This window comes from Scyliorhinus torazame, chromosome 11 (assembly GCF_047496885.1).
Source record: "Scyliorhinus torazame isolate Kashiwa2021f chromosome 11, sScyTor2.1, whole genome shotgun sequence".
Classification (NCBI taxonomy): Eukaryota; Metazoa; Chordata; class Chondrichthyes; order Carcharhiniformes; family Scyliorhinidae; genus Scyliorhinus; species Scyliorhinus torazame.
Window position 1 is genome coordinate 40,425,178 of NC_092717.1, and position 260,369 is coordinate 40,685,546.

General features: G+C 47.9%; 2 protein-coding genes and 1 long non-coding RNA gene across 7 annotated transcripts; 2 read left to right on the plus strand and 1 right to left on the minus strand.

The window, feature by feature from the left end:
* The first annotated feature begins 30,185 nt into the window (after positions 1–30,185).
* On the plus strand, positions 30,186–89,582 carry LOC140385233 (uncharacterized). 4 transcript variants are annotated; one of them, XM_072467156.1, is made up of 10 exons: positions 30,186–30,323; positions 30,871–30,959; positions 38,943–39,116; positions 46,872–46,986; positions 55,132–55,276; positions 60,427–60,531; positions 74,510–74,654; positions 80,976–81,124; positions 83,343–83,482; positions 89,356–89,582. In XM_072467156.1, exons 3-10 carry the CDS (start codon positions 39,078–39,080, stop codon positions 89,454–89,456), a joined length of 939 nt encoding a protein of 312 aa, XP_072323257.1. In that variant the 5' UTR covers positions 30,186–30,323; positions 30,871–30,959; positions 38,943–39,077; the 3' UTR covers positions 89,457–89,582. The 4 variants fall into 4 exon arrangements, with proteins under 4 accessions (XP_072323257.1, XP_072323258.1, XP_072323259.1 ...); XM_072467157.1 differs by having other exon boundaries at positions 38,970–39,116; XM_072467158.1 differs by lacking the exon at positions 38,943–39,116 and having other exon boundaries at positions 30,187–30,323.
* A 29,359-nt stretch (positions 89,583–118,941) lies between these two features.
* LOC140385235 (uncharacterized) lies at positions 118,942–183,439 on the plus strand. Its single transcript, XM_072467160.1, has 8 exons — positions 118,942–119,078; positions 126,463–126,577; positions 136,952–137,096; positions 139,330–139,434; positions 163,324–163,468; positions 175,547–175,695; positions 177,896–178,035; positions 183,216–183,439. Exons 1-8 carry the CDS (start codon positions 119,040–119,042, stop codon positions 183,314–183,316), a joined length of 939 nt encoding a protein of 312 aa, XP_072323261.1. The 5' UTR covers positions 118,942–119,039; the 3' UTR covers positions 183,317–183,439.
* LOC140385236 (uncharacterized) lies at positions 159,460–242,400 on the minus strand. Of its 2 annotated transcripts, XR_011933320.1 has the most exons (4): positions 242,251–242,400; positions 181,994–182,041; positions 170,493–170,572; positions 159,460–159,787 (listed from the first exon to the last, which is right to left on the minus strand). It is a non-coding gene; the product is annotated as an uncharacterized lncRNA (long non-coding RNA). The 2 variants fall into 2 exon arrangements; XR_011933319.1 differs by lacking the exon at positions 181,994–182,041.
* Positions 242,401–260,369: the final 17,969 nt, after the last annotated feature.

The following is a 260,369-nucleotide window of genomic DNA, read 5'->3' on the forward strand; positions in this document are numbered from 1 at the left end:
ACGTAAGCGTACTGCGGGTTCGTGTGGAGGAGGTGAACCCTTTCGACCAACGGGTCCGCCTTGTGTGCCCGCACATGCTTTCGGAGCAAGATGGGTCCTGGGGCCGCCAGCCAGGTCGGCAGCGACGTTCCAGAGGAGGACCTCCTAGGGAAGACAAGGAGACGCTCATGAGGCGTTTGATTAGTGCTCGTACATAATAGCGACCGGATGGAGTGGAGAGCGTCCGGGAGGACCTCTTGCCACCGTGAAACTGGGAGGTCCCTGGACCGTAGGGCCAGTAGGACGGTCTTCCAGACCGTGCCGTTCTCCCTCCCTACTTGCCCGTTCCCCCGGGGGTTGTAGCTGGTCGTCCTGCTTGAGGCTATGCCCTTGCTGAGCAGGAACTGGCGCAGCTCGTCACTCATGAAAGAGGACCCCCTGTCGCTGTGGACGTATGCGGGGCAACCGAACAGTGTGAAGATGGTGTTCAGGGTTTTAATGACTGTGGCCGCGGTCATGTCAGAGCAGGGAATGGCGAATGGGAAGCGGGAGTATTCGTCCACCACATTAAGGAAGTATGTGTTGCGGTCGGTGGAGGGGAGGGGCCCTTTGAAATCCAGACTAAGGCGTTCAAAGGGGCGGGAAGCCTTAATCAGGTGCGCACCATCCGGCCTGAAAAAATGTGGTTTGCATTCCGCGCAGATGTGGCAGTCCCTTGTGACTGTACGGACCTCCTCTAAAGTGTATGGGAGATTGCAGGACATGATAAAGTGGAAAAACCGAGTGACCCCCGGGTGGCAGAGGTCCTCGTGGAGGGTTTGGAGGCGGTTAATTTGTGCGTTGGCACATGTGCCGCGGGATAGGGCATCGGACGGCTCGTTCAGCTTTCCGGGACGATACAAGATCTCGTAGTTGAAGGTGGAGAGCTCGATCCTCCACCTTAAGATCTTGTCGTTTTTGATTTTGCCCCGCAGTGCATTATCGAACATGAAGGCTACCGACCGTTGGTCGGTGAGGAGAGTGAATCTCCTGCCGGCCAGGTAATGCCTCCAATGTCGCACAGCTTCCACTTTGGCTTGGGCTTCCTTTTCCACTGAGGAGTGGCGGATTTCTGAAGCGTGGAAGGTTCGAGAGAAAAAGGCCACTGGTCTGCCCGCTTGGTTAAGGGTGGCCGCTAGAGCTACGTCGTAGGCGTCGCTCTCGACTTGGAAGGGGAGGGACTCGTCGATGGCGCGCATCGTGGCCTTTGCGATATCCGCTTTGATGCGGCTGAAGGCCTGGCAAGCCTCTGTCGACAGAGGGAAGGTCGTGGTCTGTATTAGGGGGCGGGCCTTGTCTGCGTACTGGGGGACCCACTGGGCGTAGTATGAAAAAAAACCCCAGGCAGCGTTTCATGGCTTTTGAGCAGTGCGGGAGGGGAAATTCCATGAGGGCACGCATACGTTCGGGGTCGGGGCCTATTATCCCATTGCGCACTACGTAGCCCAGAATGGCTAGCCGGTTGGTGCTAAAAACGCACTTGTCCTCGTTGTACGTGAGATTCAAGGCTTTGGCGGTCTGGAGGAATTTTTGGAGGTTGGCGTCGTGGTCCTGCTGGTCGTGGCCGCAGATGGTTACATTGTCGAGATACGGGAACGTGGCCCGCAACCCATGTTGATCAACCATTCGGTCCATCTCCCGTTGGAAGACCGAGACCCTGTTTGTGACGCCAAATGGGACCCTTAGGAAATGGTATAATCGCCCGTCTGCCTCGAAGGCTGTGTACTTGCGGTCACTTGGGCGGATGGGGAGCTGATGGTAGGCAGACTTGAGGTCCACGGTGGAGAAGACTTTATATTGGGCAATCCGATTGACCATGTCGGATATGCGGGGGAGAGGGTACGCGTCTAGTTGTGTGTACCTGTTGATGGTCTGGCTATAGTCTATGACCATCCTTTGTTTCTCCCCTGTCTTCACTACTACCACCTGTGCTCTCCAGGGACTATTGCTGGCCTGGATTATGCCTTCCTTTAGTAGCCGCTGGACTTCGGACCGAATGAAGGTCCGGTCCTGGGCGCTGTACCGTCTGCTCCTAGTGGCGATGGGTTTGCAATCCGGGGTGAGGTTCGCAAACAAGGACGGGGGTTGCACCTTGAGGGTTGCGAGGCCGCAGATAGTGAGTGGGGGTATTGGGCCGCCGAATTTGAACGTAAGGCTCTGTAGATTGCACTGGAAATCTAATCCCAGTAATGTGGGGGCGCAGAGTTGGGGAAGGACATGTAGTTTGTAGTTTTTGAACTCCCTCCCCTGCACCATTAGGGTAACTATGCAGAAACCTTGGATCTGTACGGAGTGGGATCCTGCAGCTAGGGAAATCTTTTGTGCGCTGGGATAGGTGGTCAAGGAACAGCGTCTTACCGTGTCGGGGTGGATAAAGCTCTCCGTGCTCCCGGAGTCGACTAGGCATGGTGTCTCGTGGCCGTTTATTAGCACCGTTGTCGTCGTCGTCTGGAGTGTCCGGGGCCGAGCTTGATCGAGCGTAATTGAAACGAGACGTGGTTGTAGTAGTGGAGCGTCTTCCTCGAACCCCGTGGAGCCGTCGACACTGGGGTCCGTTGTTGCCGTCCAAGATGGCGTCGGGGATGAACAAAATGGCTGCCCCCATACATCGCACATGGCTGGGGGGTCGCAAGATGGCGGCGGGGGTGGACAAAATGGCCGCCCCCACGTGTCGTACAGGTCTGGGGTGGTCCAAGATGGCGGCGCCCTTCCTCCCCTCGTGGTGGCCGGGACCCAAAATGGCGGCGTCTGCGGGTCGCACATGGGGCGCTGGGGGGGTTGGGGAGCGTTAGGACCGCGCGGGGCTCCCTCATCTCTGTGGACAGCGGTGGTCGGGACCCAAATTGGAAGCGCCGGCGGGTCATACGTGGGGACGGGGGGGGGGGGGGGGTTGGGGAGCGTAAGCGGCGTGCAGGGCTCCCTGTTCTCCCGGGACCGCGGTGGTCGGGACCCAGAGCGGCTGCGCCTGCGGGTCGTACATGGGGCGCTGGGGGGGTTGGGGAGCGTAAACGGCTTGCAGGGCTCCCTGTTCTCCCGGGACAGCGGCGGCCTCGCGGGACCGGCACACAACCGCGAAATGGCCCTTTTTCCCGCAGCTCTTGCAGATTGCTGCGCGGGCCGGGCAGCGCTGCCGGGGTGTTTCGCCTGACCGCAGAAATAGCAGCGGGCGCCCCCGGTGCGACTTGGCGTTTGGACCGCGCAAGCCTGTGGGGTGTCCGGGGGGGGGGGGGGGGGGGGTTGTCACGACGGGTACGTACGGAGCCCAATGGGCTGCCGCGCGGTCGGGGCCGTAGGCGCGGGTATTACGCGCGGCCACGTCTAGGGAGGCTGCTAGGGCCCGTGCCTCTGAGAGTCCTAGCGACTCTCTTTCTAGAAGTCTTTGGCGGATTTGGGAGGAATTCATACCTGCCACAAAAGCATCGCGCATTAACATGTCCGTGTGTTCATTTGCGTTCACCGAAGGGCAGCTGCAGGCTCGTCCCAAAATCAGCAGCGCGGCGTAGAATTCGTCAATCGATTCTCCGGGACTTTGCCGTCTCGTCGCGAGCTGGTAGCGAGCGTAGATTTGGTTAACTGGGCGGACATAGAGACTTTTCAGTGCTGCGAACGCCGTCTGGAAATCCTCCGCGTCTTCGATGAGGGAGAAAATCTCCGTGCTTAACCTCGAGTGCAGGACCTGTAGTTTTTGGTCTTCTGTGACCCGGCCGGTGGCCGTTCTGAGGTAGGCCTCGAAACAAGTCTGCCAGTGCTTGAAGGCTGCTGCCGCGTTCACTGCGTGGGGGCTGATCCTCAGGCATTCCGGGATGATCCTGAGCTCCATAGTCCTTTTTAGGCACGCTTAATAAATTGTAGCGCACAAAGACTCCGTGAGACGAATAGAGTGAAGTCGATGAGGCTTTATTAAGCGTGTCTGTTCCCCCGCAGCTCGATAGTAGAATGGCCTGCGGGGGAGGACTCCGGCTTCTTATACTGCGCCTTCAGGGTGGAGCTAGAGGTCAACGAACAACCAGGACCCGGGATCTGTCAGCCAATGACATTAGGGTTTCCAGTCCCACATGACCCCTAATACATACTACCACAGAGCTCCACTGTCAAGGGCTTCAACTGCATGGTGCAGGCGCTGGTGGGCATCCGCGAGGATGGCGGGGCATCTGGACCACACTCCCCTGGAGCAGTACAGGGGGCCTTGGGCACCCGAAGGGAAGAGGATCGACAGGAGTGCAGCCCGGGACCCTCAGGAGACCTCGGGGCGTCCACCCCATCTGATACCCCTCCTCCTGTGAGCGACACACCTCCAGGAGGGTAGCACTGCAACAGCTGTGTTGCCCGAAAGTAGATCTAGATCTTCAAGGACCAGGCCTCCAGACGACACCTGCCAAAGCCATCTTAGCCAACAGAGCGTGGAAGGCAGCAGAGCGCCTCAACCTTAGCTGTGAATCCTGGGGACACAGCTAGACATAGTGGGGAGGGCGAGGGAGGGTAAGAAACAGTAGGCACCGAGTGGGCAAGGGTGATCAGAGCTGCTAGTTCAAATTGGTCACCAGTATCAAAAAGCACATGTAAATAAACATCCCTTTGTTCACCAGCAGGTCCTTCTCCCTATCATTTCATGGTGCCATGCTCTGCGAACCCTCGTGTACACTCGACGTTTCATCCATGTGCAGTGTGAGAGGGGCAGTGCAATGCCTCTCCTACCTCTCCATTGGTGACTCAGTGAAGACGCACTGATGATGGCAGACCCCCACCCCAGCATCAACACTCAGGCCTCTCATTGCAGCCACTCTACTCCAGTGATGAGGATTCCATAGGTTGACAAAGTGTAGAGAGGCTGACCTACCCAGGAGGTTAGTTGGAGGAAAACATCAGGACCCCTGACCTCGAATGGTCTGAAGCAAACGAGAGCTCGTCCCGTGTCTCTGAACCCCATAAGGGCAGCACGGTAGCACAAGTGATTAGCACTGTGGCTTCACAGCGCCAGGGTCCCAGGTTCGATTCCCCGCTGGGTCACTGTCTGTGCAGAGTTTGCACGTTCTCCCCGTGTCCGCGTGGGTTTCCTCCGGGTGCTCCGGTTTCCTCCCACAGTCCAAAGACGTGCAGGTTAGGTGGATTGGCCATGCTAAATTACCCGTAGTGTCCATAAGGGTTGGGAGGGGTTATTGGGTTGCGGGGATAAGGTGGAAGTGAGGGATTAATGTGGGTCGGTGCAGACTTGATGGGCCGAATGGCCTCCTTCTGCACTGTATGTTCTATGTAATCTATGTAAGCCAGTTCATTGGAAGGATGCATTCAGCTTTTTATCAGGCAGGAGTCAGGCATATCGTTGAGGTAGAGAGGAGCATCGCTCTGCCCTCGATGCAAGTCACCGTCATTCCCCTGTAGAGTCTGACCAATGGCTTCGGCGCCCTGCCCGTGGAACTGGGCACCATTTGGGCACCACCGTAATGATGAGGTAACAGTCTCCAGGGTGTCATGATATTCAGGTAAACATCATGGTACAAACATACTTACATACTGATGGACAGATCAACGGACCAATCAACACACACACAACACCACAGCCAATCACAGGCAAGAGCATACACACTGCAAAACAGGGAACACGCCACTTCCCGGGCATTCCAGCAGGAGACAGCTCAGGGCACAGAGCTCATTGCAGGCCACTCAGACATCCACCATGTGCTGAGTGCCACTACAAGATAGTATTAGGAATAGGTCCACAGATTCTAGAGTTATGATCGAACCTCAGTTATCAGTTTACCACTGTGAATAAATGTTAGTAATAAAACTGAGTTGTACCATTCGCAACCGTGTTGGTTCGTCTGTGTAGCAGAGTACCCAACACATCATAGTACCAGGAGTAACTGTGGGACGAATCCTCCAGAATCTGCCATCCTGCGCCATGGACACCGTCAGCACGCCGCAGCCGCTACAAGTCGCTGGAAACCTCGGCGTCAATTGGAAGCAGTTCAAACAGCACTTCCAGCAAGCCAACAAAAGGAGAGCGTTTCAGACACCAGAAAGAGCGCCATCTTCCTCTCCACGGCAGGTCAACACGCCATCACTGGTGTTCGCGGAAGGTGAGGACAAGACCAAGTACAAGACGGTCCTTCTCAAACTCGACCAACACTTCAACGTCGACGTCAACGAGAGTTTCGAGAGGTATCTCTTCCAGCAGCGCCTGCAGGGTAAGGATGAGCCCTTTCAATCCTTCCTTACGCACCTCCGTATCCTCGCGCAGTCCTGCGGTTACGACACCATCTCCGATTCAATGATTCGGGACCAGATTGTTTTTGGGGTCACCTCGGGCACCCTACGCCAGCAGCTATTAAAAATTAAAGGCCTCACCCTAGCCTCCGCAATCGAAGCCTGTGTCCTGCATGAAAACGCGACTAGCCGCTACTCCCAATTTCAAGCGGCCGAATCGGAGCGGCAGAGGTCCTACGCGGCTGGATCGGCGCGGCCGGCGTCCTACGAGGCCGAACGGGTCCAGGTGATCGAGTTCCTCCCGGCCCGCGGCCCGGACGAGGGCGGTCATTTTGCGCGCTTTCCGGGGCCTCACGCGTTTGTGCGCGCCAAAAAAGACGTCGACACAGTGGGACGTGATGCGCAGGCATGCTCGACGCAAGACCGAACTGCACATGCGCGGTGGCGCAACGTACGCCATGACGACACGACGTGCGGCAACTGCGGAGCCGCACATTTAAAGCGGCAATGTCCGGCAAGAAACCGACAATGCCTCCGCTGTGGCAAGATGGGCCACTTCGCTGCCTGCTGTCGAGCAGCTCAACCTGCCAACGTTCCCCAATTCCGACAACCTCGCAGCGACGTGCGGACCATTCAGCCTCCTTACTACGAGTCGTGCCCAGACGATATCCAGACCAGTGACACAGACGACCGGGACGCCTTCCGAGTTGCGGTCATTGTTGGGAACCAGATGTCTCAAGCCAGGACCCACCAGCCGTTGCAAGTGAACACTGTCAATCCGGGTGATGAATGGTGTGCCACCCTAACGGTCAACCCAAATTCGTCGCCCACCTACTAGACTGGACTTATGAGCCTGTTTGTACATTGAACTCATAATACCACTGTGTTAATATATTTCTGTTCTTCCTTGTCGTTACAGGAATTTGTTTTTGTCATTCAACATTTCCCCGTTCTTTGTTTATGGTACAACCTCGTTGCTATGTCACACCCGACATCGCCCCTTGTATATAGTTTAGCCCCATGTACATGCTGTAGATATTGCACACACACACATCCAGCTGCACACAGTACACATCTCTATTTATAACCGCATAGGCACATGTTCTTGTAAAAAGGGGGGATGTCATGATATTCAGGTAAACATCATGGTACAAACATACATACTGATGGACAGATCAACGGACCAATCAACACACACACAACACCACAGCCAATCACAGGCAAGAGCATACACACTACAAAACAGGGAACACGACACTTCACGGCCATCCCAGCAGGAGACAGCTCAGGGCACAGAGCTCACAGCAAGCCACTCAGGCATCCACCATGTGCTAAGTGCCACTCCAATATAGTATTAGGAATAGGTCCACAGATTCTAGGGTTATGATCGAACCTCAGTAACCAGTTTACCACTGTAAATAAATGTTAGTAATAAAACTGAGTTGTACCATTCGCAACCGTGTTGGTTCGTCTGTGTAGCAGAGCACCCAACACATCACAGGGCAGGAGACCTTCTCACCCCTGGTCCTGCTCATCTCCAAACCTAGAGGCTATGAGGGTGTCCCTAGCCCGTCAGCCCATGCGGGTCCTGACCATGGCCCGCAGTTCTTCCTCCTCCTTCTCTGTGGGTGCTCCTCGATCTCCTCATGGTCCAGCTGGTCTACCTCTGCAGCACCACAATGTGGAGAACCAGCAGACTACAATGATATGCGGCTCTCTCTGGGGGTTTTTTGAAGGGCGGCGCGCCACCCCCCCACCCCCCAACCGGTCCAGGTACTGGAACCAGATCTTGAGCAGTCCAATCGCCTGCTCGATTAGCACAAACGGTGAACCATGAACCTCATTGTAGCGAGTCGCCACAGGTGTTTGTTGCCTCGACACTGGAATCATCAGCCACCTCCTTGATGGGTACCCCCCTGTCCCCAAGCAGCCATGCCTCCAGAGGCTCCTTTCCTTCAAAAACATCTGGAATCGGCGAGCATCCCAAAATATAACTGTCATAGAGGTATCGGGAAACGGGCACACACCTGCATGAATTGCATTGTGTGGTCACAGGTGATCTGGGCAATGAGGGAGTGGAATCCCTTGCGGTTCACAAGTGGTATTGCATAGCGGCGGCATGCGGCACAGCGGTTAGCACTGGGACTGCGACGCTGAGGACCCGGGTTTGAATCCCGGCCCTGGGTCACTGTCCGTGTGGAGTTTGCACATTCTCCCCATGTCTGCGTGGATTTCACCCCCACAACCCAAAGATGTGCAGGTTCGGTAGATTGGCCATGCTAAATTGCCCCTTAATTGGAAAAAAAATAAATAATTGGCTACTCTAAATTTATTTTAATATAATTTTTTTTTTAAAATGGTATTGCATGATGCCTCAGTGACTGCAGGGCAACATGGGTGCTGTCAATCACACCCTGAACCTGGGACGTGCCTGCTAAACAGGCAAAGGCCATGGCTCCAGCACCTTGGCTGTGCTGGTCTCGGTCCAAGTTGATATACATGTGGACCCTTGTATAAAGGGCATCTGTAACCTCCCTGATGCATTTGTGTGCGGTTTACTGGAAGATGCCACACAGGTTACTGGTACTGCCCCGAAAAGAGCCGCTTACATAGACGTTCAGAGTGCCAGTCCAGGGGTTGTGGGTGTCCTTCCGTTCCATGTGGGGCCAGCTCTTGCAGGACAAGGCAAAGGTGGTCCACCATCCCAAAGGACAGGTGAAGCCTTCTCTGGCACTGTGTCTCCGATATCTGCAGACAGTGGATTCGCCGATTGTGAGGCTATGTCCTCACGCTGGCATGGGAACAGTAGCATTTTACGCATAATTCGGCGCAAAATGGCCACCAATCCTCCGTTTGGCTGAGGGCTAGCATCCAAGCAGCGTGGAGCACCCGACTCTAACTGCTGATACGGCCCGGAGAATTGCCGGGTCAATGGCCGCGCCTGCGCACGGCGGTGGCCTGCAGCTGCCGCACTGTGCAACATGGCGCCGGCTGCGCTTGGACCCGGCCTCCAAATTAGTGCCCCCCCTTTGGCCGGCTTGCGTTACCCAGACCATCTCCCAACAGTGCCCCCAGCCCCTGGCAAAGTCCATAGCCACAAGTGTCTTATTTTTGTCACCCCCTATCTTGTTTATAAGGAAGATGAGGAAAGCCGGAACGGGGTGTATGTGATTGGGGTTGGTTGGGTTAGTTCAGTCCTCACTGAGATTGAGCATAGCCCCCCCAGTTAGAGCTAATCCATACTGGGTTTCTCTTTGGGGTTTTTTTTTTTCTTTTGATTTTAAGGTACTTGAATTTAAGCACGCATGTGTTTATCCCTCGATGACCTGGGCAGATTTTATATGCTGGGGAGGACTGGGTTCCTTCCGATTCCTGAGGTTGAGACTTCTTTCACTTGGGTCTCTCTCTGTGGTCCTCGTTTGAGCCGTTGGAACAAGAAGATTTAATGATGGACGCTGAGGTGAGATTGGTTAATTTGTGGTGGGTTTGCTGTTGAGAGGGATTGCTCTTGGTATTCTTTCTGTGACAGCAGTCATTCTGAATTAGTTTGGGCGTCTCTCCTGTGGGGGTTTTCTTTCTCTCTTCTTCCGGGCGAGCGGGGTGCTATTTCTAATCCTGGTCTGGTCCATTGGTTTGGGGGAAGTTCCCCTGGTTGTAGCAGGGAGGAGGGAATCGGTGCTCCCTCCCAGGATGCCCAATTGTTTGGGGGTCTTGACGGTTCTTCGTGGTTTGGGGAACCCCCGGTTAGGACTGGAGTTACTAGACTCTTCTTTGTAGTATTTGTAGGGATGATGCATTGCCTCGGATGGGGTGGGAGAGATATAGGTTTGGCTGGGGTGCAGGTTTTGGGGTGTGTTGGAGGTCCCGGATGTATAGTTTCCTGTGCCAGATGTGCTGGGCTAGGCCCAATCTGGCACTGTGGACAGTATCCAGCTGCCTCTGGAGGCTTGGGGTGTCTCTGTTTGAGGGTGCTTGTTGGAGGCATCCTGGGAGGTTGGATTTTGCTTCTTCGGTGCATGGGGGCTTGGGGATGAGCCAAAATCTATCTTGGTGGATATCCTGTTGTTCTCCTGCGGGCTGGAACATCTTTTTGGTTGATTGTTTTCTTCGCTTCTTCATTGGTGGTTGCTCAGCGTGTGTTAGGGAAAAGGTTCTGGGTTGAGTCTTGATCCCTTGTGATCAAGTTATGGTAGTTTTAGCTTTTCCTTCCTATTTCTTTTTCTTCTTTTCTTGGAAGGCTCTGAAGGTTTGATCATAATCCAAGCATGTTGCTGTTGGTCCTATTTCCATAATAGTGTAGAATGATGGTGACTCTGCACGGGGCCTGGGTTTGGGGTTAAATTGCAATGTGTGGTATATATGTAACTCTCCTTAGAACTGAGGTTTTCACATATTTTCTTTGCTTTTGTAAGGGTGGGCATGAAGAATCTGAGCCTGCTTACTACATGGGGTGGCTCGGTGGCACAGTGGTTAGCACTGCCGCCTCACAGCACCAGGGACCCGGGTTCGATTTCGACCTCGGATAACTGTCTGTGTGGGGATTGCACATTCCCCCCTTGTCTGCGTGGGTTTCCTCTGGGGTGCTCCGATTTCCTCCCACTGTCCAAAGATGTGCAGGTTAGGTGGATTGGCCACCGTGACAGTTTGCTCCTTAGTGTGGGGCTACATGCCGGGGGATTGGGCCTAGGCAGAGTGGTCTTTTGAAGTGTAGGTGCAGACTCAATGGGCCGAGTGCCCTCTTTCTGTACTGTAGGTATTCTCCAGTTGATGAGTCTGGTTTTTGAGGAGAAGAGGTTGTGGTGGGTCGTCAGTGCTTTTGGTACTGCTAGAGTTGAGGGAGGTGTACGTTGGTGCACACACAATGCGCGGAAAATTTGTCCTGAGTTCTTGTAATAGTTGTGGGATGTGCATCAGTTTACCATGTTTTTCATGGCCCCATCCTGTTTCTCCCTTGTTCTCTAATGGATCTGTATGAGTATCTGGTTATGTCTAATGATTGTATCAAGCTAGTTGTGATGTTGTTCTCCTCTCCCTTTCTCTCTCTCTGCTCATATATGCTGAGCCGTCTTTTTTTATCCTTGTTCTGGCGATGTATTAATTCAGTGTTTTTCAAACTTTTTTGCCCAGGACCTATTTACTAACTGGCCGACCTTCGGGACCCCTACCGGCTGACCTTTACGACCTACGCCGACCGATCTTCGCAACCCACCATTTTTGCTTAGCGTTAATGTACAAGTGAGTCTGCTTGGTCCTCAAGATGTCACTTGCTTTGTCATTCATTGTTGCATTTCTGCTGAGGACTTCAGCTGATGATTAAAGGTCTCGCTGCATCCTTTGAAAAAATCTTTGCCCTCAAACTCGCCACGTTTATTCTTCAATTACCTTTGAGGTTTTGAGGGTTTTAATCTTTCATTTGTCAGTACATCCCTCACATAACACACATGCCTTTGCATACTGATGTGCATTGGTACAATTAATAAATCCACGTGTCAAGAAATCATCTTTATACTGCTTTTTTCCTGATTTCAGCTTCTTCTCAATGGATTGTTCATCAGAGGCCCTGGAGCTCACACCAGCACTGCTGGCAGCTACAAAATGGAGGGATCTCTCTCGCGCCCAGAGCACATGACCTGCTCTCAGCCACCACTTCTGGAGAGAAAGCTCCTTCGATTTTTAAGAACCATCTGCTCCTGGGTCAGCGTGCTAACATCATAGAATCATAGAATTTACAGTTCAAAAGGAGGCCATTCGGCCCATCGAGTCTGCACCAGCTCTTGGAAAGAGCACCCCACTTCAGCCCATGCCTCCACTCTATCCCCATTACCCAGTAACCCCAGCTAACCTTTTTGGACACTAAGGGCAATTTAACATAGCCAATCCACCTAACCTGCACATCTTTGGACTGTGGGAAGAAACCAGAGCACCCGGAGGAAACCCACGCAGACATGGGGAGAACGTGCAGACTCCGCACAGACAGTGACCCAAGCCGGAATCGAACCTGAGACCCTGGAGCTGTGAAGCAACTGTGCTAACCACTGTGCTACCGTGCTGCCCCAGGCTAAGGCATTCTGTCTTGCTGACCTCAGGGCCTGTGCAGTGCTGAGGGGGCACACATTCGCGGGCGGCCGGCATTCTGAAAACCAGTCGCGGACGGCATTTTAAAAACCGGCATGACTGTTGGACACTTATTCCCGTGATCAGGAACGCCGCGACCTATGGTCCAACCCTCCCAGTTTGAAAATGGCTGTATTAATCTGTAACTTCGTTGCGTTATTCTCCGAAATGTAAAACCTTAATAAATATACCTAAAAAAAATACCATTTACACATATATTTAGTACAAATGTAACACAAAATTATATGGGATCTATGGATATGTTGTAAATTCACAGTGTACAATACAATTTGTATAACAATTTCAGGGAAAGAGAAAAGAATGCAGTTCTGCATCATTCTTCTTTGAAAAAATTCAGATCAACAATTCAATCTACATGTTTCCCGAGCTGTGGTTGGCAGACGTCTGACTGACAAATCCTGTGGATAGTGTCATTAGTGTAAAAACGGCAGATATTATTTATGGTATATTGTGGGTTGGCGCCAGAGAAGTCAGAATGGCAAGTTGCATTAGATACAGCATTGAACTGTTTTATAAATGTAGTGATTACTTCGTAGCCACTTTCCTAACATCAGTTGATTGCTCTGTGATTAATTATCCTTAGGGGATCAGCATTGGGCCTCCATATTCACCATTACTACAGTCAATCTGCCTACTGCATGCAAGGATGTTACCGGGACTTGATGATTTGAGTTATAAGGAGAGGCTGGATAGACTGGGACTTTTTTCCCTGGAACGTAGGAGGCTTAGGGGTGATCTTATAGAGGTCTATAAAATAATGAGGGGCAAAAATAAGGTAGATAGTCAACATCTTTTCCCAAAGGTAGGGGAGTCTAAAACTAGAGGGCATAGGTTTAAGGTGAGAGGGGAGAGATTCAGAAGGGCCCAGAGGGGCAATTTCTTCACTCAGAGGGTAGTGAGTGTGCTGCCAGAGGTAGTAGTAGAGGCGGGTACAATTGTGTCTTTTAAAAAGCATTTAGATAGTTACATGGGTAAGATGGGTATAGAGGGTTATGGGCCAAGTGCGGGCAACTGGGACTAGCTTAATGGTAAAAACTGGGCGGCATGGACTGGTTGGGCCGAAGGGCCTGTTTCCATGCTGTAAACTTCTATGATTCTATGATTCTAAGTGTAATGAAAGAGAGATAAAACCTATATTTATATAGCACATTTCACAATGCCGCAATCACTTTGCAGCCAATTCAGTACTTTTGAATTATAGTAGGCATTGGTATTATGTGGGTAATGTTATCAAATGTGGTGCAAGCTCAAGGAGGTGAATTGCTTACTCCTGTTCCTATTTTGTATGTTGGTATGTCATTCTGGAAGAATGAGGTGAGCTGGCTAGATTGCCTTAGTCATCCATAATTATCTTATGAGTAGAGGATGGAATTATGGCTGGAGTTCTGTTTATTTTATTGCTCATGGATGTGAGCAGGCTTTGTGGGGTGAAATTGCCATGATAGAGTGCATAATGGGGTTGTTATGAACCTGTTTTACACTGAACATGATTCTCAAAAGTCTTTTTCCATGGACTTCTATCTTGACCTTTATCTTCTTACTTATTATCCCACTCTATCTTGGTGCTTTTATGTTTTTTTTGAGGGATCAAAATACCGTGTTGCATAGCAGATATTGAAAATCAGCAGAGTCCTCAGACTTGCTGATCAGGAAAACACAGGTACAATTTTGAACCATTCAGTCTTTGTGCTCTGGCCTCCTAAAAGTTTTGTCTCACAGAGACACCAGAGGATTCCAACACTTCTCACCGACAGTGAAGTCCTATGTTTTTCAATGATTCCACTTTGTTACTCGGGGGTCATTTGAACTTTCTACCCTGCGGTATTACTGATAAATTAGAATCCAATTGCATCCATTATATGAAATAATTATATTGAATAATATCATGCACTCAGGTAAGAGAAAGTCTTCTGTTTCTTCTACAGAATGGAAAAGATTTTATGCAGTTCATCTGGATTGCAAGTATTGAATCTTTCTCCGAAATATGAATTAACTGTCATCATGTCCATATGGTACAATGTGTGACATGTTAATGAGGGCTAAGGCAGTCTCCAAAATCAGTGTTACCATCTGCACAGTGTGATAAATAACTAAAAGGATATTTTCCTGTCAAATTAATAATATTGCACAATATAGTTAAAGTAAAATTTGTACTCTCTGGTTTGTTTACCAGCCATGATGGGATCACCTCTAGGGTGCACGCAAACTAACACTGCATTATGTCATTGCAGTTCATAATATTAATGACCTAGGGCCGCGCAGTGGTTAGCACTACTGCCTCACGGCACCGAGGACCCGGGTTCGATCCCAGCCCCGGGTCACTGTCCATGTGGGGTTTGCTCATTCTCCCCACGTCTGCGTTGGCCTCACCCCCAAAACCAAAAGATGTGCAGGATAGGTGGATTGGGCAAGCTAATTTGCCCCTTAATTGGAAAAAAAATGAATTGGCCGCTTTAAATTTATTTTAAAAAAACATTAATGACCCATTCATGCATATATATTGGACTATATTTGTAGCCAAGTGTCAACAATGGGCTTTATCGTTTTACCAGGGCCACACTGTAGTGAATCTCAAAAGAGGAAAATGTAATGTGCATGATTGAGTGGGAGGGTTGAGATAACTTTTATCAAAACACCTAGCGGGGGAAAGGAAATAAGTGATTCTACTTAGAAAGTTGTCAGGATGTGGAATGCTCTATTTCAGGGAGGATTATATGAGGGAGTTGGATAAGTCCTCAAGGATGAGGAGCTTACAGTATGCAAAAACTCAGTGGTGTGGAATGAAGATCCAATACAGACATGATGGACAGCTTGGCCTCTTTTTGTGCTGTAGGTTAGTTTGATTGTGGCAGACAGAGCTCTCCAATTCTGAAAATCCACAAAGTTCAAACAGAAAAGCTACTCAATGGTACAAATGCGAATGGGGCCGAGCCGTCCAAGCTCTGAAGGTTGGATTACCAGAATTCTTATGGTTGTAGGTGGGAGAAGTCTCTCCTAGAGGACACATGAAGAGACAAAATTACCCAAAGTCAGATTTCTGTACTTCTTTGATACTTGTTGGATTACTAATAAGTTGGCCCTGATTTTAACTGGAGTAAGCCAGGTCAGGGTGGTGGGGCTGTGAGCAGTGAAAATAACAGGGTGATGTGCTGTCATCATCAGGCACAATCTACTTATTCCAGCAGGGGTCTGCTTCCTTTCCATCGGTTCCCCATGTTAACCTGCTGTTTTGAGTAGCCAGCAGTACACCCTGCAGGAAAAAAGCTGAGTCCTGTTTTAAATAAATAGATCAAGTCAGCTTCGAGGGATAGACATGGGCCGGAATTCTCCGGCCGTTTACGCTTGCAGGATTCTCTGCTCCCGCCTTCAGCCCAACCCTTCCGGCGGGTTTCCCAGTGGCGTGGGCCAGCTTCATTGGGAATTCCCATTGACAGCGGCGGGATCATAGAATCCCACAAGCAGTGAATGGCCCACCAATGGTCAGCTCCGCCATCAGGCAACAACTGATGGACTCCTGATCCAGGTGAGGCTCAGAAAGTAAATGACACATTTCATTCAGGCTGACTTGTGGGCCAGAAGGTAGGGTTGCTAACTGTGATTAAATTTATTTCTGTCACCTCACCCCCACACACATTCCAGCCACTGGTCAACCAACACATCCATCCTTGTGACTCATTGCCTTCCTACACCAATTGGAAAGCAAAAAGACTGTTTACCCAATAGCATGATGCTCGAATGTCAGCCAAACAGACTTCATGCTCGAAGGGCCTACTCCGACTTCTATTCTTTTCTTCCTCCATTTTCAATATTTTAATATTTGCTCAAATAATAATAATAAATGTTCAAAGGAAATGACAAAACAAAATATATTTTTATGGCACATTAATTTTTCTCCAAGTTTGTACAGAGCAGTGTCCTGGAGATTGATCAATTACTGGAGATTCTAAGCTAATTGTGAAGGGTTGGAAACCCCACCCAGTGGGGCTTCTGCAGACCTCATGAGTAAGTATTGGACAGTCTTCGAGCTACCGTCCCTTTGTATCACTTTACATATATACCAATATGGAAATAGCCAACTCTGGTATTGTTTTCTTTTGGATTGATTTGGCAAGTTAGGATGAAAACGTTTGCAACTGTTTTAGTTTTTGGACAGGGTCTCCACATAGACTTGATACCGATTGAAATATATTGGGCGGGATTCTCTGCCGGCCGACGCTGGAATCGCGGAACGCAATTGTACAGAGAATTGATTCCGACGTCAAAATCATGGTGGGCGTCGATTTCACGCCAAATTGCAATTCCCCGTTGTCTCGACAACGGCGTCAGTGCGTTCCACAATGCACAGACAGTTTGCATATCAGTAGCGAGCCCGACCCGGTTTTCTCCAGGGCCTCAGCAATTCTCCGCCTCCGATGGGCCAAATTCTCGATGGCGAGGTTCACTTTTACTTTGAAAAATCGTGAAGCCAGTATCGTGGCTAATGGGGGAGGGAGAGGAGGTACAGAAAGTGCTTAACATCGCCATATTTTTTTAAAATGCTAGGCCTCTGTAATAAGAAAAATCGACATGCCCATACTATGCAGAGGTAGAATATCAATGCAGGTATCAGTGACAGCACACTGCTGGATATGTCGTCCACTGTCAATGACTGCCTACTACCTTTATAAATACCGCAAGCAAGATGCACTTTTGATCACTATAACTGAGACATACTTACCTTTTAAAAATAAACTCCTTTTCCCGTATGTGCATACAGGCGCACTGCACAATCATTGAGGGCTCTTCCTGGTCCTGTGGAACAATCATCAGGGGCACTCCCTCACTCCGTACAGCCAACAACCACCCAAGGCAGTACCTCCGGCGCCGGAGGTAAGTATGTCTCAGTTATAGTGATCAAAAGTGCATCTTGCTTGCAGTATTCATAAAGGTAGTAGGCAGTCATTGACAGTGGACGACATATCCAGCAGTGTGCTGTCACTGGTGTCGATTTTTCTTATTACAGAGGCCTAGCATTTTTTTAAAATTGTGTGTGCTGAAAAAGGAGCAGAGTGTTCTCACTGACAGACCACAGCAAGACAACCTGACAAAGTACACATTCAGTCTGTGAATGTAAGAAAATCTACCTCGTCAGTCATTTCGGTTAGTCTGTTCTAGGGGAAACAGGAGAAATCCTTGAATAACTGGGCAGAAAGGCAAGTGGAAATGGAGAGAAGCAAATCATTTTTTATAAAATTAATTAAAGCTGAGTACACTCCTGTCAAGATGGGGAGATGAGAACGAGTCGGAAGTTTGCATTAGACTGTTCTGCCTGAGCAGAAATTCTGTTGAAGAAACAATTCTAATACATTCCTCTCCAAACCTATGGATAATCAATCCCCAGCAAAAAATCTGAATGAAAGTTGGGGGGAGGAAAAAATTAAGCAAATTTCAGTCTTTCTTTTAACATGGAGTTATTGCCATTGGAGCCGGCATGGTTGACGCAGCTCTGGTCGGGGGCCACTTTAAGCGGCGCCGTTCACACCTGCTCTCAGCTGGTGGGACCTCGGCGATGAAGGGTCCGGGGTCGGCCTGTGGGGGGTGTGGGGGGGTGGGGCGGGGTCCAACCCCAGGGAGGGCCTCCAATGTGGCCTGACCCGCGGTTGGGGTCCACCGATCAGCAGGCCGGCCTCTCTGGCTGGGGGACTCCTTTCTTCCGCGCCGGCCACTGTAGGCCTGCGCCATGTTGCGTCGGGGCCGGCACATTGAAGACGGCCACTGCGCATGCGCGGACCCCATGGCACCAAATTCACGCCAGGATCAGCAGCTGGAGCGGCGTGTAGGGGCCAGCTGGAGCGGCGTGTAGGGGCCAGAATTGCTGATCCTGAGGCCGTGTTGACGACATTGAGAAACGCGACGGCGTTTCCGACGGTGTCAACACTTAGCCTCAGGATCATAGTATCCCGCCCAGCGTTTCTCGAATGATGCGTGGTTTCGCGCCCGCGTTGATGTTCTCGCCGACAGCTAATGTGGGCTCAAAATTCTGCCCATACATTCCAAGATCTTTGGAGCTGGAAATTTGACCTCTTGCTGCAGTTCCTACATTATGTGTGTTCTTTTCACGAGAGGTATGAAGTCAATCTCTACAACTTGCGGTTCTGGTCCACCTGGATGATACATGGTCCTGGAGCCTCTGTTGATATGGCAGGTTGAGGGCCCGGGTGGTCTGGAGGAACTTTTCAAGGTTTGCGTCATGGTCCTGCTGATCATGGCCGCAGATGGTGACATTGTCCAAGTAAGGGTAAGTAGCCCTCAGGCTGTACTGGTCCACCATTTGGTCCATCGCCCTCTGGAAGACGGAGACCCCATTTGTGACGCCGAAGTGGACCCTGAGGAAGTGGAAGAGCCGGCCGGCTGCTTCGAAAGCAGTATAGAGGCAATCTTTCGGTCAGATAGGGAGCTGGTGGTAGGCGGATTTAAGGTCGACAGTGCAGAATACACGGTATTGAGCGATCCGATTGACCATCTCTGCTATGCGGGGAAGGGGGAATGCATCGAGCCGCGTGAAGCAGTTTATGGTCTGGCTGTAGTCCACGATCATACGTTTCTTTTCCCAGGACCGTACTACCACCACTTGTGCTCTCCAAGGACTGTTGCTAGTATCGATGACCCCCTCTGCCAGTAAACGCTGGACCTCTGACTTGATAAAAGTAATATCTTGGGCACTGTACCGCCGGCTCCTGGTGGCGACAGGCTTACAGTCGGGGGTGAGGTTCGCGAATAGTGAGGGGGGTGCATGCCGTGAGGGGGGGGGTGGGGGGCAAGGGTCCGCCGAACTTCAGTGTCAGGCTTCAGTGGCTGCATTGGAAATCCAGACTGAGCAGCAGTGGGACGCAGAGGTGAGGGAGGATGTAGACTTTGAAACAAGTGTATTCGGCGACCTGGATCGCGGGATCCACAATACAATACCCCTTGATTTGGACGGAGTGGGACCCAGAGGCGAGGGCTATGGTTTGGGAAGCGGGATAGGTGCGCAAGGAGCAGCGCCTTACCATTTCTGGGTGGATAAAGCTCTCCGTGCTCCCGAAGTCGAAGAGGCAGTGTCGGCCCGTTGATCTGGACCTGCATCATGGAATTCTGCAGGTGCTTTGGCCACGATTGGTCAAGGGTGATCGCTCCCAGTTGCGGGTAGTCCGAGTCCTCAGCCGAGTCGGATTCACAAAATGGCCGCCGCTGTAGGTCGCATGTATGGGGTCCAGAAGATGGCCGCCGCCAAGATGACCGCCCCCATGACTCCCACGAGGCCGATGACGCGTCAGAAAGGGGCGTGTCCGGCCGGTGCGCAGCCACGTTGCGGGGCCTGTAGGCCTGTGAGCTCGATTTTCGGGCCTGATGAGCTTTTTGTTTCTGGGCCTTGAGCCTGGCAGGCAGACTCTCGTGAAATGCCCCTTCTTTCCGCAGTCGCTGCAGATAGCGGAGCGGGCTGGGCAGCGTTGACGTGGATGCTGGCTCTGCCCACAGAAATAGCACGGTGTGCCCCGGTCTGGGTGGGTCGCCGCCCGGCACAGGCCCGTAGTGTAGCTGAGTCTGGGGAAGTCCGAGGGGGGCTTGCAGGGTCCACAGGGTACGTGCCATCGAGTCTGCACCGGCCCTTGGAAAGAGCACCCTACTTAAGCCCATGCCTCTACGCTATCCCCGTAACCCAGTAACTGCACCTAACCCTTTGGACACTAAGGAGCAATTTAGCATGGCCAATCCACTTAACCTGCACATCTTTGGACTGTGGGAGGGAACCGGAGCACCCGGAGGGAACCCACGCAAACACGTGAGAAAGTGCAAACACCACACAGTCACCGAGGCCGGAATTGAATCCGAGTCCCTGGATCTATGAGGCAGCAGTGCTAACCACTGTGCCACTACATCACCCATGGTCCCCCCTCAGTCTCCTCTGCTTCAAGGAAAACAACCTCAGTCCATCCAATCTCTCTTCATAGCTAAAACTCTACAGCCCAGGCAACATCCTGGAAAATCTCCTCTGCTATCACATGCCTCCTATAACGTGGATTCCAGAACTGCACACAATACTCTAGCTGTGGCCTAACCAACGTTTTATACAGTTCCAGCATAACCTCCCTGCTCTTAAACACCTTGCCTCGGCTAATAAAGGTAAGTATGCCATATGCCTTTTTAACCACTGTATCTACATACCCTGCTAACTTAAGGAACCAATGTACATTGTTGCTAACTTTTGGTTGGCTCTTAATTTGTAATTTGCTCTGTTTGTTTAACCTTTGCTCTAGAGTCGCCAGGTATCTTTATTTTATTTTTATTTTTTAAATTTCTTTTTTAAATTTAGTGTACCCAATTAATTTTTTCCAATTAAGGGGCAATTTAGCGTGGCCAATCCACCTAGCCTGCACATCTTTGGGTTGTGGGGGTGAAACCCACGCAAATACGGGGAGAATGTACAAGCCAGGTATCTTTATGATACCGCCACGAGGTTCAAGTTCAAGTACTGTTCAATGACTCAACACGCCAATTAGTAAGATTCAAATCAAAACACATTTATTATATACAGTAAGTCATTACTTATGCATATAACTCTACTTTCTAGGCTATTTCTATCACTAACAGGCCTATACTTAGCTTTGGAATTGACCCACCAGGTCAGGGGAACAAATGGTCTTTCGTTCAGGTCCCGAGTCTGCAGGATTCAAAAGCTGGTATGGACTTGTGGCTAGGAGCGCCTATCTCGTAGCGAGCGTTGACTGGAGACTTACTTGGTTGGTGCGGCGGCTGGGCAGTTCACTCTCAGGGGTTGATTCACGCTGTTGAGTGACCCTGCTTAGAAGACCGATTTGAACTTGGGGGCTCTACTTTATAGTCCCCAGGGGCTTCCCGCCCTTTGGGGCGGACCACGTACCTGGTTCCAAGTGATTGGATTGCGTTCCGATCACTTGGATCGATTTCTCCAATACTGGAGTTGTTCCCTGATCGCTGGGCGGTCCCTGAGTGTCCGTTGGCCTTCCTTTGTCTTGGCTCCTGCCTGCGCCGAGGTGTCTGGCTTGGCCTTGTTCACCTGAAGTGTATCAATTGTGCCTGGGAATCGCTCAATACTATGCAGATAGCTGCTGGTTTCAGTGCTGTCTGGTTTTTGCAAGTTCCAATACACAGGATTTCTGCACTTGCTCGTTTTTGCCTGTGTCGGCTGAATTTCTCTTTAGTCTTTGCGGTTCACCATTTTAAGTTGGGAAGTGGCCAACCCAGGTGGCTACAACATGCACACCAAGGTCCCTCTGATCCTTCATGCTTCCCAATGTCCAGCCGTTTATCATGTATTCTCTTACCTTATTTGTCTTGCCTAAGTGCATCATCTCACACTTATCCGGATCAAATTCCATTTTCCACTGATCAGCCCATCTGCCAGCCTGTCTATATCGTCCTCTAATTTAAGGCTATCGTCCTCACTGTTTACCACCCACCAATTTTCGTATCATCCGTGAACTTACTGATCAACCCTCCTACATTGATGTTGAAATCATTTATATAAAAGACAAACAGCAAGGATCCCAACACCGATCCCTGTGGGACCCCACTGGACACAGGTTCCCAGTCAGAAAAACGCCCCTCGACCATCACTCTCTGCTTCCCACCATTCAGTTAATGTGTCTCCTGTTTCCAGGCAGAACTGAGCAGTGGTTTTGAGATCAGGTTATAGGCTTCCCCTTAAACACAGGGATATTACAGACAGACAGTAGTTGCAATTTTGTCTTGTGTGGCCTGTAACCAAATGAGAATTGGAGAGCAAGAGATAGAACCAGTCAGGCCTGCACCTTAAGCATAAAAAGTGCTGAATCTATCGTTGACCATGCAGAACACGGGTGGGAACTCGTGCTCAGATTGAAGACCGAGTTCAAGAGGATTCATAGGAGTCTAGAAGGCTTGCGTAGCTTAAGGCTGGAGGAAGACACCTACAGTGTAAATCTCACAGTGGTAGCGGGATGAGAGATTATCCCATTGGGAAAGTAAAAAGAAAGTAGCCCATTAATAGCTGGGAACACTTGTGAACTGCTTGCAATGTGAACTGTAATTCTGTGGAGAGTGCAATGTGTGAAGTAAAAAGCAAACATTTATTTCCATAGTTGAAACTTTAAATTGCCTCATGAAAAAAATGGTTAGTCACGAGCGTTTTAGAGTCATTTGATACAGTAAGAGTTTTGAAATGTGAAATCTTCTTTCAGTTGTTAACTGGAAGTTCAAATTTCTCATTCATGTTTATCGGTCTCTGCAGAGATTGTTACATAAGGAATGTTTCAACCCCCCACCCTCCCACAGATGATCAGTAAAAAGAGAAGAGGGACAAAACGGAAAATTCTGCAAATACCCAGAAAGCCTGGCAGCAGCTGTGGAGACTGAAACAGAGTTAACTGTGCCAGGTTTTCGACCATCAACCACTACCGTCCTTCTCCTGGCTGAACAATCTTCTCATACTGAATAATCTAATTTCACTCCACTCATTCCTCCCAATGAAGAGTGTTGCTGTAGGTACCTGTATATGCCGTAGCTATGCCTTCCTTTTTGTGGAATATGTGAAACATTCTTTGTTCCAGTCTGACTCAGGTCCTCTTCACCTCTTTTTCCAGTACATTGATGACTGTTTCGGTGCTATTTCCTGCTCTGAACTGGAAAATTTTATCAATCTACTTCCAATTTCCCTTGCCTTCACATTGATCGTCTCCAAACCTTCTTTGTCCCTCTTTTAACTTTCCTGTCTCCGTTTCTCATGATAGGCTATTAACTAATAGGCTAATGTTCATTGCAAACCTACAAACTCCCACAATGACTTCCACCATACTTCCTCACACTCCGATTTCTGTATTAACCTCATTTCATTCTCAAAGTTTCTTCATCGCCGTCTGATGTTGCAACCTTTCATACTTGGGGCTGGATTTTATGTGGGGGGGGGGGCATGAAATCTACATCTATCAATAAAACATTAGCATAATAAGACATGCATCACAAAGTTATAACGCTGAACCACCAGAATGCCAAATAAGAAACCAACATTGAATTTGAAATTGGACTGAAAGCTGCACACAGGATTTATTGAAAGAGTTGGTTTCATCAACTGTAATTGGACCATCTGTAAACAAGGGAGAAAATCATCCACTCTACTCCTAAAGCACATACAGTGCATCAACAAATGCATTTGCAATCTGAATAGAGATCTTCCTACCTGAATCATGCCCTCAAAGCAGATTTATGGAAACAACATTGACGTGGAAGCGTCATTTGGTTCAGAAAGAATAGAAAATATAGATTTTACTTGCCCATTTTCTTTTCCTAACATATGTCTGTCATTTTTAAGCATCCTACCCATCTGCACTGGGAGATTGAAAGATGACCTTATAGTTCAACCCCACTCCCATCCATGAACGGGTATACATATAACTTATCTCCATAAATGATCCTGTCACACGCATTAAACAATTTGCCCACTAATAGCAAAGTAAAATGATACTTTTGCAAATTGGAAATTAGTGATTGGGCCACTTTTTGGTCCGGCAGGTGAAGGGATAAATGTACTTTGAGGCATCCCTACCAAGGACTGCAGAATCTGGAAATCCGAAACACGTATCTCCGAAGGATTTTAATGATGGCTAAACCACATTTAACTGGAAACTGAGAATCGGGAATGTAAAGGAATAGATATATCAGATAAACACAGTTAGTAACCAAGGACGAATCTTCGGTGTTTTGAGATCAGCAGAATCAAGTGCTGCAGTGCTGAGATAAAATAATAATAATAATAATGAACAATAACTAACTGTAATCATGACATGCATGATGATGTAACCCATTTCAACAGGGATCCAACCATGTATAAGGGCCTAATAAAACCAATCATTCAGATACATGTTGTTAATTTTATATCAGTTTGGGGTTAATTGTATCCAGGTGGTGGGTATTCATAGGGAAATGTGCTCATATACTTCAGAAGAGATTGGAAGAATAGTTGTTGATGTATGATCCATCATGGGTGTCTCTGTAAGCCATAAAAACCCAACCTGTATAATATTCTATCCTTCACTACCTGGCTATAAAACCATAAGACCATAAGACATAGGAGCGGAAGTAAGGCCATTCGGCCCATCGAGTCCACTCCACCATTAAATCATGGCTGATTTCAACTCCATTTACCCGCTCTCGCTCCATAGCCCTTAATTCCTCGAGAAATCAAGAATTTATCAACTTCTGTCTTAAAGACACTCAACGTCCCGGCCTCCACCGCCCTCTGTGGCAATGAATTCCACAGACCCACCACTCTCTGGCTGAAGAAATTTCTCCTCATCTCTGTTCCAAAGTGACTCCCTTTTATTCTAAGGCTGTGCCCCCGGGTCCTAGTCTCCCCACTAATGGTGAGGGTGCATGATAGTGTGAGAACCCTGATACTGGGAGTGAGCCTGACCATGGACATATTCTGCCCTCCGCATTATCTACCTACCCTATACGCTCTCAACAACTGGTCCAGACACCAGTGGGCCCTAGTCTCTGGCACCTCCACTCCCAGAGCCCTGCCCCTTGGCTTCCTAGCCATTACCTCCCTGACCCCACTACTTAGCTTGCTGGCCCTCAGCTCCCCAGACCCTGAACTCACTACAGTTGGTGTTCATAAGAACATAAGAACTAGGAGCAGGAGTAGGCCATCTGGCCCCTCGAGCCTGCTCCATCATTCAATGAGATCATGGCTGATCTTTTGTGGACTCAGCTCCACTTTCCGGCCCGAACTGTTCACTGCTCCTCCAATCCTAGATTATTTCGCTCTCACATTTGCTGCTCACTAATGGGCCTATCAGCAATGAACATGGGAACAAAATGGTCTGTCAATGGAGGAGCTGGCATTTTGAAAATTGGCTTTGGGGCCACACAGTGAGTCTCTGTGGGCCACGTTCAACCTTGGGCTGCATGTTGGACAAGTCTGTTCTAATTTTTCTCCCTCTTTTATAAGATACACAGATGCCTCAAAAAGCAAATGAACTGTTCCCATCAGCTCATTCTATGACAGGAACAAGGGACTGCAGCTCCATACTTTTGTTCTTGCAGATAAACTTATTTCAGCAACAGAAATTAATCTCTAATTGATCTCAGTTTGTGTTTTTACCACCGGTCATAATGAAGTGGATCAAATAGAGTTCTACCTTGGCTGAATTGGACCGTGTAGCCTAACGAGGTAGGCTATATTTGACACACTGGGTGACTTTCTGCCAAAGAGTCTCTTTCTACCTATTAAAAAGTGCTATCAAGATATAAATGTCTCTAATTATCTATAATAAAATAATTTGCAGTTTTTACTTGTGTGGACAGATTTGATTGGTCAGTTTAAAAAAAAAATTTAGAGTAGCCAATTATTTTTCTTTTCCAATTAAGGGGCAATTTAGCATGGCCAATCCACCTAACCAGCACATCTTTGGATTGTGGGGGTGAAACCCACGCAGACTGGGGAGAATGTGCAAACTCCACACGGACAGTGTTGATTGGTCAGTTTGACGGGTCTGTCTGTTGGTGGGTTTATTTGGCAGGCATTGTGGAGAGCAGCATGGGAAGGAGAGGTAAATAGCCTGGGAAGGTCTGGGATGGCACACAGATGCAGGGAGAATGTACAAATCCACACAGATAGTTACCGAAGGCCGGAAAATCCCGTGCACTAATTTCACTCCAAATATTTGCATGGCCTTTGCTAGTTATACAAGGCCAGAAAATCCTGTGCATTAATTTCACTATGAATATTTGCATGGCCTTTGCTAGTTATACAATGATAGATATCACTTTATATGGTCTATCTTTTCTGCTATGATAATAAATGACCTACCATGAAGTTGACATATTATTTAAACGTAAAAGCAGATCTATGGTATTTTTGGCGGTGCATTGGAAATTTTACTGCAGCAAATAACTACAGACATGTGTCAAAAAAATGAGAGTTTTACTATAGTTTCTTTTGTAATATCACTGCCATAATCTCCAATACTGGATAACAAGTTTGGGGAGGTGTGACCGGTTTAGTTGGATTAAAGACAGAAAGACCGGGGTTCTACGAACTGAATTCACCCCACTGCCAGTGGAGATTTTGGTGCTCAGCTGAAATTTCATTCACTGCAGAGGGACCAGAAAATCCCGCCAGCATGAATGGGTGGAAAATTCTGGCCAAAGACAGCAAAGGTGAAACATGAAAGGTGAAGCGTGGGAAGGCAGTTGGTATGATATGGTAGTGGACGGAAGAAAGGCCGAGAATTTGAACAAAATCTACATAAGGCAACAAAATAAGTGGTTTGAAGTTGGCTGTTGTATTTCGATTGTATACAAATAGGAAGATCATAAGTAGATGAGACAAAAATCATGTAAGTTTACTTTTAAAACATAATAACCATAATGTTAAAAAAAGTCCATCAATTCTGGGAAAAGGGAACTTCTGAAGGATTGTAAGAAACAATAAAAGGTAAGATCAAAGGACAAACACAGATTTAAAAAAACATTATCGGCTGTATGTGGGTGGTAGATGGTGAGATCCCAAAGAAGACAGAGGCCAGAATTTTCCAGCCATTCCCGCCAACGGGGATCTACCAATGGCAAATCTCCACCTCGGTTTCATGGTAGCGGGGGGTGCATACAACAGGAAACCCTGTTGACCAGCAAGCCCAGGAGATCCCACTGCCATTTAATGGCAGTCCACCTCTGCTGCCGCAAAACACACTGCACAGGTCATGGAAAATTACACCCAGAGTGTGGACAAGGCCAAACCTAGAGAACCAATTTGCTGTCACCCTCAGAGAGCACCCTAAGAGCGGTAGAGAATGACTGGAATTTCATAAATTAGAAAATCTATAAGGACTGTTGCCATTTAATGGGGGCGAGGTTTAGCTCAAGAGTTATTTTCAGCAAAGATCTTTTTGAAAATATTCAAAAAGTACTGTTAACTGTGTGACAGTATTCTGTGTTATAAATGTAATTTTAAAATGTCTTTATTTAAATAAATGTTTAATTTTAATGTAAAATCATCACAATTGATCTGAGAAGTTACTTCTCGATTTCAGGAGACCTTCTCAAAATACACAAATTAACAAACTGTTGTGGCAGCTGTTTCAAGTTTCCCTTTGGGATTTGGGCAGCTCGGCACTCGCCATCTGCAGTGCCAAATCAAATTTTCGGGCTCTTTGCAGGATTTAAAATTCCTTGATTGGATTGGAATTGGTGAATTTAAAGCAATGAGAGTGAGGAGAATACTGAACCAGGAGTGGTATTTAAGATTATAAAGTAGCTACCGCAAAATGGCTTTGACAATTGCTGAAGCTTTTCTGGGAGTACAAGTAACCGTGGGTGCTCTGCCAAGAGTGAATAAAATCAAATTAACAGAACTGTTGGATAAATTAGAGCTAGGTTTACCTGTAGACATAACTGAAGGAATAGCGCAGCATTTGAAATTCGAAACGATATCCAAGAGACTGAGTTCTCCAAAGGGTAAGGCACTTAAATCGGTCAGATTCACTTCCAAATGAAAACAAATCTGAATTGGATGAGAAAGCGAGGAAAGAGACAAAGAAAGAGAAATGAGAGTGCAAGAAAGGGAGGTGCGCGTAAAATAAAAGGAAAGACAATGAGCATTTCAAAGGGAACAGGTAGCGAGACAGGAAAGAAAATTGATAGGAAATTGAATTGGAAAGAGCAAAGGAGAGAGAGAGAATTCCAGTTTAAAAGGAGAAACACCACAAGGTGAGGAAAGGCCTATTTGCAGATCCAACCCCAGGGGAGAGATGTTTAAATTTGTACAAGCTCTTCCAAGGTTTGAGGAAAGAGATTTAAAAGCATTCTTTATCTTGTTTGATAGCTCAAGAGAAGAAATAGCCAAAAGAGATTTAGACATTGCAACTGCAAAGTAAGTTGATAGGTCAAGCAAATGCATCGCTGTCAGGAGAAATATCTGGGGATTATGATGCAGTAAAAAAAGCTATTCTGAATGCACACGAGTTGGTTCCACAGGCATACAGACAGATATTTTGAAATGTAAGAAAACAGCCTGGACAGACTTATATTGAATTTGAGAGAGTCAAACAACATAATTTAGGTCAGTGGATGAAGGCATTAAAAATAGACGTAACCTATGAAACTCTTGGAGAAGTAATTCGTTTGGAGGAATTTAAAGATACACTTCCTTCAGTAGCGAGAACCCATGTGGAAGAAAAGAGGGTTAAAATATCTAGGCAGATAGCAGAGGTAGCTGATGATTATGAGCTGGTCCTTAGACCAAAACCATTTTTTCAGCACCCTTTGTCATAACACTCTGGGCTAGTGCGTGGTCAATTCCAGCCCCACTTGACCCAGAGTCGCAACACAGGTGAAATTAGATTTTATTTAAAATGCCCGAGGACCTTGGTTGAGCCCAATCAACTACAGTCACCAGGTTTGTAACTTTAAAACACTTTATGTTCAGAATTAAATAAACAGAAAATGTAACTATCTTCGAGCCCTTTCCCACCCCTTCCTTTCGTATTTGCCCCACTCTCTACACACACACACATAGACAAACAACACAGAGAGGAAAGGGTGATGGAAAGGGAATTAAAATATAAACAAAAATAAAAGGATAAGGATCCTGATGCACTGAGATGCCTTCACGTCAATGTCTTTCTGATATTCAGGCTTTCGTTGGAGTGTTATTAGCGTACGTACAAGGGGTTGGCAAGTGTGCCACTCAATCTTCAGGTCTGTGGGTACACTCCACATCGAGTTTCTATGACACACCCAGTGAAACCAGGTGGGTATAAGGTCACTATGGCTCACAGCACTCTGACGTTTGTAGCCCATTTCAGAGGCCTGAACATGTAATGAGGGGAGCATTGAGAAACTTTTGACATTGAGACATTGAAACATTGAGATTTTTTACCTTTGCTGTTTACCGGTCTTGACATGGACCAGACCACATGGGTGGGTGTTTGCCATCATTATGTAATCCTCAAGGTAATGTTGAAGTCATGATGTAGACATCATAGAATCACAGAATTTACAGTGCAGGAGGCCATTCGGCCCATCAAGTCTGCACCGGCCCTTGGAGAGAGCACCCTACCCAAGCCCAACCTTCACCCTATCCCCGTAACGCAGTAACCCCACCCAACCCTTTTGGACACTAAGGACAATTTAGCATGGCCAATCCACCTAACCTCCACATCTTTGGACTGTGGGAGGAAACCAGAGCACCCGGAGGAAACCCACGCAGACACGGGGAGAACAAGCCGACTCCACACAGACAGCGACCCAAGCCGGGAATCGAACCTGGGACCCTGGAGCTGTGAAGCAACAATGCTAATCACTATGCTACCGTGCTGCCCATGTTAGATGCCGGCGTTAGACTTGGGTGGGCACAGTCAGGAGTCTCCCAACACCAGGTTAAAGTCCAACAGGTTTGTTTGGAATCACTAGCTTTCGGAGCACTGCTCCTTCTTCAGGTGAGTCATAATGTTGAAGTAGCAGTGATGGTTTGAATTGGGGGGGGGGGGGGGGGCAATTCTTCACCTTGCCCTTCACGGAGGTGTACCCTGCAGACATGCTGTGTTCAGAGTGGGGGAGCGTGTCTGGTCAGGAGTGGTGCACGGACAGTCCCTGCTCACTGGGTGATGGTTTGAATATTGAAGCTTTGCCCTGAGTGGGACATAGAGGAATTCCGCTTTGCTGACGGCTGAATAAGTTACGTTTATGTCAGTTCGGCGTCATGTTACAAACCGCGGAACGCACCCCGCTTTGACTTGTGTAACTTGCTGGAGGCGGTCTCCTGCCTGTTACATAACTTCGTAATTTATTTCCTCCCAAATCTCACGCGACGTCAGCAGTGTTTCTTTTTTAAACCCGTAGATTCATTGCGATAAGTGGTAACAGTTCGCAGTTTCTGTGAAGGCTCTTGCCAAAGGATATTTCACTGAGAAGTTTCACTGTTCACTGGAGTGAGTATTACCTTCCGCTGTAAACCTCGAAACGTGCCTCTTGCCAAATGCAAATGTCCAGTGTCGCTACACGATCGTGGAGGGGTCGTTCTTAGTCTGTTAAGCATTGTCTTTCATGAAAATTGCTTAATATGTTCATAGCAGACACAAACCCGGGCAATAAGTGTGTTTCGGTGAGGGGCAATTCTTCACCTTGCCCTTCACGGAGGTGTACCCTGCAGACATGCTGTGTTCAGAGTGGGGGAGCGTGTCTGGTCAGGAGTGGTGCACTGACAGTCCCTGCTCACTAGGAGATGGTTTCAATGTTGATGAAGCTTTGCCCTGAGTGGTTTTACGCTCAGTGGGACATGGAGGAATTCCGCTTTGCTGACTGCTGAATAAGTTACGTTTATGTCAGTTCGGCGTCATGTTACAAACCGCGGAACGCACCCCGCTTTGACTTGTGTAACTTGCTGGAGGCGGTCTCCTGCCTGTTATATAACCTCGTAATTTATTTCCCCCAAAATCTCACGCGACGTCAGCAGTGATTTTTTTTTTAATCCCGTAGATTCATTGCGATAAGTGGTAACAGTTCGCAGTTTCTGTGAAGGCTCTTGCCAAAGGATATTTCACTGAAAAGTGTCACTGTTCACTGGAGTGAGTATTACCTTCCGCTGTAAACCTCTAAACGTGCCTCTTGCCAAATGCAAATGTCCAGTGTCGCCACACGATCGTAATCAGTTCTTCCACTGCAGGACTGAGGCAGTGTTCTAGGTGTCGCCTGTTGGATTAAACATTAAAGCGAGGGCACTGTTTCTTTGTATGTAAAGAACCCATGACATTATTTTGAGGCAGAGCAGGGAGGAGTTATCGCTGTGTCCTGGGCCAATTCTCCCTCTCCATCAGTATCACAACACTGACTCTTTGGTCACCATCAAATTGCACCAATTGATCTGTTTGCAGGGCGGCACAGTGCACCTGCTGCCTCACATTCCAAAGATAGGCAGGTTAGGCGGATTGACCATGCTAAATTGCCCCTTAGTGTCCAACGGTTAGGTGGGGTTACAGGGTCTAGCTGGGGTGCTCTTTTGGAGGGTCGATACAGTCCCGATGGGCTGAATGGCCTCAATCTGCACTGTCGGGATTCTATTCTATTCTAACTGAGGGAGGGCTGCACTATTGGAGACGCTGCCTTTCAGATTAGACCAAAAAACCAATACCCCTCTTGGGTGGATGTAATGCATCATTTAAGAACAGATCAGGTCAGGTTGCTCCAGTGATTTGTCCTTTTCCCCGTCGATATTTTACAAATGTAAATCGGTGATCCTTTTGTATCTTTTTAAGAGACTTTTTCTCCTTCTGTATGTTGAAGCCAAACTATTAACGAGCTTCCATTTAAAACTACCCAGCTGTTTAATTTAACAGCACAAATCTCTGGACTCTGGCTCAAACCACACTTGTGAATTTACCAATCTAACGAAAGCCATTGTGATCTTAATCAGTGACACAATGAAAGCATTGCTCAGACCAAAAAAAGGGGAAAAGTCTGGTGATTGTAAATAGATATCATGTAAATAGATGTTATAAAAGTTGTGTGAACCCCTCCCCCCATTCTATCTTGGAATTAGAATGATCTTCCTTTATATTTTTACCTTCTTCCAAAGTAAAGCTGATTTTAATTCTTTGTCGTATTCAATTTCAGATGTTTTACCAATGCTTGCTCCTGCTATCTTACACCCCCACCGGCTCGCACACCTTTCCCTCCACGGGTCTCTGCCTTGTATTCACACTTGGCAGGCATTTCCAAATTGCCCCGCCCGTTATGATGCCGACCTCTGGTGGAACCGGAAAACCCTTCCTCATGTCTGTCCCTCTCCACATTGACACAAAATCACATTCCCCACTCACTGCCTGTCTGACTTCATGGATGGACCACTGTTCCTGCTTCACTGAGTGACAACCATTTCAGGTGCAGGATAATACAACTCTTTGCTGATTTGTGGTTGAAACAAATTAACTTTCAGCTCACTGCACTAGTGTACTGGTCTATAATCACGGTTCAGGACTTGCTCCTCTCTCGCATTTCATTTCCCCCATCACATGATCACCCTGTGTGATGTGCCATCAATTAACACAAGACAAGTAGTGAACAAAACTGAGGTTTTAATAAGCTAAACAGAAAGCCTCCTGGCCACTAATCCCGAACTGGGGCAGGGCCGGGGGTCAGCCATCTTTATACCGAGCCCGAGGGGAGGCGGAGCCATCAGGCAGTGGTTTACCACAATACATGTAATACAGTAACAGTTTACCACAATACATATAATACACTAAAATTCACCACATTCACCCCCTGTTTAAAAAAAAAGAGTCCAGCGGGGGTGAAGTGGACTTAAAGGTCGAGTCTGTCGGGGGCCTTGACCTTCCACCGTGATCGCCTCAGTCCCGGCTGTGGTGTGGGCACTGGTGTCGAGACCTGCGCATCCGGGAGCGTGTTCTCTTCTTCTGCACCCAGTAGTTGAGTCGGTGGAGGGGGGTGCGGTGTAGGGGCGGGTGTGGTGGTGGTGGGCGCCGGTGGGCCTGCGGGTGCCAAATCTTGAAGTAGCCGGGTAGTGGTGGAGGGAGACGGTGTAGGGTCGGGGGTGGTGGTGATGGTCGCTGGGGAACCTGCAGGTGCCAAATCCTGGAGGGAGACTGTGTCCTGCCGCCCGTCATGATGTGCCACGTAGGCATATTGTGGGTTGGCATGGAGGAGCAGGACCTTCTCAACGAGGGGATCCGATTTATGACTCCTCGCATGCTTCCGGAGGAGGACGGGCCTTGGGAATGTCAGCCAGGATGGGAGCGAGACCCCTGAGGTGGACTTCCTAGGGAAGGCAGACATCCGTTTGTGAGGGGTCTCATTGGTGGCAGTGCACAGGAGCGACTGGATGGAGTGGAGCGCATCGGGAAGGACCTCCTGCCAGTGGGAGACTTCTAGACTGTAGGGCCAGAAGGACGGCCTTCCAGACCGTCACGTTCTCCCTCTCCACCTGTCCGTTTCCCCGGGGGTTGTAGCTGGTCGTCCTGCTTGAGGCAATACCCTTGCTAAGCAGGAACTGACACAACCCGTCGCTCATGAAGGAGGAACCCCGATCGCTATGGATGTAGGTGGGAAAACCGAACAAGGTGAAGAGACTATGCAGGGCCTTGATGACGGTGGCAGAGGTCATGTCAGAGCTTGAGATGGCAAAGGGGAATCGTGAGTACTCATCAACAACGTTGAGGAAGTGCACGTTACGGTCAGTGGAGGGAGGGGCCCTTTGAAGTCTCTGCTGAGGCGCTCAAAGGGGCGGGAGACCTTTATCAGATGTGCTCAGTCGGGCCGATAGAAATGCGGTTTGCACTCCGCGCAGACCTGGCAGTCCCTGGTCATGCTCCTGACTTCCTCGATGGAGTACGGCAGGTTGCGAGCCTTGATAAAATGAAAAAAGCGGGTGACCCCCTAGGTGACTGAGGTCATTGTAGAGGGCCTGGAGATGGTCTACTTGTGCGCTGGCATATGTACCACGGGATAGGGCACCTGGGGGCTCATTGAGCTTCCCAGGTCGGTACAAGATATCGTAGTTGTAGATGGAGAGTTCGATCCTTCACCTCAGAACCTTGCCGTTCTTAATTTTGCCCCGCTGTGTATTATTAAACATGAAGGCAACCGACCGTTGGTCAGGGAGGAGAGTGGATCACCTGCCGGCCAGGTAATGCCTCCAATGTCGCACAGCTTCTACCATGGCTTGGGCTTCCTTTTCGACGGAGGAGTGTCAAATTTCAGAGGCATGGAGGGTACGGGAGAAGAACGCCATGGGCCCTGCCCGCCTGGTTGAGGGGAGTGACCAGGGCAAAGTCTGACACATCGCTCTCCACCTGGAACGGAATGGACCCGTCCACAGCGTGCATCGCGGCTTTGGCAATATCTGCCTTGATGCAGTTGAAAGCCAGGCGGGCTTCAGCCTTCAAGGGAAAAATGGTGGATTTAATGAGTGGACGGGCCTTGTCCGCATAATTGGGGACCCACTGGGCATAATAGGAGAAGAACCCCAGGCATCTCTTCAGGGCCTTGGGGGAGGGGAAGTTCCAGGAGGGGACGCATGCGGTCGGCGTCGGGCCCTAGGACTCCGTTTTCCACAACGTAGCCAAGGATGGCTAGGCGGGTTGTGCGGAAAACACATTTCTCCTTATTGTATGTGAGGTTAAGGAGCTTAGCGGTGTGGAGGAAATGCCGTCATGGTCCTGCTGGTCATGGCCGCAGATGGTGACATTATCTAGGTACGGGAACGTGGCCCGCTGCCCGTACTGGTCAACCATTCGGTCCATTTCTCACTGGAAGACCGAGACCCCCTTGGTGACGCCGAAGGGAACCCTGAGGAAGTGGTAGAGGCGGCCATCTGCCTCGAAGGCAGTGTATTGGTGGTCCTCTGGGCGGATAGGGAGCTGGTGGTACGCGGACTTCAAGTCAACTGTGGAGAAGACTCAATACTGCGCAATCTGATTGACCATGTCAGATATGCGGGGGAGGGGGTACGCATCGAGCTGCGTGTACCGGTTGATCGTCTGACTATAGTTGATGACCATCCGGTGCTTCTCCCCAGTCTTGACGACCACCGGTTGGGCTCTCCTGGGGCTGGTACTAGCCTCAATGTTCCCCTCTCGTGGGAGCCACTGGACCTCTGACCTGATAAAGGCCCTGTGCCGGGCACTATATCGTCTGTTCCTAGTGGCGACGGGCTTACAGTCTGGGGTGAGGGAGGGTGGGGAGACCTTCAGGGTCGCGAGGCTACAGATGGTGAGGGGGAGCAGGGGTCCACCAAACTTTAAGGTCAGGCTTTGGAGGAGGCACTGAAAGTCGAGCCCCAGTAATAGGGCAGCGCAGAGATGGGGAAGGACTAGTGAGCTTAAAATTAGTGAACTCTACGCCTTGTACCGAAAGGGTCGTGACACAGTACCCCCGGATTTCTACGGAATGTGATCCGGAAGCCAGGGAGATTATCTGGGTCGCGGGTAAAATTGGGAGGGAGCATTGCCTGACCATATCTGGGTGGATAAAGCTGTCTGTGCTCCCGGAGTCGAAGAGGCAGGTCGTCTTGTGCCTGTTAATTCGGACGGTCATCGTGGATTTCGTGAGATGGCGAGGTCGAGACTGGTCGAGTGTGATGGAGGCGGGCTTCGGAAGGTGGTGGGTGTGCCAGTCGGAGGTAGCGGTGGCCAGCATACGACCGGGTGAGCAGGGGTCCCGGAAGGCGGCGGAGTGGTTCCAAGATGGCGGCCCCCATGGGTCGCGTGTGGCGGGTAGCATCAAAGATGGCAGCCCCCATGGGTCGCGTGTGGCGGGTGGAATCCAAGATGGCAGCGAAGATGGCGGCCCCCACGGGTCGCACATGACGGGTGGCAGTGAAGATGGTGGCGCCCACGGGTCGCACATGGCGGGTGGCATGGCAGATGGGGCGGTCCCGACAGACAACAGGCAGCGCTGCTGGGCCTAGGAACTTTAGGGACAGGTTGGGCTTGGCAGATTCTTGGCGAAGTGGCACTTCCTCCCACACCCGTTGCAAATCGCGTTCCATGCATGGCAGCGTTGTCTGGGGTGCTTACCCTGGCCGCAAAAGTAGCATTTCGGGCTTCTGGCGTTGGCAGGCTTGCGCCGCAGTCGAGTCGGGTGATGGCGGCGTCCACGAGGGTGCCGCGTGGTTGGAGGTGAAGGCTTCCATGTTCTGGAAAGCCATTTCCAGCGAGTTTGAGAGCTGCACTGTCTCTGGGAGGCCAGGTGTACCCCCTTCTAGCAAGCGCTGGCGGATGTAGTTGGATTTAATACCAGCGACATAGGCGTCCCAGATCAGCAGCTCCGTGTGTTGGACTTGCCTGGCAAGCACAGTTCTGGCCGATTACCTGCACGCAAGAGGTCAGCTTGTGATTCTCCAGGGCGTTGGCGCCTCATGGCAAGGAGGTGCCTGGCCTACACCTTGTTTACTCCTTTACTGTCCCTTCAGCAGCATTATCGCCTCTGTATACGAGGGGGCGTCGCTGATAAGGAAAACCTGCGGGCTCACCCGTGCGTTGAGTATTTGAAGCTTATGGAGGTCGATGACGTCATTGGTGGAGGATCCGAGGTAAGCTTTGAATGTCGCTGTGGCATCGGCTGCTTGTGGGTCCAGCTCCAGGCGATCTGGCTTGAGTGATGAATTCATCTTAAAAGTTCAGCTTATTAAATTGATGTGCCATCAATTAACACACGACGAGTAGTGAACGAAACTGAGGCTTTAATAAGCTAAACAGAAAGCCTCCTGGTCACTGATCCCGAACTGGGGCAGTGCCAGAGGTCAGCCACCTTTATACCGAGCCCGAGGGGAGACGGAGCCACCAGGCAGTGGTTTACCACACTACATGTAATACAGTAAGTTTACCACAATACATATCATAGAATCATAGAATATACAGTGCAGAAGGAGGCCATTCAGCCCATCGAGTCAGCACCGGCCCTTACAAAGAGTACCCGACTGAAGCCCACGTATCCACCCTATCCCCGCAACCCCACCGAACATTCTTTGGACACTTAAGGGCAATTTAGCATGGCCAAACCACCTAACCCGCACATCTTTTGGATTGTGGGAGGAAACCGGAGCACTCGGAGGAAACCCACGCAGACACTGGGAGAACGTGCAGACTCCACACAGACAGTGACCCAGCTGGGAAGCGTACCTGGGACCCTGGAGCTGTGAAGCAACTGTGCCAACCACTATGCTACCGTGCTGCCCAACGGTATAATACACTGTAGTATAATACACTAACAGTGGTTTACCACACTGTGAAAATTGCCCTCGAGAACAAAAGTCAGAAACAGGATGCAAATTGCTCAAATCTCCCTCCCAGTCAGGGTGCACAGCACATGACGTGACATAGTACACATCAAGTATGAGGAAACACATGGGCCACAGAGAGCCACTATCTACTGAAAGCTAGCATATTAGGGCAGCACGGTAGCATTGTGGATAGCACAAATGCTTCACAGCTCCAGGGTCTCCGGTTCGATTCCGGCTTGGGTCACTGTCTGTGCGGAGTCTGCACATCCTCCCCGTGTGTGCGTGGGTTTCCTCCGGGTGCTCCGGTTTCCTCCCACAGTCCAAAGATGTGCGGGTTAGGTGGATTGGCCATGCTAAATTGCCCATAGTGTCCAAAATTGCCCTTAGTGTTGGTTGGGGTTACTGGGTTATGGGGATAGGGTGGAGGTGTAGACCTTGGGTAGGGTGCTCTTTCCAAGAGCCGGTGCAGACTCGATGGGCCGAATGGCCTCCTTCTGCGCTGCAAATTCTATTGTATCAAATCGTGTTACATATTTTACATCATCTTGTGCTCTAAATTTACACAGCTGATTTTCACTTTATTTTCTTGAAGTGAAACCACTTAATCTCTTCCTTAATTCATTGCTAAACAGCGCAAGTCCGCAGTTGGCATTCTTGATATTAATTCATTGCTAAACAGTACAAATCCGCAGTTGGCAATGATACTGTATCAGCTGTAGCTCAGTGGTACTAATCTGGCCTGAACATGAAGGTCGCGATTTCAGTCCAGCTCAAAGACCTCTCCACAAACTCCAGGGTGACATTTCTGTGCAGTACTTAGAGGTGTGACATAATTGGAGGTACAGTCTTTCAGAGGAGATGTTAAACGGAGAGCCCCATCGCTGCCATCTTACGCAGTTGTAAAAGACCCCTGGCACTATTTTGAAGAAAAGTAGAGGTCATTATCACATTGCTGTGCATAAATTGGCTGCCAGGTTTCTTCTGATAGAACTGACGACACTTCTTTTGTTTAATTGACTGCTGAGCTGTTTGGGAAGTTGTAAAAAGTGCCTTATAAAAGCAAATCTTTCTTTTCCCTACATTAGCTTCACAACCTTCTTAGCATTAAATTAGCAATGATAGATAACCTCAATGCATCTTGTGCATCATACCATCACAAATCAGCAAGTAACATTAGAGTAGTGCAGAGAAATCAAACCGGCATAGAGCATGTGAAATAATCTTAAAAGGCTGGTTATTGTAGTTTGAAACTGACAGGTGCATTCTGAGCTGCAAAGGTTCCCTGATCAGGCAGCAATTAAGTACCCTTCCCAGAGCTGGCATTGGTTGGGGCATTGCTGGATTGCAACACAGGGGGGAATATGGCTGATTTTGGGTCGGGGGTGGGGGGGTGCCAATCCGACTGATAACTTGGAATGAGACGGGGTTAAATGGCCCAGTGAAAAGGTCCCGGGTGTTTGCACACTTGAGAAGTTTGAAGACGGATGTGGTTTTTGTTTTTAACAGGAGACCCATTTCAGAATTAAGGATCAAACAAGGTTGCAGAAGGGATGGGTGGGGCAGGTATATCACTCGGGTTTCCAGTGTAGGGTGCGGAGGGTCACTGGGTCGATTAATAACGGGCTGGCTTTCTATGTGAGTAATATATTGGCAGGCTTGGATGGGAGGTATGTAATCATCAGTGGGTCATGGTGGGCACGCCGGTGGTGTTGGTCAATGTGTATTCACCGAACTGGGATGACATGGCATTCGTTAACAAGGTGCTGGTAACTGTCTCAGATCGTGATTCACATCATCTAATTATGGGGGGGAGGAACTCCAATTGTGTTTTGGATCCTAGATTGTATCGGTCGAGTCCCAAGTCTCGGAGTCCATCAGTGTTGGCGAAGGAGTTACTGGTGTTCGTGGACCAGGTGGGATGGCAGACCCGTGAAGGTTTAAGATTCTTATGTCCATTGGGTCAACTTCCGGATTGACTTTCTTTGTGGTGAGTAGGTCTCTTCTCCCTGGAGTGAGAACATAGAACATACAGCGCAGAAGGAGGTCATTCGCCCATCGAGTCTGCACCGACCCACTTAAGCCTTTACTTCCACCCTATCCCCGTAACCCAATAAACCATCCTAACCTTTTTGGACACTGAGGGCAATTTAGCCAATCCACCTAACCTGCACATCTTTGGACCGTGGTAGGAAACTGGAGCACCCGAAGGAAACCCACGCAGACACGGGGAGAACTAGCAGACTCCTCACAGACAGTGACTCAGCGGGGAATCGAACCTGGGACACTGGCACTGTGAAGCCACAGTGCTAGCCACTTGTGCTACTGTGCTGCCCCAATAGGTGGGGGTGGGTGGTGGGGAGGCACTTGGCGGTCACTATATCGGATCATGACCCGCATTCTGTGGACCTGATGTTGGAGCCGGGCCGCTCTCAGTGGCCCCTGTGGAGACTGGGCATGGTATTGTTCATGGATAAGAGATTTTGTGAGCAGGTATCCTCTCCCATTGGGGAGTACATTGAGTTCAACAGGAATGAGGCGGTCTCTCCTACCACCCTCCGGGAAGTCCTGAATACGGTGCTTAGGGCAGAGATAATCTCTTTTTTTAAGGTGCATGGGGACAAATCTGGGAATGTGGAGAGACAGAGGCTGGTGGACTCCATTCTCGAGGTGGACCGCCAGTACCCGATTGCTCCAGTGCTGGAGTTATTGACGGACAAAAAGAAGTTGCAACTGGATTTTCAGTTTTCAATGGGTAAGGTGGTGACCCAGCTACGTCACTCAAGAAGAACTTTTAATGAGTATGCGGGGCAGGCCACACCAGGCGTCGATTGGCTTACCAGCTGAGGCAGCAGGCAGCCTCCCGGGTGATAGTGCAGGCCAGGGACTCGGGTGGCAAGGTAGTTTCTGCCCCAGCGAAGGTTAATGAAGCATTTGGCGCCTTCTACCGTGGGCTGTATGACTCAGAGCCCCCGGTGGAGGGTTCATCAAAGACGCAATCTTTGGATGGGTTGACCATAATTGAGCAGGAGCGAAGGCAGAATTTGGAGACGCCAATAGGAGATCATGAGCTGTATTTGATTAATGCAGATGGACAATGCACTGGGTCCACATGGGTTCCCCATTGAATTTTACAAACAGTCTGCTGGTCAGTTGGTTCCACTTCTGCAGGATATGTTGTCCCGGAGGGTGTTGCCCGCCAATCTGACACAGATGTCAATTTCCTTGATCCTGAAGAAGGAAAAGGATCCCATGGGATTTGGGTCATATCAGCCTATTTTGTTGTTAAACACTGATGCTAAGGTGTTAGCAATGTTTGGAGCCTTGTCTAACGGGGGTGATTTTGGAGGAGCAGACTGGATTTGTTAAGTGCTGGCAGTTTTCGGCCAATATTAGGAGATGGTTAAATATTGTGTTGTTGCCCTCCTTGGGGACCGAGCCAGAGGTGATTTATTTTGATGGACGTGGAGAACACATTCGATAAGGTTTGAGGGGGATACCTCTTGAGATCCTGGAGTGGTTTGGCTTCAGGCCAAAATTTATTTAATGGATTAGAAGGCTGCTCGACAAAGCCCCCACTGCAAGTGTATGGACTGATGCACTGAACCCGGGCTATATTCAACTGAGCAGATGTACAAGACAGGGGTGCCCATTGTCTCTGCTTTAGTTTGCCTTTCGCAATCGAACCGCTGACCATTGTGTTAATGTCATCGACCAGATTGAGGGAGATAGAACGGGTGGAGGTAGCACAGGGTGTCCTTTTATGCGGACAGTCTGTTGCTATATATTACTGACCCTCTCTAATTTGTGGGGAGATAATGGAGCTGCTCAGGAAGTTTGGCTCCTTTTTGGATTACAAGCCAAATCTGGGGAGAGTGATTTTTTTTTCTGGTGAACCCCCCTCTGGGATTTGGGTATCCGGATAGCCCATGATTTGGGCCACGCTCTGCACATGTAACTTTTCTAGTCTGGTGCATGGCTGAAGGTCAATTTGAAAGGTGGGATGTCCTCCTTCTGACTATAGCGGGAAGGGTACAGATGATGAATAATCTTCCAAAGTTTTTGTTTTTGTTCCAGTGTCTCGCAGTTTTTCTTCACAAGGCTTTCTTTTGTAGGGTTATCAAATTGATATCTATATTTGTTTGGGCTGGTAAGACGCCTCGGGTTAGCTTTGCAAAGGGATATGCAGTCGGGGGGGCGCGGTTGGCATTACCTAATCTGTTGTGCTGTTACTGAGTGGCAAATATTGATAAGGTGCGGGGATGGTTCGAGGATCCAGACTCTGTATGGGGCTGATGGAGGAGGTTTCGTGCATAGGGTCGAGTCTTAGGGCCCTGGTCACAGCACCACTCCCGTTTTCCCCTGCTAGATACTCTTTGAGCCCGCTGGTGATAGCCACTTTGAGGATTTGGAATCCGTTTAGGCAACATTTTAAACTTGGCCCCATGTCACTGTTGGCTCTGATTTGCAGGAACCATAGCTTTGTGCCGTCTGCTGAAGAATCATTGTTTAGGGCATGGGAGACGGAGGGGTTGGAAATGTTTGGAGACGGTTTCTGGAGGTTCGCCGGTCTAGATGTTTTTAGAGAAGTTCCAGCTCCCAAGAGGAAATGTTTTCAGTTACGCAAGTTTTTTATGCAAGGAGCTTTCTTCACTTCCTCTGGTACCGTCACCTTTGCTTGTGGACAGGGTCCTGCCCTTGGCCGAGTTAGGGGAGGGGAAGATTTAAGATGTCTATGGGCAGATATTGGTGATGGAGCAGGCATCATTGGAGGAAGTGAAGAGGAAGTACGAGGGTAAGCTGGATTTGCTCTTTGAGGGAGGGTAGTGTGGAGTGAGGCTCTTCACAGGGTGAACTTCACCTCCTCCTGCGCGAGTTTAAGCCTGATCCAGTTTCAGGTGGTGCACTGGGCGCACCTGACCAGGGTACAAATTAGTGGGTTCTTCTCGAGAGTGGAGGGTAGGCATGAATCGTGTTTTAGGCGAATCACACGCATATGATTTGGTCTTGTCCCAAGCTTGTTAGTTCTGGGTCTCCCTTCTTGATACAGTGTCGGGGATTTGGGGCGTTCATTTGGAGCCGTGCCAGTTGGTGGCCAGTTTTGGAGTATCGGACTCGCCGATGCCTCAGATGGGGACGGGAACAGATGTTCTAGCCCAGAGGTGCTTTCTGCTTAGGTGGAATGTCCCCGGTGCCGCCTAAGGCCCTGGCTTGGTTAGGGGACCTGTTGGAATTCTTGCACCTGCAGAAATTCAAGTATACCATGAGGGGGTTGGTGGAAGGGTTTGAGTCGAGATGGCAGCCCTTCATCTCCCGGGGGGTGGGGGGGGGGGGGGGGGAGGCGGTTGGTCTGTCTTTTAAGCTTTGTTTTCTTTATGGGGAGAGGGGTATTGAGGGCCACTGGGATGGTTCTCTTCGGGTATGATATGGAGTTGGGGCTTGCTGTATTGTTGTTGTGCTTGGTTTAATGACAATCTTGTTTGAATAAAAATATTAAAAATAACAATTAAGTACCCTTAACCTGAGTGTATTGAATGAATGATTACACATTATGACCTTAAAGTGCTATGCTTGTCCATTGCTCTAAAACAGCATATTATCTAGATTACCATGAGAAATGTCAAAGAAGATCCTTCAACACTAATCAAATATCAGCATACTAGATTGTTAATGTTATTGGTACTGAATATGTCTCGGAGAAGTGGGAATAGACTCAAACCACTGAAAGATAAATCAGCTATTGGGATCAGGGAGCATGTCATCACACAAAGACTAGTCACTTGGGATACACTCCCAAGTCGCATGTAAGCTTTGGAATGGTTCAAGGGTCAGTTAGATGCTATGCCGGGGCATTATATGGAAACATTTACTGTTGCCAATATCAACAAATTAATGCTTTATCTGTTCAGATGGTGTTCCTTAATTGAACAACATCTGTATTTTATTGAAGCAGATTAATATCTTCATAAAATAGTAGTAAATGGAGGAATGCCATGTAAGTTTTCATCTGACATGCCAACTTTTATTTATAGACTTTTGGCTTTCTTCTTTTGGCTGGCTGGCTAAGACAGTCCAAAAGGCTTTCATTATCTGTACTCTTTTCATCTGACCACAAGCAGTACCTCCAAACAATTAACTGCACTGCCAAACCTGCCAAAAGATGGACTAAACAGAAAACCCTTGTGGACTGGCCAAAGTGTTAACACAGTCAGTTGATGCAATGGCTTTACAGTTCTTATTGATAGTGGACCCTTAAACACCGTTTAAGTAGTATTGAATGGAGTTCAATGAATTCAATGGAATTAATGAAATGAAGATGTTTGCGAGGTGAGGATTTGCTCTGGTTACTCGATATTAGTGACGTCCTGAGCATAAATTTAAAATATGTACATTCCGAAAAGATTTATAATTTCCCTGGAAGTATCAATCTGAAATGATCCACCTATTAGTTGCTCTCCAATTTTCCCTTTTCCTCTACAAGCTTCCCTACAGCAGTACTTCACTGATAGATTTAGCATTAAGACACATGGCAGGTGTGAAGTTACCATACTTGCCCACTAAATATGCCAGAAAATGTTATAGTTGGTGCATTCAAGTGTATGCACATTTTTAATAGCTTAAATTCTTAATTTCTGACAACCTCTCTAGCCCAGAAAATTAATTTTCATAGGTATGAATTTTCATTCTTCCAGACTCTAATTATAGTTGGAAATGTCTGTAATTTTCAATCCCTTAACTTACCTCAGTCCTATTTTTCTCTCACTCCCTTTCACTTTCTATACATGATTTTAGATGGAATTACCTATTATAATCAATACTTCCCCGTCTAGAATATTGTTATCTCCGTGAGGAGTCTTGACTCTGATTGATTGAAGAGCTCACACATCCACTTCCTCTCAAAGGTGTCACACTGACAATGATTTCTAAACCGCACAAAATCTCACCAAGCCTGCAGGCATCTGTGAGCACTGACTGCAAATACTGGGGACCTTGTTTTACAATTTGAATAATAGATAGACTATTTTTTTTGCTCAGAATTATGAATTATGCTGAGATAATTAAATGTGTGAGAATGGTAGCACTGGAATAAATATTTATTTCAATAATATTACTACAGATTTTGCTGAGCAGACCATGTCTCAGCACACCCCATTAGACTTGCCCATGCAAGTCTTTTGATCAGAATGTTGCTCCTCAGCCTGAGCGACAGGGCATCTGGAACCTAGATTAACAATGAGACAGACAGTGTTTTTTCCTACACAGTGAGAGTTAAGGATTGGGACCTAAATACAGGAAGGACAAGTCGGATAAAAGAAGGGGAAAGGGAGAATTAGAGTGGGTTAATTCTTTTTAAATATTTTTTTCCAATTTAGCGTGACCAATCCACTTACCCTGCACATCTTTGGGTTGTGGGGGTGAGACCCAAGCAGACACAAGGAGAGTGTGCAAACTCCAGGCAGAGAGTGATCCAAGGCCGGGATCAAACCCGGGTCCTCGGCTCCGTGAGACAGCAGTGCTAACCTCTGCACCACCATGCTGCCCAAAATAGGTTAATTCAATGTTAAATCCGGTACTGAAGGAAAGATTGGTGTCATGGAAAGAGAGCGGGATAAAACAGAAAGAAAAAACTCAAAAAATGCCAAGTTTTAATCTGTAATTTAAAAATCCCCTGAAGTAGTATACTTATAATTGTTCATTTCTTAGACAAGCAAAGTTAATTAATAATCATTAGTTATTATCAGGTCATTAAAAGCTTATTTGCCGAACAAGCCAACTTTGGGTTGTGAGTGTAATGGACAATTAATTCACTAATTTAGGAATTTGGTGAGAATAACTGAGATGAAGCCTGAAATGCCATTTTTGCAAAGTTAATAACACAATTCAACCGGCAAACTGTGGTTATCCACAATTCGTGCAACATCTCTTTAATCAAGTTGCTGTTCAATTTACACATTAATAACGATGTGCATCGTTCATGCGCTGGTATTGTTTGAACAAAATCTATCCCAGCATTCTCAGCAAGGAATCCTGATGCCTAAAGATCATGGTTTGGAAATAGATCTTCCAACATTGCTGCTAGGGACTCTGACCCAAAATCCAGAAATCACCTTTCATTACCACACAAGATATATGGGTGTAAATCCCCTATTCATTTCAATTAATCAAATTTTCTTCACATCTCTTCATTCACTGAAAGCAACGGTGGCAAAGATGGTAGGATGTCCATCAGGTCCTCCAACAGGAAGAAGCATTAATAATGTTGATCAGCTTGGGAATCCTTCCATCACTCCCCCACTATTCCCCAAAGGAAAGAAACGTGTGTGTGAAGGTACACTTTAAAAAAAAAAAAGTTAATTTCACATGATACGATGAGATTATTGCCTCATCTGTTAGTCCAAACATCACGTGCTGGCAGTCTATTTAACAAGTGAGTGTCACAATCAAAAATGATTCCATTCTTACCTGACATATTTACTTTCCACTGCATAGTTATCAAGAGTGGGATTAAACTGATTTTTAAAAAATAATAATATTCTCCCTTTCTCTAGTCTAAGGCACAGATCAATTTGAGTACCTTGCGATTGACGCAGCTAAGATCAACAGCACCATCCAGGTCTTAATAGCTCAGTACCACAATACATTCTATACTAAACCAGTAAGCCATTGTTAGTCACTAACTACGTTTTAAAATATCTTTCTCACCTTCCCCTTTTTTTGCATCCTTTCTGCTTAAGTGAATGGAATACAGTAAGTTTATGAAGTGAGTGGCAGAGTCATAGAGGTCAGGGATATTTTTTTATTTGTTCATGGGAGGTGGGCGTCGCCAGCTGTGGCAGCATTTATTGCCCATCCCTAATTACCCTTGAGGGGCAGTTAAGAGTCAATCACATTGCTGTGGATCTGGAGTCACATGTAGGTCAAATCAGGTAAGGACGGCAGATTTCCTTCCCTAAAGAACTTTAGTGAACCAAATGGGTTTTTACCACATCAACAATGTTTTCCTGGTCATCATTAGACTTTTAATCCCATATTTTTATTGAATTTAAATTTCTGCTGTGGTAGGATTTGAACCTGGGTCCCCAGAGCATTACTCTGGGTCTCTGGTTCACTCGTCTAGTGACAATACCACTAGAAGACGAGGCTCTGCGCAGTACCACCCCTCGTAATAGTGTGACAAAAGTGTGAAAAATATGAGAATTGCAAAAATTGAGAATGAGCAATCACTATTTAATAAATTGGGTTGGCGCCTGAGCATATTTTAATCGATGCCTTAAAATAAATTTGTATTGGTGCTTTATCGGGCAGCACGGTAGCCTTGTGGATAGCACCATTGCTTCACAGCTCCAGGGTCCCAGGTTCGATTCCAGCTTGGGTCACTGTCTGTGCGGAGTCTGCACATCCTCCCCGTGTGTGCGTGGGTTTCCTCCGGGTGCTCCGGTTTCCTCCCACAGTCCAAAGATGTGCAGGTTAGGTGGATTGACCATGATAAATTGCCCTTAGTGTCCAAAGTTGCCCTTAGTGTTGGGTTGGGTTATGGGGATAGGGTGGAGGTGTTGAGTTTGGGTGGGGTGCTCTTTCCAAGAGCCGGTGCAGACTCGATGGGCCGAATGGCCTCCTTCTGCACTGTAAATTCTATGATAAGATCACAGAAAAAGTCGGAAGAACATGTTAATAGATTAACCAGAAATGTTTTTTCTTGTGAATTTCTGTCTTTGCTTCTCATTTACTGAAAATGTTTAATTAGGACTCCGCAATGGCGAAGAGGAGCCTGTGTCAGAATTATCTTGTGGTCCTTGGCTTAGTTGTCTACATCATCACTGTGGTTATGAATGTTCTTGCCGCGAGAGGATCAGAACCAGGTAAGGAATACCCCACGCTGGTTCAACTCATTTGAAGCCAGAGAACACCTGAGCACAAGATTCCAGATGCATCCGAGGTCACTGAAACCATTTCATTAGTAGAACTAAAGCTTAATGGTCTGGAGCTGCCAATCAATTTTGCTGGTTTTCTCTGATACAACCCATGCAAGAGATGGTAGAAATTTAAGTGCAAGTTAGTTCAGCCCAACTCCAGTTTCTGTGACCTTTCCCTCTGGTTTTCAAAAAAAACTTCCTAGAAGCGGGCCTTGCTCACAAAACTGGCCATGTCCCCCAGGTTACATTAATTGTCATTGTCCTCAATTGCAGATCTTTGAAGAGGGTGTTGTGTTCTCTACTCTACCTGGATGGCTCGGATGCACAGTGTTGAATAAAGAACACAAAGCTTTGTTAACAAAACTATGAATTTATTTACACTACTAACCTAAGATTCGTTCACATTCCTAGAGTAGAACATCGAATTTACAGTGCAGAAGGAGGCCATTCGGCCCATCGAGCCTGCACTGGTCCTTGGAAAGAGCACCCCATTTAAGCCCACAACTCCACCCCATACCCGTAACCCAGCAACCCCACCCAACCCCTTTGGACACTAAAGGCAATTTAGCACGGTCAATCCAACCTGCATGTCTTTGGACTGTGGGAGGAAACCGGAGCTCACGGAGGAAACCCACGCAGACACGAGGAGAACCTGCAGACTCCGCACAGACAGTGGCCCAAGCCGGGAATCGAACCTGGGATCCTGGCGCTGTGAAGTGACTATGCTAACCACTGTGCTACCGTGCTGCCCACGTATAAAACTATGCTGTCTCTAACTTACAGAACTCTCAAGTATACAACTGCTCTTTCTCACTCTTCACTATCTAATCCTCCCACCATCTAATCTTCTTGATCTAATAATCCCAGAATCCCCAAGTCACATGATATATATATGACTGTTCTGTGGTTCCCTCTAGTGGTATCAATCATTATCATTAACTTGTTCAACGTTTTACATCCCAGTCAATAAACATATCATGACAAGAGGGTACAAGAATTAAGCTGGAATGGTTGGGTGCAAAGGCATTATTCGATCTCTGGGTCACTGTCCATGTGGAGTTTGCACAGTCTCCCCGTGTCTGCATGGGTCTCACCCACACAACCCAAAAAGATGTGCAAGGTAGGTGGATTTACCACGCTAAATAGTCCCTTAATTAGAAAAACAATAATTGGGTACTGTAAATTTATTTTTAAAAAGAAAGAAAATGGCATTAATCGACATACTTCTAAAGGTTTTGGATTATTTTCTTTTAAACTTAGAATTTACTCCAATATATAATAGATTTGTGCATTTTTGAAGTCATTTTCCGTGACTTAGGGCACGATTCTCTGGAAAGATATCTAAGTGTAGTAGCGAGCGGGAACTGCCGCGAGTTTCCCGGTGCTCGGCCTGGCGAGGCCGGCAGCACAATTCAATGTTAATTGGTCCACTTAACGAGGCCCCAAGGGCTTCTTGCCGCCAATGCGCTGGGGCATCTTTGTTCTAGGTATGACTCCAACCAGGTGAGAGTTTCCCCCAATTCTTACTGACTTCAGTTTTGCTGGGGCTCCTTGATGCGGCAGCCATTCAAATGCAGCCTTGCTGTCGAGGGCAGTGACTCGCCCCTCACCTCTTGATGCCAGCTCTTTGGCCAATGTTTAGACCAAGGCTGTAATGTGGTCTGGAGCCAGGTTCTCCTGGCAGACCTCAAACTGAGCATTCGCGAGCAGCTTATTGCTGAGTAAGTGCACTGACATCTTCCATCACATCGCTGATGAGTTAAATTAGACTGATGAGGTGGTAACTAGCCAATTGGATTTGCCCTGCTTTTTGAGCAGAGGCCATACCAGAACAATTTTCCACATCCTCTGGTTGATTCCAGTGTTGCAGCTATACTCGGACAGTTAGGCTATGAGTACCACTAGGTCTGGGGCACAAATCTTCAGTGCTACAGCTGGAATGTTGTCGGCACCCATAGCCTTTGTTGGCTCCATGTTTCTTAATATCCCATATATTGAAACAAACTGGCTCTGGTTTCTGTGGTAGTGAGGACCCATGAGGAGGTCTGGTTCTGTCTGAAGATGGCTGCAAACACTTCAGTCTTGACATCCCTGTCATTAAGGATACAATTTTTAATGGAGCTTTCACTTCCCATTAGTTATGTAACTGTTCACCACTATTTAGGACCAGATGTGGCAGAACTGCAAAGCTTTGGACTGATCCGTTGGCTGTGAGATTGCTTAGTTCTGTATATCGCATGCTGTTTTTTCTGTTTGCCATGCATGTAGTCCTGTGTTGTAGCTTTATCATGCTCTCCTGCATTCCTCAATGAACCAGGTTTGGACTCTGTCTTGATGGTTATAGCAGAGTGGGAGATAATTGAAAGATGAGGTTACAGGTTGTGGTGAAATACAATTCTGCTGCTTCTGATGGTCCACCTGGATGCCCTGCTTTTAGATGCCAGGTCCTGAATCCCATTTAACATGGTGGTAGCTCCACATTACATGATGGCAGGTATTCTTTTGTGTGCAGTGGTCATTTCTGCCTATTCTTTCATGGACAGAGGCATCTGCTACACCTAGGTTGGTGAAGATGAAGTCATGTCGGTTTTTCCACTGTGTTAATTCCCTCACAACCTACAGAAGGACATGTCTGACATAATACCATGGGACTTACCATGGTCTGAAATCAAATGTTGAGTACTCTCTGGGACACCCTCTCCTGTGTGTGTACGACTGTGCAGCCACCTCTAGTCGGCTTGTTCTGCCAGGGGAATAGAACAGTCCCAGGGATGGAGGAATCTGAGATTTCAGTTGAAAGGTGCACGTCTACGAGTATGGCTGCATTAGGTTGTTGCTTGACTATTCCGTGGGACAGTTCTCCCAGCGTTGGCACTGATGGAAGTGTGGAAAACTTTGCAAGGTTGATTTGTCCGGTTGTGATTCTAGCGCATCAAGTTCAGTTCACTTATCTCCACCATCCTTGCTCCGTTCTAGTTTTCCACTCCTTTAACATCTCAACACTTTAAAAAAAACATAATTATCTACAAAATCCTGAACCACCAGGCCTGGGACCTGGCAGGCTTAAAACCCTACTCCCCTGACTCACCCACCATGGGGAAAATTGTGCCAGGGTAGGGAGAGGGCCACTAGAGGGCTTCGATTGGTCCAACGAGTGGTGGGTCACCCTGGCGTGTGTAATATTGCAATGAGGTTGAGGATGGATGTGTAGGTGTTGGGGAATGGCACCCACGGCATTATGTCGAATGTTACATCCCCTGCCCAGCTGCCAATCCGTTTCCCTGGGAAGCCTAAAGTTCTGCCCGATCGCATTTCTAGGTGTCTCTCGCTCTCCAGTCAGGTCTCTATCTCAGATTCTTCCAATTCGATGAGAAGGTTTGCTGAAGCCAGCCAATGGCATTTTGTCTGTGCAAAGACCCAAGTATGAATGAATGTTCTGAATTCCCTGAACCAAAGTTAGGTTATGCTGCTTTTATCTGTCAAAAGACTCTGAGCGCTAACCTGCACCACACGGCTCATGTATGAGTAACCATTGCAGAGAACAGAAAGCTGAGGGGAGGTTTGATAGATGTATTCAGAATAATGAATAGAGGGTAACTGTTCCCACTTGTGAAAGGATCAAGAACGAGTGAGCACTGATTTTTTACGTTGTAGGTGTAACATAAGCGGCTTCCTTGTGGTGCACTTGACAAATGAAGGTTCAGACGTGGAGAAATCTTCAACATGTTTATTAAACTATTTATACTTCTATTACTCGGGTTCAACACTACTGCTAATCCTACTATAGCTACCCAGACTGACTAACCAGTTGCTGCAATCCACGTGGTGGGTGTAATATTGAATCAACCCTGTGTCTGTACTCACTGACTGTTTCCACTCGAAAGAGGCAGATCATGTGTGTGGTGTCCTTTATATATGGGTTGGTGTAATGCCCTCTTGTGGTCGTATCACCTCTGTGTGTATCGTGAATGTCCATTGGTCATGTCCTATCTAACTGATCTATTGGTTGAATGTGTGTGATGTCTCTTGTGCTCCCTCTAGTGTCTAGCTGGCCTACATGCATACATTGATGCACATCACTACATCCCCCTTTTTTATATGTTTATATTTTCTGTACATATTAAGAAAATTGATCAAAGAACAGGTTGATAAGGTAAGGTATATACAAGTCATGGGAACAGTGATTAAACAATAAGTCCAAATCATTTGTGTGAGTCAAAACCATCAATCATCATGGTCAAATGTCTCTCTTGGCTATGAACGCCATCAACGTCCCTGTGCCACAGGAACCAAGAAGTGGGCAAATCTCTTCACTGTCTGATTTGGAGTCCCTTTCTTTTTTCAATGTTTGTGATGGTGCTGTCGGATGGCATCTTGTAGCTGATAAGGTGTTGACATTGTAGAGGTACCATCAACAGTATAATTCGAGGTCATGGATGTGCCATATGTTGAAGTTGGATAAGATTGTACATACTGGTTCTGGCCACGTGCTGTGCTGGAAGGGTGATCCTGCTGAGAACCGTTGAAACTTGTCGAATTGGAAACAGAGTTGCTGCTCGCATAAATACCTGGTGATGGTGTGAACCTAGAACCTTGCATCTGATAGGAATATGCCGTCTGGCCAGGCTGTGGTGCAGCAAATCCTGGGCTGTAATTAAGGCATCCAGTCTGTAGTGCAGATTGCGCTTGCGGTAGTCCTCCTTCGGTCTTGATTCCATTAGTGGGCAATCCGTAGTGCTGGCCTGTTTGAGAATATGCTACATAGACTGCTGGCTGCTGCAGGCTTGAATACTGGGTTTGTCCAGCATGAGCTGTCATTGGCTGCACTGCTGGTGTGGAAAAAATGTGTGGATATAGCTGTGGTGAATATTGGTGTAATCCTCTTGGACTGTAGCCGCTGCTTGTTATTACTGACCCAGTGTAATTGTTAAGTGATCCATCTCCTGTCGTTGTGGCATCTGCTGTTACCCTGAGCGTGCCATCACTGAGGTTGCGGCAGTCCCTGTCTGGAGTAAAGTCTGGCTTACGTGAATCAGAGTCGGCGTTTGGTTGCTCCCCATCTGGAGTCTGGTCTGTTTTAACTGAGTCAGTGTTGGTTTGTTGATGCTCCCCGTCCGGAGTCTTAGCAGGTTCACTGGAGTCAGCTGAGATTTCTTGAAGCTGCACGTCTGGAGTCGGAACATGCAGGAATGCATTGACTTGCGGAGAGGTTCGAGCGAATGAGGGTGGAAGTATCCTGGTGTCACCGGAGTCACCAGTGGTCTCCCAGTGATCGTCAAGTGTCTCTGTACACACTAGCTGAAGTCTGTCACTTTGCACATCTTGCATGGGAAGTGGGTTGCTGTCGTCACTCGTCTCACGTACCGTGGGTAGATCCTCAGTAGCTGCTTGTTCACTTGGGTTGGGTAAATTGTCAGTCTTCATCTGGTGGCGCAAGCAATGTGGGTGGACTGTCATTGTCTTGCTGTTGTCCTTCATTTGGGCTTGGACTGTCATCGTCGCTTTGTTCTGCATTGTAACATGATAGACCGCCATGGACGTCCTGCTGTGCACTGGAGCGTGGTAGACTGTCATAGTCTCCTTGCTGTTTACTTGAGCATGGCAGACTTGCATCGTCTGCTGCTAGTTGGTCAGAGGAGGTTGCTAGACCCTCATGGTCTTGTTCCTGCAAGGACTGCGCTTTGGAGTCTTGCGTTTCTGCAATTGTGGAGTCTGTCCACAAGCTCACTGTGGAGGCTTGTGACACTGGAGTCACTTCTTGTTCATGCAAGGACTGCGGTGTGGAGTCTTGCGTGTCTTCTTTCGTAGAGTCGGGAACCCTGAGCGGTGCGTGGACCACGCTCTGTGTGGCAGCAGGCCGCTCTCTGTGGGCTTGTACTGCTCTCTGTCTCTTTGTTCAGGCTGCAGCATCATCCTGCACTCACGAGTTGGGATGTCATATCTGCTGGGCTGAAGATCCTCAAATGCAAAGAACGAATCCGCGTCTGCGTCGGATTCAATACGGTGGTCGCCAATGTGCAACACGTCTAGTTGCGGTTCGGATTTGGTACTCCCAAGGTGAAAGGTTCGTCTGTGTCATCGTCTTCTAGGACCATATCATCACTGTTTGCGTCGGAGCTGGCATTGGTCTCGCGAGGTCCAGAGAAAATGTAAAGGTCGGTATCGAAGTATTCAAGGTCGGAATCATCGGTTTGGGCGTAGGTAACTGCTTGTTGCAGGGTTCTTCCGAGGTTAATTTCATTTCCTGGTTCAATTTGAGGCATTGTGCTGTCATTCCGGGTGAAGGAAGGTTGTTTTACGGCTTTAAAATATTTTTTCTTTGATTTGGGACATTTCCCCTTTAAATGGGCGTGGTCCAGGGCCTCTGAAGTCATGACGCATGTGACGTAGCGCGTAGGAAGCGATTGCGCATGTGCAGATCGCTGTTCGCGGTTCCTTTACTGATGGCCATTTTCGTGATTGCGCACGTGCAATGTCTTGCGCATGCGCAAACGGACCTTCCCGTTCTGCGCATCTCGCGCAACTGTGCAAGTGCAAACCCTTTAAAAAGATGGCTGCCGATCAAAACTGTTCTCTGCTCTGAGATCTTGGCATTGTGGTGAGTACTGGCGCTTCTCTTACCTTTTCTTGCTGGTTGGAGTGTGTTTTCCTCACCGTATTTGCCAAATTTGTCCAGGACTGCCTGGAAGTCGCTCCTGTTTTGCCCGTTGAAGAAGTTGAATTTTTAAAAGATTTCTTCTGCTCCGGCACCGGCGATGGTGAGCAGAAGCTCTGTCTTTTCAGCATCAGCCAGGTCTTCTAGTTCGGCTGCCAGTTTCCGCGGAGATCGCCGTGGCACTGGAGCTGCTGAAGAACCCGGATCTCGAACATCTTGCCTGGGTATCGTTGCTGGTTGTCACTGTATGCTGAGGTATGGCTATGTGGATTGAAACAGTTCAGTCCTGGTACCATGATTTGTTATGTTGTAGGTGTACCATAAGCGGCCCCCTTGTGGTGCACTTGACAAAGGAAGGTTCAAACGTGGAGATAACTTCAACACGTTTATTAAACTATTTACACTTCTATTACTCGGGTTCGCCACTACTGCTAATCCTACTATAGCTACCCAGACTGACTAACCAGTTGCTGCAATCCATGTGGTGGGTGTAATATTGAATCAACCCTGTGTCTGTACTCACTGACTGTCTCCACTGGAAAGAGGCAGATCATGTGTGTGGTGTCCTTTATATATGGTTTGGTGTAATGCCCCCCGGTGATCGTGTCACCTCCTTGTGTATCGTGAATGTCTATTGGTTGTGTCCTATCTGCCTGATCTATTGGTTCTGTGTGTGTGATGTGTCTTGTGCTCCCTCTAGTGTCTAGCTAGCCTACATGCATTTACATTGGTGCACATCACCACAGGCACAGGTTTAAAGTCATTGGTTAAAGGAGCAGATGTGACGGGAGGAAAAACTTTCTCACGCAGCAAGTGGCTGAGGTCTGAAATGCACTGTCTGTGAGAATGGTGGAGGCAGGTTCAATCGAGGCATTCGTAAGGGAATTAGTGTGTTATCCTAAAAGGAAGAATCATAGAATTTACAGTGCAGAAAGAGGCCATTCGGCCCATCGAGTCTGCACCGGCCCTTGGAAAGAGAACCCTACATAAACCCACACCTCCACCCTATCCCCGTAACCCAGTAACCTTTTTAGGACACTATGGGCAATTTACCATGGCCAATCCACCTAACCTGAACATCTTTGAACTGTGGGAGGAAACCGGAGCACCCGGAGGGAATCCACACGGACACTGGGAGAAAGTGCAAACTCCGCACAGACAGTGACCCAAGCTGGGAATCGAACCTGGGACCCTGGAGCTGTGAAGCAACTGTGCTAACGTTGCCCCCCCCCCATATGGAGGGTTACAGGAACATACATTGGCGCTAGATACATTGTTTATTCGGCGAGTCGGTCGAGACATGCCAAATGGGCCCCCTCTGCACTGTAAGAGTTCTATGGTTTTCTTTCTGTTTAGACTTAAAATGTCAATGTTTTGTTCAATTATAAGTCTGTGCTAAAACAGCCATACAATAACAATATTTGTCAATTTACTAGGTATCTTCCATCAATCCATTGGAAACGTATCAAAGAAATACAGCACTGAACTCACCCCTGCAGTATGGACCTTCTCTATCTGGGGAGTCATTTACATATGGCAAGCTGTATGGCTTGTCTATGCATGCAGTGGATTCTGTCGAAGGTAATACTGTGCTCCAAATGATGTACATATTGTCTCTATTCTGCTATATTGCTCTATTCTGCAGTCTTTGAATATCATCTCATTTTGTTCAGTACATCTCCAAAGGAACAGTGATGTAATAGATGGATGTTGAACAATTTGAGGTCTGGGTGCGATTCAGCAATCCCGTTGTGGCCAGTGCAGATCTGGGCGCAAATGGCGAATCACACGCAAACCCCAAATCGGCCTCTGCGCTGGGTGCTGGTCCGATCGCAAGTCACCCGACTGGCTCCGCCCGGCGAGATCTGGATCTCGCCCTCGCTGAGTGTGACCCAGATCGGAATATTTAAATCAGCCTAGCGGTTAATTTAAAAACCCGGACTTCGGATGCACCCGATGCCTGGGACTCAATGACCGCTCCTGGGAGACCCTTCCAGGGTACTGGCCAATTGGAGATCCCTGGGTGGTTGTGAACCGGGCAGGGTGTCACCCTGGTACTCCCGCTGGCACCAGGCACCTGGCGTTGCCAGGCTGACAATGACCGGTTGCCTAGGTGCCAGATTTGCACTGCCAGGGGTCATGCCCAGGGCATTGCCATTTAGAGGGGGTGAGGGGGGTTCCCGGGTGCCTCCCCAAGGTTTGGAGGGTGAGGGACGCGGTCAAAGAGGTGGGGGGGAAGCGGCTGAAGGGGGGTTGGGAAAAACAGGGCCGAAAGAAATGGCACCCTGATGGCTCACCAGCCTCTTAAGTACGGCCCCGGTGGGGAAAATCTCCCCGAGGCCAAATAAAGCGGCAAAATGCCCGTTAGATAGTGGGATGTTTCTCGGCGCTGCAGAAGCGTCCTACTAAACGTGCCTAACTTTAGCTTCAGTCCATTGAATTGCAGCCATAAAGTTAAGGAAACTACAACTGCTATTTGAATTCAGCATATTGTAGATTGTCAACTTTACTCACTGCAGCCTGGCCTGCAACCTCTACCTTTCTAAGGAATGAATGCAAATGGGAGAAATGACGGACCCGTTACCGAGATTTACCATAAACGTACATTTTCTGTTCTTGGTGCTGTCAAGCCTTTGTTCTGGAAGCATAATTGAAATCCCAATGACCAGGGAGGGACTTAACCTCTTTTAAAACATGGTAAATTCCTAGCTGGTAACATTCCACAATTTAGTATGGTTTGATCGAATATTTTTGGAGTAATTTGTGCTGGAATTAGCAATTGAATCCAAACATAAACTTTACCCCATTGTTTCTTTGAAAATCAAATGCCTGGCTGAAAGAACAAGTATCAATGATGATGAGCAGAAAGCTGCTGGATTGTCATTAAAACCCATTTTGTTAATTAATGTTCTCTGGGGTAATGGATCTGCCATTCCTATCAGGTTTGGCCTTTGTGTGACCTCACTTCAGATCTACTGTAATGTGGATGACTATTAACTGCCCGCTAAATGGGCCAGCAAGCCATGGACAATTAGAAATGGGTAATACATGCTAGTCCTACCTATACCACATGCTGCCCAAGGATGAATAAGTTTTTTTTAAAAAGCTGCTCATCCATTTATTTATCTTCCCTGCTTTCCATTCCTTCCATATTAATCAACTTCTACGAACTGGAAGGTGAGTAACTAGGCTTCCCACTAGATAAACTCATTAGCACATAGGATCTGTCCCTCCCTTCATATGAATGTGAAAGTCGTTTGTTCGATATAAATATTCCACAATTTGACCCTGATAAAAGTCAAGTCCCTTTCTGCAATTATATTTAATTCAGTCTACATACATAAGGGCTGAAAAATTTGCCACTTAAGTGCCTGTTTTCTCTATGCTACGAGTGTTGTTTTGGCTCCAAAATGGCGTGTACCGTACACGCTCACACTTGCGCTGTGAGTTGCGCCAGATGCAATGCTCGATGAAGCTTTTAGTGTAACACCCAGGGAGTATACAGAATCGGCAGATTGCGCCATTTTGGAGTTAATGCTGTCTCGAACACACCCAGCTGAACGTATCTCCAGCAGCTGGAATAATCACCCGCTGATTATAATCACAGCTGATGGTAAATGCCATGTTATTCCAAATCCCAGAAGGGAAATTTGAAAATTTCCGCTTCTAGCAGAAAGATTACATCGCCCCTTCACTGCCAGGCTTACAGTGCAGCATCAGCGAACCTTTTGAGCATTATCTTCTGTTGCACCATCATTTTCTTTTTTTTCTTGCTCGGACTCTCTTCCATGAGCAGTTCCACCACTTGCCCCCCCTCCTTCCCTCCCCCCTCTTTAAGAGGCACAGGCTGACTTTAAGTGGTGCTAAGCCTCCTGTGAACCTGGACCCCCTGCTAACACATCCTCAGCAGTTCACTTCGTCCTGGCTGGACAACACAATTATGCAAAGCAGCACCAAGTTGTGCTGCCTGACCCGGAAGTAATGGGTTAGTCACACATCACGATCACCATACCTATTTTGGGGGCTGGCCAAGGAGTTTAATATCCAGTAATTACAATCCCCAGGCTAAACCATTGCAACTATTTTGAGAATTTGTTTGGTTGTCACAAGCAATCAACAAGCCCTTGTGATCAGTCCAGTTATTTGTATGACTGGCCGTGAGGTCTGAATTTAGCATGCAGTCATTGAAATCCATAACTGTTAGGCAGGAAATAGTTAGGAGCATGTGTAGGTCAGGTCAAGGAATCAGCTTGCAGCTTCAGAGTGAGGAGATTGGCTGTTAGTAGTTCTTAAGAATATCAGAGGAAAAGAAACTTCCGATACCTGGGGATTCAGATCGCTAGGAGTTGGGGAACCTTGCACAGACTTAATCTGACACGGTTGGTAGAACAAATGGAGGAGGACTTCAAGAGGTGGGACATGCAGCCTCTATCGCTGGCGGGCAGGGTGCAAGCGATTATGATGATGGTCCTCCCGAGGTTCTTATTTGTATTTCAATGTCTCCCTATACTAATCACTAAGACCTTTTTTAATAAAATAGACAGGAGCATCACGAGCTTCGTGTGGGCAGGGAAAGTTCCGAGAGTAAGGAGGGGGTTCCTTCAGCGTAGTAGGGACAGAGGAGGATTGGCTCTACCGAACTTGGGCGATTACTATTGGGCCGCCAATGTGGCAATGATACGTAAATGGATGATGGAGGGTGAGGGAGCGGCGTGGGAAAGACTGGAGAGAAAGTCCTGTAAAGGGACGAGTTTAGAGGCACTGGTGACGGCGCCGCTACCGATCTCACCTCAAAAGTTTACCACAAACCCGGTGGTGGCGGCAACATTGAATATCTGGGGACAGTGGAGGCGACAGAGAGGGGTGCGGGGAGCCCTGGTGGGGTCCCCAATCAGGAACAACCATAGGTTCGCCCCAGGAAGAATGGATGGAGGATTTCAGAGCTGGTTCCAGTTGGGAATTAGGAGGGTGGGAGATTTATTTATAGATGGGACTTTTGCGAGCTTGGGAGCATTGGAGGAAAAGTATAAGTTACCCCGGGGGAATTTCTTGAGATATATGCAGGTGAGGGCGTTTACTAGACAACAGGTGAGGGAATTTCCGCGGCTCCCGACACAGGGGATACAGGACAGGGTGCTTTCAGGGGTGTGGGTCGGAGAGGGCAAGGTGTCAGAGATTTATAGAGAGATGAGGGAAGAGGGGGAGGAGTCGGTGGGCGAACTAAAAAGAAAGTGGGAAGAAGAATTAGGGGAGGAGATAGAGGAGGGTATGTGGGCTGATGCCCTAAGCAGGGTAAATTCCTCTTCCTCATGCGCCAGGCTTAGCCTGATTCAATTTAAGGTGCTACATAGAGCACACATAACGGGAGCAAGATTGAGCAGGTTCTTTGGAGTGGAGGACAAATGTGGGAGGTGTGGTGGGAGCCCGGCAAACCACGCACATATGTTTTGGGCATGCCCGGCACTGGAAGGGTATTGGAAGGGAGTGACGGGAGTGATTTCGCGGGTGGTGAAGGCCCGGGTCAAACCAGGCTGGGGGTTAGCTCTATTTGGAGTTGCGGAAGAGCCGGGAGTGCAGGAGGCGAAAGAGGCCGACGTTGTGGCCTTTGCGTCCCTAGTAGCCCGGCGCAGGATCCTACTCATGTGGAAGGAGGCGAAACCCCCCGGACTGGAGGCCTGGGTAAATGATATGGCGGGGTTCATTAAACTGGAGCAGATAAAGTTTGCCCTGAGAGGATCGGCTCAAGGGTTCACCAGGCGGTGGCAGCCATTTCTCGACTACCTAGGGGAACGTTAGAGGGAAGACAGATGACCAGCAGCAGCAACCCAGGGGGGGGGGGGGAGGGGGGGGGTTAGTTTAGGTCAAAGATAAAGGGGTTTTGTTACTTGTGTATTGTTTAAAATTTCTGTATTGTTATTGTTGCGTTTGCTTTGTAAGAGGGGAAAAATTGTTGTTTGGGAAAAAATTTTCAATAAAACATTTATAAAAAAAAAAAGAATATCAGAGGAAAGCGTAGTTGTTAAGAATATCAGAGGAAAGCGTAATGATAAAATAATCGGTTAGCACATTGATTGTGACCATTTAGCTACCATGCCACCCATCTGCATCCCAAGTGCAAACATTTGTTTTTGTTTTTACCACTTAAAGTTGGTGACAGTTCTATTAATATATGAGTGATTAAACATTTTCTAGAACTCATTATCAAATATTTGGCGTGTACTAAATGTATTCAATCTTATTCATGGAGTCATGGTTAGCCAACAAGTCTTGCGGCCCTCTGAAAGGGAGGGGCACTCGTGCGACCCACTCACTAGCTTAGGTTGCCAATCACTGCAGCAGAGGCCAAAATGGAGTATCCAGGGAACATATATAATGCTGCACCACATAAGATTGATTAAGGGGCTGTAGATCATCTCAGAAAATGACTGCTGGATTTTGGTTGCAGGAATGCTGAAGAATGAGGAATAGCAGCATAATTCTGGATAGATTTTCTGTACCATTAACTCAGTGAGCCACTTAATTGCACTTCATTCACAGGTTATTGGGTAAGGGAGTTCCCATAATTAGTTATTCTTTCTAGAATGAATATTTGATTGCATTGCAACAGTGATTGATGTGATAAGCTGCTATATGAATGCAACTTATTAATTAATATATAGATTTTCCTGTGCGACAGACTAAAGCACTATTGTTAATACTATCCTGTTTTTTTCTGATGTTTATTCACACAGAGATGCCCATACATGGATACCTTCTGTGCTGCCCTGGCCATTTTACTTAGTTTGGATTATAAACAATCTTTTGAACATCGGTTGGATTTTCCTTTGGGACAGAGAGTAAGTAACAAAATGCTACTTCCACCGCATCCATTAAGATTATCTTGATCGTTCTCGTTGAAAATGCTGTTTGGAACATCCATGGTGTCTTGTTGGGTGTTCCGATACACAAACGAACCAACACGGTTGTAGATGGTACAACTCTGTTTTATTATTCTTTACAATAACAACTGTTAACTTCTGGCTGTGGTTCGTACTTCACTAGTTAACCTGTGGACCCAGCCCTTTCACTGTCTTGGTGAGGTACTCAGCACATGGTGTATGTCTGAGTGGCACGCTGTGAGCTCTGTGCTCTGAGCTATCTCCTGGTAGAATGAGCAGGAACTGTGGTGTTCCCTGTTTTATAGTGCGTGTGCTCTCACTGGTGATTGGCTGTGGTGTTGTGTGTGTGTTGATTGGTCCGTCTACCTGTCCATCAGTGTGTGTGTGTGATTTCACCATGATATGTTAATATGGATATCATGACACATGGGTGTGTTTATACTTTACCGAAATGCTGGAGCTTTTACATGTTTACTTTTGTCCTTCGTTTTAGCAGGGCTCTCGGGAAGTATCGCTTGCATTTCTAATGAAGCAGTTTGTCCTGCAAAACTTTGCTGTCACTCCAAAGCCCAAAAGGAAAGTAGAAGAGACTTGTTTGTTCAAATGATGATGGAGTCATTATATGGTCCCAGCAATGGAAGCCAAGCACAATATCATTTCTCTCAAGTTATGCATGCAGAGAACAGAATAGCAAAATTAAGTAATTTACTGTCTGTCCTGTAAAGCAATAGTCAAAGCACAAAGGAACATCTCGAGGTATAGGCATTCCCCGGAAGGTTGACCTTGCCTTCTTTTTCCCTACAACTGCTACTTGGGAAAGGTTCAAATCCCAGCCTCGTCACCAGTTTAATAAGGAAACAGGGAGTCCATACTGAGTAAAATAAAGAATTTTGATTTGTTTATCATACGGCATATACACCTCCCGGTGGATCCCTGTCGGTTCTCTTTCTGGTCGATGCCTTACGGGTCGACCTTTTGTACATTGCTAAATTGAGTTTCCTGTCCCCCCCAGTGGGGGAGCTCGTACTCCCACGAGAGCCATGGGGAAGATCATCATTCCCACCCTGTAAGTCCCGTGCGGGATATTACAGTACATCCATAGAAAATTAAATTTAATCATATGTGACCTATAAGTTCTGTTACTGATATCAATGGATCAGGCCCGAGATTGGGCCAAAGGTTTTTAATTACACCATCCCCCATTTTAAAAAACGGTCTCCAATTTGTTTTGTAGCAGGTGGATCCATGTGCAATCTCCTCTTCATATCCTGATCACTGATTTTGGTCTGGTCAGTTAGCTGATGTACCGGAGTACGGCCAACACATCCTGGTGGTTACCATTGATCAGAAACTGAACTGTGTTAGCCATGTGAATACAGTGGCTACCAGAGCAGATCAAAGGCTAGGAATCCTACAGCCAGTTAATCACCTCCTGACCGCCCCCCCCCCCCCCCCCCCCCCCACCTTCCCCTTCATGTCACTCACCACACTCCGAATTGGAAATATATCGCCGTTCCTTCGCTGTCGCTGGGGAAAAATCCTGGAACTCCTGTTGCTAACTTTGGCTGTTTCTTAATTTAGCTCTGTTTAATTATGTTTGCTCAAGATTCGCCACGTATCTTTCGACACCGCCACAAGGTTCAGAACCGCATACTGATCAATGACTCGATACACCAGTTAGTAAGTTCAAAAGCAATGCTCATTTATTTACACACAGTCAAATCTACTCATGCATAAACTCTACAAACTAAACTATCACTATTACTAAAGCCTATACTTAGCTTTGGGCGCCCACTCAGTCAGAGGAACAATGGCCGTTGAACAATGGTTCTGAGGCTGCTGGGTTGAGCTATTTGCAGGGTAGCAACTAGGAGCGTCTATCTCGTAGCGTGCATTGACTTGGAACTTACTTGTTCTGATGTAGCTGCTAGGCTGGTCTCTCTTTTTGCTGAGAGCCAAAGCCAAAGGAGAGAGATTCTCCCTTGGGGAATACCTTTTATACTAAAAAGGGCTTTGCGTGCTTTTGGGCGGGCCTTGAACTTGGCCTCAATTAATTGGGTCTTTTCCCCAATCATTCTTATCGATCTTCCTCCAATAGAGGGGTGGTTGCCTGATCGCTGAGAGTGTTCTCGGTGACTGTTGGCCTGCTTTGTTTTAGTCTCTTCTGGCGCCGGGGTGTCTGCCTTAACATTGTGTATCTAAATATTTCCCTTTTGTCCCGGGAGATGGCTCATTAGTATGTAGATTGCTTGACAGTTTCTGTCCTGTCTGAGAGCTTAAGGTTCTAATCAACAGACAGAGCTTGCACCTGCTTGTTTCTTAGTATTGTCTAATTTTCCCTGCATTCTTTACAAGTGTCCATTTTGTAATCGGGACGTGGCCATCCCAGTTGGCTACACTCCCAAACAGCACTGTGTGTGTACCTGCAGCAGTTCAAGAAAGCAGCTCACCACCACCTTCTAAAGGGCAACTAGGGATGAGCAATAAATGCTGGGCGATTTAACCAGCGACGCCCACTCCCCGTAAATTAATTTTTAAAAATAAGCATTCCCTTATGTAGCAGGCTGGAACCTCGGTGGTTTAACTGTGAAACTGCCAGATCAACATAACTGAAATCTGGAATTTGCTGTCCTAAAATGCTCTAGATGCTCTGACAATTCAGTATTTTAAGTTGGAGAGCCATAAATTGAATGTTAGGTAAGGGTTGCCAGGGGCATTGGATTAAGGTGGGTACATGGAGTTGAGATAGAGATTCGCCATGACCTAATGAAATGGTGAATATATCCTTCCTGAGCCGTGGCGTCCAGAACTGAATTTTATATTTTCGACAGCATCAAAACTGGGACCGGTTTGGAGATTTTCCTTTTCGCAGTTCTTTCCCCCTGAAGTCCAACCACACCAATATAACGGCGCCTTTCACACCATTGATCCTTAAGCCATATTGATTCTCTGTGAATCTTCTTTTAAAATTTACGTCAGTCCTCCCAGTGGCAAGTGTTACTACCCTCATTATTATAGCCACTTCCGAGCAAATTCTGTTCCTGCTATAATTATTGGCATGCTAATAACACAACCTGATTAATAAAATTGACCGGCAACTTCAGAAGACTGAGAGCTGCACCACAATTCGAGAATCTCCTTGATGTCCTGGGCACTTTAATTTGCCTCACAAAAGTCGGTATCTCGCCCTTAGCCTCCCTGTTATTTTTAAGAACTGGCTGGATTTGCACATAAGCCTTCCATTAAACCTCTCCACCTCTTAGTCCACGCTTCTCTTCATTGCTCTCGCTGTAGCAGATTCTAATTCAGCCTTCTTCCTGGTTTCTTTTCCCCAATCCTAAAATCTCAGCATGGTAGCACAGTGGTTAGCACAGTTGCTTCACAGCGCCAGAGTCCCAGTTTCGATTCCCGGCTTGGGTCACAGTCTTTGCGGAATCTGCACGTTCTCCCCGTGTCTGCGTGGGTTTCCTCCGAAGGCTCCGGTTTCCTCCCACAGTCCAAAGATGTGCAGGTTAGGTAGATTGGCAATGATAAAAAAAATTGCCCTTAGTGTCCAAAAAAAAGTTAGGTGGGGTTATTGGGTTACGGGGATAGGGGGGAGAAGTGGGCTTAAGTCGGGTTCTTTTTCCAAGGGCAGGTACAGACTTGATGGGCCGAATGGCCTTCTTCTGCACTGTAGATTCTATGGAGGACACACACTGTTAGTTCCACCAGTCACCAAGATCCCGGTTGCCCATTGCTCTCACTGCACTGTAACCTGCTCGCACTTGTGGAAAGTTACACTGCAAAGAACATTACAAGCTGAAGGGGACTGGAATAACTAGAAGTTCCACTCCAGTGAGGTCTAGCTCAATGTTTCAGTTAACATTTAAACAAAACAGTTAATGTTTTGAGTCATATGGTGACTTCAGAACTATTAAATCTATGGCTTCCTGTAAATTGATCAATTTGGAATTGTCCCACTCTATTCCCACATACTGAGCATTGCTGTGCATGCACCTCTGTTACAGTCCTGCCTTTGCCTTGATTTATTTTGTCCTGGTTGTTTGTCAACTTTGGCTCTCTTGCCTCTGAGTCACAAGGGTGTGGGTTCAAGGCCATCACCACAGTGCACTAGAAAATTATCTCTTTCTGATGAGATGGTAAACAATGGCCCCACCTGCCCTCTTGTAACAATTCACCTGAGGGGGGGAAAAAAATCTCTTTATCTTCTCTCCTGGTTCTTTTCTTTTTCGATTTCTTTCAATTTGTGTCCTCTGATTACCAACCCGCCTGCCAGTGGGAATCATTTCTCCCTCTGAACTCTATCAAAACCCCACAAAACATCAAACACTTTATTAAAGCTCTCTTTGTGAGGCCGCCGTGTTTTGGGAATTTCAATCTGGAGGCTGGGCAACTCAAATTCAATGAAGCCGATTTAATCCTGTCTTCCAGCCCCGGGATTGGGTTGGCCTTCTGACCACTGACCCCGTGTTGTCCTGTTCCTGATGTCGGTCGGTTCTTTTTATTCTAATGTATCCCCTGGGGGGGAAGATGACCGGATCCAGGGCAGGGTGAGAGATGGCCGAGCCAGCCGCACCATCCCACTCAGCTGGAGCCTCGGGTGTCGAACGCCTGGCTTCCGATGAGATGGCATATTGGAAGCGATGATGGTTTGTGCTTTGACCGTGGGAGATCCTGAAGAGTGCTCACCGATTTTGATCATGCCTTATCCTTGATTTCTAATTACTTTGTGTGCCAATGGAGAAGTGTTTACCCTGATGTCTTCTTTGCATCTCAGTTGTTACCCTAGACTTTGTTCCCTAATAATCATGTTGTTGTCTGTAGATGTTGTTGATTTATTTGTTCGCAGGAAAGTGAAGAATATGGGTATGATGTCCTACACCGTTGGTTAGACTGATTTAATGATTTTTTTAATATCATGCTAAGCCAAATTTGAGATTTGTGCACAGTTCTTTTTATTCTAATGTATCCCCTGGGGGGGAAGATGACCGGATCCAGGGCAGGGTGAGAGATGGTGGGTATGAGTTGGTCAGGTTAGTTCTGTCCTCACTAAATTGGTTCGCACTGTTGTTTCACAACCCCCGACCCTTGATTCCCAGCTTGGGTCACTGTCTGTGCAGAGTCTGCACGTTCTCCCCGTGTCTGCGTGGGTTTCCTCCGGGTGCTCCGTTTCTTCCCACAAGTCCCAAAAGACGCGTTGTTAGGTGAATTGGGCATTCTGAATTCTCCCTCTGTTCGAATGTGGGAGGCGTAGCAATCAAGTGGGCTGGATGGTGTCGAGCTTTTTATATCTAAATTTAGAGACCAAATTCATTTTTTCCAATTATCGTGACCAATCCACCTACCCTGCAATCTTTGGGTTGTGGGGGCAGAACACACGCAAACACGGGGAGAATGTGCAAACTCTACACAGACAGGGACACAGAGCTGGAAATCGAATCTGGGACCTCGGCGCCGCGAGGCAGCAGTGCTAACCACTGCGCCACCATGCTGCCCCGGTGTCGAGCTTCTTAAGTGTTGCTGGAGCTGCACGCATCCAGGCAAATGGAGAGTAGCCCATTACACTCCTGACTTGTGCCTTGTAGATGGTGAACAGGCTTTGGGGGGTCCGGAGGTGAGTTACTCGCCGTATGATTCCTAGCCTTTGACCTGTTTTGGTAGCCACAGTATTAATATGGCCAGTCCAGTTCAGTTTCTCATCATTGGTAATCCCCCAAGATGTTGATTGTGAGAGGTTCAGTGATGGTAATGCCATTGAATATCAAGGGGTGGTGGTTAGATCCTCTCTTGTAGGAGATGGTCATTGCCTGCAGTTGTGTGGCACAAATGTAACTTACCACTTGTCATCCAAGCCTGAATATTGTCCAGGTCTTGCTGCGTTTGGACATGGACTGCTTCATTGTCTGAGGAATCGGGAATGATACTGAATATTGTGCAGTCATCTGCGAACATCCCCACTTCTGACCTTATGATAGAAGGGAGATCATTGATGTAGCAGCTGAAGATGGTTGGGCCCAGGATACTAACTTGTGGAACTCCTGCAGTGATATCCTGGAACTGAGATAATTGACCTCCAACCACCAATGATCTTCCTTTGTGTCAGGCATGACTCCAACTAGTGGAAAGCTTTCCCCCTGATTCCCAATCGTCTCCAGTTTTGCTAGAGCTCCTTGATGCCATACTCAATGAAATGCTGCCTTGATGTCAAGGGCAGTCACACTCACCTCACCTTTGGCATTCAGCTCTTTTGTCCATGTTTGAACCAAGGTTGCAATGAGGCCAGGAGCTGAGTGAACCTGGTGGAATCCAAACTGAGCGTCCGTGAGCAGGTTCTTGCTGAGCAAGTGCCACTTGACAGTACTGTTAATGACTCTTTCCATCACTTTGTTGATGATGGAGAGTAGACTGATAGGGCAGTAATGGCTAGGTTGGCTTTGTCTTGTGTACAGGACAAATTGGGGCAATTTTCCACATTGCAAGGTAGAAGCCAGTTTTGTAGCTGTGCTGGAACAGCTTGGCTAGGGGTGTGGCAAGTTCTGGTGCACAAGTCTTCAGTACTGTTGCCGGAATATTGCCAAGGCCCATAGCCTCTGCAGTATCCAATGCCTTCAACCGTGTCTTGACATCACGTGGAATGAATCATATTAGTTGAAGATTGGCATCTATGGTGCTGGGGTCCTCTGGAGGAGACCGAGATGGATCATCCACTCGGCACTTCTGGCTGAAAAGTGTTGCGAATATCTCAGCCTTGACTTCTGCACATATGTGCTGGCCTCCATCATTGAGGATGGGCATATTTGTGGAACCTCCTCCTCCAGTGAGTTGTTTAATTGTCCACCCCCATTCACAGTTGGATGTGGCAGGACTGCAAAGCTTAGATCTGGTTCGCTCATTGTGGAATTGTTTAGCTTTGTCTATTACTTGCTGCTTATGCTCTTTGGCACAGAAGTAGTCCTGTGCTGTAACTTCACCAGGTTGATAGCTCATTTCGGTATACCTGGTGTTGCTCCTGGCTTGCTCTCCTGCACTCGTCATTATCCTGTTTGACGGCAAGTTATGTGTCAGGTTGGTTGTCTCCTCCTTGGAGAGTTTTCTTCCTTCCGTTTTGGTGTCACAATGTTGATCCTGATCCTGGTGCGGCTTTGTGGATGGTTAGGGGCCCTTCATACCAGGGTGGAGAAGATGGGCTGGAAGACAGAGGAGCAAGGTGTGGTGATACAAAAGGTGGAGGTGGTGCTCTCAGACCACAGTGACTGGATTGTCTCCCTGGAGACAGAGGTGGTGTTGCTGACTGAAGTGCGGAAAGCGTTGAAGGCCAAGGTGGACAATCTGGAGAACTGCTCCAGACGGCCAAATGTAAGAATTGTTGGGCTGCCGAGGGTCTGGAGGGTTCAAACATAATAGACTCTATGTCCAAGAAGTTTGGAAAGTTCGTGGGGGAGGGGGCTTTCCATCCACTCCTGAATTAGACCGAGACTATCAATTGCTGAGGCAGAAGCCCAGATCTGGGGAGACACCATGGTTATCATCATCAAGACAAGGAAGGGGTCCTGAGGTGGATTAAAGACTATCGAGAATGAAGATGGGAGGGCCAAACCATCAGTATGTTGCGGCAGAGCTGACAAGAAGGTGTGCAGCATTCAATAAGGCCAAGTCCGTGCGGACAAGATTTGGTGTGGTGTACCCGACTCGGCTTCGGGGCAACTTTCAAGGAGAGCGATTGCTACTTTTATATGCTGGAGGATGCGAATGAGCTCATCAAGAGGCTCAACGCCTCCAACTCCTGTTCTGTTTTGTTTTGTTTGGTATTGGAGATAGGGAAGGGTGGGGAGAGAGGTTTGGTCCTTCTGTGGGTTGTTTGTTTGGTAATAGGGGTAGGATTACGCGGGAAGGAGTAGATTGGTGACGGTTTCTTGGTCTTTGTGCTGGCTCAATGGAGGATATGATGGCCATCTTGGGTGGGCCTGGAGCTGGCGCAGGCTGAGGCACTGCCGAATTGCCTCACAGGGCGGATATGGCTGATCCAGGATTGGGGGGGGGGGCGGATATGACTGATCCAGGATTGGGGGGGGGGGGGCGGATATGACTGATCCAGGATTTGGGGGGGCAGAGTGGGTAAGAAGCCCCCTGGTGGCTGATAACTTGGAAGGTAAGGAGGTTAAATGATCCAGTAAAAAGGTCCCGGGTGTTTGCACACCTGAGAGGTTTGAAGGCTGGTGTGGTTTTCACAGGGCACCCATTTGAGAATCAAACAAGGTTGTGGAGGGCCTGGGTGGAGCCAGTTGATCCATTTGGGTTTTGATTGTAGGGCTTGGGGGGCTGCTGTATTGATTAATAAAAGGGTGTCACTCTCTGCGGTTAATATATTAGCTGACCTGGGTGGAGATACATAATCGTTAGTGGGTCGTTGGCGGGCACGTTGGAGGTATTAGTCAATGTTTATGCACCAAACTATGATAATGCAGCATTCATTAATAAGGGGCTGGCCCGGGCGGGGGGGAGACCCGTGGAGATTTATGCATCTGAGGGATAAGGACTTTTTTTTTTCTTTTCCCACGTCCATTGGGTCTACTCCCGGATTGATTGATTTTGGGTGGGTAGGTCTCCTCCCTGGGGTGAGGGGGGTGGGGAACTCTGTAATCGTTATCTCGGATTATGTTCCTCATTTTGTGGACCTGATGTTGGAGCCAGGCTACTTTCAGCGACTCCCTTGCAGATTGGACAGGACGTTGCTCACGGATTAGAGACTTTGTGAGTGCAAATCCTCCATCATTGGCGAGTATGTTGAGTTTAACAGGAATGAGGTGGTCTCATCTTCCACTCTGTGAGAAGCTCTGAAGGTGGTTATTAGCGGGGAGATAATCCCTTACAAAGCGCATTGGGATAAATCTGGAAGGTTGGAGAGGCAGAGGCTGGTGGATTCCATTCTTGAGGTAGGCCACCAGTACTCAATTGCCCCGACATCAGAGTTGTTGGTGAGCAGAAAGAAATTGCAGACAGAATTAGAGTTATTGTCAACAGGCAAAGCGGTGAACCAGCTGTAACATTCGAGGCGGACCTTTTATAAATATGGGGAGAAGGCCAGTTGCCGAATGGCAGGCTGCCTCCTGGGAGGTAGTGCAGATCAGGGACTTGGGCGGTGGGTTGGTTTCCATCTCAGAGAAGGTTACTGAGCCATTTGAGGCCTTCAACCGAGAACTGTATAAGTCAGACCCCCAAAGGAGAGATCGTCAATGATGCAGTTTTTGGATGGGTTGACCGTCCCGGTGTTGGAGCAGGAGAAAAGGCAGGAGTTGGAGGCGTTGATCAGGCTGGAGGAGGTTATGAACTGTATTAGGTCAATGCAGACGGACAAAGCACCGGGTCCGGATGGAATCCTTCTCAAATTTTACAAATAATTTTTGGTCCGTTGTTTCCCCTTCTAATGGATATATTAAATGATTCCTTGTCCCGAGGGTGTTGCTGGCCACATTGGCTTAGGCACAAAAGATGTGCAAGCTAGATGGATTGGCCATGCTAAATTGCCCTTGGTGTCCAAAAAAGGGGTGGGGTTACCGGGATAGGGTGGAGGCGTCGGCTTAGGTAGGGTTCTCTTTCAAGGGGCCAGTGCAGACTCGATGGGCCGAATGTCCTCCTGTACTGTATATTCTACGATTCTATGTTTAAGGCATAGATTTCCTTGATTCCGAAGAAGGACAACGATCCTATGGAATTTGGGTCGCATCGACTTATTTCTTTGTTAAATGCTGATGCTAAGTTATTGGCTAAGGCGTTGGCAATGCATTTGGACCCTGTCTTCCTGGGGTAATTTCGGAGGAGCTGATTGATTTTGTTCAGGGCAGGCAGTTGTCGACCAACATTCGGATATTATTAAACGTATTGTTACCATCCCGAGGCCCTGAACTAGAGGTGCTTATTTCGATGAGCGCTAAGAAAGCATTGGATAAGGTTGAGTGGAGGTACCTCTTTGAAATCCTTTGAAGGTTTGGCTTTGGGCAAAAGTTTATATCATGAATTAGGTTTTTGTACAGGGCCCCCACCACGAGTCTGCCTTCTAATGCCCTGAACTCGGGTTATTTTCAACTGAATAGGGGTACACGGCAGGAGTGTCCATTGTCCCCACTTTTGTTTGTCCTAGCAATTGAGCCACTGGCCATTGGGTTGAGGTCATTCACCACATGGGATAGAGCGTGTGGGGAGGTTGCATAGAGTTTCTTTACATGTGGATGATTGACTACTAAATATCACGGGCCCACTCTCCAATGTGGAGGAGATAATAAAGCTGCTCAGGGGTTTTGTCTCCTTCTTGGGGCACAAGCTGAATCTGGGCAAAAGTGAATATTTTCTGGTGAATCCCCCGGGAAAGGGAGCTGATCGAGGAAATTGCCATTTCATCCCAGCCAGGGCTAGCTCCTGTTATCTGGGAATCCGGGTGGCCCATGATTGGACCACACTCCAGAAACCTAACTTTGCTAGCCTGGTGGATGGGGTGAAAGCCGACTTGAAACGGTGTGACGCCATCCCTCTGACCTTGGCGGGAATGGTACAGACGGTGAAGATGAACGTTCTCCCAAGGTTTTTGTTTTTGTTTCATATTCAAGGTACTTGCAGGTTTGTGACTTTCTACATAAGGAGCTTCCTTCATTTCCCCTGGCACCGTCGCCCTCGCTCTTGGTCAGGGTCCTGCCCTTGGCCAAGTTAAGATTTTGGATATTTATGGGCAGATGTTGTCGACAGAGCAGGCTTTGTTGGCAGATGTAATATGGAAATGGGAGGGTGAACTGGGTTTGGTTTTTGAGGGGGGGCTGTGGAGTGAGGCTCTTCACAGGGTCAGCACCAACTCCTCATGTGTCAGGTTAAGTCTGATCCAGTTCAAGGTGATGCATAGCGCGCATCTGACCAGTGCGCGTATGAGTGGGTTCTCGGGCATGGAGGGTAGGAGTGTGCGATGCTCTAGGGGGTCGGCAAATCATGTTTTGGTCTTGCTCCAAGCTTTTAAGTGTCTGGGTCTCCTTTTTGGACACACTATGTCGGAGATTTTGGGCGTTCATTTGGAGCCGTGCCCGTTGGTGGGCAGTTTTGGAGTATCAGACTCGCCGGTGCTGCAGACGTCTCCTCGTTAACAGCCCGGATACGAGTTCTGCTTGGGTGGAGGTCCCCGATGCTGCCAAGGGGTTCAGCCTGGCTGTGGGATCTGCTGGATCTAGAGAAGGGGAGTATATCATGAGGGGGTCGATGGAAGGGTTCTACTCGACATGGCAGCCTTTAATCTCCCTTTTCAGGGAATTGGTTACTGTCGGTGGTTAGGGGAGGGGCGCATGTATTTTTGTTGATGTTTTGCTTTCTTTATGGACGGCTAAGGGGGAAAGGGGGTGGACTGGGGTTCGGGGACGGCTAATGGGGAAATGGGGTGGACTGGGGTTTCGGGGAGAGCTAAGGGGGAAAGGGGTGGACTGGGCTTCGTGGGGTGGTGTAGTTTGTATTGCATTGAGGTTTGCTGCATTGTTGTTAATTTGTTATAATGGAAATCATTTATGAATAAAAATATTTTTTTTAAAGATCTGGGTTGGACTGAGGGCTGTTTCCAATAATTATCCTATTTATTTTCCTCTGTGATTAGTTGGCTGGTTCTCGCCTAGTTGTTTAATTGCCTTGTTATCTGAACGATTAGTTCTGATGGTTCTTGTTCTTTCTCTTCATTTCTTTTCTTCTTTATTCAGAGACTTTGGGTGTGGGGGGTGCCTCCCGCCTCCCCTCGCACTGGTTTCTCTTCTGAACTCACTGTGGTAATGTTGGATGCCAGATTCTCAGTGTCGTGGGCATTCAGCGACAGATCTATACTGCCTTTTGCTGGCCTGATCCTTTTGCTTTTTAGGTGGTCATGGTGTTGGGGAGGATTCCCTGGTTCGGGGGGATGGGGGAGGGGGGGGGGTGGGCGGGGAGTTGGTGCTGACCCGCCTTCCTGGGGCACTTTTTCCTTTTTCTACTGGGTCTACGGTCCCTTCTCCGTGGAGTGGGATTCACCCTTTTTTTCCCGAATGGGACCCAACTATATTTCTTTTGGCTCCAAGATATCCCGTCGTCCTCTTTGGGGCTGTGTTCGTGCTGGTGGTCTGGTGATCTGGTTGATCTTCTGATCTGAGACTTGGAAATGGGGTTATGGTGGTTCGGATTCTTACACTTTGTTTCTTGCTCGCTTTCTGCAGGAGACCCTGGATTGAGGTGCTCGGTCCTCTTACCAGCCTGCAATTATGTCATGACTATCTGTTCTGACCTGGGCCTGGCGAAGAGTTTAATTGTCCTGAGAGTGTTAGTCGACTTCCCCTTTAACTCTGAGGTTCTCGAGATGTTTTGTTTCCTTCTATCATTCTGTTTTGAAACTCTGGGTATGATGTTGGCTGTATCCTGCCTTGGTGTGAAATGGTCCTGTGTCGGTGAAGGGAACATGAGGGGATCACATCCCTGGTTTATCAGTTCTTATTTGTTATATTTGCAATGACTTAATGTTTTGTGCTTTGCCTGTTGTACATTGATATCTCTTGCTATCTGTCCTTTTCTGTTTGCTTTGATCTGACTTTTGCAAAAATTGAAAACAACAACAAAAAGTCTTTTAAAAAACTTTGTCTTCCTTAGAACGGAAACGGTTAATCCCAGTTTTAGTCTTTTCACATAACTAAAGCTTCTCACCCCTAGAAATATTCTAGTAAATATCTTCTACAGGCTTTCAAAGATCTAGGTATCCTTCATATCATGTGGTGCCTAGAAATGGACTCATTACCCAAGCTGGGGTCGAGAATCATTGAATCCCTACAGTGCAGAAGGAGGACATTCGAAACATCTGCACCGACCTTTGAAAGAGCACCCTATCTAGTCCCACTTCCCCACCTACACATCCCTGGACACTAAAGGGTAATTTAGCAAAGCCAATCCACCTAACCTGCACATCTTTGGACACTAAGTAGCAATTTCTTTTTTAATATAAATTTAGTGCACCCAATTCATTTTTTCCAATTAAGGGGCAATTTAGCGTGGCCCATCCATCTAGCCTGCACATCTTTGGGTTCTGGGGGCGAAACCCACACAAACACGGGGAGAATGTGCAAACTCCACACGGACAGTGACCCAGAGCCGGGATTGAACCTGGGACCTCGGCGCCGTGAGGCTGCAGAGCTAACCCACTGCGCCACCATGCTGCGCCTCTAAGTGCCAATTTCGCATAGCCAATCCATCTAACCTGCACATCTTTGGACTGTGAGAGGAAACCAGAACACCCGGAGGAAACCCACACAGACACAGGGTGAATGTGCAAACTAAATACAGACAGTAGCCCAAGGTCAGAATTAAACCCGGGTCCCTGGTGCTGTGAGGCAGCAGCGCTAACCAATGTGTCACCGTGCCGCCCTTGCCTGAGGTAGCAGGTCCACAGATTTTGTGGAATTATGCATGAAGACGGGGCAAAGTTTTCAGAAAGTAATTGGAGAATAACTGAGAGTGAGCTACTAATATATTTAGCATGTCCAAAACAAAGTGGGTTACTCCCTTGTAAATTTCATTTTTCATGGAACGCCCCTCTCACACATCCTTCTAACTCTTTCCTCGGTTAAATATTATAATGGCATTGGTAGAAACCAAATTCCAAACTTGTGCTATTTATAGCCAGGTGGTTTCAGAAAGTGAATGTTCAAACATATTAATGAGACAGAGAGAATCTTCGCTCCTTTCATAAAATATGAAACAGGAGAGCAGAAAGCCAATTGAACATATGAGAGACCTTCTAATAAATGTAGGAGCATTTCCAGGTAAGTGAACAGAATAAATATGTTCCTACTCCAGAAAATTTTGTCAATTATTACTCCCAATCACCATTGAGTTTCACTATCATCAGCCCTGCTCTCTATATCGACTGTTTGATTTGAATTTTCTTTTATTTCAGATGCATTATCGCTGCGCTCATTTTCCTGGCTTTAATTACATTCACCAGTTACGTGATTTTATTTCTTTCCTATCGTGCCCTACATATTCAGCGCCCCTGGATGCAGAAGTACAGACAGGTTGATTTGTGGCTTGTCAGAATGCTGGTAAGTGTTTGCAGAATATCATAAAACTGCCCCACTTAATATTTCATAAGATGGAATGGAAGAATATTTATTACTGGTTTCGCGTGGCGCTGGGGGAATAACAGAGTCAGTTTTCAGTTGTTTCCACCCAGGAAACACTCATCCCTGGATGCGAAACTGTGGAAAGTTGGGCGGGGGCCCTTTATTATGCCTTTTTGCTTTGGTTAGGGGCTTCCTGTGGTTGATGGAGAGGAGAAGAAGGGGAGAGAGGAGTCCATCACCTGAAGGAGGGGTGAGGGTGATAATTAGGTGTGAGTGGCATTATCATGTCCTTTGTCATATTTTCCTGGGTCTTTGCTTTGTAGGGGCCCAAATGCTGTTGCTCCACTGATATTGGATCATGCAACACATTCCCCACACCACAACCTCTTGAGGTTTAGCCAGGTAAGTGTCTTTTTGAGATCCCCAGGGCCAGGAGGATGGTCATATTGGGCACGATTAAATGGCTGCATTGCGCCCAGCATGGATCAGTGTGCACCGATTAAGATACAGGAGAGGCCGAAATCGAGATCCGTGCCGAGCTCTGATCGGTGTGTGATGTAACCGGCCGCTCCTGTTGGAGGGTTCCAGATCCCACCTGGACGTGACGAGAAACAAATTATCACCGATTAAGGAAAATCTCCATCTCATTAACAAGATAGACGCCCTATCTAACTACCTCCCGGGATCTAACCGGCTCCTCAGTGGGAGGTCACGTGGGTGCCCTTTAGCACACTTATTTAAAAATGAGAATCTAGTGCAATGGCTGCTATGGGGATTGACGGAGATTAGTAGCCATTTTTGATTTTGGGACTGCAGCCCAGGGGCACTGGAGCCGCTGCTCCAGTGCTGTGGGGGTTGGAGGTTGGGGGGGATGGGGTGGCAGGGAGCCATCGGTCGGAGGTCGCACCTGGGCCAGGGTGGGGAGGGACCGGTGTGAGAGGCTCAGTGCCTCCTAGAGGACATCCCCTAAATTGTGTGTACCCATAACAGGGGCAAATACAACTGCAGACTGTCTGCCCCACCAAACACCTCCAGGAGAGAGCCCTGTGCGTGGTAAGATGATGAGTTCACTTTAACTGCCTCTGACTGTGAGCAGCCTCTGGCCGCACAGCTGAAGACCATTGCTAATAGGAATTTGGCATTGTTAGCTGTGAGAGCACTTCACAGCTACAGGTTGTGTTTGCTGCTTGCTGCTGCTGGTGGCTGCAGATGCCTGGAGGCTGTTGTTACTGTTTCCATCCTTTTTCTGTAGAAAGAAGGACAATTTTTTTAAAAGAAACCTGGGTCCTGGAACACAGGGCTCAGCGGGACGTATGAGTCCAGAAGACAATCTGGTTTGAAGCGAGAAAGCGCTGCAAGTCCTGGTGCGCGACATTGATCCAAATGGGCCACCTGATGATGCTGTTTAAGAAATGCTTTCGCAGATGCTTTTGTTGCTGGTGTGGTGAGTGCTGCATGTAACTGGCACGTCATCACGGGTTAAACATGCTGGAAGTCAAGGATGTTCAACTGCACCTTGAGCACCAGTGGAATATGTGGATGCCAGGATTTTGGTTCTGGTGAGATTTGGTCATGTGGGAGGGTCTGCACAGCTGCGACCCTGGATGGAGAATAGCACTGATACATGAACAAGTAACATTTTGATGGACAGACCATGCCCATTAGGTACTTCACAGAACTGTTACAAAGCAACATTTGAAACTGCCACATGAAGACGATATTAGGGCAGATAGTTAAAAACTTGGTCAAAGAGTTAAGTTTCGTGGAGGCTGCTAAAGGTGGAAAGCGAGAGAGTGTGGTGGAGAGATGTAAGGATTGAATTCCATAGTTTTGGGGCCTAAGCACCTAAAAGCACCAATAGTGGAACGATTAAAATTGGAGATGTTCAAGGGGCCAGAATTAAAGGAGCCTTTTGTCGGCCTGGGAGCATAGATGTGCTTGGTGAAAGGGACTTGGTGTGAGTAAGGACCCAGGCAGCAGAGTGTTGGATGCACCTTGAGCTTGCAGATAACCCCCCCCCCCCCCCCCCCCGTACTGATTCCTGGAGCATGCGAGGGCCCAGAGAGCTCATCTGCTTTATATAATGTTGGCAGAAGTTCAGTCAGCCAGGGTTGGATCACAGGTGCCCACATCCCCTGGGATACCGCTGAATGTGGAATTCCACATTGTTGGTGAAGTAGATCTATTGCCACCTTGGCAAGCTGTGAACTCTGCAGCTGTCACTCCCTTTTTAACAGTGCTGCGGGTATTTAAAAAAAAAAGTAAAGCAACAATTTTCAGAGGTCCACCAAAAGAAAAAGGCCCAAAACTTTTTGTCACGAGCTGTAGTGGCCTCTAGAGGTATCTGACCTTCACTCCTGTCAGAGTGGTGAAGGCAGTTTCATAGTGGTAGTCTTGCTGGGCTAGTAACCTCAGTGGCATAGCAGGCAGTGGCATAGTGATATTGTCGCTGGACTAGTAATCCAGAGACCCAGGATAATGATTTGGGACCCGGGTTCAAATCCCACCACGGCAGGTGATGGAATTTAAACTCAATAAAGATATCTGGTATTAAAAGTCTGACGACCATGAAAACATTGTTGATTTGTCATAAAAAACCCATCTGGTATCCCAATGTCCTTCAGATCCAGATATCTCCACGTGATATCAAGAAACGCTGAAGGCTCTGTATACTGCAAAGGCTATGGGCACTGACAATATTCCGGCAATAGTACTGAAGACTTGTGCTCCAGAATTTGCCACACCCCTAGCTAAGCTGTTCCGGTACAGCTAGAGCACTGGCATCTACCTGGCAATGTGGAAAATTGCCCAGGTGTGTCATGTACATAAGAAATAGGATGGTAATTGGCTGGGTTGCATTTGTCCGATCAGTCTACTCTCCATCAGCAAAGTGATGGAAGGAGTCATCAACAGTGCTATCACTGAGCATGCGGCACTTTCTCAGCAATAACCTGCTCGCGGACGCTCAGTTTGGGTTCCGCCAGGGTCACTCAGATCCTGACCTCATTACAACCTTGGTTCAAACAGGGATAAAAGAGCTGAATGCCAGAGGTGAGATGAGAGTGACTGTCCTTGACATCAAGGCAGCATTTGGAGTATGGCATCGAGGAGCCTTAGCTAAACTGGTGTCAATAGGAATCAGGGGAAAACTCTCTGCTGGTTGGAGTCATATCTGGCACAAAGGAAAATGGTTGTGGTGATTGGAGGTGCTTGGATGTCAATCATCTCAGCTCCAGGACATCACTGCAGGAGTTTGTCAGGGTAATAACCTAGGCTCTACCATCTTCAGCTGCTTCATCAGTGACCTTCCTTCCATCATAAGGTCAGAGGTGGGGATGTTCGCAGATGTTTGCACAATGTTCAGCACCATTCGCAACTCCTCAGATAATGAAGCAGTCCATGTCCAAATATAGCAAGACCTCACCAATATCCAGGCTTGGGCTGACATGTTGCAAGTTAAATTCGCACCACACAAGTGCCAGGCAATGACCATCTCCTACAAGAGAGGATCTAAGCATCGCCCCGTGACATTCAATTGCATTGCCATTGCGGAATCTCCCACAATCAACATTCTGGGGATTACCATTGATCGGAAACTGAACTGGACTAGCCATATTGCTACTGTGGCTACCAGGACAGGTCAAAGACTACGAGTAGTACAGAAAGTAACTCACCTCCTGACCCCCCCGCAAAGCCAGTCCACCATCTACAAGGCACAAGTCAGGAGTGTAATAGAATGCTCTCTACTTGCCTGGATGAGTGTAGCACCAACAACACTCAAGAGGCTCGACACCATCCAAGACAAAGCAGCCCGATTCGTTGCTCCCCCTTCCCCAAACATTCGAACCCTCCACCACCAATGAATAGTGGCAGCCGTGTGTACCATCTGCCAGATGCACTGCAGTAACTCACCAAGGTTCTTTAGACAGCACCTTCCAAACCCACGACTACTACCAGCTAGAAGGACAAGAACAGCAGATACCTGGGAACCTCACAGCCCGGAGGTTCCCCTCCGACCCACTCACCACCCTGACTTGGAAATATATCGCCGTTCCTTCACTGTCACTGGGGCAAAATCCTGGAACTCTCTAACAGCACAGTTGGTATACCCACTGAGGTGGTGGCACAGTGGTATACAGTCGGGATGGAGTTGCCCTGGGTGTCCTCAACATTAACTCTGGACCCCATGAATTCTCATGGCTTCAGGTTAAACATGGACAAGGAAACCTGTTGATTACCACGTACCGGCTCCCATCAGCTAATGAATCAGTACTCCTCCATGTTGAATACTACTTGGAAGAAGCACTGAGGGTGCAGGACTCGAGGACTGGTGAGGGTCACGAAGGCAACTCACCACCACCATCTGAAGGGCAATTAGGGATGAGCAATGAATCCTGGCCTAACCAGCAACACCCACATCCCATAAATGAATTTCTAAAAAGAACCAAATTTTAATCCCACCATTACAGATAGTGAAATTCTGGAATTTAAAAAGTCTAATGTTGACCATGAAATCATTATTAATTGTCTTAAAACCCCGTCTGGTCACTAATACCCTTTAGGGAAGGAAATCTACCATCTTCACCTCGTCTACCTACATGGGACCCCAGATCCACAGCAATATGTTTGACTTTTAAATGCCCTCCAGGATGGGCAAGCGATGCCCACATGCCATGAATGTATTAAAACAAAAGTTACAGTGGGAGTGCAGTAATAATAATTTAATAATTATTCATTAGTGTCGCAAGTAGGCTTACATTAACACTGCAACGAAGTTACTGTTAAAATCCCCTAGTCGCCACATTCCGGGTCCACTGAGGGAGAATTCAGAATGTCCAATTCACCTAACAAGCATATCTTTCGGGACTTGTGGGAGGAAACCAGAGCACCTGGAGGAAACCCACGCTCTGACATGGGGGGGAACGTGCAGACTCCACACAGACAGTGACCCAAGCGGGAATCGAACCTGGGACCTTGGTGCTGTGAAGCAACACTGCTAACCACTGTGCTACCGTGCTGCCCATAGAAGGATCCAAAAAGTTTTTGGGGTAATGTTCAAGCAATTGAGTGAGGGATGGGTTAAATTTCTGGATATATCACCACTTTCTGATTCTGGGGAAGGAGTCTGAAGAGTGAAAGGGGCAAAACTGTCGAAGATATTAAACAAATATTAAAATATCCAGCTGGGGTTTTGCACAACCTGCCTTTGCGCAGTTTGGGGATAGTATAGGTCATACCTTAAAAATAAATGTCATTGAGAAGTATCAAAGTATATCATTTTAGTATGTGATATGTTCAAAGCATAGAAGCAGGAATCTGGAAGCAATAGTTAAAATAGGGCATGGTGGCCTTGGCAGAAACCTGGGCCTGGAGCTGAGCGAGGACGTGGGAGGTGCTCTTGTGAGGTCAGGAAATCTGGAAAACCCATTTCCTGAATGTGTTGCAGAATTTAATTACAGAGCTGCTTCAGAGTTCTTTCCGAGGGATTTCCAGCAGCATTGGTCCTTTTTGAAGGGAGAAAGTGTTTCAATGAAAATCTCACAGCCTATAAATTACTGCTGCGAATATTCACGGTCAAATGCTGAACACATTTGTATGAAATCCTGCTGTCCACATGGTCATTAATCTGTTTATTTTCAATGTTGCCCTCATTATAGTATTCTGGTGAGGCAGTGGTGTCGTGTCACTGGGCTAGTAACCCAGAGACCCAGGGTAAATGTTCTGGGACTCGGGTTCGAAGGCCACCGTGGTGGATGGTGAAATTTGAATTCAGTAAAAGTCTGGAATTAAATGTTTAATGATGACCATGAAACCATTGTTAAATGTCATAAATGCCCATCTGGTTCACTAATGTCCTTTTAGGGATGGAAATCTGCCCTCCTTACCTGGTCTGGCCTATATGCGACTCCAAATCCACAGCAATGTGATTGACTCTTAAATAGCCTAACAAACCAACTCTGTTCAAGGGCAATCCGGGATGGGCACTAAGTGCTGGTCTAGCCCCCATTCCCTGAACAACTTTTAAAAAAAACATCTTAGAGCCTATCTGCTAATATGGCAAACAGTTAATTTCTAGGCCGTTATGGTGCTCATGTATGATTGGAAAACGTAAGATATATCTGCACACGGACAAAACTCTCAGTTGTGCATTGAATCATGTTAACTTCTCAGGATATTAAATTTGCTTTTCTGCTTCTATTTTGCAAAAGAGGCAGGATAAAGTAATCGTTATCGTACAAATGTACACACTTTATTGAGAAAGACTATCTCCTCACTGTTGCTGCATTGCATATTTTATAGGTACAGAACGGAGTGGCAGTTTATGCAACGTGGGCAACCATAGCAACACTAATTAACTTCGCTATTGTACTAACTTATAGTGGAGGTATTACAACTGTAACATCTGGCACAGTTTCTCTTTCCATCCTGGCCTTCAAAGTAGTTCTATGGTATGTGTAGTTACAGTTTTAATAATTATTTCTGACTATTTATCAATTATCTGGTAGTAAAACCTTTGTTTTTAGAGTTCTCCGTTTTGTAGGTGAATGCACCATGACACGTGACTCTAGTTCTGAAAAGCTTAAGGCCCTAGGATTGCTTGTCTATTATGTTCACTGATCGCTGTCGGGACATCACCATTAACTTCAGTGCCTTGGACTGGGGAGAGGAAAAGTGGGTAGGGTTTCTGACTATTAATTTAAAGTTGAGGTTGAACAAGTTTTCGAAGATTGGGCTTTAACTACTTTATACCAGTGAGGAGCTTTCCTGATGGCGTAGCTAGTTATGGAACTGCTGATTTCTGTCAGGCACTTAGATCAAAGCTGAGATGGTTTACACTATTATTCTGCCTAAAAGTTTCACAATCTTTGCTAAATTTGGAAAACCACCAGGTACTTACTGATGATGAAAGCCATTCAGCCCATCTTGGTACGTCTATCCAGAACAACTCTCCAATCTCTTCCCCTCCCCCATCGCTACAGTTAACTGTTTCCGAAATGATTCCTGGGTTTTTGCCTCCACCATTCTGTTCAGAGGGCCACATGCTGCTCGCTTTCTGCATGAACCATCTGATGGCTGTCCTAAGATTGTCTGTGCTAGTTTTGAACCTTGAGCTGGAGGCTACTCCCATAATTTAACAAGTAATATTCTGCAGTAACATTTTCCTGCCATTTACTATTTTATATACATCTGTAGGATCACTTCTTCCAAATTGAAAGCCAAACTCTCTAGACTTTCCTTATAATTTAAAATCATAACACCAAGGAGCAGCTTTGTGACACCTTTTCATCCTTCCTCCTTTGTTTGAAAGTCTCCCCTGTTTTTGGATGATGAGATGTGGTCTGACCAGGGCACTGTACAGTCTGGACATGACTTCCTCTACCTTATACTCCACTGTCTGGTTCTGTAATTCATCATCCTATTAGCTTTGTTGATTGCTGCTCTACCTTGATTGGACATGTTGAGCAGTGAGCCTATTAAGATTCCTTAGTCTCATTCAGCTTCACCCTTGGCTACTTCAACACCATTCACGACGTATGTATGTTGTCCAGTTTTTGTGATGTGTGCAATATGTCTGCATTAAATGTAATCTACCACTGTTCAGATCTTCACATATTTTGCTCAGTTCACACTCTGTAATTTGTGAAATGTCTCTTAATTTCACTGCCCCTCCCAGTTTGGGTATAATCCTGAAATGTAATCAATTCGTACTGAATTATCACTCGTGTATATTTGAGTAATACAACTCAGTGTTTGCCTTCTCTCACCCTGACAGATCTCTTTTAACAATGCCGATGGACATTTTAGCCGACATCTCATTAATCGCCTAGTTTTGTCCCTGCAAAGTTTAACTGAACGATCAGTTGAAACGGCACCCAGCAAATTGGAGGGGGAAATTGACCAGGAATTTTGTTTCAATGACCCTCCATGTAATCCACGCCACATCTATCATTACTCACTGCTTGGAGTCATATATGAAGAATAGGATAGTATTAAATGGTGAGCTGAGCCCATACCATGGAAGGAATCATAGAATCCCTACAATGCAGAATGAGGCCATTCGCATATCAGGTCTACACCGACCGTCTGAAAGAGCACCCTACCTAGGGTCAGGCCCTTACCCTATCCCTGTAACCCAATGCAACCCAACATTTTGGACACTAAGGGGCAATTTAGCATGGCCGATCCACCTAACCTGCACATCTTTGGACTGTGGGAGGAAACCAGAGCACCCGGAGGAAACCCACACTGAGACGGAGAGGAAGTGAAAACTCGACACAAACAGTCGCACGAGGCCGGAATTGAACCCGGGTCCCTGTGCTGTGAGGCAACAATGCTAACCACTGAGTCACCATTCCGCCAGTGCTTTCAGCAGAGGAGGGAGGGTGAGTGAGGTTGACAGAAAATTGGCAGTTTGCCGATCACTGCATTAAAAAAATTCACAGATAATTGATGAGTTAGAAGAGTATTGCACATGTTGTAAAATAAACCGTGGTGTGCTATTTCTTTATTGGAGGGTGCTGTAGAACCGCATTATCCATGCTGCTGGCCCATGCCACTATACAATAACTAATTGTGAAAGATTATCTATAGCATTAAGCAATATAATACATTTTTTCATACTACTGTACTGACAGATCAATTATTAATTATTATTTTTGCCCACAGGTTCTATTTAGAAAACCTTTTGTTTGATAAGTATGTGCGCTACACACTTACAGTCTATCCAGTCATCATTGTGGCATTGTCAGGATCTTTAGACAGAAATTACAACACTGTATCTCCAACCAGAAACAACATCTATATCGGTGAGTGTTACGGACAAAATAATATAACAATTGGTAACAAACCAGTGGCCTTCATTTCCTTCTGCATGCTATTTTCATTGGACTAGTTTCTGCATTTGGGTTAAGTGTGGGCACTTTCCTGACACTTTGTCTAATGAATGATGTAAAGTAGTGCAAAGCAGGAATTTATCCCAACCAGAATATCCAAGGGTCCTAAGAATAATGTACAGAAGAAATCACAGAGACTTACAAAATTCTAACAGGATTAAACAGCATAGATTCAGAAAGAATGTTCCCGATGGTAGGGGAGCCCAGAACTAGGGGTCATAGTTTGAGGATAAGGGGTAAACCTTTTAGGACTGAAGTGAGGAGAATTTCTTCACCCAGAGAGAGATGAATCTGTGGAATTCGCTACCACAGAAAGTAATTGAGGCCAATTTCAAGGTGAGGTGTAATTTCAAGAAGGAATTAGATTTGGTCTTGGGGCTAAAGGGATGAAGGGATATGGGAGGGAAGGGGGGATGAAGGTATTGAACCGGATGATCAGCCATGATCATAATGAATGGCGGAGCAGGCTCGAAGGGCCGAATGGCCTCCTCCTGCTTCTATTTCCTACGTATGTTTCTATGTAAGTCCGAAATCATTTTCTTGTTGACATTGTCTGTGAGTCATGTCACAGTGGCAGTGGCAGTGGCTGAAATGGAACAACTGTTTAACATTCTCCCCCAGGGTGAATTCTGCAGAGTTGCCCAAGGATATTGAGAAAATTAGATTAGTGGCCAGTGGAAATATTTCCCTCAGGCGCTTTTATTTCCAATAATAGGCCCAAAACAAGTTGGAAGCTGACTTTATCTCAACCACAGCAGATGGAAACATTTTGTGACCTGCTTTGAACCATTACTTTGTAGCCCGATCCTGGTATCAACAGGATTAAACCGTAGCATTTATATGTTTTCTTCTCTCGCACACCCCTGGGAAAAATCCACTTAGCTGGTACAAGCCAAGTAGTGTGTGATGATAGCACTACATTCAGGACACGAATGCCTCTTCTGCAGTTCTCTAGCAGTTAGTACAAACTACAGCTACCACCAGGTGCTTAAAGTGGAGGTCTGGATGCCTAGGAGATGGTGACCCAGAGGCCATGGGCATGATCTACCCGAATCTACGTGTCGCGTGCACGATTAGCCAGGTGTTTCCCAGCGCTCAGAGTGTGGACCTCTAAGTTGCTGTCCTTGGTCTCCCCAAGGGTAAAGAAGAGCGAGAATGGGGAGAATGGATGCTCTCTCCAGCAGGAATTAATTGAAGGATAGTATGCCTTGTTTGCAGCTGGACATGACACTAATGAAACCATTTCCTTTGCACCGAGCTCGAGATAAGGAGAAAGCTTCCCAGTTGGTATGCACACTCAAATCAACCTCTAAGAAGTCAGATGGGATGTGGGCTGCTTCTTTTAGAATTTGTCGAGTGCAAAATGAACATAAGGAATAAGCAACGAAAGAGAAAATGCTGGAAAATCTCAGCAAGTCTGGCAGCATCTGTAGGGAGAGAAAAGAGCTAACGTTTCAAGTCTGATGACTCTTTGTCAAAGCTAACAGACAGAGAAAGTGGGAAATATTTATACTGTGGAGTGAGAATGAAAGACGAGTCATAGCCACAGAATCCCAGGGAAACCGGGTGCTAAGGAGCACAGAAGCCAAGGGGAAAGAGTGCTCATGGCTGTCCGCAGTGAGAACAAAAGATGTGAAAGGTCAAACTGCAGGGAAACTAACATCAGAGGATGAACTGTAGATGTGGGGGGAGGGGAACGGGGAAGCAAAGAGGAGAAAGATGAAGGAAAGGTGGATAAGATTGGTGGGGAGAAATTAAATATATATTAAGAAAGAAAGAAATGGTAAAAGACAGTTAAAATGAAATGAAAACAAATGGGTCGAGGTGGGGTAGTGCTGATCACCTGAAGTTGTTGAATTCGATGTTCAGGCCGGAAGGCTGTAGTGTGCCTAACCGGAAGATGAGCTGTTGTTCCTCCAGTTTGTGTTGCGCTTCACTGGAACATTGCAGCAGGCCAAGAACATACATGTGGACATGGGAGCAGTGTCTTTTGTTAAAATGGCAAGCAACAGGAAGGTCAGGGTCCTGAATGCGCACAGACCGAAGATGCTCAGCAAAGCAATCACCCAGTTTGCGTTTGGTCTCTCCGATATAGAGGAGACCACATTGGGAGCAGCGACTGCAGTAGATCAAATTGGAAGAGATGCAAGTGAAACGCTGCTTAACCTGGAATGAGTGTTTTGGGCCTGGGATGTTAAGCATGGAAGAGGTAAAGGGGCAGGTGTTACACCTTCTGTGATTGCATGGGAAGGTGCCATGGGTGATGGGAGAGGTACTGGGTATGGTGGAGGAGTGGACTAGATTGTCTCGGAGGGAACGGTCTCTGCGGAATGCTGACAGAGGGAGTGACGTGAAGATGTGTTTGGTGGTGGCATCACGCTGGAGTTGGCGAAATTGGCGGAGAACTATGCTTTGCAGACGGAGGCTGGTGGGATGAAATGTGAGAACGAGGGGGACTCTATCCTTGTTCTGGGAGAGAGTGGAGGGGGAGAGGGTAGTGGCGCGGGAGATGGACCGCACACAGTTGAGGGCCCTGTCCACAACTGAAGGTGGGAAATCACGGTTGAGGAAGAAGGAACACATTTTCGAAGCACCATTTTGGAAAGCGGCATCATCGGAACAAATGCGACGGAGGCGAAGGAGTTGAGAGAAAGGGATGGAGTCCTTACAGGGTGTAGGGTGCGAAGAGCTGTAGTCCAGATAGCTGTGGGAGTCAGTGGGCTTGTAGTGGATATTAGTGGATAGTCTATTGCCGGAAATGGAGACAGAAAGATGAAGGAAGGGAAGTGTCTGAGATGGACCAGGTGAAAGTGATGGAGGGGTGGAAACTGGAAGTGAAGTTGATGAATTTTTCCAGGTCCGGGCGAGAGCATGAAGCGGCACCAAAATAGTCATCAATGTATCGGTAAAGGAGTTGTGGGAGGGGCCCCGGATAGGCCTGGAACAAGGAATGTATACCCCATAAAAAGGCAAGCGTGGCTAGGACCCATGCGGGTACCCATTGCTACACCTTTGATTTGGGGAAAGTGAGATGAGTTAAAGGAGAAGTATTTGAGAGATAGAACGAGTTCAGCCAGGCGGAGGAGAGTGGTGGTGGATGGGTATTGTCCGGGCCTCTTTTCGAGAAAGAAGCGAAGAGCTCTCAGGCCATCCTGGTGTGGGATGGAGGTGTAGAGGGATTGCACATCCATGGTGAATAGGAGGCGGTTAGGGCCCGGGAACTGGAAGCTGTCAATATGACGCAGGGTATCAGAGGAATCCCAGGTGTAGGTGGGGAGGGAATGGACCAGAGGAGTGAGGATGGAGTCAAGATAAGAGGAACTCGGTTCGGTGGGGCCAAGAGCATGCTGACTCAATGGGCCTGCCGGGACAGTCCTTTTTGTGGATTTTGGGAAGTAGGTAAAAGCAGGCTGTCCGGGGTTGGGAGACTATGAGGTTGGAAGCCGTAGGAGGAAGGCACCCGGAGGAAATGAGGTCGCTAACGGTGTTGGAGATGATGGCTTGATGTTCAGCGGTCTGGTCATGCTCCAGGGGGAGGTAAGAGGAAGGATCTGAGAGTTGGCGCTCAGCCTCTGTGAGGTCGAGGTAAGTGCGCCAGACGACAACAGCACCCCCTTTGTCGGCAGCTTTGATGACAAAAGTCGGGGTTAGACCTGACGGAGTGAAGAGCAGAAAGTTCGGAAGGAGAGAGGCTGGAATGGGTGAAGGGGACAGAAAAGTTAAGACGGCCAATGTCCCATCGACAGTTCTCAATGAAAAGATCAAAGGCAGGTAATTGTCCCGGCAGGGGGGTCCACTTGGAGGCAGAATGTTGGAGGCACATGAAAGGATCAGTGGAACGGTGGGAGGATTCTTGTCCAAAGAAGTGGGCACGAAGACGAAGGCGGCGAAAGAAGAGTTCAACACATGTCGAGCCCGGAATTCATTGAGGTGCGGACATAAGGGTACAAAGCTGAGTCCTTTGCTGAGAACAGCACGCTCAGCCTCAGAGGGGAAGGTCGGAGGGTATGGTGAACACGTGGCAAGGGCTGGGGCTGGGAGAAATGGGGTACGAGGGATTGGGACTGGGGGAGGGTCTGGGTTGGGCAGTGGTGTTGATACTGGGAGAAATGGGGTACGAGGGATTGGGACTGGTGGAGCGCCTGGGATGGGTTGTGGTGTTGATGAGTTGTTGAAGCTTGCGTTCCTTAACATCTGTAAGAAACAGGAAAAGATTCTTGTTAAGGCGTCGAATGATGCGAAGGATGAAATGAAACTGGGGACAGGGACAGCTTTGAGAGAGAGTAAGACGGTGCTGTTGGAGAGAGATGTCGAGTGTCTTCATGTGGCGGCGCATGGCACTGAGTGTGGTTTTCAGGATGCGGTGAGAGCAGCAGTTGGAAGAATGTTGTATATCCTGGAGGTACCTGTAATCCTGGAAGTTACATGTAGGGTGGAATTTCAGTTGAAATCCCCGTGGGGTAAGTCGGAGACGTAGACAGGAAATATGGCTGTGGAAGCGAGTCTTGGTAAATACCTTGTCCAACACTAAGAGAGAAATGGAAAGCAGTGAAGTTGGATAGTGTGGGAGGGACTTACGGAAATCCTGTCGAAGAGAAGAGCAGTACTTCTTCAGGGTAGGCATTCCTGGAAGAGAGGTGGCAGTGAGTTAAACACTGGATAAAAGCAAATTACTTTTGGCCCAGGCCCAAAACACTCATTCCAGGTTAAGCAGCGTTTCACTTGCACCTCTTCCAATTTGGTCTACTGCATTCACTGCTCCCAATGTGGTCTCCTCTATATCGGAGAGACCAAACGCAGACTGGGTGATTGCTTTGCTGAGCATCTTCGGTCTGTGCGCATTCAGGATCCTGACCTTCCTATTGCTTGCCATTTTAACAAAAGACACTGCTCCCATGCCCACATGTCTGTGCTTGGCCTGCTGCAATGTTCCAGTGAAGCGCAACACAAACTGGAGGAACAACATCTCATCTTCCGGTTAGGCACGCTACAGCCTTCCGGCCTGAACATCGAATTTAACAACTTCAGATGATCAGCTCTACCCCACCTCGATCCATTTGTTTTCATTTCACTTTAACTGTCTTTACCATTTCTTTCTTTCTTAATATATATTTAATTTCCTCCCCCCCCCACCCCCACACACACCCCAATCTTATCCTTTCCTTTATCTTCTCTTTGCTTCCCCGTTCCCCTCCCCCCACATCTACAGTTCATCCTCTGATGTTAGTTTCCCTGTTTGACCTTTCACATCTTTTGTTCTCTCTGGGGACTGCCATTAGCACTCTTTCCCCTTGGCTTCTGTGGCCATTAGCTCCCAGTCTCCCTGGGTTTCTGTGGCTATGACTCATCTTTCATTCTCACTCCACAGTATAAATATTTCCCACTTTCTCTGTTAGCTTTGACAAAGGGTCATCAGGCTCGAAACGTTAGCTCTTTTCTCTCCCTACAGATGCTGCCAGACTTGCTGAGATTTTCCAACATTTTCTCTTTCGTTTCCAATTCCAGCGTCCGCAGTAATTCGCTTTTATTAAGGAAGAAGCACACAGCCCCTCAAGCCTTTCTCACCATTCAGTAAAATTGTGCCTGATCTCTGACCTCAACTCCGCACTTTCCCATGATCCTGTTCTCAAATGAATAGAAACGAAGAGTTAACATATTTCCCAAGACTATCTGAATAGTGATAGAATTAAAACAATGTTCTCTTTGTAGTTTAATCCTGTTCTCCTCACTCCAATTGTATTCATTGTGCACAATATTAACACTGATTATTTCTTCTCTTTCCCCAGCTGTGCTGCTGGCCACTGCCTGCACTGCCTTTGCAGCACGCGTTGCCATAGTTACTTGGAGACATTTCAAACGCCCTCTCCATCATGACAAGGAAAATTGAGGTTTTTCTGGAAAAGGGATACCAGCAAATCAAAACACAAAAAAAGTGGGGGGGGTTCACTTAAAAAGAGTAAAGTTGTACTGGGAAATCCAAGTTCTAACTGATTAAAGGCAAACATGGACACGTGCTCAAGACAGTCATGGAGTTGTTGCTTATTAAAATTCCAGTGTTCATTGGTTTGTGCTGCTCACCCTGCTGTCCAGTGCGGTGTTGCACTGATGAGTACATTCACCCTCAGCCAAGCTCCTCACTCACTTTATCCATTGTAGCTTGTCCCCCACATCATCCTGTGAAATGTCTTCATCAATAAGGAGGGAGTAACTCAAGTCTGGCAATCAGATTAATTGAAGTTTGAGGGCACTTGTACATTTGGGCCCAAAATTGTGCTCCAGGTGGTTGATAATGAATTGTTCTCAGCAGCGAATCAGTGCATTTTATTGCGGCTGAGCATTTGGCCGCAGCCAGACGGATATCTTGCAAAACAAAAGCAAAATGCGGCAGATGCTGGCAATCCGAAATAAAAACAGGCATGCTGCAAGTGCTTCAGTGAGTCTGGCAGGAGAGAGAAACAAAGTTTTGCGTTTCAGGTCGAGGATGTTAACTCTGTTTCCCTCCCGGCAAATGCAACCGGACCTTCTCGATAGTTCCAGTATTTTCTGTGTTTTTGAAAACTATCTGAGTGTCGTTGCTTCATGCAGTCGATGTTGGTGTGCATTTTTGTGGCAGTGGAAACATATGAGGAAAATAGTTCATTGGGGCTATAAATGGTCTTGGGATGATCAAAAGTTACATTGCAACAACTGCCTTCCCAACTACTAGCTTAATTTTGATTAAAAACGATTTAACAATAAATAAAATCCTGATTCCTGGAAATCTGAAAATTAACAGAAAATGCTGGAAGGGGCCGAAAGGAGTAAGATTTTCAATCAACATTGCCTGAATCGACTTCAGACATGGGGAATACTCTTCACCCTCCTCTTCCGATGATATTGCTCGTTTTGTGGCCTCTGACTGTGTCTTGCAGTGGTCGCATACAGCCTACACGTTGAGGGAATGGGATGATTTTCTGTTCGCAAATGTCTCTGCCTACTGCATTGGTGTCCTCATCGTGACATGGGTACAGTCAGCCACTCTGAATTTGTGGGGAGCCGGCTCTGGAGGCAAAGCCCTTGGCGGGGGCTGCAACAGCAAATCTGTGGGCAAGTTGATGTGGTCCCTCAGTCGATCTGAGAGTGTATTAGTGATGGTGGTGTTACACCAATGGGAAGCTGATTGAGGGATACTGCAGGGGTGTAGGAGGAGCCAGCTGCCTTCAAATCGAGGGTCACAGTAGCCTTGAACGCAACAGGCAAGGCGTGGGGATCGGTTGACTATGCAACATGAGGAATCCTGCTTTGGATACCTTGAAGTAGGCTATGCAGTCTGGTGGATTTTAACAGAAAGTCTTATTTAACAACTCATAACTATGTGAAAAAATGAAATGAAAATCGCTTATTGTCACAAGTAGGCGTCAATTAAGTTACTGTGAAAAGCCCCTAGTCGCCACATTCCGGCACCTGTTCGGGGAGGCTGGTACGGGAATTGAACCGTACTCCTGGCCTGCCTTGGTCTGCTTTAAAAGGCAGCGATTTAGACCAGTGAGCTAAACCAGCCCCTATGTATATATTTACAGAAGAGGGTACAGGCATGGAGCTGCCGCATTCTAGGTCTTAATTAGATCTTAACTAAGGAGCTGGTCATTGACTTCAGGAAGCGAAGTGTCGTCCACATGCTCCGGTTTCCTCCCACAAGTCCCGAAAGACGTGCTGTTTGGTGAATTGGACATTCTAAATTCTCCCTCTGTGTACCTGAACAGGCGCTGGAATGTGGCGACGAGGGGCTTTTCACAGTGACTTCATTGCAAAGCGTACTTGCGACAATAAAGATTAGTCGATAAAGATTATTTTGTTCTGCCTGCATCAGTGGTACCAAGGTGGAGTTGGTTGACAGCTTCAAATTCCCAGCTGTGCACATCACCAACAATCTTTCCTGGTCCACCCACATCGGTGCTACAATCAAGAAAGCCCAACAGCGCCGATACTTCCTAAGGAAACTTAAGGAAATTCGGCATGTCCACATTGACACTTACCAATTTTTACAGGTGCACCATAGAAAGCAACCTATCTGGCTGCATCACCGCCTGGCAACTGCTCAGCCGAAGACCGTAAGAATCTACAGAAAGTCGTGAACACAGCCCAGTCCATCACGCGAACCCACCTCCCATCCATTGACTCTGTCTACACCTCCCACTGCGTGTGAAAGCGGATAGCATAATCAAAGACCCTTTCACCCGGGTTATTCTCTCCTGGAACCTCTTCCATTGGGCAGAAGATACAAAAGTCTGAGAATACACACTAACAGATTCAAAAACAGCTTCTTCCCACTGCTACCAGACTCCTGAATGACCCTCTTATGGACTGAACTGATCCCTCAATTGTGTAACACTACACTCCGTATTCTTCACCCAATGTCTATGTCTATTTATTTAGAATCATATGAATCCCTACAGTGCAGAAGGAGGCTATTTGGCCCATCGAGTCTGCACCGACCCTGTGAAAGAGCATCCCTCGGCCCAATCCCCCACCCTCTCCCTGTAACCCCAATTTAAGGGCAATTTAGCATAGCCAACCCACCTAACCTGCACATTCTTGGATTGTGGGAGGAAACCGGAGAACTCGGAGTAAACTCAGGAAGAATGTGAAAACTCCAGACAGACACTTACCCGAGGTTGGAATCAAACCCGGGTCTCTGGCGCTGCGAGACAGCAGTGCTAACCACTGTGCCACCATGCCACCCACTATTTGTCCTATGTTTTCATGTATGAAACAATCTGCATGGACTGTATGCAGAACAATACTTTTCACTGTACCTCGGTACACGTGGCAATAAATCTAAGTCTAAAATCTAATCTAACTCAACTGGGTCCATCTGCGGACTGAACCTGGCTCTGGGACAGGTGACCTTTTACATCACTGTGTGGCGGTACTGTACTCAGTCCTACATTAAACCTGTAAGTACCAGACTTGTCTACCGCACCTTCCCCCAAGAATTTATCCCACAGTAATAGTAAGCTTTACTTCCAGGTTTTACATTGCTATTAGTCTCGTGCATTAACCTCATTGTTACAAACCTAATGCTATTCCAAAATGGTTTCTGTTACAGTATTAATATTAACAGCATTCTCAGTGCCCGCTCAAGCCCTTAAAGTTAGAAGTTCAGGCAGTTTAGATGCTTCATAACCCTTCCACATCTCGTTGGCTATTCTGCCGGGAGAGTGATAGCCTCTGGCGCTGTCTGTTCTTGTTGTTGGCTTGGAGGTTGGACTGGTTTGGGGTAAGGTTTCATCCATTTCTTCAATTTTTTGATGTTAACCCATGCCGAGCTGGTTTGGCGGTGGATGCTTGTTTTACTCTTGAATGTTTCTTGAAAGGTGGATGGAAATGATATCCGTCAACTTGACGGTGTTTATTTTCTTCCTGAGGAAGATCATTCCTGTGGCAAAAATAAAATTTAGTAGCATAGTTGTTGATGGTGCACAACTACTAAAAGGTTCCAGGATCCCTTGAGGTTTTGGCATGCTGGCAGGAAGTTGCAGTATATCCAGTATATCTGGATTTCCAGAAAGCTTTTGACAAGGTGCCACACAAAAGGTTGCTGCATAAACTAAAGATGCATGGCATTAAGGGTAAAGTGGTAGTATGGGTAGAGGATTGGTTAACTAACAGAAAGCAGAGAGTGGGGATAAACAGGTGTTTCTCTGGTTGGCAACCTGTAACTAATGGGGTCCCTCAAGGATCGGTGTTGGGCCCGCAGTTGTTCACAATTTACATAGACGATTTGGAGTTGGGGACCAAGTGCAATGTGTCAAAGTTTGCAGACGACACTAAGATGAGCGGTAAAGCAAAAAGTGCAGAGGATACTGGAAGTCTGCAGAAGGATTTGGATAGATTAGGTGAATGGGCTAGGGTCTGGCAGATGGAATTCAATGTTGCCAAGTGTGAGGCTATCCATTTTGGGAGGAATAACTGCAGAATGGATTATTATTTAAACGGTAAGATGTTTAAACATGCTGCTGTGCAGAGGGACCTGGGTGTGCTGGTGCACGAGTCTCAAAAAGTTGGTGTGCAGGTGCAACAGGTGATTAAGAAGGCTAATCGAGTTTTGTCTTTCATTGCTAGAGGGATGGAGTTCAAGACTAGTGAGATGCTGCAATTGTATAAGGTGTTGGTGAGGCCGCATCTGGAGTATTGTGTTCAGTTTTGGTCTCCTTACCTGAGAAAGGACGTATTGGCACTGGAGGGAGTGCAGAGGAGATTCACTAGGTTGATCCCAGAGTTGAGGGGAGTAGATTATGACGAGAGGTTGAGTAGACTGGGACTGTACTCATTGGAGTTTAGAAGGATGCGGGGGGGATCTTATTGAGACATATAAAATTATGAAGGGAATAGATAGGATAGATGCTGGCAGGTTGTTTCCACTGGTCGGGGAAAGCAGAACTGGGGGGCATAGCCTCAAAATAAGGGGAGGTAGATTTAGGACGGAGTGTAGGAGGAACTTCTTCACCCAAAGGGTTGTGAATCTCTGGAATTCCTTGCCCAGTGAAGCAGTTGAGGCTCCTTCTTTAAACGTTTTTAAGAAAAAGATAGATGCCTTTCTAAAGTATAAAGGGATTCAGGGATATGGTGTACGGGCCGGAGAGTGGAGCTGAGTCCACAAAGATCAGCCATGATCTCATTGAATGGCGGAGCAGGCTCGAGGGGCCAGATGGCCTTCTCCTGTTCCTAATTCTTATGTTCTTATGCAGTGTGTGCCCAGTGGGTGGTGTGTTCACCTACTGTACCATCATGTTAGATGAAGGTAGACATTCCTCAGACTGTTGATCCCTATCTGGAACCATCTCCACCGGAGGTTAGCTCATGTGCGGTAGGTTGGTCTGACTATTGGGGACTTGTCAAGGCCCGGAATGACGATGGACAAAGCTTTTTCTTTATAAAATTACAGTATGCAATTCTTTTTTTTCCAATTAAGTGGCAATTTAGCGTGGCCAATTCACCTACTCTGCACATCTTTTTGGCTTGTGGGGCTGAGACCAACGCAGGCACGGGAAGAATGTGCAAACTCCACATGAGCAGTGACCTGGGGCCATGATCAAACCCTGGTCATCGGCACCGTGAAGCTGCAGTGTTAACCACTGTGCCACCGTGCCGCCCTTATGACGATGGAGAAACCTGCCCGGAAAAAAGAGAAGAGTAAAAAGGGAGAAAGAGAAATAATATACCAACAAAAAGGAAGGACGGTAGAAAGAGGGAAAATCGACCGTGGATATCTAAGGAAATAAGGGAGAGTATCAAATTGAAGGAAAAAGCATACAAAGTGGCAAAGATTAGTGGGAGACTAGAGGACTGGGAAATCTTTAGGGGGCAACAGAAAGCTACTAAAAAAGCTATAAAGAAGAGTAAAATAGATTATGAGTGTAAACTAGCTCAGAATATTAAAACAGACAGTAAAAGTTTCGACAAATATATAAAACAAAAAAGAGTGGCTAAGGTAAATATTGGTCCTTTAGAGGATGAGAAGGGAGATTTAATAATGGGAGATGAAATGGCTGATGAACTGAACAGGTTTTTTGGGTCGGTCTTCACAGTGGAAGACACAAATAACATGCCAGTGACTTATAGAAATGAGGCTATGACAGGTGAAGACCTTGAGAGGATTGTTATCACTAAGGAGGTAGTGATGGGCAAGCTAATGGGGCTAAAGGTAGACATGTCTCCTAGCCCTGATGGAATGCATCCCAGAGTGCTAAAAGAAATGGCTAGGGAAATTGCAAATGCACAAGTGATAATTTCCCAAAATTCACTAGACTCTGGGGTGGTCCCAGCGGATTGGAAATTAGCAAACGTGACACCACTGTTTAAAAAAGGAGGTAGGCAAAAAGGGGGTAATTATAGGCCAGTGAGCTTAACTTCGGTAGTAGGGAAGATGCTGGAATCTATCATCAAGGAAGAAATAGCGAGGCACCTGGATGGAAATTGTCCCATTGGGCAGACGCAGCATGGGTTCATAAAGGGCAGGTCATGCCGAACTAATTTAGTGGAATTTTTTGAGGACATTAACAGTGCGGTAGATAACGGGGAGCCAATGGATGTGGTATATCTGGATTTCCAGAAAGCCTTTGACAAGGTGCCACACAAAAGGTTGCTGCATAAGATAAAGATGCATGGCATTAAGGGGAAAGTAGTAGCATGGATAGAGGATTGGTTAATTAATAAAAAGCAAAGAGTGGTTGGCAATCAGTAGCTAGTGGTGTCCCTCAGGGAGCAGTGTTGGGCCCATAATTGTTCACAATTTACATAGATGATTTGGAGTTGGGGACCAATGGCAATGTGTCCACGTTTGCAGACGATACTAAGATGAGTGGTAAAGCAAAAAGTGCAGAGGATACTGGAAGTCTGCAGAGGGATTTGGATATTCTAAGTGAATGGGCTAGGGTCTGGCAGATGGAATACAATGTTGACAAATGTGAGATTATCCATTTTGGTAGGAATAACAGCAAAAGGGATTATTATTTAAATGATAAAATATTAAAACATGCTGCTGTGCAGAGAGACCTGGGTGTGTTAGTGCATGAGTCGCAAAAAGTTGGTTTACAGGTGCAACAGGTGATTAAGAAGGCAAATGGAATTTTGTCCTTCATTGCTAGAGGGATGGAGTTTAAGACTAGGGAGGTTCTGCTGCAATTGTATAAGGTGTTAGTGAGGCCGCACCTGGAATATTGTGTTCAGTTTTGGTCTCCTTACCTGAGAAAGGACGTACTCGCACTGGAGGGTGTGCAGAGGAGATTCACTAGGTTAATCCCAGAGCTGAAGGAGTTGGATTACAAGGAGAGGTTGAGCAGACTGGAACTGTACTCTTTGGAATTTAGAAGGATGAGGGGGGATCTTATGAAAACATATAAAATTATGAAGAGAATAGATAGGATAGATGCGGGCAGGTTGTTTTCACTGGCGGGTGAAAGCAGAACTAGGGGGTATAGCCTCAAAATAAGGGCAAGTAGATTTAGGACTGAGTTTAGGAGGAATTTCTTCACCCAAAGGGTTGTGAATCTATGGAATTCCTTGCCCACTGAAGCAGTTGAGGCTCTTTCATTGAATGTTTTTAAGATCATGATCATTTTTTTGAAGAATAAAGGGATGAAGGGTTATCGTGTTCAGGTCTGAAAGTGGAGCTGAGTCCACAAAAGATCAGCCATAATCTCATTGAATGGCGGAGCAGGCTCGAGGGGCCAGATGGCCTACTCCTGCTCCTAGTTCTTATGTTCTAAATCTTTAGTGTCTGAGGACTCAGGACCGTACTGTGTTGACCGACTAACGACTGTGGCAGTCTTGACATCTTCCGCCAGCTGGATAAGGGTCGAGGGCTATGCAGGCACGTCTTCAGATGAGAGGAAACCCTTGGGCACGGGTGCACGGCCGGCAGGAATAGGGAATCCCAACGGCTGGAGAATTCCAAAATGAAAAGCTGCTTTCTTTAATCTCACCCAAGAAGAATTACTGCGTGCCTTCAGTCTCAACCTCATGATGGCCTTTAGGCCAACTGTGTGGTGTTGCGGTTCTGACTAAAAACAGTTTACCAGTGTTCTTGTCTGTTGGAAGTATTGGGCAAGAACACTGATCTTTCCAGTGAGGATGCTTTGCACCGGAGTGATGGAAAGTTACACTGATTGGCGGTTCAGGGGCTTGGGTGGTCACTACATTTTCGTCGCCAGGCAGACTCTCGCGAAATGCCCCTTCTTTCCGCAGTCACTGCAGATAGCGGAGCGGGCTGGGCAGCGTTGATGTGAATGCTGGCCCTGCCCACAGAAATAGCACGGTGTGCCCCCGGTCTGGGTGGGTCGCCGCGCGGCGCAGGCCCGTAGTGTAGCCGAGTCTGGGGAAATCCGAGGGGCGCCGCAGGGTCCACGGGGTACGTGCCTAGGTTGTGCCGGGCCGCTTCCAGTGAGGTGGCGAGCGTTACCGTGTCCTGAAGGTCTTCAGCTCCATTTTCGAGGATATGCTGCCTGATATAGGTCGAACGGATGCCGGACACGAATGCGTCTCGGATGTGCAGGTTCATGTGGACTTCCCCCGTCACATCCTGATGGTTGCAGTTCCTGGTGAGCGCAGTGAGCTTTTCCACGTACTCGTCTAGCGTTTTCTCTGAGTGTTGCCGTCAGGTAGAGAGCAGATGCCGGGCATGTACCTCATTTATGGGTTTGACGAAACTCGCAGGATCTCAATCGCCTCGTCGTAAGTGGTCGCCTTCTCGATCATGGCAGAGATTCTATGGCTCATCCGGTCGTGGAGTAGGCACAGCTTGCGAGGCCCCAGGATGGGAGTTTCTGAGGATTCCAAGCAGGCCTTGAAACAGCGGGGCCAGTACTTAAAAATGTCTTTGGCCTCTGGTGTCCGTGCTTCCAGGTTGAGCTTTTCTGGCCTGAGACCGGCGTCCATCCTAACGTACTCTGCTTATTAAATTGTAGTACCCTCAATAACGATACGAGAGTGTGGAATGGTAAATGTAGGCTTTAATAAGCAGAGAACAAGCCAGTTACCGAGACGTGTGCTTACTGAGTGCCATCTACAGGGTGCCACCTTATATACGGCTCCCTGGAAGCGGAGTCCCCCAGGGTTCCAAACACGGTCTTAAAGGGGCATCACCTACATGGTGTTAAGGGTACAGTAAACATTCCACACTCTCGTGTCGTTATTGAGGGTACTGCATTCGGATCATGAGATTATGTTTTAGGATTGTATCTTTAGGGTTATATGTTGGGACTATAGCTTTAAATCTAGGGCCATGTGACCTGTGCTAAAGTCTGCCTCAGAGTAAGTCTGTGTAGTTTATTGTTAGCCATCTGAGGAAGACTCAGATTGTTTTATTGAGAGGAGGTAATGACACTTGGCTGTAATGACAGCAGATCCTATGCATACATAGATACATAGATACATAGACGATAGGAGCAGGAGGAGACCTTTTGGCCCTTCGAGCCTGCTCCGCCATTCATCACGATCATGGCTGATCATCCAACTCAATACCCTAATCCTGCTTTCTCCCCATAGCCTTTGATCCCATTCTCCCCAAGTGCTACATCCAGCTGCCTCTTGAATATATTCAAAGTTATTCAAAGTTTTATACAATAGGAGTAGACCCTAACAATGGGATCGTCTAGTCTCAGCCGCCAGCAGGATTTAGGGGTGCCACCAAAATCAATGAACATTTGTCTGGCTCGCTGCATCCACTGCAGCAGGGCCCACCACAGTGGGGTTGGAAACTCCCAACCCAAGTCTCCAAAAGTCCCAGAAAGGTATCATAGATTTTTAAGTTTCAAAAGGTTGGGCTGTAAACTATTCCCTTACTTTGAAAAGGTAAACCAGGGGCTGGTTTAGCACAGGGCTAAATAGCTGGCTTTTAAAGCAGACCAAGGCAGGCCAGCAGCGCGGGTTCAATTCCCGTACCAGCCTCCCCGAACAGGTGCCGGAATGTGGCGACTAGGGGCTTTTCACAGTAAATTCATTTGAAGCCTACTTGTGACAAGCGATTTTCATTTCATTTTATCACTTCAAAATGAAAGAAAGTTGGGATGTTAACTAATTAACATTTCTAGATTGATACAATGCTAATAGAGTCATATAGGTGTACAGCACAGAAAAGGCTCTTCGGACCATCTCATCTGCACGATTAAAAAGAATCACCTAAATATTCTTATCCCATTTTCCAGTATTAGTGTGCCTTGGCATGCCTCTGCTTCACTGGTGGGATAGCAGAATTGATGAAACTGCTTCATTCCTTCACTACAGCCTTCACTCTGTAAGGCTGCATTCCTGCCTTCCACTATGTAGCTTTTCAAACTTTAATGAGAGGGTCTCTGCCTCTACCACCCTTTCAGGCAGTGAGTTCCAGCCTCCCACCACCCTCTGGGTAAAAAACTATTTCCTCATATCCCCTCTAAACCTTCTGCACCTTACATTAAATCTATGTCCCTAGTCATTGATCACTCTACAGAGGGGAATGTTTTCTTCCTGTCTACCCTATCTATGCCCCTCATAATTTTATTTATCTCAATCATGTCATATAGAATTTACAGTGCAGAAGGAAGCCATTCGGTCCATCGAGTCTGCACCGGCCCTTGGAAAGAGCACCGTACTTAAGCCCATGCCTCTACCCTATCCCCGTAACCCAGTAACCGCACCTAACCCTTTGGATAATAAGGAGCAATTTAGCATGGCCAATCCACTTAACCTGCACATCTTTGGACTGTGGGAGGAAACCGCAGCACCCGGAGGAAACCCACGCAAACACGGGAGAAAGTGCAAACACCACACGAGGCCGGAATTGAACCCGAGTCCCTGGATCTATGAGGCAGCAGTGCTAACCACTGTGCCACTGCGTTGCCCATGGTCCCCCCTCAGTCTCCTCTGCTTCAAGGAAAACAACCTCAGTCCATCCAATCTCTTCGTAGCTAAAACTCTACAGCCCAGGCAACATCCTGGTAAATCTCCTTTGCTATCACATGCCTCCTATAACTGCACACAATACTCTAGCTGTGACCTAACCAATGTTTTATACAGTTCCAGCATAACCTCCCTGCTCCTAAACACCTTGCCTCGGCTAATAAAGGTAAGGATGCCTTTTTAACCACTGTATCTACATGTCCTGCTAACTTAAGGAACCAATGTACATTGTTGCTAACTTTTGGTTGGCTCTTAATTCATAATTTGCTCTAGAGTCGGCAGGTATCTTTATACCGCCATGAGGTTCAAGTTCAAGTACTGATCACTAACTCAACACACCAATTAGTAAGATTCAAATCAAAACACATTTATTATATACAGTAAGTCACTACTTATACATATAACTCTACTTTCTAGACTATTGCTATCACTAAAAGGCCTATACTTAGCTTTGGAATTGGCCCACCAGGTCAGGGGAACAAATGGCCTTTTGTTCAGGTCCTCAGTCTGCAGGATTCAAAAGCTGGTATGGACTTGTAGCTAGGAGCGCCTATCTCGTAGCGAGCGTTGACTGGAGACTTACTTGGTTGGTGCGGCAGCTGGGCAGTTCACTCTCAGGGGTTGATTCACACTGTTGAGTGACCCTGCCAAGAAGACCGATTTGAACTTGGGGGCTCTGCTTTATAGTCCCCAGGGGCTTCCCGCCCTTCGGGGCGGACCCCATACCTGGTTCCAAGTGATTGGACTGCGTTCCGATCACTTGGATCGATTTCTCCAATACTGGAGTTGTTCCCTGATCGCTGGGCGGTCTCTGAGTGTCCGTTGGCCTTCCTTTGTCTTGGATCCTGCTGGCGCCGAGGAGTCTGGATTGGCCTTGTTCACCTGAAGTGTATCAATTGTACCTGGGAATCGCTCATTACTATGCAGATGGCTGCTGGTTTCAGTGCTGTCTGGATTTTGCAAGTTCCAATACACAGGATTTCTGCACTTGCTCGTTTTTGCCTGTGTCGGCTGAATTTCTCTTTAGTCTTTGCGGTTCTCCATTTTAAGTTGGGAAGTGGCCAACCCAGGTGGCTACAACATGCACACCAAGGTCCATCTGATCCTTCATGCATCCCAATGTCCAGCCGTTTATCATGTATTCTCTTACCTTATTTGTCTTGCCTAAGTGCATCATCTCACACTTATCTGGATCGAATTCCATTTTCCACTGATCAGCCCATCTGCCAGCCTGTCTATATCGTCCTCTAATTTAAGGCTATCGTCCTCACTATTTATCACCCACCAATTTTCGTATCATCCGTGAACTTACTGATCAACCCTCCTACATTGATGTCGAAATCATTTATATAAAACACAAACAGCAAGGAATATGTGAAACATTCTTTGTTCCAGTCCGACTCAGGTCCTCTTCACCTCTTTTTCCAGTACATTGATGACTGTTTCGGTGCTATTTCCTGCTCTGAACTGGAAACTTTTATCAATCTACTTCCAATTTCCCTTGCCTTCACATTGATCGTCTCCAAACCTTCTTTGTCCCTCTTTTAACTTTCCTGTCTCCGTTTCTCATGATAGGCTATTAACTAATAGGCTAATGTTCATTGCAAACCTACAAACTCCCACAATGACTTCCACCATACTTCCTCACACTCCGATTTCTGTATTAACCTCATTTCATTCTCAAAGTTTCTTCATCGCCGTCTGATGTTGCAACCTTTCATACTTGGGGCTGGATTTTATGTGGCGGGGGGGGGGGGGGGCATGAAATCTACATCTATCAATAAAATATTAGCATAATAAGACATGCATCGCAAAGTTATAACGCTGAACCACCAGAATGCCAAATAAGAAACCAACATTGAATTTGAAATTGGACTGAAAGCTGCACACAGGATTTATTGAAAGAGTTGGTTTCATCAACTGTAATTGGACCATCTGTAAACAAGGGAGAAAATCATCCACTCTACTCCTAAAGCACATACAGTGCATCAACAAATGCATTTGCAATCTGAATAGAGATCCTCCTACCTGAATCATGCCCTCAAAGCAGATTTATGGAAACAGCATTGACGTGGAAGCGTCATTTGGTTCAGAAAGAATAGAAAATATAGATTTTACTTGCCCATTTTCTTTTCCTAACATATGTCTGTCATTTTTAAGCATCCTACCCATCTGCACTGGGAGATTGAAAGATGACCTTATAGTTCAACCCCACTCCCATCCATGAACGGGTATACATATAACTTATCTCCATAAATTATCCTGTCACACGCATTAAACAATCTGCCCACTAACATCAAAGTAAAATGATACTTTTGCAAATTGGAAATTAGTGATTGGCCACTTTTTGGTCCGGTAGGTGAAAGGATAAATGTACTTTGAGGCATCCCTACCAAGGGCTGCAGAATCTGGAAATCCGAAACACGTATCTCCGAAGGATTTTAATGATGGCTAAACCACATTTAACTGGAAATTGAGAATCAGGAATGTAAAGGAATAGATATATCAGATAAACACAGTTAGTAACCAAGGACGAATCTTCGGTGTTTTGAGATCAGCAGAATCAAGTGCTGCAGTGCTGAGATAAAATAATAATAATAATAAACAATAACTAACTGTAATCATGACATGCATGATGATGTAACCCAATTCAACAGGGAACCAACCATGTATAAGGGCCTAATAAAACCAATCATTCAGATACATGTTAATTTTATATCAGTTTGGGGTTAATTGTATCCAGGTGGTGGGTATTCATAGGGAAATGTGCTCATATACTTCAGAAGAGATTGGAAGAATAGTTGTTGATGTATGATCCATCATGGGTGTCTCTGTAAGCCATAAAAACCCAACCTGTATAATATTCTATCCTTCACTACCTGGCTATAAGACCATAAGACATAGGAGCAGAAGTAAGGCCATTCGGCCCATCGAGTCCACTCCACCATTCAATCATGGCTGATTTCAACTCCATTTACCCGCTCTCTCTCCATAGCCCTTAATTCCTCGAGAAATCAAGAATTTATCAACTTCTGTCTTCTGGCTATATTAGATCTAACATGAATAGGAGAGTCAGAAATGAATTGAGATACCAAGAAAAACAAATAAACAAATAAAATGCCTAGCTTTTTTCACTGCGAGAACAGATGGGTTTTAACATGCTTCCAAAGTCTGAATGGATCATTGGGTTATTCAGCCAATCAGCCTGTTCCGCGTTTATTATTTACTCCATGTTTTAGTGGTTAATTAGTGATAATTTCTGTGTGATACTGTAGCTATGTGTTTTTATGAGGTGTACTCAAATGCACAATCGTCCTTGTAACACCAAATGTGGGAGATATGAAAGTCGGAAAATAATTTCTACACAGGCAAAATGGATCTCCTCTTCCCTCTTCTGTTTGTCCAGGAGAGCGTGACCTTCCTTTTACAACTCTGACAAAGAACATGAAGCTAAAAGGTTAACCTGACTTTTGCATTTCAAATACTGACAGACTCATGGTGCATTACCAATTACTAATCTATTGGTGTCCAACAACCTTATTCCAAAATTGCCACATTTCACTTTGCTCTACCATTAGATTAGCACAGTGGATAGCATTGTGGCTTCACAGCGTCAGGGTCCCAGGTTCGATTCCCCGCTGGGTCACTGTCTGTGTGGAGTCTGCACGTTCTCCCCGTGTCTGCGTGGGTTTCTTCCGGGTGCTCCGGTTTCCTCCCATAGTCCAAAGACGTGCAGGTTAGGTGGTTTGGCCATGCTAAATTGCCCTTAGTATCCAAAACATTTAGGAGGGGTTATTGGGTTATGGGTATAGGGTGGAAGTGAGAGCTTAAGTGGGTCGGTGCAGACTCGATGGGCCGAATGGCCTCCTCCTGCACTGTATGTTCTAGGTAATGAAGTAAACTGCTTTATTACCTTAATTTGTTTAATCAACCCAGCATATAATTACATTTAAACAATTAGCCCAGTTTTCACATTCTTGCCTAATTTGCAAACAATCAAGAAATCACAACTGGATGGTTAGGGAACCTGTCGATTGACAACTAATTGAAAGCGAGTCGTTTTTGTGCTGCATTTTTCCAATTCTTCCAAATCTGGCGTGTCCAACCTTTTTTGTGCTGGGAGCCACATTTCAGATTTTTCCTCACTCAAGGGTCCGAAGAGAAAATTTTGGAAAGATGAAGTTTGACAAAACAAGAGAATTTTTTTTAAAAACTGAGATATGAAACAAAACAACTTGCTGAGCAAAATAACACAATTAGTAATGAATAAGGGTGAGTATTAGAGTGTAATAGGGTGAGGGTGGGTGGTCCCAGCTCACTCAAAGTCTTGGGGTGCTCACTCAGTCGCCCTCATGCATGGTGAGGGTGCATGATAGTGTGAGAACCCTGATACTGGGAGTGAGCCTGACCATGGACATATTCAGCCCTCCGCATTATCTACCTACCCTATACGCTCTCAACAACTGGTCCAGACACCAGTGGGCCCTAGTCTCTGGCACCTCCACTCCCAGAGCCCTGCCCCTTGGCTTCCTAGCCATTACCTCCCTGACCCCACTACTTAGCTTCCCGGCCATCAGCTCCCCAGACCCTGAACTCACTACAGTTGGTGTTCGCTGCTCCTCCAATCCTAGATTATTTCGCTCTCACATTTGCTGCTCACTAATGGGCCTATCAGCAATGAACATGGGAACAAAATGGTTTGTCAATGGAAGAGCAGGCATTTTGAAAATTGGCTTTGGGGCCACACAGTGAGTCTCTGTGGGCCACGTTCAACCTTGGGCTGCATGTTGGACAAGTCTGTTCTAATTTGTTCTCCCTCTTTTATAAGATACACAGATGCCTCAAAAAGCAAATGAACTGTTCCCATCAGCTCATTCTATGACAGGAACAAGGGACTGCAGCTCCATACTTTTGTTCTTGCAGATAAACTTATTTCAGCAACAGAAATTAATCTCTAATTGATCTCCGTTTGTGTTTATTTTACCACCGGTCATAATGAAGTGGATCAATTCGAGTTCTACCTTGGCTGAATTAGACCGTGTAGCCTAAAGAGGTGGGCCATATTTGACATACTGGGTAACTTTCTGCCAAAGAGTCTCTTTCTACCTGTTAAAAAGTGCTATCAAGATATAAATGTCTCTAATTATCTATAATAAAATAATTTGCAGTTTTTACTTGTGTGGACAGATTTGATTGGTCTGTTTTTAAAAAAAATTTAGATAGCCAATTATTTTTCTTTTCCAATTAAGGGGCAATTTAGCATGGCCAATCCACCTAACCAGCACATCTTTGGGTTGTGGGGGTGAAACCCACGCAGACTGGGGAGAATGTGCAAACTCCACACAGACAGTGTTGATTGGTCAGTTTGACTGGTCTGTCTGTTGGTGGGTTTATTTGGCAGGCATTGTGGAGAGCAGCATGGGAAGGAGAGGTAAATAGCCTGGGAAGGTCTGGGATGGCACACAGATGCAGGGAGAATGTACAAATCCACACAGATAGTTACCGAAGGCTGGAAAATCCCGTGCACTAATTTCACTACAAATATTTGCATGGCCTTTGCTAGTTATACAAGGCCAGAAAATCCTGTGCATTAATTTCACTACTAATATTTGCATGGCCTTTGCTAGTTATACAATGATACATAGCACTTTATATGGTCTATCTTTTCTGCTATGATAATAAATGACCTACCATGAATTTGACATATTATTTAACCATAAAAGCAGATCTTTGGTATTTTTGGCGGGGCGTTGGAAATTTTACTGCAGCAAATAACTACAGTCATGTGTCAAAAAATGAGAGGTTTACTATATTTTCTTTTGTAATATCATTGCCATAATCTCCTATACTGGATATCAAGTTTGGGGAGGTGTGACCGGTTTAGTTGGATTAAAGACAGAAAGACCGGGATTCTACGAACTGTGTTCACCCCACTGCCAGCGGAGATTTTGGTGCTCAGCTGAAATTTCATTCACTGCAGAGGGACCAGAGAATCCCGCCAGCATGAATGGGTGGAAAATTCTGGCCAAAGACAGCAAAGGTGAAACATGAGTGCACTGAGTACTGAATTTGGTGCTTTTTGAGTGCGATAGAGAGAGTTTGGTGACCGAGGGAGTATAAGGCTTCATTTTTATCTAAAGTTTAGTCTTTCTTTTATTTAGTTAATTAACTTAAAAGTTGCTGTTTGGTTTAGAAGAAGGTGAATTTTCAATCAGCTTTAAACAGGCTTCTACTTCTAGGCACTTGCAGCTGGAGCTTGTTAATTAGTTAATTGGATTAGGCCAGTTTTTCAGAGGCTAGATTCACAGTATAAAAGTGATCCCCTACAGTGCAGACTTTGTTTGCACTGAGTGCTGAATTTGGTGCTTTTTGAGTGCGATAGTGAGAGTTTGGTGACCGAGGGAGTGCTGGATTTGGTGCTTTTTGAGTGCGATAGTGAGAGTTTGGTGACCGAGGGAGTTAGGTGAGGAGGGAGTAAGGTGCTCCTTTCATTTTGTTTCCGACATTTCCGCAAAGAGTGAGAAGAGAGCCAGGAGTTTACAGGAAGTGTAGCTGACTGGGAGCAGAGTCGGAGGGCGGAGATCTAGTTAGTCCACACAGCAGCTATATTCTGTAAGGTAAGAGGGGATGGAGGCTAGGCCAGTTACATGCTCCTCCTGTAGGATGTGGGTGGTGAGGGATACCACCGGTGTCCCCACTGACTATACCTGCGGGAAGTGCACCCAACTTCAGCTCCTCAAAGACCGTGTTAGGGAACTGGAGCTGAAGCTGGATGAACTTCGGATCATCCGGGAGGCAGAGGGGGTGATTGAGAAGAGTTACAGGGAGGTAACCACACCCAAGGTACAGGACAAGAATAGCTGGGTTACAGTCAGGGGGAAAAAAACAAACAGGCAGACAGTGCAGGGATCCCTCGTGGCCATTCCCCTTCAAAACAAGTATACCGTTTTGGATGCTGTTGGGGGGGATGACCTACCGGGGGAAGGCCCTAGCGGCCAGGTCTCTGGCACTGAGTCTGGCTCTGGGGCTCAGAAGGGAAGGGGGGAGAATAGAAAAGCAATAGTTGTAGGAGATTCAATGGTTAGGGGAATAGATAGGAGATTCTGTGGTCGCGAGCGAGACTCCCGGAAGCTATGTTGCCTCCCGGGTGCCAGGGCCAGGGATGTCTCGGATCGTGTCTTCAGGATCCTTAAGGGGGAGGGGGAGCAGCCAGAAGTCGTGGTGCACATTGGTACCAACGACATAGGTAGGAAAAGGGGTGTGGAGGTAATAAACAAGTTTAGGGAGTTAGGCTGGAAGTTGAAAGCCAGGACAGACAGCGTTGTCATCTCTGGTTTGTTGCCGGTGCCACGTGATAGCGAGGCTAGGAATAGGGAGAGAGTACAGTTGAACACGTGGCTGCAGGAATGGTGTAGGAGGGAGGGCTTCAGGTATTTGGATAATTGGAGCGCATTCTGGGGAAGGTGGGACCTGTACAAGCAGGACGGGTTGCATCTGAACCAGAGGGGCACCAATATCCTGGGAGGGAGGTTTGCTAGTACTCTTCGGGAGGGTTTAAACTAATTTGGCAGGGGAATGGGAACCGGATTTGTAGTCCAGCAACTAAGGTAGTCGATATTCAGGACGCCAAAGCATGTAATGAGGCAGTGGGGAAGGGAACACTGACAAAGGAGAGTATTTGCAGGCACGGAGATGGGTTGAAGTGTGTATACTTCAACGCAAGAAGCATCAGGAATAAGGTGGCTGAACTTAAGGCATGGATCGGTACTTGGGACTACGATGTGGTGGCCATCATGGAAACTTGGATAGAAAAGGGGCAGAAATGGTTGTTGGAGGTCCCTGGTTATAGATGTTTCAATAAGATTAGGGAGGGTGGTAAAAGAGGTGGGGGGGTGGCATTATTAATTAGAGATAGTATAACAGCTGCAGAAAGGCAGTTCGAGGAGTATCACCCTATTGAGGTAGTATGGGTTGAAGTCAGAAATAGGAAAGGAGCAGTCACCTTGTTAGGAGTTTTCTATAGGCCCCCCAATAGTAGCAGAGATGTGGAGGAACAGATTGGGAAACAGATTTTGGAAAGGTGCAAAAGTCATAGGGTAGTAGTCATGGGCGACTTTAACTTCCCAAATATTGAGTGGAAACTCTTTAGATCAAATAGTTTGGATGGGGTGGTGTTTGTGCAGTGTGTCCAGGAAGCTTTTCTAACACAGTATGTAGATTGTCCGACCAGAGGAGGGGCAATATTGGATTTAGTACTGGGTAATGAACCAGGGCAAGTGATAGATTTGTTAGTGGGGGAGCATTTTGGAGATAGTGACCACAATTCTGTGACTTTCACTTTATTAATGGAGAGGGATAGATACGTGCAACAGGGCAAGGTTTACAATTGAGGGAAGGGTAAATACGATGTTGTCAGACAAGAATTGAAGTGCATAAGTTGGGAACATAGGCTGGCAGGGAAGGACACAAGTGAAATGTGGAACTTGTTCAAGGAACAGGTGCTATGTGTCCTTGATATGTATGTCCCTGTCAGGCAGGGAAGAGATGGTCGAGTGAGGGAACCATGGTTGACAAGAGAGGTTGAATGTCTTGTTAAGAGGAAAAAGGAGACTTATGTAAGGCTGAGGAAACAAGGTTCAGACAGGGCATTGGAGGGATACAAGATAGCCAGGAGGGAACTGAAGAAAGGGATTAGGAGAGCTAAGAGAGGGCATGAACAATCTTTGGCGGGTAGGATCAAGGAAAACCCCAAGGCCTTTTACACATATGTGAGAAATATGAGAATGACTAGAGCGAGGGTAGGTCCGATCAAGGACAGTAGCGGGAGATTGTGTATTGAGTCTGAAGAGATATGAGAGGTCTTGAATGAGTACTTTTCTTCTGTATTTACAAATGAGAGGGGCGATATTGTTGGAGAGGACAGTGTGAAACAGATTGGTAAGCTCGAGGAAATACTTGTTAGGAAGGAAGATGTGTTGGGCATTTTGAAAAACTTGAGGATAGACAAGTCCCCCGGGCCTGACGGGTTATATCCAAGGATTCTATGGGAAGCAAGAGATTAAATTGCAGAGCCGTTGGCAATTATCTTTTCGTCCTCACTGTCAACAGGGGTGGTACCAGGGGATTGGAGAGTGGCGAATGTCGTGCCTCTGTTCAAAAAAGGAACTAGGGATAACCCTGGGAATTACAGGCCAGTTAGTCTTACTTCGGTGGTAGGCAAAGTAATGGAAAGGGTACTGAAGGATAGGATTTCTGAGCATCTGGAAAGACACTGCTTGATTAGGGATAGTCAGCACGGATTTGTGAGGGGTAGGTCTTGCCTTACAAATCTTATTGAATTCTTTGAGGAGGTGACCAAGCATGTGGATGAAGGTAAAGCAGTGGATGTAGTGTACATGGATTTTAGTAAGGCATTTGATAAAGTTCCCCATGGTAGGCTTCTGCACAAAGTAAGGAGGCATGGGATAGTGGGAAATTTGGCCAGTTGGATAACGAACTGGCTAACCGATAGAAGTCAGAGAGTGGTGGTGGATGGCAAATATTCAGCCTGGATCCCAGTTACCAGTGGTGTACCGCAGGGATCAGTTCTGGGTCCTCTGCTGTTTGTGATTTTCATTAATGACTTGGATGAGGGAGTTGAAGGGTGGGTCAGTAAATTTGCAGACGATACGAAGATTGGTGGAGTTGTGGATAGTAAGGAGGGCTGTTGTCGGCTGCAAAGAGGCATAGATAGGATGCAGAGCTGGGCTGAGAAGTGGCAGATGGAGTTTAACGCTGAAAAGTGTGAGATTGTCCATTTTGGAAGGACAAATATGAATGCGGAATACAGGGTTAACGGTTGAGTTCTTGGCATTGTGGAGGAGCAAAGAGACCTTGGGGTCTATGTTCGTACATCTTTGAAAGTTGCCACTCAAGTGGATAGAGCTGTGAAGAAGGCCTATGGTGTGCTCGCGTTCATTAACAGAGGGATTGAATTTAAGAGCCGTGAGGTGATGATGCAGCTGTACAAAACTTTGGTAAGGCCACATTTGGAGTACTGTGTACAGTTCTGGTCGCCTCATTTTAGGAAGGATGTGGAAGCTCTGGAAAAGGTGCAAAGAAGATTTGCCAGGATGTTGCCTGGAATGGAGAGTAGGTCTTACGAGGAAAGGTTGAGGGTGCTAGGCCTTTTCTCATTAGAGCGGAGAAGGATGAGGAGCGACTTGATAGAGGTTTATAAGATGATCAGGGGAATAGATAGAGTAGACAGTCAGAGACTTTTTCCCCAGGTGGAACACACCATTACAAGGGGACATAAATTTAAGGTGAAAGGTGGAAGATATAGGAGGGATATCAGAGGTAGGTTCTTTACCCAGAGAGTAGTGGGGGCATGGCATGCACTGCCTGTGGAAGTAGTTGAGTCGGAAACATTAGGGACCTTCAAGCAGCTGTTGGATAGGTACATGGATTACGGGAAAATGATATAGTGTAGATTTATTTGTTCTTAAGGGCAGCACGGTAGCATTGTGGATAGCACAATTGCTTCACAGATCCATGGTCCCAGATTCGATTCCGGTTTGGGTCATTGTCTGTGCGGAGTCTGCACGTCCTTCCCGTGTCTGCGTGGGTTTCCTCCAGGTGCTCCGGTTTCCTCCCACAGTCCAAAGATGTGCGGGTTAGGTGAATTGGCCAATGATAAATTGCCCTTAATGTCCAAATTGCCCTTGGTGTTGGGTGGAGGTGTTGAGTTTGGGTAGGGTGCTCTTTCCAAGAGCTGGTGCAGACTCAAAGGGCCGAATGGCCTCCTTCTGCACTGTAAATTCAATGATAATCTATGATTAATCTAGGACAAAGGTTCGGCACAACATCGTGGGCCGAAGGGCCTGTTCTGTGCTGTATTTTCTATGTTCTCTGTTATGTTCTATGAAAGGTGAAGCGTGGGAAGGCAGTTGGTATGATATGGTAGTGGACGGTAGAAAGGCCGAGAATTTGAACAAAATCTACATAAGGCAACAAAAGAAGTGGTTTGAAGTTGGCTGTTGTATTTCAATTGTATACAAATAGGAAGATCGGAAGTAGATGAGGCAAAAATCATGTAAGTTTACTTTTAAAACATAATAACCATAATGTTAAAAAAAGTCCATCAATTCTGGGAAAAGGGAACTTCTGAAGGATTGTAAGAACCAATAAAAGGTAAGATCAAAGGACAAACACAGATTTAAGAAAACATTGTAGGCTGTATGTGGGTGGTAGATAGTGAGATCCCAAAGAAGACAGAGGCCAGAATTTTCCAGCCATTCCCGCCAACGGGGATCTTCCGGTTCTACCAATGGCAAATCTCCACCTCGGTTTCATGGTACCGGGGGGGTGCATACAACAGGAAACCCTGTTGACCAGCAGGGCCAGGAGATCCCACTGCCATTTAATGGCAGTCCACCTCTCCTGCCGCAAAACACACTGCACAGGACATGGAAAATCACATCCAGAGTGTGGACAAGGCCAAACCTAGAGAACCAATTTGCTGTCATCCTCAGAGAGCACCCTAAGAGCAGTAGAGAATGACTGGAATTTCATAAATTAGAAAATCTATAAGGACTGTTGCCATTTAATGGGGGTAAGGTTTAGCTCAAGAGTTATTTTAAGCAAAGATCTTTTTGAAAATATTCAAAAAGTACTGTTAACTGTGTGACAGTATTCTGTGTTATAAGTGTAATTTTAAAATGTCTTTATTTAAATAAATGTTTAACTTTAATGTAAAATCATCACAATTGGTCTGAGAAGTTACTTCTCGATTTCAGGAGACCTTCTCAAAATACACAAATTAACAAACTGTTGTGGCAGCTGTTTCAAGTTTCCCTTTGGGATTTGGGCAGCTCGGCACTCGCCATCTGCAGTGCCATATCAAATTTTCGGGCTCTTTGCAGGATTTAAAATTCCTTGATTGGATTGGAATTGGTGAATTTAAAGCAATGAGAGTGAGGAGAATACCGAACCAGGAGTGGTATTGTAAGATTATAAAGTAGCTACTGCAAATGGCTTTGACAATTGATGAAGCTTTTCTGGGCGTAGAAGTAACCATGGTTGCTCTGCCAAGAGTGAATAAAATCAAATTAACAGAACTGTTGGATAAATTACAGCTAGGTTTACCTGTAGACATAATTGAAGGAGTAGCGCAGCATTTGAAATTCGATACGATATCCGAGAGACTGAGTTCTCCAAAGGGTAAGGCACTTGAATCGGTCAGATTCACTTCCAAATGAAAAAAAATCTGAATTGGATGAGAAAGAGAGGAAAGAGACAAAGAAAGAGAAATGAGAGTGCAAGAAAGGGACGTGCGGGTAAAAGAAAAGGAAAGACAACGAGCATTTCAAAGGGAACAGGCAGCGAGACAAGAAAGAAAAATGATAGGAAATTGAATTGGAAAGAGCAAAGGAGAGAGAGAATTGCAGTTTAAAAGGCTGACAATTAAAGGAGAAACACCACAAGGTGAGGAAAGGCCTATTTGCAGATCCAACCCCAGGGGAGAGATGTTTAAATTTGTACAAGCTCTTCCAAGGTTTGAGGAAAGAGATTTAAAAGCATTCTTTATCTTGTTTGATAGCTCAAGAGAAGAAATAGCCAAAAGAGATTTAGACATTGCAACTGCAAAGTAAGTTGATAGGTCAAGCAAATGCATCGCTGTCAGAAGAAATATCTGGGGATTATGATGCAGTAAAAAAAGCTATTCTGAATGCACACGAGTTGGTTCCACAGGCATACAGACAGATATTTTGAAATGTAAGAAAACAGCCTGGACAGACTTATATTGAATTTGAGAGAGGTCAGTGGATGAAGGCATTAAAAATAGACGTAACCTATGAAACTCTTGGAGAAGTAATTCGTTTGGAGGAATTTAAAGATACACTTCCTTCAGTAGCGAGAACCCATGTGGAAGAAAAGAGGGTTAAAATATCTAGGCAGATAGCAGAGGTAGCTGATGATTATGAGCTGGTCCTTAGACCAAAACCATTTTTTCAGCACCCTTTGTCATAACACTCTGGGCTAGTGCGTGGTCAATTCCAGCCCCACTTGACCCAGAGTCGCAACACAGGTGAAATTAGATTTTATTTAAAATGCCCGAGGACCTTGGTTGAGCCCAATCAACTACAGTCACCAGGTTTGTAACTTTAAAACACTTTATTATGTTCAGTATTAAATTAAATAAACAGAAAATGTAACTATCTTCGAGCCCTTTCCCACCCCTTCCGTTCGTATTTGCCCCACTCTCTACACACACACACACATAGACAAACAACACAGAGAGGAAAGGGTGATGGAAAGGGAATTAAAATATAAACAAAAGTAAAAGGATAAGGATCCTGATGCACTGAGATGCCTTCACGTCAATGTCTTTCTGATATTCAGGCTTTCGTTGGAGTGTTATTAGCGTACGTACAAGGGGTTGGCAAGTGTGCCACTCAATCTTCAGGTCTGTGGGTACACTCCACATCGAGTTTCTATGACACACCCAGTGAAACCAGGTGGGTATAACGTCACTATGGCTCACAGCACTCTGACGTTTGTAGCCCATTTCAGAGGCCTGATCATGTAATGAGGGGAGCATTGAGAAACTGTAATTCTGTCAGAGATGCTGACCTTTAGATGACATATTACACCAAGGCCCTATCTCACTTAGGTGGCAGTATAAGATCTCTCAGAACTTATGTGGGAGAGCAGCTGTAGCATCCCACCCAGTGTTTTACCCATTGTTTGTCTCTCAGCCACTTAAAACAGATTATCTGGTCATTTTCACATTGTTGCTTTGGGATCATGCTATGTATGAATTGGCTGCCCTAAGGGGGGATTTTAAATGTATGCAAGAGACAGAGAGTGAAGTAGAAGAAGTTACTTGGGGTTTCACTTCAAGTTAAATTAGGACCGTGTGAAAGAACAGGAATCCTGGTTTATCCTCTAGCCTGAGACCATCTATAACCCCTCCATTTCCGATGGTAGCCATGATGTGGAGGTGCCGGCAATGGACTGGGGTGAGCACAGTAAGAAGTCTTCCAACACCAGGTTAAAGTCCAACAGGTTTGTTTCAAATCACTAGCTTTCAGAGCACTGCTCCTTCCTCAGATGAATCACCTGAAGAAGTAGCAGTGCTCCGAAAGCTAGTGATTTGAAACAAACCTGTTGGACTTTAACCTGGTGTTTTGAGACTTCTTACTTGCCCATCCATTTCCAACCAACTCCCCACTGAACATACAAGGCACATGGGGGTTCCTGACCTGCTTTACACCACACCACGTGCAGTGGTCAATGCACCAACTTATTGATTGCAAGGGCTTGTGATTTATTTAAATTATGAAAAAAAAGTTACCAGTGCCATTTTAAAGATGATTTTTTACCTTTGCTGTTTACCGGTCTTGACATGGACCAGACCACATGGGTGGGTGTTTGCCATCATTATGTAATCCTCAAGGTAATGTTGAAGTCATGATGTAGACATGATAGAATCCTAGAATTTACAGTGCAGGAGGCCATTCGGCCCATGAAGTCTGCACCGGCCCTTGGAGAGAGCACCCTACCCAAGCCCAACCTTCACCCTATCCCCGTAACGCAGTAAACCCACCCAACCCTTTTGGACACTAAGGACAATTTAGCATGGCCAATCCACCTAACCTCCACATCTTTGGACTGTGGGAGGAAACCAGAGCACCCGGAGGAAACCCACGCAGACACGGGGAGAACGTGCCGACTCCACACACACAGCGACCCAAGCGGGGAATCGAACCTGGGACCCTGGAGCTGTGAAGCAACAATGCTAATCACTATGCTACCGTGCTGCCCATGTTAGATGCCGGCGTTAGACTTGGGTGGGCACAGTCAGGAGTCTCCCAACACCAGGTTAAAGTCCAACAGGTTTGTTTGGAATCACTAGCTTTCGGAGCACTGCTCCTTCTTCAGGTGAGTCATAATGTTGAAGTAGCAGTGATGTCTTGAATTGGGGGGGGGGGGGGGGGCAATTCTTCACGGAGGTGTACCCTGCAGACATGCTGTGTTCAGAGTGGGGGAGTGTGGCTGGTCAGGAGTGGTGCACTGACAGTCCCTGCTCACTGGGTGATGGTTTGAATGTTGATGAAGCTTTGCCCTGAGTGGTTTTACGCTCAGTGGGACATGGAGGAATTCCGCTTTGCTGACTGCTGAATAAGTTACGTTTATGTCAGTTCGGCGTCATGTTACAAACCGCGGAACGCACCCCGCTTTGACTTGTGTAACTTGCTGGAGGCGGTCTCCTGCCTGTTATATAACCTCGTAATTTATTTCCCCCAAAATTTCACGCGACGTCAGCAGTGATTTTTTAAAATCCCGTAGATTCATTGCGATAAGTGGTAACAGTTCGCAGTTTCTGTGAAGGCTCTTGCCAAAGGATATTTCACTGAAAAGTTTCACTGTTCACTGGAGTGAGTATTACCTTCCGCTGTAAACCTCTAAACGTGCCTCTTGCCAAATGCAAATGTCCAGTGTCGCTACACGATTGTAGAGGGGTCGTTCTTAGTCTGTTAAGCATTGACTTTCATGAAAATTGCTTAATATGTTCATAGCAGACACAAACCCGGGCAATAAGTGTGTTTCGCTGACCCCAAACTAAAACTACCCATTTGAAAATAGATGTGTTTTTCGCTTTAATATTTGAGTCACATGTTTTATGAGCCCTTTACTCCACCCCGTCCCCAATAACAGAGCAAACCCTTTACCGTGAAAAGGATCTGTGTTTTAACATCTACAACTTCATTTATCAGCTATGGTTGAGTTGGTAGCACAGTCGCCACTGAGGGCGCTGCTGGATTCCAGAGCCACTCACAGAGACTTGCACACAAAAGTGAAGTTGACGCACCACAGCAGGACTGAGGCAGTGTTGTTCGAGGTGTCGCCTGTTGGATTAAACATTAAAGCGAGGGCACTGTTTCTTTGTATGTAAAGAACCCATGACATTATTTTGAGGCAGAGCAGGGAGGAGTTATCGCTGTGTCCTGGGCCAATTCTCCCCCTCCATCAGTATCACAACACTGACTATTTGGTCACCATCAAATTGCACCAATTGATCTGTTTGCAGGGCGGCACAGTGCACCTGCTGCCTAACATTCCAAAGATAGACAGGTTAGGCGGATTGACCATGCTAAATTGCCCCTTAGTGTCCAACGGTTAGGTGGGGTTACAGGGTCTAGCTGGGGTGCTCTTTTGGAGGGTCGATACAGTCCCGATGGGCTGAATGGTCTCAATCTGCACTGGCGGGATTCTATTCTATTCTAACTGAGGGAGGGCTGCACTATTGGAGACGCTGCCTTTCAGATGAGACCAAAAAAACAATACCCCTCTTGGGTGGATGTAATGCATCATTTAAGAACAGATCAGGTCAGGTTGCTCCAGTGATTTATCCTTTTCCCCGTCGATATTTTACAAATGTAAATCGGTGATCCTTTTGTATCTTTTTAAGAGACTTTTTCTCCTTCTGTATGTTGAAGCCAAACTATTAACGAGCTTCCATTTAAAACTACCCAGCTGTTTAATTTAACAGCACAAATCTCTGGACTCTGGCTCAAACCACACTTGTGAATTTACCAATCTAGCGAAAGCCATTGTGATTTTAATCAGTGACACAATGAAAGCATTGCTAAGACCAAAAAAAGGGGAAAAGTCTGGTGATTGTAAATAGATATCATGTAAATAGATGTTATAAAAGTTGTGTGAACCCCTCCCCCATTCTATCTTGGAATTAGAATGATCTTCCTTTATATTTTTACCTTCTTCCAAAGTAAAGCTGATTTTAATTCTTTGTCGTATTCAATTTCAGATGTTTTACCAATGCTTGCTCGTGCTATCTTACACCCCACCGGCTCGCACACCTTTCCCTCCACGGGTCTCTGCCTTGTATTCACACTTGGCAGGCATTTCCAAATTGCCCCGCCCGTTATGATGCCGACCTCTGGTGGAACTGGAAAACCCTTCCTCATGTCTGTCCCTCTCCACATTGACACAAAATCACATTCCCCACTCACTGCCTGTCTGACTTCATGGATGGACCACTGTTCCTGCTTCACTGAGTGACAACCATTTCTGGTGCAGGATAATACAACTCTTTGCTGATTTGTGGTTGAAACAAATTAACTTTCAGCTCACTGCACTAGTGTACTGGTCTATAATCACGGTTCAGGACTTGCTCCTCTCTCGCATTTCATTTCCCCCATCACATGATCACCCTGTGTGATGTGCCATCAATTAACACAAGACAAGTAGTGAACGAAACTGAGGTTTTAATAAGCTAAACAGAAAGCCTCCTGGCCACTGATCCCGAACTGGGGCAGTGCCAGAGGTCAGCCACCTTTATACCGAGCCCGAGGGGAGACGGAGCCACCAGGCAGTGGTTTACCACACTACATGTAATACAGTAAGTTTACCACAATACATATAATACACTAACAGTGGTTTACCACAGTGAAAACTGCCCTCGAGAACAAAAGTCAGAAACAGAATGCAAATTGCTCAAATCTCCCTCCCAGTCAGGGTGCACAGCACATGACGTGACATAGTACACATCAGGTATGAGGAAACACATGGGCCACAGAGAGCCACTATTTACTGAAAGCTAGCATATCAAATCGTGTTCTATATTTTACATCATCTCGTGCTCTAAATTTACACAGCTAATTTTCACTTTCTTTTCTTGAAGTGAAACCACTTAATCTCTTCCTTAATTCATTGCTAAATAGCGCAAGTCCGCAGTTGGCATTAGTGATATTAATTCATTGTTAAACAGTACAAATCCGCAGTTGGCAATGATACTGTATCAGCTGTAGTTCAGTGGTACTAATCTGGCCTGAACATGAAGGTCGCGATTTCAGTCCAGCTCAAAGACCTCTCCACAAACTCCAGGCTGACATTTCTGTGCAGTACTTAGAGGTGTGACATAATTGGAGGTACAGTCTTTCAGAGGAGATGTTAAACGGAGAGCCCCATCGCTGCCATCTTACACGGTTGTAAAAGACCCCTGGCACTATTTTGAAGAAAAGTAGAGGTCATTATCACATTGCTGTGCACAAATTGGCTGCCAGGTTTCTTCTGATAGAACTGACGACACTTCTTTTGCTTAATTGACTGCTGAGCTGTTTGGGAAGTTGTAAAAAGTGCCTTATAAAAGCAAATCTTTCTTCTCCCTACATTAGCTTCACAACCTTCTTAGCATTAAATTAGCAATGATAGATAACCTCAATGCATCTTGTGCATCATACCATCACAAATCAGCAAGTAACATTAGAGTAGTGCAGAGAAATCAAACCGGCATAGAGCATGTGAAATAATCTTAAAAGGCTGGTTATTGTAGTTTGAAACTGACAGGTGCATTCTGAGCTGCAAAGGTTCCCTGATCAGGCAGCAATTAAGTACCCTTCCCAGAGCTGGCATTGGTTGGGGCATTGCTGGATTGCAACACAGGGGGGAATATGGCTGATTTTGGGTCGGGGGTGGGGGGGTGCCAATCCGACTGATAACTTGGAATGAGACGGGGTTAAATGGCCCAGTGAAAAGGTCCCGGGTGTTTGCACACTTGAGAAGTTTGAAGACGGATGTGATTTTTTTTTTTTAACAGGAGACCCATTTAAGAATTAAGGATCAAACAAGGTTGCAGAAGGGATGGGTGGGGCAGGTATATCACTCGGGTTTCCAGTGTAGGGTGCGGAGGGTCACTGGGTTGATTAATAACGGGCTGGCTTTCTATGTGAGTAATATATTGGCAGGTTTGGATGGGAGGTATGTAATCATCAGTGGGTCATGGTGGGCACGCCGGTGGTGTTGGTCAATGTGTATGCATCGAACTGGGATGACATGGCATTCATTAACAAGGTGCTGGTAACTGTCTCAGATCTTGATTCACATCATCTAATTATGGGGGGGGGGGGAGGGACTCCAATTGTGTTTTGGATCCTAGACTGTATCGGTCGAGTCCCAAGTCTCGGAGTCCATCAGGGTTGGCGAAGGAGTTACTGGTGTTCGTGGAACAGGTGGGATGGCAGACCCGTGAAGGTTTAAGATTCTTATGTCCATTGGGTCAACTTCCGGATTGACTTTCTTTGTGGTGAGTAGGTCTCTTCTCCCTGGAGTGAGAACATAGAACATACAGTGCAGAAGGAGGTCATTTGCCCATCGAGTCTGCACCGACCCACTTAAGCCCTCACTTCGACCCTATCCCCGTAACCCAATAACCCCTCCTAACCTTTTTGGACACTGAAGGCAATTTAGCCAATCCACCTAACCTGCACATCTTTGGACTGTGGGAGGAAACTGGAGCACCCGGAAGAAACCCACGCAGACACGGGGAGAACATGCAGACTCCTCACAGACAGTGACTCAGCAGGGAATCGAATCTGGGACATTGGCACTGTGAAGCCACAGTGCTAGCGACTTGTGCTACTGTGCTGCCCCAAAAGGTGTGTGGGGGGGGGGGCACTTGGCGATCACTATATCGGATCATGACCCGCATTCTGTGGACCTGATGTTGGAGCCGGGCCGCTCTCAGTGACCCCTGTGGAGACTGGGCATGGTATTGTTCATGGATAAGAGATTTTGTGAGCAGGTATCCTCTCCCATTGGGGAGTACATTGAGTTCAACAGGAATGAGGCGGTCTCTCCTACCACGCTCCGGGAAATTCTGAATACGGTGCTTAGGGCAGAGATAATCTCTTTTTTTAAGGTGCATGGGGACAAATCTGGGAATGTGGAGAGACAGAGGCAGGTGGACTCCATTCTCGAGGTGGACCGCCAGTACTCGATTGCTCCAGTGCTCGAGTTATTGACGGACAAAAAGAAGTTGCAAATGGATTTTCAGTTTTCAATGGGTAAGGTGGTGACCCAGCTGCGTCACTCAAGAAGAACTTTTTATGAGTATGCGGGGCAGGCCAGACCAGGCCAGGCCCGTTGTCGATTGGCTTACCAGCTGAGGCAGCAGGCAGCCTCCCAGATGATAGTGCAGGCCAGGGACTCGGGTGGCAAGGTAGTTTCTGCCCCAGCGAAGGTTAATGAAGCATTTGGCGCCTTCTACCGTGGGCTGTATGACTCCGAGCCCCCGGCGGAGGGTTCATCAATGACGCAATCTTTGGATGGGTTGACCATAATTGAGCAGGAGAGAAGGCAGAATTTGGAGACGCCAATAGGAGATCATGAGCTGTATTTGATTAATGCAGATGGACAATGCACTGGGTCCACATGGGTTCCCCATTGAATTTTACAAACAGTCTGCTGGTCAGCTGGTTCCACTTCTGCAGGATATGTTGTCCCGGAGGGTGTTGCCGGCCAAGCTGACACTGATGTCAATTTCCTTGATTCTGAAGAAGGACAAGGATCCCATGGGATTTGGGTCATATCAGCCTATTTTGTTGTTAAACACTGATGCTAAGGTGTTAGCAATGTTTGGAGCTTTGTCTAACGGGGGTGATTTTGGAGGAGCAGACTGGATTTGTTAAGTGCTGGCAGTTTTCGGCCAATATTAGGAGATGGTTAAATGTTGTGTTGTTGCCCTCCTTGGGGACCGAGCCAGAGGTGATTTATTTTGATGGACATGGAGAACACATTCGATAAGGTTTGAGTGGGGATACCTCTTGAGATCCTGGGGTGGTTTGGCTTCAGGCCAAAATTTATTTAATGGATTAGAAGGCTGCTCGACAGAGCCCCCACTGCAAGTGTATGGACTGATGCACTGAGCCCGGGCTATATTCAACTGAGCAGATGTACAAGACAGGGGTGCCCATTGTCTCTGCTGTAGTTTGCCTTTAGCAATCGAACCGCTGACCATTGTGTTAATGTCATCGACCAGATTGAGGGAGATAGAACGGGTGGAGGGAGCACAGGGTGTCCTTTTATGCGGACAGTCTGTTGCTATATATTACTGACCCTCTCTAATTTGTGGGGAGATAATGGAGCTGCTCAGGAAGTTTGGCTCCTTTTTGGATTACAAGCCAATCTGGGGAGAGTGATTTTTTTTCTGGTGAACCCCCCTCTGGGATTTGGGTATCCGGGTAGCCCATGATTTGGGCCACGCTCTGTACATGTAACTTTTCTAGTCTGGTGGATGGCTGAAGGTCAATTTGAAAGGTGGGATGCCCTCCTTCTGACTATAGCGGGATGGGTACAGATGATGAATATTCTTCCAAAGTTTTTGTTTTTGTTCCAGTGTCTCCCAGTTTTACTTCACAAGGCTTTCTTTTGTAGGGTTATCAAATTGATATCTATATTTGTTTGGGCTGGTAAGACTCCTCGGGTTAGTAGGACGTTTTTGCAAAGGGATATGCAGTCGGGGGGGGGTTGGCACTACCTAATCTGTTGTGCTGTTACTGGGCGGCAAATATTGATAAGGTGCGGGGATGGTTCGAGGATCCGGACTCTGTATGGGGCTGATGGAGGATGTTTCGTGCATAGGGTCGAGTCTTAGGGCCCTGGTCACAGCACCACTCCCGTTTTCCCCTGCTAGATACTCTTTGAGCCCAGTGGTGACAGCCACTTTGAGGATTTGGAATCCGTTTAGGCAACATTTTAAACTTGGCCCCATGTCACTGTTGGCTCTGATTTGCAGGAACCATAGCTTTGTGCCGTCTGCTGAAGATTCATTGTTTAGGGCATGGGAGACGGAGGGGTTGGAAAGGTTTGGAGACGGTTTCTGGAGGTTCGCCGGTCTAGATGAGTTTTTAGAGAAGTTCCAGCTCCCAAGAGGAAATGTTTTCAGTTACGCAAATTTTTTATGCAAGGAGCTTTCTTCACTTCCTCTGGTACCGTCACCTTTGCTTGTGGACAGGGTCCTGCTCTTGGCCGAGTTAGGGGAGGGGAAGATTTAAGATGTCTATGGGCAGATATTGGTGATGGAGCAGGCATCATTGGAGGAAGTGAAGAGGAAGTGCGAGGGTAAGCTGGATTTGCTCTTTGAGGGAGGGTAGTGTGGAGTGAGGCTCTTCACAGGATGAACTTCACCTCCTCCTGTGCGAGTTTAAGGCTGATCCAGTTCCAGGTGGTGCACTGGGCGCACCTGACCAGGGTACGAATTAGTGGGTTCTTCTCGGGAGTGGAGGGTAGGCATGAATCGTGTTTTAGGTGAATCACACGCATATGTTTTGGTCTTGTCCCAAGCTTGTTCTGGGTCTCCCTTCTTGATACAGTTTCGGGGATTTGGGGCGTTCAGTTGGAGCCGTGCCAGTTGGTGGCCAGTTTTGGAGTATCGGACTCGCCGATGCCTCAGATGGGGACGGGAACAGATGTTCTAGCCCGGAGGTGCTTTCTGCTTAGGTGGATGTCCCCGGTGCCGCCTAAGGCCCTGGCTTGGTTAGGGGACCTGTTGGAATTCTTGCACCTGCAGAGGTTCAAGTGTACCATGAGGGGGTTGGTGGAAGGGTTTGAGTCGAGATGGCAGCCCTTCATCTCCCGGGGGGGGGGAGGCGGTTGGTTTGTCTTTTAAGCTTTGTTTTCTTTATGGGGAGAGGGGTATTGAGGGCCACTGGGAGGGTTCTCTTCGGGTATGATATGGAGTTGGGGCTTGCTGTATTGTTGTTGTGCTTGGTTTAATGACAATCTCGTTTGAATAAAAATATTAAAAATAACAATTAAGTACCCTTAACCTGAGTGTATTGAATGAATGATTACACATTATGACCTTAAAGTGCTATGCTTGTCCATTGCTCTAAAACAGCATATTATCTAGATTACCATGAGAAATGTCAAAGAAGATCCTTCAACACTAATCAAATATCAGCATACTAGATTGTTAATGTTATGGTACTGAATATGTCTCGGAGAAGTGGGAATAGACTCAAACCACTGAAAGATAAATCAGCTATTGGGATCAGGGAGCATGTCATCACACAAAGACTAATCACTTGGGATACACTCCCAAGTCGCATGTAAGCTTTGGAATGGTTCAAGGGTCAGTCAGATGCTATGCCGGGGCATTATATGGAAACATTTACTGTTGCCAATATCAACAAATTAATGCTTTATCTATTCAGATGGTGTTCCTTAATTGAACAACATCTGTATTTTATTGAAGCAGATTAATATCTTCATAAAACAGTAGTAAATGGAGGAATGCCATGTAAGTTTTCATCTGACATGCCAACTTTTATTTAAAGACTTTTGGCTTCTTTTGGTTGGCTGGCTAAGACGGTCCAAATGGCTTTCATTATCTGCACTCTTTTCATCTGACCACAAGCAGTGACTCCAAACAATTAACTGCACTGCCAAACCTGCCAAAAGATGGACTAAACAGAAAACCCTTGTGGACTGGCCAAAGTGTTAACACAGTCAGTTGATGCAATGGCTTTACAGTTCTTATTGATAGTGGACCCTTAAACACTGTTTAAGTAGTATTGAATGAAATTCAAATAATTCAATGGAGTTAATGAAATGAAGATGTTTGAGAGGTGAGGATTTGCTCTGGTTACTCGATATTAGTGACGTCCTGAGCATAAATTTAAAATATGTACATTCCGAAAAGATTTATAATTTCCCTGGAAGTATCAATCTGAAATGATCCACCTATTAGTTGCTCTCCAATTTTCCCTTTTCCTCTACAAGCTTCCCTACAGCAGTACTTCACTGATAGATTTCGCATTAAGACACATGGCAGGTGTGAAGTTACCATACTTGCTCATTAAATATGCCAGAAAATGTTATAGTTGGCGCATTCAAGTGTATGCACATTTTTAATAGCTTAATTTCTGACAACCTCTCTAGCCCTGAAAATTAATTTTCATAGGTATGAATTTTCATTCTTCCAGACTCTAATTATAGTTGGAAATGTCTGTAATTTTCAATCCCTTAACTTACCTCAGTCCTATTTTTCTCTCACTCCCTTTCACTTTCTATACATGATTTTAGATGGAATTACCTATTATAATCAATACTTCCCTGTCTAGAATATTGTTATCTCCGTGAGGAGTCTTGACTCTGATTGATTGAAGAGCTCACACATACACTTCCTCTCAAAGGTGTCACACTGACAATGATTTCTAAACCACACAAAATCTCACCAAGCCTGCAGGCATCTGTGAGCACTGACTGCAAATACTGGGGACCTTGTTTTACAATTTGAATAATAGATAGACTATTTTTTTTGCTCAGAATTATGAATTATGCTGAGATAATTAAATGTGTGAGAATGGTAGCACTGGAATAAATATTTATTTCAATAATATTACTACAGATTTTGCTGAGCAGACCATGTCTCAGCACACCCCATTAGACTTGCCCATGCAAGTTTTTTAATCAGAACGTTGCTCCTCAGCCTGAGTGACAGGGCATCTGGAACCTAGATTAACAATGAGACAGACAGTGTATCTTCCTACACAGTGAGAGTTAAGGATTGAGACCTAAATACAGGAAGGACAAGTCGGATAAAAGAAGGGGGAAGGGAGAATTAGAGTGGGTTAATTCTTTTTTAAATATTTTTTTCCAATTTAGCGTGACCAATCCACTTCCCTGTACATCTTTGGGTTGTGGGGGTGAGACCCAAGCAGACACAAGGAGAATGTGCAAACTCCAGGCAGAGAGTGATCCAAGGCCGGGATCGAACCCGGGTCCTCGGCTCCGTGGAGCAGTGGTAACCTCTGCACCACCATGCTGCCCAAAATAGGTTAATTCAATGTTAAATCCGGTACTGAAGGAAAGATTGGTGTCATGGAAAGAGAGCGGGATAAAACAGAAAGGAAAAACACAAAAAATGGCAAGTTTTAATCTGTAATTTAAAAATCTCCGAAAGTTATAATTGTTCATTTCTTAGACAAGCAAAGTTAATTAATAATCATTAGTTATTATCAGGTCTTTAAAAGCTTATTTGCCAAACAAGCCAACTTTGGGTTGTGAGTTTAATGGACAATTAATTCACTAATTTAGGAATTTGGTGAGAATAGCTGAAATGAAGCCTGAAATGCCACTTTTGCAAAGTTAATAACGCAATTCAACCGGCAAACTGTGGTTATCCACAATTCCTGCAACATCTCTTTCTTCCAGTTGCTATTCAATTTACACATTAATAACAATGTGCATCGTTCATGTGCTGGTATTGTTTGAACAAAATCTAGCCCAGCATTCTCAGCAAGGAATCCTGATGCCTAAAGATCATGGTTTGGAAATAGATCTTCCAACATTGCTGCTAGGGACTCTGACCCAAAATCCAGAAATCACCTTTCATTACCACACAAGATATATGGGTGTAAATCCCCTATTCATTTCAATTAATCAAATTTTCTTCACATCTCTTCATTCACTGAAAGCAACGGTGGCAAAGATGGTAGGATGTCCATCAGGTCCTCCAACAGGAAGAAGCATTAATAATGTTGATCAGCTTGGGAATCCTTCCATCACTCCCCCACTATTCCCCAAAGGAAAGAAACATGTGTGTGAAGGTACACTTTAAAAAAAAGTTAATTTCACATGATACGATGAGATTATTGCCTCATCTGTTAGTCCAAACATCACGTGCTGGCAGTCTATTTAACAAGTGAGTGTCACAATCAAAAATGATTCCATTCTTACCTGACATATTTACTTTCCACTGCATAGTTATCAAGAGTGGGACTAAACTGATTTTAAAAAAATAATAATAATAGTCTCCCTTTCTCTCGTCTAAAGCACAGATCAATTTGAGTACCTTGCGATTGACGCAGCTAAGATCAACAGCGCCATCCAGGTCTTAATAGCTCAGTACCACAATACATTCTATACTAAACCAGTAAGCCATTGTTAGTCACTAACTACGTTTTGAAATATCTTTCTCACCTTCCCCTTTTTTTGCATCCTTTCTGCTTAAGTGAATGGAATACAGTAAGTTTATCAAGTGAGTGGCAGAGTCATAGAGGTCAGGGATATTTTTTTATTTGTTCATGGGAGGTGGGCGTCGCCGGCTGTGGCAGCATTTATTGCCCATCCCTAATTACCCTTGAGGGGGGCAGTTAAGAGTCAATCACATTGCTGTGGGTCTGGAGTCACATGTAGACCAAACCAGGTAAGGACGGCAGATTTCCTTCCCTAAAGAACTTTATTGAACCAAATGGGTTTTTACCACATCAACAATGTTTTCATGGTCATCATTAGACTTTTAATCCCATATTTTTATTGAATTTAAATTTCTGCTGTGGTAGAATTTGAACCTGGGTCCCCAGAGCATTACTCTGGGTCTCTGGTTCACTCGTCTAGTGACAATACCACTAGAAGACGAGGCTCTGCACAGTACCACCCCTCGTAATAGTGTGACAAAAGTGTGAAAAATATGAGAATGGCAAAAATTGAGAATGAGCAATCACTATTTAATAAATTGGGTTGGCGCCTGAGCATATTTTAATCGATGCCTTAAAATAAATTTGTATTGGTGCTTTATATGATCACAGAAAAAGTCGGAAGAACATGTTAATAGATTAACCAGAAATGTTTTTTCTTGTGAATTTCTGTCTTTGCTTCTCATTTTACTGAAAATGTTTAATTAGGACTCCGCAATGGCGAAGAGGAGCCTGTGTCAGAATTATCTTGTGGTCCTTGGCTTAGTTGTCTACATCATCACTGTGGTTATGAATGTTCTTGCCGCGAGAGGATCAGAACCAGGTAAGGAATACCCCACGCTGGTTCAACTCATTTGAAGCCAGAGAACACCTGAGCACAAGATTCCAGATGCATCCGAGGTCACTGAAACCATTTTCATTAGTAGAACTAAAGCTTAATGGTCTGGAGCTGCCAATCAATTTTGCTGGTTTTCTCTGATACAACCCATGCAAGAGATGGTAGAAATTTAAGTGCAAGTTAGTTCAGCCCAACTGCAGTTTCTGTGACCTTTCCCTCTGGTTTTCAAAAAAAGCTTCCTGGAAGCGGGCCTTGCTCACAAAACTGGCCATGTCCCCCAGGTTACATTAATTGCCATTGTCCTCAATTGCAGATCTTTGAAGAGGGTGTCGTGTTCTCTACTCTACCTGGATGGCTCGGATGCACAGTGTTGAATATAGAACACAAAGCTTTGTTAACAAAACTATGAATTTATTTACACTACTAACTAAGATTCGTTCACATTCCTAGAGTAGAACATAGAATTTACAGTGCAGAAGGAGGCCATTCGGCCCATCGAGCCTGCACTGGTCCTTGGAAGGAGCACCCCATTTAAGCCCACAACTCCGCCCCATACCCGTAACACAGCAACCCCACCCAACCCCTTTGGACACTAAGGGCAATTTAGCACGGTCAATCCAACCTGCACGTCTTTTGACTATGGGAGGAAACCGGAGCTCCCGGAGGAAACCCACGCAGACACGAGGAGAACGTGCAGACTCCGCACAGACAGTGGCCCAAGCCGGGAATCGAACCTGGGGCCCTGGTACTGTGAAGCGACTATGCTAACCACTGTGCTACCGTGCTGCCCACGTATAAAACTATGCTGTCTCTAACTTACAAAACTCACTATCTAATCCTCCCACCATCTAATCTTCTTGATCTAATACAATGATGGAATACAATGTTGACAAATGTGAGGTTATCCATTTTGGTAGGAATAACAGCAAAAGGGATTATTATTTAAATGATAAAATATTAAAACATGCTGCTGTGCAGAGAGACCTGGGTGTGCTAGTGCATAAGTCGCAGAAAGTTGGTTTTCAGGTGAAACAGGTGATTAAGAAGGCAAATGGAATTTTGTCCTTCATTGCTAGAGGGATGGAGTTTAAGACTAGGGAGGTTATGCTGCAATTGTATAAGGTGTTAGTGAGGCCACACCTGGAGTATTGTGTTCAGTTTTGGTCTCCTTACTTGAGAAAGGACGTACTGGTACTGGAGGGTGTGCAGAGGAGATTCACTAGGTTAATCCCAGAGCTGAAGGGGTTGGATTACGAGGAGAGGTTGAGTAGACTGGGACTGTACTCGTTGGAATTTAGAAGGATGAGGGGGGATCTTATAGAAACATATAAGATTATGAAGGGAATAGATAGGATAGATGCGGGCAGGTTGTTTCCACTGGCGGGTGAAAGCAGAACTAAGGGGCATATCCTCAAAATAAGGGGAAGTAGATTTAGGACTGAGTTTAGGAGGAACTTCTTCACCCAAAGGGTTGTGAATCTATGGAATTCCTTGTCCAGTGAAGCAGTAGAGGCTCCTTCATTAAATGTTTTTAAGATAAAGATAGATAGTTTTTTGAAGAATAAAGGGATTAAGGGTTATGGTGTTCAGGCCGGAAAGTGGAGCTGAGTCCACAAAAGATCAGCCATGATCTCATTGAATGGTGGAGCAGGCTCGAGGGGCCAGGTGGCCTACTCCTGCTCCTAGTTCTTATGTTCTTATGTTAATAATCCCAGAATCCCCAAGTCACATGATATATATATATGACTGTTCTGTGGTTCCCTCTAGTGGTATCAATCATTATCATTAACTTGTTAAACCTGTACATCCCAGTCAATAAACATATCATGACAAGAGTGTACAAGAATTAAGCTGGAATGGTTGGGTGCAAAGGCATAATTCGATCTCTGGGTCACTGTCATAGATTATCATAGAATTTACAGTGCAGAAGGAGGCCATTCGGCCCATCGAGTCTGCACCGGCTCTTGGAAAGAGCACCCTACCCAAGGTCAACACCGCCACCCTATCCCCATAACCCAGTAACCCCACCCAACACTAAGGGCAATTTTGGACACGAAGGGCAATTTATCATGGCCAATCCACCTAACCAGCACATCTTTGGAGTGTGGGAGGAAACCGGAGCACCCGGAGGAAACCCACGCACACACGGGGAGGATGTGCAGACTCCGCACAGACAGTGACCCAAGCTGGAATCGAACCTGGGACCCTGGAGCTGTGAAGCAATTGTGCTATCCACAAGGCTACCGTGCTGCCCTCGAAGTGGGCATGCTGTCCATGTGGAGTTTGCACAGTCTCCCCGTGTCTGCATGGGTCTCACCCACACAACCGAAACCGATGTGCAAGGTAGATGGATTTACCACGCTAAATAGTCCTTTAATTAGAAAAACAATAATTGGGTACTGTAAATTTATTTTTAAAAAGAAAGAAAATGGCATTAATCGACATACTTCTAAAGGTTTTGGATTATTTTCTTTTAAACTTAGAATTTACTCCAATATATAATAGATTTGTGCATTTTTGAAGTCATTTTCCGTGACTTAGGGCACGATTCTCTGGAAAGATATCTAAGTGTAGTGGCGAGCGGGAACTGCCGCGAGTTTCCCGGTGCTCGGCCTGGCGAGGCCGGCAGCACAATTCAAAGTTAATTGGTCCACTTAACGAGGCCCCAAGGGCTTCTTGCCGCCAATGCGCTGGGGCCACGCTTGCCAGCAGCCCCCCCCTCACCACCGCCACCCGCTAACAGGTTCAAGCAGCATTTAAACAGCACTTGCACAGTCAATCCCAGTCAGCTCGCAGTCACGGTGCCGAGAAGACCAGCCCCAAGATTCAGCGATGCGGATCTGGCGAGGCTCCCAGATGCGGTCGAGGCCAGGAGGGATGTCCTGTTCCCCCAAGGGTCCCAGAGGGTGAGCCACAGGGCAACCAGTGCCTCCTGGGCCGAGGTGGCGGCGGCGGTAAGCTCGGAGGGTATGGTAAGGTTTAACATATATAGTGTAGGTACACCCATAGTGTTGTTCGGGAAGGAGCTCCTCGAGGGGTAGAAATCACAAATTTGGGAGGTGCTGGTGAAGGAACCTCGTACGTTGCTGCAGTGCATCTTGCAGATCATATATGCTACTGCTATTGTGTGTAGTGGTGGAGAGAGTGCAAGTTACGATGTTGGATGAGGTGCTAATCAAGTGGGTTATTTCGTCCTGGGTGCTGTCGAGCTCCTTGAGCTTCGTTGGCACTGCACTCATCCAGTCAAATGGAGAACATTCTATCACAGGCTTTGGGAAGTCAGGAGGTGGGTATTCCAAAAGATGTCCCAAGCTCTGGCTTGTTCTTGTCACCACAACGTCTATGTTATTTATGTTATGGATCCAATTCCGTTTCTGGTCAATGGTGATCCCTTCCCACACTGCCCCACTCTCCCCTGACTCTCCATCCCACCCAAAGGAAATTGATAGGGGCTTCAGTGATGATATGGTCATTAAATGTCAAGGAATGATGGTCACATTCTCAAATAAATGAAAATACTGCGAATGCTGGAAATTTGAAATTAAAACAGAAAATGCTGGAAAATCTTAGCAAGTCGATGGACTCGAAATGTTACCTCTGAATCTCTCTCCACAGATGCTGCCAGTCCTGTTGAGTTTATCCAGCATTTTCTGTTTTTATTTTATGGCTAGATTCACTTGTGTTGCCAATGGTCCTTGCCTGACACTTGTATGGCATCAATGTTATTTGCAATTTTCAGCCAAAGCCTGAATATTGTCCAGGCCTTGCTGCATGAGACACAGACTGCTTCATTGTGTAAGGGGCTGCAAATGGCACTGAACATTGTGCAGTTATCACTGAACATCCCCACGTCTGACCGTCAGATATAGGGAAAGTCATCTTTCTTTGTTCTAGGTATGACTCCAACCAGGTGAGAGTTTCCCCCAATTCTTACTGACTTCAGTTTTGCTGGGGCTCCTTGATGCGGCAGCCATTCAAATGCAGCCTTGCTGTCGAGGGCAGTGACTCTCCCCTCACCTCTTGATGCCAGCTCTTTGGCCAATGTTTAGACCAAGGCTGTAATGTGGTCTGGAGCCAGGTTCTCCTGGCAGACCTCAAACTGAGCATTCGCGAGCAGCTTATTGCTGAGTAAGTGCACTGACATCTTCCATCACATCGCTGATGAGTTAAATTAGACTGATGAGGTGGTAACTAGCCAATTGGATTTGCCCTGCTTTTTGAGCAGAGGCCATACCAGAACAATTTTCCACATTTCCTGGTTGATGTCAGTGTTGCAGCTCTGGTTTCTGTGGTAGTGAGGACCATGAGGAGGTCTGGTTCTGTCTGAAGATGGCTGCAAACGCTTCAGTCTTGACATCCCTGTCATTAAGGATACAATTTTTAATGGAGCTTTCACTTCCCATTAGTTATGTAACTGTTCACCACTATTTAGGACCAGATGTGGCAGAACTGCAAAGCTTTGAACTGATCCGTTGGCTGTGAGATTGCTTAGTTCTGTATATCGCATGCTGTTTTTTCTGTTTGCCATGCATGTAGTCCTGTGTTGTAGCTTCATCATGCTCTCCTGCATTCCTCAATGAACCAGGTTTGGACTCTGTCTTGATGGTTATAGCAGAGTGGGAGATAATTGAAAGATGAGGTTACAGGTTGTGGTGAAATACAATTCTGCTGCTTCTGATGGTCCACCTGGATGCCCTGCTTTTAGATACCAGGTCCTGAATCCCATTTAACATGGTGATAGCTCCACATTACATGATGGCAGGTATTCTTTGGTGTACAGTGGTCATTTCTGCCTATTCTTTCATGGACAGAGGCATCTGCTACACCTAGGTTGGTGAGGATGAAGTCATGTCGGTTTTTCCACTGTGTTAATTCCCTCACAACCTACAGAAGGACATGTCTGACATAATACCATGGGACTTACCATGGTCGGGAATCAAATGTTGAGTACTCTCTGGGACACCCTCTCCTGTGTGTGTACGACTGTGCAGCCACCTCTAGTCGGCTTGTTCTGCCAGGGGAATAGAACAGTTCCAGGGATGGAGGAATCTGAGATTTCAGTTGAAAGATGCACGTCTACGAGTATGGCTGCATTAGGTTGTTGCTTGACTATTCCGTGGGACAGTACTCCCAGCTTTGGCACTGATGGAAGTGTGGAAAACTTTGCAAGGTTGATTCGTCCGGTTGTGATTCTAGCGCACCAAGTTCAGGTCACTTATCTCCACCATCCTTGCTCCGTTCTAGTTTTCCACTCCTTTAACATCTCAACACTTTAAAAAAAACATAATTATCTACAAAATCCTGAACCACCAGGCCTGGGACCTGGCAGGCTTAAAACCCTACTCCCCTGACTCACCCACCATGGGGAAAATTGTGCCAGGGTAGGGAGAGGGCCACTAGAGGGCTTCGATTGGTCCAACGAGTGGTGGGTCACCCTGGCGTGTGTAATATTGCAATGAGGTTGAGGATGGATGTGTAGGTGTTGGGGAATGGCACCCACGGCATTATGTCGAATGTTACATCCCCTGCCCAGCTGCCAATCCGTTTCCCTGGGAAGCCTAAAGTTCTGCCCGATCGCATTTCTAGGTGTCTCTCGCTCTCCAGTCAGGTCTCTATCTCAGATTCTTCCAATTCTATGAGAAGGTTTGCTGAAGCCAGCCAATGGCATTTTGTCTGTGCAAAGACCCAAGTATGAATGAATGTTCTGAATTCCCTGAACCAAAGTTAGGTTATGCTGCTTTTATCTGTTAAAAGACTCTGAGCGCTAACCTGCACCACACGGCTCATGTATTAGTAACCATTGCAGAGAACAGAAAGCTGAGGGGAGGTTTGATAGATGTATTCAGAATAATGAATAGAGGGTAACTGTTCCCACTTGTGAAAGGATCGAGAACGAGTGAGCACTGATTTGTTACGTTGTAGGTGTAACATAAGCGGCTTCCTTGTGGTGCACTTGACAAATGTAGGTTCAGACGTGGAGATAACTTCAACATGTTTATTAAACTATTTATACTTCTATTACTCGTGTTCAACACTACTGCTAATCCTACTCTAGCTACCCAGACTGACTAACCAGTTGCTGCAATCCACGTGGTGGGTGTAATATTGAATCAACCCTGTGTCTGTACTCACTGACTGTTTCCACTGGAAAGAGGTAGATCATGTGTGTGGTGTCCTTTATATATGGGTTGGTGTAATGCCCCCTTGCGGTTGTGTTACCTCTGTGTGTATCGTGAATGTCCATTGGTCATGTCCTATCTAACTGATCTATTGGTTGAGTGTGTGTGATGTCTCTTGTGCTCCCTCTAGTGTCTAGCTGGCCTACATGCATACATTGATGCACATCACCACATCCCCCCTTTTTTATATGTTCATATTTTCTGTACACATTAAGAAAATTGATCAAACAACAGGTTGATAAGGTAAGGTATATACAAGTCATGGGAACAGTGATTAAACAATAAGTCCAAATCATTTGTGTGAGTCCAAAAGCCATCAATCATCATGGTCAAATGTCTCTCTTGGTTATGAACATCATCAACGTCCCTGTGCTACAGGAACCAAAAAGTGGGCAAATCTCTTCACTGTCTGATTTGGAGTCCCTTTCATTTTTCAATGATTGTGATGGTGCTGTCGGATGGCATCTTGTAGCTGATAAGGTGTTGACGTTGAAGAGGTACCATCGACAGTATCATTCGAGGTCATAGATGTGCCATATGTTGAAGTTGGATAAGATTGTACATACTGGTTCTGGCCACGTGCTGTGCTGGAAGGGTGATCCTGCTGAGAACCGTTGAAGCTTGTCGAATTGGAAACAGAATTGCTGCTCGCATAAATACCTGGTGATGGTGTGAACCTAGAACCTTGCATCTGATAGGAATATGCCGTCTGGCCAGGCTGGGGTGCAGCAAATCCTGGACTGTAACTAAGGCATCCAGTCTGTAGTGCAGATTGCGCTTGCGGTAATCCTCCTTCGGTCTGGATTCCATTAGTGGGCAATCCGTAGTGCTGGCCTGTTTGAGAATATGCTGCATAGACTGCTGGCTGCTGCATGTCTGAATACTGGGTTTGTCCAGCATGAGCTGTCATTGGCTGCACTGCTGGTGTGGAAAAAATGTGTGGATATAGCTGTGGTGAATATTGGTGTAATCCTCTTGGACTGTAGCCACTGCTTGTTATTACTGACCCAGTGTGATTGTTAAGTGATCCATCTCCTGTCGTTGTGGCACCTGCTGTTACCCTGAGCGTGCCATCACTTAAGGATGCGGCACTCCCTGTCTGGGGTAAAGGCCGGCTTACGTGAATCAGAGTCGGCGTTTGGTTGCTCCCCATCTGGAGTCTGGTCTGTTTTAACTGAGTCAGTGTTGGTTTGTTGATGCTCCCCGTCCGGAGTCTTAGCAGGCTCACTGGAGTCAGCTGTACGTCTGGAGTCGGAACATGCAGGAATGCATTGACTTGTGGAGAGGTTTGAGCGAATGAGGGTGGAAGTATCATGGTGGTACCGGAGTCACCAGTGGTCTCACAGTGATCGTTTAAGTGTCTCTGTACACACTAGCTGGAGTCTGTCACTTTGCACATCTTGCATGGGAAGTAGGTTGCTGTCGTCACCCGTCTCACATACCGTGGGTAGATCCTCAGTAGCTGCTTGTTGTTCACTTGGGTTGGGTAAATTGTCAGTCTTCATCTGGTGGCGCAAACAATGTGGGTGGACTGTCATTGCCTTGCTGTTGTCCTTCATTTGGGCTTGGACTGTCATCGTCGCTTTGTTCTGCATTGTAACATGATAGACCGCCATGGACGTCCTGCTGTGCACTGGAGCGTGGTAGACTGTCATAGTCTCCTTGCTGTTTACTTGAGCATGGCAGACTTGCATCGTCTGCTGCTAGTTGGTCAGAGGAGGTTGCTAGACCCTCATGGTCTTGTTCCTGCAAGGACTGCGCTTTGGAGTCTTGCGTTTCTGCAAGTGTGGAGTCTGTCCACTAGCTCGCTGTGGAGGCTTGTGACACTGGAGTCACTTCTTGTTCATGCAAGGACTGCGGTGTGGAGTCTTGCGTGTCTTCTTTCGTAGAGTCTGGAACCCTGAGCGGTGTGTGGACCATGCTCTGTACCACTCTCTGTCTCTTTGTTTCAGGCTGCAGAATCATCCTGCACTCACGAGTTGGGATGTCATATCTGCTGGGCTGAAGATCCTCAAATCCAAAGAACGAATCCGCGTCTGCGTCGGATTCAATACGGGGGTCGCCAATGTGCAACACGTCTAGTTGCGGTTCGGATTTGGTACTGGGGTAGCCTCCCAAGGTGAAAGGTTTGTCTGAGTCATTGTCTTCTAGGATCATATCATCACTGTTTGCGTCGGAGCTGGCATTGGTCTCGCGAGGTCCAGAGAAAATGTAAAGGTCGGTATTGAAGTATTCAAGGTCGGAATCATCGGTTTGGGCATAGGTAACTGCTTGTTGCAGGGTTCTTCCGAGGTTAATTTCATTTCCTGGTTCAATTTGAGGCATTGTGCTGTCATTCCGGGTGAAGGAAGGTTGTTTTACGGCTTTAAAAGATTTTATCTTTGATTTGGGATGTTTCCCCTTTAAATGGGCGTGGTCCAGGGCCTCTGAAGTCATGACGCATGTGACGTAGGGCGTAGGAAGCGATTGCACATGTGCAGATCGCTGTTCCTTTACTGATGGCCGTTTTCGTGATTGCGCACGTGCAATGTCTTGCGCATGCGCAAACGGACCTTTCCGTTCTGCGCATCTCGCGCAACTGTGCAAGTGCAAACCCTTTAAAAAGATGGCTGCCGATCAAAACGGTTCTCTGCTCCGAGATCTTGGCATCGTGGTGAGTACTGGCGCTTCTCTTACCTTTTCTTGCTGGTTGGAGTGTGTTTTCCTCACAGTATTTGCCGAATTTGTCCAGGACTGCCTGGAAGTCGCTCCTGTTTTGCCCGTTGGAGAAGTTGAATTTTTAAAAGATTTCTTCTGCTCTGGCACCGGCGATGGTGAGGAGAAGCTCTGTCTTTTCAGCATCAGCCGGGTCTTCTAGTTCGGCTGCCAGTTTTCACGGCGATCGCCGTGGCACTGGAGCTGCTGCGGAACCCGGATCTCGAACATCTTGCCTGGGTAGCGTTGCTGGTTGTCACTGTACGCTGAGGTATGGCTATGTGGATTGAAACAGTTCAGTCCTGGTACCATGATTTGTTATGTTGTAGGTGTACCATAAGCGGCCTCCTTGTGGTGCACTTGACAAAGGAAGGTTCAACCGTGGAGATAACTTCAACACGTTTATTAAACTATTTATACTTCTATTACTCGGGTTCGACACTACTGCTAATCCTACTATAGCTACCCAGACTGACTAACCAGTTGCTGCAATCCATGTGGTGGGTGTAATATTGAATCAACCCTGTGTCTGTACTCACTGACTGTCTCCACTGGAAAGAGGCAGATCATGTGTGTGGTGTCCTTTATATATGGGTTGGTGTAATGCCCCACTGTGGTCGTGTCACCTTGTGTATCGTGAATGTCTATTGGTTGTGTCCTATCTACCTGATCTATTGGTTCTGTGTGTGTGATGTCTCTTGTGCTCCCTCTAATGTCTAGCTAGCCTACATGCATTTACATTGGTGCACATCACCACAGGCACAGGTTTAAAGTCATTGGTAAAAGGAGCAGATGTGACGGGAGGAAAAACTTTCTCACGCAGCAAGTGGCTGAGGTCTGAAATGCACTGTCTGTGAGAATGGTGGAGGCAGGTTCAATCGAGGCATTCGTAAGGGAATTAGTGTGTTATCCTAAAAGGAAGAACCATAGAATTTACAGTGCAGAAAGAGGCCATTCGGCCCATCGAGTCTGCACCGGCCCTTGGAAAGAGAACCCTACATAAACCCACACCTCCACCCTATCCCCGTAACCCAGTAACCTTTTTAGGACACTATGGGCAATTTACCATGGCTAATCCACCTAACCTGCACATCTTTGGACTGTGGGAGGAAACTGGAGCACCCGGAGGGAACCCACACGGACACGGGGAGAAAGTGCAAACTCCGCACAGACAGTGACCCAAGCTGGGGATCGAACCTGGGACCCTGGAGCTGCGAAGCAACTGTGCTAACCATTGTGCTAACGTTGCCCACCGCCCCCCCCCCCCCCCCTCCCCATATGGAGGGTTGCAGGAAGAAAGAGGGGGGGTTGGCGCTAGGTACATTGTTTATTCGGCGAGTCGGTCGAGACATGCCAAATAGGCCCCCTCTGCACTGTAAGAGTTCTATGGTTTTCTTTCTGTTTAGACTTAAAATGTCAATGTTTTGTTCAATTATAAGTCTGTGCTAAAACAGCCATACAATAACAATATTTGTCAATTTACTAGGTCCCTTCCATCAATCCATTGGAAACGTATCAAAGAAATACAGCACTGAACTCACCCCTGCAGTATGGACCTTCTCTATCTGGGGAGTCATTTACATATGGCAAGCTGTATGGCTTGTCTATGCATGCAGTGGATTCTGTCGAAGGTAATACTGTGCTCCAAATGATGTACATATTGTCTCTATTCTGCTATATTGCTCTATTCTGCAGTCTTTGAATATCATCTCATTTTGTTCAGTACATCTCCAAAGGAACAGTGATGTAATAGATGGATGTTGAACAATTTGAGGTCTGGGTGCGATTCAGCAATCCCGTTGTGGCCAGTGCAGATCTGGACGCAAATGGCGAATCACACGCAAACCCCAAATCGGCCTCTGCGCTGGGTGCTGGTCCGATCGCAAGTCACCCGACTGGCTCCGCCCGGCGAGATCTGGATCGCCCTCGCTGGGTGTGACCCAGATCGGAATATTTAAATCAGCCTAGCAGTTAATTTAAATACCCGGACTTCAGATGCACCCGATGCCTGGGACTCAATGACCGCTCCTGATGACCCTGCCAGGGTACTGGCCAATTGGAGACCCCTGGGTGGTTGTGAACCGGGCAGGGTGTCACCCTGGTACTCCCGCTGGCACCAGGCACCTGGCAGTGCCAGGTAGTCAGGCTGACAATGACCGGTTGCCTAGGTGCCAGATTTGCACTGCCAGGGGTCATGCCCAGAGTGGCGTTGCCATTTAGAGGGGGTGAGGGGGGTTCCCGGGTGCCTCCCCAAGGTTTGTTGGATTTCACTTGGCTGGTTTGAAGAAAGTGGCTCTGTTTCTGACTGGCTCATCCGTCAGGTAGTGATCGTTGGTCTTGAACTTGGCTAGCTGTTCCTGCTATGATTGGGTTGGCACAGGCTCGATCCAAAAGAATACGTGGCTGTGTCCTCTTTTATCCCTCTGGGATTTCGCACTCTTTGTGGCGGTCCTTATCCTTGGACCCAATAGTTCGACAGGGCTCTGATCACGGTCTTCGATTTTGGCCAATAAAGGGGCGGGTTCCTTGATGGCTGGGTGGGTCCTTAGTGATCATTGACCTTGGCAGTTGTGCTTTCTGAGTAAAGGGAGTGGCGCCGATCAGTCTGTGGCTGTACCGGTTGCTTGATTGGAGTTCTATTGTCCTCGGAAAATGGGCCATTAAAATTCAAACAAGCGGGGGTTTCGATCAGGTCTGGTTACCTGTGTTTCAGATACACATAGGCTCTGTATCTGTCTGAGTCCTGGGTTGGCCATAATTCCCATGGTCCTTTGCAGGTGGCCATCTTAGATGGCTACACCACATTCCGCTGATTTCCGTCCGCGCAGTTTTTTCCTACCGGTGTGACTGAAGTGATAAGCAGGTAAAGCACGGGCAATGTGGTGAGGTGCATGCTGATTGCTCACAACATTGACTGAGAGAGCCATGCTCTCCATAATAATAATCTTTATTGTCACAAGTCGGCTTACATTAACATGACAATGAAGTTACTGTAAAAAGCCCCTAGTCACCACATTCCGGTGCCTGTTCAGGTACACCGAGAGAAATTTCAGAATGCCCAAATTACCTAACACCACGTCTTTCGGGACTTGTGGGAGGAACCCGGAAGAAACCCATGAAGACACAAGGAGAAGGTGCAGACTCCACACAGACAGTGACCCAAGCTGGGAATCGAACCTGGGACCCTTGAGCTGTGAAGCAACAGTGCTACCCATGTGCTACCATGCCACCCATCTACATCCCAAGTGCAAACATTTGTTTTTGTTTTTACCATTTAAAGTTGGTGACAGTTCTATTAATATATGAGTGATTAAACATTTTCTAGAACTCATTATCAAATATTTGACATGTACTAAATGTATTCAATCTTATTCATGGAGTCATGGTTAGCCAACAAGCCTTGCGGCCCTCTGAAAGGGAGGGGCACTCGTGCGACCCACTCACTAGCTTAGGTTGCCAATCACTGCAGCAGAGGCCAAAATGGAGTATCCAGGGAACATATATAATGCTGCACCACATAAGATTGATTAAGGGGCTGTAGATCATCTCAGAAAATGACTGCTGGATTTTGGTTGCAGGAATGCTGAAGAATGAGGAATAGCAGCATAATTCTGGATAGATTTTCTGTACCATTAACTCAGTGAGCCACTTAATTACACTTCATTCACCGGTTATTGGGTAAGGGAGTTCCCATAATTAGTTATTCTTTCTAGAATGAATATTTGATTACATTGCAACAGTGATTGATATGATAAGCTGCTATATGAATGCAACTTATTAATTAATACATTGATTTTCCTGTGCTACAGACTAAAGCACTATTGTTAATACTATCCTGTTTCTTTCTGATGTTTATTCACACAGAGATGCCCATACATGGATACCTTCTGTGCTGCCCTGTCCATTTTACTTAGTTTGGATTATAAACAATCTTTTGAACATCGGTTGGATTTTCCTTTGGGACAGAGAGTAAGTAACAAAATGCTACTTCCACCGCATCCATTAAGATTATCTTGATCGTTCTCGTTGAAAATGCTGTAGTTTGGAACATCCATGGTGCCTTGTTGGGTGTTCCGATACACAAACGAACTAACACGGTTGTAGATGGTACAACTCTGTTTTATTATTCTTTACAATAACAACTGTTAACTTCTGGCTGTGGTTCGTACTTCACCAGTTAACCTGTGGACCCAGCCCTTTCACTATCTTGGTGAGGCACTCAGCACATGGTGTATGTCTGAGTGGCACGCTGTGAGCTCTGTGCTCTGTGCTATCTCCTGGTAGAATGAGCGGGAACTGTGGTGTTCCCTGTTTTATAGTGCGTGTGCTCTCACTGGTGATTGGCTGTGATATGTGTGTGTTGATTGGTCCGTCTACCTGTCCATCAGTGTGTGTGTGTGATTTCACCATGAAATGTTAATATGGATATCATGACACATGGGTGTGTTTATACTTTACCGAAATGCTGGAGCTTTTACATGTTTACTTTCGTCCTTCGTTTTAGCAGGGCTCTCGGGAAGTATCGCTTGCATTTCTAATGAAGCAGTTTGTCCTGCAAAACTTTGCTTTCACTCCAAAGCCCAAAAGGAAAGTAGAAGAGACTTGTTTGTTCAAATGATGATGGAGTCATTATATGGTCCCAGCAATTGAAGCCAAGCACAATATCATTTCTCTCAAGTTATGCATGCAGAGGACTTTCGGGTGCGGCGATGACCAGCTGAGTCGCACGTTTCGGCAGCTCCCGGTGGAACGGACTTTTGGGCTCTTGATAGGAGCCCCAACGGCAATTTTAACGGCTAAAAACACTGTGCGGTAAACCAGAAGGGAATTCCCCCTGGACACGGATGGAAAAAGGAGAGGAAAGTGGCCGGATTGCGGAGGATCCTCTAGAGCAGCGGCAAGGAAGGCAAGCACAAAGCAAGATGGCGTCGGAAGGTGGCCGTCTAGTATGGGGCCCTGACCAACAAGAGTTCCTGCGGCGCTGTGTGGAAGAACTTAAAAAGGAGATGAAGAAGGAGCTGCTGGCCCCGATATTACAGGCGATTGAAGGGCTAAAGGAGGAGCAAAAGACCCAGGAGCAGGAGCTTCGGGTCGTGAAGGCAAAGGCCGCTGAAAATGAAGACGAAATACAGTGCCTGGTGGTGAAGACAGAGATGCACGAGGCACAACACAAAAGGTGTGTGGAAAGGCTGGAGGTGCTGGACAATAATGCGAGGAGGAAGAATTTAAGGATTCTTGGTCTTCACGAAGGTGCAGAACGGGCGGACGTCGGGGCATATGTGAGCATGATGCTTCACTCGTTAATGGGATCGGAGGCCCCGACGGGCCCGTTGGAGGTGTAGGGAGCTTATCGAGTTATGACGTGAAGACCGAGGGCTGAAGAAATACCTCGAGCCATAGTGGTGAGATTTCTCCGATATAATGACAGAGAGATGGTCCTCAGGTGGGCGAAGAAAACTCGGAGCAGTAGGTGGGAGAACGCGGTGATCCGCGTATATCAAGATTGGAGTGCGGAGGTGGCGAGAAGGAGGGCAAGTTTTAATCGGGCCAAGGCGGTGCTTCACAAAAGGAAGGTCAAATTTGGAATGTTGCAGCCGGCAAGACTGTGGGTCACACACCAAGGGAAGCACCACTACTTTGAGACGGCAGAAGAGGCGTGGACATTTATTGTGGAGGAGCAGCTGGAATAGGCGGGCCAGAAAAAGAACATTTGGGACAAAGTGGTGGGGTGATTACGTGGGGTGAAGGAGGGGAAAAAGGGGGAAGGGATGATCTCTCAAGTTGTTAATCTTGCGACCCTGTAACTTTTCTCTCTTCCCCATGTCGTGGGGGAGAGGGGGGAGGGAGGATGAGGAATTGTGGGCGCCGGCCATTAGGGGTGGGGCCAAGTGGGGAAACGCGGGCTTTGTTCCCACGCTATGGTAATCATGGCGGGAACAGGGAAGCAGGAAGGAGGGGGCCTCGCACAGTGGGGGCCGAGGTCACGGGGGAAAGCTGAGGTCAGCCAGAGTTTGCTGACTTCTGGGAGCAACATGGGGGGTGCAATTACGCTACAAAAGGATCTAGTGGGGAGAGGGGGTTAACTGGGTTGCTGCTGCTGGGGAGAAGGGGGAGCTGGTATGGGGGGGGGGGGGTGGTTGAGGCGGGAGGGCGCCGTCCGGGGGAGATACGGCTATGTGGGAACCGGGTAAGGAGCTGGATTAAAAAAGGGGATGGCTAGTCGACAAGGGGGGGGGGGTAAAGAGCCCCCCAACCCGGCTGATCACGTGGAATGTGAGCGGGCTGAACGGGCCGATTAAAAGGGCATGGGTACTCGCACACCTAAAGAAATTAAAGGCAGATGTGGTTATGTTACAGGAGACGCATTTGAAACTGATAGACCAGGTCAGACTACGCAAAGGATGGGTGGGGCAGGTGTTTCATTCGGGGTTAGACGCAAAGAACAGGGGGGTGGCTATATTAGTGGGGAAACGGGTACTGTTTGAGGCAAAGGCCATAGTGGCGGATAGTGGGGGTAGATACGTGATGGTGAGTGGCAGATTGCAAGGGGAGGCAGTGGTTCTAGTGAACGTATATGCCCCGAACTGGGATGATGCCAATTTTATGAGGCGTATGTTGGGACGTATCCCGGACCTAGAGGCGGGAAAGTTGGTAATGGGGGGAGACTTCAATACGGTGCTGGACCCAGGGCTGGACAAATCGAGGTCCAGGACCGGGAGGAGGCCGGCTGCAGCTAGGGTGCTCAAGGACTTTATGGAGCAGATGGGAGGAGTAGACCCCTGGAGATTTAGCAGGCCTAGGAGTAAGGAGTTCTCGTTTTTCTCCTATGTCCATAAAGTATATTCACGGATAGACTTTTTTGTTTTGGGAAGGGCGCTGATCCCGAAGGTGACAGGGACGGAGTACACGGCTATAGCTATCTCGGACCACGCTCCACATTGGGTGGACCTGGGGATAGGGGAGGAAAAAGAACAGCACCCGCCCTGGAGAATGGACATGGGATTATTGGCAGATGAGGGGTATGCTTAAGGGTGAGGGGGTGTATTGAAAGGTACTTGGAGCTTAATGACAATGGGGAGGTTCAGGTGGGAGTGGTCTGGGAGGCGTTGAAGGCAGTGGTTAGAGGGGAGCTGATATCTATCAGGGCACATAAAGGAAAGCAGGAGGGTAGGGAAAGGGAGCGGTTGCTGAAAGAACTTTTGAGGGTGGACAGACAATATGCGGAGGCACCGGAGGAGGGTCTGTACAGGGAAAGGCAAAGGCTACATGTAGAATTTGACTTGTTGACTACGGGTAATGCAGAGGCACAATGGAGGAAGGCACAGGGTGTACAGTACGAATATGGGGAGAAGGCGAGCCAGTTGCTGGCCCACCAACTGAGGAAGAGGGGAGCAGCGAGGGAGATGGGGGGGGGGGTGAGAGATGAGGAGGGAGAGATGGAGCGGGGAGCGGAGAGAGTGAATGGGGTGTTCAAGGCATTCTATGAAAGATTATGCAAAGCTCAGCCCCGGAAGGGAAGGAGAGAATGATGTGCTTTCTGGATCAGCTGGAATTCCCTAAGGTGGAGGAACAGGAGAGGGCGGGACTGGGAGCACAGATTGAGATGGAGGAGGTAGTGAAAGGGATTGGGAGCATGCAGGCGGGGAAGGCCCCGGGACCAGACGGATTCCCGGTGGAATTTTATAGGAAGTATATGGACTTGCTGGCCCCGCTTCTGACGAGAACCTTTAATGAGGCTAGGGAAAGGGGGCAGCTGCCCCCGACTATGTCAGAGGCAACGATATCGCTCCTCCTAAAGAAGGAAAAAGACCCGCTGCAATGCGGGTCCTATAGGCCCATTTCTCTTTTAAATATGGATGCTAAGATTCTGGCCAAGGTAATGGCGACGAGGATAGAGGACTGTGTCACGGGGGTGGTTCATGAGGACCAAACTGGGTTTGTGAAGGGGAGACAGCTGAACACGAACATATGGAGGTTGCTAGGGGTAATGATGATGCCCCCGCCAGAGGGGGAAGCGGATATAGTGGTGGCGTTGGATGCCGAGAAAGCATTTGATAGAGTGGAGTGGGATTATCTGTGGGAGGTGCTGGGGAGATTTGGCTTTGGAGATGGGTATATCGGATGGGTACAGTTGCTGTATAGGGCACCGATGGCGAGTGTGGTTACAAATGGACGGGGGTCTGATTATTTCCGGCTTTACAGAGGGACGAGGCAGGGATGTCCCCTGTCTCCGTTATTGTTTGCACTGGCGATTGAGCCCCTGGCCATAGCACTGAGGGGTTCCAGGAAGTGGAGGGGAGTGTTTAGGGGAGGAGAGGAACACCGGGTATCTTTGTATGCGGATGATTTGTTGTTGTATGTGGCAGACCCGGTGGAGGGGATGCCAGAGATAATGCGGATACTTGGGGAGTTTGGGGTTTTTTCGGGGTATAAATTGAACATGGGGAAAAGTGAGTTGTTTGTGGTGCATCCGGGGTAGCAGAGCAGGGAAATAGAGGATTTACCGCTGAGGAAGGTAACAAGAGACTTCCGGTACTTGGGGATTCAGATAGCCAAGAATTGGGGAACCTTACACCGGCTTAATTTAACACGATTGGTGGAACATATGGAGGAGGACTTCAAGAGATGGGACATGGTGTCCCTGTCACTGGCAGGTAGGGTGCAGGCGGTTAAAATGGTGGTTCTCCCGAGATTCCTCTTTGTGTTTCAGTGCCTCCCGGTGATGGTCACGAAGGCTTTTTTTAAGAGAATCGAGAAAAGCATTATGAGTTTTGTGTGGGCCGGGAAGACCCCCGAGAGTGAGGAGGGGGTTCTTGCAGCGTAGTAGGGATAGGGGGGGGGCTGGCACTACCGAGCCTAAATGATTCTTACTGGGCCGCCAATATTTCAATGGTGTGTAAGTGGATGGGCGAAGGGGAGAGAGCGGCGTGGAAGAGATTGGAGAGGGCGTCCTGCAAGGGGACCAGCTTACAAGCAATGGTGACGGCACCATTGCCGTTCTCACCGAAGAAATACACTACAAGCCCGGTGGTGGTGGCAACATAAAAAATTTGGGGGCAGTGGAGACGGCATGGGGGAAGGACGGGAGCCTCGGTGCGGTCCCCGATAAGACATAACCATAGGTTTGTTCCGGGGAGAATGGATGGGGGGTTTGGAGCATGGCAAAGAGCTGGGGTAGTACAATTGAGAGATCTGTTTGTAGATGGGACGTTTGCGAGTCTGGGAGCGCTGACCGAAAAATATGGGTTGCCCCAAGGGAATGCATTTCGGTATATGCAACTGAGGGCTTTTGCGAGGCAACAGGTGAGGGAATTCCCGCAGCTCCCGACGCAGGAGGTGCAGGATAGAGTGATCTCAGAGACATGGGTGGGGGATGGTAGGGTGTCGGACATATACAGGGAAATGAGGGACGAGGGGGAGACCATGGTAGATGAGCTGAAAGGGAAATGGGAAGAAGACCTGGGGGAGGAGATTGAGGAGGGGCTGTGAGCTGATGCCCTACGTAGGGTAAACTCGTCGTCCTCGTGTGCCAGGCTAAGCCTGATACAATTCAAGGTTCTACACAGGGCGCATATGACTGGAGCACGGCTCAGTAAATTTTTCGGGGTAGAGGATAGGTGTGGGAGATGCTCGAGAAGCCCAGCGAATCGCACCCACATGTTCTCGTCATGTCTGGCATTACAGGGGTTCTGGGTGGGGGTGGCGAAGGTGCTTTTGAAGGTGGTGGGGGTCCGGGTCGAGCCAGGCTGGGGGTTGGCTATATTCGGGGTTGCAGAAGAGCCGGGAGTGCAGGAGGCGAGAGAGGCTGATGTTTTGGCCTTTGCGTCCCTAGTAGCCCGGCGCAGGATATTGCTTATGTGGAAGGAAGCCAAACCCCCGGGCATGGAGACCTGGATAAACAACATGGCAGGGTTTATAAAGTTAGAACGGATCAAGTTCGTATTAAGGGGTTCGGCTCGAGGGTTCACCAGGCGGTGGCAACTGTTCGTCAACTACCTCACAGAACAATAGAGGGAATGAAAAGGAAGAAAGACAACAGCAGCAACCCAGGGGGGAGGGGCAGGGGGGGGGAGGTTGAGGTTTGTATCTTTGGAGAGTAACTATTTTTGACAAGGCAGTTGCCATTTAGTTTTGTTTTTGTTCCTGTTTCTATATTATTTATTTATTTCTAGTTTAAAACTGGCCACTGTTATTTATATTGCTTTATTGTTGTTTAAAAGAAAAACTATGTACTGTTATGTTTGGCCAAAAAATCTTGAATAAAATATATTGTTTTTAAAAAGTTATGCATGCAGAGAACAGAATAGCAAAATTAAGTAATTTACTGTCTGTCCTGTAAAGCAATAGTCAAAGCACAAAGGAACATCTCGAGGTATAGGCATTCCCCGGAAAGTTGACCTTGCCTTCTTTTTCCCTACAACTGCTATTTGGGAAAGGTTCAAATCCCAGCCTCGACACCAGTTTAATAAGGATACAGGGAGTCCATACTGAGTAAAATAAAGAATTTTGATTTGTTTACCATACGGCATATACACCTCCCGGTGGATCCCTGTCGGTTCTCTTTCTGGTCGATGCCTTACGGGTCGACCTTTTGTACATTGCTAAATTGAGTGCCCCTGCCCCCCAGTGGGGGAGCTCGTACTCCCACGAGAGCCATGGGGAAGATCATCATTCCCACCCTGTAAGTCCCGTGCGGGATATTACAGTATATCCATAGAAAATTTAATTTAATCATATGTGACCTATAAGTTCTGTTACTGATATCAATGGATCAGGCCCGAGATTGGGCCAAAGGTTTTTAATTACACCATCCCCCATTTTTAAAAACGGTCTCCAATTTGTTTTGTAGCAGGTGGATCCATGTGCAATCTCCTCTTCATATCCTGATCACTGATTTTGGTCTGGAGTATTTTAAGTTGGAGAGCCATAGTTTGAATGTTAGGTAAGGGTTGCCAGGGGCATTGGATTAAGGTGGGTACATGGAGTTGAGATAGAGATTCGCCATGACCTAATGAAATGGTGAATATATCCTTCCTGAGCCGTGGTGTCCAGAACTGAATTTTATATTTTCGACAGCATCAAAGCTGGGACCGGTTTGGAGATTTTCCTTTTCGCAGTTCCTTCCCCCTGAAGTCCAACCACACCAATATAACGGCGCCTTTCACACCATTGATCCTTAGCCATATTGATTCTCTGTGAATCTTCTTTTAAAATTTACGTCAGTCCTCCCAGTGGCAAGTGTTACTACCCTCATTATTATAGCCACTTCCTAGCAAATTCTGTTCCTGCTATAATTATTGGCATGTTAATAACACAACCTGATTAATAAATTTGACCGGCAACTTCAGAAGACTGAGAGCTGCACCACAATTCGAGAATCTCCTTGATGTCCTGGGCACATTAATTTGCCTCACAAAAGTCGGTATCTCGCCCTTAGCCTCCCTGTTATTTTTAAGAACTGGCTGGATTTGCACATAAGCCTTCCGTTAAACCTCTCCACCTCTTAGTCCACGCTTCTCTTCATTTCTCTCGCTGTAGCAGATTCTAATTCAGCCTTCTTCCTGGTTTCTTTTCCCCAATCCTAAAATCTCAGCATGGTAGCACAGTGGTTAGCACAGTTGCTTCACAGTGCCAGGGTCCCAGGTTCGATTCCCGGCTTGGGTCACAGTCTGTGCGGAATCTGCACGTTCTCCCCGTGTCTGCGTGGGTTTCCTCCGAGGGCTCCGGTTTCCTCCCACAGTCCAAAGATGTGCAGGTTAGGTAGATTGGCAATGATAAAAAAAATTGCCCTTAGTGTCCAAAAAAAAGTTAGGTGGGGTTATTGGGTTACGGGGATAGGGTGGAGAAGTGGGCTTAAGTTGGGTTCTTTTTCCAAGGGCGGGTACAGACTTGATGGGCCGAATGGCCTTCTTCTGCACTGTAGATTCTATGGAGGACACACACTGTTAGTCCCACCAGTCACCAAGATCCCGGTTGCCCATTGCTCTCACTGCACTGTAACCTGCTCGCACTTGTGGAAAGTTACACTGCAAAGAAAATTACAAGCTGAAGGGGACTGGAATAACTAGAAGTTCCACTCCAGTGAGGTCTAGCTCAATGTTTCAGTTAACATTTAAACAAAACAGTTAATGTTTTGAGTCATATGGTGACTTCAGAACTATTAAATCTATGGCTTCCTGTAAATTGATGAATTTGGAATTGTCCCACTCTATTCCCACATACTGAGCATTGCTGTGCATGTACCTCTGTTACAGTCCTGCCTTTGCCTTGATTTATTTTGTCCTGGTTGTTTGTCAACTTTGGCTCTCTTGCCTCTGAGTCACAAGGGCGTGGGTTCAAGTCCCACCCCGGCACTTGAGCACAAGAAGAATAAAGGCCATCACCACAGTGCACTAGAAAATTATCTCTTTCTGATGAGATGGTAAACAGTGGCCCCACCTGCCCTCTTGTAACAATTCACCTGAGGGGGGGAAAAAAAATCTCTTTATCTTCCCTCCTGGTTCTTTTCTTTTTCAATTTCTTTCAATTTGTGTCCTCTGATTACCAACCCGCCTGCCAGTGGGAATCATTTCTCCCTCTGAACTCTATCAAAACCCCACAAAACATCAAACGCTTTATTAAAGCTCTCTTTGTGAGGCCGCCGTGTTTTGGGAATTTCAATCTGGAGGCTGGGCAACTCAAATTCAATGAAGCCGATTTAATCCTGTCCTCCAGCCCCGGGATTGAGTCGGCCTTCTGACCACTGACCCCGTGTTGTCCTGTTCCTGATGTCGGTCGAGAGGGGTTGGAGATGGCCGAGCCAGCCGCACCATCCCACTCAGCTGGAGCCTCGGGTGTCGAACGCCTGGCTTCCGATGAGATGGCATATTGGAAGCGATGATGGTTTGTGCTTTGACCGTGGGAGATCCTGAAGAGTGCTCACCAATTTTGATCATGCCTTATCCTTGATTTCTAATTACATTGTGTGCCAATGGAGAAGTGTTTACCCTGATGTCTTCTTTGCATCTCAGTTGTTACCCTGGACTTTGTTCCCTAATAATCATGTTGTTGTCTGTAGATGTTGTTGATTTATTTGTTCGCAGGAAAGTGAAGAATATGGGTATGATGTCCTACACCGTTGGTTAGACTGATTTAATGATTTTTTTAAATCATGCTAAGCCAAATATTAAATTTGAGATTTGTGCACAGTTCTTTTTATTCTAATGTATCCCCTGGGGGGGAAGATGACCAGATCCAGGGCAGTGTGAGAGGTGGAGGGTATGAGTTGGTCAGGTTAGTTCTGTCCTCACTAAATTGGTTCGCACTGTTGTTTCACAACTCCCAACCCTTGATTCCCAGCTTGGGTCACTGTTTGTGCAGAGTCTGCACGTTCTCCCCGTGTCTGCGTGGGTTTCCTCCGGGTGCTCCGTTTCTTCCCACAAGTCCCAAAAGACGCGTTGTTAGGTGAATTGGGCATTCTGAATTCTCCCTCTGTTTGAATGTGGGAGGCGTAGCAATCAAGTGGGCTGGATGGTGTCGAGCTTTTTATAGAAAAATTTAGAGACCCAATTCATTTTTTCCAATTATCGTGGCCAATCCACCTACCCTGCAATCTTTGGGTTGTGGGGGCAGAACCCACGCAAACACGGGGAGAATGTGCAAACTCTACATGGACAGTGACCCAGAGCTGGAAATCGAATCTGGGATCTCGGCGCCTCAGGCATGACTCCAACTAGTGGAAAGCTTTCCCCCTGATTCCCAATCGTCTCCAGTTTTGCTAGAGCTCCTTGATGCCATACTCAATGAAATGCTGCCTTGATGTCAAGGGCAGTCACACTCACCTCACCTTTGGCATTCAGCTCTTTTGTCCATGTTTGAACCAAGGTTGCAATGAGGCCAGGAGCTGAGTGAACCTGGTGGAATCCAAACTGAGCGTCCGTGAGCAGGTTCTTGCTGAGCAAGTGCCACTTGACAGCACTGTTAATGACTCTTTCCATCACTTTGTTGATGATGGAGAGTAGACTGATAGGGCAGTAATGGCTAGGTTGGCTTTGTCCTGTGTCTTGAGTACAGGACAAATTGGGGCAATTTTCCACATTGCCAGGTAGAAGCCAGTTTTGTAGCTGTGCTGGAACAGCTTGGCTAGGGGTGTGGCAAGTTCTGGTGCACAAGTCTTCAGTACTGTTGCCGGAATATTGCCAAGGCCCATAGCCTCTGCAGTATCCAATGCCTTCAACCGTGTCTTGACATCACGTGGAATGAATCATATTGGTTGAAGACTGGCATCTATGGTGCTGGGGACCTCTGGAGGAGACCGAGATGGATCATCCACTCGGCACTTCTGGCTGAAAAGTGTTGCGAATATCTCAGCCTTGACTTCTGCACATATGTGCTTACCTCCATCATTGAGGATGGGCATATTTGTGGAACCTCCTCCTCCAGTGAGTTGTTTAATTGTCCACCCCCATTCACAATTGGATGTGGCAGGACTGCAAAGCTTAGATCTGGTTCGCTCATTGTGGAATTGTTTAGCTTTGTCTATTACTTGCTGCTTATGCTCTTTGGCACAGAAGTAGTCCTGTGCTGTAACTTCACCAGGTTGATAGCTCATTTTTCGGTATACCTGGTGTTGCTCCTGGCTTGCTCTCCTGCACTTGCCATTATCCTGTTTGACGGCAAGTTATGTGTCTGGTTGGTTGTCTCCTCCTTGGAGAGTTTTCTTTCTTTCTTCCGTTTTGGTGTCACAATGTTGATCCTGATCCTGGTGCGGCCTTGTGGATGGTTAGGGGCCCTTCATATCAGGGTGGAGAAGATGGGCTGGAAGACAGAGGAGCAAGGTGTGGTGATACAAAAGGTGGAGGGGGTGCTCTCAGACCACAGTGACCGGATTGTCTCCCTGGAGACAGAGGTGGTGTTGCTGACTGAAGTGCGGAAAGCGTTGAAGGCCAAGGTGGACAATCTGGAGAACTGCTCCAGACGGCCAAATGTAAGAATTGTTGGGCTGCCGAGGGTCTGGAGGGTTCAAACATAATAGACTCTATGTCCAAGAAGTTTAGAAAGTTTGTGGGGGAGGGGGCTTTCCATCCACTCCTGAATTGGACCGGGACTATCAGTTGCTGAGGCAGAAGCCCAGATCTGGGGCGACACCATGGTTATCATCATCAAGACAAGGAAGGGGTCCTGAGGTGGATTAAAGACTATCGAGAATGAAGATGGGAGGGCCAAACCATCAGTATGTTGCGGCAGAGCTGACAAGAAGGTGTGCAGCATTCAATAAGGCCAAGTCCGTGCGGACAAGATTTGGTGTGGTGTACCCGACTCGGCTTCGGGGCAACTTTCAAGGAGAGCGATTGCTACTTTTATATGCTGGAGGATGCGAATGAGCTCATCAAGACGCTCAACGCCTCCAACTCCTGTTCTGTTTTGTTTTGTTTGGTATTGGAGATAGGGAAGGGTGGGGAGAGAGGTTTGGGCCTTCTGTGGGTTGTTTGTTTGGTAATAGGGGTAGGATTACACGGGAAGGAGTAGATTGGTGACGGTTTCTTGGTCTTTGTGCTGGCTCAATGGAGGATATGATGGCCATCTTGGGTGGGCCTGGAGCTGGCGCGCAGGCTGAGGCACTGCCGAATTGCCTCACAGGACGGATATGGCTGATCCAGGATTGGGGGGGCAGAGTGGGTAAGAAGCCCCCTGGTGGCTGATAACTTGGAAGGTAAGGAGGTTAAATGATCCAGTAAAAAGGTCCTGGGTGTTTGCACACCTGAGAGGTTTGAAGGCTGGTGTGGTTATTCACAGGGCACCCATTTGAGAATCAAACAAGGTTGTGGAGGGCCTGGTTTATCATTTGGGTTTTGATTGTAGGGCTTGGGGGGCCCCTGTATTGATTAATGAAAGGGTGTCACTCTCTGCGGTTAATATATTAGCTGACCCGGGCGGAGATACATAATCGTTAGTGGGTCGTTGGCGGGCACGTTGGTGGTATTGGTCAATGTTTATGCACCAAACTGGGATAATACAGCATTCATTAATAAGGGGCTGGCCCGGGGGGGGGGGGGGGGGGGGGGGCGGCGGGGGGAGGGGGGGGGAGGGGGGGGGGAGGGGGGGGCGGGGGGAGACCCGGGGAGACCCGTGGAGATTTATGCATCTGAGGGATAAGGACTTTTTTTTTCTTTTCCCACGTCCATTGGGTCTACTCCCGGATTGATTGATTTTGGGTGGGTAGGTCTCCTCCCTGGGGTGAGGGGGGTGGGGAACTCTGTAATCGTTATCTCGGATTATGTTCCTCATTTTGTGGACCTGATGTTGGAGCCAGGCTACTTTCAGCGACTCCCTTGCAGATTGGACATGGCGTTGCTCACGGATTAGAGACTTTGTGAGTGCAAATCCTCCATCATTGGCGAGTATGTTGAGTTTAACAGGAATGAGGTGGTCTCATCTTCCACTCTGTGAGAAGCTCTGGAGGTGGTTATTAGCGGGGAGATAATCCCTTACAAGGCGCATTGGGATAAATCTGGAAGGTTGGAGAGGCAGAGGCTCGTGGATTCCATTCTTGAGGTGGGCCACCAGTACTCAATTGCCCCGACATCAGAGTTGTTGGTGAGCAGAAAGAAATTGCAGACAGAATTAGAGTTGTTGTCAACAGGCAAAGCGGTGAGCCAGCTGTAACATTCGAGGCGGACCTTTTATAAATATGGGGAGAAGGCCAGTTGCAGAATGGCAGGCTGCCTCCTGGGAGGTAGTGCAGATCAGGGACTTGGGCGGTGGGTTGGTTTCCATCTCAGAGAAGGTTACTGAGCCATTTGAGGCCTTCAACCGAGAACTGTATAAGTCAGACCCCCAAAGGAGAGATCGTCAATGATGCTGTTTTTGGATGGGTTGACCGTCCCGGTGTTGGAGCAGGAGAAAAGGCAGGAGTTGGAGGCGTTGATCAGGCTGGAGGAGGTTATGAACTGTATTAGGTCAATGCAGACGGACAAAGCACCAGGTCCGGATGGAATCCTTCTCAAATTTTACAAATAATTTTTGGTCCGTTGGTTCCCCTTCTAATGGATATATTAAATGATTCCTTGTCCCGAGCGTGTTGCTGGCCACATTGGCTTAGGCACAAAAGATGTGCCAGCTAGATGGATTGGCCATGCTAAATTGCCCTTAGTGTCCAAAAAAGGGGTGGGGTTGCCGGGATCGGGTGGAGGTGTCGGCTTAGGTAGGGTTCTCTTTCCAGGGGCCAGTGCAGACTCGATGGGCCGAATGTCCTCCCGTACTGTAGATTCTACGATTCTATGTTTAAGGCATAGATTTCCTTGATTCTGAAGAAGGACAACGATCCTATGGAATTTGGTCGCATCGACTTATTTCTTTGTTAAATGCTGATGCTAAGTTATTGGGCTAAGGTGTTGGCAATGCATTTGGACCCTGTCTTCCTGGGGTAATTTCGGAGGAGCTGATTGATTTTGTTCAGGGCAGGCAGTTGTCGACCAACATTCGGATATTATTAAACGTATTGTTACCATCCCTAGGCCCTGAACGAGAGGTGCTTATTTCGATGAGCGTTAAGAAAGCATTGGATGGGCAGTGGAGACGGCATAGGGGAAAGACGGGAGCCTCGGTGCGGTCCCCGATAAGAAATAACCATAGGTTTGTTCCGGGGAGAATGGATGGGGGATTTGGAGCATGGCAAAGAGCAGGTGTAGCACAATTGAGAGATCTGTTCGTAGATGGGACGTTTGCGAGTCTGGGAGCGCTGACGGAAAAATATGGGTTGCCCCAAGGGAATGCATTTCGGTATATGCAACTGAGGGCAACAGGTGAGGGAATTCCCGCAGCTCCCGACGCAGGAGGTGCAGGATAGAGTGATCTCAGAGACATGGGTGGGGGATGGTAGGGTGTCGGACATATACAGGGAAATGAGGGACGAGGGGGAGATCATGGTAGATGAGCTGAAAGGGAAATGGGAAGAAGAGCTGGGGGAGGAGATTGAGGAGGGGCTGTGGGCTGATACCCTACGTAGGGTAAACTCATCGTCCTCGTGTGCCAGGCTAAGCCTGATACAATTTAAGGTGTTACACAGGGCGCGTATGACTGGAGCACGGCTCAGTAAATTTTTTGGGATAGAGGATAGGTGTGCGAGATGCTCGAGAAGCCCAGCGAATCACACCCACATGTTCTCGTCATGCCCGGCACTACAGGGGTTCTGGGTGGGGGTGGCAAAGGTGCTTTCGAAGGTGGTGGGGGTCCAGGTCGAACCAAGCTGGGGGTTGGTTATATTTGGGGTTGCAGAAGAGCCGGGAGTGCAGGAGGCGAGAGAGGCTGATGTTTTGGTCTTTGCGTCCCTAGTAGCCCGGCGCAGGATATTGTTAATGTGGAAGGAAGCCAAACCCCCGGGTGTGGAGACCTGGATAAACGACATGGCAGGGTTTATAAAGTTAGAACGGATTAAGTTCGTACTAAGGGGTTCGGCTCAAGGGTTCACCAGGCGGTGGCAACCGTTCGTCGACTACCTCACAGAAAGATAGAGGGAATTCAAAAGAAGAAGACAACAGCAGCAACCCAGGGGGGGGGGAGGAGGAATCGGACGGACTCTCAGGGATGTTATTGTATATGTATAGGCACTTGTTTTAGGTAATGTATATTGGACTGTTGGATTGTATCTTTGGAGAGTATTTATTTTTGACAAGGCAGTTGCCATTTAGTTTGGTTTTTGTTTTTGTTCATATATTATTTATTTATTTGTTTAAAACTGGCCACTGTTATTTATATTGCTTTATTGTTGTTTAAAAGAAACACTACCAACTGTTATGTTTGGCCAAAAAATCTTGAATAAAATATATTTTTTTAAAAAAAGAAAGCATTGGATAAGGTTGAGTGGAGGTACCTCTTTGAAATCCTTTGAAGGCTTGGCTTTGGGCAAAAGTTTATATCATGAATTAGGTTTTTGTACAGGGCCCCCACCACGAGTCTGCCTTCTAATGCCCTGAACTCGGGTTATTTTCAACTGAATAGGGGTACACGGCAGGAGTTTCCATTGTCCCCACTTTTGTTTGTCCTAGCAATTGAGCCACTGGCCATTGGGTTGAGGTCATTCACCACATGGGATAGAGCGTGTGGGGAGGTAGCATAGAGTTTCTTTACATGTGGATGATTGGCTACTAAATATCACGGGCCCACTCTCCAATGTGGAGGAGATAATAAAGCTGCTCAGGGGTTTTGTCTCCTTCTTGGGGCACAAGCTGAATCTGGGCAAAAGTGAATATTTTCTGGTGAATCCCCCGGGAAAGGGAGCTGATCGAGGAAATTGCCATTTCATCCCAGCCAGGACTAGCTTCTGTTATCTGGGAATCCGGGTGGCCCATGATTGGACCACACTCCATAAACTTAACTTTGCTAGCCTGGTGGATGGGGTGAAAGCCGACTTGAAACGGTGGGACGCCCTCCCTCTGACCTTGGCGGGAATGGTACAGACGGTGAAGATGAACGTTCTCCCAAGGTTTTTGTTTTTGTTTCAGTGTCGCCCAGTCTTCTCAAGGCTTTCATTTGCAGCATCGGTAAATTGATATCTACCTTTGTTTGGGCTGGTAAGACACCTCGTGTTTGTAGGACGTTTCTGCAAAGGGGTAGACAGTGGGGGTTGGCAATACCTAATCTGTTATTTTTTGGTTTTGCACTGAGAGCTGAATTTGGTGCATTTTGAGTGCTATAGTAAGAGTTTGGTGACCGAGGGAGTATAAGGCTTCATTTTTATCTAAAGTTTAGTCTTTCTTTTATTTAGTTAATTAACTTAAAAGTTGCTGTTTGGTTTAGAAGAAGGTGAATTTTCAATCAGCTTTAAACAAGCTTCTACTTGTAGGCACTTGCAGCTGGAGCTTGTTAATTAGTTAATTGGATTAGGCCAGTTTTCAGAGGCTAGATTCACAGTATAAAAGTGATCCCCTACAGTGCAGACGTTGTTTGCACTGAGTGCTGAATTTGGTGCATTTTGAGTGCTATAGGAAGAGTTTGGTGACCGAGGGAGTTAGGTGAGGAGGGAGTAAGGTGCTCCTTTCATTTTGTTTCCGACATTTCTGCAAAGAGTGAGAAGAGAGCCAGGAGTTTACAGGAAGTGTAGCTGACTGGGAGCAGAGTCGGAGGGCGGAGATCTAGTTAGTCCACAGGGCTGCTATATTCCGTCAGGTAAGAGGGGATGGAGGCTAGGCCAGTTGCATGCTCCTCCTGTAGGATGTGGGTGGTGAGGGATACCACCGGTGTCCCCGCTGACTATACCTGTGGGAAGTGCACCCAACTTCAGCTCCTCAAAGAACGTGTTAGGGAACTGGAGCTGAAGATGGATGAACTTCGGATCATCCGGGAGGCAGAGGGGGTGATTGAGAAGAGTTACAGGGAGGTAACCACACCCAAGGTACAGGACAAGAATAGCTGGGTTACAGTCAGGGGGAAAAAAACAAACAGGCAGACAGTGCAGGGATCCCTCGTGGCATTTCCCCTTCAAAACAAGTATACCGTTTTGGATGCTGTTGGGGGGGATGACCTACCGGGGGAAGGCCCCAGCGGCCAGGTCTCTGGCACTGAGTCTGGCTCTGGGGCTCAGAAGGGAAGGGGGGTGAATAGAAAAGCAATAGTTGTAGGAGATTCAATGGTTAGGGGAATAGATAGAAGATTCTGTGGTCGCGAGTGAGACTCCCGGAAGGTATGTTGCCTCCCGGGTGCCAGGGCCAGGGATGTCTCGGATCGTGTCTTCAGGATCCTTAAGGGGGAGGGGGAGCAGCCAGAAGTCGTGGTGCACATTGGTACCAACGACATAGGTAGGAAAAGGGGTGTGGAGGTAATAAACAAGTTTAGGGAGTTAGGCTGGAAGTTAAAAGCCAGGACAGACAGAGTTGTCATCTCTGGTTTGTTGCCGGTGCCACGTGATAGCGAGGCTAGGAATAGGAAGAGAGTGCAGCTGAACACGTGGCTGCAGGAATGGTGTAGGAGGGAGGGCTTCAGGTATTTGGATAATTGGAGCGCATTCTGGGGAAGGTGGGACCTGTACAAGCAGGACGGGTTGCATCTGAACCAGAGGGGCACCAATATCCTGGGAGGGAGGTTTTCTAGTACTCTTCGGGAGGGTTTAAACTAATTTGGCAGGGGAATGGGAACCGGATTTGTAGTCCAGCAACTAAAGTAGCCGATATTCAGGACGCCAAAGCGTGTAATGAGGCAGTGGGGAAGGGAACACTGACAAAGGAGAGTGCTTGCAGGCACGGAGATGGGTTGAAGTGTGTATACTTCAATGCAAGAAGCATCAGGAATAAGGTGGGTGAACTTAAGGCATGGATCGGTACTTGGGACTATGATGTGGTGGCCATCACGGAAACTTGGATAGAAGAGGGGCAGAAATGGTTGTTGGAGGTCCCTGGTTATAGATGTTTCAATAAGATTAGGGAGGGTGGTAAAAGAGGTGGGGGGGGGGGGCGGCATTGTTAATTAGAGATAGTATAACAGCTGCAGAAAGGCAGTTCGAGGAGTATCACCCTAATGAGGTAGTATGGGTTGAAGTCAGGAATAGGAAAGGAGCAGTCACCTTGTTAGGAGTTTTCTATAGGCCCCCCAATAGTAGCAGAGATGTGGAGGAACAGATTGGGAAACAGATTTTGGAAAGGTGCAGAAGTCACAGGGTAGTAGTCATGGGTGACTTTAACTTCCCAAATATTGAGTGGAAACTCTTTAGATCAAATAGTTTGGATGGGGTGGTGTTTGTGCAGTGTGTCCAGGAAGCTTTTCTAACACGGTATGTAGATTGTCCGACCAGAGGAGGGGCAATATTGGATTTAGTACTTGGTAATGAACCAGGGCAAGTGATAGATTTGTTAGTGGGGGAGCATTTTGGAGATAGTGACCACAATTCTGTGACTTTCACTTTAGTAATGGAGAGGGATAGGTGCGTGCAACAGGGCAAGGTTTACAATTGGGGGAAGGGTAAATACGATGTTGTCAGACAAAAACTGAAGTGCATAAGTTGGGAACATAGGCTGGCAGGGAAGGACACAATTGAAATGTGGAACTTGTTCAAGGAACAGGTACTACATGTCCTTGATATGTATGTCCCTGTCAGGCAGGGAAGAGATGGTCGAGTGAGGGAACCATGGTTGACAAGAGAGGTTGAATGTCTTGTTAAGAGGAAAAAGGAGACTTATGTAAGGCTGAGGAAACAAGGTTCAGACAGGGCATTGGAGGGATACAAGATAGCCAGGAGGGAACTGAAGAAAGGAATTAGGAGAGCTAAGAGAGGGCATGAACAATCTTTGGCGGGTAGGATCAAGGAAAACCCCAAGGCCTTTTACACATTTGTGAGAAATATGAGAATGACTAGAGCGAGGGTAGGTCCGATCAAGGACAGTAGCGGGAGATTGTGTATTGAGTCTGAAGAGATAGGAGAGGTCTTGAACGAGTACTTTTCTTCTGTATTTACAAATGAGAGGGGCGATATTGTTGGAGAGGACAGTGTGAAACAGATTGGTAAGCTCGAGGAAATACTTGTTGGGAAGGAAGATGTGTTGGGCATTTTGAAAAACTTGAGGATAGACAAGTCCCCCGGGCCTGACGGGATATATCCAAGGATTCTATGGGAAACAAGAGATGAAATTGCAGAGCCGTTGGCAATGATCTTTTTGTCCTCACTGTCAACAGGGGTGGTACCAGGGGATTGGAGAGTGGCGAATGTCGTGCCCCTGTTCAAAAAAGGAACTAGGGATAACCCTGGGAATTACAGGCCAGTTAGTCTTACTTCGGTGGTAGGCAAAGTAATGGAAAGGGTCCTGAAGGATAGGATTTCTGAGCATCTGGAAAGACACTGCTTGATTAGGGATAGTCAGCACGGATTTGTGAGGGGTAGGTCTTGCCTTACAAGTCTTATTGAATTCTTTGAGGAGGTGACCAAGCATGTGGATGAAGGTAAAGCAGTAGATGTAGTGTACATGGATTTTAGTAAGGCATTTGATAAGGTTCCCCATGGTAGGCTTCTGCAGAAAGTGAGGAGGCATGGGATAGTGGGAAATTTGGCCAGTTGGATAACGAACTGGCTAACCGATAGAAGTCAGAGGGTGGTGGTGGATGGCAAATATTCAGCCTGGATCCCAGTTACCAGTGGCGTACCGCAGGGATCAGTTCTGGGTCCTCTGCTGTTTGTGATTTTCATTAATGACTTGGATGAGGGAGTTGAACGGTGGGTCAGTAAATTTGCAGACAATACGAAGATTGGTGGAGTTGTGGATAGTAAGGAGGGCTGTTGTTGGCTGCAAAGAGACATAGATAGGATGCAGAGCTGGGCTGAGAAGTGGCAGATGGAGTTTAACCCTGAAAAGTGTGAGGTTGTCCATTTTGGAAGGACAAATATGAATGCGGAATACAGGGTTAACGGTAGAGTTCTTGGCAATGTGGAGGAGCAGAGAGATCTTGGGGTCTATGTTCATACATCTTTGAAAGTTGCCACTCAAGTGGATAGAGCTGTGAAGAAGGCCTATGGTGTGCTCGCGTTCATTAACAGAGGGATTGAATTTAAGAGCCGTGAGGTGATGATGCAGCTGTACAAAACTTTGGTAAGGCCACATTTGGAGTACTGTGTACAGTTCTGGTCGCCTCATTTTAGGAAGGATGTGGAAGCTTTGGAAAAGGTGCAAAGAAGATTTACCAGGATGTTGCCTGGAATGGAGAGTAGGTCTTACGAGGAAAGGTTGAGGGTGCGAGGCCTTTTCTCATTAGAACGGAGAAGGATGAGGGGCGACTTGATAGCGGTTTATAAGATGATCAGGGGAATAGATAGAGTAGACAGTCAGAGACTTTTTCCCCGGGTGGAACAAACCATTACAAGGGGACATAAATTTAAGGTGAAAGGTAGAAGATATAGGAGGGATATCAGAGGTAGGTTCTTTACCCAGAGAGTAGTGGGGGCATGGCATGCACTGCCTGTGGAAGTAGTTGAGTCGGAAACATCAGGGACCTTCAAGCAGCTATTGGATAGGTACATGGATTACGGTAAAATTATATAGTGTAGATTTATTTGTTCTCAAGGGCAGCACGGTAGCATTGTGGATAGCACAATTGCTTCACAGCTCCAGGGTCCCAGGTTCGATTCCGTCTTGGGTCACTGTCGGTACGGAGTCTGCACGTCCTCCCCGTGTCTGCGTGGGTTTCCTCTGGGTGCTCCGGTTTCCTCCCACAGTCCAAAGCTGTGCAGGTTAGGTGGATTGGCCATGATAAATTGCCCTTCGTGTCCAAAATTGCCCTTGGTGTTGGGTGGAGGTGTTGAGTTTGGGTAGGGTGCTCTTTCCAAGAGCCGGTGCAGACTCGATGGGCCGAATGGCCTCCTGCACTGTAAATTCAATGATAATCTATGATTAATCTAGGACAAAGATTCGGCACAACATCGTGGGCCGAAGGGCCTGTTCTGTGCTGTATTTTCTATGTTCTATGTTATGTTACTATTGGGCGGTAAATAGTGATACAGTGTGGGAGTGGCTCAGGAATCCGGATTCTATCGGGGGTGCATGGAGGAGGGTTTGAGTCCCAGGGTCCTGATTACTGCCCCAGCCCGGTTTCCCCTGCAAGATTCACTTTGATTCCGGTGGTGATAGCCACTTTGAGGATTTGGAATCAGTTTAGGCAACATTTTAAACTGGGCTCCATGTCACTGTTGGCTCCGATTTGTATGAAACATACAGATTGCCGTCTGGCTTGGATTCATTGTTTAAGGCACGGGATAGGGAGGGATTGGAGAGGTTTAGGGACATGTTTTTGGAAGGTAGGTTCATCGGTTTGGATGAGCTGTTAAAGAGAGGTTCCAGCTCCCAAGATAAACATATTCCGGTACTTGCAGGTTTGCGACTTTCTACATAAGGAGCTTCCTTCATTTCCCCTGGCACCATCGCCCTCGCTCTTGGTCAGGGTCCTGCCCTTGGCCAAGTTAAGATTTTGGATATTTATGGGCAGGATGGTAGGAGTATAAGATGCTCTAGGGGGCCGGCAAATCATGTTTTGGTCTTGCTCCAAGCTTTTAAGTGTCTGAGTCTCCTTTTTGGACACACTATGTCGGAGGTTTTGGGCGTTCATTTGGAGGCGTGCCCGTTGGTGGGCGGTTTTGGAGTATCAGACTCGCCGGTGCTGCAGACGTCTCCTCGTTAACAGCCCGGAGACGAGTTCTGCTTGGGTGGAGGTCCCCGCTGCTGCCTAGGGCTTCAGCCTGGCTGCGGGATCTGCTGAATCTAGAGAAGGGGATTATATCATGAGGGGGTCGATGGAAGGGTTCTACTCGACATGGCAGCCTTTAATCTCCCTTTTCAGGGAATTGGTTACTGTCGGTGGTTAGGGGAGGGGCGGTTGTATTTTTGTTGATGTTTTGCTTTCTTTATGGACGGCTAAGGGGGAAAGGGGGTGGACTGGGGTTTCAGGGAGGGCTAAGGGGGAAAGGGGGTGACTGGGGTCCGTGGGGTGGTGTTGTTTGTATTGCATTGGGGTTTGCTGCATTGTTGTTAATTTGTTATAATGGAAATCATTTATGAATAAAAATATTTTTTTTTAAAATCTGGGTTGGACTGAGGGCTGTATCCAATAATTATCCTATTTATTTTCCTCTGTGATTAGTTGGCTGGTTCTCGCCTAGTTGTTTAATTGCCTTGTTATCTGAACGATTAGTTCTGATGGTTCTTGTTCTTTCTCTTCATCTCTTTTCTTCTTTATTCAGAGACTTTGGGTGTGGGGGGTGCCTCCCGCCTCCCCTCGCACTGGTTTCTCTTCTGAACTCACTGTGGTAATGTTGGATGCCAGATCTCAGTGTCGTGGGCATTCAGCGACAGATCTGTACTGCCTTTTGCTGGCCTGATCCTTTTGCTTTTTAGGTGGTCATGGTGTTGGGGAGGATTCCCTGGTTCGGGGGGATGGGGGGGGGGGGGGGGGTTGGTGTTGACCCGCCTTCCTGGGGCACTTTTTCCTTTTTCTACTGGGTCTACGGTCCCTTCTCCGTGGAGTGGGATTCACCCTTTTTTTCCCGAATGGGACCCAACTATATTTCTTTTGGCTCCAAGATATCCCGTCGTCCTCTTTGGGCCTGTGTTCGTGCTGGTGGTCTGGTGATCTGGTTGATCTTCTGATCTGAGACTTGGAAATGGGGTTATGGTGGTTCGGATTCTTACACTTTGTTTCTTGCTCGCTTTCTGCAGGAGACCCTGGATTGAGGTGCTCGGTCCTCTTACCAGCCTGTAATTATATCATGACTATCTGTTCTGACCTGGGCCTGGCGAAGAGTTTAATTGTCCTGAGAGTGTTAGTCGACTTCCCCTTTAACTCTGAGGTTCTCGAGATGTTTTGTTTCCTTCTGTCATTCTGTTTTGAAACTCTGGGTATGATGTTGGCTGTATCCTGCCTTGGTGTGAACTGGTCCTGTGTCGGTGAAGGGAACATGAGGGGATCACATCCCTGGTTTATCAGTTCTTATTTGTTATCATATTTGCAATGACTTAATGTTTTGTGCTTTGCCTGTTGTACATTGATATCTCTTGCTATCTGTCCTTTTCTGTTTGCTTTGATCTGACTTTTGCAAAAATTGAAAATACCAACAAAAAGACTTTAAAAAAAACGTTGTCTTCCTTAGAACGGAAACGGTTAATCCCAGTTTTAGTCTTTTCACATAACTAAAGCTTCTCACCCCTAGAAATATTCTAGTAAATATCTTCTACAGGCTTTCAAAGATCGAGGTATCCTTCATATCATGTGGTGCCTAGAAATGGACTCACTCCCCAAGCTGGGGTCGAGAATCATTGAATCCCTACAGTGCAGAAGGAGGACATTCGAAACATCTGCACCGACCTTTGAAAGAGCACCCTATCTAGTCCCACTTCCCCACCTTATTCCCCGTACGCTACACATCCCTGGACACTAAAGGGCAATTTAGCAAAGCCAATCCACATAACTTGCACATCTTTGGACACTAAGTAGCAATTTCTTTTTTAATATAAATTTAGTGCACCCAATTCATTTTTTCCAATTAAGGGGCAATTTAGCGTGGCCCATCCATCTAGCCTGCACATCTTTGGGTTCTGGGGGCGAAACCCACACAAACACGGGGAGAATGTGCAAACTCCACACGGACAGTGACCCAGAGCCGGGATTGAACCTGGGACCTCGGCGCCGTGAGGCTGCAGAGCTCACCCACTGCGCCACCGTGCTGCGCCTCTAAGTGCCAATCTCGCATAGCCAATCCATCTAACCTGCACATCTTTGGACTGTGAGAGGAAACCAGAACACCCGGAGGAAACCCACACAGACACAGGGAGAATGTGCAAACTAAATACAGACAGTAGCCGTGTGTCACCGTGCCGCCCTTGCCTGAGGTAGCAGGTCCACAGATTTTGTGGAATTATGCATGAAGACGGGGCAAAGTTTTCAGAAAGTAATTGGAGAATAACTGAGAGTGAGCTACTAATATATTTAGCATGTCCAAAACAAAGTGGGATACTCCCTTGTAAATTTCATTTTTCATGGAACGCCCCTCTCACACATCCTTCTAACTCTTTCCTCGGTTAAATATTATAATGGCATTGGTAGAAACCAAATTCCAAACTTGTGCTATTTATAGCCAGGTGGTTTCAGAAAGTGAATGTTCAAACATATTAATGAGACAGAGAGAATCTTCGCTCCTTTCATAAAATATGAAACAGGAGAGCCGAAAGCCAATTGAACATATGAGAGACCTTCTAATAAATGTAGGAGCATTTCCAGGTCAGTGAACAGAATAAATATGTTCCTACTCCAGAAAATTGTTGTCAATTATTACTCCCAATCACCATTGAGTTTCACTATCATCAGCCCTGCTCTCTATATCGACTGTTTGATTTGAATTTTCTTTTATTTCAGATGCATTATCGCTGCGCTCATTTTCCTGGCTTTAATTACATTCACCAGTTACGTGATTTTATTTCTTTCCTATCGTGCCCTACATATTCAGCGCCCCTGGATGCAAAAGTACAGACAGGTTGATTTGTGGCTTGTCAGAATGCTGGTAAGTGTTTGCAGAATATCATAAAACTGCCCCACTTAATATTTCATAAGATGGAATGGAAGAATATTTATTACTGGTTTCGCGTGGCGCTGGGGGAATAACAGAGTCAGTTTTCAGTTGTTTCCACCCAGGAAACGCTCATCCCTGGATGCGAAACTGTGGAAAGTTGGGCGGAGGCCCTTTATTATGCCTTTTTGCTTTGGTTAGGGGCTTCCTGTGGTTGATGGAGAGGAGAAGAAGGGGAGAGAGGAGTCCATCACCTGAAGGAGGGGTGAGGGTGATAATTAGGTGTGAGTGGCATTATCATGTCCTTTGCCATATTTTCCTGGGTCTTTGCTTTGTAGGGGCCCAAATGCTGTTGCTCCACTGATATTGGATCATGCAACACATTCCCCACACCACAACCTCTTGAGGTTTAGCCAGGTAAGTGTCTTTTTGAGATCCCCAGGGCCAGGAGGATGGTCATATTGGGCATGATTAAATGGCTGCATTGCGCCCAGCATGGATCAGTGTGCACCGATTAAGATACAGGAGAGGCCGAAATCAAGATCCGTGCCGAGCTCTGATCGGTTTGTGATGTAACCGGCCCGCTCCTGTTGGAGGGTTCCAGATCCCACCTGGACGTGACGAGAAACAAATTATCACCGATTAAGGAAAATCTCCATCTCATTAACAAGATAGACGCCCTATCTAACTACCTCCCGGGATCTAACCGGCTCCTCAGTGGGAGGTCACGCGGGCGCCCTTTAGCACACTTATTTTAAAATGAGAATCTAGCGCAATGGCTGCTATGGGGATTGAAGGAGATTAGTAGCCATTTTTGATTTTGGGAATGCAGCCCAGGGGCACTGGAGCCGCTGCTCCAGTGCTGTGGGGGTTGGAGGTTGGGGGGGATGGGGTGGCAGGGAGCCATCGGTCGGAGGTCGCCCCTGGGCCAGGGTGGGGAGGGACCGGTGTGAGAGGCTCAGCGCCTCATGGAGGACATCCCCTAAATTGTGTGTACCCATAACAGGGGCAAATACAACTACAGACTGTCTGCCCCACCAAACACCTCCAGGAGAGAGCCCTGTGTGTGGTAAGATGATGAGGTCACTTTAACTGCCTCTGACTGTGAGCAGCCTCTGGCCGCACAGCTGAAGACCATTGCTAATAGGAATTTGGCATTGTTAGCTGTGAGAGCACTTCACAGCTACAGGCTGTGTTTGCTGCTTGCTGCTGCTGGTGGCTGCAGATGCCTGGAGGCTGTTGTTACTGTTTCGAGCCTTTTCTGGAGAAAGACGGACAATTTTTTTTAAAGAAACCTGGGTCCTGGAACACAGGGCTCAGCGGGACGTATGAGTCCAGAAGACAATCTGGTTTGAAGCAAGAATGCGCTGCAAGTCCTGGTGCGCGACATTGATCCAAATGGGCCACCTGATGATGCTGTTGAAGAAATGCTTTTGCAGATGCTTTTGTTGCTGGTGTGGTGAGTGCTGCATGTAACTGGCACGTCATCACGGGTTAAACATGCTGGAAGTCAAGGATGTTCAACTGCACCTTGAGCACCAGTGGAATATATGGATGCCAGGATTTTGGTTCTGGTGAGATTTGGTCATGTGGGAGGGTCTGCACAGCTGCGGTCCTGGATGGAGAATAGCACTGATACATGGAACAAGTAACATATTGATGGACAGACCATGCCCATTAGGTACTTCACAGAACTGTTACAAAGCAACATTTGAAACTGCCACATTAGATGATATTAGGGCAGATCGTTAAAAACTTGGTCAAAGAGTTAAGTTTCGTGGAGGCTGCTAAAGGTGGAAAGCGAGAGAGTGTGGTGGAGAGATGTAAGGATTGAATTCCATAGTTTTGGGGCCTAAGCACCTAATAGCACCAATAGTGGAACGATTAAAATTGGAGATGTTCAAGGGGCCAGAATTAAAGGAGCCTTTTGTCGGCCTGGGAGCATAGATGTGCTTGGTGAAAGGGACTTGGTGTGAGTAAGCACCCAGGCAGCAGAGTATTGGATGCACCTCAAGCTTGCAGATAACCCCTGGTACTGATTCCTGAAGCATGCGAGGGCCCAGAGAGCTCATCTGCTTTATATAATGTTGGCAGAAGTTCAGTCAGCCAGGGTTGGATCACAGGTGCCCACATCCCCTGGGATACCGCTGAATGTGGAATTCCACATTTTTGGTGAAGTAGATCTATTGCCACCTTGGCAAGCTGTGAACTCTGCAGCTGTCACTCCCTTTTTAACAGTGCTGCGGGTATTCAAATAAAAAGTAAAATTTTCAGAGGTCCACCAAAAGAAAAAGGCCCAAAACTTTTTGTCACTAGCTGTGGTGGCCTCTAGAGGTGTCTGACCTTCACTCCTGTCAGAGTGGTGAAGGCAGTTTCATAGTGGTAGTCTTGCTGGGCTAGTAACCTCAGTGGCATAGCAAGCAGTGTCGCTGGACTAGTAATCCAGAGACCCAGGATAATGATTTGGGACCCGGGTTCAAATCCCACCACGGCAGGTGATGGAATTTAAACTCAACAAAGATATCTGCTATTAAAAGTCTGACGACGAGGGGGTGTCGCACGGTGCGAGCCGAGGTCACGGGGGGAAGCCGAGGTCGGCCAGAGTTTGCTGACTTCTGGGAGCAACATGGGGGGTGTAACTACACTAGTGGGGGATCTAGCGGGGGGTGGGAGGGGGGAACTATTGGGCTGCTGCTGGGGAGAGGGGGGAGCTGGTATGGGGTGGGATGGGCGGGGGGGCACCGCCTGGGGGGGACACAGCTGCGTGGGAACCGGGTGAGGAGCTGGAAAAAGGGGATGGCTAATCGACAAGGGGGGGTGGGTAAAAAGCCCCCCAACCCGGCTGATCACGTGGAACGTGAGAGGGCTGAACGGGCCGATAAAGAGGGCACAGGTACTCGCACACCTTAAGAAACTTAAGGCAGACGTGGTTATGTTACAGGAAACGCACTTGAAACTGATAGACCAGGTGAGACTACGCAAAGGTTGAGTGGGGCAGGTGTTCCATTCGGGGCTAGATGCGAAAAACAGGGGGGTGGCTATATTAGTGGGGAAGCGGGTAATGTTTGAGGCAAAGACTATAGTGGCGGATAGCGGGGGCAGATACGTGATGGTGAGTGGCAAACTACAGGTGGAGACGGTGGTTTTGGTAAACGTATATGCCCCGAACTGGGATGATGCCAATTTTATGAGGCGTATGCTAGGACGCATCCCGGACCTAGAGGTGGGAAAGTTGGTAATGGGGGGAGATTTCAATACGGTGTTGGAACCAGGGCTGGACAGGTCGAGGTCCAGGACTGGAAGGAGGCCGGCAGCAGCCAAGGTGCTTAAAGATTTTATGGAGCAGATGGGAGGAGTAGACCCGTGGAGATTTAGCAGACCTAGGAGTAAGGAGTTTTTGTTTTTCTCCTATGTCCACAAAGTCTATTCGCGAATAGACTTTTTTGTTTTGGGAAGGGCGTTGATCCCGAAGGTGAGGGGAACGGAGTATACGGCTATAGCCATTTCGGATCACGCTCCACATTGGGTGGACTTGGAGATGGGGGAGGAAACAGAAGGGCGCCCACCCTGGAGAATGGACATGGGACTAATGGCAGATGAGGGGGGGTGTCTAAGGGTGAGGGGGTGCATTGAAAAGTACTTGGAACTCAATGATAATGGGGAGGTCCAGGTGGGAGTGGTCTGGGAGGCGCTGAAGGCAGTGGTTAGAGGGGAGCTGATATCAATAAGGGCACATAAAGGAAAGCAGGAGAGTAGGGAACGGGAGCGGTTGCTGCAAGAACTTCTGAGGGTGGACAGGCAATATGCGGAGGCACCGGAGGAGGGACTGTACGGGGAAAGGTGTAGAATTTGACCTGCTGACAGCGGGTACTGCAGAGGCACAGTGGAGGAAGGCACAGGGTGTACAGTACGAATATGGGGAGAAGGCAAGCAGGTTGCTGGCCCACCAATTGAGGAAAAGGGGAGCAGCGAGGGAAATAGGGGGAGTGAGGGATGAGGAAGGAGAGATGGAGCGGGGAGCGGGGAGCGGAGAGAGTGAATGGAGTGTTCAAGGCATTTTATAAAAAATTATACGAAGCTCAACCCCCGGATGGGAGGGAGAGAATGATGGGCTTTCTGGACCGGCTGGAATTTCCCAAGGTGGAGGAGCAGGAAAGGGTGGGACTGGGAGCACAGATTGAAATAGAGGAAGTAGTGAAAGGAATTAGGAGCATGCAGGCGGGGAAGGCTCCGGGACCGGATGGATTCCCAGTTGAATTTTACAGGAAATATGTGGACTTGCTCGCCCCGCTACTGATGAGGACCTTTAATGAGGCAAAGGAAAGGGGACAGCTGCCCCCGACTATGTCTGAGGCAACGATATAGCTTCTCCTAAAGAAGGAAAAGGACCCCCTGCAATGCGGGTCCTATAGACCTATTTCCCTCCTAAATGTAGACGCTAAGATTCTGGCCAAGGTAATGGCAATGAGGATAGAGGATTGTGTCCCGAGGGTGGTCCATGAGGACCAAACTGGGTTTGTGAAGGGGAGACAGCTGAATACGAATATACGGAGGCTGCTAGGGGTAATGATGATGCCCCCACCAGAGGGGGAAGCGGAGATAGTGGTGGCGATGGATGCCGAGAAAGCATTTGATAGAGTGGAGTGGGATTATCTATGGGAGGTGCTGAGGAGATATGGTTTTGGAGATGAATATGTTGGATGGGTGCAGCTGTTGTATAGGGCCCCAGTGGCGAGTGTGGTCACGAATGGACGGGGATCTGCATACTTTCGGCTCCATAGAGGGACAAGGCAGGGATGCCCTCTGTCCCCATTATTGTTTGCACTGGCGATTGAGCCCCTGGCAATAGCATTGAGGGGTTCCAAGAAGTGGAGGGGAGTACTTAGAGGAGGAGAAGAACACCGGGTATCTCTGTATGCGGATGATTTGTTGTTATATGTAGCGGACCCGGCGGAGGGGATGCCAGAGATAATGCGGACACTTCGGGAGTTTGGAGAATTCTCAGGATATAAACTGAACATGGGGAAAAGTGAGTTGTTTGTGGTGCATCCAGGGGAGCAGAGCAGAAAAATAGAGGACTTTCCGCTGAGGAAGGTAACAAGGGACTTTCGTTACTTGGGGATCCAGATAGCCAAGAATTGGGGTACATTGCATAGGTTAAATTTAACGCGATTAGTGGAACAAATGGAGGAGGACTTCAAGAGATGGGACATGGTATCCCTGTCACTGGCAGGGAGGGTGCAGGCGGTTAAAATGGTAGTCCTCCCGAGATTTCTCTTTGTGTTTCAGTGCCTCCCGGTGGTGATCACGAAGGCTTTTTTCAAAAGGATCGAAAAGAGTATCATGAGTTTTGTGTGGGCCGGGAAGACCCCGAGAGTGAGGAAGGGATTCTTACAGCGTAGTAGGGATAGGGGGGGGCTGGCACTACCGAGCCTAAGTGAGTACTACTGGGCCGCCAATATCTCAATGGTGAGTAAGTGGATGGGAGAAGAGGAGGGAGCGGCGTGGAAGAGATTGGAGAGGGCGTCCTGTAGGGGGACTAGCCTACAAGCTATGGTGACGGCCCCATTGCCGTTCTCACCGAAGAAATACACCACAAGCCCGGTGGTGGTGGCGACTTTGAAAATTTGGGGACAGTGGAGACGGCATAGGGGAAAGACGGGAGCCTTGGTGGGGTCCCCGATAAGAAATAACCATAGGTTTGCCCCGGTGAGAATGGATGGGGGATTTGGAATGTGGCAAAGAGCAGGAGTAACGCAACTGAAAGATCTGTTTGTGGATGGGAAGTTCGCAAGTCTGGGAGCGCTGACCGAGAAATATGGGTTGCCCCAAGGGAATGCATTCCGGTATATGCAACTGAGGGCTTTTGCGAGGCAACAGGTGAGGGAATTCCCGCAGCTCCCGACGAATGAGGTGCAGGACAGAGTGATCTCAAAGACATGGGTGGGGGACGGTAAGGTGTCAGATATATATAGGGAAATGAGGGACGAGGGGGAGATTATGGTAGATGAGCTGAAAGGGAAATGGGAAGAAGAGCTGGGGGAGGAGATTGAGGAGGGGCTGTGGGCGGATGCCCTAAGTAGGGTAAACTCATCGTCCTCGTGTGCCAGGCTAAGCCTGATTTAGCTTAAGGTGTTACACAGGGCGCATATGACTGGAGCACGGCTCAGTAAATTTGTTGGGGTAGAGGATAGGTGTGCGAGATGCTCGAGAAGCCCAGCGAATCACACCCACATGTTCTGGTCATGTCCAGCACTACAGGGGTTCTGGGTGGGGGTGACAAAGGTGCTTTCGAAAGTAGTGGGGGTCCAGGTCGAACCAAGCTGGGGGTTGGCTATATTTGGGGTTGCACAAGAGCCGGGAGTACAGGAGGCGAGAGAGGCCGATGTTTTGGCCTTTGCGTCCCTAGTAGCCCGGCGCAGGATACTGTTGATGTGGAAGGAAGCCAAGCCCCCGGGTGTGGAGACCTGGATAAATGACATGGCAGGGTTTATAAAGCTGGAACGGATTAAGTTCGTCCTAAGGGGATCGGCTCAAGGGTTCACCAGGCGGTGGCAACCGTTCGTCGAATACCTCACAGAAAGATAGAGGGAATGGAAAAGAAGAAGGTAGCAGCAGCAGCCCAGGGGGGGAGGGGGGGAGGAACCAGAAGGACTCTCAGGGTTGTTAATATATCTGTATAATATGTATAGGTCGTTGCTATAAATAATTGTATATTGGACTGTTAAATCATATTTTTGGAGAGTGTTTATCTGAGACAAGGCAGTTGCCATTTAGTTTTAGTTTTCGTTTTTGTTATATATTATTTATTCTTTGTTTATAAAACAGGTCATTGTTATTTATACGGTTATATTATTGTGTAAAGGATACACAATGTACTGTGATGGTTGACCAAAAATTTTCAATAAAATATTTTTTTAAAAAAAAGTCTGACGACCATGAAAACATTGTTGATTTGTCATAAAAAACCCATCTGGTATCCTAATGTCCTTCAGGGAAGAAAATCTGCCATCCTTACCTCGTCTGGCCTACATGTGACTCCAGACCCACAGCAATTGCCCTCTGAAATGGCCGAGCAAGCCACTCTGTTGTATTCAACTGCAACAAAAACACAAAAATGGAATGAAACCGGATGGACCACCCGGCATCGAATCAGGCACCAGAAATGACGAATGCAATCCCAGCCCTGTCGACCCTGCAAAGTCCTCCTTACTAACATCTGGGGGCTTGTGCCAAAGTTGGGAGAGCTGTCTCACAGACTGGTTAAGCAGCAGCCTGACATAGTCATACTTACAGATAATGTCCCAGACATGACCATTCCTGGATATGTCCTGTCTCACCGGCAGGACAGACCCAGCACAGGTGGTGGCACAGTGGTATACAGTCGGGAGGGAGTAGCCCTGGGAGACTCAACATCAACTCTGGACCCCATGAAGTCTCATGGCTTCAGGTTAGTCATGGGCAAGGAAACCTCCTGATTACCACGTACTGGCCACCATCAGCTGATGAATCAGTACTCCTCCATGTTGAACACCACTTGGAGGAAGCACTGAGGGTGGCAAGGGTGCAGAATATGCTCTGGGTGGGGGACTTCAATATCAATCACCAAGAGTGGCTCGGTAGTACCACCACAGACCGAGCTGGCCGGGTCCTAAAGGACATAGCTGCTAGACTGGGTCTGCAGCAGGTGGTGAGGGAACTAACGAGGCAAAAACATACTTGACCTCATTTTCACCAACCTGCCTGCTGCAGATGCATCTGTCCATGACAGTATCGGTAGAAGTGACCACCGCACAATCCTCGTGGAGACAAAGTCTTGTCTTCACATTGCGGATACCCCCCATCGTGGTATGTTGCTAAATGACATTGACTTTGAACAGATCTAGCAACTTAAGACCGGTCATCCATGAGGTGCTGTGGGCCATCAGCAGCAGCAGAATTGCCTTCAACCTGCAATCTCATGGCCGTTATATCTCCCACTCTACCAGTACCATCAAGCCAGGGAATCAACCCTGGTTCCATGAAGAGTGCAGGAGAGCATGCCAGGAGCAACATCAGGCACACCTAAAAATGACCTGGTGAAGCTGCATCACAGAGCTACTTGTGTGCCAAACAGCATAAGCTGCAAGTAATAGAGCTAAGCGATTCCACAATGAACACACCAGATGTAAACTCTGCAGTCCTTCCACATCCAGTGATGACTGGCAGTGGATAAGTAAACAATTCACTGGAGGAGGAGGCTGCACAAATGTCCCCATCCTCAATGATAGAGGAGCCCAGCACATATGTGGAAAAGACAAGTCTGAGGCATTTTCAAAAATATTCAGCCAGATGTACCGAGTGGAGGATCCATCTCGGTCTCCTCTGGAGGTCCCCAGCATCACAGATGTCAGTCTTCAGAGAATATGATTCACTCCACGTGATATCAAGAAACGCTGAAGGCTCTGTATACTGCAAAGGCTATGGGCACTGACAATATTCCGGCAATAGTACTGAAGACTTGTGCTCCAGAATTTGCCACACCCCTAGCTAAGCTGTTCCGGTACAGCTAGAGCACTGGCATCTACCTGGCAATGTGGAAAATTGCCTAGGTGTGTCATGTAAACAAGAAATAGGATGGTAATTGGCTGGGTTGCATTTGTCCGATCAGTCTACTCTCCATCAGCAAAGTGATGGAAGGAGTCATCAACAGTGCTATCACTGAGCATGCAGCACTTTCTCAGCAATAACCTGCTCGTGGACACTCAGTTTGGGTTCCGCCAGGGTCACTCAGATCCTGACCTCATTACAACCTTGGTTCAAACAGGGACAAAAGAGCTGAATGCCAGAGGTGAGATGAGAGTGACTGTCCTTGACATCAAGGCAGCATTTGGAGTATGGCATCGAGGAGCCTTAGCTAAACTGGTGTCAATAGGAATCAGGGGAAAACTCTCTGCTGGTTGGAGTCATATCTGGCACAAAGGAAAATGGTTGTGGTGATTGGAGGTGCTTGGACGTCAATCATCTCAGCTCCAGGACATCACTGCAGGAGTTTGTCAGGGTAATAACCTAGGCTCTACCATCTTTAGCTGCTTCATCAGTGACCTTCCTTCCATCATAAGGTAAGAGGTGGGGATGTTCGCAGATGTTTGCACAATGTTCAGCACCATTCGCAACTCCTCAGATAATGAAGCAGTCCATGTTCAAATATAGCAAGACCTCAACAATATCCAGGCTTGGGCTGACATGTTGCAAGTTAAATTCGTACCACACAAGTGCTAGGCAATGACCATCTCCTACAAGAGAGGATCTAAGAATCGCCCCGTGACATTCAATTGCATTGCCATTGTGGAATCTCCCACAATCAACATTCTGGGGATTACCATTGATCAGAAACTGAACTGGACTGGCCATATTACTACTGTGGCTACCAGGACAGGTCAAAGGCTAGGAGTCGTACAGAAAGTAACTCACCTCCTGACACCCCCGCAAAGCCAGTCCACCATCTACAATGCACAAGTCAGGAGTGTAATGGAATGCTCTCTACTTGCCTGGATGAGTGCAGCTCCAACAACACTCAAGAGGCTCGACACCATCCAAGACAAAGCAGCCCGCTTCGTTGCTCCCCCTTCCCCAAACATTCGAACCCTCCACCACCAATGAATAGTGGCAGCCGTGTGTACCATCTGCCAGATGCACTGCAGTAACTCACCAAAGTTCTTTAGACAGCACCTTCCAAACCCACGACTACTACCAGCTAGAAGGACAAGAACAGCAGATACCTGGGAACCTCTCAGCCCGGAGGTTCCCCTCCGACTCACTCACCACCCTGACTTGGAAATATATCGCCGTTCCTTCACTGTCACTGGGGCAAAATCCTGGAACTCTCTCTCTAACAGCACAGTTGGTATACCCACTGAGGTGGTGGCACAGTGGTATACAGTCGGGATGGAGTTGCCCTGGGTGTCCTCAACATTGACTCTGGACCCCATGAATTCTCATGGCTTCAGGTTAAACATGGACAAGGAAACCTGTTGATTACCACGTACCGGCTCCCATCAGCTAATGAATCAGTACTTCTCCATGTTGAATACTACTTGGAAGAAGCACCGAGGGTGCAGGACTCGAGGACTGCAGCAGTTCAAGAAGGCAACTCACCACCACCTTCTGAAGGGCAATTAGGGATGAGCAATGAATCCTGGCCTAACCAGCAACACCCACATCCCATAAATGAATTTCTAAAAAGACCCAAATTCTAATCCCACCATGACAGATCGTGAAATTCTGGAATTTAAAAAGTCTAATAATGACCATGAAATCATTATTAATTGTCTTAAAACCCCATCTGGTTCACTAATGCCCTTTAGGGAAGGAAATCTACCATCCTCACCTCGTCTACCTACATGTGACCCCAGATCAACAGCAATATGTTTGACTTTTAAATGCCCTCCAGGATGGGCAAGCGATGCCCACATGCCATGAATGTATTAAAACAAAAGTTACAGTGGGAGTGCATTAATAATAATTTATTAGTGTCGCAAGTAGGCTTACATTAACACTGCAATGACGTTACTGTGAAAATCCCCTAGTCGCCACATTCCGGGTCCACTGAGGGAGAATTCAGAATGTCCAATTCACCTAACAAGCATATCTTTCGGGACTTGTGGGAGGAAACCAGAGCACCTGGAGGAAACCCACGCTCTGACATGGGGGGAACGTGCAGACTCCACACAGACAGTGACCCAAGCGGGAATCGAACCTGGGACCTTGGTGCTGTGAAGCAACACTGCTAACCACTGTGCTACCGTGCTGCCCATAGAAGGATCCAAAAAGTTTTTGGGGGTAATGTTCAAGCAATTGAGTGAGGGATGGGTTAAATCTCTGGATATATAACCACTTTATGATTCTGGGGAGGGATTCTGAAGAGTGAAAGGGGCAAAACTGTCGAAGATATTAAACAAATATTAAAATATCCAGCTGGGGTTTTGCACAACCTGCCTTTGCGCAGTTTGGGGATAGTGAAGGGAATACCTTAAAAATAAATGTCATTGAGAAGTATCAAAGTACAACATTTTAATATGTGATATGTTCAAAGCATAGAAGCAGGAATCTGGAAGCAATAGTTAAAATAGGGCATGGTGGCCTTGGCAGAAACCTGGGCCTGGAGCTGAGCGAGGACGTGGGAGGTGCTCTTGTGAGGTCAGGAAATCTGGAAAACCCATTTCCTGAATGTGTTGCAGAATTTAACTACAGAGCTGCTTCAGAGTTCTTTCCGAGGAATTTCCAGCAGCATTGGTCCTTTTTGAAGGGAGAAAGTGTTTCAATGAAATTCTCACAGCCTATAAATTACTGCTGCGAATATTCACAGTCAAATGCTGAACACATTTGTATGAAATCCTGCTGTCAACATGGTCATTAATCTGTTTATTTTCAATGTTACCCTCATTATAGTATTCTGGTGAGGCAGTGGTGTCGTGTCACTGGGCTAGTAACCCAGAGACCCAGGGTAAATGTTCTGGGACTCGGGTTCGAAGGCCACAGTGGTGGATGGTGAAATTTGAATTCAGTAAAAGTCTGGAATTAAATGTTTAATGATGACCATGAAACCATTGTCAAATGTCATAAATGCCCATCTGGTTCACTAATGTCCTTTTAGGGATGGAAACCTGCCCTCCTTACCTGGTCTGGCCTATATGCGACTCCAAATCCACAGCAATGTGATTGACTCTTAAATAGCCTAACAAACCAACTCTGTTCAAGGGCAATCCGGGATGGGCACTAAGTGCTGGAATAGCCCCCATTCCCTGAACAACTTTTTTAAAAAAGCATCTTAGAGTCTATCTGCTAATATGGCAAACAGTTAATTTCTAGGCCGTTATGGTGCTCATGTATGATTGGAAAACGTAAGATATATCTGCACACGGACAAAACTCTCAGTTGTGCATTGGATCATGTTAACTTCTCAGGATATTAAATTTGCTTTTCTGCTTTTATTTTGCAAAAGTGGCAGGATAAAGTAATCGTTATCGTACAAATGTACACACTTTATTGAGAAAGACTGTCTCCTCACTTGCTGCATTGCATATTTTATAGGTACAGAACGGAGTGGCTGTTTATGCAACGTGGTCAACCATAGCAACACTAATTAACTTCGCTATTGTACTAACTTATAGTGGAGGTATTACAACTGTAACATCTGGCACAGTTTCTCTTTCCATCCTGGCCTTCGAAGTAGTTCTATGGTATGTTTAGTTACAGTTTTAATAATTATTTGTGACTATTTATCAATTATCTGGTGGTAAAACCTTTGTTTTTAGAGTTCTCCGTTTTGTAGGTGACTCTAGCTTTGAAAAGCTTAAGGCCCTAGGATTGCTTGTCTATTATGTTCACTGATCGCTGTCGGGACATCACCATTAACTTCAGTGCCTTGGACTGGGGAGAGGAAAAGTGGGTAGGGTTTCTGACAATTAATTTAAAGTTGAGGTTGAACAAGTTTTCGAAGATTGGGCTTTAACTACTTTATACCAGTGAGGAGCTTTCCTGATGGCCTAGCTAGTTATGGAACTGCTGATTTTTGTCAGGCACTTAGCTCTCAAAGCTGAGATGGTTTACACCAGTATTCTGCCGAAAAGTTTCACAACCTTTGCTAAATTTGGAAAACCACCAGGTACTTACTGATGATGAAAGCCATTCAGCCCATCTTGGTACGTCTATCCAGAACAACCCTCCAATCTCTTCCCCTCCCCCATCGCTACAGTTAACTGTTTCCGAAATGATTCCTGGGTTTTTGCCTCCACCATTCTGTTCAGAGGGCCACATGCTGCTCGCTTTCTGCATGAACCATCTGATGGCTTTCCTAAGATTGTCTGTGCTAGTTTTGAACCTTGAGCTGGAGGCTACTCCCATAATTTAACAAGTAATATTCTGCAGTAACATTTTCCTGCCATTTACTATTTTATATACATCTATAGGATCACTTCATCCAAATTGAAAGCCAAATTCTCTAGACTTTCCTTATAATTTAAACTCCTAACACCATGGAGCAGTTTTGTGACACCTTATCATCCTTCCTCCTTTGTTTGAAAGTCTCCCCTGTTTTTGGATGATGAGATGTGGTCTGACCAGAGCACTGTACAGTCTGGACATGACTTCCTCTATCTTATACTCCACTGTCTGGTTCTGTAATTCATCATCCTATTAGCTTTGTTGATTGCTGCTCTACCTTGACTGGACATGTTGAGCAGTGAGCCTATTAAGATTCCTTAGTCTCATTCAGCTTCATCCTTGGCTACTTCAACACCATTCACGACGTATGTATGTTGTCCAGTTTTTATGCTGTGTGCAATATGTCTGCATTAAATGTAATCTGCCACTGTTCAGATCTTCACATATTTTGTTCAGTTCACTCTGTAATTTGTGAAATGTCTCTTAATTTCACTGCCCCTCCCCGTTTGGGTATAATCCTGAAATGTAATCAATTCGTACTGAATTATCACTCGTTTATATTTGAGTAATACAACTCTGTGTTTGCCTTCTCTCACCCTGACAGAACTCTTTTAACAATGCCGATGGACATTTTAGCCGACATCTCATTAATCGCCTAGTTTTGTCCCTGCAAAGTTTAGCTGAACAATCAGTTGAAACAGCACCCAGCAAATTGGATGGGGAAATTGACCAGGAATTTTGTTTCAATGACCCTCCATGTAATCCACGCCACATCTATCATTACTCACTGCTTGGAGTCATATATGAAGAATAGGATAGTACTAAATGGTGAGCTGAGCCCATACCATGGAAGGAATCATAGAATCCCTACAATGCAGAATGAGGCCATTCGCATATCAGGTCTACACCGACCGTCTGAAAGAGCACCCTACCTAGGATCAGGCCCTTACCCTATCCCTGTAACCCAATGCAACCCAACATTTTGGACACTAAGGGGCAATTTTGCATGGCCGATCCACCTAACCTGCACATCTTTGGACTGTGGGAGGAAACCGGAGCACCCGGAGGAAACCCACACTGAGACGGAGAGGAAGTGAAAACTCGACACCAACAGTCGCACAAGGCCGGAATTGAACCCGGGTCCCTGTGCTGTGAGGCAACAATGCTAACCACTGAGTCACCATTCCGCCAGTGCTTTCAGCAGAGGAGGGAGGGTGAGTGAGGTTGGCAGAAAATTGGCAGTTTGCCGATTACTGCATTAAAAAAATTCACAGATAATTGATGAGTTAGAAGAGTATTGCACATGTTGTAAAATAAACCGTGGTGTGCTATTTCTTTATTGGAGGGTGCTGTAGAACCGCAGTATCCATGCTGCTGGCCCATGCCACTATACAATAACTAATTGTGAAAGATTATCTATAGCATTAAGCAATATAATACATTTTTTCATACTACTGTATTGACAGATCAATTATTAATTATTATTTTTGCCCGCAGGTTCTATTTAGAAAACATTTTGTTTGATAAGTATGTGCGCTACACACTTACAGTCTATCCAGTCATCATTGTGGCATTGTCAGGATCTTTAGACAGAAATTACAACACTGTATCTCCAACCAGAAACAACATCTATATCGGTGAGTGTTACGGACAAAATAATATAACAGTTGGTAACAAACCAGTGGCCTTCGTTTCCTTCTGCATGCTATTTTCATTGGACTAGTTTCTGCATTTGGGTTAAGTGTGGGCACTTTCCTGACACTTTGTCTAATGAATGATGTAAAGTAGTGCAAAGCAGGAATTTATCCCAACCAGAATATCCAAGGGTCCTAAGAATAATGTACAGAAGAAATCACAGAGACTTACAAAATTCTAACAGGGTTAAACAGCGTAGATTCAGAAAGAATGTTCCCGATGGTGGGGGAGCCCAGAACTAGGGGTCATAGTTTGAGGATAAGGGGTAAACCCTTTAGGACTGAAGTGAGGAGAATTTCTTCACCCAGAGAGAGGTGATTCTGTGGAATTCGCTACCACAGAAAGTAGTTGAGGCCAATTTCAAGGTGAGGTGTAATTTCAAGAAGGAATTCGATTTGGTCTTGGGGCTAAAGGGATGAAGGGATATGGGGGGGAAGGGGGGATGAAGGTTTTGAACCGGATGATCAGCCATGATCATAATCAATGGTGGAGCAGGCTCGAAGGGCCGAATGGCCTCCTCCTGCTTCTATTTCCTACGTATGTTTCTATGTAAGTCCGAAATCATTTTCCTGTTGACATTGTCTGTGAGTCAGTCCACAGTGGCAGTGGCTGAAATGGAACAATTGTTTAACATTCTTACCCCAGGGTGAATTCTGCAGAGTTGCCCAAGGATATTGAGAAAATTAGATTAGTGGCCAGTGGAAATATTTCCCTCAGGCGATTTTATTTCCAATAATAGGCCCAAAACAAGTTTGAAGCTGACTTTATCTCAACCACAGCAGATGGAAACATTTTGTGACCTGCTTTGAACCATTACTTTGTAGCCCGATCCTGGTATCAACAGGATTAAACCGTAACATTTATATGTTTTCTTCTCTCGCACACCCCTGGGAAAAATCAGCTTAGCTGGTACAAGCCAAGTAGTGTGTGATGATTGCACTACATTCAGGACACGAATGCCTCTTCTGCAGTTCTCTAGCAGTTAGTACAAACTACAGCTACCACCAGGTGCTTAAAGTGGAGGTCTGGATGCCTAGGAGATGGTGACCCAGAGGCCATGGGCATGATCTACCCGAATCTACGTGTCGCGTGCACGATTAGCCAGGTGTTTCCCAGCGCTCAGAGTGTGGACCTCTAAGTTGCTGTCCTTGGTCTCCCCAAGGGTAAAGAAGAGCGAGAATGGGGAGAATGGATGCTCTCTCCAACAGGAATTAATTGAAGGATAGTGTGCCTTGTTTGCAGCTGGACATGATACTAATGAAACCATTTCTTTCGCACCGAGCTCGAGATAAGGAGAAAGCTTCCCAGTTGGTATGCACACTCAAATCAACCTCTAAGAAGTCAGATGGGATGTGGGCTGCTTCTTTTAGAATTTGTCTAGTGCAAAATGAACATAAGGAATAAGCAACGAAAGAGAAAATGCTGGAAAATCTCAGCAAGTCTGGCAGCATCTGTAGGGAGAGAAAAGAGCTAACGTTTCAAGTCTGATGACTCTTTGCATACGGAGGCTGGTGGGGTGAAATGTGAGAACGAGGGGGACTCTATCCTTGTTCTGGGAGGGAGTGGAGTGGGCAAGGGTAGTGGTGCGGGAGATGGACCGCACACAGTTGAGGGCCCTGTCCACAACTGTGAGTGGGAAATCACGGTTGGAAAAGAAGGGACACATTTTCGAAGCACCATTTTGGAAAGCGGCATCATCGGAACAAATGCGACGGAGGTGAAGGATTTGAGAGAAAGGGATGGAGTCCTTACAGGGTGTAGGGTGCGAAGAGCTGTAGTCCAGATAGCTGTGGGAGTCAGTGGGCTTGTAGTGGATATTAGTGGATAGTCTATTGCCGGAAATGGAGACAGAAAGATGAAGGAAGGGAAGGGAAGTGTCTGAGATGGACCAGGTGAAAGTGATGGAGGGGTTTCATAGAATTTACAGTGCAGAAGGAAGCCATTCGGCCCATCGAGTCTGCACCGGTTCTTGGAAAGAGCAACCTACCCAAGGTCCACACCTCCACCCTATCCCCATAACCCAGCAACCCCACCCAACACTATGGGCAATTTTGGACATTAAGGGAAACTGGAAGCAAAGTTGATGAATTTTTCCAGGCCCGGGCGCGAGCATGACGTGGCACCAAAATAGTCATCAATGTATCGGTAAAGGAATTGTGGGAGGGGGCCCGGATAGGCCTGGAACAAGGAATGTTCCACATACCCCATAAAAAGGCAAGCGTAGCTAGGACCCATGCCGGTACCCATTGCTACACCTTTGATTTGGAGTAAGTGAGATGAGTTAAAGGAGAAGTTTTTGAGAGATAGAACGAGTTCAGCCAGGCGGAGGAGAGTGATGGTGGATGGGTATTGTCCGGGCCTCTTTTCAAGAAAAGAGCAAAGAGCTCTCAGGCCATCTTGGTGTGGGATGGAGGTGTGGAGAGATTGCACGCCCATGGTGAATAGGAGGTGGTTAGGGCCCGCGAACTGAAAGCTGTCAATATGACGCAGGGCATCAGAGGAATCCCGGGTGTAGGTGGGGAGGGAATGGACCAGAGGAGTGAGGATGGAGTCAAGATAAGAGGAAATAAGTTCGGTGGGGCCAAGAGCATGCTGACTCAATGAGCCTGCCGGGACAGTCCTTTTTGTGGATTTTGAGAGGTAGGTAAAAACGGGCTGTCTGGGGTTGGGAGACTATGAGGTTGGAAACCGTCGGGGGAAGGCAAACAGAGGAAATGAGGTCGCTAACAGTGTTGGAGATAATGGCTTGATGTTCAGCGGTCTGGTCATGCTCCAGGGGGAGGTAAGAGGAAGTATCTGAGAGTTGGCGCTCAGCCTCTGCGGTCGAGGTCAGTGCGCCAGACGACAACAGCACCCCCTTTGTCGGCAGCTTTGATGACAGAGTCGGGGTTAGACCTGACGGAGTGAAGAGCAGAAAGTTCGGAAGGAGAGAAGCTGGAATGGGTGAAGGGGACAGAAAAGTTAAGACGGCCAATGTCCCGTCGACAGTTCTCAATGAAAAGATCAAGGGCAGGTAATTGTCCCGGCAGGGGGGTCCACTTGGAGGCAGAATGTTGGAGGCACATGAAAGGATCAGTGGAACGGGGGGAGGATTCTTGTCCAAAGAAATGGGCAAGGAGACGAAGGCGGCGAAAGAAGAGTTCAACACATGTCGAGCCCGGAATTCATTGAGGTGCAGATATAAGGGTACAAAGCTGAGTCCTTTGCTGAGAACAGCATGCTCAGCCTCAGAGAGGGGAAGGTCGGAGGGTATGGTGAACACGTGGCAAGGGCTGGGGCTGGGAGAAATGGGGTACGAGGGATTGGGACTGGTGGAGGGCCTGGGTTGGGCAGTGGTGTTGATACTGGGAGAAATGGGGTACGAGGGATTGGGACTGGGGGAGGGTCTGGGTTGGGCAGTGGTGTTGATACTGGGAGAAATGGGGTACGAGGGATTGGGACTGGGGGAGTGTCTAGGATGGGTTGTGGTGTTGATGAGTTGTTGAAGCTTGCGTTCCTTAACATCTGTAAGAAACAGGAAAAGATTCTTGTTAAGGCGTCGAATGATGCGAAGGATGAAATGAAACTGGGGAAAGGGACAGCTTTGAGAGAGAGTAAGACAGTGCTGTTGGAGAGAGATGTCGAGTGTCTTCATGTGGCGGCGCATGGCACTGAGTGTGGTTTTCAGGATGCGGTGAGAGCAGCAGTTGGAAGAATGTTGTATATCCTGGAGGTACCTGTAATCCTGGAAGTTACATGTAGGGTGGAATTTCAGTTGAAATCCCCGTGGGGTAAGTCGGAGACGTAGACAGTCACTGAGGAAGGAAATATGGCTGTGGAAGCGAGTCTTGGTAAATACCTTGTCCAACACTAAGAGAGAAATGGAAAGCAGTGAAGTTGGATAGTGAGGGAGGGACTTACGGAAATCCTGTCGAAGAGAAGAGCAGTACTTCTTCAGGGTAGGCATTCCTGGAAGAGAGGTGGCAGTGAGTTAAACACTGGATAAAAGCAAATTACTTTTGGCCCAGGCCCAAAACACTCATTCCAGGTTAAGCAGCGTTTCACTTGCATCTCTTCCAATTTGGTCTACTGCATTCGCTACTCCCAATGTGGTCTCCTCTATATCGGAGAGATCAAACGCAGGTTTGATCACTCAAACACCAGGATCAAACACCAGGATCGTTTGCTGAGCACCTTCGGTCTGTGCGCATTCAGGACCCTGACCTCCCTGTTGCTTGCCATTTTAACAAAAGACCCTGCTCCCATGCCCACATGTATGTTCTTGGCTTGCTGCAATGTTCCAGTGAAGCGCAACGCAAACTGGAGAACCAACATCTCATCTTCCGGTTAGGCACGCTACAGCCTTCCGGCCTGAACATTGAATTCAACAACTTCAGATGATCAGCTCTACCCCACCTCAACCCATTTGTTTTCATTTAATTTTAACTGTCTTTTACCATTTCTTTATATATATTTAATTTCCCCCCCCCCCACAAATCTTATCCACCTTTCCTTCATCTTTCTTCTCTTTGCTTCCCCATTCCCCTCCCCCCACATCTACAGTTCATCCTCTGATGTCAGTTTCTCTGCTGTTTGATCTTTCACATCTTTTGTCCTCTCTGGGGACAGCCATGAGCACTCTTTCCCCTTGGTTTCTGTGGCTATTAGTACCCGGTTTCCCTGGGTTTCTGTGGCTATGACTCATCTTTCATTCTCACTCCACAGTATAAATATTTCCCACTTCCTCTGTTAGCTTTGACAAAGAGTCATCAGATTCGAAACGTTAGCTCATTTCTCTCCCTCCAGATGCTGCCAGACTTATTGAGATTTTCCAGCATTTTCTCTTTCGTTTCAGATTCCAGCGTCCGCAGTAATTCGCTTTTATTAAGGAAGAAGCACACAGCCCCTCAAGCCTTTCTCACCATTCAGTAAGATTGTGCCTGATCTCTGACCTCAACTCCGCACTTTCCCATGATCCTATTCTCAAATGAAAAGAAATGAAGAGTTAACATATTTCCCAAGACCATCTGAATAGTGATAGAATTAAAACAATGTTCTCTTTGTAGTTTAATCCTGTTCTCCTCACTCCAATTGTATTCATTGTGCACAATATTAACACTGATTATTTCTTCTCTTTCCCCAGCTGTGCTGCTGGCCACTGCCTGCACTGCCTTTGCAGCACGCGTTGCCATAGTTACTTGGAGACATTTCAAACGCCCTCTCCATCAGGACATGAAAAATTGAGGTTTTTCTGGAAAAGGGACACCAGCAAATCAAAACACAAAAAAAGTGGGGGTTCACTTAAAAAGAGTAAAGTTGTACTGGGAAATCCAAGTTCTAACTGATTAAAGGCAAACATGGACACGTGCTCAGACAGTCATGGAGTTGTTGCTTATTAAAATTTGAGTGTTTATAGGTTTGTGCTGCTCACCCTGCTGTCCAGTGCGGTGTTCTACTGATGAGTACATTCACCCTCAGCCAAGCTCCTCACTCACTTTATCCATTGTAGCTTGTCCCCCACATCATCCTGTGAAATGGCTTCATCAATAAGGAGGGAGTAACTCAAGTCTGGCAATCGGATTAATTGAAGTTTGAGGGCACTTGTACATTTGGGCCCAAAATTGTACTCCAGGTGGTCGATAATGAATAGTTCTCAGCAGCGAATCAGTGCATTTTATTGCGGCTGAGCATTTGGCCGCAGCCAGACGGATATCTTGCAAAACAAAAGCAAAATGCGGCAGATGCTGGCAATCCGAAATAAAAACAGAGCATGCTGCAAGTGCTCCAGTGAGTCTGGCAGGAGAGAGAAACAAAGTTTTGCGTTTCAGGTCGAGGATGTTAACTCTGTTTCCCTCCCGGCAAATGCAACCGGACCTTCTCGATAGTTCCAGTATTTTCTGTATTTTTGAAAACTATCTGAGTGTCGTTGCTTCATGCAGTCGATGTTGGTGTGCATTTTTGTGGCAGTGGAAACATATGAGGAAAATAGTTCATTGGGGCTATAAATGGTCTTGGGATGATCAAAAGTTACATTGCAACAACTGCCTTCCCAACTACTAGCTTCATTTTGATTAAAAACAATTTAACAATGAATAAAATCCTGATTCCTGGAAATCTGAAAATGTAACAGAAAATGCTGGAAAGGGCCGGAAGGAGTAAGATTTTCAATCAACATTGCCTGAATCGACTTCAGACATGGGGAATACTCTTCACCCTCCTCTTCCGATGATATTGCTCGTTTTGAGGCCTCTGACTGTGTCTTGCAGTGGTCGCATACAGCCTACACGTTGAGGGAATGGGATGATTTTCTGTTCACAAATGTCTCTGCCTACTGCATTGGTGTCCTCATCGTGACATGGGTACAGTCAGCCACTCTGAATTTGTGGGGAGCCGGCTCTGGAGGCAAAGCCCTTGGCGTGAGCTGCAACACCAAATCTGTGGGCAAGTTGATGTGGTCCCTCAGTCGATCTGAGAGTGTATTAGTGATGGTGGTGTTACACCAATGGGAAGCTGATTGAGGGATATTGCAGGGGTGTATGGGAGGAGCCAGCTGCCTTCAAATCGAGGGTCCCGGTGGACTTGAGTGCAACAGGCAAGGCATGGGGATCGGTTGACCATGCAAAATGAAGAATCCTGCTTTGGATACCTTGAAGTAGGCTATGCAGTCTGGTGGAATTTAACAGAAAGTCTTATTTAACAACTCATAACTATGTGAAAAAATGAAATGAAAATCGCTTATTGTCACAAGTAGGCTTCAAATGAAATTACCGTGAAAAGCCCCTAGTCGCCACATTCCGGCACCTGTTCGGGGAGGCTGGTACGGGAATTGAACCGTACTCCTGGCCTGCCTTGGTCTGCTTTAAAAGCCAGCGATTTAGCCCAGTGAGCTAAACCAGCCCCTATGTATATATTTACAGAAGAGGGTACAGGCATGGAGCTGACCGCATTCTAGGTCTTAATTAGATCTTAACTAAGGAGCTGGTCATTGACTTCAGGAAGCGAAGTGTCGTCCACATACTCCGGTTTCCTCCCACAAGTCCCGAAAGACGTGCTGTTAGGTGAATTGGACATTCTAAATTCTCCCTCTGTGTACCTGAACAGGCGCTGGAATGTGGCGACAAGGGGCTTTTCACAGTGACTTCATTGCAAAGCGTACTTGCGACAATAAAGATTAGTCTATAAAGATTATTTTGTTCTGCCTGCATCAGTGGTGCCAAGGTAGAGTTGGTTGACAGCTTCAAATTCCTAGCTGTGCACACCACCAACAATCTTTTCTGGTCCACCCACATCGGTGCTACAATCAAGAAAGCCCAACAGCGCCGATACTTCTTAAGGAAATTCAGCATGTCCACATTGACTCTTACCAATTTTTACAGATGCACCATAGAAAGCAACCTATCTGGCTGCATCACCGCCTGGCAACTGCTCAGCCGAAGACCGTAAGAATCTACAGAAAGTCGTGAACACAGCCCAGTCCATCACGCGAACCCACCTCCCATCCATTGACTCTGTCTACACCTCCCACTGCGTGTGAAAGTGGACAGCATAATCAAAGACCCTTTCACCCAGGTTATTCTCTCTTGGAACCTCTTCCATTGGGCAGAAGATACAAAAGTCTGAGAATACACACTAACAGATTCAAAAACAGCTTCTTCCCACAGCTACCAGACTCCTGAATGACCCTCTTATGGACTGAACTGATCCCTCAATTGTGTAACACTACACTCCGTATTCTTCACCCGATGTCTATGTCTATTTATTTAGAATCATATGAATCCCTACAGTGCAGAAGGAGGCCATTCAGCCCATCAAGTTTGCACCGACCCTGTGAAAGAGCATCCCTCGGCCCAATCCCCCACCCTCTCCCTGTAACCCCAATTTAAGGGCAATTTAGCATAGCCAGTCCACCGAACCTGCACATTCTTGGACTGTGGGAGGAAACCGGAGCACCCGGAGTAAACCCAGGAAGAATGTGAAAACTCCAGACAGACACTTACCCGAGGTTGGAATCAAACCCGGGTCTCTGGCGCTGTGAGACAGCAGTGCTAACCACTGCCACCATGCCACCCACTATTTGTCCTATGTTTTCATGTATGAAACAATCTGCATGGACTGTATGCAGAACAATACTTTTCACTGTACCTCGGTACACGTGGCAATAAATCTAAGTCTAAAATCTAATCTAACTCAACTGGGTCCATCTGCGGACTGAACCTGGCTCTGGGACAGGTGACCTTTTACATCACTGTGTGGCGGTACTGTACTCAGTCCTACATTAAACCTGTAAGTACCAGACTTGTCTACCGAACCTTCCCCCAAGTATTTATCCCACAGTAATAGTAAACTTTACTTCCAGGTTTTACATTGCTATTAGTCTCGTGCATTAACCTCATTGTTGCAAACCTAATGCTATTCCAAAATGGTTGCTATTACAGTATTAATATTAACAGCATTCTCAGTGCCCGCTCAAGCCCTTAAAGTTAGAAGTTTAGGCAGTTTAGATGCTTCATAACCCTTCCACATCTCGTTGGCTATTCTGCCGGGAGAGTGATAGACTCTGGCGCTGTCTGTTCATGTTGTTGGCTTGGAGGTTGGACTGGTTTTTGGGTAAGGTTGCATCCATTTCTTCAATTTTACTAGCAAAAACTAGCAAATGCATTAGTGATAATTTACCAAGATTCACTGGACTCTGGGGTGGTCCCGGCGGATTGGAAATTAGCAAACGTGACACCACTGTTTAAAAAAGGAGGTAGGCAGAAAGCGGGTAATTATAGGCCAGTGAGCTTAACTTCGGTAGTAGGGAAAATGCTGGAATCTATCATCAAGGAAGAAATCGCATGGCATCTGGATGGAAATTGTCCAATTGGGCAGACGCAGCATGGGTTCATAAAGGGCAGGTCGTGCCTAACTAATTTAGTGGAATTCTTTGAGGTCATTACCAGTGCGGAAGATAACGGGGAGCCAATGGATGTGGTATATCTGGATTTCCAGAAAGCCTTTGACAAGGTGCCACACAAAAGGTTGCTGCATAAGATAAAGATGCATGGCATTAAGGGGAAAGTAGTTGCATGGATACAGGATTGGTTAATTAATAAAAACCTAAAGAGTGGTTGGCAATCAGTAGCTAGTGGTGTCCCTCAGGGAGCAGTGTTGGGTCCACAATTGACATAGATGATTTGGAGTTGGGGACCAAGGGCAATGTGTCCAGGTTTGCAGACGACACTAAGATCAGTGGTAAAGCAAAAAGTGCAGAGGATGCTGGAAGTCTGCAGAGGGATTTGGATATTCTAAGTGAATGGGCTAGGGTCTGGCAGATGGATTACAATGTTGACAAATGTGAGATTATCCATTTTGGTAGGAATAACAGCAAAAGGGATTATTATTTAAATGATAAAATATTAAAACATGCTGCTGTGCAGAGAGACCTGGGTGTGCTAGTGCATGAGTCTCAAAACGTTGGTTTACAGGTGCAACAGGTGATTAAGGCAAATGGAATTTTGTCCTTCATTGCTAGAGGGATGGAGTTTAATGCCAGGGAGGTTATGCTGCAATTGTATAAGGTGTTAGTGAGGCCACACCTGGAGTAGTGTGTTCAGTTTTGGTCTCCTTACCCGAGAAAGGACATACTGGAGGATGTGCAGAGGAGATTCACTAGGTTAATCCCAGAGCTGAAAGGGTTGGATTATGAGGAGAGGTTGAGCAGACTGGGACTGTACTCTTTGGAATTTAGAAGGATGATGGGGGATCTTATAAAAACATATAAAATAGGAATAGATAGGATAGATGCGGGCAGGTTGTTTCCACTGGCGGGTGAAAGCAGAACTCGGGTGCACAGCCTCAAAATAACGGGAAGTAGATTTAGGACTGAAATTAGGAGGAACTTCTTCACCCAAAGGGTTGTGAATCTATGGAATTATTTGCCCAGTGAAGCAGTAGAGGCTCCTTCATTAAATGTTTTTAAGATAAAGATAGATAGTTTTTTGAAGAATAAAGGGATTAAGGGTTATCGTGTTTGGGCCTGAAAGTGGAGCTGAGTCCACAAAAGATCAGCCATCATCTCATTGAATGGCGGAGCAGGCTCGAGGGGCCAGATGGCCTACTCCTGCTCCTAGTTCTTATGTTCTTATGTTCTAAATCTTTAGTGTCTGAGGACTCAGGACCGTTCTGTGTTGACCGACTAACGACTGTGGCAGTCTTGACATCTTCCGCCAGCTGGATAAGGGTCGAGGGCTATGCAGGCAACTCTTCGGAAGAGAGGAAACCCTTGGGCACGGGTGCACGGCCGGCAGGAATAGGGGGTGGGATTCTCCGATATCGGTGCGATGTCCACCGACCGGCGCCAAAAACGGTGCGAATCAGTCCAGCAACGCGCCGCCCCAAAGGTGCGGCAGTCTCCACACCTTGAGCGGCCAAGCCCTCACCTTGAGGGGCTAGGCCCAAGCCAGACTGATTTCCGCCCCGCCAGCTGGCGGGAAAGGCCTTTGCTGCCCCGCCAGCTGGCGCAGAAATGACATTGCCGGGCGGCGCATGCGCAGGAGCGTCAGTGGCTGCTCACAGCATCCCCGCGCATGCGCAGTGGAAGGGGTCTCTTCCACTTCCGCCATGGTGGAGACCATGGTGAAGGCGGAAGGAAGAGCGCCCCCACGGCACAGGCCCGCCTGCGGATTGGTGGGCCCCGATCGCGGGCCAGGCCACCATGGGGGCACCCCCCGGGGCCAGATCGACCCCGCCCCCCCAGGACCCCGGAGCCCGCCCGCGCTGCCGTGTCCCGCCGTCCCAAAGGTGGTTCAATTCACACCGGCTGGCGTGAGTTGACAGCGGCGGGACTTCGGCCCATCGCGGGCCGGGGAATCGCCGGGTGGGGGCCCGCCAACCGGCGCGGCGCGATTCCTGCCCCCGCCGAATATCCGGTGCCGGAGAATTCGGCAACCGGCGGGGGCGGGATTCACGCCAGCCCCCGGCGATTCTCCGACCCGGCGGGGGGTCGGAGAATCCCGCCCAGGGAATCCCAACGGCTGGCGAATTCCAGCCCAGAATTCCAAAATGAAAAGCTGCTTTCGTTAATCTCTCCCAAGGAGATTGACTGCGTGCCTTCAGTCTCAACCTCATGATGGCCTTTAGGCCAACTGTGTGGTGTTGCGGTTCTGACTAAAAACAGTTTACCAGTGTCCTTGTCTGTTGGAAGTATTGGGCAAGAACACTGGGCGTCATTCTCCGACCCCCCGCCGGGTCGGAGAATGGCCGTTGGCCACCGTGAATCCCGCCCCGCCGAAGTCTCCGGTACCGGAGATTGGGCAGGGGCGGGAATCGGGCCACGCCGGTTGGCGGGACCCCCTGCTCAATTCTCCGGCCCGGATGGGCCGAAGTCCCGCCCAGAAATTGCCTGTCCTGCCGGGGTAAATCAAACCTGGTATTTACCGGCGGGACCAGGCGGCGTGGGCGGGCTCCGGGGTCCTGGGGGGGGGGGGCGCGGGGTGATATGACCCCATGGGGTGCCCCCACGGTGGCCTGGCCCGCGATCGGGGCCCACCGATCTGCGGGCGGGCCTGTGCCGTGGGGGCACTCTTTCCCTTCCGCCTCCGCTACGGCCTCCACCATGGCGGAGGCGGAAGAGACTCTCCCCACTGTGCATGCGTGGGAAACTTTCAGCGGCCGCTGATGCTCCTGCGCATGCGCCGGGAAACTGTCAGCGGCCGCTGACGCTCCCGCGCATGCGCCGCATTTCCGCTCCAGCTGGCGGGGCAACAAACGCCATTTCCGCCAGCTGGCGGGGCGGAAATCCCTCCGGCGTCAGCCTAGCCCCTCAATGTTGGGGCTAGGCCGCCAAAGATGCAGAGCATTCCGCACCTTTGGGCCGGCGCGATGCCCGTCTGATTGGCGCCGTTTTTGGCGCCAGTCGGCGGTCATCGCGCCGTTGGGGGAGAATTTCTCCCACTGATCTTTCCAGTGAGGAATGCTTTGCACCGCGGTGATGGTAAGTTACACTGATTGGCGGTGCAGGGGCTTGGGTGGTCCCTACATTTTCGTGATCTGACATGGTGGACCAAGAGTTAGCCTCTGCCCAGTGAGATGCCCTCACGCCTCAGCCCGGTCCTGTGTTGTTCACGTAGCTCAGACAGTCTCACTAACTGGATAACCTTGTCGGGGAGAAGATCATCTTTGGCTTGTAGGAAGCCAGAGAGTAAATCATCTGCAACAACAATCGTGATTCTGTCTCAGATGAGCTCCGACTTTAAATCTCCACATTCCCGCCCTTCTGCCATCTTATAGAGATCATTAATTAAGGAATAAGTAGATTCCCTATGCATCTGGGTTCTCTTAAATTCAGCTCTCTCCGGTATTTTATTGGATCGTAAGTTGAAATAGACGTCAAAAAGATTTCAAAACATCATCAAATTTGGCTGATCAGTTTGTCATGCAATTATGTCATCTGCCATTGGCCCAATTGAGGAAAGAAGTGTACTAACTTGTTCTACCTCTGGTTTGTTTGGCCCTGTAGCAATATTGTATCTTAATATCTTCCTCTCCAAAGACGATAATTCTGTGACGGTTTCCGGCAGAACCCAATGGAGCTGCAAGAATGGGATTGCAACCCATTTTTGAAGATTTTAAAAAGAGATTCCAGGTATCCAGGATGGTGTCGTTAGTTACTGCCGAACAAAGGGGGCGGGATTCTCTGATCCTGAGGCTAAGTGTTGATGCCGTCGTAAAGGCCGATGGTATCAACATGGCCCCAGGAGCAGCGATTCTGACCGCTACAGGGGGCCAGCACGGCACTGGAGCGAACCACGCTGGTCGAGCTGCCGATCCCCGCCGTCAGATGGGCGCCGCGGGTCTGCGCATGTGCAGTGGGACCGGCGCAATGCGCGCATGCACAGTGGGACCGGCGCAATGCGCGCATGCACAGTGGGACCGGCGCAATGCGCGCATGCACAGTGGCTTCCTTCTCCACGCCGGCCCCAACGCAACATGGCGTAGGGCTACAGGGGCCGGCATGGAACAAAAGAGGCACCGGATGCATCCACGCTGAGGTACCGCCAGGTAAGAGCAGGTGTGAGCGACGCCGGCGGGACTCAGGATCTTCCCACGCTTGCTAGATTTTGGCGGGCTTTTCAAAATGGCAGTGGCGCCCTTCTGCCTGAAGCAGCAAGGGCTGCAATGGCGGTGTAGATCGACTAGCTGCTGACTTCATTGATTCAGCGATATCACATAATAAGTCAGGATTCTTAGAAAAGATCCGTGGATTTGGTGTTTCCGAACCTGGACAACCGCGAGGCACTCTGAGCCATCAAAAAGATTTATTTTTGCTTTTATTTTGCTGGACTAGAGAGCCATGTGTCGAGACTCGCAGTCTGGGATTGATGCGTGGTTTTCAAAGATTTTACCTCACACTTGTGGGCTGCAAGCGCTGCTGAAGCTGGGCTTCCAAGGAGGATGCAGTGGGATCTTCGCTTGAGTAAAACTTTTCGCTTTCTTGCCTGTTTCCAGGCTCTTCTGTCTCTGGCGCTTTTTACTTTCTGATGAATTTTCTGTAGCTTAGGTTAGGTTAAGTGCAGACTCTGTTTAACGTCTCCTTTTTCATAGTTTCTCAGCATTCTTGTGAGGATGGGGTTTTAATCCCATTGCTGCGACCTTGAAAAATTGTACTTCGGACACCATGAAGTAGGCTTTGTGGTCTGGAGTATGGTAACAGCAAATCTTTATTAACAACTCAAAACTATGTACATATTTACAGTAGAGGGTACAGGCATGGAGCTGTCTCCACTCTGGGTCTTAACCCAACTGTGCCCATGTCCCTGCCTCTGGTTCAGGTGTCTTCTTACATCATTATGTAGCCAGTGCCACACTCAGTCCCCCATTAACCCTTTAAGTACCAGGCCCTTCTACAACAGCACAGGATCTTCCTCCACCATGGCACAGGTTTTTAAAATTAATTTCGGGGATGTGGTTGTTGCTGGCAGGACCAGCATTTATTGCCCATCCCTAATTGCCCTTTAGAAGGTGAGCTGCGGGTGTGTGTGAGAGAAGAGCTCACGCTGGAGAGGGGGAGCCCCTTGCCGTTCGGCGGCATTTCGGTGTTTTCCGGGGGTTTCGCCGATCGCGATTTCTTCGGCTGTTGGGGCCTGAGGGACGGGCGCCGGGTCGGGCATGTTTGGAGCCAGTGGGGACGACTGTGACCAGAGGAGCAGGGGAATCGAGCCCGAAGCAAATGGCGGGGGAGGAGCGTGGCCTGAGGCGAGGCCTGAATCCAGCACCAATGTAGAGGGGGAGCAGCGCACACCAGGTGGCCCCCCGCTGAAAATGCATGTTTGGGATGTTTGAAGTCCAGTCCCAGGAGAAGAGATGTTTTGAACTTTGATTTTTGAAAAAGATTTTTTTTAAAAAAAATTTTTTTAATGTTTTTTTTAATTAAATTTTTCATTTTTAAAACATTTATTTTATTATTTTATTATTTATCTCGAGATTGATGAAAGAAGGAGAAAAATATTAAGTGGTTAAGGAATGCCAAAAATAGTTGTGAAGAAGGGAGGAAACGCGGGTTCACCGCCAAAGGAGAGGACCAGTAAAAGTGCTGACAAGATGGCGGATACCGGACCGCGTGGTGGGACCGCACTACTTACAGTGGAACGAATGACCGAGCTGACGGCTGTGGAGCTGGAGAAGCAGTTTACGAGGCACATGGAGGCGTTGAGGAAGGAGATGGCGGTCGCATAGAGATCATTGGTGGAGGAGGCAATCGCCCCGGTGAGGGTGGATGTGGCAAAGACATCGGCTGAGGTGAGAGAACAGAGTGAAAGGATGAAGGAAGTGGAGGAAGCCATGTCGCAGCAGAGCGACCAGTTCACCTCGATGGGAGACAAACTACAGAGGGTGGTGGAGGTCAACAGAGGACTCCGAGCAAAGCTCGAGGACTTGGAGAACCGCTCGAGCGGCAAAATCTGAGAATTGTGGGCTTACCTGAAAGGGCAGAGGGCTCAAGGCCAACTGAATACTTTGCTAAGAGGCTGGCGGAGTTGATGGGGGAGGACTGAACTGGACTGAGCTCATCGGTCGTTAAGGCCGAAACCCAAAGTAAAAGAGCAGCCAAGAGCAGTAATTACCTGCTTCCATAAATACCACATGAAGGAGATGGTGTTAAACTGGACGAAGCAGAAGTGGGAGGTGCAATGGGATGGTGCTAGAGTTCACATTTACCAGGACTTGACGGTGGAGTTGGCAAACAGACGAGCGGCGTTCAACCGAGTGAAGATGGCACTGTACAACAAGGGCCTGCGATTTGGTACGGTATACCCGGCAAAGCTGAGGGTGACGTACAACGTCAAAGATTTTTGTTTTGAAACGGTGGAGGCGGCTGAGGCGTTCATGAAGGCAGAAGGCTTGGGACAGAAGTGAAGAGTGGAGCTGGAAGAGAAATTGTGGACTGTGATTGGGGAGCTGGAAAATGTATAAATGTTATAACTTTCTTTTCGCTGACCTGTACTGTAACTTACTTGACTTCACATTGTTATAGAGTTTAAGTTTTTGTTTGGTTTGATTGGCATTTTTGCTCCTTTTTTTTTTGTTGCAATGGCTATATGTTATTTCATTGAATTGCATGGGTTAGATTGTTTTTCTTTTTCTTCTGGGACTTGGTGGGAGGGGTGTGGTGAACCACTGTATTATGGGATGTAATGTAGGACCTGCACGACAGGTTCGCCGGTAGCCCCTGCCAGCTGGCTCCGCCCACTAAGAACTGTATAAATATGCATGACCTCCAGTGCCCTGCCATTTTGCCAGCTGCAGCAGGAGGCCACGCATCTGACTGCAATAAAGCCACAGTTGTACCCAATCTGCGTCTTTGTGCAATTGATTGCGCATCAATTTATTGCAGTCAGATTTTTCCACAGAATGGATATCCGAATCAAACCCGATCGCCTGCAGCTGGCTCCGCACTCGCCCAACACCAGAGAAGACTTTACTCACTGGCTAGCATGTTTTGAGGCCTACATCAATGCTGCGGACCCCACGCCAACGGAGGCTCAGAAGATAAATATGCTGTACTCCAAACTGAGCTCCAGCGTGTTCCCGTTGATCCAAGACACCACGACTTACGCGAAAGCAATGGAACTCCTTAAAGAACACTATGCTCAGAAGGTGAACACGCTCTTCGCCAGGCATGTACTCGCCACCCGCTCGCAACTACCTGGTGAGTCCATCGAAGACTTCAGGCGCGCCCTAATTCCACTTGTCCTGGACTGTGACTGTCAGGCCGTTACGGCCACTGAACACGCGAACCTCCTCATGCGCGAGGCATTTGTGACGGGGATTGCGTCGGACCGCATCCGAGAACAATTACTGGAAGGGGCCACGCTCGAACTGGCGAAGACGAAAACCTTGGCGCTCTCCATGACGGTCGCATCCCGTAATGTACAATCTTACCCCTCCCGCCGTGCAGCCCACCCTTCTACCCCTTACTACCCTTCCTGGACCCCGTCGATGACCTCCTCAGCTGGGGCCTTCCTTCCCAATACGCCTGCGCTGCACGCCGATCCGTGCACCCTGGGGGTCCCTGCTGCTACTTCTGCGGTCAGCAGAAGCACCCCCGCCAACACTGCCCGGCCCGCACTGCCATTTGTAAATCCTGCAGTAAGAAGGGCCACTTCGCGGCTGTGTGCCAGGCCCGCGCAGTCGCTGCGATCGCGCCCGCTATCGCCCCCTCCCCCACGCCAAACGCACAATGGGAGCCGCCATCTTCCCCTCCCGGGGCCATGTGCGACCAATGGGCGCCACCATCTTGTCCCCCTTCGGCCACGTGCGCCCCATGGGCGCCGCCATCTTGAACCGACCCCGCAATGTGCGCACCAAGTGTGCCGCTATCTTGTCCCGACCCCGCAATGTGCGCACCATGGGCGCCGCCATCTTGTCCCCCACACGGTCTCCGGACATCCCGAGATCGGAACCGCACACGCTCGCCACCCAAAGCATCCGACGACTACCCGCAGCTCACTTCGATGACGCTGGACCAATCTCGGCTGCACAACCTGGCCACCACGTCGACGACGGTGAAAATCAAGGGCCACGCGACCTCGTGCCTGCTGGACTCCGGAAGCACCGAAAGCTTCGTACACCCAGAGACGGTAAGGCGCTGCTCCCTCGCGGTCCATCCTGCCAATCAAAGGATCTCCCTAGTCTCCGGATCCCACTCCGTCCCGATCCGAGGCTTCTGTACAGTCACCCTCACTGTCCAGGGCGTAGAATTTAGTAACTTCCGCCTCTATGTCCTTCCTAATCTCTGCGTTGCACTCCTGTTGGGCCTGGACTTCCAGTGCAATCTCCAGAGCTTCACCCTCAAATTCGGCGGGCCCTTACCATTTGCGGCCTCACGACCCTCAAGGTCGATCCTCCCTCCCTTTTTGCCAATCTAACTGCGGATTGCAAGCCCGTTGCCACCAGGAGCAGACGGTACAGCACCCAGGACAAGACCTTCATCAGGTCCGAAGTCCAGCAGCTGCTTAAGGAGGGTATTATCGAGGCCAGCAACCGCCCTTGGAGAGCCAAGTGGTAGTGGTTAAAACTGGGGAGAAACACAGGATGGTTGTGGACTACAGCCAGACTATCAGTCAGTACACACAGCTCGACGCGTACCCCCTCCCACGCATATCTGAGATGGTCAATCAGATTGCGCAGTACCGGGTCTTCTCAACGATTGACCTGAAATCCGCCTACCACCAGCTCCCCATCCAGAATTCGGTCCGTCCTTACACGGCCTTCGAGGCAGATGGTCGCCTCTACCACTTCGTTAGGGTACCGAATGGTCGACCAGTACAGTTTGCGGGCCACCTTTCCGTACTTAGAAAATGTCACCATCTGCGGCCATGACCAGCAGGACCAAGATGCCAACCTCGATAAATTCCTCCGCATTGCCACTCTTCTCAACCTGACTTATAACAAAGAGAAGTGTGCGTTCAGCACGACCCGGTTAGCCATTCTCGGCTATGTAGTCCAAAACGGACTTCTCGGGCCCTCCCCTGACAGCATGCCCCCCTCATGGAACTTCCCCTTCCCTGCCCACTCATTCAGTCCACCCAATTCCCCCTCGCGGCCAAGGCACAATACGCTTTCGCCTGCATCAGAGCAGACATCGCCAAGGCCGGGATGCGCGCTGTGGTCGAGTCACTGCCTTTTCAAGTAGAAATTGATGCTTCAGACGTCACCCTTGCCGCCACTCTAAACCAGGCAGGCAGACCCATGGCATTCTTTTCCCGCACCCTTCACGCCTCTGAAATTCGACACTCATCCGTCGAAAAGGAGGCCCAAGCTATCGTTGAAGCTGTGCGGCATTGGAGGCATTACCTGTCCAGTAAGAGATTCACTCTCCTCACTGACCAACGGTCAGTAGCCTTCATGTTCAATAACACACAGCGGGGCAAGATCAAAAATGATAAAATCTTGCGGTGGAGGATCGAGCTCTCCACCTATAATTACGAGATTTTGTATTGCCCCGGTAAACTCAATGAGCCCCCAGACGCCCTCTCCCGAGGTACATGTGCCAGCGCACAAATGGACCAACTCCGGGCCCTACACGACAGCCTTTGTCACCCGGGGGTCACTCGATTGTACCATCTGGTCATAGCTCGCAATCTGCCCTACTCCGTCGAGGAAGTAAGGACAGTCACCAGGGACTGCCAGGTCTGTGCGGAGTGCAAGCCGCACTTCTACCGGCCGGACCGTACGCGCCTGGTGAAGGCTTCCCGCCCCTTTGAACGCCTCAGCGTGGATTTCAAAGGGCCCCTGCCCTCCGTCGACCGTAATACGTACATTCTCAGTGTGGTCGATGAGTACTCCAGATTCCCCTTCGTCATCCCATGCCCGATATGACGTCTGCCACCGTCATCAAAGCCCTCAACACCATCTTCGCTCTGTTCGGTTTCCCCTCTTACATCCACAGTGACAGGGGATCCTCATTCTTGAGCGATGAGCTGCATCAGTTCCTGCTCAGCAGGGGTAAAGCCTCCAGCAGGACGACCACCTACAACCCCTGGGGAAACGGGCAAGTAGAACGGGAGAATGGAATGGTTTGGAGGGCTGTCCAGCTGGCCCTCCAGTCCAGGAACCTCCCAGCCTCTCGCTGGCAGGAGGTACTCCCTGACGCTCTACACTCCATCCGGTCACTATTGCGCACCGCCATTAATAACACATCCCATGAACGTGTTTTTACCTTCCCTTGGAAGTCCACATCCGGGGTGTCGCTCCCGACTTGGCTCGCAGCTCCAGGACCGGTCCTTCTCTGTAGGCACGTCCGACTCCACAAGGCGGACCCCTTGGTGGACAGGGTTCACCTGCTCCACGCCAACCCTCAATATGCCTACGTTGAGTTCCCTGACGGCCGCCAAGATACTGTCTCACTCAGGGACCTGGCACCGTCAGGCTCCACCCCAACACACTCCCCCACCATGCGCCCACCCCTCCTACCGCGCCGTCAATACTGACCCCACCAGACCACACACGCCCCCACTTCCCGCACAAGAGGACGAAGAGGACTTCAGCACACTCCCGGAGTTCCCCGATGACTGGCCAGCATCAGCATCGCCATCGGTACCACTGCCACCACCGTTACGCCGCTCCCAACGAAGCACCAAAGCACCGGATCAGCTGAACCTTTGACGGACTCCGGACCATCAACATGGACTTTTTCTTTTTTTTCTTCTTAACACTGTACATAATTGCACTGTTTGTATATAGTTTCACATCACCCACGCCGGACTCAATTTTAACAGGGGGTGAATGTGGTGAACCACTGTATTAGGGGATGTAAGGTAGGACCTGCACTACAGGTTCGCCGGTAGCCCCTGCCGGCTGGCTCCGCCCACTAAAAACTGTATAAATATGCATAACCTCCATTGCCCTGCCATTTCGCCAGCTGCAGCAGGAGGCCACGCATCTGACTGTAATAAAGCCACAGTTGTACCCAATCTGCGTCTTTGTGCAATTGATTGCGCATCAAGGGGACAGTATGCCTTTTTGGGGCAGAGGAGGACTACCCGCACTAGCTAACTAAAGTTGGCTAGTAAACGGAGGTGAGGAGAGAGGAGGGCTGCAGTCATTGGAGCCTGGTTAGCAGGTTTCGATGGGCCTATGAGGTGAGCAAGTGGGAGGGGGGGAGGATCGATACTGGGTGAGATGTTTTCAAGGGGAAGTGCAAGGGGATTCTGGGAGGGAGGAGGGGGTTCGATGTTAATAATGGAAAGGGGCGGGTCAGGCTTATGGGGCAGGGCCCAATGGTATGATGATGGTGGGTAAGAAGGGGGGGATGAGAGACCCCCAGTTAGTACAGTCACGTGGAACATGAGGGGGCTGGGAGGCCCAGTCAAGAGGTCAAGGGTGCTTGCGCATCTTAAAAGTTTGAAGGCCGATGTAGCAATGCTGCAGGAGGCTCACCTGAGGGTGAAGGACCAAGTGAGACTTAAAAAGGGCTGAGTTAGTCAGGTCTTTCATTCTGGATTTGTCTGAAGAGCTCGAGGGGTAGCGGTAATGGTCAGCAAAAGAGTGCGGTCACAGATGGAGAAGGTGGTGGCAGATCAGGGGGATAGGTATGTGATTGTGACAGAGGCGCTGGAGGGGAGGCTAGTGCGCTGGTCAGTGCACATGGTCCCAATTGCGACGATGTGGGATTCGCGAAGAAGGTGTGTGGGGCCATCCCCGACTTGGACACACAAACAGATAGTGGGGGAGACTGGAACTTGGTGCAGGAGCCAAGGTTGGACAGGTCACGGCCGGGCTCACTGGTTCCGTCAGGCGCTGGTTGGGCTAATGGTGGAAATGGGAGGGATGGACCCTTGGAGGTATCTGCACCCGAGGGAGCGGGAGTACTCGCTTTTCTCAGCAGTCCATAAGGTATACTCGCGGATTAACTTTTTCATGGTGTGGAAGGCGCTGCTGGCTGGGGTAAACAGGTCGGAGTACTCGGTAATTGCAATATCAGATCATGCTCCGCATTGGGTGGATATGGTACTGGAGAAGGGGGTGGTACAGAGACCAGGATGGAAGTCAGATGTGGGACTGTTGGGGGACCGAGGGTTCTGTGACAAAATTGAAAAAGTAATCGAGGAATATGTAGATTTTAACTGCACGGGTGAGGTGTCAAAGGCGGTTGTCTGAGAGGCTTTAAAGGCGGTGGTGAGGTGATCTTGTTCAAGGGTAGGCTGGACAAAGAGGAAAGGTTGGAATGTCAGAGGGTAATAGATGAGATGCTGGAGCTAGACAGGAGGTATGCAGAAGATAGGGACCCAGCGCAGTTGGAAAAAAGGAAGGAACCCAAGGCGAACTTTGACCGACTATCTACCAGGAAGGCGGCACGCTAATTGAGGTGAGCAAGGGGGCAGTTTACGAGCATGGAGAGAAGAGCATGGGGTGTATGTTGGCAGGTCAGCTCTGTAGGGAGGCTGCGGCAAGGGAAATTGTTCAGGTACGGGACAGGGCAGGGAAGTTGGTAGTAGCTCCAGATCAGCTTAACAAGGTCTCTAAGGAATTTATGAGAGGTTGTACAGGTCAGAGCCACCTGGGGGAGGCCGGGAGATGCAGGAGTTTTTAGATGGGCTGGAGTACCCAAGGTTAGGGGATGGGGACAGGGCTACATTAGAGGGGGCGATAGTGGAGCAGGAGATAAAAGATGCGATTGGGAGGATGCAGTCGGAGAAGGTGGCAGGGCCGGATGTGTTTCCGGTGGAATATTATAAAAAATTCAAAAATAACCTGGTATCGCTGATGGTGGGGATGTTTGAGGAGGCGATAGGGAAGGGGGTGTTACCACAAACTTTGGGGCAGGCATCGATTTCCCTATTATTTAAGAAAGATAAGGATCCGACGGAGTGTGGGTCATATAGGTCCATATCACTTTTAAACGTGGACGCAAAGATATTGGCGAAGATACTGGCAGGTAGTCTGGAGGAGTGCCTCCCGAAGGTGATAGATGAAGATTAGACGGGGGTTGTGAGAGGGAGGCAGCACTTTTCGAACATTAGGAGGGTATTGAACGTGGTTATGGTACCAGCGGAGGGGAAGGAAATAGGTGGTTGTGGCATTGGACGCTGAGAAAGTGTTTGACCGGGTAGAATGGGGGTACATAAGAACTAGGAGCAGGAGTAGGCCATCTGGCCCCTCGAGCCTGCTCCACCATTCAATGAGATCATGGCTGATCTTTTGTGGACTCAGCTCCACTTTCCGGCCCGAACACCATAACCCTTCATCTCTTTATTCTTCAAAAAACTATCTATCTTTATCTTAAAAACATTTAATGAAGGAGCCTCAACTGCTTCACTGGGCAAGGAATTCCATAGACTCACAACCCTTTGGGTGAAGAAGTTCCTCCTAAACTCAGTCCTAAATCTACTTCCCCTTATTTTGAGGCTATGCCCCCTAGTTCTGCTTTCACCCGCCAGTGGAAACAACCTGCCCGCATCTATCCTATCTATTCCCTTCATAATCTTATATGTTTCTATAAGATCCCCCCTCATCCTTCTAAATTCCAATGAGTACAGTTCCAGTCTACTCAACCTCTCCTCGTAATCCAACCCCTTCAGCTCTGGGATTAACCTAGTGAATCTCCTCTGCACACCCTCCAGTGCCAGTACGTCCTTTCTCAAGTAAGGAGACCAAAACTGAACACAATACTCCAGGTGTGGCCTCACTAACACCTTATACAATTGCAGCAGAACGTCCCTAGTCTTAAACTCCATCCCTCTAGCAATGAAGGACAAAATTCCATTTGCCGTCTTAATCACCTGTTGCACCTGAAAACCAACTTTCTGCGACTCATGCACTAGCACACCCAGGTCTCTCTGCACAGCAGCATGTTTTAATATTTTATCATTTAAATAATAATCCCTTTTGCTGTTATTCCTACCAAAATGGATAGCCTCACATTTGTCAACATTGTATTCCATCTGCCAGACCCTAGCCCATTCACTTAGCCTATCCAAATCCCTCTGCAGACTTCCAGTATCCTCTGCACTTTTGGCTTTACACTCATCTTAGTGTCGTCTGCAAACTTGGACACATTGCCCTTGGTCCCCAACTCCAAATCATCTATGTAAATTGTGAACAGTTCTGGGCCCAACACTGATCCCTGAGGGACACCACTAGCTACTGATTGCCAACCAGAGAAACACCCATTAATCCCCACTCTTTGCTTTCTATTAATTAACCAATCCTCTATCCATGCTACTACTTTCCCCTTAATGCCATGCATCTTTATCTTATGCAACAACCTTTTGTGTGGCACTTTGTCAAAGGCTTTCTGGAAATCCAGATATACCACATCCATTGGCTCCCCGTTATCTACCGCACTGTTAACGTCCTCAAAAAATTCCACTAAATTAGTTAGGCACGACATGCCCTTTATGAACCCATGCTGCGTCTGTCCAATGGGACAATTTCCATCCAGATGCCTCGCTATTTCTTCCTTGATGATAGATTCCAGCATCTTCCCTACTACCGAAGTTAAGCTCACTGGCCTATAATTACCCGCTTTCTGCCTACCTCCTTTTTTAAACAGTGGTGTCACGTTTGCTAATTTCCGATCCGCCGGGACCACCCCAGAGTCTAGTGAATTTTGGTAAATTATCACTAGTGCATTTGCAATTTCCCTAGCCATCTCTTTTAGTACTCTGGGATGCATTCCATCAGGGCCAGGAGACGTGTCTACCTTTAGGCCCATTAGCTTGCCCATCACTACCTCCTTGGTGATATCAATCCTCTCAAGGTCCTCACCTGTCATAGCCTCATTTCCATCAGTCACTGGCATGTTATTTGTGTCTTCCACTGTGAAGACCAACCCAAAAAACCTGTTCAGTTCCTCAGCCATTTCCTCATCTCCCATTATTAAATCTCCCTTCTCATCCTCTAAAGGACCAATATTTACCTTAGCCACTCTTTTTTGTTTTATGTATTTGTAGAAACTTTTACTATCTGTTTTTAAATTCTGAGCAAGTTTACTCTCATAATCTATCTTACTCTTCTTTATAGCTTTTTTAGTAGCTTTCTGTTGCCCCCTAAAGGTTTCCCAGTCCTCTAGTCTCCCATTGATCTTTGCTACTTTGTATGTTTTTTCCTTCAATTTGATACTCTCCCTTATTTCCTTAGATATCCACGGTCGATTTTCCCTCTTTTTACCATCCTTCCTTTTTGTTGGTATAAACCTTTGCTGGGCACTGTGAAAAATCACTTGGAAGGTTCTCCACTGTTCCTCAACTGTTTCACCATAAAGTATTTGCTCCCAGTCTACCTTAGCTAGTTCTTCTCTCATCCCATTGTAATCTCCTTTGTTTAAGCACAAAACACTAGTGCTTGATTTTACCTTCTCACCCTCCATCTGTATTTTAAATTCCACCATATTGCGATCGCTCCTTCCGCGAGGATCCCTAACTATGAGATCCTGAATCAATCCTGTCTCATTACACAGGACCAGATCTAGGACCGCTTGTTCCCTCGTCGGTTCCATCACATACTGTTCGAGGAAACTATCGCGGATACATTCTATAAACTCCTCCTCAAGGCTGCCTTGACCGACCTGGTTAAACCAATCAACATGTAGATTAAAATCCCCCATGATAACTGCTGTACCATTTCTACATGCATCTGTTATTTCTTTGTTTATTGCCTGCCCCACCATAATGTTACTATTTGGTGGCCTATAGATTACTCCTATCAGTGACTTTTTCGCCTTACTATTCCTGATTTCCACCCAAATGGATTCAACCTTATACTCCATAGCACCGATGTCATCCCTTACTGTTGCCCGGATGTCATCCTTAAATAACAGAGCTACACCACCTCCCTTACCATCCACTCTGTCCTTCCGAAAAGTTTGATACCCTCGGATATTTAACTCTCAGTCGTGACCATCCTTTAACCATGTTTCAGTAATGGCCACTAAATCATAGTCATTCAAGATGATTTGCGCCATCAACTCATTTACCTTATTCCGAATACTACGAGCATTCAGGTAAAGCACACTTATGTTGGCTTTTTTACCCCTGTTCTTAATCTTAACACCTCGATCAGTAACCTCTCCTAAGTTATATTTCCTCTTAACCTTTCTCCTAATTTTCCTTGTCGTCAAACCCATATCTTCCTGTAACAACCTGCCGTGTCGCTTACCATTAATGTTTTCACTTCCTGTTTTATTTCTTTTAGTATTCCTGGTCCTATTCACTGAGCTCCCCTCAGTCACTGTACCTTGTACTGTCACCCTTTGTGATTTTTGACTATGGCTTCTCTGCCTTACACTTTCCCCATTACTGCCTTTTATTTCTGTCCCTGTTTTACTACCTTCCAACTTCCTGCATCGGTTCCCATCCCCCTGCCACATTAGTTTAAACTCTCCCCAACAGCTCTAGCAAACACCCCCCCCTAGGACATCGGTTCCAGTCCTGCCCAGGTGCAGACCGTCCGGTTTGTACTGGTCCCACCTCCCCCAGAATCGGTTCCAATGTCCCAGGAATTTGAATCCCTCCCTCTTGCACCATCTCTCGAGCCACGTATTCATCCTCTCTATCCTGACATTCCTACTCTGACTAGCTCGTGGCACTGGTAGCAATCCTGAGATTACTACCTTTGAGGTCGTACTTTTTAGTTTAACTCCTAGCTCCCTAAATTCAGCTTGTAGGACCTCGTCCTGTTTTTTACCTATATCGTTGGTGCCTATGTACACCACGACAGCTGGTTGTTCACCCTCCCCCCCCCCCCCCAGAATGTCCTGCAGCCGCTCCGAGACATACTTGACCCTTGCACCAGGGAGGCAACAGACCATCCTGGAGTCTCGATTGCGTCCGCAGAACCGCCTGTCTATTCCCCTTACAATTGAGTCCCCTATCACTATAGCCTGCCATTCTTCTTCCTGCCCAGCTGCGCAGCAGAGCCAGCCACAGTGCCATGAACCTGGCTGCTGCTGCCTTCCCCTGGTGAGCCATCTCCCTCAACAGTATCCAAAGCGGTATATCTGTTTTGCAGGGAGATGACCGCAGAGGACACCTGCACTGCCTTCCTACTCTTGCTCTGTCTTTTGGTCACCCATTTACTATCTCCCTCAGTACCTTTCACCTGCGGTGTGACCAACACGCTAAACGTGCTATCCACGACGTCCTCAGCATCGCGGATGCTCCAAAGTGAGTCCATCCGCAGCTCCAGAGCCGTCAAGCGGTCTAACAGCAGCTGCAACTGGACACACTTCCTGCACGTGAAGGAGCCAGGGACAGTGGACGTGTCCCTGAGCTCCCACATCGCACACGACGAGCATGACACGGGTCTGAGATCTCCTGACATGTCTTAAACCTTCGCTTAACTTCAACAATTTCAATTTCCCCCCCAAAAAAATTTAAATAAATAAATAAACAATGAAGAAAAAAATAAATAAATATACCAATGAAAAGAAACAGAAAAACAGAAACACTACTTACCAGTCACAAAAAGCACTTCCTCCCCATCCAGCTTCGAATTCCCACCTCGATTCAAATTCCCAAATTCACTCTTTGCTGTCTCACTCTGGCTGTCTTCTCTGGCTCACTGGGAGAACTCACTGGGAGTGAGTTTACAAGTGGCTCTTTTTAAACTGTCCTGAATTGACTACCCTCCCCCAACTGCTTTTAGATCAAAGTAGATTAAAGTGACTGACACTTAACTGCCAACCAGTTATGTGAGTGGGTGGGGCAGCCCTTGTTAACCTACACTGCACAATACTAGCTTAATTTAAATTAATTTAAACTCCTGAAATTTAAAAGGAGCTGCCTTACTGATTCAATTTAATTCAATTCCCACCTCGATTCAAATTCCCAAATTCACTCTTTGCTGTCTCACTCTGGCTGTCTTCTCTGGCTCACTGGGAGAACTCACTGGGAGTGAGTTTACAAGTGGCTCTTTTTAAACTGTCCTGAATTGACTACCCTCCCCCAACTGCTTTTAGATCAAAGTAGATTAAAGTGACTGACACTTAACTGCCAACCAGTTATGTGAGTGGGTGGGGCAGCCCTTGTTAACCTACACTGCACAATACTAGCTTAATTTAAATTAATTTAAACTCCTGAAATTTAAAAGGAGCTGCCTTACTGATTCAATTTAATTCAATTCCCACCTCGATTCAAATTCCCAAATTCACTCTTTGCTGTCTCACTCTGGCTGTCTTCTCTGGCTCACTGGGAGAACTCACTGGGAGTGAGTTTACAAGTGGCTCTTTTTAAACTGTCCTGAATTGACTACCCTCCCCCAACTGCTTTTAGATCAAAGTAGATTAAAGTGACTGACACTTAACTGCCAACCAGTTATGTGAGTGGGTGGGGCAGCCCTTGTTAACCTACACTGCACAATACTAGCTTAATTTAAATTAATTTAAACTCCTGAAATTTAAAAGGAGCTGCCTTACTGATTCAATTTAATTCAATTCCCACCTCGATTCAAATTCCCAAATTCACTCTTTGCTGTCTCACTCTGGCTGTGTTCTCTGGCTCACTGGGAGAACTCACTGGGAGTGAGTTTACAAGTGGCTCTTTTTAAACTGTCCTGAATTGACTACCCTCCCCCAACTGCTTTTAGATCAAAGTAGATTAAAGTGACTGACACTTAACTGCCAACCAGTTATGTGAGTGGGTGGGGCAGCCCTTGTTAACCTACACTGCACAATACTAGCTTAATTTAAATTAATTTAAACTCCTGAAATTTAAAAGGAGCTGCCTTACTGATTCAATTTAATTCAATTCCCACCTCGATTCAAATTCCCAAATTCACTCTTTGCTGTCTCACTCTGGCTGTCTTCTCTGGCTCACTGGGAGAACTCACTGGGAGTGAGTTTACAAGTGGCTCTTTTTAAACTGTCCTGAATTGACTACCCTCCCCCAACTGCTTTTAGATCAAAGTAGATTAAAGTGACTGACACTTAACTGCCAACCAGTTATGTGAGTGGGTGGGGCAGCCCTTGTTAACCTACACTGCACAATACTAGCTTAATTTAAATTAATTTAAACTCCTGAAATTTAAAAGGAGCTGCCTTACTGATTCAATTTAATTCAATTCCCACCTCGATTCAAATTCCCAAATTCACTCTTTGCTGTCTCACTCTGGCTGTCTTCTCTGGCTCACTGGGAGAACTCACTGGGAGTGAGTTTACAAGTGGCTCTTTTTAAACTGTCCTGAATTGACTACCCTCCCCCAACTGCTTTTAGATCAAAGTAGATTAAAGTGACTGACACTTAACTGCCAACCAGTTATGTGAGTGGGTGGGGCAGCCCTTGTTAACCTACACTGCACAATACTAGCTTAATTTAAATTAATTTAAACTCCTGAAATTTAAAAGGAGCTGCCTTACTGATTCAATTTAATTCAATTCCCACCTCGATTCAAATTCCCAAATTCACTCTTTGCTGTCTCACTCTGGCTGTCTTCTCTGGCTCACTGGGAGAACTCACTGGGAGTGAGTTTACAAGTGGCTCTTTTTAAACTGTCCTGAATTGACTACCCTCCCCCAACTGCTTTTAGATCAAAGTAGATTAAAGTGACTGACACTTAACTGCCAACCAGTTATGTGAGTGGGTGGGGCAGCCCTTGTTAACCTACACTGCACAATACTAGCTTAATTTAAATTAATTTAAACTCCTGAAATTTAAAAGGAGCTGCCTTACTGATTCAATTTAATTCAATTCCCACCTCGATTCAAATTCCCAAACTCACTCTTTGCTGCCTCACTCTGGCTGTCTTCTCTGGCTCACTGGGAGAACTCACTGGGAGTGAGTTTACAAGTGGCTCTTTTTAAACTGTCCTGAATTGACTACCCTCCCCCAACTGCTTTTAGATCAAAGTAGATTAAAGTGACTGACACTTAACTGCCAACCAGTTATGTGAGTGGGTGGGGCAGCCCTTGTTAACCTACACTGCACAATACTAGCTTAATTTAAATTAATTTAAACTCCTGAAATTTAAAAGGAGCTGCCTTACTGATTCAATTTAATTCAATTCAATTCCCACCTCGATTCAAATTCCCACTTGATGGTAGTTCTAGAGCGGTTTGGAATTGGACCCAGATTTGTGGACTGAGTAAAGCTATTATCTAAGGAGCCGGGGGCGAGTGTCCGCACAAATAACATCATCTCAGAATACTTTCCTCTCCACCTTGGAACTAGGCAGGGATGTCCTATGGCCCTCCTGCTGTTTGCACTCGCAACTGAACTATTGGCCATCGCATTAAGAAGTTCGGGGGTATGGAAAGGGATAGTGTTGGGGGGGGTGGAGGGAAATAGAACATAGGGTGTCCTTACATGCCGATGACTTGTTATTATACGTGTCGGAACCCAGTGTGTCTATAGGGGGAATACTGGAGCTGCTTCGGGTGTTTGGGTCTTTCTCGGGGTACAAATTAAATCTAGACAAGAGTGAATAGTTTGTGGTGTTTCGGCCAGGGGTGGGGGCACGGGTGTGGGGGCTGCCATTCCGTAAGGCAGGGACTCACTTTAGATACCTGGGGATGCAGGTTGCTTGAGATTGGGGCCGGCTCCGTAGGAACAACATTTCTAGTTTGCTGGGGAGAGTGAAAGCTGATCTGGCAAGGTGGGATGGGCTCCCTCTGTCACTGGCGGGTCGGGTACAGGCAGTTACAATGAATGTGCTGCCGCGATTCCTGTTTATTTTTCAATGCCTGCCGATTTTCCTGCCAAAGGCATTTTTTAGAGAGATTGAAGGGATGATGACCTCGTTCATATGGGATGGGAAGGTGGCCAGAATTTTAAAAGTGCTACTACAGAGAGGAAGGTAGGGAGGGGGTTTGGGTCTTCCGAACCTGATGTATTATTACTGGGCGGCGAATGTGGAGAAGATGCAAAGCTGGGTCAGAGGGGTTGACTCCCAATGGTTCAGAATGGAGGAGAGTTTGTGTAGGGGGTCAGGATTGAAGGTGCTAGCAATAGCGCCGCTCCCGATCGCCCCGGGGAGATACTCAGGGAGTCCGATAGTAATAGCTTCGTTGAGAATTTGGAGGCAGTTTCAATAGCACTTCGGGTTGGGGGCAGGGCCAAGGGAAATACCGATTCGGGGGAACCATAGATTTGAGCCAGGGAAGCGGATGGAAATTTTCGGAGATGGGAGAAAGGAATTAGGACACTAAAAGATTTATTTCTTGGGGGTCGTTTTGCGGGATTGAGGGAGCTGGGAGCAAAGTATGGGCTGGAGCAGGGGGAAATATTTAGATACATGCAAGTTCGAGACTGTGCCAGAAAGGAGATACAGAGCTTCCCAGTAGAGCCGGCTTCCACATTGCTGGAGGAGGTGCTGACGACAGGGGGACTGGAGAAGGGGGTAGTATTGGCGGTTTACGGGGCTATTTTGGAGGAGGAGAATGCGCCGCTAGAAGGGATCAAGGCAAAGTGGGAGCAAGAGTTGGGAGAGGATATCGAGGAGGGGTTCTGGTGTGAGGTGCCCCGGAGGGTGAATGCCTCCACCTCGTGTACGAGGTTGGAGCTGATACAGCTGAGGGTGGTGTATAGAGCGTACTTTACAAGGGCGAGGATGAATCGGCTCTTTGAGGGGGTAGAAGATGTGTGTGAACGTTGCGGGTAGGCCCCGCAAACCACATTCATATATTTTGGTCCTGTCCAAAGCTGGAGGATTACTGGAAGGAGACGTTTACGGTAATCTCTAAAGTGGTGCACGTGAAACTGGACCTGGGCCCTCAGGAGGCTATATTCGGTGTGTCGGACCAGCCAGGGTTGGAAATGGACGTGGAGGCAGATGTTGTAGCCTTCGCCTCGTTGATCGCCCGACGGCGGATCCTGTTAGGGTGGAGATCAACCTCTCCACCCTGTGCCCTGGCGTGGCGGGGGGAGCTGCTGGAATTCTTGACACTTGAAAAGGTCAAATTTGAACTGAGGAGAAGGATGGGGGGGTTCGACAAGTCATGGGCATTATTCATTATGGACGTTTGAGAATTGGATCACATCGAACATTAGGGGGGTTGGGGGCTGGGAGGGTTGGGGGGAGGGGGACTGTGTGTATTTATGGTGACTATGGGTGATTCCTGATTCCTTTTTGTCATTTGTTTATGTCAACATGCGGGCTAATGTCTTGGGTTTGGTGGGAGGGTGGGATCATTGTTATTGATATGGGGATTGACATTACATTCGTTACTGATTATTGTTTATTGTTGGGTATAAATTTGGGAGAAAATGTAAAAAAGGAGAATAAAAAATATTTTTTTAAAAAAGAGGTGAGTTGCCGTCTTGAACCGCTGCAGTCCCTGTGGAGAAAGCACACCCTCAATGCTGTTAGTGAGGGAGTTCTAGGATATTAACGCAGCGATAGTGAAGGAACAGCTCTATATTTCCAAGTCAGGATGGTGAGCGACTTGGAGGGGAATCTCCAGGTGGTGGTATTCCCATGTATCTGCTGCTCTTGTCCTTCTAGATGGTAGTGGGCGGGGCTTTAGAAGATGCTGCCTAAGAAGCCTTTGTGAGTTTTTGCAATGCATCTTGCAGACACTGCTGCCACTGTTCATCAGTGGTGGAAGGAGTAAATGGTTGCAGAAGGGATGTCATTCAAATGGGCTGCTTTGTCCTGGATGGTGTTGAGCTTCTTGAGTGTTGTTGGAGCTGCACTCATCCAGGCAAGTGGAGATTATTCCACCACATTCCTGACTTGTGCCTTACAGACGGTTACTCACCGCAGGAGTTCTAGCCTCTGACCTGCTCTTGTAGCCACAGTATTTATATGACCAGTCCAATTTAATTTCTGGTTAATGGTAATCCTCAGTATGTTGATAGTGGGGATTCAGCAATGGTAATGCCATTGAATGTCAAGGGGCGATGTTTACATTGTCTCTTGTTGGAGATGGTCATTTCTTGCCACTTGTGTGGCATGAATGTAACTGCCCACTTGTCAGCCCCAACCTGGATATGGTCTAGGTCTTGCTGCATTTGGACATGGACTGCTTCAGTATTTGAGGAGTTGCGAATGGTGCTGAACATTGGGCAATCATCAGTGAACGTCCCCACTTCTGACCTTATGATGGAAGGGAGGTCATTGATGAAGCAGCTGAGGATGCTTGGGCCTAGGACACTACCCTGAGAAAGTCTAAAAATTCAGAGCCCTCACCTGCACTGCTCCGAGTGTCTTTTATGTACTATTATTGAGCTATTTCATGCAATCCATTTTTCAATATCTAAAAGGAAATTCCGATCTCGAGTTTACACAGAACTCTGAATCTATTGTAAAAGGGGCAGAGATTCTGCCTGTTACTCTGGTCCTTTTCTGTGGTGTGCTGATTGCAGCTTTCCCTTTAATGCCTGTTTAATCTGACACAAGGCTAGTCCCATTGCATTGCGGTACTGTTTGTCACTGTTATGCAAGCTTGGCTTATTCAGTGAGTCAAAGAACAAGATTACTATTCTGATGGTGGATAAAGAAGTCCATGATGAAATGGGTCACTGCCGTCATTGGGTGACTGGAGGCCGACTGGTTTATATTTTCTTGTTGATTATTTGAGATCCACGGGTCAGATATTCATGGAACTAGAGTAATACAAAGGCTCCATTTTGCCTTGCCTCTTTCCTACAAAGGGACTGAGATAAAGGTTCCCACCTGTAACATTGAGCTATCTTTCTCATTTAGATGCCAATTGTCCTTCTCCGTATGTTCAGCATTTAGCTGGGGACTGGACTTGCCATTTATGGCTCAGTGGGTCCCTTCAAAAATACAAAAGCCGAGTTTTTCTTTTATTATTCTTTCTTGGGATGTCAAACCCATTGTTATGGGTCTGGAGTCACATGTAGGTCAGACCTTGTAAGGCTGATGGATCTCCTTACCTAAAGAACATTACTTGTGCAAAGTTGACCCGTGAGTTGATGTATTTTATAAATGGGGAAAACCAGGAGACAGCTTGATCATTTTCCCAATGAGAGTGGGTGGGATTCTCCAGTCCCCCAGCTGCGTGTTTCACGGCCGTTCGCTGGCGGCAGGATTCTATCCTCGATGGGATCTCTCTTTGAAACCACCCCACGCCGCCGCAAAACCCGCTGGTGGGGTGCGCTGTCAGTGGGAAAACGGAATCCTGACAATCGGAGCATTCCAGCCAAATATGTATCTAATATTTGCTCTCTCTGAGACCAATTCATTGTCACCAGCGGAGGAAAAGGCATTTGAACCACAGATACCCTGTAATCATTAGGGCAAGTAACTTTCCACTACACAACACGCAACAATCCTGCAAGTTCCTGCACATGCTGTTTGTAGTGAGATTCGCTGCACATATATCCCAATTTTACACAAAGGATTCTCGGTGAAAGAGAATAGGCCATCTCTCCAAGCATTAATTGCTTGCCACGATATATCCCTTGCCTCGTCATTTTTAAGTAAAAATTGGACTTACTCCTCAGAGCGCACTCTTCAAAGCTTAATTTCAATAACAATGGTTGAGATTGTTCATATTTTGAAAGTGTGCAGTTAACAAGAAAATTGCTTTGCACCTGAACAAAATGCCAACATTAGTGGAACCAATCTTTTCAGCCGCCAATCAAGCAACCTTTCTTGAAGTTACACAAATGACGTTTCCAGGTAGAAAATTGATCAGCAGGTTGACACGCTTTCATTAACAAATTTTAAAGAACCCTAATCTTCTATTTTTTTCCAATCCAATGCTTTATTTAGACTTTCTTTCGACTCCATTGCATCCTCCTTTTTTTATTGGAGTTGAGGAAGTTTAAAGTGTAGCTTATCTTAGGGTCCTATGATCATTATTTACAGCATTTACTTTCGGTTTGGCAGGTGTAATTTGATTTCTTGGCTGGTAAAGGATGACGCACCAGGAGAGTGGGCAGAAGATGAATGTCGGAGGATATTTTGTGTGAAGTGTGATCCTTCTTATATGTTGACTTAGATATTTCATTTTGACAAGTCAGACCAATCTGCACTGAAGATTACATATTTGTACAATGGCACACTCTAAAGGTTTCGAGCTTCTTGGCACAGGTGAAATTGGGGCATGGATGCTGAATCTTTCAAATACAACAGAAACTGAAATAGACATATTAGAAAATAGATGGGAACTTTTAAAAGTATGGCAAAGCTCCTGCCCTATAGCAATGGCAGAGTTGGGGATCCTGTACAAAATGCCTTCGTAATCAGACAGGGAATGGGATGAGAGAAATGGCAATTGCAAACCATAAAAAAAGAAGTAAATGTAAATATTTCAGCCATTAAATCAGCAGAGGTCCTGTTATAACTGACGGAAGACCGACAGAAACACTAGAGATATGGTCACTTACAATGGTTTACTATATTTGTCAGGTTATTTCAGAGTTATGGCACAAGACCATGGACATGTTTCTGGATTTGTATTAACTCATTGCCATTAGTGTAAGATCAAGAAAGTTCATGTCACCATTTAATACAGTGTGAATAAATGTATTTATCTAGTTCCATTGTCTTCCCGCTGATTAATTTTGTCTTCCATTGCCAGGTCCCTTTGGTTTGCTCGGTGGCAGAACCAGGTAGAGCTCAGGTCTGGCATTTGATGAGCAGAGAGCTCAATTTGTCAGCCGGCCCAATGACTGTTTTTCCTAATGTTGCTCCCACTTGGAAAATGAATTGTAGGGGAAAGAAGACAAAAGAATAAAGCTAGGTTAGAAATCGGAGGCTAAAAAAAGGGGGAAATGGTTCGACTACTTGTTAGAAGGATACAATGAAATAAGGGCGAGGTGTCAATTTTGGGTTGAAGCCGAGCACGCTGCCCCTGATTCAGAAGGTTCAGAGTTCACACTCCACTCCAGGGATTTCATCACATAAAGTAGACCAGGGTTTTTCAAAGTGCTTGTTGTGACCCGCAGATGGGTCGCGGGCAGGTGTTGGGAATATCGTGGAGCTATCCGTCGCGTTATTCCCAATCACAGGAGAAGTGCCCAACAGCCATTACCAGCATTTGTCTTGAGAATGACGGCTTCTGCCACCTTGTAAATAAGAAGGAAATGAGGCTGTGTCCAGTCTTGTGGCCAGAAGCAGCAGCAATGAGCAGGTCACATGTCCTGCACATGTACTTGTCGTCAAGCGCCTTGTATGTGCATGCTTTTGCCGCCCATCGCACAGGAGAGCTTCTTCCACCTTCTAGCTGCTAGCAATCAACGCAGGTGGACTGTGAAGATTAATCATTTTCTTACAAATAAGAGATGGCCAGAGACACAAGTAGACAGTGTACCTCCGAGCCATGGTCTCACAACTGAATCTGCTGGAGAGAGCTGCTCAGGAGAATCCATGGCAGGACAGAACAGTGCTAGTTTTAGCTCAGTACAGAGCTCCAGGACCTCTGGTTAACAGCCTGCAAAGAAGAAACTTAACTCAGGAACAAAACAGTATAAAGATGATTTCTTGAGGTATAGTTTTTGTCAATTGTGCCAATGCAAATAAGGAGGAGGTTGACAGCATTCTGGAGTAGCATCTCCCAGAAATATCCAGTCTACAAGGTATTTATAATTATAATTTTGGTGTTTATGGACTTGATTTTCAAATTCGGGCCCAGGACCCTGACGCCCGAGTGATTTCTGACTGTCGGTACCACAATTAAATGTTCAGGTGTAAATGCCCTGATTGGTCTGGCAGTGAGCTCGATGCTCAACTAGTTGCCTGCAGAGCCTGAGCGGCAAAAGCGGATGGCAGCCATGATGGGCCTGCCGCTGCTTTTCAGGACAGAGAAGGAAATGCACAAGAGGGCCAGCAGTCTCAACACACACAAAACAGGCCAACTAAACAGCATTGTGCCTGATCCAGTACAAAACCTCCTGATGCTAAAGCATTTCTTGCCATTGAAAATAAAATCACTTAATTAACCCCCGCATTGAACCCTACAGCTGTGCACTGATGGCCACCAGATGTTCAGTTGGGCGATTTACAAATTGAAAATTGCCTTCTATACAATATGTGTATAATTTTCTAATCTTTATTATTGTCACAAGTAGGCTTCACTAACACTGCAATGAAGTTACTGTGGAAAGCCCTAATCGCCACACTCCGGCGCCTGTTCGGGTACACAGAGAGAGAATTCAGAATGTCCAATTCACCTAACAGCACGTCTTTTCGGAGTGGCCCTCCCCAAGCTTGTTAACAAGCTCTGCAAGGAGCTTTGTCACAAGTCGTTAACTGGAGGCGCGAGCAGGTTCCCGATTCCAGTCCCGGAACACGGACACGCCACCCGGGAGTGCTATTTTCAAAGCCCGCCTGCCCCTTCTCCTCACCTCCACATGCGTGATTGAAAATTCCAGCCATCATATCCAGGTAATTACTGATGAATTATTTAATTATTATCACACTAATTATCTCATTAACACACGATGCAAAAGCAAGAAAAAGCAGTTTCATGAGCTCAACAGCAAATTGAACAATTATCTTAAACCGATGCATGCCTTAGAATGAAAAACGCTTATATCAATTTTAGATTTTAGCAGGTTATTTTCCATTGGATCATAAAATGGTGGGTGCAAGACCCATATTGGGACTTGAGCAGATGATGGGCAGGGCTGTCTGCGTTCCCCCAACCGCGTGTCTCTCGGCAGTGCGCCGTTCCCTTGCAGCGGGATTCCCTCCTTCCACCACTTGCCAATGGGATTTCCCATTGAAACCATCCCATGCCATCCGGAGACCCAGGGGCGGGGTTGCATTACCAGCAGGAAAAAGAGAATCCCAACGGCTGGAGAATTCTGGCCGATATAGCATCTTTCAGATTCAGCACAATTTGAAGAGCAGAAAGACCCCACTGGTCCTGTGAGCCTCAATCATTTGCAATTCAAACAGATGAACTGGTTAAGCATTTCATTGCAATGTGCAGAAGGTTACTGCTGCAGTGACCTAGATAGCAGTATTGACTGCATATAATTCATTCGGTTAAGTCCTTTGAGCTATTTTGTTATACAACTGCAAATATATTATTATAATCCCTATCTTCAAAGAATTGATTTGTTTTGTTTCCTGTCACTGCATTCAATGTGCACTATCAATCTCTGTTGAAGTGAAATGTCTTACCCTGACTCACATAAGAACAATATTAACACACAACTCCTGGGGCAGAAAATGTCTCCTTTCATCAAAATGTATCATTTTGACTAAAAAAAAGGATATTTAGAAAGAATCAAACAATCATTGAGAGCTGTGCCTCTCAGGAAAATTTTAGATTTGGGGGAAAAACAGTGGAGCTGTTATTGTCGATGCATTGGCTTAAAATCGGTATCAGCCTACACTGTGCCTCGGTGACGACTGCCACCTAAAGTTGGGAAACAATTATGGAACAATGTCACTCCGGTAATCTAAACATGTATTGTGTTCCGTCACCTGCTCGGCTGTGCAAGGTTTAAATGAACAAATGAAAAATTGTTCTCAGCTATTTGTATTTTTTTCTCAATGTGTCAAACCGCTAGCAAGGAAGTGTAACCTTTGATTTATTGACGAATGAATTATATTTCATGAGGTTCACCTGTGGATGGAGAAGTGTGCAATACTTTAACTGAGGTAAGGGAATATGAATATTCCATTTTATTTTGTGCGCTTTCCGCTGATATAAAACTACTTTTATGAACCGATTCATTTCACTCTATTGCAAATTAAAAACTGGCTTGTTTAAACTCTTGCTGGATTTATTGATCGCAGTGTCAAAGTATATTTTGTAAATATAACGGAGAAAGCAAAATACTCAAGAACAGCTTTTCTAATCTGAGTTTACACCCCCACCCACTCTTTTAAAAACATTTTTTTTTGCCCCGAGGGAAAATTTGATTTTCTGCGACCTGAGGAACTCGTACAAGTCTCCTAATCATGCTGCAACCCCCGACAACGTGGCCAACCTCCTATTCAAAATTATCAGTCGCCGGGAAATCAGAGAGGCGAAGGCCACGACATCGGCCCCCTTCCCCTCCAGCAGCTCCGGTACCTCCAGCACCCCGAAGATCGCCACCATAGGGTCCGGCTTCATCTCAACCCCAACAATCCTTGATAAGTCCCCGAACAACACCTCCCCAAACTTCTCCAGCTCCTCACACCCCCAGAACACATGGGCGTGGTTCGCCAGCCCCTTCCCACACCTCTCGTACCCATCCACTACCTCCGGGAAAAAAACCACTCATCCGGGCCCGAGTCATGTGGACCCTGTGCACCACCTTAACTTGTATAAGACTCATCCTTGCTCAGGAGGATGTTGTTGTTCACTCGGCTCATTAACTTCGCACCAATGTCCCCATCCTATCCCCGTTCTCAACTCCTCCTCACACTTCTGCTTGATTCTTTTAACTAAGGCCATGCCCTGCTCCCCCAACCACCCATAAATATCCCCAATTCTACCGCCCCCCCCCTCACCCGGGAGCAACATTTTCTCCAAAAGCGTATACACCGGCACCTGAGGGAACTAAGGCAGCTCTTTGCACGCCAAATCCCGCACCTGCCAGTATCTGAACTCACTCCCCCATGGTAGCTCGAACCTCTCCCATAGCTCCTCTAGCCCAGCAAACGTACCCTCCGCAAACAACTCCCTGACCCGCTCTAACCCCTCCTCCCTTCATCTCCTATACATCCCATCCACCCTGTCCCCCGGGGTAAACCTATGATTCCCACACAGTGGAGTCGTCACCGACTTGTGCCACAGTTTAAAGTGCCTCCTCATCGGGTTCCAAATTTTTATGGATGACTGCACCACCGGACTCCTCGTGTACTTCTTCGGGGCGAATGGCAACTGGGCCGTCACCACAGCCCTCAGGCTCGTCCCCTCGCAAGGCTCCTCCTCTAATCTGCCCCCTCCCACCGTTGTCTCATCTTCTCCATATTCACTGCCCAATAGTAACACAACAAATTCTTGAGCCCCAGCCCCCCATCCCACCTCTGCCTTTGCAACAGAGCCCTTTCACCCTCGACACCTTCCCTCCCGACACAAATTCTGAGATTAACGCATCTACCTTCTGGAAAAAAAGGCCTTGGGGAAGAAAATCGGGAGGCACTGAAATAAAAACAGAAATCTTGGCAGAATATTGATCTTCACCACCTGCACCCGACCCGCCAATGTCCCATCTTTTAAGGTCCCCCTTAACCTCCTCCACCAACCCCGTCAAGTTCCACCTATGCATTGTGGCACACTCATGTGTTACCCGAATCCCCAGGTACCGGAACCACTCCCATACCATCTTAAATGTCAGTGCCCCCAGGTTCAAACCTCCCGCCCCTCTGCATTCACCAGGAACACCTCGCTTTTGCCTACATTCAATTCATAGCCTGAAAAGGCCCCAAATTTCAACAGTAAGCCCATGCTTTCTAACGGGTCCATTAGAACAGCAACAGGTCATCGGTATAGAACGACACCTGGTGTTCCCTGCCCCCCTCGCAGTCATCCGCCACTCAGCTGAGGCATGAAGTGCCATCACCAAGGGCTCAATCGAACAGCAGCGGGGACAGTGGACACCACTGCGTCGTACCCCTGTGCAAGCCAAAATACCCCGACTTTATCTCATTCATTCACACACTTGCCATGGGGGATGCATACAGCAACCATGCCACAAACCACGGCCCAAACCCAAACCTCCCCAGGATTTCAAACAAATGCCTCCACTCTACCCGGTCAAAAACCTTCTCTGCCTCTATTGACACAATCACCTCCAGCACTCTTCCCCCACCCCTCCCCCACCTCCCCCATCTCCATCCATCTCGCCGATACTTTTGCTCGGTCATTTACATCCATATACAGGCCTACAGGACCCGCAGTCCAGTGGCTCCTTCCCCTTTTTCGGATCAGCATGGCCTGCAACTCCCCTTTTCCACAGCTTTATTAAACATGCCCAAAAGGTGGGAGGCCAACTCCGTCACAAACTCCTTACAAAATTCCGCCTGGAAGCCACCCGGCCCCAGGGCCGTACCCGACTGCAGCATAACGTGGTTGTGTTGTAATTCACCAACTGACCACTAGGAGTCTCATTAGTATCTAAGTGAATGTTAGAGTCAGGTGACCTCAGACTGACTGGGGAGCTGGAAGAGAGAGGTTGCTTGTGCACGGTCATACTATTATTCATCTGTTGTTTTGTATATAATTGACTAACAGTTAATGTTAATAAATTGTTTATAATTTTAGCTACAAGTGTTCTTGTAATATAAATCAGGCCATCAGACAAGAACATTACAATGCCAATACACTCCATCACCTCCTTTAGCCCTAATGCCTCCTCCCGTGCCTGCCTCTTCCCCACCTCCAACTCGGGGAAATCCAGCTCATCTAAAAAACGACCAACATCAGCCTCCTCCCCCACCAGCTCGGCCCTGCACAGCCCCTCATAAAAGGCCTTGAACACCTCATTTATCCTCTCCTAATCCGACACCATGTCCCCTTCCTCCACCTTCGCCTGAAAAATGTCCCTCGTCGTTGTCTGTCGCCACAGCTGGTGGGTCAACATGCGACTCACTCCCCCCCCCCCCCACAATAATACTGCACCTGCCGCATCCTCTGCAGCTGTTCCACCTCTCTTCCTGTCGTCAACCGATCAAACTGACCCAGCAGCCTCTTTCTTTCCGCCAGCAGGCCACAGAGTACCTCCTCCGCCAGCAATTCCTTTGTGGGGGCCGAGATAGAGAGAAAGTAAAAAATCTGGAGGGGGGGGGGGGGTGTGGAGAGATAGAGAGAAACTTTTTCCTCTGCTGGGGGGTCCAGGGCAAAGGGCAAACTTTAACATTCGAGCTAGGTCATTCAGGTGGGATAACAGAAAAACAATCTTCACAGAAAGGTTATTGGAAATGTGGAACCTTGATCCAATTGAATGGTGTGAGAGGCTCGAGAGGTTGAATGGCCTACCCCTGTTCCCTTCAGTGAATAATGGTTTGGATGGCAAGATGGGTTTTGACAAGATTTTTAAAGGGGAGGATGTCGCATGAGAGAACACACAAAACCCTACAAATGGAAGGAAGCTCTGCTGGCCATACTGGAGCAGTGGGGGACTTCAGAGGCTTGATTCAGGAGATCGAAAGGTGCAGGAGAGAGAAAGATTGCGTGAAGGTTGCAGGAGTAATGTGGAGAAAGAGCCTTGAGGAAATTGGTGAGGAGACCCTGGAGGAAATGATGAGCAGGCCAAAGATTTTACATTTAACATGTTAAGGGCAGGTTGTAAAGGTAGAACTAATGGGCAAGTGGGTGTTAACCTCAGACAAGCAGTGCATTTTAGACAAAATTGTAGTTTGTAAAAACAAAGAGAGAGTGAGGCCAGTGGAAGTCTGGAGGTGCAACATGGGGCGGGATTCTCCAACATCCCGCCGGGTCGGAGAATCACCGGGGGGCGGCGTGAATTCCGCCCCGACGCCGGCTGCCGAATTCTCTGGTGCCGGGGTTTTGGCGGGAGCGGGAATCGCGCCGTGCCGGTCGGCGGCCGCTGCAGCAGTTCCCCCGGCGATTCTCCGGCCCACGATGGGCCAAGTGGCCGCCTGTTTTTGGCCTGTCCAGCCAGCGTAAATCAAAGCAGGTCCTTACCGGTGGGACCTGGCTCTACGGGCGGCCTGCGGAATCCTCGGGGGGGGGGGGGGGGCACGGGGGGATCTGGCCCCGGGGGATGCCCCCACGGTGGCCTGGCCCGCGATCGGGGCCCACCGATCCGTGGGCGGGCCTGTGCTGTGGGGACACACTTTCCCTCCGCAAAGGCCGCTGTCAACCACCACCATGGCTAGTGCGGAGAAGAACCTCCCCTGCACATGCGCTGGGATAACGGCAGCACATGCTGGCACTCCAGCGCATGCGCCAACTCGCGCCGGCCGGCGGAGGCCCTTCGGTGCCGGTTGGCATAGCGCCAACCCCCCCCAGGTCGGCCTAGCCCCCGAAGGTGCGGAGGATTCCACACCTTCTGGGCGGCCATACGCCGGGTTCACGCCACTCCTCGGCGCCGGTACGGCCCACACAGCCGGATAGGGGAGAATCTCGCCCATGTACTCTGAATTCCTGGAAAGCATGCTGAGAGCTTTATTAAGGGTGTTTCTCATAGAATCAAGATGGTGAGCTACTGAATGCCCTCGGAAACATTCTGCTGACATCACTACACATCACGTGACACAGAACTGGTAAGAATATATTCCCAGATGCATAACAGGTGTGAACCTGAGGTGAAAAGATATGATTAGCTATTCACATATATGGGGCAAGGATATGTCCAGAGTGAAGACATTGCTTATTTTTATAAATGCATCAACTGCCTCACCCTTCTTCAAAACAAGCTACCTTTGTTGTTCTGGTGGGTGCGATTTAATGGCCACATTGCGCCCGGTAAGGAACCATGTGGGCCGGTTAGAGCGCAGGATAGGCTCAAATCGGGAACTGCACCTGGCACGCCGAGCGGCTTCTGATCAAATTGGCCCACTCTTGTTGCCGGGATCCGGATCCCGCCTAGATGTGGTGCGAAGCTAATCGAGGCCAATTAAGGTCAATCTCCATCTCATTAGCGAGATGGAAGCCTGATCTACCAGCGTCCCATGATCTAACTGGCTCCCCAATGAGAGGTCACGTGGGCAGTGATAAGGACTCATCCACACAAATGCGGACCAGGCGCATGGCACCTGGGGGGGGGTGGGGTCTCCCAGGCAGTTAGAGACCGCTGGGTGGTCAGGGACAGGACAGTGTGATACCCTGGCTCTCTCTCTGGCACCCAGGCACTGCCAACATGCCAGAGTGATACTTCCTGGCTGGCATAGGGCACTGCCAGAGACTGCTGGCACTGCCAAGGGCCGGGGCCTGAGGGGGGCCATGCCCAAGAAAGGATGGATGACGGGTGGGTGGGATGAAGGGTGGGAATGAAGGGGCCTCTGGAAGATTGGGGAGGTGAAGATTGGGGGACCTGAACTGAGGGGTTTAATGAAAGCAAAAAGAGCCATTTGAGTAACATAAGGACGACATTTATTTATAATATGTACTATTTACAATGGGGCCCGGGTGAAGCTCACTGGGTCCTCTCTCCCTATCGGTCGGTCCCTGACTGTTGACCTTATATACAACATGGAATCAGCCCCGTAATTAATGGGGGAGCTCATACTCCTCGAACCACACGGGGAAAATAATCAACTCGGTCCTGTGTACTACATGCAGATTATTAAAGGGGCCCCTCAGCGATCCCATAGTGAGGTGTCCTCACTCGGGAGGGTGGGGGGGGTTGGGGTGGTGCACATGTGTGCTGGGGGTGACACTGCCCTTGGGTGGGGGTTGTGGGGGACCCTCAAGTTCACTTAGCGATCGGCCTGATCTCTGAGGTGCCAGTCTGGCCAGCGAGTTCAGCTCCCCAGTGAAGAAAATAATTCTATGTGCGGGATTCTCCGACTGTGTCCGCGTAGCGATCGGAGAATCCCGCCCGAGGTCAATGGACTTCTCCATTGTCGGCGTCTCGTCCGTGGCGTTCTTCTGGCAGGCGTGGCGGAAGAATCCAACCCGAAGTGTGGGCTAAATTGGTGAGGAGCTCCGCAGGGCCCGGAAAAGTGAGTAAGTGTGGTTAGATAGCGGTGGGGAACTCGCTGACAGAGCTGAGGAGAAACTCCCATCCAAACCCACCTAAAATGACACTTAGAAACATTTCCATTGGATCAGGCCTGATATAAATGCAACAACCTTAATTTGGTTTCATATTTTTTCTTCTTCTCTCCTCCTAGACGAACAGAACGGAATCTGAACTCGAGCCTAAGGGAAGCTGAATATAGCACCTTAGATCAATTGACCCTCCAGAGGAGATAGATGTGTCTGCCTGGTTTTGAACCAGTGACCTCTTTGGTATGTAAAGCAAGTGTGGAAATAGTTGACACATGCATCTCCAAGCGGCTCGGGGATTTGTTTTGTGATTCTTTCAGTGAATGGTCAAGTTCTTTACAAAGCTGCCATCTGCTGTTACAAATCCAAAATTACATGGCAGGGAGCAACATAGCAACGTTGTTTCATTAACATCACTATTGATGGGGTAAATATTCAACAGGTTGAAAGCAAATATTTGTTGATATGAAGGAGAATATTCTAGTATTATGTTAAGAAGCTAAATATTAATTGCCTCTTGATTATAGTTCAGTGCATTATTAAAGGTAAAATTGTTCCCATGCACAATACATAAAATTGTAAGTCAAGTCATTATTCCACACATTAATTAGTAATAAAGTCAGAATCAGGAGTAAGGATACTGTCCCCCTCTTTCCAAGACACACACAGGATATTGTAATTACAGGTTGTATTCAATTATATTTTTAAAAACTTTCCCCGCGCGGTATTTTACCAAAATTTGTCAGAGTGTCTGGTTCAGACTGAAAACCGACATGTTACTCTCCGAGTGCACAGCTCAGTTTTCACCCCAGATTTTCTGGCACTCTGTGCGCGAGGCATCTGGGGGCGTGGTAGCGCCATCTCTGGCGGGGCAGGGGCTGGTTTAGCACACGGCTAAATAGCTGGCTTTTAAAGCAGACCAAGGCAGGCCAGCAGCACGGTTCAATTCCCATACCAGCCTCCCCGAACAGGCGCCGGAATGTGGCGACTAGGGGCTTTTCACAGTAACTTCATTTGAAGCCTACTTGTGACAATAAGCCATTTTCATTTCATTTTCATTTCATTACAGAGGCAGCAGGGCTGGCTCCACAGAGATTAGGGCGCCATCTTTAGGCGGCACCCCGATCTGCGCTAAAAGTTAATACCCTCCTGCCCCCCCCCCCCCCATGGACAGGGAGGGGCCCCCACAAGCAACACCCCAAAAAGGGATCCCCAGAGGGCCCACCCCAGCCATGCCACCTGGTAAGGTGGCGGTGCCAGAGGGCAATGCAAGGGCACTGCCCAGCTTCACCACTCTGCGGCTATACTTACCTGTGCACGCCTGGCATGGCCAACACAAAGAGTTTTCATTTTTGAAAACCAGGAATGACTCGCGCTGGCGTGATGGCACACCCGCTGGGTGGGACGATACAGAGAGGCTGTTAAGCCCTATAATGATACTCAAGTTTATTATAAAACATGCTAATCAGGCTCACCCCTTCCTTATTTATTGAGTAACAAACTGAATTATATCTTGAGTATGAAAAGTGCACAGAAACAAAAAGGCCTTTAACCAATGTGGACTGGCCATTTTACCTGAACATGCTAAATTATTGCCATAAGTAAACAAATCCACTTTGGGAAGCTTTTCTGTGTTAAAAGCAAAGTGTAGATATTAGAATTCAGATAGCTAGATGGTGAAGGGTAGATCCGTAGGGCACGATCTAATGGCCGCATTGCGCTGGGCTTGAATCCGAGCGAGCCGATTAGATCGCGGAAGCGTTCGAAATTGTGAATTGCGCGGGCGCCAATTGGTTTCCGCTCTAATCGGCCCACTCCCATTTGCGAGGTCTAGATCCTGCCATGACGTGGCGAGAAACTAATAATCACCAATTAAGGCTCCATCCCATTAACGGAAGGACCCCCTATCGAACGGCCTCCTGTGATCTAACCGTCTCCTCAGCGAGCGGTCAAGTGGGCACCCTTTAACAAGCCTAACTTGAAGCTGCTGTGGGGATCGGAAGAGGTGAGCAGCCATCTTGGAAATCTTGAAAGGCTATCACTAATAGGGAATTGACAGTGTTAGTAATGTGGGCACCTCACAGCTCCCAAGTAGATTCCCGTGGCTCGACATACCATGCGCAATCGGGTGCTACTGCCAAGCACCCCAATCCAACTGTGAGGCCTGATCACTGGAGGCCTCAACACCACTGAGGCAGCAGCCAACAATCAAACACCCAAGCGCTGGACTTCAACAATGGGGACATCCCCAAGACCATGGAGTGGGTGTGTGGATTGGGGAGGGAACGTGTGGGAGTGTTCACGACGGGGGTCTGGGGTCCATCCAGGGTCTGGAGTCTAGTGTCCAAGAGCCCTGCTGTGGCCCGGGGTGTGTGTGCAGGGTGGTCAGGTACCCCCCAGCATAACCGGCTCGTTAGATGGCACCCAGAGAGATGGCAGGAAGCAGCCCTGAACATTTATGTGTCGGGTTTATTCCAGGTCTCGAGCGGAGACTTGTGTGGCATATTGCAACCAACAGCCCCCAAGTGCATCTGTGAGGTCACGATTGCCTTGTTTGCCTAGGCAGCTGACTGTATAAACTTTGACACAGACCAGGCCCAACAAGTTGCCTAGGCAGCAGGATTCTCTGCCATCGCCGGCGGTGCCCCAGGTCCAGGGGGTAATAGATGGCACATGTTGCCTTGCACACACTGGGTGGTCCGGGAGCGCCCTTCAATAACAGGAAGGGGTTCCACTCCCTGAACGTCCAACTCATGTGCGACCACCACCTGTAGATCATACACGTGTGTGCATGACAGCTACATCCTGGGACAGCCAGAGATCCCTGTCATCTTTGAGGGACACCCCTGGATGACTAGTTGGCTCTTGGGGGATAAGGGGTACCTGCTGAGGTCCTGGCTAATGATGCCAGTGCGGAGGCCGGTGATTGATGTGGAGACCTGGTATAACAACACCCATATGGCCCCCAGACTGTCATTGAACGGTGCATCGGACACTCAAAATGCGGCTCCAATGCCCTGACCGCTTTGGTGGTGCATTGCAGTACACCCCCAGATGGTCGCCTGTTTTGTCGCAGCTTGCTGTGCCCTGCACAACCGTACACAGCAGCGGGGTGACGTGCTGGAGATGGAAGGGGAGAAACATGCGGCCTCGTCAGCAGACGAGAACGAGGAGGAGGCGGACCAGGACAGACTGGAGAATGAGCGTGGGAGGACCCACGGGAGCAGCTGGAAGATGGAGGACAGGTGGCAGCACCGAGGGTCCAGCATCTCTGGAGGGCCTGGGAGCTTCTCATCCTCGCTCGCCTCTCGTTGGACGTGGCTTCACCTGTCATCTGACCCCCCTCTCCCCATTCCACCCACCATCACGCCCCTCCCCCACCTGATCCACCTCACCCTCCTAACTCCCCTCACAACCATTCCCCTCCCCCCCACCCCTTCTCCTCCCAATTTCCCTGTTCCACCCTCCCAGGGTCTGTGTTACATCGCTCCAGGGTGATGGGCCTCTGTCCGCACTGTCAGCGGGACCAATACAGAAGGCAGGAGGGTGATGATAACCCACTGTGAGCTGAGCTCTGGTGCTGTCCAATCTATGCCATTGTCTGACTCCTGTCTGTCTGCTACAGGGTGTTAACACCCAACACCTGCACGTGGTGTGCATCGGGGGGGGGGACACTCAGATCCAGGACCACTGAGCCCAGAGAGGCTGAGACGGGGAGAGGGCTATTGGGGGAGAGGGGAGCAGGCTGGCCTACAATGCGGAATAACATGTTTCGGATATCATGTATTTCATTTGTGAACAATCGGACCCTAACTGTCCCTAGCTACCGATGGTGCTCACCCTACCGCTCTGTCGTGCTTCACCGATGTCCACCTGCATCTGGGACACGGTTATCAGTGACTGGGACATGCTCTGGAGTGCCTCGGCAAGGTCCACCTGGATCAAGGATACGTTCCCCCAGCAACCGGGAAAGCAGCCAAGACCCTCAGCCATGGCCGTCACTGACTGTGCAACGCCTTGGGCACCATCACTCATGCTGCAGATGTCGTGCTCCAGGCTCTCCACTGTGGTGCCACCCAATCAGTGTTGGCCTCACTGCCACACATTGCCGGTGCCATCTCCTGCACCCGTTGTATTTGGGACTCCTCCAATCGGGTATAGACTCGCTGGAGTGTCGCTGACACCCCCCTCAGAATCTCATGGCTGCACCCTATCGACTGCATCAGCTCCGGGTAACCCTGGTCCAGAGGCTCAGCACCTGACTGGGACCCAGCTGAGTCCTGGGATCCAGCAAACCTCCGACTGCTGTCTCGCCGGGGCGGTCCTGCCTCCACCAGATGTGCATCAGCAACTGTGTGGTGCTCAACAGACTGTGCCCCAGAAGCCTGACCACTACTTTTGCCCACCGAGGTGTGCGCCCCTGCACTGGTGGAGGGTGGGGGAGACAGCTGTGATGCCTCAATGGTGGCATCCTCGGAGCTCTCTTCTGAGGTGTTCTCTTAGGAGGCGGTGAGGTACCCCAGATGGGCTGGCACCATTCGTGGGTCAGTGAAAGGGGAGGATCTTTATTCTGGCATGAGCAACACTTGTGTGACAGGTCATCTGGGTGCGGGCCAGTGGATGTTCAATCTTCGTCGACAACCGCTCAGTCCTCGGCCTCCACGGCCTGTTCCTCATAAAGCGTGAGGACTCTGATGTCCGGTACCCCACCGCCCGTCTAGGCCTTCTACCGTCTGTTATGGACCAACTTCACCGGCAGAGACAAAGAAAAGGGATTGTGAGCCACAAGCCTCATGCATTGTGGGGTGGGGGTGGGGGGGGGGGGGGCATAGCAGGGAGCAGGCATGGGCACCGCTGTTGGTGATGGGTGGGGTGTGCTGATGGGTGCCAGTGTGTGCTGGGGTACAGGTATTGCGTTGGGGGGGGGTGGTATCAACCGCGGGGTTGTCGGGGGGGGGGCGGTGGCCGAGGTGACGGATGGGGCCGGTGCCAGGGGGCCGATGCCAACTGACCCGTGCGGCCCGTTGGAGGTCGTTCAGTTTCTTGAGGCATTGGGTGGTGGTCCTCCTGGTGACATTCCCCGCACTGTCGACTGCTGCCACTGCCTCCCAGGCAGTTCTAGCTGCCCTGTGGCTGACCCTCTGACCCCCTCAGAGGAACTGGATATCCCATCTGGACACCATCACGTCCAACTGTCTGGCCTGGTCAGCATCTCCGAATTGTGGTGCAAGTCTCCTTGGAGGCATGGCTACGTGCTGTCTGGGGTTTGCTCTGCGGGATTGGTTAGCAGGGAGCGGCTGTGCATGGTCCAGGCGAATCTGCCGACGGGGCAGTCATTTCTGACGTGAAGCTTGTGGGTCAAAATTACCGACCCTAATTGGCGTTAAATACCGATAGCAGTCTGTCCGGGTCGGCCGTCGGGAAGCACCCAGCAATTCCCACTCCACTGGCACACTTAAAAAGGTTTCCGTTAGATCGTGCCCATAGTCTATAACACTTAAAAGTTTTTACTTACCAAAACACACATTGTTTGTCACGCACTAATAACTCCTCTTTCAGCCCACATCTGGTGAATCCCCAGTTAATACCCATCACAAACTGAAAACCATTAACACCCAATTAATATATAAATAACCGAGTCCATTTTATTTTAAATAAAACAAAAAATTGAATTTGTACATAGAACCTAAGAATCAAAAGAAAATGAATGACTCCCATACTCTGTACAAAGCATTATATTGTGAGCCAACTCTCCCACAGGACGCCTAACAATTCCTTTGCTCACACTCGTGTTTCAGTAAAATAATCTGACAATTGATGGCTTGAATCTACCCATTTAATTTCAGAGGTTTTGTTTCTCTCCAGCATTCGTTTCAAGCTGTAATTGTTTTTCACTCACACTCTTCGCAGAGTATATTATCCCAGAATGTATTATTTACATGGCATTCAATGAGTTTACTAGCGTCAGTACCCACATTGTGCCTCCACGACTGCTAGTGCTTTGGCAGCCAATGTATTCCGAACAACCCTTTTTTTTCCTGTAGCTTCCCAAGATAGAAAATGCCTTGAAGCCAGCTGCACTAGAATACCCATCAAGAAGATTGGCGAGTGCAGTATCACTGACAATAACTAACTTCAGGATCTTTGGGTTACCTTAAGTTGGGCACGTAAGAACACATTTTTTTCAGATTTAATTTCCCAATGTTTTATTTGTCCTTGAAATATCCTCTGCTTAAGATGTTTCATTGGCGTACTCATCATAAATACATTAAAAGTAGCATCTAGTCTCATCTGAGTGCAGAACCAATTCAACTGACCACTCAAGAAATTCTCTGTCTCTTTATATAGAATCTCTACAGTGCAGAAGGAGGCCATTCAGCCCATCTACGCTTTTGAACGACCACACTATTTAGGCCCAGTCCCCCGCCCTATTCCTGCATCCCCACCCTGAGGGCAACTTAGCCAATCCACCTAATCTGCACATCTTTGGACTGTGGGAGGAAACCGGAGCATCCGGAGGAAACCCACGCAGACACGGGAAGAATGTGCAAACTCCACACAGTCACCCTAGGACAGAATAGAACCCGGGTACCTGGCGCTGTGAGACAGCAGTGCTAACCACTGTGCCACCGATATACAAGATAAAGGTAAAGTCGCCAGAGTCCCAGATGATCATAGGCTGCTTTCCCCTGTTGAGGGGAGAGCTGATTGGTGGTGATTTAACCTGAGGGTCGCCATGCCTCAGGCGAGGGGCAAGGTTGAGAAGGCGGGGCCTTCATGAATACATAAGATAACTCTTCTGAAATGACCTAGCCAGGATCAGAGTCTCGAAATAACACTCTAAATAGGATTGTTGATTTAATGTTATTCCAGACACTCTGCTTAATATCTAAACCAATACAATTAAATGGCCCACAAGCCTGACTTCCAATTTAACGTTCAACACTAATCTTATTAATAACACATTTCTTGAATTCTGCAGTACTTCCCCGTGAAAATCATCAACATGCATCACGAAGATACCTGAAAGCTTTCTTTTATGGTACCAATAAGATATTGCGGGATCTGCTTTTGGTCGGACACAAGGGGCTGGATTCTCCGCCCCACCGTGCCACATTTCTACCCCGACCCGCCTGCGGGATTCTCCGTTATGCTGGCCGGACAATGGAGTTTCGCATTGTGGGGCAGCCCCACTCCGTCGGGAAACCCCCGGGCGCCGGTATAACGGAGAATCGCGCCGGCGGAGAATCCTGCCCAGGGCGCAATTCTCCAGAAGAATTTCCAAGTGCTGTAGTGAACGGGAATTTCCACGAGTTTCCCGGCACTCAGCCCGGCGAGGCCGGCAACACTATTCAATGGTAACTGATCAACTTAACGAGGCCCCGCCCAGAATGCCGGCTCACCAGCTGATTCGCCTGGACCGCGCTTGCCAGCCCCCCGCTAACAATGTCGAGCAGCACTTAGGCTGCACTTGCTCAGCCAACCCCAGCCAGCTCGCAACAATGGTGTCCAGGAGAACGGCCCCAAGATTCGGGGATGCTGACCTGGGGAGGCACCTGGACGCAGTGGAGGCCAGGAGGGATGTCCTGTTCCCCTGAGGGCCCCGGAGGGGAAGCCACAAGGCAGCCAATGCTGCCTGGGATGAGATAGGTAGCTGGCTGCCTCCACCTCTGATGTGCAACCTCGGGACACAACTAGACACAGTGGTACAACTTGGTGGGCAAAGCACATCAAGGATCACTGAGGGGGGAACCGGGTTGGTAGGGGGTCTGGGATTGGTGGGGGCTGGGAAGTGGGAGCATATATTGAACAATAAACACCCTTGTGCACAACCAGTAGGAAGCCTTTGTCACTTTCTTCCGCAATGCATTGCCACGTGCAGGTAATGGGTGTGAGCGAGCACTCAGCAGACAGACACGGACACATACCCTGGGAGGGTGGAAAATTGGGTGGCGGGTGGTTAAGAATGCGACGATGGACCAGGCCATGTCCCAGGTGAATCGGGCTAGTATGAGGGTCTCCCTGGCCCTCCAGAGTTGCCGGGCCTTCACCACCGCTACCTGTCCTGCAGCCTCTGGTTGTGCCTCAGGTTCCTCCCTGGCCTCATCCTCCAGCCCCTGCTGGCCTGGCGCTTCCTCATCATCCCCGTCCCCGTAACCCTCCTCCCCTCCACCTCGTCCGAGGTGGCCACATGATCCTCGTCACCCACCTCCAGCTCGTTGCTCCACTACTGTGCGAGGTTGTGGAGGACACAGAAAACCACCACAAAGTGGACGACCCTCTGGCTAGTGTACTAGAGGGCACCTCCAGAGTGGTTAAGGCATTGGAACCGCATCTTGAGGAGTCCGATGCACTGCTCAATGACAGTCCGGGCGGATGCATGGGCCTTGTTGTAGCTGGTCTCCGCTTCAGTCTCCGCCTCCATACTGGATCATTAGCCAGGTCCTCAGCGGATATCCCTTATCCCCCAGGAGACAGCAGCCCATCCTGGGGTGCTCCTCGAAGAAGGCAGGGATGACCGACTGTCCCAGGATGCAGCTGTCATGCACACTCCCCGGGAAGTGTGCGCACACATGCATTATCTGCATCTGGTGGTCGCACACGAGCTGTATGTTGAGGGAGTGGAACCCCTTTCGGTTCACATAGGACACCCCCAGATGGCCTGGTGAGCGCCAGGCACGTGGCAATGCATTGCGGTAGAAAGTGACAAAGACTTCCTACTGGTTGTGCACACAAGTGTTTATTATTCAATATATGCTCCCACTTCCCAACCCCCACCAACCCCTGACCCCCTACCAACCCGGTTCCCCCCTCAGTGATCCTCGATGTGCTTTGCCCGCAAAGTTCTACCACTGTGTCTAGTTGTGTCCCCAGGATGCACATCTGAGGTGGAGGCAGCCAGCTGCCTACCTCATCCCAGGCAGCGTGGTATCTATGACCTCCTGGACCTATGGCATCCCGGCGATGGCAGCGAAACCTGCTGCCCGGGCATCTTGCTGGGCTTGGTCCATGTCTTCCGTCCGGGCACACAGGGCATTTGTGACCGGCCTGATGCACCTGTGGACTGTGGCCTGCGAGATACCACACAGGTCCCCACTCGAGCCCTGAAATGATCCCGTGGCATAAAAGTTCAGGGCTGCAGTGACCTTGGCGGCCACTGAGAGCAGGTGTCCTCCTCCTCCACGTGGTGCCAAGTCCATGAGGATATGGCACAGGTGCCGCACCGTCTCCTTGTTGAGGCGGAGCCTCCTGTGGCACGCGCTGTCTGTCATTTGCTCAAATGACCAGCAGCACCTCTACTTCGCTGGACTCCTCCTCTGGGTCCCTCCCTGGCCTGATGGGCGGCCAGGCCACCTCAGGGTGTGGGGCGGGGTCCGGCACATAGGCCACGGCCTCAAGCATCTGCAGACACTGCTGCCACCGCCGCCTTCTCTGCCGTCTGGCCACATAGCGTAGCACCAGCATCACTAGGACAACTTCTGCGTCCAACATTCCTGCATAATGTTCAATATCTGTAAGGCATTGGGAGAGGGTGTTAGACCGACAGACAGCAATGGCTCCCCCGCTGGGACTATCCATTCCCCCATTGATACTCCTCCCCATCGCCCTATTCGGAACGCCCTCCCCATGTAGCCCAGTCCACAACAGGCCCCCCCCCCCCCCCCCCCAGCGGGCCCCAGACCATGTACCCCAGACACCTGCTCACAACACCACCCGGAATTGGAAGCAGTGGAGTAGGAGTATTATCACTGGACTATGTCATAATATACACCAGTATATCATGGTGCAGACACACACACTGATGGACACACAGCAAAACCAATCAACACACACAACACCGCAGCCAATCACCAGTTAGGGCACACTCACTATAAAGACAGGGGGCATCAGAGTTCCCGCTCATTCGGGATGCAGCCTCCTACAAGGACAGAGCTTACAGCTTACAGCACAGATCCTCACCATGTGCTGAGTGCATAGACTGGTTCGGACATTTAGTTTAATCTAACATCGTGTTGACCCACAGTGAAAGTATGTTCAACAGTTTCTAACTTAATAAAATAGTGTTGCACTATTTTAAGTGTTGGTGGCCTGTATGTGTTCCACGGATCCAGAGCACCCAACACATCAGACTAGTAAACCAGAAACCCAGGGTAATTTTCCTGGACCCGGGATCGAATCCCTCCATTGCAGATGGTGAAATTTGAATTCAGTAAAAGTCTGGAATTGAAAGTCCCAATGTTGACCATGAAACAAACCCATTACCAATTGTCGTAAAAACCTATCTGGTTCACTAATATCCTTTAGGGAAGGAAATCTGCCATCCTAACCTGGCCTGGCCTACATGTGACTCCAGACCCACAGCAATGTGGCTGACTCTTAACTACCGCCTCAAGGGCAATTAGGGATGGGCAGGTACTGTTCAGGTAAACTCTCCAGGCATCACGGTCTGTTTGGGATGCCAGGCAATTGTAGCCTGCATGCTACATGACCTGCCCACCCACAGGAATACACTTGGGTTGTGTGAAGTGCTCAGTTAACTACAACTGGCAATGCCCCCTGTTGGCAATAGCCTTCAGCTGCACGACCAGAGGCCTTGGCAGCCGGTGGGGGTTATATGTGGTCCGGGGGCAGACGGGCAGGGACAAGGGTTGCCCTCGGAACGGGTACACACGATTCAGGGATTGGCATGGCGATGCAGCGAGCGGTTGCCCCCCGGTTGCTCTCCCCCCAGCGCCGCACCACCCTCCCGTGGTGGCCCACCCCTACGGAGGGTCCCCCCCACCCCTAGCTGAGGGTCCCCCCACCCCCAGCCGAGGGTCCCCCCATTCCCCACCGAGCACAGGGGCAGCCAGCCCAGCACCCCTGCGCTCTTTGCCTGTGAGCAAAGATGATTGCTCACCTCCTCAACTCTTCCCAGAAGCCTTTCCGGCAGGTTCACGTTTTTCAAAAGGATTACTAATCGGCGCCACGTGAGGGGAGGGGAGGCCGGTGAATGACAGGAGGCCGTTGGATGACGGGTGCCTCTCGTTAATTGTATGGAAATGGGGCTTAAGTGCTGATAATTGGTTTCTTGCCACGCTACGATGAGATTGCGAATTCGCCTACGGGAGCAGGCCGGTTGCATCGCAAACTGTTTGGCACCCGGCGCAGTTCCCATTTTTGGCCTCTCCCGCTATTCACCGGCCTCGTTAAGCTTGAGCATGAGTGTAACGAGGCTGGAAGATCGCGCCCTAAGATTACGCTTCAGGCAGTGTGTCAGTTTATCCTAACATCTGTATCACTCCGTTTCTCTTCAAAGTTGTAAGTTAGCAATTGATTTGCGAGGACGTTTTCAGTACCCATTTGACAAAGTCGGCCCCTTATCTGTCACCTCAGAGTAAACTTCAAGCTCTCTCCAACTATCTTAATTTCCTTTGTTTCACCTCTCTGACTTGTTTAACATTTATTGACATCCAATAAAACATCACAATCACAAAGACTTCTACTTCTGGTTCTGTTTCAAGGCTGTTGTGAGGTCTTCATTTCAGTGTTTAATCTATTTATGAGTTCTGCTTCCACTTTTATGTCTGTTGTGACTATTACTGTGAGATCTTATTGCTAAATTATTTGAGGTTCTTTTTGCTTCTGACGTAAGTCACCTTTGAATTCACTATAATTTTTAGCCTTCTTGCTTTCTAATCGTTCTCCCCATTGAGCCAGTCCTTGGATTTATTTTTGTTTCCATCACCCTGAACAATCGATCAATATCTAAACTTGGCAGTCGATCTTCCTTCACATCCCACAACTGTTACATCTCCCCATTGATTATCCACTTTTGGAGCATATGCAACCGGAGTACCCAGTCATTGAGTCAGAGAGCCAGAGAATCGTACAGCACAGAAAAGGCCATTCGGCCCATCGTCTCTGCGCCGGTCAAAAACAACCACCTAACCATTCTAATCCCATTTTCCAGCACTTGGCCCATGGCCTAGTATGCCCTGGGATCGCAAGTGCACATCTAAATACTTCCTAAATGTTATGAGGGTCTCTGCCTCCACCACCCTTACAGGCAGCGAATTCCAGACTCCCACCACCCTCTGGGTAAAAAGGTTTTTCCTCACATCCCCTCTAAATCTCGTCCCTCCTCAGTCTCCTCTGCTCCAAGGAAAACAACCCCAGTCTATCCAATCTCACTTCATATCTAAAGCTCTCCAGCTCAAGCAACATCCTAATAAATCTTCTCTGCACCCGTTCCAGTGCTATCGCATCCCTCCTATAATGTGGATTCCAGAACTGCACACAATACTCTAGCTGTGGTCTGACTAATGTTTTATACAGTTCCAGCATAACCTCTCTGCTCTTAAAATGTATTCCTCGGCTAATAAAGGTAAGTTTACACTATACCTTCTTAACCACTGTATCCACCTGCTCTGCTACCTTAAAGGACCAGTGTACATACACACCAAGATCCCTCTGATCTTTGGTGCTTGGCAGGATCCTGTCATTTATCATGTATTGTAGGTGTAGGCAATTGTCCTGTGGTTCTGATAGCTCAGTTATGTGTGTGATGATCACTCATATTATCACTATTCAGCCCTTAATTCAACTCTCGTCACAAAAAACAAGTACAAGGTGGTATGTTTACTTCTATTACCTGTTCACAGTCTGAGATCTTAGCCACGATCTACCCAAAATTTACCGAAAATCATGTCCCTTATAATTAATTCCAACCACAGATGAGAAATGAACTTTAAAATTTTGTTTGTTGTCGTGTTTGACAAGTACTCTTAACATCATGATCTATTAGCTCACTAGGGTCATTTCCATTCCCAATGACTCACTGTTTTATAGTTTACCAAATCTCCTTATTTGAACTGTTTAAAATGACCTAATACAATACCTCAGTACTCTACATATTTTCCCGTTACCTTAGCCTTGATAAAAATCTGTCTCCCTGCATGAAAAGCAATTAAATGCTTACAAAAAGATACTGAACTAATTGTAATACCTTCTTGAGCAGGAGGATTTTCACAATGAGTAGGACCACCCCCCCCCGCCACCCCTGCAAGCTGCCATATGGACTGATCCGGCAGATCTCATCTGATTCAATATGTTCTGTGGCATAGTCCGTGATGTTACGCTGATGGGCATGGCAAGCAGCCAGTCAGCTCATTTGAAATCCGGGCCTTGGACCGATTCTCATTTGGGATTGGTGGAGCTTTTCAGAAACTTCTGAAACAGGAGAAGCGAAGCCCATTTTGTTCTGCGAAATATCCAAGCCTGAAGCAGCTTTATGGCGCTCTCTCTTTCAGCTTTCTCTCTCCCAGGCGATTTCAGGGGCTTTCAGCCAGACCGGTGGAAGACACTACTATTTGAAAGACTGCAGTCAGTAGCCAGTCCTGTGAAGGGGACTACTGGTTTGAAAGGCTATGGTCAGGTTCTCACACCAGGGGCGTCATTCTCCGACCCCCCAGAGGGTCGGAGAATGGCCGTTGGCCGCCGTGAATCCCGCCCCCGCCGGTTGCCGAAGTCTCCGAAGGGAGAAAAGTCGGCGGGGCGTTAATGTCACCGCTGCCGTCGGAGAATGTCACGGGTCTGCGCAAGGCAGCCGATTTTCGGCCTGCCGATATTCTCCCTTCCGGATGGGCCGAAGTCGCATCGACGTGATGACCATTCACGTCGACGTAAATTAAACCTCTTTTCATCGGCGTGACCCTGTGCTCCAGGATCACGCCGACCAGCGTGGAGGTGAGTGACGGCCTGGGGGGTTGGCTCTGGGCAGGCGATGGCATGGCCGCAGTCTGAATGTGTGAGGAGAGGTGTGTCTCGGGTTGTGTGTGTGTGTGTGCGGCGGGGGGGGGGGAGGGGTGGGGGGTTAGAGTAGGCTGGGCTCCGGGGGAGTGCCGGGAGGGGGACCGTGTCGGGGTGGAGGTTGGGGGGGGTCGGTGCCGGTGTGGAGGTTGGGGGGGGTCCGTGCCGGGGAGGGTGATGGGGGGTCCGTGCCGGGGAGGGGGATGGGGGGTCCGTGCCGGGGTGGAGGTTGGGGGGGGTCCGTGCCGGGGAGGGGGATGGGGGGTCCGTGCCGGGGTGGAGGTTGGGGGGGGGTCCGTGCCGGGGAGGGGGATGGGGGGTCCGTGCCGGGGTGGAGGTTGGGGGGGTCCGTGCCGGGGGGGGGGATGGGGGTCCGTGCCGGGGTGGAGGTTGGGGGGGGGGTCCGTGCCGGGGAGGGGGATGGGGGGTCCGTGCCGGGGTGGAGGTTGGGGGGGGTTCCGTGCCGGGGTGCAGGTTGGGGGGTCACTGCCGGGGTGGAGGTTGGGGGGGGGGTCCGTGCCGGGGAGCGGGATGGGGGGGGTCCGTGCCGGGGAGGGGGATGGGGGGTCCATGCTGGGGTGGAGGTTGGGGGGGGTCCGTGCTGGGAGGGGGATGGGGGGTCCGTGCCAGGGTGGAGGTTGGGGGGGGGGGGTCCGTGCCGGGGAGGGGGATGGGGGGTTCGTGCCGGGGTGGAGGTTGGGGGGGGGGTCCGTGCCGGGGTGGAGGTTGGGAGGGGTCCGAGCCGGGGAGGGGGATGGGGGGTCCGTGCCGGGGAGGGGGATTCGAGGGCAAGTGAGTTGGTCCACCTGGCCAGGTGCCAGCCTCCAACAGTTGGACCCATGCGGTCCATGCCACCTGGCTGGGGGGAGGAGGGGATATGGGCAATGATGACATGTCGTCGTTCCCCTCCCCCCCACCAGGCCGTCATGTTTTCCGATCATCCAGCGATGTTGGCCGCCGTGGCGGCAGCCGCTCATGTCTATGTTGCCCTGGATGAGGAGGAGGAGGAGGAGCGTGCAAGAGAGGCGGCGCAGGCTGCCGCAGAGGGACAGGCGGCAGCCGCCCAGGCTGGAGGGACACCTGACCGACAGGACGAGGAGGGGGAGGAGGACGTCGCGGCCCCACGGCAACGGAGGCATCCGAGGGCACCCCGTGTGTACCGTCCCCGGCAGTCATACCAGGACCTCACGGACCGGGAATGCAGGAGGAGACTCCGGATGAGGCGGGAAACCATGGCACACATCTGCCACCTGCTGGCACACCTGTCACCGCGTGGCACTGGCGGGGGACACCCTCTCCCCGTGTCCGTCAAGGTTACGGTGGCCCTGAACTTTTATGCAACGGGGTCATTCCAGGCACCGAGTGGGGACCTGTCCGGCATATCGCAGACATCGGTGCATTGGTGCATCCGGGCAGTGACAGATGCCCTATATGCCATGGCGCACCGCTACATCCGCTTCCCCGTGGACCGGGCCAGCCAAGATGCCCGGGCCGTGGGCTTCTCTGCCGTGGCCGGGTTCCCCATGGTCCAGGGCGCGATCGATGAGATGCACGTCGCCGTGCGGCCACCTGCAGATAACAGGGCCGTGTTCACCAATAGGAAGGGGACCTATTCGATGAACATACAGGTGGTCTGCGACCACCGCATGATGATACTGCACGTCTGCGCCTGTTACCCAGGCAGTGTACACGACTCATACGTGTTGTCGCGGTCATCCATCCCCGGCATGTACGAGGGACGCCATCCCCGGCTGAGGGGCTGGTTGCTGGGCGACAGGGGCTACCCATTGCAATCGTGGCTGATGACGCCTATACGGAGGCCACGCAATGAGGCGGAGAACCGCTACAATGATGCCCATGTAACGACAAGGGGAGTGATAGAGAGGGTCTTTGGCGTGCTGAAGATGCGTTTCAGGTGCCTGGACCTCTCTGGGGGCACCCTCCAGTATCGGTCAGATAGGGTCGGCCGCATCATTGTGGTGTGCTGCGTCCTGCACAACATAGCCCAGCAGAGGGGCGATGTGCCGCAGGCAGAGGAGGGCGGAGTGGAGGAGCAGCAGGAAGAGGCGCAGTCCTCCCCAGATGAGGGGGATGGGGGTAATGGTCAGGGCAAACGGGGTAGACACAGGCGGGTGGCTGTCCACCGTTACCGGCTGGCCCAGCGGGCACGGGACAGACTGATAGACGCCCGCTTCACTGACTAGATGGGCGTGGGAATCGGGTAGTATGGCCACAGACCGCACACCATGGCAACAGCCGACCACCCACACCCCCCACCCATCCACCCACCCAGCACACTCACCCCCCTCCCCAACCCACCCACCCCACCCGCATGCACACCACCCCCCCCCATTGCCGATCCACCTGCGGCACAACGGGCCGGGCTCACACAGTTGCGGATGGACGCGTGTCTATTGCAGGCCATGGAGGATGATGACAACCCGCCCTGCGGTGAGCTCCTGGCTCTACATCGTTGGACTATGTCTGACCCATGGCCACAGTACCACCATCCACCCGGACCACCCCTGCATGCGGCTGTGACACTGCAGCGCACGGTCCCGTCCTCTGCCCGGGGGATGTTGATGGCGGCCCAGGGGGAAGGGGGCAGACTCACCTGGGGCTGAGGTAAGACCACCCCTCACACACAATTGCGTTCAACGTACATGACACCCCCGCACGCTTTGGACAGAGCACAAAGGCAGCTTCTGTAGGTGTAACATTGACTTTAATAACCAAAGGAGTTCATGCACGTCCCCTAGCCCCTAAAACTCATCTGTGCCCTGCACCCGTGCCAACTTACTCAGTGTCTAATTGTTTGGCCTTACGGGCCCTTTGACTACGTCTACGTGGTTCCCCAGACGGTACAGCAGAACTGGAGGTGGACTCCTGTGATTCCTGCCCTCTGACACTGGATCCCTTTGGCGGCCGTTTCCTGGGGCGTCCTGGCCTAGATGGGCCAGGCTGCGGCCCGGGCGACTGGGATGGCGAGCTGCCAGCCTGTCCTGCCCGTTGCCCACCCAATGCACCTGGGACGGAAGGGGGGGAGTCCGAGGTGTCGCGGTGTACCGGGACCTCCCCTACAGGGGGAGCCGGGACGGACCACACCACCTCCTCCTCCCTCGGGGTGCCCGATGGCCCCCAGGCCTCTACATGGGTGGCGGATGCGAACGGACTGGCCATCCGACGCCCCCCCGACATCTGGCGCTGCCAGTCCTGGAGGCCCGTGCTGGTATCGACAGGGGTCTGCAGGTTTGCAGCCATGGAGCCCAGGGGGTTGGCAAACCCTGTCTGTGACAGTGCGACGCCGGCTCGCACATGGCCACTGGCGCCGATGCCCTCAGCGATGGCCTGCAGAGACTGGGCCATGGCCTGCTGAGACTGGGCCATGGCCTGCAGAGACTGGGCTATGGCGTTGAGCGCCTCTGCCATCTGGCGCTGGCACTGGCTCATGGCCTCCTGTGAGAGGGCAGCCATTTCCTGGGCCACAGACGCCGCCTGCACGGAAAGCCCCAGGCCTCGCAAACCGTTCCCCATGTCTGACACCGTCGCACCCATTGCCTCCACCGCGGACGCCACCCGTGCGGTGTCAGCTTGGGTGGCACGCATGACCGGCACCACTTCCAGCTCCTGGACGCGGGTGGACTCCTCCACCTGCGACTGCAGCCGCCGCAAGCCGCCCGTCACCCTCTTCGCTCGTCTCCGGGTCGGTGGTTGCATCGGATCTATGTGTGGGTGTGGTAACTCCAGGAACCCGGGATCCATCTGGGCGGCAGATGTTCGCTTGGGCTGGGCTGCCCTCCGACCGCCCGGCCCCTCTGCTGCTCCTACCTCCACCTGCTGTACCGGGACGGCTGTGTTGTGCGCACCAGTGAGTGTACCAGACCCCTCATCACTAAAGTGCCCAACCGAGGTGAGTGTTTCTGCGATGGTGGAGGGTGTTGGTGACAGCAGTGGCGTTGTGTCGTGCACTTCGTCCCACTCTGAGTCCATGGCACTTTGGGGTGGGGGTTCGTCTCCACCCATCCACTCTGAGTCACTGTCCGGTATTTCGTCTTCCTGGGTAGTGCTGTCCCGGGTAGGGGTGTCCTGGGCAGTGCTGTCCCGGGTAGTGGTGTCCCGGGTAGTGGTGTCCCGGGTAGTGGTGTCCCGGGTAGTGGTGTCCTGGGTAGTGGTGTCCTGGGTAGTGGTGTCCTGGCTCGGATGTGACGGGGGCCTGTGGCTGCCCCCCTCGTCGCTGGGTCGTCGCTCCCGCACGTGACGGGGGTGTCATCTCCCTGTTGCTCCAGGTCTCTCCATCTCCCGTGGCCTCCGAGGGGCATCCTGCGGGCGTCGCATGCTGGAGGGTGCGGGCCTCTCCGTCTCCCGTGGTGTGCGAGGGGCATCCTGCGGGCGTCGCATGCTGGAGGGTCCGGGTCTCTCCGTCTCCCGTGGCCTCCGAGTGGCATCCTGCAGGCGTCGCATGCTGGAGGGTTCATGTCTCTCCGTCTCCCGTGGCCTCCGAGGGGCATCCTGCGGGCGGTCTGCATCTGCGGGGATGGGTGCCTGGACGTTTGGTCCTGCGATACACAATGAAGCATACATGGTTAGACATCAGGCAGTGATCAGGTGACATGGGGGAGGGGGATATAGGGGAGGGGGGATATGGGGACGGGCTGTCGGTGGCTCACTTGCTACTACGCCCCCGACCTCTGCATCAGCAACCTCCCGGTCGTCAGGTCCACCAGCCAGTTCCAGGGCCCTTTCCTCGTGTTCGGTCAGTGGCCTCTCATCAGCGGGGCCTCCTCCAGTCCTCACATGCTCCCTATTGTTGTGTGCGCGCTTATCCTGTGGGGGGGGGTGGGGTGGCAGGGGTAAAAGGCAACACTATTAGGCAGGTATATGAATGCACGCCATCGGTTGCGCGTGCATTGCAGAGGTTAAGGTTAGGGCTGGATTCACTTGGGGATATGGGGGATATGGGGGAGGGGGGATATGGGGAGGGGGATTTGGGGGAGGGGGGGATATGGGGGAGGGGGTATAAGGGGGAGGGGGTATATGGGGAAGGGGGGATATGGGGGAGGGGGGATATGGGGGATATTGTGGAGGGGGGATATGGAAGAGGGTGGGATATGGGGAGGAGGGATATGGGGGAGGGGGGATATGGGGGAGGGGGATATGGGGGATATTGTGGAGGGGGGATATGGGAGAGGGGGGATATGGGAGAGGGGGGATATGGGGAGGGGGGATATGGGGGAGGGGGGATATGGGGGAGGGGGGATATGGGGGAGGGGGGATATGGGGGAGGGTGGATATGGGGGAGGGGGGATATGGGGGAAGGGGGGTATGGGGGATATGGAGAAGGGGGGATTATGGGGGATATGGGGGAGGGGGATATGGAGGAGGGGGGATATGGGGGAGGGGGGATTATGGGGGATATGGGGGAGGGGGATATGGGGAGGGGGATATGGGGGAGGGGAGATATGGGGAGGGGGATATGGGGGAGGGGGGATATGGGGGATAATGTGGAGGGGGATATGGGAGAGGGGGGATATGGGAGATATGGGGGAGGGGGCTATGGGGGAGGGGGATATGGGGGAGGGGGGATATGGGGGATAATGTGGAGGGGGATATGGGAGAGGGGGGATATGGGAGATATGGGGGAGGGGGCTATGGGGGAGGGGGATATGGGGGAGGGGGGATATGGGGAGGGGGGATATGGGGGGATTATGGGGGATATGGGGGAGGGGGGGATTATGGGGTTATGGGGGAGGGGGGATATGGGGGAGGGGGGATATGGGGGAGGGGGGATTATGGGGGATATGGGGAGGGGGGATATGGGGAGGGGGATATGGGGAGGGGAGTTATGGGGGAGGGGGATATGGGGGAGGGGGGATATGGGGGATAATGTGGAGGGGGATATGGGAGAGGGGGGATATGGGAGAGGGGGGATATGGGGGAGGGGGGATATGGGGAGGGGGGATATGGGGGATATGGGGGGATTATGGGGATATGGGGGAGGGGGGGATTATGGGGTTATGGGGGAGGGGGGATATGGGGGAGGGGGGATATGGGGGGATTATGGGGGATATGGGGAGGGGGGATTATGGGGGAGGGGGGATATGTGGGAGGGGGGATATGGGGGAGGGGGGATATGGGGGAGGGGGGATATGGGGGAGGGGGTATATGGATATCGGGCGGGGGGGAGGCTCACCCTGCCTGCTCTGACGAGGTCATTCACCTTCTTGTGGCACTGGGTGCCTGTCCGTGGTGTCAGGGCCGCAGCGGTGACGGCCTCTGCCACTTCCCTCCACAGACGCCGGCTGTGGCGTTGGGCCACTCTGCGGCCGTGTCCGGGATACAGGGCGTCCCTCCTCTGCTCCACCGCGTCCAGAAGCGCCTCCACATCGCGTGACTCGAACCTCGGGGCTGAGCGACGGCCAGCCATCCAGTCGGGTGTTGCGGTCGGGTGTTCCGGTCGGGTGGGGGGGAGCAGCGCGGCCTTATGAGCCGTCTCGCCGTGCGGCGCGTATGACGCTGCACGGTGTGAACCACTGCACAAGTGCGGATCCCGTTACGTCGCTGCTAGCCCATTTCGGGCCGGAGACTTTCGACCCATTTTTCCGACGTGACGCAAGTCGGATTTGCGCCGATCGGCGGACTAACCGCCGATAACGGAGAATTTCGCCCCAGATCTGTAACAGTTTAAATGTCTGTCTGAATGGCTGGGAAAAGCTCAGTCTGAGGACTCTCTTCATTATACAGCCAGAATCTCTGCACAGAGATCAGACAAGCAGAAAAGGCAGATAGGACATAAAATCTACTGTAAGCCCTCTGGTATATATCCAGTAATATCTCACGGTGGTGGAGGGTCCATCTGGAGGTCGAAGGATAGAATTTCACTGACCTGAATCTCCTGTGTAAATTGATTTCCCAGAGGGTCACATTCAGAGAAGGCCAGCACATACAGAGACCACAACCTCAGCAGCAAAATTTCATCTCAAACCGTTTCCTCCCATTCCCGTTATTTTGATCCTTCCTCCATCCCTTCACTGTGTGTATCTGGGTGGAGGGTGGGACGGGGTTTTGGGAATAAGTAGACTAGTAGAACATTGTTCCATTATTTCCATTATATGTTCATCTTTTACTCTTGTTATAAATAAACAGTTTGTTAATGTTTTACTTATAAATCTTGTGCCGGTAATCCATTGGAGCAGTCAAGGGTTAAAGATTTAAAGAAAATACATTAAATATTGGTTGCTTCACTCATGTTGGGACTCTGAGAACTGTGGGACTGAAACTGACTGTGCACCCCCCCCCCCCCCCACCTCACCCCAGGGTGTCGTAACAAAGTCCATTGATAAAAGGACTCTTGACTCCTGTATATTCCTGACAATGCATTTGCATGCATGTCTCTGAATGCCTCGTTAGCAAATTTGCCTCCAGTATTGGTCAAAACTGCTGTCCAATCCACAACCATTTTTTCAAAGCTTTATCGATAATAACTTTCTGATTCTTATCATACACTAGTTTAGGCAGAAATCTCCCGATCATCCCACAATGGGTTCAGCGGTGGGCGGACACGGTGAACCTGACGGGAGCCAAAATTTCAACCTGTTACAATTCCCCTAATGGCGGGTTAATGGTGGGTCATTTCTCACACTGGCAGATGCCGCAAAAGTGATTTGCATTTATTTGCATTTCATGAATGGTCATTAAAACGCCTGTCCATCAGCATCCTGTCGGACCTTTCAATATTGCGTCACACCAGTGGAATTTACATTGGCATCAAACCTGATTGCTAAAGGGTGGCTTTCACAAGGACAGTCGTCACCTTGCCAGAGACTTTGGAGTGAGTGCAATAACTTTCTGCCATAGTGCTGCGCTGCTCCTGATGCGCTGTACATCACTTTGCCGTGCAGACCGGTTCCTGCCTCCATCTCCAAGCTGGTCTTCTTGGACAGCATCGTGCTGCTGGACTCATGGATTCTCCTGCGTCACTGAGTCGGATCAGTATTGTGCCTGGGGTTGGAAAATACAAGGGTCCCCTTGCCCTTAGTGCCACAGAGCAGTGTTTATCGGGACAGCATGGTGCTGTGAGACTCATGCAGACACCGCAACAAAGGTCTGAAGTTCAACCAGGGATAGAGCGTGAAGTAAGGCCGGGGGGTTGGGAGTGGGCAGATGAAGACAGGGTGGGTAATGTGGGAGGAGGAGGGAGAAAGGCAAGGGTTCATGATGGCAAGTAGAGGGGCAAGGAGGTGGATGAAGAAGATGAACAATGGAAGGCAGAGGGAAGACTGAGGGGTGGGAAGCAGGATTCAACAAGACAGCATGAAAAGCTCACAAACAAGGGAGTGCATGAGATGCAAATGTTTACTGGAAGGGGAAGCACAATGACTCCGGATGCGGTGAGGTAGAGGTCCAAGTCGAGCGTGAGCAGGTGATGGGATCGGGGGGGGAGGGGAGTGCGGAGGTCGTTGAATCGAGGATTAGACTTCTTCTTCAGACTTCCAGCCTTTTCCCTCTTGGGTTGCTGACATTCTGTACAGTCTTGTGAAGACAGGTGGAATGGAGAGACCGACATGAGTGTGCTGGATTCGTATTTAAATATGGCGCTAGGGCCTTCAAACCCACCAGCTGAGGACAGGTGGACCAATTAGCTGCTGGCCTGTCAAGAGAGTAGGAGGGGAGCTTGCCTGTGCATAATTAATTAACTTCTCGGCTCAGAATCTCGCACTGGATCCCAGTATTCTGGTTGGTGGGACAAGTGCCAATGTAGTCCCTCGCTTGCGCACTTAGTCTCAAAATGGGAGAATAATGCCCCAGGTTGTACAACCAGTTCAAAAAAGGTCAGATGAAAACATTTCTGGCTTTTTTTCCCTGCATCCAATTCTTTGACATTTCTTACAGATTTCACAATTTTCAGTGATCACTTCTGTTAGCCTTGTATAGTCCTTACCAAAACACGCACATCGTTTAACAGGATTTTCAATCTATGACAAGTTGGCTATGCAACTTTAAGTTAATTTTTCTTCTCTCATATCCTTATCATCCGATAAATACGTGTCCAACACTCTAATCAGCAACAATAGATTTTGTAAAAGGGATATAAGAATGTCCTGACTTGGTAAACTGCAGATCATCTGATTTTCAAAGATAATTGCCTCATCATGTTTCATGTCAAGCTTCATTTGTATCTTTTTTCACAGAACGACATAGACAAAAGTCTGAGAACACGGACTAACAGATTCAAAAACAGCATTTTCCCTGCTGGTGCCGGACTCCTAAATGACTCTCCTATGGACTGAACTGATCTCTCCACACACCTTCTCTACTGTGTTGCACTACACTCCGTCTGCTTCAACCGATGTCTATGTCTATTTATTTACAATGTGTATTTATCGTATGTCCTATATTTTTCATGGTTGCAATGATTTGCATGGGCTGGACACAGAACAATACTTCTCACTGTACCTCAGTACACGTGACAATACATCTCAATCTAAATGTATATCATAACAGGCTGCATCAATTAAAAGATTGAAAGATGGCTTACTCCCACAATTCATGCGACTGCAGAATGCTTTATTTGTTCCTTAAAGGGAATAACTGTTTTCCCAGGAATCATTTTAAGACAGCAGACACCGATCCAATAGAGTGGCCTTTTTCGAGGACTGAACACCAGTTAGGATCACGTCCGTTTGAGACATTTCAGTCCAATCTAGTCTTTAAATGTCAGACTGATTCAGGGATAACCAACTTGAATGTTTGTTCGATTTGATAAAGTCGATGATTTACTCTACTGAGGAATGACTATCCACTCCCCAGACGTCATTGAGTTCTGAAGATCCAGCACTCTCATCTCAGTGAGAATTGAAATTTGAAGCCCCACTCCAGATGTTGAACACATAGTTTAGGCTGATATATTCCAGTGCATAAAGAGAGACTTCTGCATTGTCAGCCATGAAGTACCTCAGATGAGACCAAAGTCCTTTTTCCCATCTCAGATAAACATTAAAGACTTCTTTGCACTGTTTGACGAAGAGAAGAAAACTCTCCCAGTGTCCAGGCCCTCAACTGTAATGAAAAGTATGTTTTGGGACGGAGTTGAAGCAGTTAGAATGCTTTCTTGGGGGGGAACGGGGGTCATGTGATTTCAATCCCAGGAATAGGCGTTTCCGTGAATCCTGGAGGGACTCAGCCGAGAATCCTTTCATTTATCACGCTCACACAGCTTGTGTTTAACTAATCCAGGAGTGAGATTGGAGTCCCTGGAATATTGTTGGCTAAATGTTGGTGACAAAATGCCAAGAAATATTAAGAAAATCGTCACCCAAAAAGAGCAGTCAGAAGTGACTGGGGAGGAACTGAATCCTCAACATGACGCCTTAGTGAGGGAACAGGCTCTCGATCCGATACTATCAAAGGAAGTACAACTGATGACGGCTAATATTATTAATGTCATTGACATGAAGTCCGTTAGCACAAAATCCCAGTGCTAATACTATACAAATATGGAATATGGATAAAAGTCTTGACAAAGGGGAGGAGAGAATTCGTACTGTCGAAAATGCAACTTCCTTGAAGAGGCCGGCTGACAATCCTTGGAAAAGCAGTTGCGTGGTATGTCAGAATGAGCTAATGACCTGAAAAACCGAGGCAGGAAAAGACTGTCTGGACTGTCGGTTTGCCTGAAGGAGCTGAGGATAAGATCACAATTAAATTCTTTGAGAGTTGGCTACCCTGCCTTCTTAATTTAGAAACCAAATGTGGGAACATTGAAGTAGAAAGGGCACGTCATAACCTATCTCTGAGGCCCAGGGACAACCAATGACCCTAGCTGGTAATTATCCGTTTTCATAACTTCAAGGATCGCCAAAGAGTAGAGGAGGCAGTTAGACATAATGGATTTGATGAAGTTGGAGGCTGCCTGAAGATCACTAGAGTGTAATATGCCCTACTGTTTCCTGTTACATTAGGTGACATTAGACAACTCTATGAAGATATTTGAGAATCTGCCTAAAGCCTTGGCTTTTGTGAACTCCATGAAAGGCAATAATTTGGATTGACAGGCCAATTTAAAAAGAGCAACTTTAACTCAATCCCAGTGAGTTCTGCCAGTGAGCCTGGGAAGACACAGCCAGAGTGAGGCACAGCATAGAGAGAGTTTGGGAATTTAAAGCTAGGTGGGAATTCGAAGCTGGACGGGGAAGAGGTGTTTTTATTCCCTGGGAAGTAGTTTTTCTTTTCATTTGCATATTTATTTATTTTTTCTTTCATTTTTTGGAATTGTAGTTGTATAAGTTAACTTAAGGTTTAAGACATGGTAGGAGATCCCAGACCAGTGTCATGCTCCTCGTGTGCGATGTGGGAGCTCAGGGACACGTCCACGCTCCCTGGCTCCTTCACGTGCAAGAAGTGTGTCCAGTTGCAGCTCCTGTTAGACCGCTTGATGGCTCTGGAGCTGCGAATGGACTCACTTTGGAGCATCTGCGTTGCTGAGGACGTCGTGGATAGCACGTTTAGCGAGTTGGTCACACCGCAGCTGAAAGTTTCTGAGGGAGATAGAAAATGGGTGACCAAAAGACAGAGCAAGAGTAGGAAGGCAGTGCAGATATGCCACTTTGGATACTGTTGAGGGAGATGGCTCACCAGGGAAAGGCAGCAGCAGCCAGGTTCATGGAAGCATGACTGGCTCTGCTGCGCAGCAGGGCAGGAAGAAGAATGGCAGGGCTATAGTGATAGGGGACTCAATTGTAAGGGGAATAGACAGGCGGTTCTGCGGACGCAATCGAGACTCCAGCATGGTATGCAGCCTCCCTGGTGCAAGGGTCAAGGATGTCTCGGAGCGGCTGCAGGACATTCTGGGGGGGGGGGGGGGGGTGAACATCCAGCTGCCATGGTGCACAAAGGCACCAACGATATAGGTAAAAAATTGGACGAGGTCCTACAAGCTGAATTCAGGGAGTTAGGAGTTAAACTAAAAAGTAGGACCTCAAAGGTAGTAATCTCAGGATTGCTACCAGTGCCACGAGCTAGTCAGAGAAGGAATACCAGGATAGGTAGGATGAATGCGTGGCTCGAGAGATGGTGCAAGAGGGTGGGATTCAAATTCCTGGGGCATTGGAACCAGTTCTGGGGGAGGTGGGACCAGTACAAGCTGTACGGTCTGCAGCTGGGCAGGACTGGAACCAATGTCCGAGGGGTGGTGTTTGCTAGAACTGTTGGGGAGGGTTTAAACTAATGTGGCAGGGAGATGGGATCCAATGTAAGAAGTCGGAGGGAGGTAAGACGGGGCCAGAAACAAAAAGTTGTAAGGGGGAAAGTGTAAGGCAGAGAAGCCATAGTCAAAAATCAAAAAGGGACACAGTACAGGGTACAGTGACTGAGGAGAGTGTGAAAAGGGAGGTGGGCAAAGCAGGATTGAGGGTGTTGTACCTAAATGCGCGCAGTATACGGAACAAGGTAAATGAGCTTGTTGCGAACATTGAAATTGGCCGGTACGATGTTGTGGGCATCACAGAGACGTGGCTGCAAGGGGATCAGGGCTGGGATCTAAATATCTAAGGGTATATGTCCTATCGAAAGGATAGGCAGATGGGAAAAGTTTGCATTGTTAGTAAGGAATGAAGTTAAATCGATAGTAAGAGCGATATAGGACCAGAACGCATAGAATCTCTGTGGGTAGAGTTGAGGAATCACAAAGGTTAAAAAGACCCTGATGGGAGTTATGTACAGGCCCCCTAGCAGCAGTCAGGATGTGGGGCAGAAAATAAATCAGGAGATAGAAACGGCATGCAAAAAAGGCAATATTACAATAATCATGGGGGACTTCAATATGCAGGTGGACAGGAAAAATCAGGTTGGTAGTGGATCCCAAGAAATGGAATTTGTGGAATGTCTAAGAGATGTTTTTTTGGAGCAGCTTGTGACAGAGCCTTCTAGGGAACAGGCAATTCTGGATTTGGTGATGTGTGATGAGGTAGACTTGATTAGGGAACTTAAGGTGAAAGAACCCTTAGGGAGCAGTGACCACAATATGATAGCATTTACTCTGCAGTTGAGTGGGAGAAGCTGCAATCAGATGTAATGGTATTACAATTAGATAAGGGTAACTACAAAGACATGAGGAAGGAGCTGGCTAGAGTTGATTGGAAAAGGAGCTTAGCAGCAATGGCAAGAGTTTTTGAAGGTTATTAGGGAGGCACAACAGAAATTCATCCCAAGGAGGAGGAAACATGCTAAGGGGAGGACAAGGGATCCATAGCTGACGAGGGATATCAAGGACAGCATAAAGGCTAAGGAAAAGGCATACAAAGTGGTGACAATTAGTGGGAAGCCAGAAGATTGGGAAGCCTTTAAAAGCGAGTAGAGGCCAACTAAAAAAGCAATAAGGGGGGAGAAGGTGAAGTACGAGTGCAAGCGAGCTAGTAATATAAAGGAAGATAGGAAGAGATTTTTTTCAATATATAAAAGGTAAGAGAGAGGCAAAAATAGACATCGGACCACTAGAAAATGTGGCTGGAGAAGTAATAATAGGAAACAAAAAAATGGCAGACGAACTGAATAGTTACTTTGCATCAGTTTTCACGGTGGAAGACACCAGTGGGATGCCAGAGCTCCAGGAGAACCAGGGGGCAGAGGTGAGTGCAGTGACCATTACTAAGGAGAAGGTTCTGAGGAAACTGAAAGGTCTGAAGGTGGATAAGTCACCTGGACCAGATGGACTATACCCCAGGGTCCTAAAAGAGATAGCTGAGGAAGTTGTGGAGGCATTAGTGATGATCTTTCAGGAATCACTGGAGACAGGAAGGGTCCTGGAGGACTGGAAAGTGGCTAGTGTAACACCACTGTTTAAGAAGGGAGGGAGGCAGAAGACGGGAAATTATAGGCCGGTTAGCCTGACTTCGGTCATTGGTAAGATTTTAGAGTCTGTTATTAAAGATGAGATCGCAAAGCACTTGGAAGTGAATGGTAAAATAGGACTGAGTCAGCACGGCTTTGTCAAAGGGAGGTCGTGTCTGACAAATCTGTTAGAGTTCTTTGAGTAGGTAACAAGCAAGTTAGACAAAGGAGAATCAGTGGACATGATTTATTTAGATTTCCAGAAGGCCTTTGACAAGTTGCCGCATAGGAGACTGTTAAATAAGTTAAAAACCCATGGTGTTAAGGGTAAGATCCTGAAATGGATAGAGGATTGGCTGACTGGCAGAAGGCAAAGAGTGGGGATAAAGGTGCCTTTTTCAGGATGGCAGCCGGTGACTAGTGGTGTGCCTCAGGGGTCTGTGCTGGGACCACAACTTTTTACAATATACATTAATGATCTGGAAGAAGGTACTGAAGGCACTGTTGCTAAGTTTGCAGATGATACAAAGATCTGTAGACGGACAGTATTGAGGAAGCAAAGGGGCTGCAGAAGAACTTGGACAAGCTAGGAGAGTGGGCAATGAAGTGGCAAATGACATACAATGTGGAAAAGTGTGAGGTTATGCACTTTGGAAGGTGGAATCCAGGCATAGACTGGATTCTAAATGGGGAAATACTTCGGAAAGCAGAAGCACATAGGGACTTGGGAGTCCTTGTTCACGATTCTCTGAAGGTTAATGTGCAGGTTCAGTCGGCAGTTAAGAAGGCAAATACAATGTTAACATTCATGTCAAGAGAGCTAGAATACAAGACCAGGAATGTACTTCTGAGGCTATATAAGGCTCTGGTCAGACCCCATTTGGAGTATTGTGAGCAGTTTTGGGCCCCATATCTAAGGAAGGATGTGCTCCTCCTGGAAAGGGTCCAGAGGAGGTTCACAAGAATAATCCCTGGAATTAAGAATTTGTCGTATGAGGAACGTTTGAGGTCACTGGGTCTGTATTCGTTGGAGTTTAGAAGGATGAGAGGGGATCTTTTTGAAACCTACAAGATACTGAGAGGCCTGGATAGAGTGGACGTGGAGAGGATGTTTCCACTTGTAGGAAAAATTAGAACCAGAGGACATCATCTCAGATTAAAGGGACGATCCTTTAAAACAGAGATGAGGAGGAACTTTTTCAGCCAGAGGGTGGTGAATCTGTGGAACTATTTGCCGCAGAAGGCTGTGGAGGCCAATTCACTGAGTGTCTTTAAGACAGAGATAAATAGGTTCTTGATTAATAAGGAGATCAGGGGTTATGAAGAGAAGGCAGGAGAATGGGGATGAGAAAATATCAGCCATGATTGAATGGCGGAGCAGACTCGATGGGCCAAGTGGCCTAATTCTACTCCAATGTCTTATGGTCTAACAGACTGCAGATCACTGTATAATCCGGACTCTATCCCTCGTCATTATAAATCCTTCCTGATTCTGTGTTGGTATTTTTAATTCGGACAGGGATGATTTAGCAATTGAGCATTACAGCGAGTTATTAACCTTAAGAATGGCAGGGACTTACATCTGTCTTTAATGTTGTGCTGGTTGTATGACACGAGGGCTGTGTGAAGAATATCCCTATTCCTTTCTTTTCATCCTTCATTATAATGGAGGTATATGTTTTATGGTCTCCTTTGCTCTGATCATGATGAACATGAGTAGTGCTGCTGTTGGAATGAGGGTGTTGTAAGGATCCTCCTGTTAATCCCTACCTGTCCCTCGTTTTATCCTTTTAATTTCTGTTCTGCTATTTCAATTTTTGTACGTTGGACAAAAAGTTGCCTATACCTTTTAGATGGACTTCAGCTTTAATTTAAAAAAGACACTCCAGGATATGGTGCTTGGTCTGGCATCAGTGCTGATACATCTTGATGGACTTGGCTGTCGGCCAATAGACTGTTTTAGAAAGCTGGGCCTTATCAATGGATTGTGCTGAGTGGTCAGGTTTTTCTCTGGAATGTTCCTTCCTCTGTGAGACTGTGTTTCCAGTTTTAGTTTTGTTTTGAACTCGAGAGCTGAAGGAAGTTCTTTTGAGTCTCTTTCTCCCTGAAAGGGTGAACTCTCTCAAACACCCGATTGGCGACTCTGTTTTCTCGTCAGTAAAGCTGGAGGACATTCTAGTGAGTCTGGAAACCAAGTAAGAGTAAAACCCCAAGCTTACAACTGGGTTTGAGGGGTGACAACTAAAATCTTAAGAAATCCAGACAAGACCCCAGCTGAAAGCAGGGTCAGTTGTTGAAAAACCCTTTTAACATCTCGTGTGGGGAACATTATTCTTGTCTCCGAAAAGCCATTCTGGTGGAGTTGGTAACAAATGAGAATTTAACAGGCCAGAGACTGTGAAGGAATCTTATAGCTGGGAGGTCTGACTGAATCTTACTGCCAGAAGATCCTATTTAGTGATACTACCAGTGGTTCCAATCACTCTATATCCTGGGAGGACAGCCTGCTGCTGCAACAACTTCAACATATGAAGCAAGGACAGGATTACATTTCATATTAATTCCCTTACTTTTACCCCTCCCCCTCCCTCTTCTTGTGTGTGGAGTAGGGGGTGGGATGATAAAAGGGGGGAGTAGTAGAGTAGCTGGATAATCCATTATAATTATTGCATGTCATATCTCTAATTTTGTTATAAGTATACAGTTGTTGTGTTTCATTTACAAATATAGTACCTGTAAGTCATTGGAACAGTCAAGGCCCAAAGATCTCAGAAACTTTATCCAAATTATTGGTTAATTCACTTGTGTTGGGACTCCGGGGCATTTGGGGCTGGAATTGACCTCACGCTCACCCAGGGTGTCAGAACACTATGCACATTGTGTCTGGTCCTGTATTGAAACTACATCCGACTGGTTGGGCATACTTAAAGGGCTTGAAAAGATATTTGATACGGCCTTAGCATTTGATCCTTTGTTCTTGGTTCTGGGGCCCCCAGACAAAAAGATAATTGATGTCAATGAGAAAAGGCTGTACAATATCCTAACATTTGCGGCACGGAAGAATATCCTTTGTTCCTGGATTAGCGATAAGCCTTCTTCTGTTCAGAATTGGCATGAATTTATTATGGCTTGCAACCCAATGGAATTTTAACCTGTATACGCCGATCCAAATTGGATGCATTCCAAAAACTATGGGGCCCCTACCTCAAGTGCTCAGGCTCTGTAGCGTCTGACTTACTCCTCCAAGGTTTCCTGTAGGTTATGTGGTTCCCCCTCTAACAGACTAGACACGGCACCACTTTGCCAGGTTTTCATGGCTTTATTCTTCCCCCCTCACTCTATTCCTTGTCCTCCCTTCTTTTTGTATTTGTGGAAGCACCGTTTACTGAACCAACTGTGTTGGTTTCCTCCTGACATTGATCATGCTACTGTATCCGTTTTGAGGGTGTGTTATATTGTTGTAAAAATGGAAAACTCTAATAAAAATAAATATTAAAAGAAACTTTCTTGACAACACCTTGTGTGGAGCTCCTAAAAGTAAGTATTTCTGGGAAGCACTTGAATTTTACAAGGCCTGTGGCATGGGAAGCTCCTGAATCCTACCCTACAATCACTAATGGTTTATGCATGTGTGAAAGAACAAGGAAGAGTACAGCGCAGGAACAGACCCTTCGGCCCTACAAGCCTGCACCGATCATGATGGCTGTCTAAACTAATACCTCCTGCACTTCCAGAATCAATATCCCTCTATTCCCATCCTTTTTTAAAAATTTAAAGTACCCAATTCTTTTTTTTTTCCAATTAAGGGGCAATTTAGCATGGCCAATCCACCTACCCTGCACATCTCTGGATTGTGAGCGTGAGACCCACGCAGACACGGGGAGAATGTGTAAACTCCACACAGACAGTGACCCGTGGTTGGGATCGAACCCAGGTCCTCAGCGCCGTGATAACCACGGCGCCACTGTGTCGTCCCCTCTAGTCTCATCCTATTCATGTATCCGTCAAAATGCTTCATAAACGCCACAATCGTACCTGCTTCCACCACCTCCCCGGCAGCGCATTCCAGGCAATCGCCACACTCTGTGTTAAAAAAAAACTTGCCTCGCACGTCTCTAAACTTTGCCCCTTGCCCCTTAAATAAATGTCCCCTAATAATTGACATTTCCACCCCAGGATAAAGCATCCGACTCTCCATTCTGTCCATGCCACCCATAATTTTGTGAACCTCTTATCAGGTTACCCCTCAACCTGTGTGGAGGGTAGGTAAGGGCAGTCCTCCAGTCAAATAGACTGCAAGAAAACTCACTGTGTAGGCATGATAAATAATGACCAATTGGGTTAGAAAATGCCAGCAGCTGTGGGGATGAACAATAGAAATATCCTAAAATTAAATTAAAATGAAGGCAGAAATTAGTCTCATTCCAAATGGTTTAAAAAAAAAATCAAAAGGAACACTAGCCTGGAAGTGCTGCCACGGTGCTAAAGTATCAGAGAAGCATTTCATTTATTTCCTACCGGCACCCTCCCCCACCCATTATTGTTTTTAAAATTTTCTCATTGAGGTCATCTGTGGTGAGAGGGGTCAGACAGTCGTATTGTCACTGGGCTAGTAATCCAGAGATTATGCTCCCATTAACACATTCTGATATCTTACCTTTATGCAACTACCAGCACCTTCTCTTGCCATTAATGTTTCCTCTGTCTTGTGACCTACACATCTTCGTTGCCGTCTGTCCTAGCTCCCGCCAATCACTGACCTTTTACTCTGCCCCCTCTGCTGCACTATCTCTTACAAAGTATATAACCCACTACATTTCTACCCTTCATTTCATGCAACTCTGAAGAAGAGTGACACGGTCTCAAAATGTTAACTCAATTTTCTCTCTCCACAGATGCTGCCAGACCTGCTGAGATTTCGCAGCATTTTCTGTTTTTGTTTCAGATTCCAGCATCCACAGTCTTTTCCTTTTATTATAGCAATCCATAGATCCAGGATAATGTTCCGGTTATTTGGGTTCACGTCCCACCATGGCAGATCTAAGTTCAATAGAAATCTGGAATTACAACTCAAATGACCATGAAACCATTGTCGTAAAAACCCATCTGGTTCACTAACGTCCTTTAGGGAAGGAAATCTACCATCCTTACCTGGTTTGGCCTACTCCAGACCTGATGTGGTTGATTCTTAAATGCCCTCTGAAATGGCCTAGCAGGCCATTCACTTCCAAGGGCAATTGGATGGGCAGCAAATGCTGGCCCAGCCAGTGATGCCCACATCCCATTAATGAATAAAAGAAATGCTGGCATGTCACAGCATGTTTGTGATGATAACTTCCCAGTTAACTAATTCCAAGGTGAGGGGGTATTGTTTATCTCACTGAGACAAAATGTCTTTCTGGTTTAATTTAAACATCAACACTGCACAGAAGACATCAGGCCCCACGTGCCCTCAAGAAACTTCATTCAATGCAACGCTCATCTTAATTTGACATAGAACCTAGGGCTGGATTCTCTGTTCCTGAGACTAAGTGTTGACACCAGGGAGGATTTGTGGACTTTCACAACAGCAAAACTGGCGCCGAACCTGGACCGATTCAGCGACTATGAAGGGACTAGCACTGGAGCCAAGTGGAACACAAACGATTCCAATGAAAAATGGTGCAGGATTCGCCAGGTCCATGATTGACACTCGGGAGGCTGACAAGCTGCAGCCACATAGACACATTACAATCCCCACACAAATTCATCCCAGCTAACAAGATGGCACCGATTGCGCTGGAGTGCACTCATCCTGCTGATGGGTCTGCTGGGGCCAGAAGGTGCCTAGGGGGTGCCCTGGGAGGGGGACACTTATATGACCCGTGGCCTAAGTTCATAGTGGGTTGTCAGCGGTGTACGCAGCTGCATGGCTGCCTTTGCGGCCACGGCAATAGTGTTCCGTGTCCTTCCACCCCGGCCCTGGCAGAAGCCCCCGGCCAGCGGCACAACTGTCATCAAACTATGGTGATGATGTACTTTTCCCCTCTCTCTCCCTCATCAGTCACGACGCCTCTTTCATGATTTTTAAAAGCACAAGTGAACCGTGCCGTCGAGAACCCGGCCCATTGGAGGCGGAGAATCGCGAAGCCCCGGGACAATATCGGGTCAGGCCGCCAATGATATGCGAACGGTGTTTACTGTACGTGCATTCTGGACCGCATTGACGCCGCTGTCGAGGTGATGGAGAATTGCGATTTGGCATATCGGCGTCTGCCACGATTTTGGTGCTGGAACCTATTTTCTGCTCAATTGCATTTCCCGATTTTGGGGTCAGCCAGCGAAGAATCCCACCCCTTGTTTCTCAGATCAAGAGTGTCAACTGAGCCATTAGAGACTCTTCAGAGTGAAAAGTACTGTCCATGGATATTCCCTCTATTTAAATTGAATTGTTTACAGTAAAAATTGAAATGGTTCCATCTCCTGAAATACCTTAGATTACAAATTAGGCCAGTGCACCTGGGATCACCTTGTGTAAAAAGGTGAGTACTTCTCTTACCTGTAGCACTTCAGTTTAAACTGGCCAGCGGTTAAAAGAATCCCGTGCTTTGACTGATTCAATGTCAACTCCATAATAGACTTGCATCTCATTACCATTCATGTATGAATTTTCAAAGACTTCACTTTCTCCGAGTGGCTTACAATTCTGTACAATTCTCTGGAGTAAATCGACAAACAAAACTTCAGCACAAGGTATAAGGAGAATGCAAAAAGGACAGGACTGACCCGTCAAGGGGGAATTGTTCTGATATGGCGTAACCTTTATCCTATCTGCCAACCCCTCCCCACTGCATCACATGGTAACGGAATCTCCTGACGGAAAATATAGAACAGGAAAAGAAAATATTAAGGCCAACTCAGGGACAGAATTCTACATAATTCTGTTCTGATCATTGAAGCCAAGCCATAAGCAAAGTTCAGAAGATTGTAATTATTTATCTCACTTGTTCCTGTTAACTCGATTCATTTCTACAACTGGAGGTTCCTTCCACTCACTACTTGTAACATTTTGGAATTGGATTTGTTTATTGTCACGTGTACCGAGGTACAGTGAAAAGTATTTTTCTGCGTGCACCTCAAACAGATCATTTCATAGAATTTACAGTGCAGAAGGAGGCCATTTGGCCCATCGAGTCTGCACTGGCTCTTAGAAAGAGCACCCTACCCAAGCCCACACCTCCGCCCTATCCCCATAACCCAGTAACCCCAGCTATCCCCATTACCCAGTAACCCCACCCAACACTAAGGGCAATTTTGGACACTATGGGCAATTTATCATGGCCAATCCACCTAACACGCACATCTTTGGACTGTGGGAGGAAACCGGAGCACCCGGAGGAAACCCACACACACACGGCGAGAACGTGCAGACTCCGCACAGACAGTGACCCAAGCTGGGAATCGAACCTGGGACCCTGGAGCTGTGAAGCAATTGTGCTAACCACAATGCTACCATTCTGCCCACATTTAGTACGTGAAAAGAAAAGAAAATATATAATAGGGCAACACAAGGAACAAAATGTAAACATTTAGACACCGATATCGGGTGGAGCACACAGGAGTGTAGTATTAATCAGGTCAGTCCATCAGAGGGTCGTTTAGGAGTCTGGCAACAGCGGGGAAGAAGCTGTTTTTGAGTCTGTTGGTGCGTGTTCTCGACTTTTGTATCTCCTGCCCGATGGAAGAAGTTGGAAGAGTGTGTAACCCTCTTCTTCGATTATGCTGCCTGCTTTCCCAAGGCAGCGGGAGGTGTAGATAGAGTCAATGGATGGGAGGCGGGTTCGTGTGATGGGCTGGGCGGTGTTCACGACTCTCTGAAGTTTCAGCTTTTGGGAAAACTTTCTAGAAAATACTAAGTGTCAGCAAATAAAGACATTGATATAACAATTATGAAGTTTTGTTTTCCAATTCTCAAATGATCCATCAATGCAATAAAAAATTTCAATGCTTTCAAAATGCAATTTTGCTTTTGATGCTGCTGGAGGTTTTCCTGTGCAAAGATGGAATGGAGAGATAAACTGGTGAAACTTTATCCATCCTCTCAGTCCCCTGTTCAAGGAAGTTACAGGCATCTATTGTATTTCTCCAACAATAAATGTATACCTGTGAACTTCTTTTGTTTCTGTTTGATCGGTGGAATTTACCTCATCAGAATCATTGTAGGAGAAAATTACTCTTAATACCAAGGCTGTAATAATAAGGGTAAAGTCACCATAGTCCCAGATCACCATAGGTTGTTTTCCCATTGGAGGGGTAGAGCTAACTGGTGGTGATTTAACCTGATGTTCACCACACCTCAGGAAAGGGACAAGATCGAGAATGGTTAGCATTGTTTCTTCACAGCGTCAGGGTCCCGGGTTTGATTCCTGGCTTGGGTCACTGTCGGCGCGGAGTCTGCACATTCTCCCCGTGTCTGCGTGGGTTTCCTCCGGGCACTCCGGTTTCCTCCCACAAGTCCCGAAAGATATGCTTGTTAGGTGAATTGGACAATCTGAATTCTCCCTCAGTGTGCCCGAACAGGCGCCGGAGTGTTGCGACTAGGGACTTTTCACAGTAACTTCATTGCAGTGTTAATTAATGTAAGCATACTTGTGACAATAATAAAGATTATTATTATTATTACAAACAAGCTCGTCAGCCCACAGATAGCAGGTGAAAAGCTGTATCCCTCCTTGTCGGCCATTCTATTTCGAATTTTCAATAAAAAGGTGATGGGAGATTTATCCATCTGTCAGGATGGCAATTTTTCCTCTCAAAGTTATATCTCATTCTCCCTACATTTGCTTAGAAAACACCCCACTTTAATTTGTCAGCTTCTCATCTATGGCACTGGAGGTAAGCCCAGGTAATTAGGACAAATATTTTCAGTAATTGCAAAACAAGAAGCTAGAGATTAATTATTTGGAGTGAGTCGAACAAGTTAGGAAATCTGATGGATATATCAGCAGCATACCAGCCACTTATCTTTCTGTGGAGTGTGTTTTTCTGTGGCCCTGCAGCCCAGCCACAATGTTAGCGTCCCACATCCTGAAAATCACATGGTTATGATGTGTCCCTTATGATGTGTCCCTTTATTTTAAAATATATGACTTTTCAACCTCATGAGAGTGTGAAGAGAGGGACATTTCCGAAAATTCGAAGATCCATCAAAGCTCATGACTAAGGAAGAGATATTATAAAGTAAAGTGCTGGATATTGAGACAATAGCTGCTGCTACAGACAATGAAGTGGACTATTCTGGAATAACAGCAAATCCAGTGGGTTCAGCAACTTTGCGCTATAAGGATGTGGTGCAGTCTGTAGACATGACTTTGGTGCAAACCGTTCTGCATTCTAAGGGGAGACATATGGAGGAGGAGGAGGTGTCCGATATGACTAGGATCCCTGCAACAACTCACTCAGGTGGGTTTCAGATAACCTGAGTGTTTGAAGTCTTCCAGCACAAAATTACTAAATCACACCCTCCAGTGCCAGTACGTCCTTTCTCAAGTAAGGAGACCAAAACTGAACACAATACTCCAGGTGTGGCCTCACTAACACCTTATACAATTGCAGCATAACCTCCCTAGCCTTAAACTCCATCCCTCTAGCAATGAAGGACAAAATTCCATTTGCCTTCTTAATCACCTGTTGTACCTGTAAACCAACTTTTTGTGACTCATGCACTAGCACACCCAGGTCTCTCTGCACAGCAGCAGGTTTTAATATTTTATCATTTAAATAATAATCCCTTTTGCTGTTATTCCTACCAAAATGGATAACCTCACATTTGTCAACATTGTATTCCATCTGCCAGACCCTAGCCCATTCACTTGGCCTATCCAAATCCCTCTGCAGACTTCCAGTATCCTCTGCACTTTTTGCTTTACCACTCATCTTAGTATCGTCTGCAAACGAGGACACATTGCCCTTGGTCCCCACCTCCAAATCATCTATGTAAATTGTGAACAATTGTGGGCCCAACACTGATCCCTGAGGAACACCACTAGCCACTGATTGCCAACCAGAGAAACACCCATTAATCCCCACTCTTAGCTTTCTATTAATTAACCAATCCTCTATCCATGCTACTACTTTCCCCTTAATGCCATGCATCTTTATCTTGTGCAGCAACCTTTTGTGTGGCACCTTGTCAAAGGCTTTCTGGAAATCCAGATATACCACATCCATTGGCTCCCCGTTATCTACCGCACTGGTAATGTCCTCAAAAAATTCCACTAAATTAGTTAGGCACGACCTGCCCTTTATGAACCCATGCTGTGTCTGCCCAATTTCCATCCAGATGCTTCGCTATTTCTTCCTTGATGATAGATCCCAGCATCTTCCCTACTACCGAAGTTAAGCTCACTGGCCTATAATTACCCGCTTTCTGCCTACCTCCTTTTTTAAACAGTGGTGTCACATTTGTTAATTTCCAATCCGCCGGGACCACCCCAGAGTCTGGTGAATTTTGGTAAATTATCACTAGTGCATTTGCAATTTCCCTAGCCATCTCTTTAGCACTCTGGGATGCATTCCATCAGGGCCAGGAGACTTGTCTACCTTTAGCCCCATTAGCTTGCCCATCACTACCTCCTTCGTGATAACAATCCTCTCAAGGTCCTCACCTGTCATAGCCTCATTTCCATCAGTCACTGGCATGTTATTTGTGTCTTCCACTGTGAAGACCGACCCAAAAAACCTGTTCAGTTCCGCAGCCATTTCCTCAGCCCCCATTATTAAATCTCCCTTCTCATCCTCTAAAGGACCAATATTTACCTTAGCCACTCATTTTTGTTTTATATATTTGTAGAAACTTTTACTATCTGTTTTTATATTCTGAGCATAATCTATCTTACTCTTCTTTATAGCTTTTTTAGTAGCTTTCTGTTGCCCCCTAAAGATTTCCCAGTCCTCTAGTCTCCCACTAATCTTTGCTGCTTTGTATGCTTTTTCCTTCAATGTGATACTCTCCCTTATTTCCTTAGATAGCCACGGTCGATTTTCCCTCCTTCTACCATCCTTCCTTTTTGTTGGTGCTAACCTTTGCTGAGCACTGTGAAAAATCGCTTGGAAGGTTCTCCACTGTTCCTCAACTGTTTCACCATAAACTCTTTGCTCCCAGTCTACCTTACCTAGTTCTTCTCTCATCCCATTGTA

Excerpts from the sequence above, each read along its gene's own strand:
- LOC140385233 (XM_072467156.1), top strand. The coding sequence starts at position 39,078 with ATGTCCATTGGGTCAACTTCCGGATTGACTTTCTTTGTG. Across the intron at positions 46,987-55,131 it reads CGCGAGAGGATCAGAACCAG|GTATCTTCCATCAATCCATT; the intron begins GTAAGGAATACC and ends TCAATTTACTAG. Across the intron at positions 55,277-60,426 it reads TGCAGTGGATTCTGTCGAAG|AGATGCCCATACATGGATAC; the intron begins GTAATACTGTGC and ends TTATTCACACAG.
- LOC140385235 (XM_072467160.1), top strand. The coding sequence starts at position 119,040 with ATGTCCATTGGGTCAACTTCCGGATTGACTTTCTTTGTG. Across the intron at positions 126,578-136,951 it reads CGCGAGAGGATCAGAACCAG|GTCCCTTCCATCAATCCATT; the intron begins GTAAGGAATACC and ends TCAATTTACTAG. Across the intron at positions 139,435-163,323 it reads ATTTTCCTTTGGGACAGAGA|ATGCATTATCGCTGCGCTCA; the intron begins GTAAGTAACAAA and ends CTTTTATTTCAG.